General features: G+C 40.7%; 6 protein-coding genes and 1 long non-coding RNA gene across 18 annotated transcripts; 5 read left to right on the forward strand and 2 right to left on the reverse strand.

Annotated features, from left to right (window-relative positions):
- Positions 1–1703: 1703 nt before the first annotated feature.
- On the forward strand, positions 1704–32552 carry LOC138615549 (LIM and calponin homology domains-containing protein 1-like). Of its 6 annotated transcripts, XR_011310546.1 has the most exons (33): positions 1704–2169; positions 4987–5046; positions 10777–10847; positions 10959–11028; positions 11130–11236; positions 11320–11344; positions 11447–11557; positions 12606–12733; positions 12935–13005; positions 14323–14524; positions 14817–15023; positions 15543–15851; positions 16028–16297; positions 18338–18595; positions 19652–20008; positions 20140–20457; positions 22258–22677; positions 22924–22962; positions 23799–23928; positions 24031–24188; positions 24291–24948; positions 25868–26485; positions 27804–27891; positions 28275–28300; positions 28485–28598; positions 28758–28850; positions 28950–29151; positions 29291–29390; positions 29965–30039; positions 30180–30288; positions 30414–30469; positions 30559–30661; positions 31193–32552. XR_011310546.1 is itself a non-coding variant. In XM_069689229.1 (32 exons), the coding sequence occupies exons 1-32, from the start codon at positions 2056–2058 to the stop codon at positions 31216–31218; spliced, it is 5637 nt and encodes a 1878-aa protein (XP_069545330.1). In that variant the 5' UTR covers positions 1705–2055; the 3' UTR covers positions 31219–32552. The 6 variants fall into 6 exon arrangements, 5 of the variants coding, with proteins under 5 accessions (XP_069545330.1, XP_069545331.1, XP_069545333.1 ...); XM_069689229.1 differs by lacking the exon at positions 30414–30469 and having other exon boundaries at positions 1705–2169; XM_069689230.1 differs by lacking the exon at positions 30414–30469 and having other exon boundaries at positions 1705–2169; positions 22261–22677.
- A 585-nt stretch (positions 32553–33137) lies between these two features.
- On the forward strand, positions 33138–43133 carry tmem192 (transmembrane protein 192). The gene is made up of 6 exons (XM_069689234.1): positions 33138–33268; positions 33788–33940; positions 34687–34948; positions 35101–35223; positions 41943–42048; positions 42322–43133. Exons 1-6 carry the CDS (start codon positions 33239–33241, stop codon positions 42434–42436), a joined length of 789 nt encoding a protein of 262 aa, XP_069545335.1. The 5' UTR covers positions 33138–33238; the 3' UTR covers positions 42437–43133.
- A 12467-nt stretch (positions 43134–55600) lies between these two features.
- On the reverse strand, positions 55601–59917 carry LOC138615554 (uncharacterized). 2 transcript variants are annotated; one of them, XR_011310548.1, is made up of 5 exons: positions 59745–59917; positions 57771–58489; positions 57544–57677; positions 55725–56048; positions 55601–55623 (listed from the first exon to the last, which is right to left on the reverse strand). It is a non-coding gene; the product is annotated as an uncharacterized lncRNA (long non-coding RNA). The 2 variants fall into 2 exon arrangements; XR_011310547.1 differs by lacking the exon at positions 55601–55623 and having other exon boundaries at positions 55711–56048.
- Positions 59824–78207, forward strand: marchf1 (membrane-associated ring finger (C3HC4) 1). Its single transcript, XM_069689236.1, has 7 exons — positions 59824–60216; positions 68351–68401; positions 70039–70112; positions 71566–72384; positions 72578–72758; positions 72888–73032; positions 76337–78207. The coding sequence occupies exons 1-7, from the start codon at positions 60130–60132 to the stop codon at positions 76651–76653; spliced, it is 1674 nt and encodes a 557-aa protein (XP_069545337.1). The 5' UTR covers positions 59824–60129; the 3' UTR covers positions 76654–78207.
- Positions 75430–80438, reverse strand: tma16 (translation machinery associated 16 homolog). The gene is made up of 7 exons (XM_069689237.1): positions 80378–80438; positions 80173–80276; positions 79597–79634; positions 79431–79515; positions 78947–79095; positions 78765–78807; positions 75430–78617 (listed from the first exon to the last, which is right to left on the reverse strand). The coding sequence occupies exons 1-7, from the start codon at positions 80378–80380 to the stop codon at positions 78437–78439; spliced, it is 603 nt and encodes a 200-aa protein (XP_069545338.1). The 5' UTR covers positions 80381–80438; the 3' UTR covers positions 75430–78436.
- A 4014-nt stretch (positions 80439–84452) lies between these two features.
- Positions 84453–94719, forward strand: tmem154 (transmembrane protein 154). 2 transcript variants are annotated; one of them, XM_069689238.1, is made up of 9 exons: positions 84453–84660; positions 85393–85464; positions 86950–86991; positions 87147–87197; positions 87450–87638; positions 88089–88143; positions 89580–89656; positions 90761–90797; positions 93525–94719. In XM_069689238.1, the coding sequence occupies exons 1-8, from the start codon at positions 84567–84569 to the stop codon at positions 90784–90786; spliced, it is 606 nt and encodes a 201-aa protein (XP_069545339.1). In that variant the 5' UTR covers positions 84453–84566; the 3' UTR covers positions 90787–90797; positions 93525–94719. The 2 variants fall into 2 exon arrangements, with proteins under 2 accessions (XP_069545339.1, XP_069545340.1); XM_069689239.1 differs by having other exon boundaries at positions 86953–86991.
- A 4857-nt stretch (positions 94720–99576) lies between these two features.
- On the forward strand, positions 99577–217940 carry fbxw7 (F-box and WD repeat domain containing 7). Of its 5 annotated transcripts, XM_069689241.1 has the most exons (15): positions 99577–100115; positions 112989–113145; positions 121713–121788; positions 139106–139351; positions 139543–140091; positions 194805–194887; positions 196444–196585; positions 199907–200041; positions 202355–202478; positions 202650–202786; positions 203569–203682; positions 209039–209220; positions 210846–211071; positions 212193–212403; positions 215251–217940. In XM_069689241.1, exons 4-15 carry the CDS (start codon positions 139175–139177, stop codon positions 215517–215519), a joined length of 2349 nt encoding a protein of 782 aa, XP_069545342.1. In that variant the 5' UTR covers positions 99577–100115; positions 112989–113145; positions 121713–121788; positions 139106–139174; the 3' UTR covers positions 215520–217940. The 5 variants fall into 5 exon arrangements, with proteins under 5 accessions (XP_069545342.1, XP_069545343.1, XP_069545341.1 ...); XM_069689242.1 differs by lacking the exon at positions 112989–113145; XM_069689240.1 differs by lacking the exons at positions 99577–100115; positions 112989–113145; positions 121713–121788 and adding an exon at positions 131999–132343.
- The last annotated feature ends 70418 nt before the right edge of the window (positions 217941–288358 follow it).

Below are 288358 nucleotides of genomic sequence, written 5' to 3' on the forward strand. Positions count from 1 at the left end.
CAACTGTTATCAACAGCACTGATAGCTGCAACAATACCGGCGACTGCTGAGCCATGCTTTGGTCTCTGGGTCAAATGCAGGAGAGAAATACTACAGGTTGGTGTTGACTTAAAAAAAAAAAAAAAAACAGGCAGAGATGGTCGCAACATGAAAACTGGGCTGTAACCATTTTGAACTCTCGGGTCATTTAAGGGTTTTTTTTTTGCACGGGGAAGTCTAGTTTAGACTTATTAGGGTGTCATTTTGAATGGGACTACTTTAGCATGTAGCTAGAGAAGCAGAGCCGGATTAACCTGCAGTGGGTCACAAGGTAAAGTTGGGCTGCAGCCCCCCCCCCCCCCGATTGAAAACCCAGCTCTTTACCACTTTCTGTGCATTTGGTATCTACATATTATGTTACCATGGAGACATCAGAGTACACAGTGTCTGTTTGTTTCTATTGTTTTCATTAAACGTAGCTGTGTTTATTAAAATGGACTTCTGAAGTAGAATATTGTCTTTTTATATTGTTATGGTGGTTTATATTCCCTAACAAGTTTGGGTTTTGGGGATTTAATCAAACTAACAAGCCTTTGTCTGACTGTCGTATCTCAACATTATTTACTGGCTCTTAATTCTTTGCTTCCATTTTAAAGTCAGTCGTCTTTCTGTGGTTCAGTATGAAGCACATCTCAACAGGCCTGCAGGACATAACGGGACAACTTTTGCAGTCCCCCTCATCGCTCTATATCCTGTCCCCGTTTTGTCTCTCCATTGTCTCCTCCTGTCTGCCCTGTCTCTCTCCTGCCTCCATCTTATCTCTCTTTTCTGTCCTGTCCCCCTTCTGTCTTTCTCCTGTCTCCATCTTCGCGCTCTCATGTCTCTCCCCGGTCTGCTGTTGTTTACATCATGTCTGTCTCCTCCCTCTTTCATGCCTGCCCTGTCTCTCTCATGCCTTTCCACTGTCTCTTTCCTGTCTCCATCTTGTCTTTCTTATGTCTCTCCCCCATCTCCTGCCTCTCTCTGTCCTTACTCTTTCCTGTCTCTCGCCTGTTTCTAATGTCTCTTCTCTCTCTGTTCTGTCTCTATTCTTTTTCACTCTTGTCTTTTCTCTACTGTCTGTTTCCTGTTTCTGTCCTGTCTCTCATGTCTTTCTCCCATCTCTCCCATGTCTCTGTCCTTTCGCTCTCCTGTCTCCATCTTTTCTCTCGCCTGTCACCGTCCTTACTCTGTCCTGTGTCTCAACAGTGTCTCTTGTGTCTCTCCTCTCACTTTCTGTCTCTGTCCTTTCTTACTCCTGTCCTGTCTCTCTAATGTCGTTACCCTGTCTCTCGGTCTCCCTCCTTTCTCTGTCCTGTCTCTCTTATATCGTTCCTCTGTCTCTCGGTCTCCCTCCTCTCCCTGTCCCGTCTCTGTCCTGTCTCTCTTATATCGTTCTTCTGTCTCTCGGTCTCCCTCCTCTCCCTATCCCGTCTCTGTCCGGTCTCCCTCCTCTCTCTGTCCGGTCTCTGTCCTGTCTCTCTTATATCGTTCCTCTGTCTCTCGGTCTCCCTCCTCTCCCTGTCCGGTCTCCCTCCTCTCCCTATCCCGTCTCTGTCCGGTCTCCCTCCTCTCTCCCTCCGGTCTCTGTCCCGTCTCTGTCCGGTCTCTGTCCTGTCTCTCGACCTCCCCCGCAGAGATTCCTTCCTGCGCGTTCACGCCTCCTAAAATGCGCGGCAGCAGCAGCAGCAGCAGCAGCAGCGGTGTTTGAGGACAGCAGCGTCAGCCTCACGCAGTGAGGACAGGAACCAGAATCGTTATTTTTAGCGCCCGGTTCGTGTTGCAGCGTCGCCGTCGCAAGGAGCCTTTTCTCCATCTCTGCGCCACAGTTTGAGCAAAGGTTCGTGCGGAGGACGAGACGGCTACGCGACGCACCGACGCAGCGTGGAGTTGCGGAGCGGCAGAAAGCGAGGAGGAAGATAACGGACCGAGGAGCGGGGGAGGGAGCACCGCCAAACATCTGAAGGGGGGCTTTATCGCATATCACCGTATCATCACCGTCCGACTTGGGTCTTGGGTGTCACGGCCTGCCCGGAGATGGCGAGCCCCGCAGCGTGCGGAGATCCCCCGAATGCCCCGGCGCGGGAGCGGGATCCGCCGGAGCCCAACCATCCCGAGCCAGCCTGCCAGGAGGCGCAGAAATGGATAGAGGTAAGTGAAGGTTACCGTTTAAGAGATCCGGGGCCTGCTGCACAGAAATGGGTCATACTGTCACATACTGTGTCCGGGGATATAAATACACGCGGCACCGGTGCGTCGTCACCTGTCGGAGGGGACTGCGCAGCGTCGGGTTACCGTGCGGGACAACGGGCTCTGCTGCGTGCGTGAACAGCCGGACGTACATATGTGTCAAAAAAAAAAGTTTTCACGGGCGTCTGGCTCGGAGTGAAACTGAACACCGAGACGAGCGCCGTGGATACTTTCAACACTTTTAAAGGAGGATAAGAAACGGCGCACACGTATAAAAGCCCACCAAGTGTTCGTTACGCACCGACGAGGAGCCCGTTTTCTACTCGCCAACAGGAGGAACGCCTCTTCGCTCGGGCGCGAGGGGATTCCGGTTGCCATGGTTATAAAACCGGGCCAGTATTCACGCACGAGATGCTTACGCTGTCCCGACAGTTGATCGCATCGGATGATGTTATCACGCGGTTTTCCTGCAGCGCGTCCACCATCATCCGGCCGGCTCAAAACGCGTCTTTCCATAAGCCCGAGTGGTGAATCATGATTTGCCCGTGGAGCTGCGTTGTGACCTATTTTTTTTTTTTTTCTTCCATCGCGGATTTGTACTCCGCTTTAGCAGAGCTGCATGTGGTCGTAGTTAGAAAATAAGTTTTTTTTTTTTTCCCCCATCTCTACCTGACAATACATCTGCAGATTCAGTCAGTAATAGCTCCACAACTGTAAGAGCGAAATGATGTATCAAAGACACTCAGGAGAAATTTGTATTACATAAGTCTCTTTATTACCGTCAAGGGTGAGATTCTAATTAGAACTGCAGCTTAGAGAGCAAATAACATCCTGACATCAAAGATTCAATCAACACTGACGTTATGGAGCCTGCTCTAAAAATCCTCGCCTGCAACTCTGCCAAATTTGATGCACCAGAAAGGAAGCACGACAATACCGACATCTATTTTAATCATAGCGGCACCAGGCAGCCTCTTTATCTTTTAGTGAGTGTCCCGCACTCTGTGTCCTTCACAAAATGGTTTTGGGTTGCATTTTAATAATAGTACAGGCAGATGGACCAACAAGATGGAAAGGGTTAAAACAGAACAAACAACAAAATTTGCACGGGGCTGTTCTAATATTGGTCGTTTAATAAGCAGGTCTTTGCCATGGAGAAGTTGGAGTTCAGCAATGTTTCATATCTAACAGCTCACTATGGTGAATAGGCCTTCAACCAGCACATAAAGATAACACTGAAATCCAGCCCGAGATTAAACATGCTTCCAGCCCCCCCCCCTTTTTTTTTTATTTTTTAAATGCTATGTTTAACAGGTCGGTTCCTAATCTGGGGGTAAGAACCCTGCAGGACTAGCAAGATAAAGTGGCATAATGATTAATAGGATAGGAGAGTAAAATCACATGTTCTTGTGAATATTTATCTCTTCAAACCTGTACAAGTTCACTAAAATCAGTTTTTGCACGAATTGGCCACTGGGATCCCAGGGAGCGTCTGCAAGTACAACACAATCAGAGATTGCTTCATTTTCAGGGTTCAACAGCCCAAAGAGGTTTTATACACCTACATTTAACATAATATTAGAATATATAATAATTATAATAATAATAATATTATATTATATTTTCAAAATTCTGGAAAAACAGGTCATACGAGGAAAACTGACAAAGGTCCCTTTTCCAAACACATTTGTAATGTTTATCCGTCCATCTAGCCACAGAAGTGCACCATTCATCTCCCAGTTCAGATCTGGCTGTGTTTTAAAGTGCAATGAAATCCAAGTTGTCATCACATGTATCTCTTTACTGACTGATGTTGAGGTTGGAGTTCTCTTAACCTCACAAATCATCGTTGTGCCCTATTCTCAGTCACAAGAAACGATTACTAAAGATGACATATCAGCTTCTGGCTTGAGAAATGACGTTACCAACCAGGCTTTAATAGCTCTAATACATTTACAATTAATACACTGCTTTAACAGTGACAATATGATGCTTTAAGTATGTTACACAACACCCCTTTTAGAAAAACAGATTTTCAACAAATGCGGTCTAAAAAAATAGCTAAATTAGTATTTTAAATGTGCACATTTTTGATCAGAAAGTGACCAGGCATCGAATTGCATGTTTTGTGACTTTTTCCTACTCCTCCTCTTTAACATACCTTTACGGATTCCCAAAATGTTTCATCCCTAATTTCTCCATGGTAGTGGTCATAGCATCAGACGTTGTGTCTGCTTTATTTGCATGCCGTCTTTCCAATGTGACATACAGTATCTTTACAAGCACCAGCTAAATAATATTACAAACCTTTTTTTTTAACAAAGGCAGTAGTTACTGAAAACTTTTAAAGATACAAGTACTTCATCTTCATCGAGGCACAAATAGGCCGATTCTCAAATTTTTTTTTAGTGCGAAATTAGAAATGGTCCCTTTTCAGTTTCATAGCTACATTATACTCAGATATATTCACTTCTTAAAACCAATGGATAACCCACATTTTTAAACCCACCTACAGTCGATGTCAACACACCCTCTTTAAACTCAACTTAATCTTGCTCTTAAAATTATTTTTTTGTGAACAAGTGTAATGCACTTAACTTTACAAACATGGCTTTAAGACTTTCAATACTTGACAGGTTTTCACTCGATGCTATGGACAGATTTCAGCCAGCTCTGTTGTAGTATTCTGGTCTAGGTTAATGGTCTCTAAATCTTAATCTCTCCTGCTGGGTTTTTGCTCCTCTTGCTTTGTCGTCTTCCTGCCTCCTAATTCTCCAGTTATTTTCAGGCCGGTCCGACTGCCTCTATTTGCAGTGGCGTATTTATATGCTCTCACAGGTGGGGACGAGACAGGGTTAAAAATGCCGCCCTCCGTGCCGTGAAACATTTTCCGTCCGCATGTGTGTGTGTGTGTGTGTGTGTTTTACCATGTCTACAAAGCATGCAAAGTGTATGCACACTCACTCATGCCAATCATGCATGATACGGCTCGCAGCCTCGCACACTCCTCGGACAAGCCCCGGTTGGGTGACACTGGTCGCCATGGGAACTTAACACAGGCAGGCTCTCAGGTGTCACTGTTTCCAGGGGGGGCAGTAGAGCAGTAGGCTATATATCACCAAGTGACCCAAGCGGGAAATTAGACTGGCCCAGACTTTCTATCTGTTTATAGACGAGACAAGGCTGGATTAGACTGTCTCAAAGCTGGTACACAAAGGTGCTTTGTAACTTTTGGGTGTGACTTTTAGCAGGTTAAAGTTATACAAGCTAAGAGAAACACAAAATTAACTTTGATGACAGCAGTTAACCTTTGCTGTCAATGTTGTTCAGCCCACAGCAAGAGTTAAGGTCCAACATGCAGAAGAATGTGACTGAATAAGTGCGTGTGTGTGTGTGTGTGTCTCTGTGCGCTCCAGATGTCACAGCTGTCCTCGGCAGATTAACTCCAATAGTCCCAGACAGCCAGCTGTGTCTGCACGAGAGAGAGGGTGAGAGAGAGAGAGAGTGTGAGAGCGGGGATTCATGGATTTTCCATGCATCAAAGAATGTGAAACAATGATGACACGGATTTGCTGTTGGCAAAGATGTCTTACATGCCTCAGTGATTGCTGACATTGTTCAAAAGCCTGGATAGTCGCTGTCGGTCACAGACAAAGTTAAACATGTTGTTTTTGGGAAACATTAGAAGGTTGCGTTCATCATGCAGAAATGTTATAATAGCAGGTTGACTGGCTCTTGTTGAATGTGTGCACATTTTTCCCTGAGCATTAGTCTGTGATGTGTCAACTGTGACAATCACCTGTGTGAAATGTGTTGCACTTAACTGTACTGCATTTTACAGTGTTTTCCCTTGATTTCTGGAGGGCTAATGGACAGTTAACTATGCATTTTCATGTAATTTTTGACTTTTATCATGACAATATTTATTTAGAAATGTCTGCCATAAAAATAATAATCACCAAACACGGGTAAAATGAAGTTTATAGTGAAGCTTGGTGGCTTGGGTGCTGCAACTTGGTGTTATAATGATTGGGAAAACCCTGTCTTAGGATGCAAAGTACCCAGAAATGTGCATGCACTCAGACTGATTGTGATTATATGTAAAGTGTGGTGAAATACAACGAAGACCAGCTTTAAATTACTACTTAGAAAGGAAGACTCCATTTTTAACTACTATACAGAGTAAAATGTGAATAAATGAAATAGTATATTACAAATACATTAAAAAAATCTATTACAGTAAGTGAGCTAGAATTACACAGTGGAAGTGTTTTAAAATACTGAGTAGATATTAACTTTCAGTAAGTGACGTCCGTGTTGCCGTCTAGTGTCGACTCACTCTGGTTAATTACTCTGATTCAGGTTAATCTACGATGCATCTAGATTATGTCTTTATCGCTCTATCTTGCTCTTTTCCTCTTTTTTCTCTCTTTGTTGTTGTTTTCTTCTTTGTTTTAGGCATCGTGGCCTTTAGTGTGCCGATGGCCTCAAGAACATTGTAACATTATAATAAGGCTAAAGCTTATGCAACCACCACTAATTAAAAAAAAATCAGTCCATCTCAGTGGTTATTGCATCACAATAGGGCTCAAACCCTCCACGTCTCCATCTGTTATCGAAGGATAACGCTTTTAATTTCAGGATTAGTCACACAGACAGTTTAGCAAGTCCCAGTTGCTGCTTCCTATAAATTATTGCATCTGCTGATTATTTTAATTGTTGACCAATCTGATGATTGTTTTTTGATTCAATGACTAAATTATGCTTACTGTTGATAAAATGGAAAATAATTGCAAATTCTCGGAGACCAAGGTGACGTCTTCAATCATCTCATTTTGCCCAAGAAACAAATATCAAAGTAGGTTTTATTATCTGTGAAACTATTTGTTTGAGTCACACACGTCCACTGAACAATCCAAAAGCTTTTCAGCCTCGTCTCCTGATGTTAGCACAAACTTACACGGCCCCCGAAGGGTCATGGTGAGAATTTTATTCGACGACTACTTTTGCGTTGCCTCCCATTATGTTCCTCCTTTCATTCCTTCTGAGCCATATGTCCTATTTCCGCTCAGCTGCTCTCAACGTAACGTCCCAGCATGAATCAACTCTTTGAATTTTACTTTGAACTGGGCATTACATATGGTGATATAATGCTACTGCTCAATAGGCATTGTTATTTAATTAGGAAGAGTAAACTTCAACAAATTCTTTGATCAGTAGCTCTCTTCAGAGGAAAGCAATACGGCAATCGGCAGGATGCTGTTGCTTTCATAAGTACGTTTTGAATTATTTCTCAATACTTTTATGTCAGCTGCTCTTTTGCTAACCGCTGAGGATGATGACTGCAGCCCTGCGATGGAACAGCTGTTATTGTGGCTGTAGCCATGGCAGCACCTTGTTGGTTGTTGCTGGTACATAATGGTTGAGAGACACTGTCACAGCAGCACCACAGATTCAAAAAGTAACACCCAAACACAGCAGCAGCCAAAGACCGAACAGTAACCACATCTACTCCCAGCTTCAGCTAGAACCAGTAGCTGAATACTGTAAGAGATCAACCTTTCAAAAAGTGTCACATCATCTCTCCTTCCCGTGGTATCAGCAGAGTGTATCCTTTAGCCCGCAGTGTGTTGTAGCTGAACTGGACCAACACACCAACTGTTCTTGAGGACCAGAGCAGCTGAGCAGAAATAGACATATGGCCAATAGTGGAAGAAGAAAAATATTGCGAGATAACATAAAAGCAGTCCTCATAAGAATGACCTCCCCGGAGGCTCCAAACGAACATATGTTATGTTCATGCTTAATTTGTACAATGTGAAGCAAACATTAAATGTATTATCATTAGTTGAGGTTACTCCTCGTTGCTTTAGATTTTCATTATGCAATAACATGTTCATATCTTTTTTCATACAAAAGAAGCAAAGAGATACTGAATTTTTGTTTTCCTTATCTCGGTGAAGACTGAATGTTTTGTTCATCTCATGATAAACGGCAAAGTGCGCGCGCTGGAGCGAAATGGTCTGAACCTGCAAAATCCTGGATTTCACCACTTAAGATCCCAGCACGTGATGTTCTTTATGGAAATTATGCCACTAACTTGATGCACTGCATGTTTTTCTCCTCTTCTGCTTTCTGTTTTTTCCAGCCTCTCATTCTGTCTGTACAGTTGTTAAAATAAACTAAAGGGTACTTTGGCCTACTTATGCTTCTCCACTGGCCCTCCACACATACACACACACACACACTTCCACCTCAGGGTTTAAATGGTAGCTGCCGCTGCCATTCAGTCAGGCTGAGCAGAGCACCCAACTATGAGGGCTGAGAAGGAGCGAGGAAGGGTCAAATTTCTGTTACTGGCACTGAAATATCCCCCAGGGCCTTTGGCTTGGTTTTTGTAGCAGACATAAATTCTAACTTAATTTTTAATACATACACTCTGTCTCTTCTTTTAAGTCATGACGACCTTTATTTCTTCTTATTAACTGTTCAGGAGCTCTGTATGAGAACATGTACGGACACACCAGTCATATGTTTAATTGATGTATTTCAGTTGCAGCATATATAACTAATCGTTAACCACCTCTACCTCCCACCCACTGAGTCCTGCCTCCTCCACACACACTACCTACACTCTCCTCTCAATTATGCATGACCACACTGTAAATGTTTCAGAGACCCGGAATCCATGAACCATCAGAGGAGGACCAGTTTAAGTTTAAGACCTTGAGAGTGAGGATATTTGGACTCATCCTCACTTTCTGATGCATCTAAAGGACTATTTAGGGATAAATTGTAGGTTAAGGGTTGGAGTTGGGCATTTAGTTGTGACTGTTAAGATCAGGATAACAGGTTAGGGAATGTATAATGCCAGTGAGAGTCCTCACAAAGATAGGCATACAAACCGTGTGTGTGTGTGTGTGTGTGTGTGTGTGTGTGTGTGTGTGTGTGTGTGTGTGTGTGTGTGTGTGTGTGTGTGTGTGTGTGTGTGTGTGTGTGTGTGTGTGTGTGTGTGTGTGTGTGTGTGTGTGTAGGAGAGACACACACAGAAGGATAAAAAGACAATAAAAAAAACAGGAGAAGCTAATGGGAAACATCTGTTCATCACTTGCGTAACAAAAACCAAGGATGTTTTTATATCTACAGATGCACAGTGTTCGTGTGTGTGTGTGTACGCCTCCCTCATATCCATACAGTATGCGTGTAAAGCAGAACTGTATATAAAGAACTTGAAATAAATCATAAATATCACCAGAAAGAGAGCAAAGGAAAAAAAGTTAGGATGCCCATATTTAAATGCCATTGAATCATTTAGATCCACAGATTCTTAAAACAGATGTTTTGGTTTTTTTTTTTTTTTTTTAAATTTTTAAAAATTTAATTTTTTTTTTAATGCATATGATGGAGCATATATATATATATATATATATATATATATATATATATATAAGCAGCATAATACAAGCGAGAGTGGGCCTGTAGTTAGAAGTTTGGGCGCTAACTGTAATCTGTGCTAATCTGGATTAGACGTCTAAACAGCATCAGTCAACACTCCTCTTTTCCATTCAGCTTTGGCCGCTGGTTACACAACAGCTCCTGAAAGCAGTAGGCTATGTGCGTGTATGTGTGTGCGTGTGTGCGTGCGTGCGTGTGTGTGTGTGTGTGTGTGTGCGTGTGTGTGTGCGCGCGTGCGTGTGGGGGGGTTTATGTCCTGGCAGTATATCACTGTTAATATCCTGATTCCCTCCTCCACTCCTGCCTTTACAGGGTAGACTCCAAATTGTAGACTAGGTTAGAGGATTGAGGTTATTGTTGTGTCATGCGGTTTCATTTTTGATAAACTGGAATGAGGACACAGAGCAATGTCTCACTGACCTGGCGTCACTAATTTGTTTTCTACTGAAGCAAAATGTTGGGGGAAGGGTGAAGTGGGAAGCAGAAGGTTCGTCTATGAGGAACAGTGATGCTCACATCCAGGAATATATAGTATTGGATACTTGTCTACAAATGACAGTAATAATATTAGGGCTATAGTGATAACAACTAATAAAGAAAAAAATAGTTCAAATACCCAATGTAACCTCTGAAATCTCAAAGATATTTAATTTCTAATGTTATAAACAGAAAAATGCTCAAATAGCCACATATTGGAAGTTGATACCAAAGAATGTTTGGCATTTTTGTTTGATGATTGTCTTAAATTATTTTATTATTGATTAGTTTTTAAATTATGTATTCAAATCTGCGCAATGTTGTTTTCATGGAACAAAGAAGAAAAGCAGAATATTAATTAAAACAAGTTTAATTTATAATTTCAAGTCATTTTTAAGGCTTTGCTGCTTTTCTCCATATTATATTGTTGTAAACTGAACAAATATCCATGTTTTCTAACCAGTCACACAAAACTGGGGAGTTGTGATGGTGATTTGTATTATTCTCTGCCATTTTACAGACAAAACAATCAAAAAATGTCCAGTCAATATCTTAAAAGGTCAGATATGTGCTAGCTGCAGCCCCTCTTCCAGCCGCCTTCCTTTACATCTGTCTCTTCCTGTCCTCCTTCCACAGGCTGTAACAGGGAAGACCTTTGGAGGCAAGGACTTCCGCAGTGCATTAGAGAACGGCATCCTGTTGTGCGAGTAAGCCTGTGACATCTCCTCACTTCGTTTTTTGATGTCTGCAGTTGCAACAACGTACATAAACTCCTCTTAAGTCTCAATAAATCTCTGCCTGTCCCTTCCTCCACGCAGGCTGCTGAGTGCAATCAAACCAGGGCTGGTAAAGAAGATCAACAGACTGCCCACCCCCATCGCTGGGCTGGTAAGAAGACACTCTCCAGTGTGACACTTTGCTCCGTAAACCAGCCCGTTCATCAAAGTGATAAACTGACTGACTGTGTGGTCCCCTGCTGTTTCCTCTAGGACAACCTGTCAGTCTTCCTGCGGGGCTGCGAGGAGCTGGGCCTGAAGGGCTCCCAGCTGTTTGACCCAGGGGATTTACAAGACACTTCTATGCGCGCTAACCTCAAGTAAATCAATGTGTGACTGTATAGATGTCTTCATGTCTATTTTAATGGAGTATCACATACGAGTAACACGTTTCTCTTTTTAGGGACTCCAACCGCAAACTAAAAAATGTGAGTTGTTATTGCCCTCTCTTCTTTTTTCCCTGCATTTCCTTCAGTGTTCGTGTGTTCACCATTAATAAATGTACACCAACTTCTGCATCTGTGTCTCAGGTGCTGAACACAGTGTTCTGGCTTGGGAAGGCTGCCAGCGGCTGTGCCTCCTACAGCGGCCCTACGCTCAACCTCAAGGAGTTTGAAGGGCTTCTTGCTCAAATGAAGGTGGTGAGTGAACTCACTGAGCCAACGTCCACACCAGTACCGTTTTATTTGACGTAAAACAGCGTTTTAAAGCAAAATCTGTCTCCCAACACACACATTTTAGCGTTTTTCAGAGATAATCTGCATCCATACAAACACTGGGCTCCATGTAGGGCTGATAATGCTGCTGGACGCAAGATCTGTCACAATAATAACCTGCCTCTTGAGCATGTACGGAGTAGTCACATCATGAAATGCAGAACTTAACAGTAAAACAGCTGTTAGCATACAAAACAAGGTCTCTGACTCATGCAATTTGTTATCGATGTTGAATTAACTACTGATCGTCAAAGCTGATGTAATTTGTTTTCATGCAGAAAAGGGTCATCGGCAGTAATTAGCTGGGCTGCTAACCAGGAAAGAACGAGTCGTATTTGTTAAGATCCAATAAGGAAGCTAACGTGACTGTCTGTGTCGTCGTTTTTTAAAGTCTCCATTTCTGTCCGTCCAGTATGAAACTCAATCCCACAGTTTTCAAACTAAATAAGGGTCAGCAGCTTTTTAAAAAGTGTTGATTTTAGAGGTTAAAAAACAGTGGAGTAGTGTGATTGTTAGGCGTAAATGTAGCATGTGTGAAAACATATAACAGTATCTTTAGTCTGAGAGGGACAGAGTGAGGAGGAGGAGGAGGAGGAAGAAGAAGAAGAGGAGGAGGAGCAGTAGCAGAGAGAGACACATGAAAGGCAGATATTGGTGTGGAGGAGGTGCGGGGGATGGATTTGTTAGTTTCCTGTCTTTGTTGGGGTGTAGGAGCGTCACACGAGACAGGAGACAGACATTCTTTTGTTTTTATTCCACCACGACTACTGCAAACAGGATATGAGTTGACATGGATTGTCTGTCATTTCATCCATTGGATCCACTGGAAGTCCATTCAAATTCGTTTAAGTTTCTCTTAAACAACGAGAGAACCCATGTGTTGTCCCTAAGTGAGCTTCTTCATGCATGTTTGCTGCTTCTCACAGTTGTTTGTGTGTATATTATCCTGTGGTCTGTGTGTGTGTGTGTGTAGGAAAGTGAGGAAGGAGGGGACAGTTCACTGAAGCGCAGTGTTAGAGACAGCGGCTACGACTGCTGGGACTCTGAGAGGAGTGAGTCTCTCTCTCCACCACGACACACTCGAGACAACTCCCTAGACAGGTGAGAGACACCTGTCAACACTCATGCACACCCATGTATGTGGTTGCACACAAGGGGATATTTAGGAGAACTCATGAGAAGTTCAGTACAACTGCTGACACAAAACCTACATTTGTATTCAAATAAATATATGAATTTATTTGCTAGTTGTAAAACTCTTGATAAGTGTTCGAGTGTGTTTTTTTTGTTTTGTTTTGACAGTCTGGACTCCTTCGGCTCTCGCTCGCAGCACAGCCCTTCTCCTGACGTGGTTAATCGAGGAAACAGTGATGGTCAGTTCTGATTTCTTTTAAATTTGAGAGAGCCATGCTCGCTGCTGACTGTTTCCCATTCCTTCTAGTCTTTATGCTGAACTAATGGCCTCCTTAAATTACAAACATAGAGACGATATTGATCTTCCTCTCTAACTCTGAAAAAGAAAGTACAAAAGTTACCAGCATGTTGAACTATTCCTTTAAATACAACTCGCTCATCCAGAAATAGACTGACTGCTGTTCTCCAGCATGTTGGGTTTTAACCTTGGTATAACATGATCGGTCAGGCTGCCTGTGGACAACAGCTGAATGTCTCAGTGTGTGTGTGTGTGTGTGTGTGTGTGTGTGTGTGTGTGTGTGTGTGTGTGTGTGTGTGTGTGTGTGTGTGTGTGTGTGTGTGTGTGTGTGTGTGTGTTGGACCCCAGATGCAGCAGCTGTTGGTCTAAGTAGCAATTCACTCGAGATTTGGACCTCGGAAACAGACTGAGGTCAACATCCTGCCTGTCGTATGTCAGTGTGTGTGTGTGTGTGTGTGTGTGTGTGTGTGTGTGTGTGTGTGTGTGTGTGTGTGTGTGTGTGTGTGTGTGTGTGTGTGTGTGTGTGTGTGTTTGAGGGGGGCTATCACAGGCATCCTGTTTGTGCTTTTTATTTTGACAGCACAATATATGTGTAGCGGGGTGACCAAAAAAAACACTATCCCAAAGCCAGGAATAGCCTCATTCCCAGCGTTCCCTGCAGGTCACAGAAAGTGGGCTGCTGCCTACCAAACTACAAGGACATGGGTTGTAGTATATCTACTGTATTTGTCCTTTATAAAACAAACTGAATCTGTCTGTATTTTCTAAATTTGGTATGGTGTTAGAAAGCAGAAATGACAATAGTGACATGAGACATGAGATTAGTAACGACAATTTGGAGTGTTTGCATTTCTACCTTGGATTAATACTTGGTATTATCTCATTATCTTCATCCCACCTTTATTGTGAATGTCATATCAATAAATCAGTTAGTTATCGCTGAAGTTGTCAGATCTGTGAACAAACACGGCACATCCTGAGAGTAAAAACTGTTCTATGGATGACTGTCATCCAGTTACTGCTGATTCCTCCTGAATCTACGAGAAGAAGCCAAAGTTAGGTGGCGTTTCAACTTCTGTGGAATAAGGTTGTTTTGAGTGAACTGGAGTGATGTGTTTGTTTCAGATGGCATGGACCGGTTGTAATATGGGTCCCGTATGTTTGTAGTTTGCATAAGTTATTATACATGACCTAATTAAAAATATATCTCTGACCTCCATCAATCTTCTTCTCTGCTTCATCGCTCTGTGTCGCCCAGGACGAGGCAGCGACTCAGAGGCTGATGCCCCCGGCAGGAAGCCAGATGTGCGGAAGGATGACATGTTGGCCAGACGGACTGCCAGCAGTGAATCAAGAAGCTCCATCCCTTTCAACCAGTTCCTTCCCAACCGAACCAACGCCAGCTCCTACATCCCGACCCCGCGGCGAAAACCACACACAGAGGAAGGAGAGCAGCGCAGGTAATGACCTACACATTAAAAATCAGTCATTCTTATTCAAATGATTTGTATTTATAAAGCCAAATAAACTCTAAAGTGCTCCGGCGGGAAACAAAAGAAGAGGTAAAAGCAGAAATATGGTACAAACACACACACACACACACACACACACACACACACACACACACACACACACACACACACACACACACACACACACACACACACACACACACACACACACACACACACACACACACACACACCCCTCCTCATCCCTGATCTTTCCCTGCCATTACACATCATTCCTCAGTCACCCTCAAGCCACTCCAGAGCAATGCAAAAGAACCGGACTACACCTCAAAACTCCCAAGACTGTCACTTGGGCACCGGAGAACAATGAAGAGAGACAAAAACAGGAAGAGGAAATGGTCACCCAGGAAGTGTTGGAGCAGAGGAGGTTGCAGAAGTTGGAGAAAGCAGGAATTAAAGTTCTTCCTGCTGCCGTTCGCTACAGCAGGTCAGGGAGGACGGGCATGAGAACTGCTGCTGCTGCTGTGATGGTGGTTTGACAGCTTTGTTTGCATTCACTAACGAAGAGTTGATGGTAAATTCGTTTGTGGTTTGTTCATACTGGTGCTGTGGATTGAATTTTGGCTTTGTGGTTGCCGCGGTTTTTGCGTCTTTATGACTTTGGTGTGACGGCATACTGGTTTGTGGAGAGCCTGATAACTAACTGATTTCTCTTTCCCGGTTTTGTCGCAGAGTGATGTGTAGGAGAGGTTGGTTTAAACCATGTCTGTTCATATTGTGATAGAGGTTTCAGTGGATGGGAATGCTACATGACTAAACTCTCATTTTTGTTTGTGTTAGATGTCTTAATTTTCTGAATTTCAACTGACCCACAGGATTTACTGATAATATTTTTGGTCGCATGTCCATCCAAACCTGCACTTTGCTGCATCTGCTTAAAATGTGGTGCAGTGGATTTTCACTCGTCTTTGAAATGACTGCTACTCCATCCTATCTCCAACCCCAGCCCTGCCACAGTGGAGGAAAAGGAAGTGCGGTCACCGTCGCCAAACATCATCCTTCGCCGTGATAATGACTTTTTGAGCTCTCAGAAATCTGCATGGGATTCGTCCTCTGACGGGGAAGAGGAAGCACAGGCACGGAAAGTTCCAGATGTTTGTAGAGATGACCTGGCATCCAGACGAACTCATCGCGGCCCCGTTGCTTCCAAAGTGCATCAGTTTGTTCCAGCTCCTATATGTACCAACAAAGACCGAGAGCGCTGGGAAGGCATCAGACGAGCCTCCCAGCAAGCCCTGCAGGAGAAGGAGATCAGGTTAGCCACGTGTGTTTCTCTTCCATTTCCTCTAAATCGCATCTAAATTTTCTTTCTCATTTTCCTGCTCTTTCTTTCTTTGGGTGTCTTGGTCACTTGGGGTCTGATGTATGTGTGCGCGCTCCACTTTGATGGGTAACGTGCGCTGCCGCTGTGCCGGCTCTGTGATTGGACAGTGAGAAGGAAGCCGTCCCTGACGTCATTACACGAAGAGACAACCCCTTCCTAAACTGTGCCCCTCGCCACGAGGAAGAGGAAGATGGGGAGGAAGAGGTAGCAGAGGGAAAGGTTAAGGCGCTGCCTCATAAGCAGAAGGATGACCTGGCTCGTAGGCGGGCTCAGAGTAGGCCCCTCCCTCACAGGGACAGACCCCAAAGCTTTGTTTCTTCCTCCATGAGCCAGGCAGACATGCAGAAGTGGGAGAGACTCAAGATGACTGAACCAAGGTGCCCAACACACACTCTCTGTTTCAGCACACATGCAGTACAACGCACCTAGACAGTGGTGTATGTCAGTGTGTGGTTTGTTCACGACGGTATGTTTAAAAGCTGATGAGTAAATGTGCAGAGTACAGTATGTGTGCTTACGTCTGGCTTTAGTTCAGTGATGAGCAAATCATTGCAGGCAGACGATGGTCGTTGATTTGCAGAGCAATCTTTCACACAGTTACACCGGCAGTTTAAATATAATCAATACATAGACAGACAGACAGATGACGGATACTTTATTTTCATTGCATATAAATACATAACGAAAATTTTGTTTGGCAGTAATCCTTTTAGCAGCATAAGATAGTTAGTATAATAAAATGTGCATGTTTATGTACAAAGTCTATAAACATTATCACTCTTATATTTCCAGGGTTACAGCAGCGGTTCAGTCAGTGTTTGTTTTCCTGAACAGTGTTTAGTACCTTATTTCAGCTGCTATCTAGTTGAATCCTCATGAAAGCATTAGAAAATACACCCAGGTTGAAACACTCTCAATTCTGTTTGTGTCAAACGCTTTAAAATCCCAGATATATTTTGCCAACAGTTTTATCCAAAAGTATTTTTAACAAGGGTGTGAGACAGAACAGTAAAAAACTTTTTTTTTCACAGAAAATAGGAAATGTCAGTCATCAAAACAGTTTAAGAACATAAACTTATTTTTGGGTGGTGCACACAATTGGATGCTTTTTTTTTAATAGAATTAAAAGAGAATTAGTTAATATTGAATTATCAAACTATTGTTTGAACAATTTGTCAAAACAACATTTTATTAAAGGGTAGGTGCCACCATATATTTAGGCAGGAAACAGTTTCCAGGAAGCCACTGGAGACTTTGTTTATATGATTCCCTTTTTGCTCGGAACAAATGACATATAATTATTACACAGATTTAGTTTTTTTGGGATAAAGTTAAGCAAGCTGTTTCCTCTGTTTCCTGTCCTTGTTCTAGAGTTAGCTAACTGGACGCAGCTTCATATTGACCAGAGACACATGAGAGTGCCATCAATCTTCTCCTTCAATTCTTGGCAAGATAGCAAACAGTTACTTCAAGTCATTTATTAAGTCTGACATTCGTTCGATGACTGTTTGTCAGTCAAACTGAAGATCTATTCTTGGGTTCTGGAAAGTTATAATGCCCATTTGCCCATTGCATTTTTCATCCAATTATTGATTTAAATAACCAATAAATGATCATAAGCTTAGTCTGCATTATAAAAAGTAATTTGCACAAGTTTAAGTGAAACAGATTTAAGTCCCTCCCTCTAACATCATTTTTCTGTTAGATATTTAAAACGTCTGTTTTGTAAGAAGTAGACTTAGTGTCCTCTCTCTCTCCTTCTCTCTGTTGCTCCCCATGTTCTCATCTGCTTGCTTATTCTCCTCATTATTGTGCACTTCAGTCTTCACTGACAACCATTGAAACAGATCAGGGAATTGGCCGATGTGTATGAGACTCGGTGTGTAACCAAAAAAAGAGGCGACTGTTGGCAGTGCGCTCTGTGCCGCCTTTGTTTTTCTCGGTCTGTGCTGATGTCATTAGATGGGATAAAGAGTTTTTTGTGTTCCCTGAAGAGCAGCAGTAAGAAGGAAATTGTGGCTACCTAGACTAGACTAGACTAGACTAGTGTGTGTGTGTGTGTGTGTGTGTGTGTGTGTGTGTGTGTGTGTGTGTGTGTGTGTGTGTGTGTGTGTGTGTGTGTGTGTGTGTGTGTGTGTGTGTGTGTGTGTGTGTGTGTGTGTGTGTGTGTTCAAGTGATTGAAATACCAAACCCGATGCTTTGTCGTCTTCAGTGCATCCATACATCCCGTTTGATTCAACATTTCCACCTCATCCTTCTTTTGTCTTCACAGTCTGATCCCGTCTGTATTTACTCATGATGTCTTTTCCACCCTGTTTCTTTCCCCCTGCTCTTTTGCTGACTGTTGTTGTTGTGTGTGTTTGTGACTGTGCGTTTGTCCGTGTGCCTGTCTTCGCTTGTGAGACTGTATTTACAGTGAAGCTAGTCCAGCCCCTGTGTGTCAGGCTTGTCTGGAGAAAAATTATGGAAGTCCTTTCAGCGGATCAGCAAAGGCTGGACGAGGTCACAGCAAAGTTGTGACCTTTGGGGGCGTGACTGAGATCGGGCAGCCTATAGACACAGTCATGTCAAGTGAAGGGGAGGAGACGGAGTTGCTAAGACAACTCCTTTTCAAGGCAACTGTAGCCATGCCTACCACTGGCCTGGGCTCCCAGCTTTCAGAGCGGGAACGCAGGTATGGACGAGGCCAAATCCAAAAACAGTTCAGCTGCAGTGGCTCAAATCCTAAGTCGCCTGCATTAGTATGGACTGCACTGAGCAACAATAGGCCCTTTTTCTGCTGCACTACTGATCTCATTATTTAATTAATCTGCTTGTCAGTGTCATTTGGAAAATATTTTACTTTTCAAACCTATTTGAATTAGTATAATAGGTCGTTTTAATGCACTTCTCTGCATTGTACTGATCTGCTTGTAGTTTCAGTAGGAAACAAAGATATGCGCTCACGTGCATGTGCACACAGTGCGACAAGTAGTGCCTCATAAATCTGCCAGGCTGATTGCAGATGTATCAGTACTGGCATATGTGTGTGAATAACAAGACATCGCAGTAGAGAAATATGTTTTTGGTATTTTATTTTTATTTTTACAATACATAGTCGACAAGAGACCGCTGACGAGAAAACATCAAACTTATCATGGTCACACTGAATCATAATAAAATTTAAGTCAACTTTATCAAAATATTTGCTTATTTTATATGTTAAAAAATGAACTTGGACTGATGCAGTATATATTTTCCAGATTTGATAAACTCTCAAATGTCAGTGTGCCTGGTGGCCCGGTGGGTTTTTGGGTGTTACCATGAACATGCAGTGTCTCTGGCTCTCTACTAGGTTCCTGACATTTCTCTACTGCCAGCTATCAAATAATGGCACAAAATGGCCCTCAAAATCTTTTTAAAAGACTATTTTAATGCCTCAGAAATTCAGTTTGTTTTGTAGTGATAAGCTATAAAAAAAAAATTAAAAAAAAATGCACCATTCATGCATTTCTGTGAGGTTTGTTTAAATCTGTTTCCCCTGGAGATATTTAACACTGTCTTTTTTTTTTTTAGATCTGTTACTTTTGTGTGCTTTTTCTAACCCTTGGACGGTTTAGACATTTTTCCCTCCTTACAATCTGTACTCGCCTGCTCTTCTGCATGTTCATGCCTGGATTTATAGTTGCAATGATGGGTAGATGATCCATCTTTGCTGCTGTGGTTTGAGCTTTATACGATACTCTAACAGTCAGGTAGATGGAGCTGATCTCCATCAGACTACCCCTCCCTCTGCTGACCCTCCACCCTGGACCCCTGAAGCCACTCCCACTCCTGCTGAGCTGGATGCTCGTCTGGCTCAATATGAACAGATAACAGAGGAGGAGGACGAGGAGGAGGAGGAGAGAATCCCAGATCTTCAGAAAGATGATATGATGGCGAGGAGGACAGGTGTTTTCCATAAACAAAACACAAGTACAGGGAGTTACAACCGATTCCTGCCTCTGCCTACATCCAAGCGCCGCACACAAGGTGATGTCACCACGGACGCTGCTCCACGGAACAAAAAGGAAGTTCAGGCAGAAAGGAGCAAGAAACTGAACATCAGGTGGGCTGAGGTTTAATCTGGACTGTCTCTAACAGGATGCAGAGGCCACTAACAAGCACAGTGTTGTTTGCTTCAAAGACATTCTCTCATTTGATGTTTAGTTATTTAAATTCTAAGACTTTCTGTCACAGAGTGGAGCCACAGCAAATCAGAGTTCCCATGGAAACACCTCAACAGCAGCCTGAGACGACGATGATCCGAACAACGTCTTCCAGTGAACGTGAATACGATGATAATGAGGATCAGTATGATGAAAATGAGCCTGTGCCTGACCTGGAGAAAGATGATATGATGGCTCGGAGGACCGGATCATTCCAAAAAGCGAGTGCAGCCAGAACAAGCCAGTTCCTGCCTGTTCCTGGATCAGTCAAATACAACATCAGCCCAGTGGCTCCAATGAAGCAGCTGCACAGCAGACCCAAACTCATAGAGAGGATGGACAGAGAAAGGTATTTACTGCATTTGAATGAAGAAGAGATTGTGGTGTGGTCAACTATTGCAACTAACAATGGATATTTTACTAGGAGAGATGACTTTTAATGGCTTGAAGTACTGACATCACAGGTTTTCAGTGGCGATTCAGAGTATACTTAAAGATGTTGTTTTGGTTCTATGGCAGCATGTTTGAGTAGCTGCAGCTGGATGCCTGATGTGGTTTCATCTGTATCAGAAAACTGGTCCACTTGCTGTTGCGGTCGGATTCTTGCAGCAATGTTTGTTCTGTCACATGGCTCGGCTCGGTTTGTGCTTCGTTTGGACTAATCTGGTGTTTTCTTTTGTTGGTGACATCTAACTTCTGGCTTTGTTTGGCATGAGTTTGGTTGTTCAGTTCCAGTTGTGTGTTGAACTATCGGCTGTTATCTGCAAATTTGACATATAAATCACAGAAGGACATAAACAGCTGCTCCAGTGTTTGAAACTCTTGAAGGGTTGGTTCACCTTAATTACATAAAAAAGTAACCATTGAACAGGGTTTAGGGACAATAACCATTTCTTTAAAAGCCATTTATACCCAGTTATAGTCAAAATATTCTCCACATATTTTAAATTGCCTAAAGACACATTTTAAATCAGGAATGAATTAATGTGCTGTGTACTGAATAAAATAATCTGGGTTACACAGTGTACCAACCGCAAGCTGCCTCTGCTCTTTGTATATATAGATTTAAGTATTAAGTAGTTATTTTCAAGAACATTCAAGGAGATTATTGAAAAATTATGTTATGGCAGTTTAAGGTATCTGTTTTAAAGTTTGCAAAAGCCTGAGTAATTACGAGCTAAAACAAGAAAAATAAATATTCGTCTTCAAGTTTGGTTATTAGTTTAAACGGCTACAATGCATACATTTATCAATACAGTGCATCTAATGAGAAAGTGAACACAATGTGAAAGGGTGTTGCTCATAGTGATGAAACTTATGCATCTGCAGCTCCACTTGTCTCACAGCTTTGTAGTGAGTTTCTTCTCTGCAACTTTTACAGTTCTGCTTCTCTTTCACTGCTCTCATGGTGTCATTTTTTGCCCTCAGCATCTAGCTGCTCTAATAGAAAAAGCTCTATAAACCCACTGTACACTATCTGCTCAGCACCAAACAGCAGAGAGAAGCACAACTAGCAACATGCTGGTGAACATGTGTCTCTCTGGCATCTTAAGAGACAGATGTTTCCTTCAGTAGTTTGTAGAGACCAAAACAGAACTAAAAGAACCTGAATATTGGAATTAAACTCACCTGGTGAAAAGAAATACGACCCCAGTTCAATGATGATATTACTCGACAATCATAGATGCTACAAAAATTTGTACTGTGCTTAAATCATAATGCTGGAGGATTTATAAGAGACAAACTATTTAATGTTATTTCTTCAGTAGGTTATTCCAATAACAATATACCACAGTGTGTTCTGTGTATTTTCCAGATTAACAAGGACACTGTTTATGGATAGAGATATTGTTTTTGAAATGTAAAATCTTTTGAGTATCTTAAATAGAATTATGTTGACGTCGAGTGTAGTTCTGATTTCATAGAACCTCAGCCATTCATAACCAAAGCCATTTTCATAACTGGACACCATATAGGATATAAAGGAAAATATATATTACAAAAATTGGGTGAACTGTCCCTTTAAGCCTCTTCTGGTCCCTGCAGAAACAAGCACCGAGCAGATCAGCTGCAGTCGCCTGTGATGCAGATTTGCACTTTAAGCATATTTCCTGTTAATCTGGACCTCGTCACTGCATCGTTGTTTCAGCAGTGTTGTTACAGTGGCAGCAGAAACTCAGGCCCCGGACTCCAAAGCTCCAACCAGCCCCCCATGTGCCGGGCTGAGTGAGAGGCAGGAAGAGGAGGAGAAGGAGGAGGAGGAGGAAGAAGAAGAAGAAGAAGAAGAAGAAGAAGAAGAAGAAGAAGAAGAAGAAGAAGAAGAAAAGCGAGAAAAGAATGTCATGATGTTCCCCAACACCAGTGTCACAGCTGTGACTGAACCCCTCTATACTCCTTTCCTCATGCCTGCACCCGGCCCTGTTACTACCCAGATGTGTAGAGTGGAGGCAGAGCTGGAAAAGCAGAGAGTGGAGGAGAGTTTTGAGGTGGAAGAGAGAAAGAGGGATGTGATTGAGAAACCACAAAAGAAACCCTTCTGGCTGGAGGACAATGAGCCACCTCCAATGATGTGAGACGCCTGTTGAATTTTTTTTTCTTCATCACTTCCCTTCTCTGTCTGCGTTTATTATTTTAATTCAGATTTGTCAATGAAAATGAGTGAAAGCCAAACATTTCTATCTTTTAGTGTCTTTGGGTGCAGTGATGCCACGTTTGAAATCGATGGCACCCCTTGAAATGTGAAGTGTTGCCACTCTGTTACCCATTCCCTCCCCTGCTCTTTCCTCTCATTCACTTAACTCTGTTGTTGTTTTAGGATGAGCCGACGAGTTGCTTTTATGTCTGACGACACTGAGTAAGTGTTTGAGCGTGAATCTGGATCAGCTTCTGCATGAAAACAATATAAACATGCTATGCACATTACATTTCAAGAGTAAACTCCCAAACTGTATTAACACTGAATGCAACAGTCACACATACACACACTAACCTTGTGCTCATTCCTTTGTCCCATCATCACTAACATTAGGCCTTTTATTGTCACCTTTTGGTTATAAATTATACTTTTACTGTAATTCTATTTTTTACTTTATTTATTTAAAATAGTTATTCATTAAAACACATTAATACAGATTTCTCATTCAACACCACAGTTAGGTTTAATTTATGTGTTTAGTTTCCTAAAATTAGTTATTTATGTTTGCTAAGTTTGATTGGTTTGTGATTAGTTTACAGAAACAGTCCCAGTGGTAACGTGACCAAACACATACACGACTAATATAAATCCACTACATCGAGAAAAAGAGAAATAAGAATAATAGATTTAGAGGTAATAATTTGTACGTGTAGTGGACTGTCTTTGGTTGTGTATTTGTTGCTGTGTGTGCGTATTTAATCGCAAGATGTTGCAATATTACTGTATATTTTGAAAAAAAAAATCCATTTCCTTATTGTTTCTGCTGCTTTTCGATCATGGAATGTTTATTTCTTTTTACTACAGCGTACCTGTTATTTGAGATTTTGTGTTACACACTGAAATGACCGACGCGAATATATGATAGAACGATTAAAATCAAATTAGCCTTTTAAAAAAAAATTATTATTCTTTTTCCAAACTCAATGTCACACAAGTCAATATTTATTATGTTTCAGGAACTCTTACAAGGTAACGCTGTCTTCTTCCTTTTCTAGAAGTGTGAGTATGAATGACATCCTTAACGAGGAAGAGGTGGGACACTTACCGCCACTGAGCCAATCACGATATGAACGCATGCATGAGCCGTACAACAACTTTCAGGAAGAGGAGGACCACTGGCAAGACGTAAGCAACTTGTGGTACTAAACTAGAGTAAGACAGCATTTAAATAACAGATAGAAAAATGATTCAAATGATACCAATATCCTGAATTAACACTGTGGACAGGAATTGGTTCGCTGGAAGAATCGCCGCCGCAGCGCATCACAGGAGCTCATCAAAAAAGAGGAGGAGAGGAAGAGGATAGAGAAAAGGATGAAGAATGAGGGAGGTGACGGCAATAAGAGGAAAAGCATTAAGACTTATAAAGAGATCGTGGAGGAGAAGTAAGTATTTTTAGGATTGTCCTTAACGTGAGACAAACTTATAAAATAACATAAAATATTACAAAATCTAATACTTTATGTGTGTCTTTATTTCCTTTCTAGGGAGCGCAGGGAAGCAGATTTGTGTGAAGCCTACAGAAAGGCTGCGACTCCAGAGGAGGCAGCCTTGGTTTTACAGCGTTACGCTCTCCGCTTCACCATCAGCGACGCAACACTGGACAGCCTAAAGCTGCCCAGATCCACCGCAAAACCCAAACAGGACGTAAACCAGGTGGACGACAAGGAGCTCATACCGGAGGCTGCTGCTAATAACTCTGAGATGTCAGACATCCTGCACAAACCAGAATCACCCGCTGTAACAAACCAGAAGCACCTAAAACCAGAAAACATGGAGACAGACACGACTGTTAAACAGGAGGAGTCATCTGCCGCCTCCACCTGCTCTCCAACACCAAACAGTCCCATCTCCATCGTCACACACTCACAAAATGTGCCACCTCAGTCACTGCAGCGTCACGAACCACAGACCCAACTCACCCAGTCTGCAATTACACATCAGAAACAACCAATTACAGGAGACGCACAGCAGCCACAGACCAAACACACTCCACCTCAGACTGCACAAGTACAGCCTCACCCCACGCCGCCTGCACAAACACTCCCCTCCCCTCCACCTGTGGCCTCCAGACCAGTCCCGCTGCTGGCAGCCAAACCCTACTACCAGCCCAGGAACACACTCTCTGGACACAAACCTGTTAAGGTAAGGGCTCCTCATCAGTAAGTCATAGCAGTCAGCATCATCTGATCGTTCACTGTTCCACATTATTGTTTGTAGTTTATAGGAAGTTTCACCATTTTCACTTCTTTCACTGCATCACAATAAGTCATTGAAACCTTCCTCAGGTTGAAGGTGTGTTTAAAAAATTATCAAGTTTCAGTTTTCATCAAAAAAAGAGAAATGCTTCTTTGAACTTCTCCAAAGTACATCTGTCTCATCTGACTGACTCTATGTTGATTATTTCACTATTGACAAATAAATTATTTTATATATAATATAGTAAATATAAAAACATGGATGTCTTAGGTTGGCAGTTTTTGCTCATTCTGCAGGCTATGCACACTTCTTTTATGTATAGCTTATTTTTATGCATCTATATTCTGTTTATCAGGTATAATTTGTGGAGAAATACATTTAAACTTAAACCAAAAAAACACATTTCATACAATACAAAAAGTCTGTGGGATATAAAAGTACAGTAATGACAGAGGATGCTGGAGATGAAGTGTTTTGACAGAAGCTGCAACAATTCCTTTAGATATCTGTTAAGTGAGACAAAGCTGTGTGTTCATATCTTCAAACTGCACGCAGACTCATAAAAATATCATCCACCCACGAGGCTCTCACTTGCACAAAGAAGAACAGAGTTACACTTCACTTTAAGTCCCCCTGTTTAGCATTATTAACCTGCATATAGACAATTAATAATGTTTTATAACAAATTAATGTTGTTGTAAGCTGGTTCAAACTCAGATAATTAATGACAACTTATAAGAAAATATAATTATTGATAGATAATAAAGCCCTTGCATCTAATTTTACCTACATTATAGTTTGTTATAAACCATTTATTAATTGTTTGTGTACTTTAAAGTGTTACCTCTGTCTGTGTCCCCCTCAGATGGACGGGCTGGTGCGAGTGAATGGAGAGGCGACGGAGGAGTTAACTGTTTCCACTCCACCTACCTCCTCTCAGGGCTCACCACAGGAGGTCAAAGATGTTCCCTCCAAACAGACGGAGAAAGATGCTCCACCTGAGGAGGCTGTAAAAAACCCAGAGACAGCCGAGCAGCCGCCACCTCAGCAGACGGAGAAAGATGCTCCACCTGAGGAGGCTGTAAAAAAACCAGAGACAGCCGAGCAGCCGCAACCTCAGCAGACGGAGAAAGATGCTCCACCTGAGGAAGCTGTAAAAAAACCAGAGACAGCCGAGCAGCCGCAACCTCAGCAGACGGAGAAAGATGCTCCACCTGAGGAAGCTGTAAAAAACCCAGAGACAGCTGAGCAGCCGCCACCTCAGCAGACGGAGAAAGATGCTCCACCTGAGGAGGCTGTAAAAAACCCAGAGACAGCCGAGCAGCCGCCACCTCAGCAGATGGAGAAATCCTCCACGTCATCGGGCTCCACCATCAGCTCCCTATTTGAAGGCCGAAACTGTATCATCACAACGACTATTGTGACAGAGCTCACACAGACTCACGTGGAGCCACTTCACCCGGATAGCCAAAGCAACGGACAGGTAAATCAAGTTTCCTGAGGCTATCCAAGTTGTACATACTTGATGGTATTCTACCTTTCAGGCAGACACTTGATTCAGTTCTTGTCTGTTCACCCTAAAAAGCCACTTTCACAAACTTCAGTGTCACTTGATAGAAAATAATAATTTGAATTCTGCTGTCATAATATCTGTACTCTTTGTCAAAGTTATGTTGTTATCTGGAAATACAAATCAGAGTGGGTCTCGTTTCAATAATTGTCCATCCTGGTAAATCCAAGTGTTTCGGGGAAGCGCCTGAGACATGAAAGTTGGTTAATTCAGCCCTGTCCCAGCAGAAAATTCAATTCAATTTGATTTTGTTTATATAGTTTCAAATCACAACACAAGTTATTTCAGGGCACCTAACATAGTAGAGTCCGTACAACAGAACTTTACAACATTTTAGAGAGGAACCCAACAATTAATTATTTCCCATGATAGCAACAGCTGGGAAAAAAAAGTTTGCTTTAACAAGAAGAAAATCCTCGGACAGACCCAGGTTTAGAGATGAGTAACCGTTTTCTTCGACCAGTTGAGGTGAGAGGAGAGCAGAGAGAGAAAAGAACAGCATACCATCCAAGACAAAAATTAAATCCAGGAGACAAATCATACACAAACATGGACGTTATCTGAAAGATATTGTCAATTATTTCTTAAATTAAAAGGTTGCCGTTTAGCAGCAGACCCTGGTTGTGGAAGTACTTTCCTCCAAAATATAATTTGTTTATTTTTATTACAACAATATTAAAGCCACAAATACAAAGGCGAGAGAGCAGAAGAAAATATGTTTCCATGTCCTCATGGAAAAATATTCTCAGACTTCTATAAACGGTCAAAAGCACTAGTTAGACAAGTACATTTAAGACCAGAATCAACTATATACGAAGATTGCACAAGCACCTGGTCAGGTGCATGTTCAACAAGTCCTAGTTTTAAAATAGACACACATCTTGGTATAAAAAGAGTTTTTGACGTTGTTCACTCTTCACTCTGACCTGAAACTATCCTCAGTACTCTCCCTGGCATGGATCTACTATGTAAAGCAAGCTTCTGGTTCATTTTAATAGACATTTACATGAACTGAAACCATTGGCTGCCTGGAAGGTCAAGAAAAATATTTTAAAAAATCAGAAGAATGCTCAGCAGGTATTCAAGTATTGTGTAATATTCACTTAATTCAAAAACATCATTATGAGCCATTTGATATTTTAGAAAATAGACTGAGACAGAACAAACAGAGATTTCTTTTCTAGCCAGTTGGTTTTCCAGTTAATCATTTATTTGAATATTCAACCTCCAGGTTGAAACGACTGAGCTGTTTGGGAGACCAGCAGAGGAACCAAATGCTTCGTCACCCAGCAGCCAAGAATACTCTCCCACTGTCACAGGTAAAAAAAAACTCCTCTCTTCTCTTCTCTTCTCTTCTCTTCTCTTCTCTTCTCTTCTCTTCTCTTCTCTTCTCTTCTCCTCTCTTCTCTTCTCTTCTCTTCTCTTCTCTTCTCTTCTCTTCTCTTCTCTTCTCTTCTCTTCTCTTCTCATAAAACAGAAGTATCATTTACAGCATCTTTTCCTTGCAAATTGTGTTTATCATGATTGTGTGTGTGTGTGTGTGTGTGTGTGTGTGTGTGTGTGTGTGTGTGTGTGTGTGTGTGTGTGTGTGTGTGTGTGTGTGTGTGTGTGTGTGTGTGTGTGTGTGTGTGTGTGTGTGTGTGTGTGTGTGTGTGTGTGTGTGTGTGTGTGTGTGTGTGTGTGTGTGTGTCCTGCTCTACAGAAGGACTAGAGGAGAGCAGTGTGACGGTGAGTATCCCTGAGCAGCTGCGGCTCCTTCTGTCTGTTTCTCCGTCATTCTTGAATTTGACCCTGTCCTGATCCTTCGTCTCCAGTGGTCGCTGTAGTCAGACTTGTCCTCTCACTTTTCCTCTCTTTCTGTCCTTTTGCCCACGTATACTTGTGTGTGTGGTTGTTGGTCGGGTCTGGGTAGATTGAGACCCCCATGTTGAACTTGGCTAAACGTGTAAATCACTGGGTCTGGGACCCCAATGAGGAGCGTAAACGCTTGGAAAGTTGGCAACAGGAGCAGGAGCGCCTCCTACAGGTACTGTAGTGTGATGCTGTGTATGTGCATGGCTCCACGAATGCGACGCACACTGTTCTGGATGTGTCTATAAATGTGTGTATGTGTTACGTGTGTGTGTGTGTGTGTGTGTGTGTTTTTGTATGTACAGCATTTAACGTGAGCAGCGTCTCTCTACAGGAGCAGTACGAGAGAGAACAACAGAAGCTGAAGAAGGAGTGGGAGAAAGCGCAGCTGGAGGTGGAAGAGGAGGAGAGGAAACACAATGAAGAGGTTCAAACACCCAGACAGATGCACGGAAAACATAACACATTGTTTCCTTGTTTTGTTTATGTTATATTTACGTCTTTGTTTTCTCTGTTGTTCATACAGGAAAGACGGATTCTAGAGGAGACTGTCACACCCCTCAATCCCACCGGTTTGTTGAACCAGCAGTCGGGACAGATAGTGATGACTTCGCCAGCTCCAGAAAACATGAACAAAGGGGGAAGAAATGTTCCCCCGCAGCACAACGGCCAAAGAATCTCCACAGGGATCGAGGAGCAGCATGCATCCAAGCTGCATTTTTTCCAGGGTGAGTGTGAAGCAGAAGTACTCAATGATATGCAGGAGATGTCCACTTGTGCGCTTTTACAGCTGACTCATTGTTGGTTGAACCTTTTATTCATCAGGGTTCAGGAGATCAAGTTTTGTTTTATTATGCATCTTTGTAGATTCTGCAGGTGATGGTGAACCTTCAAAGAAGCTGGAACTGTGGAAAACCTCCTCTCTGGACCGAAACCCTCAGTTGAACCAGGCACAGATTGTTAAAAGGTAAAGCAGGATGCTTTGTGTGCATCTGTGTCATTTGAGGTCGCTCCATACTGCAAAGTAATCACTTCACAGATAAAAAATGCTTCGATTCTAATGGCACACAAATGACAGGAAAAAAACTTTATTTATATGATTTATGTCGATTTAGATTATTCTGATTCAGAGATTACAAAATGAGATCGTAATTTCTGAGCCACTTTTTCAACATGAAGGTTTGAAACAGAGCCAAGATTTCTGCTATACAAAGGAAAAGAGTCTGGAAATCAAAACTGCTGCAACACTTACTGTCAACTTTATTGTCAGACCAATAAATTTCATCTTGTGTCTTTGATCTTGGTCATTATAAAACTTCTTACAATTAATGTTTAAATAAAATGGGTATTGCCAAAACAAAAACATCTATCAGAGATATCGAGTTGTTTATTGAGAAGCTTTTCCTGTTTTGAAAAATTACAGACTTTTCATACAGTTCATGTACATATATACATTTGACTTCACTGAAATGTGTTGTCAACATTTTACAGATGCTTTGGATGTGCATGCATGTATTTATTTAATTCCATTTATGCCTCAGATGTGGATCACATGACGGTGTAACAAGTAAACAACAGTCCTCCCCTTCAACACCTCAGCCTCCCTCACCCAGCAGGTAAACATGCAAACACACATACACACAAATAAACGTGTGAAAGGAAACCAGTCATCAATGCAGCAAAGATGCATTAATGGAAAGTAGAGTTTCTATCAGAGTAACTGTTCATCTTCCTCCTGCTGTCTGTGTCTGTGTAGGTGTGTTAGTGGAAAGAGACTTTGTTCCGGTTGTTCTCAGCCTCTGGGAAAAGGAGCTGCTATGATTATCGATACGCTGGGGCTGTTTTTCCACATACAGTGTTTCAAGGTATGGTTGTATTCTAGCGCACACATGCACAATAATTGAGAAACTTTATACAGCAGCAGCACTTTGAAGTTTTTGAAGATGTGCAAAATTTACTAAAGCATATTTATATCATAATTATCTCTCAGGTTGTGGTAAAAGGATGGGAAAAAAAAGTCAGAAAAATAGCTGATAAACTTCAGGAGTAAGAAATGAAATACCAAAATTTTGGATGATATTGTTGAAAAAAATCTTTTGAATGTATGAGGTAGTGAACTGTGTTTGTCTCCTCAGTGTGGAGTTTGTGACGTGCAGCTGGGTGACGCCACTGCGGGGACTGACGTAAGAATCCGTAATGGACTGCTGAGCTGTCACGAGTGCTACATTGCATCTCGAGGTGAGAGCACACACGCGCGTGCACACACACACACACACACACACACACACACACACACACACACACACACACACACACACACACACACACACACACACACACACACACACACACACACACACACACACACACACACACACACACACACACACACACACACACACACACACACACACACAGTGGAAAAGCAGTGCACATAGACAGTGGAGGACAGAAGAGTTTGAAGAATAAGGAGAGCTTGTCATTCCATATATTCCAATACAACCCTGTTTCACTCAGTCTACCGTATCGGAGTTTATTAAGGACACTTTCCTAAAATTCCTCCTCTGAAATGTATTTTGGCCTCAGTCGTACCATTGCATGTCTGAGCCTGAAATCTAAACCTATTTCTTACGCTAAAAACATCGACTCACTTCTGTCTGTATTTCAAAGGTCAAGCAAATGTGCTCCCTCAACACAAAGATCAGACACATGTTCTCAATACAACCTGATTATGATTTTATAAACACATGTTGTTGTGTTGTTTTGCAGGCAGAGGCCAGCCTACCACACTATGATGACCTTTTTTTTTTAATTGTAACTGGAACCTCACCGTGACAGTCAGCTTGGGAAGAGAACCATTCTAGAACCTTGAGTCACATTCTGGACACTCTGGAAAAGTCTGAATTTGGGAATCAGCGTCTTTTTTTCCCCAAAATGCACAAAAAACTTCAATGGATGTTCATGACAAAGAAATTGGACTAAATGACTCAACAACATGCACATACAGTACTAGTGATGTACTTCTTAAATGTACACGTGAACGTATACACTTCTTTTTAATATGTGTAGCATGCATGAAGAAATCAGTGTGTTTAGGCCTTTGCACATCCATACAAGACACCTAAATAAGGATCTCTTCTGTCGCGAGCTGAACATGTTATGCTAACAGCTGAACACTTCCTGTTTTCTAACACACTGACCCTCTAAATCTTGATCCATTAACTCCTGCTTCTGCACTGATCATGTGACTCCACTCTCTGAGTGTAATGCAAAGTGGTTCGGGTTGGATAACCTGAAGTAGCTTGACCCTTACAATGCCTTACTCATACCTTCTCATTAATTTTTGGGTTTTGTGTTTACAGTTTTGCATGAAAAAAAAGAACATATATAAGTTATTGTGGGTGTTGCTCGGATGGATAGTGACTTTATGGTTTTGTCAATGGTGGAACTTTAACTATCCTCTTGTATGTTGTTCATCATCATAATCATTTACAGTTTCTGGGAATTTGGCTGGCTTTTTCATTATAATTCACTTTACAGGAATGAGAATGCATGTTATTAAGTAATAATACTTGTTCTTTTGCTTTTTGAATATTTTCCCTTTAGAATTCTTCTCATGAATCTGTCTGGATCTGAATCAGTGCCTTATGTAATGGATGCGAGGGCGAGTGTACAGTATGTGCAGGAGGATTTCACACTCACACCGACCTCTGGGTCTCTGCGCACTGTGTGTGTGTCTGCGTGTGTGCGTGCGTCGGTATAGCTATGAATGCAATGCATAAATTGTCTTGAAGCACAGTTCCATACCAGCAGAAAAATGTTAAATGGATCAGCCTCTCCTTATCACCTGCTGTCCTCTTCCACCCTACCCAGTGAACTAAACCAATGACAGTCATTTGCTGCTTCCTTGTTAATTATTGCCCCATTTTATGACAGTTCACAATGTCCTAAAATCTCTCCTCATATGCCTCTATCACAAGCGTTGCCTCCCCAGAGTATGAGCTGAACTCCTTTCTCCTTGCTGCCCTTGCTGACGCCTGACAGTATCTTCATCACTCAGAGGAGTAGAGCTCAGTTTGTTGTCTTTTATAGCAACTGTATGTTTATCAATAAAATGTTTTAAATGGGATGCCATCTTTGTTTTCATTTGGGCAGTACATTTACTCAAGTACTGTACTTTAGTACTGTTTTGTGGCACAAATTTGTGCATCACAATTTTGATTTGCTTTTTTTTTTTGTGTGTCTTTCCTCTCACAGCAATCCTCTGATGACTCCTCACATTTATCTCCTCTGTGTCTATAAAACTGATGATGACACACTGGAGAATTTTGACATTGCTAAATTGGTACTTTTACTCAAGTAAAGGATCTGAATACTTTTTCTTCCAGTGTATTTACTTTTAATTTAACTTACCCATTGAATCTAAAAATTGCTGTTAAATAGATGAATATATTATGACTTTACAGAAAACTATATTTGCTTGGATCAACAAACGGTGGTGATAGATTTATTTAGTTCTTCTACATTACGCCAAATCTAAAAATAGTTTGTTACAGGTAAAAAAAAAAAGAGATGATCACATGACTTTTCGAAAGAGGGACTATTATTCAGGTCACTGTTGTTATCATAAGAGCGACACCACCTGTGCCGGAACCATTAAGCTAAGAACCAAAGTTCATCAGGGAACGGTGCAATAAAAAGGGCGGAACCGGAAGTTTACCACTGTTTCCCTGCCCGCCCCTGGTACGGAGAGGATGTAATCTAATGTTTGTTGTTGTCGTCGCATTTGGGCTTTAAAAACACCGAGCGTGGAGAATGGACTCAAGGGGACCTTCACTTCATGCAGTATGTACATGTCGTTGAACATTAACTGGTTGCCACGTCAACGTCTCTCTTTTTAATCACTGGTATGAAGACTGTTAGCCCAGGGGCTAGCCCGAGCTATCAGCTCAAACCTGTTATTTCTTTACATATGTTAATATTATGTTAATATTATGTTGATATGATGTTGATATGATGTTAGTATTATGTTAATATTAACTGTCAACAGCATTAGCGCGTACTAAGACCTGCATTTATTATCTCGTTATAAATCTCGTGTTTCTCCAGCAAATTAGTTACCAGCACGTGATGTATAAAACTAATCAACCCAAAGGCTGTTTGCTCCTTTTAATCTCGTTTTTAGTTGTTTTTAGTTGTTGTTTTTTCATCATTCCTGAAAAAGTTAAGACACGTTATGCTTCAGTTTTGAATACTTGCTGTATTTTGAGTTAGAAAGTTGTACTTTACCTCGGACAGGTGTGCTTACACGACACTAAATACTATCCTTTAAGGGAAACTATGCTCATGTGTTCGTATTTGCAGGGAGACCCCTCAGTAGATATTACGCGGAGTATAGAGGAGGACTCTATGGTGGATGGACCGCTGATCTCTGCTGACGCCCTCCACTCTGCCATCAGGAGAGAGTTTCAGACAGTGCCAACGCCCTGCCATGCTGCCCTGCTGTCTGTGCTGCATGTATGATGCACACACACACACACACACACACACACACACACACACACACACACACACACACACACACACACACACCGCCCCTGCGTTAATACGGCTATTCTCTAATGTCAGTGTTGGTAACACATACAACTTTTAGAAAGAACAACTGCATTTGAAAAAAAAAAAAAAAAAAAACCACTGCTGAAAACTCAATTTAACATGAATTTGAATTAATTGTATTTTCTGATGACTATTCTGATATTAATGTGTGTTTGAAACTTAAATGAGTCATTTAATTGATTGCTAACTCGTCAGAAACTTGCCAACCATTCTTATTGCTAATTATTTATCGAAGTGACTTTTTCAAGCAGTGACTTTTTGCTGGTTCCGGGGTGAGAATTTGCTGCTTTGTCTGGTTCATATCGCTGTTTTTGACTGTTGGTTTGACCAAACAAGACCATTTAAAACATCAGTTTACTGAAACTTTGTTTTTTGACATGTGATAGACATAACAATAAAGAAATGAATCAAGGAAATAATCAGCTTATTAACTGCCAGTTACAACCTCAGAATAATTACACATTTAAACTTTGATGTCATGTTAGCCCTGATCTGAAATATGCAGCATACGTAAATTCATTGATCCAATCTGTCCTCTTAACCTGGTAAATTATAGGAGGCTTTATTTTCTGTCTTTAGTAACAGTCATATGATGTGCTGCTCTGTACACGTCAGTCTCACTTCCTCCCCTCTCTTCTTCTCTTAAGGTTGTGTATGTTGTGTTGTCGATGTGTGTGGCGGTGCTGTGTGTGTTGAAGTTTGGCCAGGAGGAGGCGTGTATGAGTGTTCTAGGTAAAGTGCAGGGCGACAGTGTCATTGTGTTCGGGAAGGTGTTTTTGTGGGTGCTGGTGCTGCTGTTCACTGTCTGCGTGCGGCACCACCACAGTCGAGCGCGGTGCAGGGGATACCTGCAGTTCTACCGGCAGACGCAAGGACTGAAACACCTGCCGCTCACCATATACTCTGCAGGTACAACTACACACGGTGTCACCACTCAGGGAAACCTTTTACTTCACAGGTGTAGAGGTCAGTGTCCTCCACAAGGTGGCAGTAGTGCTAACGCGTGTGCGTGTGTGTGTGTGTGTGTGTGTGTGTGTGTGTGTGTTTCTGTGTGTAAATAGGAAATGTTGTGCTGCTGGTTCTTCTGGCTTCAGGATTGTCGCAGACTGTTCGCACCTACGTGCTGCTCGCTGTTCTGGGGTTGGAGTTCTTTGTGGCAGTGCCATGTCTGCTCTATTACACAGGTAAACTCATCTCAGTTCTCGTTTTTATGTCAAACAAAAGAACCTTGTTATATAATTTTTTTTTAGATGGACTTTTAACATCTGCACACATGCACACATCCATGTCCTTTCCAAAAACAGAATAAAAACATAACTAGGTGTCCCTGATGCCCCCCTTTAAGCCACACTTCCACTTGCCAATACAATCTATACAGTACATGCATCCAGTTCCTTCCTACCACCCACTGAAAGGTTGAAATGTGAGCAATGAATTTAAGTTTTAGTGAGTTTCATTAAAAAAGATACAAATATCAAACTGGAAAAATAGTATACAGTACTCTAAAACATATACAGACAAAATCAATGAAAAGCTTGGAATATCATTTGAGTTCCTTCACATGTGGTTCAGTTCAATGTATTGTTATTATAGTTCAGAGTGCAGTATATCAGTCTGAAAATACAAAACTATGGAGAAAGAGCCCTAAAACAATAGGAGTACAAATACAAACTTTACCTGAGCTCATGTGCAGTGACTCAGCAGCAATGTAAAACATAAAGGATGTAAAAGCAGCTGCAGTGTAAATGCACAAGCAGCAAAAAAAAAAAATGTAGCACATGAACAGTAAAGAGGATCCATGTCCAGCTTTATCAAAAGTATATTTTTCTCTAACTGAGGGATAAGGACATTGTTTCCTGTAACAGCCTTTTAAAAAGATACTTGGGGTTATTTAAAGTGGGGTTGTATGAGGTGCTCATCCACTGTCAGTGTATTACCTGCAGAAGATAGCACATTCACAGTTTTAAGAAGCAGGCAGCTATAACAATGCAGAGGCTAAACGATGCACTGCTGTGAACAGGGTCTGCAACAAAATGTATTTTAGTCATCTGCATAAAAGCCAACCTGAAAATAAAACACTATCAGTTGAAGTGCATGTTATGTGGAGGATATATTGTCATCACGTTACCCTACTGCCAGGCAGCCTTCTACAACGGGGAACTGAAGCCATTATATTGCTGTATTAAAAAGCCACCAGACTCCTTTGACAAAAACAGTCATTTTACCCGGCAGGACACAGACAAGTTGCTGTTCTGCTACTGCCTTGTTTGGTTATTTAGTTAGCTTCGTTTTAATCCAAAGTAGCATGTTAAACATCTTGTATGTCCTACAAGCCCATTTAAAAAAAAAAAAAAAAGCAAACTATCCCTTTAAAGGAGGAATATTTGTCCCAACACCCAGTTCCTAAGTGTTAACTTTGCTTGCTAAAAGGCAGCCTGGCAACTAACTTAGACTAATGAAGATTATGTTGACCTCAGTCAGTTCGTATCTTACACGTTCGTATCTTATCAGGTTTTTTTTGTTGTTGTTTTTTTAAACCACCTCCACGGTGGTTTAAAAAAAACAAAAAAAAACTGAGCTACAACCATCAGATCTCTCACTTTTTCATTTCTATCACATTGCCAGGCCTCCAGGCAGGTTGTGGTCTCTGATATTATGACACTTTGTTTTTCCAGTCAGTTCCTATTTAATATTTTATAAACTGAATGTGTTTTTATTCCAGTGTCGCAGCACCACTGATGCTCATTCAGGTTTTCTGTGGAGGGTGGCTGCAATATCTTATGGAGGGACACACCCTGTAGATTACATTACACACAAACACAGGCACTACCCCCGCTCTCTATCTGAGTATATTTGCATCACAATCACTGCCCTGCCCTTTTCAGACTCGACAGCATGACAATCAGCCATTCAGCTCTCTGTCCTCCCTCCCTCTGTCTCCTTCTCTCTGATGATCTGCTGATTCTTTGCTTCTGATACAAACACCAGGGAAACTTTGGGTGATACCTATCTATGTATCCACCATCTGTTTTTTCTGTTTTAGAGCTTAAGAAAGAATAGGTGAAGTTTAGCTTAACTGCTTACAGTATGGTGCTGTAATTGAGTGTTTAAAATGACCCTAGGGTACCAAACGTGAGCTGGAAAAGTCTCTTCTTTTGTTATGCAGCTCGTAGTATAAAACCCATACTGTAGCTCTTTATTATTTTAGGGATTAGGGTTCGAGGGGAGAATGTGAAAAAGCCACGGATCATTGTGCATCTCTCATTTGAATGGCCCAACCAAATAGGTTTACAAAAAGTAAACAGAGTTTGCATCTGTGTGACAAAGTTACCCCAAAAAAATGGGAAATACAGCAATCAAGTTGAGAATATTTCACTGTTTGATGGAGGTAAACACCGGCCCTGCTCTCAGTGTGTGTGTGAAGGGAAACTTCCATTAAAGATGCTGAATCAGAGGATACTGATATTGAAGAATCTGTATTGAAAGGAAACCCATATTAAAGGTGTGTTTGGCAGCTGAAGGGTGCAGATTTGAGATAGAGATGCCACAGAGCCAAGCAGAGGATTTAACCTAGCCAAAGGGTAGCCCTCGGCCCCTTCCACCAGGGACACACACACACACACACACAGAGTCCCTGTGTTTACCGTGCCAGTGATCCAGTGTGTGAAGGGGGTATCTCTGTTCGCCCTTCGCATTCCTGCTCAGATCAGTGCGGTCAGGCATGACGCAAACCAAGCGACGCCTCGCAGCGCAAGCCAAGCTCAAACACGCACACGCACACTCACACACTTACACTCTGACCAAAGCGGAGTCACATCAGTGAGGTCTTGAAGAGAAAATTAAAACTCCCCTTTGAGAGGAGACACAGAGGGAGATATATAATGCCTGCAGCTATGAAGTCCATACAGGAAGGCCTCGTTCAACTTCTCTTTGAAGTGCGTGGCGATTGAGTGCGTGCGTGTGTGTGTGTGTGTGTGTGTGTGTGTGTGTGTGTGTGTGTGTGTGTGTGTGTGTGTGTGTGTGTGTGTGTGTGTGTGTGTGTGTGTGTGTGTGTGTCTTTGAGGTTTTCTGTATGTTTCTGCCTCTCTCATTTTAACATGAATACACTCTCTTCTATAGACCTATATGCACATCAAAGCCATGCCATGGCCTTCAAAGGCTTAACTTAGAATACATCTCTCTCTCTCTTCTGGATGGCAAGAACTTAGTGTAAGCACTGCTGGGCACAGGGTAACACATGCACACACACACACACACACACACACGCACGCGCACACACACTGATGCTGATTAAGTAAACTGATCCCACACAAACCCCATGTACTGTAAAAAAAAAAAAAAAGATTCAAACCATATTATTGATCATAAATACCTCATTGTTATCATTTACATTTGTTTCATGTGTGATAGGAGTGAGACTTTAACACTGGAAGTATCACAGCATTACATTATAGTGAAAGGGTAATAATATTTATTATAACGGCTGGGCAATATTATTGTTGTTGAAATGGTGATTTGAGACTAGAGATCCTCTTAGATTTTTCATATCATAATATGGTGACATGGTATGAATGCTGTCCTCTCCTAGTTTTAAAGCCTGCTTTACAGTAAATTGGTATCATTTTCTAAACTTACCAGACTGCTCTAGCTGTTCCGTGATTTGTCTTTCCCCACTTAGTCATTATATCCACATTACTGATGATTATTTATCAAAAATATGGTAGTGAAAATATATTACGAAACACCAATATATATATATATATATATTGTTTATATCTCCCACCGCTATTTACTATTCAGAATAAATATAATGCTCATTCCACCAACTTGTTTTTTTTTTTTGCCAACAAAAAAATTACTTTGTCATTTAAATGTATTTAGACATGACAACTGTTAACTACAATATCTCAAAATAACAATTTTGTAGTAACATAAATACAGGTAGATGAAAAATGATCATGTAACTGCATTTATTTAAGCTTTAGTAGATAAACATAACTATGACTCTGATCTAAATCAGGATGTCTTGAATGTTCTGCATTCAAAGTTATCGCTGATTTGTTATTTTCACACGGAGCAGCTAAATCAAGACGACCCTCTCTTACCTTCACGTTTCAGTGCATTCGAAAATACTCAGTTTATTGTGAGCAACAACATTGTCAGATTGGTTTTCTTCACTGACTCCCTTTGTGACAGATTCAATTTGAAAACTTGCTCTGTAAGGACTCAGGTGACTCACCTACAAAACGTTTGCAGTAACTGAACTGGTTTATTTATTTTGGTAACCCATAATTAGGAACCTGCACCCTGTCAGAGACATGACAGAAACTTGTTTCTTAAACAGCACTGATACAGTATATTTACAGGATATGAGCCATGTCAGCGTCAGGGTTGTGGTAGTCGCCATCCAACAGCCAAAACAAACAGCGTATGTCTTTTCCTGCTGCCTGAAAGCTTTAACATGTGCACCATTGTATTTCTTTACAAGCTGTTATCCTTAAAGTAGCCAAACTGTTACTGTGGGAAAAAATAGTATACCTGATTTTCTTAGTTTAACACCTATACAGAATTTTGAAGAGCAAGCCGTATGTTTCTTTTCTTGCACAAAAAAAATGCCCTTGTAACTCTTCATATGTAAAGCTAAGGAAAGCTTGAGCTCCTCCTTGACACAAGACTGAACTTTTCCCAGCCATCAGCTCTCACTCATGACACAGTTTCATGAACAGGGTTTATTTCCCAATAGACTACCGACTTGCATAATACTTTGAAATCCTTCAATTGCACCTGAAAGGTGTTACCAAGCTGCTTCTCCTTCGTCTTTTTTCAATACTGATCATCAGTCCATGTGCTTGCGTGGCTCCATTTATTTATACTTCTTTGATGTCACTACTGACAGTGCTTAGTTTTTGAGCGCTACATGCAGTACCGTTAGCTGTTAGCACCTCTGCAGCTTCACTTTTATCACCTAGAAATGTGCACTTCTAGATGGGTGATTAAAGCTTCTTAGATGTGGGCAGACCCGGTCTGAGCACTGTCTGTCCAGCCGTGTGAGAGCCTCTAACAGGGATATGTGAAATGTATCACGTCCTTTACTCTCCATCCATCTATCCATCCATCCATCCTGGTGTCTATCTGGTTTTTACCCCCGCTATGATGGACTCTAGACCATCACACTTCAGCCTTTTCTGTTTGTGCACAAATTCATGTCTTGATTCATGTTTACAAGTTTGGCATATCATTCATTGTTTTCATTTTTAAACATTTAAAGGTCCAGTGAGTAGGATTACACAAAAATAGATATATTGGGGAAAATGGAAAATATTAAATATAGTTATGTTTTCAATGTGTATAATCACCTGAAGATGAGAATCATTTTTATTTTTGTTACCTTAGAAGGAACCCTTCATATCAACATGTGGTCTTCTTCCATAAAGCATGTTTTTCTTTTCAGTAGCCCAAAAGGGACAAACCAAATACTGGCTACAAAGAAGTTTTGTGGCCATCATAGATTTACCTATACGCTTGGAAGGGGAGGGCGTTGGTGGAGCAACCTCACCGCTCAATGCCACAAAATTATACTTACTCTTCCTTAAACCAAAAAAAAACGTATAAGAAAAAAAACACGTACCAAAAACAAACAACAGTAAAAATATACAAACCAATTAAACATGTACAGGCTTCTATTAACCCAAACAACTGATATATTGTTGTAACTCACCTGGTCTATTGACATAATTCAACAGGAAGACAAAAAAGGGAAATACAAAAATGTTACCATCACGTTACAGGTATTAGTTGTGGAAAGTTTACATCCTTGTCAGAACAATTACTGCTGGAAATACATCAAATAGACGTATTTACACAAAGTTCCAAAAAAAACATCCCTTCTCAACAACAATAAACCGTCTCTCAAGTGTTCCTGTTGCCAAAGTATGTCTCCAAATTAAATGTCATAAATTCAATGATATTCAAGGATTAAATCACAGTATATTTAAAATAAACCTTCCTTCTGATCAAATAATGTTATCTTTAAGTTTATTTTATCATCCTGTACAACTTCCATTTCAGTATTCATTGTAAATATTTGATAACAATTTGCTTCTCTGCCTCTTTTTCTGTAAGAAGCACCCTGCAAACACAGGTTCAGCTTCACTTTATCTTTTTTTTTTTTTTTTTTTTTAACCCTCTGTCCTCTCCACCACTTAATTTCTCTGCCTCTCAGGAATGCCTCTCTCTCACACACACCTGCTTACTATTGCTTTATTTACACTCGCAGACACACACAGATTTAGGGCCTCATTATGCAGGAATGTTCAGTATTTCTTTGGATTGTGTGCGAGTGTGGATGCTGAGATGCTGCACTGTAGCAAAGTAAAGATAGCGCTCTTTAGAACCTCCCTGACAATTTCCTCCGGCTAATGACACTCGAGTCTTATCAATACTCAGCCAGCTCCTCCCTCTGCCCTTCCTCACACACTCGCCCGGCATCCAAGCACACACGCACCCGTGACCTTATCTCAATTCAAACATCTCCAACATATATTTTGGCTCGGGGTCCTCTCACTGCCGCCGTGCCCACCGCTGCTACACCTTGCTGCTAGCCCCTCCCCCTGCGTAAAGGTGTATGTTTAGGGTGTGAGAATTAGAGGTTTGAGTGCAGGATATGGCAGCCCATAAGGGCTAAGTGCAGGATATAACAGCTCGTGTGTGTTTAGGAGAGGCCGAGGGATGGAAAACAATAAAAACAACAAACGTGTGCTGTTTCTCACCTGAGTGATTAACATTGGCAGAAAGATCTCACTGCTCAGTAATGTCTGTGTGTCTTTCTGTGCAGCCGGCAAACCTAAAAACGTTGATGATTTCACGACAGAAGTGATAACGATGGTTCTGTTTGTGTTTCTAGCGATGGTGATGCGGTTCAACAGAGGGCGGGCTGCACCAGATGTGAGCCAAGAAGAGCTTTTACACAGCTACAGTGTGACGACCCACCCCACTGAGACCGGCTTCAGGTGCACTGATTTTTATGGAGTCACACACACCGTCTATGTCCCTTTTTAGACATGTTTGCTTATAAATAGATTTATGTTTCCTCTCTGCTCATGTCTGAATTGAATGACGTATAAAGGCCTCAGCAGCAGCAAATAACCAGAGATATAGAATATAGGACATGATTTGAGTTCTTGTGAATACTGTAAAAAAAAAAAAAAAATACTCAGCAGAAGTCAGCAGTGTTACAGATTTCTCTTGTGAAAAGGCCTGATTTGCTTCTATTTGTGTCACAGAGGGGGCTCCAACCTGGAGGAGGTGGTGGAGAAGCAGGCTGACCTCATAGAGTACCTGAAACAGCACAACACATTACTGAGCAAGAGGCTGCTCAACCTCACTGCTCAGCACTAACCACAGTCCGGCCTCTTCCTCCTGATCGTTCTCCTCCATTACACAAACCTGCCGACGACACCTTCCACTCTGGAGAAAGAGCCCGATCATTTTAACACGCAGGGCGACGATCTATGGGTTTAAAGAGAAGACAACTGAAGCTGTAGGAAACACTGGATAAAAGACCAAAGTAAGCACATGCACCCGCACACAAAGACTGAGACAGGAGGGCTCCTCTGGGAGGCGTCCTCACCTGAGATGGACAGATAACGCAGGAGGAGGTGAACCGAAAGTGGAGGACAGTTGAAGAGGCTGAGTGGGAGGCGGAGGATAGGAGTCGTGGGTCACAGATCAGAGGTGAGGGTTTTTTATCGCTGTGTTACGACCCCCGGTGACCCGTGTATGCTGCTTTTGTTACTTTGAAAGAAACAGAAGAGTAAAATTGTTTAAAAAGATCATCTGCACTGAGAAAGGAGAGGTTATCATTCGTCCGGGTCAAACTAGAGAGAAAGGTTAAAGAAATAATTTTTTGTTTTTGTTAAGTGCCATTTTATGTGTTTGTGTGTGTGTGTGTGTGTGTGTGTGTGTGTGTGTGTGTGTGTGTGTGTGTGTGTGTGTGTGTGTGTGTGTGTGTCTTGGGGGGGGGGGGTTATTTGTTGAAAGATATTTTCACTCAATGAGTTTGTGTATTTGTGATCAAATTCCAATAAATCTAATATTCCTATGTTTGTTTACTTGGTTCTTGTCTGGAGCCTTTTCAGTGTGAGCGTTGACATTGGAGCAAAAGCCAAAGTAAGTGGCTAATGTACTGCAATAGAGCTAAAGGCAAGAACTGGAACAATGGAAACACTGCAGCGTCAACAGTAGCTGGTGTGAATGCCTTTTCTCGCCTCGCCTTCTCCGTGTTAAATTTCGACAGTCACGGGAATCTACGTTAACAAAATATCGAGATAAGTCATTTGAGCCCTCGGTGTTTGTTCCCCATTGTGATGCCTTTACGCTCCGGCGTCCGTAACTCCACAGGGAGCGCAGCATTTACGACTCCTTTCCCATGTGGCTTCAGCCGAGAGCCCAAAGTGAGCAGGAGTCCTGCAGGTATCAGAATCCCTGTTTGGCGTGGAGCTTTAAAACTACACGTGTGACGCTTTTTATCTGTTCTTACTAAAAGTGTGCAAAATTAGAATGAAGTCTGGCCTAAAATCAGGGTCTTAACAACAACAATTTAATAGTCATCAAAGTTGCAACATTTATTTGGTCCTGTCGTCCCATTACTCAACCACACACGCAACTTCAGAAAAACAAAACACTACATTAATGCATTTTTATTAAAAAGTTTAAAAGGAAATTCAATAAACATTTGACGTACGTACATACATTATAAACACTTTGAAGGAATGCTGAGTCTATATTTCCAGCTCTTTGGTCCGCAGCTTTTAACATACTTAAAGACAGATGTTGCCTCAGCTCCTCGCTCCCTTTCTCCGATCGTGGAAAGGTGCTTGCAGCTGGTGGAGCCCAGATCTGTGACCGCCAGGTGGCCATAACATTTTACGGTTTGCATTTTGTTCAGACTAAAGAGTTAAGTGATCCAGTTTGACTTCTACAGATTATTGAAGCTTTTCTACAGGATGTATGGGAGCAGCTACATATACATGATAAGTCTTTGGGGTGGTGTTTTCAAGGTGTGCCTTATTTTTCCTTTCCACTTCCCAAGTTGTGTCTGGGTACTTGGGATCCATCCACGGTGTCTGTGCCACACACTGCAGTTCGCGCCTCCCCTTGAGTCACCTGCATTGTTCTGCCGCGACCTGTCATAGAAAAACAGCCTTTAGTGTCCTGCTGAGAGGAGTTCAGGAAAAACCCAAACTGCTCCAAGTGGCGTGTGTGCGCGCACGAGTCACCTGTAGCCCCTTCTCCACCTCCCCGTCCAAACACTCCTCATGGCACTAAAGCCTTCCCGTTCATCGTTAGCGAGATTTATTTCGGAGTCTTTTGCCCTCCTGCAACCCCCTGTTCTGGGTGAACACGCACACCTCTGCCACAAATCACACACACCTTCTAAACCGCCACCTGCCAGCTTTGCAACCAGGTTTTTGTTCCACGCGTCACACGGCTCGGCTCATAACCTCCTGTTACGCAGAAACACATGTATGAGTGCACACGTCTCACCTTAGGGGAAGGGCACTCTGGAGTGGAGGGGCAGGCAGCGTCTGTTTAGGCAGTAGTGTCTGTGGTATTTTCTCCTCAGGTGCGGGAAATCTGAAAGTAAAGCGATGAACTGATTGTAATATAGATAAACAGAATATTGTACCTTCAAAACATGCATAGGTAGGTATGGTTAGACTGCAATCAGGCAAATGAACCGCTTATTAATGTGGTTTTGGGCGTAAACGTCCTAATTAATCACATATGGAGGAGAAAAGTTTATAAAAGCACAAAAAAGATAAACCAATTTCTCCTCCAATCATCATCTTCCAAGTTAAAAAAAAAAAACAAAAAAATGCCCAATTTTTGCTCAAGATAACCTCTTATGACTTTTTATTGTTATTATTTGGACCCATTGCCAAACAGCTGGGACAAACCAGGACACAGACCTAACACATGATTACTTTTAAACGTCCCCAATAAATTCACTTTGACTCCCGGTGGTTCACAGGCCGGCAGCCAAGCCCAGGAAGAGATAAACTGCCAGATGACTTTATGACTCCCCCGGGCCCAGCCCTCCCCCCCACCTTCTTAAAAAAAAACCTGCTCCCCACGCCTGCAGCTATCCTTCTTTATACTTGGCACTACTACTCCATGTCATGTTAATAAAGCCCGAGTATTTGCATGGCGTTTTAACACCGTGATTAACAAAAGCGCGCCGGAGTGCCTTCAAGCCGGGGACAAAGACACCTCACCGGGGCCGCTGGGCGATCCCCCGGCGGCGCTCCGCTCAGGTCCCCTTCTCCTCCTCCTGTTCACCTCCTCCTTCTCCTCCTCCTCCTCCTCCTCCATCCTCTCTCTTCTCCATCATCACATGAGCCCGATCACGACCTCAAGCCCCAAACCCCCCCGCAACACAGCTGTTTGTCTCTGCGGTCAGATGACCGAAAAACAGCCTGGATTTGCGCAAAAAAAAAAGAAAAAAAAAAGCGCACCTGTTACAACAGGCAGGAGTTTACTTTAATTTATAGAAAAATGAATATACCGCACATTATTCCACTGCAATGCTAACCACGATGTTACACAAGAGATATGTACAAAAAAAATAATTCATACTTCATTCGTGTTTTAGTGTTATATACTTTAGTTGATGAATTATTTGCAAGCAGCTCGGTTTGCTCGGTCGTTGCTGAGACTTTTATAGTTGTTTGAGGCTCCTACGAGGCTGACGGTAAATGTTCCCCCCACCGCGCTTGTCATTTTTACAGTTTGCAAGACTGACCGTGAACGCGGCATATTTTACATCCTGCCGTAACGATGGTTTTTCGCGCTTTTACCATAACATAGATTTAAAAAAAAATAGCTATTGTAAATATATGATCTCTCCTTTTTTTTTTTTTTTTTAAAGTTGAAGGAAGCATAAAATGTTTTGTTTAAACCAGGTCTGTTTTTTTACTATTAAGAGTTAATTAAAGTTGCAAAAAGTAGAAACTCGTTGCTATGGTTACTTGCGGCGCAGTGATTTAGAACGTTATTTAAAAGTGTTGACCGGGACTATGTTCTGACCGTTACGGTTGTTTTTATTTATTTATTTATTTATTAAATTTACAAGTAGAAACTCACCGAGATGAAACGTGTTGCGTGGACGGTGAAGCTCGGGGACACGTACCTGGCCTGGCAGAGGACACCGTGGCTGCACTTGCCACGAGCAGCAGCAGCAGCAGGTAGAGCAGGTTGAAGATTCTCATGGTTGCTGCTGAAGAGCTCAGCTGATGGTAACGTCCCAGAAGAGCGTGGAGAGTTCCTCCTGGCTGTGACCGGACTGATGATGATGATGATGATGATGATGATGATGATGATGATGCTCAGTGTGCTTCAGGTCTCTCCTCCTTCTCTCCTTTTTCAGGTCCGGAAGGCTTCTCCTCCAGAACGCTCACGGATCTCCTTTCTGAGGACAGTAACCCGTATGTTGTCCCTGAGGAATGTGTGTGTCCAGTGAGAGTGTGATTGTCTCCGAGTCTGAGAGCAAAGTGACAAAGGTGCTTTTCCCCCCACCTCCTTTATACAGCTTTTTAGAGGGAGGTGGTGGTAGGAGGGGTGGTGGTAGCTCCCACCACAGCCCCCTCCTCAACTCCTGACACACACACACACACACACACACACACACACACACACACACACACACACACACACACACACACACACACTCCAGCGTTGCACATATTGACCCCACATGTAGGGGGTAATTCACATGACAGGAAGCCCCCTCCCTGCTGCACCCAAGCTGCCCCCTGAACACACACTGTCCTGTTGCATTTTGTGCGTGTGCGCGTGTGTGTGCGTGTGCGTGTGTGTGTGTGTGTGTGTGTGTGCGTGTGCGTGTGCGTGCGTGTGTGTGTGTGACTGATGTATGTAAATAGAGCTGAAGAAGCAGGCAGAGTTGATTTATCACCAAAAACATTAGAGCAAAGATTTAAGAAGCTGTAACCTAAAGTAGCAGGTCCTTCAAGAACCAGATCCCTCCTTCCTCCGCTCCCCCCCTTCCTCCCCCGCCCCCGCACTGATGAGGACACACATCTGGGGCTTTTGGGTGGTGCTGTTGTGTGTGGAGGGACGGAAAGGGGGACTGTTTGCATCAAGCTTTTTCGGGGCAGCGGCCCTCTTTGAATGAAATTCAGAGATGCTGTGGACTAATGATAGCAAAAGAAGTCTGTCTGTCAAATCAAAAAAAGATTTGTCTGGGATGTCCTTTGCTGTCTCTGGCTGCCAGCACGAGGACCGACTTTTGTTTTGTGGGAATTTGGTCGCTTGTTTCTCTCATCAGTGGACAAAACCTTCTGTATATTTCTAATAGAGCAGTCTTTATCTGTATTATTTTTGTTCTATTCAGTGTAATTATCTTTGTTCGCATGTTCTCATTCGGGCTGGGAGCTCAACTTGAATACTTTTTGGTGTTGACTATTACAGAGGTTAATTTACTATCCAGTGATTAGAAATGCTGTTAGAATTTTTTTTTTTTTTTTTTTTTTTCCATATATGATAAACAAAAAGATTCTTGGAGTAATTTAGACTTTGTTGTATTTGTGGTTATTTATTAATCCTTTCTTAATAATTGTTACATTCCCAGTGAGGTTCACTCTTTCATTAAAACAGTAAAAGTTTGTTGTCAAACTGTAAAATATCCTGCCTACATTACATATCTCTGCCACAGGGGTTTACTAGCCACGTTTTGGCTGATATATGAGGAGCAGAATTTCCTTTTGTAATGTCAGTATTGGCGTCGGCCCCCAAACATCCCGTCTCAGTCGTGCTGTGTTAAATTCCAAGCAGTACCCAGCTCTGTGTGTCAGCCAGCAGTGGGTGGTGTACCAGGGGATTTTCTTGCAGCAGGTAACCCCACTTCACTTGGCATTAGCTCTGCGGTTTACCTCTGGTGCGGGGGGACTCATTAGCGTGTCTGCCTTCTCTGTCCGTCCCTCCATTCAGCACCCTGCTAATGAATTAACACATTAAGATGAAATGTCAGCCATTACATGTGAATGAGGATTAGAGAAGCAGCAGGACACTAATGGAGCACGGGGCTCCACGTAGTCAGAGACTTTGAACAAGCATCTGGACCGTCAGCTCTCTTCAGCCATCAAAAATAGACAAAAACAGTCCCTTTCTTTTTCACTAGAGTAGTTTGCGTGGGTGTATGCACCAGTGTTATTCTGTCTTTTGAAATGTTGCCTTTATTGCTTTGTGATGTTTGCAAAAATGTTGCTTAAAATGACAGAGATTCCTCAGGCATTTGGCCAGCGCACACACACACACACACACACACACACACACACACACACACACACACACACACACACACACACACACACACACACACACACACACACACACACACACACACACACACACACACACACACACACACACACACACACACTCATTCATCCTGCTGCAAACACTCTGCTGAGGTATGGAGTTTGTTTCTGTGGCAATCTGCATTTTGCATATCAGTTGCTATTGTCTTTTAAAAAACTTTTATTTTCCCAATTTAAATATGCTAATTATGTCTCAATTGTCATTCACAGCCACCTGGCATCCACTGCCCATTAACCGCTGCCAGACCTCTGCATCACCGTCTCTCTTGCTTTCTTTCTATCTGCCCTTCTCCACAGAAACAAGGGAATCATACCATATTCTCCCACCAGGTTTGCTGAGTGACTGATTAGAGCATGTTGTAATATTTGCTCTTCTTGGGGATTATATGTCTTTACAAGGATTACCCAGCCTCCTCAAACACTCCCCTACGAGAGAAGCGCGCGCGCGCGCGCGCACATTGATTTGCTCCAGGGCCTCGGCAAGGTTGCGGTCCTAGGTGACCCTGATACCACTGTTTAAAGACAAGTTGTGTTGTGTGTGAAATGTAACATCAGATGCTTAATCTTTAGTGTATTTTTGGTATCGTTCAAAATGTGCCCTTCTACTTGCTCGCTATGAAATGTTGTTAAACACGGGGAAAATGCCCATAGTCTGAGAGGACGTCGTCTAATCAGTCTAAAAGCCGAAGGTAATCAGTTGATATCAAAAGTGATATTAAAAAAGAAAAGCAGCAAATCTTCACCTTACATGGTGGATATCTGATGTTTTTGCTTCATAAATGCCATAAATGGTTGAGAATCTATCAAAATTGTTGCAGGTTAGTTTTGTTTAACTGATCATTTCTGCCCCACTAAAAGAAGTCCCCAGCAGCCAGTATTAAAAACTAAAGTAATAAAAAAAAAAGGTTGCTTATACTTTGAAGAGATAACTCCTTATTTAAATGAAAGCTTTACCAATTTTAGTTCTATCTAGACCAAGTGCAGCTGCTTGTGTTTAGACCAGATTTAGTATTTGAGAACTTTGTAGAAGTAAGAGATTACCTTTCTAAAAGTACAGAAATAAAAAAAAGTAATTTCATCAATTAGTCCTTTGACAAAAACAATCAACCTTAAACTATTTTGATTGTTTTGCTTATTTTTCAAGAGCTTCAGCAATCGCTGCGTTCATTGTTCCACTGATTTGATCAGAGGTTAGAATAAGTTACTTCTGCTGTTTGTCATGTTGGACTGAGGGACGCTGCAGTGACTCACCATCGCCCATTGAGGTGTCACGGTGGTATTACGAAATGGGACGTAACTAACCTTAGTAGACATCTGTGCAACACAATACATAGAGCTCTCTGACTTAACTTTAACTCTACTGTTTCTACTCATTCTGTGAATAATATTACTTCATTTTGGAATCTTTTAAACCCAAAATCTTACATATTGCGCCTTTTAACTTTGAAAGATGTTTTGGCATTCCTCACTACTGCCATTTTATAGATAGAATGAATTCATCGATGAAGAAGATAACAAACAGAATATTTGATGATAAACAAAATAATCATCATTTGCAGCCTTGAGCTGTACCATTTCTCATTCTCATAAATTCAAACCATACAAGCGCCATTATTAATCTGATCACTCACAATGAACATCCTTTCCCTGAAGATATTTTCAATTGAATGTGTATTTCTCCCTTTTCTGTTGCTACTTGTGTCATTGTAAAATGCCTTTTGGAGGAGTGTGTCACTCAGAAAACTGTTGGACTGCAGACCTGCTGTTATTGCGAATGTTGCAGCAGTCATAACCTGTAGTAGCTGTGTTCTTTACGACTGCAGTGGGAGCTTCAGTCCTCCCGCTCCTCCTGAATTTTCACTTTCTTCTTCCTCTCCCATCATCTCCTGACCAGCATCCACAGATAAGAAACTTCCTCTCTGATGAAGCTTGTCAGGAAGAACAGTGCCTCATAAAATGACTTTGTTTCTTTTCCAGTAAGGTGAACATTACAGCTTGTATACAGGAAACACATGCAAATATACAGTATAAAGATAGGTGGCCAACAAACAGTTGGGTGGTGACCGTCCAAAAACACCCTCCTGGGAAAATATTGTCTTCGTGTTTTGAACTTTACAGGAGGGATGGACACATATATTCCATCTATTGGGGTTATGATGATAGTTGAAGGTCCAGTGCTTCTGAAGGAGGCCATAGCTTTAAATCTTTAAATCATTTTAGTGTTGGATTTCACCCATACCTCTCATACACAACTATTTCTTTACTATTTCTGTTTGCAGTAGTACGACATTACCATATAACATTCTGGGCGGCAGGACTGTAATATGGGAATGTTTATATGATTTTTGATCTGACATTTAAATTAACCAAAAACAAACGCTCCTGCCCAGCCTGACATTTTTAAACAGTATAAATATATATATATTTTTTTCAATTTGATTATCATTTAATCTTTTGGGCTGTTTCTGTTGCAAAAATACAAAATATTTTCTTGTCACGAATGAAGATTTCTAGTTGCTTCTCACTGTTTCATAATACGGTGAACATTTCTGCACGTCAGACTGCTTTTTGGACAAAAAAAAACAAACTTGATTGTGTCACTTGTGGCCCTGTGAAGTTATGATTGCACATTTTCCACCATTCTATCATTTTACTGACAAACTATGAATATTATTGATTAATTGAGAACATAATTGGCAAATTATTGCGAATGACAATAACAATTTCAGCCCTAAGTGATATAAAAGTATGTATGCTATATGAAGGAATCTATATTTGTTCATGTTTGTTCATTGAGGGTTTTTTTTTCCCCTTCAACTTCTCACTACTCTTTTCAAAGAAAAGCTTATGTTTCTATCTTGAAAGTTTGTGTTTGTTGCAAAATTTGCAGAGTTCTTGTCATATTTTGAGACCTTAAAAATGAGGTTTTGTGGGAACAATGTCATAATTAGCTGAACTGATGGCTGCAGCTGGTGCAAATGTTATCAGCTGTAGTTCTAGTTTACCATACACTCTTTCAGGTGGACTCAGAGGAGCACACATGAAATGTGTCATGATGTCTGAGTTCCTTGGGATATAGTCCTGTGTTTGTGTGTGTGTGCGCGTGACTGTTGATGGTGATCTGATTGGGTCAGTTCGTTGGCCATAGTTAGATTGATAGTGGGTCTTTGTCATGCAATACGGTCATCAGTGTTAATGAGGGCTGCAGCCAGCCATAGCTTAATTATTTTTAGGACCCTTTATCTCTTTAACCACAATGGGAGCATATACAAATGAACAGGGGTGCACACCAAATACAAACAGAGCATGGACCACCGGTACTCATCACATGAGCATTTTTTGGGATTCTCATGCAGTTTCTTAAAAATGTAAGAATCCAACAGTTGATTAACTTTGTCTTTATTCGGATGCTCCTCCTCCCGTCTGTGTCAACAACTAGACGTCTGACTGCAGAGGAGTGACGGAGGGCTCAGGGGTCGAGGGGCAAACTCAACAGGGAGCAGCCTCTAACCCCCTGAGGATATATACCCCCCCCCCCCCACCAAAAGAGCTTCAGGGGCCAAAAGTCACTTGGTTTGTGAAATCCTAACTCAGAGACACAGCGGCTGCTCTGTCCACACACACAGCTGTGGTTGGATTATTTTGTAAAGTGCAGTGTATCGATCGTTCTGCTTCTAAAAAAAAAAGAAGAAGAAATACACAGATTTGACTTAACTTTCTGCCACAGTTAGAGCTTCAGCTTATTTAACTCCATCCATCTGTTGGGTACCTTTCCCACAGCGTTCATGTGATACTTTAGGAAGACCATCCTGTAGATGGTGCTAGAGCAAGCACTTTAACATCCCTCGGCAAGGAAAGTTGTGGGGCCACGTTGACTTACAGTATATTGGAGTCTGTGGGTCAACCGAACCAGCGAGTCAACAAGTAAATATAGGTAAGGTAAACAGAAAATGTAATTACCCAAATTAGAAGTATGTCAGATTGGCACTTAGGTACACTTGAGAATGTGCTTGGTGACGTTCCACTGCTGACATGATGTTTGCTGGACATGTGTAGCTGTTCTTGCTCTACAAATGACTATTTAAAGCAATACTTGCATGTCAGATCAGATTTTCAGCAATTTTTTTTATTTCTTGTTCTTTTTTTTTGTTTTTTTTGTTACTGATTACGTAAAACCAAATGACATCACTCGTTACTTAGGAGGCTGCATTATTCATTGGGGACAAGTTTGCATTTATTTTTTGGGGAAAACAGTGTTATAGACATTGCCTTAACACTATGTGCTATAATGACTAATGCTCTAATTCCAAACAAACGGAATTCGAAGCAATGTTCACTTTGAGTTGTCACAGTACAATGAAACCCAGCTGATGGAGGTCTCTGACTTCACTCTATGACTTCTGTCCAGCTTGTTTGCTGAGCACTTTCTGCTTACTGTTACATGCTCGTGACTTCTTGACTTCAGAGACACCTTTTTCTGAAAAAGCGCATACATAAGCAGCATTAGAAGAGCTAACATTTTTCTGCATGTATCTGATAACAGATGATGATTGTGTACCTGGCTGATCTTCACTTGGATGGATGCAGACTGAAGCCAGACCGAAGAGGGAGAAGACGAAGAAGGCAACGATGATGAAGGTCAGCTCAAAGCCAGTGAATGGCAATTCCATCGACACAACTACCCAACACAAAGCATGCAGTTACATTATGTAACACCTTCACATTAAAATACATAATTCATGACACAGAAACAGACAAACTACAAAATGTAATCTCTTTGCCACTGCAGTTTGACTTCATACATATTTGGTATTTGCTGTTTTAGATACAAGGTGCAGGACGGATGACTGTGAACTCCATTCACTTTATACTTTTATCCATTCTTATCCATGACATGTTTAAAACTGATTTTTTTTTGGTTGATTTTATACACTTTATTAATCCCCGAGGGGAAATTTCTTCACTACAGCAGGGGGGCTCTCAGGGGGGAGATGCTGCAGCAGGCTACCACTAGGGCGGCGCCAGGTAACCTGACCTGAGGTGCATGTTTTTGGATGATGGGAGGAAGCCGGAGAACCCGGAGAGAACCCACGCAAGCACAGGGAGAACATGCAAACTCCGCACAGAAAGGCCCAGGACTGGATTTGAACCCGGAACCTTTTTGCTGTGAGGTGACAGTGCTAACCACTGCACCACCGTGCCGCCCCTAGATAGATAGATTTATCTATAGATAGAGAGAGAGAGCGAGGGAGAAAGAGAGGGATAGATGGACAGAGAGAGAGAGAGAGAGATGGATACTTTATTGATTTCGCAAGCGGAATTTGTTTCGTTATAGCAGCATGGAAGATATGGCAAACGCAATACAAATTACAGAATAAAAAATAGAGGTAGTAAAGGTACAAATATTTAAAAAAAATTGTTTCAAAATGCACAGTATATACAAATAAAATAAATAAGATACAACATTTAATTAACTTGATCCTTTATCTATATCTATCTTATTGATGTATCTGTTTCCCTGATTTTAAACATCACACCCAACACAGTTTGGTAAAAGCTGTCATGGACATAGCTACTTTTAAGGTTTTCAGTGATAATCTGCGATACAACTTGTAAACTTCTCTGTCATCATAGTTTTTATCACATTACTGAACAGAAGTGTTTGTAAAGCCATTATCGTGACATGTATCTTACTATCGTTTAAAAGGCTTCTTATATTTGTGATTATTTCAAAGATGTGGAAACAAGGTTCCACCGTGACACAACTGACATTCAATCTATCTAATCTCTCGATTTCAATTGAGGTTGATATGATAATCCATACGGAAAAATACAAAGAAAAATGTGTATACAGTTTGTATTCAACTACAGCGACAGGCTTGTAAGAAACATAGATCTTTATAATTATAAAAAATGCTCTGGAAATCAGCTGTTTGAACTCACCTAATATTTTCTCATAGCTCCTTCATACCTATTGATACACACCTGCTACCAAACCTATTTTCTACTTGCGTGTGTGGACAAGCAGTCCAGTGCTGCCATATCTGCATGATTTGGAAGAATTGAGGAACGGGATTATTTCTGAACTGTTAGCGATAAACTGCAGTTTATAGTCATCTTTGACTGCACACTATTCCCACTGTTAAGGAGGGCATATTTTCCATAAAAGAAGCCAGGATTTTTAATGGCATACTGTACATGACAAATGCTTTTGCAATATGGTTGGCATGTAGTACCTACTGCTGCCACCAGATGACCTTGTAACCTTGTAACCGACCTGTTCAGTTGTTGATATCCCAGAATCTCTTTTTTATAGACCTGTCCTTTTAAACTTGTTGATTTTATATGCTTACTGTGTTAAAATGCAAAATTCAGCTTTGATCACAGATGTTCCAAACTGGAATAATTGTTCCTGGTCTGGACGGAGCTTCAGCACAATGTGTTGATCAATCTTCTGTTAATGATTTATTTCTTCTAGAAACATTTGAATATTGTATCCAGGTCACATGAACTTAGTAGTATCACCTCCTGTGTTTACATTATTACAAAGTTAAGAAATGTGCAGTGGTGTCCTCGTGTGAGAGACTGGATGAAATCTGAGGCCCGGCTCACATGAATAAAACAGTCGGTGTTGCAATCAAAGAAGAAAGTAAAGGCACGGAAGTTTGTCAGTGAATAAATTTTTCATTTTCAGCAGAATTTCATGATCAAACCTCCACTACACCCAAAATCTTCAGCCACAACACATCAGATACCTCACTTCAACAAACTAGTTGTTAAATATTAACCATAAAATATCATAGGGTGAATCCCTGGATAATTCTTTTGATGAAAACAAGACAAACTGAAACTCCTCAGGCTAAATAAATATGATCTTTCAACTGGTTTTCATGTCTGTTTGAAATAATACACTATCAAGTTAGTTTGTGCAGTTTCATATTCTGGCTAAGAGGCTGAATGAATTGTAGCCAAACACAGATGGCATGTGATTCACACATTTTTCTGTTTGCTGCCGTCGATGTACTCCTTCACACTAGCTCCACCCTCTCCAGAAACACAGATGACCTGTAAGTGATACTCGCTGAAAAATAGATCTGCGAGCTACAACGAGAAGTGTGAACAAGAAGAAAAGTAGATACAAGGTTTTAAGACTTACTAGTAGAAGAATCCTGGCAGCTTTTGTCAGATCTGATGATCAAAATAGAGGCATTTCTGTGTGTGTTCTTCACATACACACACGCTCAGACAGGAAGGAAAGGCAGCAGGTGTGTGACACTGTCTTGCTGTACCTGTTTGTTGAAGCAAGCCTTTCTTTATTGAATCCTTTTCCTTTTTTTTTTTTTTTTTACAGTGTACAATGTGGGCCACTCCTTTGTGTCTCATCCTTTAAGCAAACAGCACTAGATCCTTTAACAAAGCACACATGCCACAGGTCACCATTCAGACTTTGTTCTGGTCACTGATAACACACACAGTCACACACCAGGCTTTGGCTAATACATCTGAACACTTCAGGAAAGAGTTCGCTGTTTTCCCACTTTCTGGGTCTTGAGTCTTGAGCATCGTCTGGAGTCAGACCGTCAGCACCTCACTTTGAGGTTTGACGTCAGTCTCTGCAGAAGATGGAATAATAAAAAAGGTCATTTGCTTTGTTTTTTCACCCGAATATTCCAAATTTGATCAGAGTGAAATAAAAGAATAATCAACATTAAGCATTCGTTGTATTAATGTATTAAAAATAAAAGTATTACAATTTTATTTATCTCTACCATAATCTTAACACAGAGTATTTTATTGGTTTCTAAAATTATTTTATTTAGTTATTTAGTTATTTGTGTGTTTAGTTATAATAATATTATAGTAATAGTAATATTTTATCCACTTTTTATTTATCTAACACTAACTGACTGTTGCAAAGGTCAGGATTTAACCTTCATACACCAAAATACATACTATGGGAGTCACATGTTATCTGTACAGTTTCCCAGTAAAAGGAGGAACTAACACCTATAGTATGTGATCTAAATTAGGACTTAAAAATATGTCCAAATTTTATGCCGCATTTTTCAAGTGCCATGAACAAAATACAACAGCATGACAAGAAACACGGCGGCATTAGACAAAAGAAAAAAGAACATTAGTTACTTTTAGAACAGCAGATTTCGAGTAAAGATAGAATCTTGCTTGACAAATAAACGAGAGTGAAAGACCAGGCTAGAGAGGTGTCACTCTATAAAGTGTAAAGATGAAAAAGCACCATTAGCTTCTGCAAGATCCTGCCAATAAGGCAACATTATAAAAAGAGATGGTGTTAGAATTAAGTAAAGCCTGCATTGACTGCTGTTTTTCTCAAGATAGTAATGTTCAATTTGGGGTCTCATCAAGTTTTGAATGACGGCCATTGTCATATCAAAGGTGGCAGTTTGTAGTGCTGTAATTGTTTTACCGGATTTGGTTGGATATGTCCAATATTTTGCACAATAGCATTCTTACTATATACCGACACACTCCGTTACAAATTTATTAGGTACTTTTAGTTCAAGCTAGTGCAGCCTACCATGGCAACCCCATAATAAATCAATTTTTTTATTTTTTATTATTTGTTTTGATTTAACCCTCGTGTTGTCCTTGGGTCAAAATGACCCGCAGCTGTGTTCAACCAAGTTCTATTTTATTTTCATATTTTTTGGGATCATTGGTGACAAGGAGGCTGTGAGGGTTTCTTTAAAGAATGATGACCAATGATCCCAAAAAAATATAAAAATATAGAAATAAAATAGACCTTGGTTGAACACAGCTGCGGGTCATTTTGACCCGAGGACAACACGAGGGTTAACTAATTTTGAAGACTGTAGAATTATACTGAGGAGGTGTCTGTTATATTTGACTCACCCTGTTTTTCTAAATGTGAGCATACAAATAGATTTAAACAGCATCACAAGCTTAATTTCCCTAAAAATCTGTGTTAAAAACTATTTTCCATCCCTTTTATATTATATTTGTTGCTAAATCTGGTTGCAGCATACTGTTGCAAGAAATATGGGAAATTGCAATATGCATGAAACAAACTCAACTTTGTGTAACGTGTGCGTTTGTTTGCAGCCATACCGTTTGAGTGGGCGCATTCCTCATTGAACATCCCATTAAGTGTGAAGAGGGCGAAAACCAGGAGGGAGAACATGATCGTCCAGCCCTCCAGCTCGGTTAACAGAGAGCCCATCGATTTACGCCCGCTGCCACAGCTGTATGCCCAAAAGTTGCATCAGTGGAATCACCAGCTTCCCAAAGGTTACATTCCTCCACACACTGAATCAAAATTAGGGTTTGACACTCACCTGGTGTATCTCAGGAGCGTTTAGATGTTGACCATCACACAGCTGCTTCATGACACATGACACAAACACGGTGTTTTGTCTCTCTCAAAGCGCTCTCTGTCAAACACTTGCAACAACTGTGAAAAGCTGACTCGCACATGCCCTCTCAAGTTCAAGCGAGATCACATTAACTCTAATTATTAATGAGCCCCGTGCCTCTGTTTGTCTGTTTAAGCAGGAACTACTCAAGTAAAATGCATGAATGTATTCATTTTAAGATTTATGACTGCTCTCAGCTATTTGCTTCGATTGGTAAGAAATGTTTGTGACCTCATTCAGACATGGCTCTGAAAACTGAAACGTTCTGTGGGAGAGAAAGCTTTTTTCTGGTTCTCTTCACAAAAAGCCTGTGATGTGGTAACGACGTTGTTGCAATGGAACAAATCCATTTGTCTGCTGAAGCCCTTCTTCCTCGTCAGTGTCCATACACACATACACTGTCTCCTCTAGATGCAAATTAAAGAACTGAAGCTTTGCAAACCACAAACGCTTTTAGCAAGTGCATTATGATGTCCCCATTTCCAATGCAATTAAATGGTAGTGCAAAGCCAAGATGTGTGAAAAGGATGTGGTTGGTGTCACATCTCTTCTCAGCAGGGTTTTGAGAAAACCAGGGCTGTGGCTGCTGCTTGAAGCTGTTGAAGGTTCCCTATGTAGATGTGTTCCTCATCATTGGCATCCTGAAAAACAACCAGGAAAAATAAAGGCAACACAAAAAAGATTTACTGTATATTGGAGATGGTTCACGGCTCCTTAAAGGGAAATACAGGTGATGTCAGTATTTTCAAGGAATCCAGCAGTGTGAAGTAAAAACTCGAGCAGAACAAAGGCCGAATGTCAGTTTACATTTAATTCAACCAAAGCACAAGTGGATGTTCATTAAAATAGAAAAAACAATTGAACAAACTGAACTGAAATAGAATTATAAATGCAGTAGAGTATTCTTCCAAATTTACTTTTGATAAGGGATATTTTTGTAAATCTGATTTTGAATGCTTTGCCAAGAATCCTCTTTGGAGAAGGATAGTAAATGTTAACAGATTAGCTATAAATACGCTGCCCAATTAAGCAGCCAGGCAAAGTTTGGTTGTTTCAGCCAGCTTTACACTTTGATAACATGTAGACAGCCACTTTTAATACCTCACCTAACCATAATGTGATGAAATACATTGTAATTTTATCCGTGGGAATTCTTCAACTCGGAACAAATGTCTGCCTCGTCTAAATAACAATTTTTAAAGACGACTTTTAAAACGAAAAACATTAAAGTTAGAGAAATGAAGACAGGAAGAATCTGTATCTTCTGCCAAACTACGCTTACTGTCATCTGCAGTGTGTCTTGGAGGCATTTTGCAGCCTCCTTAATCGTTCTGATCCGTATCAACAGCATGGACAGCCAGTGTCTTACGCATGCCTCTTCACCTCAGTCAGCTTCTGCTCTTTAGTGACCACTTTAAGTCCCACATTTTCCAGTTATATCAATCAGAATCCTCGTGACCTGAGATAATTTGAAATAGGATTACCTCCTCACAACCCAAACACACACCCACACACACATTCGGCAATGAAGCCAATATGGTTGTGTATGATTTGTGTCGGTGTCTCACTTCGTGGCCAGTCAGACCAGTAAAGGGCTTTTCAGATGACAGAATAAATGAGGTGACTTAACATCTATGAGCACATTGTTTCACAGCAGGGAGCCCCCCCCAAACATTTGAGCAGTGTGTGTACGCATAAGGGAGTGCTGTCCATGTGCACAATTGTGTAAGCTTATTAGCAACACCACTGGTCAGAGGAGGAGATTGAGGTTAGTCTAAACCCTAATCCGCGTGGACCTTATGCTGGTTATACAGCAAGCACGGCAAAATCCTGGCTCCGCCCCCGTAGAGGAAGACACACATACACGCAAGTCACAACAACACACATCGCCCCCGCCTCCCTGTTTACTGCTCAGCTCCATCTCAACTCGTCCTCTTGTCTCTCTCTCTCAGTAGGAGGGCGGAGGAGGGGGAGGAAGTGGAGGAGGCGGTGCACACTCTTGACTAGTTTCCCAGTCGTCATGACGACCTCACACCCTACCATCTCGGAGCTGTCTTCTTGTTGCCACGGTGACCTGATCCCGCTCCATCTCCGCTCCTCTTCATGATCCAGATTGGGCTGATAAAGAAGAGCAGTCCCGGAGTGCCGTGTCCTTTTTCCGAAAACCGCTCGTGGATGGGACAGCAGATCCCAAGCAGGGACGCAGATCTACGGGCAGGAAGAAGCGGCGTGCTGGGAATGCTGTGGGAGTAACACCAGAGCGTTGCCTGGAAACAGCAGCATGCCAGTACAACAGATAACTGTGGTTCCAGCCAGGGAGACAACGAGCAACAGCAAGAGCGCTCTTCGCTCAAAAGACAAGAACGAGGTCAGTTTCTGACCTTAAAAATGTGTTCTCAAGCCTCCGAGTTTCTAGTAAAGGTTTTGCACGTTCTTCTGTCTTTGTCTTGTACGGTTAAGGCTTAAAACTAGCACAAAGTTAGTCAGACTACAGGAATTTAAGACTCCAAAGAAGTTATTTGTGTTGTCAGAAGGTAGAAGTCATTTAATTGGTCCCTGAGTGTTGATCCTAATGACTGTAGACAAGGGTTAATATGTAGATATATGTGTGTGTGTGTGTGTGTGTGTGTGTGTGTGTGTGTGTGTGTGTGTGTGTGTGTGTGTGTGTGTGTGTGTGTGTGTTTGTTTGTTTGTTTGTTTGTTTGTTTGTTTGTTTGTTTGTTTGTTTGTTTGTTTGTTTGATTGACAGTCTCGACTCACTCACTGAGCCGCTCACATGTACAGTTTAGATGTTCTTGTCCCCCCTTTTATCACTCTTCCCTCTCTTGGGGTTTGGTGCTTTCAACTGCATCTTCTACAGAGTCTGACATCACGTCATATCGCATCATAGGATGGCGCATCATTTCACAATATGTCACACACATCATAAAAACACCCCACAATGTCACATCACATCAAGTCACGCCACTTAATCTTACATTATGTCAAATGCTTAGGGCTATAAAGAGTTTGGTGGCAGGAGGGAGGATTCCACGCGGACACGAGTCAGGAGACCTGAGGTCGTCAAGGCCGTATGTGAACTTAGGAGTTGAAAATGTAAAATGATATAGTTTGTGAACTCAAGTGGTTGAATGGTTGTTGCCCAGTTAGTTTCTGTATATTTGATCTCCAACTAGTTAAGAAATGTATTACAAATCTACTTTTGAGAGCCGCAACAGGAACCTAAACAGTGTCTGATGAGAGAAAGTGTAAGATAGTTTCACCTCCTTATTTTGGTGCAATATTGTTGTGCTTTTGTTAAATGTTATACAGCAGCAACAAGAGCCTCAACAGGCATGTTGAAATATCCATCCATCCATTTTCTGTCTGAGTCAGGTCGTGATGGCAGCACGCTTGAAATACCTCTTATTCCTAAATTACACTAGAAATTATACCATAGAGGTAAAAGAACATCTGTATAACACCACTAATTAAAATAATGAATCCCTCCATTAACCATCACTGCAGTATAAACATTTTCTTCTTCTCCTTAATCAGGTAAAATTCTGTCTGAGATTAGAATTCCTTTTTCAAACAGGCTGTCACACTGACTATAAATAACATCCTTTCAAGTGTCATGCTTCCCTGCCTTGAGTTCCACCTTCTCTCTCATTACCTGACACCAGTTTACTGGTGGCTGTCTAAATAAAGGAAGAAATGCACCACAGACTTCAGTACATGTTATCATATTTTCTGGCAGTTCTGCCTTTACTTCACATTGCAATTGAAATGAAAACAGGAGAAACTGCAGTAAACTGATACTCAGGACTCAAAATGAATGAAACAGGATATGGTTGCTATGTGGTCCACATTGAGACCATTATGCCAGAAGGACACCCACAGGCTGCCTGTTAATCACAAATATCTTGTGTAGCAAGACTGTATGGTTACACTAAAATATATATTGAGGATAAACCTGTGTAGACAAAAGCAGTAATTATAAAGATGTGGGAGGTGATGATATGATAATCTAGTGTGTGAGATCAGGTCATGATCTTTTTTGTAATAATCCTACCAGTTTTCTGTACCTCTTTCCACTGCAGTGAAGATCGTCTCCATGATCAGTCCAGCACAAACATTATACATGAAGAGAACCACTGAATGAGGTTATTAAGGTCTTCGGCGAACTGTTTTTCTAATCCAGCTCCTAATCCGTATTTTAGATTTTACAAATTTTATGTATACATTTGAAAGACTTTACTTTATTGTTTAAGATCATTTTTTGATTTGCAAATAAAAAGCGGTACATGGAGGGATGATACACACAGCAGCACAAGATGAAAACACACAAAATGCCTTTTTGATTACATTTCATCTTTAAAGCATCACACCAGATGTTTTGCATAGTTTAACCATTTACCAAATTATTGTACTAAGATAAATCATTATGTTCACTCAGGTCAAATCCCTTATATTTATACAGTCTAATTTCACAGAAATCAGAGTCAATGGGCTTCTATTTTTAGACAAAATTATCAAGCAAATTCGCACTTCTGCTGGGTTTGGTTTCCATATAGAAAAAACTGGAAATGAATGTCTGTCTGCACTTGGAGAAAAATGATTTACAAATCAAAATACTGTACGTAAAATGTAAAAATGTAGGGATCACATGATTTATACCAAAAGAGCTAACTTGCAAACACACAGTTCTTTAAATAACTACATTATTGAAAGCAATTACTACTGCAATTACATTTCCATGTTTTATAATTCTATCGCTTGTGCTCTTAAGGTCCTGAAGCCTGAAGGTTAAGTTGCCATGGAGATGAAACCATTAACACAGCACAACCCTGCTGAGTTTTAGATCAATAGATCCGTATGGATTTATAACTCAGAATATTGTTCTCATCCTAACTTCAATTGTAGCTCATGATCTATTTCTTAAAACACACTTTGGATGGAAAGTTTTTGAGGTGCTTTAAACCAAAGGTACAATGAAACATGCTGTGGCCAGATACAAAGTGTGCTGATGCACATTCATGGTTAGTTGTCTAAATGTGGCTTTGATTGTGTGCCAGAGTACAGAACCAAAATATATCCCTCCATCCACGCCACATCACTTAATCCCCGCTGCAGAAGCATGCACATATCCGTACACAGAATCACCAGTGACTCACACTCAGTGTCGGCAGTGGAGAAAAGGTTCAGGTAAGTTACAGCGGGAGGTTAGCTCCCCCAAAACGTCATTACTACTGAACTGTAAATTGGAGCTATATTGAGCTCCAGAAGGACGGATGGTGTGTTTTACTGTGGGCTGCTTCTTCTGCTGTTCTGCAGGGGCAATCCAGAGGTCAGAGCAGCAAGTGCTTAGTTGCATCTTAAAGGTGTCAGACTTTTACTTTAGAGTACTTTGAACATTAAATAACAGGATCTCTGACTGTGAGAGGATTGACGATTTAGATCCAAATACATGAAAACCTGGAGGGGGCTGAGAAGTAATCAGAGTAGAAACAGAGAAGCTGTAGTCTTATATATTTTAACTCCAGTTGAATCCTGGTATTGAAAAAAAACAGTGCAGAATTTGCTCTTTTATGTCTTTAGTCTATCTGTGCAAAAGAGTTGAAAAATCTATACGGTGCGATACAGATGCAGCCACTGTACAGATGCTATAGATATGCAGATATAAATAGTTGGAAAAGCATCTTTCACTGATGATTAATTTGAGGTTATTATTGGACCTCCATCTGTGGAGCTGTTGCTTAACCCTGCCCTCCTCATTGTGATGAGCTTTTACCTTCAGCATGTCCTCACCACCTACGTCAGAGAAACTGAACTGATGTGAAGTCCTTTTATTGGCTAGGATTTAGTTAAAGTCTGTCACATGACTTCCTCCAACTATTTTACATATCTATACTTTGAGCAAAATAGAATAGGCCTATGAATGTACAAACTATGACTTTATCAGTTAAGGACTCCGTAAACACAATACTTACATACATATACTGTATGGTTTGACCAGATATTAGCAGAATATATTATTAGCTACATAACCTGTTTAAAAGAAATGAGTTAGACTCTGAATTACTTATGACTGTATTTAACTTGTTGGACAAAGATGATTTATCTCTCTCACTTCTGGTTTCATTTCTGGGCTCAAATAAGTTGCTTATATGTTATTTTTATGTGGTCCAGGTCGAACACTGTATTGGTTTTGTTACCGAGGGAAGGAAGCAAGGCGGGATAGCTGAGAGATAGAATGGATTGCAAGTTCTTTTTTTCCCCAAAAGATGGACAGAAGGATCGGTATCTGGTCAATCTTAGTGATCAGCATGTTGGTCTCAGATGTGTTTAGCCGAGCTTAGCACAAAGACTGGAAGCAGGAGTACGCAGCTAGCCTAGCTCTGCCAGGGGCCTCCCAACATCAGCTTACAAATATTCATATTCATATTAACACACTGTTAATTTTACAAACGTTTTACGCCTTCCTTTGTCTACTAAAACCCACATCATCCTTGGATGTATTGAAGTTTGCTAGCTTTCGTCATGCTCTCAGTCTTCTTTCTATTGGATCCTCAGCAAACCTCGTATATTTATTTTTCTAAAAGTGAAAATAATCATCCATACACATGACATAAAATTCTAGTCTTGCTATGAAAATTCTGCTGCAGTTGGTTTGCTGGTTGAGTGGTGGTGTGCTCATGTGCTGGAGACTCCAATTTCAAGACAGTTAGGACGTTGTTTATTTTAGAAAACTGTCAAAATTCAAGACCTGGTGTGTTTAGTGTTTGTTTTTAAGTTACATTTTCTGACAGTTAACCTCAGAAATTCCTATTCATTTCATTTTTATTTACCTGAATCCCATCAAGACATACAGTCTGTGGAGATTTTGACAATTGATTTAATCTATTTAATGACTCATAATGAGAAACTAATCAGTTCAATTTAACACAAAAACAGTGTCCAAGATAGTATTTGTGTGCATCTCCTCTAACACTCTGAGAGTTGCCGTGAGGAGGGTTTGTTTGACTCCAAATGGGACTACTGATTAAAACGTGACTATCAGAAAATCCCTTTATCAGCTTAGATGATGGAGTCTTCTCCTCGTTAGTGTCTCTCTTATTTATTTCAATGATTTGCACAGAGTGTACCTACACCTGTGTCTGTGTGTGGGCTGATACATACAAGCTCTGTTTCTAATTTTATATGTCAAATATTAAAAAAGATAGAGGAGCCACCTACATGAGACATTCAAAACACCAGCTTTGAACTCTGTAAATATCTTGTAAGATACTTAAAGCTTTTAGCTTTCTTTCTATGAAAGTGTCCAAAATCATATAGTTTGGTGTTAAATGGTATTATACTGCAGGTATTATACTGTATATGAAATCTGTATATGCTGTAAAGAAATACAGGCTGGAAAGGCTGGATTTATCATGTACGAAATCTCATATCATGTGAAAAAAAAATTCCCCTTGTGGGATTAATAAAGTAACTATCTATCTATCTATCTATCTATCTATCTATCTATCTATCTATCTATCTATCTATCTATCTATCTATCTATCTATCTATCTATCTATCTATCTATCTATCTATCTATCTATCTATCTATCTATCTATCTATCTATCTATCTATCTATCTATCTATCTATCTATCTATCTATCTATCTATCTATCTATCTATCTAGCTATCTATCTAGCTATCTAGCTAGCTATCTAGCTAGCTATCTAGCTATCTATGTACTACCTGAGCATCCATGGAGTAGAATACTTCAAATCTTTCTTCCTATGTTATTGTCAAGACCATCACAGCTGTTGAATATTATTGAATATTATGATAGATATTATTACTGGAAACAAATTCAATTTAAATATACCAAGCAATAAAAGGTGCTTTTTTTCACCAAAAGTTACAGGAAAATTTCCCAGGCAAGAACTAATGTCCAGGAACTTCTAGGTCAAAGTTCCTCTTCCAGCACGTTGTGATTTGTGTTTCTACAGCACAGCCGGTTGTAGCTGTTACAAATGCAGGCATCGTTGACCAATCAGCGACATTCTGCCCTGCTGGCTCCACCCAGAACGTTCCTGAGTCCGTGGAAAGTACTGTAACCAAGACAGGAACTTCTTAGTGGGTAAAGATATGTCACTGGAATCGATTTTAAACGTTGGAAACGTCGGCAAATGACTAGGAACAAATAGGCATTGGGGGACGTGTTGACAGTAAGAAAAGTATCACCAGCTTTATCCTTTAAGTCCAGTTTTCCTGTTCATTCTCGCAAAAAGGTATTACAACATATCTTTATTATTTTAACTTTATTTTATGGTTTAGCTCATTTTCACTGCCCACTCACTACAACAGACAGTTGGTAGTTTGTCCAGCGTGCCCCCGTGGCAGGTTCAGCATTTGTGTGGGTGTGTGTTAGGGAATACTTTTAACACATAGCTCATAGAGTATCTAGCATATATCTACAGGAGGGCAGCTGAGGGCGGAGAGGTGTTGCTAATTTCTAGGAAAACGCCACCATTTCTCACACCAAAGCCCTGTAGCCACCACATCGTTATCCTGCTTCCAGTTATTTCAGGGTTTAGAACAAGATGTTTTTCACTTGTGTGAACACCAAAACAAAGCTGTAGAAGGTTTGGGTTTAATGACGGTGGAGATACATAGTACACAGCTTATACCATAGTCACTCTTCTTAAAAAAGGCTGGTGTATTTAGCCATTGGAGTTAACAAGTCACTGGATTTTTATATTTTTTTCTTCAAGATGACAAAAGTGCTTTGATTTTTGTGGTATTTGCTCGCTGAATTATCCAAAAACAACAACGATCTCTCAGCTGGTTTTCCAGAGAATATATTATGTCATGATTTAAATCAAAACTACAAATCCTGTGGTGTAGAATTTTATCTATGTCATCCAGCCTAAAGCAGATGGGGTTTGAAAGTGTGTTGGTATCTGGAAAATGGCTTGACACAGGATTTGCACACCATTTTGTTTTCATGGTGGCTTACAGGTGTTAAGACTCCGTAACTCCTGCGCAACACCATCTACTGGTGACTGCAACTTGTGTAAGCTGCTGCAGGCAGGGGATGAGGCCATAGATGTCTGATGGGTGAGTTCAAGGTCTAACTGTTGAGTTCAGACAACTGGTGCCCTGCTAAGTTCTAGTAAAAGTGTCTTAAGTTTACTTTAAATAGAAACACATTGCAGAGCAACATCTTGTGCACTTAGCAGGAGAGCCAGGTAATAGGATTGGCTGGCTTTAGCTCAGGTCAAAATGAAATAGCAAGGACATGTGGCTGTGCATAACTCTTGATGCTGGATTTCAAACAGCAGAGACGGCAGGACCGGTCAACTCTGAATACTGTACAACCAGCTGGTGTTAGAAGCTGCTACATCTATGTATTTTTTGCGGAATATGAGCATCGTCCAATTTATCTGATTTTAGCTACTTCTGAATACAAAATGTGATAAATTCACTTTTTCAGAGGTTTTTGTTGGGGAATTTTGAACTGAAAATCTAGTTTAAATCATTGACATTATTGGTGCACACTTTGTAAAAAGAAATCTTTGGGCAAAATGAAACGGCAAATAGGAGCCAAAACATTCAGTCGAGATTAGTTGATTGACAGAAAAGTAACAGCCAAGAATTTTTTTATAATTGATGAACTGCAGAATATCATCTGGTCCCAGTTTCTCAAAAATTATAATTTGCCGCTTTTCTGTGATTCATTTCTTATTTTAAATTAAATGTGCAGTGCAAAGCTTTTGTCTCCCTCTTCTGCCACTGAGAGGAACTTACACAAAAACTGTTGACCCGTGTTTACATCATTACGTCAGTGTAGCCTACTCTTTTGTTACGTTCGGTCCGATAACATTTGAAAAGTCTAGGAGAGACGAATGTTGGGGATTCATTTTAGCCCCATTCAAGTTAGCGTAGGGCTGAATCCAAAGTTAGTGGTTTGGCCAAGGTAAGTTTAACAGAGCATGCTTAGTATGCATTCATCCAGCCAGTGTGGAAATGTCTCACCAGACACCAGATTTTATAAGTCTGTACACTGTGAAATACGAAGATGTTGCGTGAACTCGTTCAGCAAAGGCTTGTGAATGTAACGGACACTCATTTGCATGTTAGAAGTCCCATACTACAGTTTTAAAACCCTCAAAACCATTTGAAGACATCACTCTTGGCTTCCAGAACTTGTGTTGAGCACCTATAAGTAACTATTTGACATTTAAACTCAATAATGTATAATTTCAGCAAAAAGCAGATCATTTTATGGACTGTTGCAGCTCTACAGTAACTCACACTAACATTATGAGGACATGACTGAACCTTCAGCTTCAGTTTACATGAGTGCAGTCAAATATTTGTATTTTATTTTTAAACCTGGTATTGTGTGGCAGATAAATCACTGGTTTAAACACTCCAGGCTACACGGCTGCCACATGCCATTAAAGCTTCCCATCCTTCAGTGCCTTCCTGGGCTCGAATGATTTTCTGTCTCTCTTCCTCTCTGCAGGGGAGGAAGGCACCTGGGCGCTCGGGGAGTCGATCCAGCAACATCTCCAAGGTAACCGCTGAATATCAGAGCTTACAGGGCTAAAATCAAGGTCACAGTTCACAGTGTATGGTAGCATTGTTTATCTAAGCAGAGTCTGATGTGCAAGAGTGTGGTATGGCTGTGTACCACAGTTAGTGTCAGTGAAACGTCAATATAAGGCTGCAACAAGAACACACAGTTGTATGACTCACGAGTTACCTCAAGCTGTAAAAATGTTCACATTAACTATGGATCAAAAGATTGTGTTACAGAAAAGGTTCACTCATAGTAACAAACCTACAGAGACTACAGAAATAATATTTAATTTACCTCCGTCAGGTAGCCAGAAATGCAATTGAAAATAAATGCTAATGTTCCTCTGTGGAACAGAGAAATGTGGAAATAAGTTGTAATTTGCAAAACAAATTGCCACAACAACTTTATTGAGTTGTAATCTGTCAGAGCTGTAGGTTTGTCAGTTTGTGAGTTCTTTTACCCTCTACGGGCCAAAAAACAGAAAACCTTCAAACACACCCTGCTCTTTACAGTGTAATTTAGTTGCATGGATCAGTATCAGTAAAATACTTTGTCTTTTCCACATATTCTTGAATGCAGGTACATTAAAAGAAAGCTATGTGGAATAAGAGAGTAACTATTGGCCATTTTAGAAGCGAGGATAAATACTTTATACCGATAAAATAACATAGCAAGTATGGTACGTAACTCAGTAAATAATGGAGTACAGCACTGGGAAACCAAAACTTTATAAGAACCTTATTCTTACTGTGTAATTAGTGAACATTGAAGACTAGGCACTCATTATATTACATTCTTGGTTGTTACTGTACCATGAAAAATTCATCATGAGCTTATTGAGAAACATAATTTGAGAAAATAATTGATAAAATAAAATAAAATCCTATGACACCAGGAAACGCGTGAGCCTCCAGGCAATTATTAATATGTCCTCTACTTGGCATAAGGACAAGGTGAGAAATGGGTCTATAGTTTTGAAAAATGTTCTCCCTGGCAAATTGTCCACCACTGCAGTGATTCTTCCTCTGTACGCTGGGGTAGAAAGCAAACATACCTTGTGCAGCTTTGCAAGTCTTCTGTTGTCATCCGAGGAGGAAACATTACAGCATAATAAAGTCATATAATGATAGAAAAACAAAGGTGGCTAATGTTTTATGAGAAACATAATTGTTAATATTCTAATTTGCCTAATTCAGAATAAGGTCTGCAGGCTACGTGTAACTCCTTAGTTACACAGTAAGAAAAAGGTTGTTAACACTATTTTTGTCAGTTTTAGTTTTCTCTCCCAGAACTGTGCTCTTTAGATACCAAGTATTTACAAAAATACTGAGAGCACAATTTGTTTATTCTTTCCTCTATTTTAATCCACTGTCCTAGTAAGAACCAGGAAGTATTTTGTTCTTATTACCTGATTCTACTACAAACTGTAAATTGCAGGCTGGGTAATATAAATAATGAATGCAAAGGATTCCGCAGTAATATGAATGTTTATTTATATTTTGTGATCATTACAAATAGTTGTTGTGTGTCGTGGTGCTCCTGTGATAGTTGTCGTAAGTGGATCACCTCTGACAGATTGTTGTTCTTCCGAAGCAACATGGGATCTAAATATAGGATGTTGGTTGTTGCAGGCCAGCAACTCTACAGCAGGACTTACAACAGCCTCAAAGACATCGATAACCCCATCTTCCCAGGACATATGCAGGTAAGACAGCTCTGTCCCAGAAATAGTTACTTGTCATGAAACACAGATTTTTCACAACACACATCTACACAAACACCTCTCTTAAAGCCAGCAGCAGGTTTTCTCGGTGCTAATAACATGCACCGTTTAGTCTCTTCTCCACTGCGTGGGAGACGGAATTAGTTTAGTCTGCTGCACCCTGAGGGTGTAACAAACTTAACATGGATGCTGAAATCCAGTGGTGCTTCCACACTGCAATCAATCAGAGGAAGATGGACTGATTGCAGAAATGGGATCCTTCAGCTTATTAGACCCACTGGTGGCTTGGTCGTCACGCCGACAAACTCCGTCCTTTGGCTTCATGGCTGAATAGAGGCTGTGTCCGTTGGCAACATGGACACATGTGATGCGTGCGGGTGCTTGGACCTCCATTTTTCACTTAAAGTCCTCAATTCATTCTGTATTCATTGACTTCCTCTTTTGTTATTTGGCTTGATGATAAGACTGAGTGGCGTTTTTGTGTCATGTTTTCCATTTTCTGTTTTTTAGAAGCAGCAATTTTGCCCCAATTAGTCACGGTTGATATACACTATGTGTCCTGCCAGCATAATCTTCAAATGACACAGAAGCTGCGCTAAGAGGGAATAAATACATTATATTCTTCACATAAAAAAATAAAATAAAAAAAATACAATTATTTAATGGTATCGGAGCAGAAAACAGTCTTCAATGATCACAGCCTGTTTCCACATGTCAGAACAGAATGTGACACGTGGAGCCAGGCCTAATGTTATCTTTATATCTATATATGTGAAAATTCACCTGAATTATAGTAGAATAAAAAAAATACCCACAACAACAAAACTATATATTTTTCTGATTTACAGTGATACAGTGGTGTGAAGTTCAGGATTTATTTGCTAAGGTTTGGATATTTGTGCCTTCACTCGGTACAATAGAAATGCAATAAAACATTAAAGTTATCACATGTAAGTAATTCCGCAGCAGTGATTCTATCCAGAAATCATTCTGGTTAATGGACAGCCTTCGCGCGCAAACATTTTGCATTCCAACTATTTTCTACTGCAGAAACTATGAAATCTGGATCCTTCAGGGTAACAGAGCTACTGCTGATGGCTCTTTGAGTTTTTAAGGTTACTTTTCAGTGCTATGACCCATTATTTATCTGCATTGTTTTGGGGTTAAGGCAGCAATTAGAGATCATCTAGCTCCAAACTTTGGTATATATAAAAACTATCCTACATACAATTACTAAGTTTGCTGAGAGAGTTTTATTTTTTGTAATTTGAGTGAACTGACCCTTTAAGCGCACACGAACAGGTTTAAGCCCATTTGTTCAGTTAATTCACGTCTTTTCCATCTTGTTTCACTTTCTTTTTTTTTTTTTTTTTTAACTCATCTCCATCTGTGTGTGTGTGTGTGTGCGTGCATGTGTGTGTTTGTGTTTGTTTAGTTCTACCCAGCTGACCCGCTTAGAGGAGGATGCTTCTAAGTCACACAAACACAACAAGCGCACACACGCCTCCACCGGAATGACAGTCACCAGCACCGCTCTGAGCTCGTCGGCTCAGGCCCAGAAAAAGCAGGTGAAGCGTCGTCATCGCCGCAAGAGGAGCAGCTGCACCGCTTTCGACTGCGTGGAAACCAACGGCAAACAGGAGCAGAGCGACCGCAGCCTCAGCTCAGACCGAAGTGAGCTGGGGGAGAAGAGGGAGCGCTCCTTCAGGAATCGGAGGGAGCTGCCGCCTCGCCTCCGCTGCTCAGGGACCCTGCACTCGGACTCCTCCACTGAGGACGAGGCGTGGCGTGCGGCCCGCAGCTGGAGCAAAGAGAAAGCCCGGAGAGCGCGCCACCGCAGCGGGAGCAGCCGAGAGAGGGATGGAATCAACGGGCGTAAGGAAGGAGAAGACGAGGTCATGGAGCTGCAGTCAGTGGGCTCAGACGAAGGGAGGGAGAACCAGCCACTGGTGGAGGACGGCGGGGGCCTCAAGAAGCGCCACAACAACAACAGAGGCTCAAGAAGGAGAAACGGCCCCGTTTCGCCGAGGGCGAGATCTCACAGCAGAGATACCGAGAAGAAGAGCCACAAGTCACGGAGCCCAAGAGACACCTCCTCATTGGCAGAGGACGGCGAGGCGCTCATCACGAAGAGATACCAGGAGAAGGGGTCCGGCGCTGGGGACATGGCGGTGCCCACACCTCAGAAACACCGCGCTGTGAACGGGGCCACAACGCAACTCTGCTCGGATGACTCTGAGACGGAGGTCTGCAGGTTGGTGTGTGTGTGTTTGTGCGCCTACACAAGTGTGAACACCAATCACGTGTAGTTTAACCAAAAAGTCAGAGCTGCCAAAACAAGAGACAGAAGAAGATAAATAAAGGGAGACGATTTCTAAAAGCAGCAGAGAGGCTGCACATCATTTCTCCTCCTGATGTTTGTGTGTATTTTCTGTGTTTGCGTGAAGGATCTGCCACTGTGAGGGGGACGACGAGTGCCTGTTGATAATGCCCTGTCGCTGCACGGGGAGCCTGAGTTTTGTCCATCAGACCTGCCTCAACCAGTGGATCAAGTCCTCAGACACTCGCTGCTGTGAACTCTGCAAATTTGACTTCGTCATGGAGACAAAGCTCAAACCTCTACGCAAGGTATGCACACGCTCCTGAATCTCACCGAGAGCTGCACACAATAAGACAAGGATGTCAGAGTGCAATTATTTCTTTGTCTCCCTTTCTCCCCTCTTCTCCCGTCTCCGTCTCCATCCTTTTGTCTTCCAGTGGGAGAGGCTACACATGACGAAGAATGAGAGGAGAAAGATCTTCTGTTCAGTGTTGTTTCACCTGACGGCGATAGTGTGCATGTTGTCGTCAGTCTTCGTTCTGGTCAAGAGAACTGCTGAAGAGATCAGACTTGGGAAGAACGGTCAGTACTTTCCCCTCTTCCCCGCTCACAGACCAGAGACATGCAGAGTGAAATCTGAAATGGTGTTGCTGAAACAACAGAATGACTGTGGAGTAACCTGATGGTACCCTGCGGTGTGTTGTTCACATTTCTATTTAAAAACCACCGCGTATGTTGGATGCCATTTCTTACCTCGTTTAACATGAACACGAACCTTAATATCACCCAATACCATGATTATCAGTAATAGTATTTCTTTCTCATTATCTTCTGAGGTGTTTTTGTCTCTTGTTTTAGAGTTTTAAGTCGACACGAGCGATTAACGTTACTCCTGTCATGCGTAGACACGCCATCGTTTTTATTTATATTTGAGAGCATCGCATTTCGCTCTGTTTCTGTGTTTAACTGAGACGTTGTTGTTTGTGATGAGGCCGCATAGTCCTTCATATTCTCCACAGTAACCGCGTTTACGTTCTTTTATTTGGTTTGCGATGCGGCGATCAACACGCAAGGTCGATATTGCGTCGCTACTGAACAGTCGCAGCGTTCGCGTTGATTCGTTCATCGCAGTGAGCAGACAGTGTGATTGCTTTGTTAGACGACCACTGAGAGTCTTTTCTCCCTTAATGGTGTCCACTGGCATCAGTAGCATGTAGGAGAAAACACAAGCAGTCGATCACAGCAGAGACTCCATGAGGTGTCCCTGACATGCAGTTACATTTTTGAGGGAGTACACGTCAGCGATTAGTCTAGTTTAAGGGTCTTACATCTGCTGTTACACACAGGCAGATTTCTTAGCATTTATGAACCTTTGATACTCTTGTCACTTGTAGTAGGTATTAATGTTGAATAGAATGAAGGTACACAGTATTTACTGTCAGTAGGTTATCTTAATAAACCCTATCTTAAAAAAACAAACAAAAACAAAAACAAAAAATCAATTTTATACTCTTATACAACAACAAACGCAATGCAAATGTGCATTAGATTCACCTCCTTGTTGGTAAAACACATGATACTAACAGTATGGATAATCCACTCACACCATAACTCTACAGCACCTCCTTGTGATCAAAACACCACAGGGCACCTGTAACCTTTTCACCTGTCTGTCTCTGGTAATGTGATTTTGATCCGTCCTGACTTTCTGTGTAGTCACTTTGTTTGTAGACTTTCTCTAAATCTAGTAAAAAAGTGTGTGACTGTATTGTATACATCTCTTTCATCCCTAAGTGTCCCTGTGCACTAAACGTCCTGCTCTAGAGTGAATTCAAAGACTTGAATTAAGATGTTAAGCTCTCATATAATTTAACTGCTGTATCACCGACTTCAGAAATACAGTTGTACATAATCATGTACAACAGAGTTGGGGTGCTGTGTAAATAAAAACAGAATGTGATGATTTGCAAATCATGAGAACACATACTTTAAATGAAAATAGACCCAAAAAAACACATCAAGTGTTGAAACACGTGATCATTTGGAATCTGATGCCAGCAACACTGGAAAAATTGTGTAATGCTAAAAGAAACACCCGGTCAAGAATCTCACAACTAATAATGTTGACTGGCAACAGACCAGTAACATGAACCGCTATAAAGAAGAGCATTTCAGAGAGGCAAAGTCTCTCAGCAGTGAAGATAGGGAGCAGTTTACCGCTCTATAAAAGACTACATGGGCAAATAGTGCAACAATCTAAGAAACATTTTCCTCAATGTCAAATTGCAAAGAATTTGAGGATTTCATTATCTACGGTACATAAAATCACTAAAAGATTCAGAGAATCAGGAGAAATCTCTGTACTTAAGGGACAAGGCCGAAAACCGATATTGGATGGCCGTAATCTTTGGGCCATTAAAAAAACAGACACAATTCTGTGGTAGAAATCCCTGCAAACGCTTCTGAAAACAGCTGTCTGTGAACAGTTCGTCGCTGCATCCACAGAGGCTGGTTAAAACTGGGTGCTAAACTGCACTCCAGACACGTGCATCATGAAATGGAAAATAAGGCAAAGGAGACCTTGAACTGTCGAGCGGCTCAAGTCCTTTATCAGGCAAGAATGGGACAACGTTTATCTTTAAAACTCCAGAAATTGGTCTCCTCAGTTCCCAAACATTGAGAGTGTTGTTCAAAGACCATGTGATGCAACACAGTGGTAAACATTTTACACGGCGTCCTAACTGTTTTGGAAACTGGGTTGTATAATAATATTGGGACTTGTAACCCGTAATGATATGTTACTGATTTTAGGGTGTGTAGCTACACTGGCATGCGTTAGCTCATTAACTAAAATAACACAAACTTTACATTTCTACTGACCAGCTTTTTAGGCCGGTTTCCTACTTTTAATGTTACTGGAGAAGTAAAAAGTCATCACAAGAGAATGCAGTTGACGTTGTTTTTTAGTTTAAAAAAAAAAAAAATGCTGACGACTTTGTGGAATTTTTAGTCTTCAAGATCAGAAAGACAAACATACGAGTCAAAAGCAGTAGCTACAGTGTTTTGTTGGGAGGTTGAAACCCAGACTCAGAACTGTTCACGAACACAGATGAATCATATCGGACGTTAAAGTTGATCCCAAGGACAGGAAGGCATCGGTGAGGCTCTCAGTGATGTTTATAATCTCTTCACCGCAAAAAAAAACCCAGCTCTCAACCGACTGATCATTTGCATGTGGCAGGTGTTTCAAACATCTGCACATTTGCATATTGCACTAATATCAACTGAAACAAGTGTCTGTGGGAGGAGAGGTGGAAAGAAACGGTTTGAGAAATGTGAGGTTCACGTGATTTTTTTGATTAATGGGCTAAAGCATGCAAAACTCCTCTAAGACAAGAAGATGTTTATGTCAACTGTCTCTGAGCAAGCAGGTAGGTAGTGGTTTTTAGTGACAGTTTGACAGGTTTACAGACTGATCCACATGTTGTCCTTCACATGTCACCAAAGTGAAACTAGACCTCTCAGTGATTTAGTGGATTCATGGATGTGTTCAGTGGTGTCTCGTGATCATAACGTAGTACGTAAGATTAGCTGCAGAAAACATACAGTAGAAGCAGTATGTAAAATAACACCTAATATTGATGCTCAACATTAATGTATATTTATTATATATGTAAATAATAGCATCAAAATAAATAAAGAGAACCCACACTCACTCTTGATTGCAGACGATTTATGGAGAATTACTCTTCTGAAGTACTATTCGCCAGAGGGTAAGCACAGCTCTGAAAACACCACCATCATGATCCCACACACTTTGCAGGTTGACTCACACCAAGTGTGTGTGTGTGTGTGTGTGTGTGTGCGTGTGTGCGCGCGTGCTCAGGTATGCTGGAGTGGCCCTTCTGGACCAAGCTGATCGTGGTGGCTATAGGCTTCACGGGGGGCCTCATCTTCATGTACATACAGTGTAAAATCTACCTGCAGCTGTGGCGCCGTCTCAAGGCCTTCAACCGCATCATCACTGTGCAGAACTGCCCCGAGAAAAACCTGCACACCCCTCAGGCCCAGCTCAACGCCCTCACCAACGGTAGGCACGAAACCGTGGAGGTGCCCGTTGGTCCGGCCCCGGTTCCAGAGGTGCAGACGGACTCGGACATGTCAGTGGAGGCTGCAGTGGCGCCGCGGCAAAACCCCGTCTGACTTGATTCTCCTCTTCATTTGAAAAGTGGGCTGAATCACGCCCTGCTCTTGCACAACGCAAGCTGGTGTGAGCACGGTGTGATTTGGACTCGTGCAGTGTTTTAAAGTTGTTCTCAGCTCGTGTGGTCACTCTGATCCCGAGACGCAGCGGACAGATTTCAAGAGACAGAACAGATCCAGTCCTGCAGTAATCCGGGACAGCTGGAGATGCAAAGGGACCAGAAAATAAAGCCATCAGCAAAGAGGGCATGTGAGGACGGTAGTTATGTGGTACACTGACGTCATTTTAATCCTGTATGCACTTTCTCAACCTGCACTGATGCGAGTTAAAAGTTGTGAGCACCCTGTAAACGCTATTAATTAAAGGTCTCGGTATGCTTCAAATGAGCGTCGGGCAACACGTCTTACGACCGCGTCTTCAAGCGAAGATGTTTCCAGTTGTTCCGAGCGGCCCCGGTGAAGAGACGGGCGAGCCGTCATGAAACCGTACAGCACACTTGGTCATTTGTTTTTTTCAGATAGCAGCAGCAGTAGGAGGAGCGATGGGGAATGAATCCTGCTTTGAGAGGGTCAGCGGATCAAACATGCTTGAGATTTGTGACACGTCTCAAAGAGTCTCACATATTCACCGGGCTCGGAAAGTCTTTTTTCATTAACAATGAATTATGGACCAATTAAAATAGCTACGCTTAACATTTAATGCAGCGGCTACCTTCTCTCTGTTGCACGTATTTGACTTTGTTTGTTGAAAGGTCAGAGACAGACTCCACCTTAACCTACAGATGGACAGCGTCTTGTAATGTGGAATCCCGGAAGCACAAGAGTCTCCACAAAAGCATTTATGTTGCACAGGAAAAGTGTGTATTTTGTGTGTAAAACATAAGCAAAACATTGACGAGGTGTTTTCACCGACATGTAACGTGGGCGGGGCCCATTTTTCTAATACGGTTCAAGAGTCAGACCAGAATTATTATTGAAGCATACGGAGACCTTCACCCTCCTTCTGGACAATCAGGTCTTCAGAAACCAAAGACTCAAATATTATGAGTAGAGAAACAATTATTTAAACAAAATCTTTAACTCCGCTTGAAATCTAAAAATGTCATATTTTTTTTAAATGTTCTTCTCTGTCATAGGAAAGTTAAAAATATTTATAGAAATAGAAAATTTCAAGTAGCCCACTTGTTTCTGTTTTGACAGTTTGCAGCTTTACGCGGTCCTGCTCTGGAGGTCCGTTGTGGATGTAACTAGAGCGTTCATGGTTGCCATCCTTCATGTTTTTACAGTAGATCATAGGAGTGTTTGTCTCGACGTGTCAATCTACTAAAGACAATGGCAAAGTGTCGTTTACACTCATCCACTTTTCTACAGTTTTAATTTGGGTTGTCACCAAGGTCACTGGCCCATCGGGGAAAATGCAGTTTCCTCTGTCTTAAATCCACCACAACATCTTTGTCAAAATATTTTTTTCTATCTCTGATTGGATGAAATGGAGCATTCAGGTTACACACGACGCATATTTGTTTGTGCAATAAACAATGAATGTAGAACCCCTCGAAAGGCTGGTGTGAAGTTACTGAGCAACAAAATTTAAAAGGAGGTAAGTCAGATACAATTTTACTTTTCCATCTCGGAGTTTGGCACCATCTTCTGGACAGTTGTGGAGTAGCAGCGTTTTCTCACACTATCGCACTGCTTCTATAAAAAGTCTTTGCTGAAGGTCAGCCTGATCTCGAGCTCCACAGCAGCTACGGCGATGACTCGTGGGCAGCCGCGAGGAGCCTCAGTGGGAGTCGGACATCAGCAGCATCTCATCAATCTGCTCGTCATCCAAATCCTCTTCCTCTTCCTCGTGATCTTCTTCCTCTTGTTTCTCCTCTCCTTCATTCTTTGTATCCAGTCCTTTGTTCGAAACTTTTCGCAGCTTAATATTTGGAAGTTTCTTCAGATCTCCGGTCCATTCTCTGCCAAAAGAAAGAAGCGTCTTATATCCCATGTTAAACTAGTAAGTACACTTAATAAATTAAAGAGGCTGAAAGAACAGAATATCTTCTCAATAAATACATTGTAATTCAAACTAAAACTTTACGCTTTAAAGCCCATCAACTCACCTGAATGTTTTCAGATGCTTCGTATTGATGATGTCTGGGATCTCTGGAAACCACACAAGAGGATCAAGGACTGTTTTCCCAAGACTAAATGTGTGTGTGTGTGTGTGTGTGTGTGTGTGTGTGTGTGTGTGTGTGTGTGTGTGCAATATACGTTTGTCTTTATTTATAGGAGGAAGACTCACCAATTCCGATGCCCTCGTACAGCGCCCGCTCTCGCTCGACAGTCTGTTTGATGACAGCCTCTCTGGCGCCATGGAGACGACCCTGCCGACCTTTGATCCCGTTCATCAGATCAATCTGCTCAAGTTCTGAATCAAATCTGTGGAGGTACCTGAACATGCACAATACAACACATCACATCACTAAACTAATACATCAGGTGCTAGCTCACTAATTATTAAACATGTGATAACGCATTTAAAAGACAAAACAAATACATAATAATCGTATATATATATATACACACACACACACACACACACACACACACACGAGTCTTTAACCAAATAATCTCGCAAAATCAGGACCTTTGACCCCTACAAAATAACAGTAAATACAGACTGCTCTACTTTGATAAACTCCAATTCACGTACATTTTCTATATTTTATAAATTTCAAACTTGATGCTTTCGCAAAATCCAAACAAACATAACTTTAGTCTTTAACCTTTCAATGATGTCACAGGCATCTTTTTTTGTGTAAGTTGTCTTCGTCGAATCCAACTGAGTCTGAAACCACAACAGCTTCTCACCTGAGCCACAAAGGAGGAGAAAGAGAGTTTACTAAACTGTGATTTAGTTATCGTATTAATACAAATTATAAGCAGGCTTACCAGTGTTGTTCAGACGTGTCGCCTTATCAGTCTTCGCCCTGCAGCAGCAGAGAAATCGGTTAAATGAGAAGTGACCCACGCAGTCAAACATCGAAATAAAGCCCATAAGATGGGATATCTCGCAGCGTCTCTTCAAACACTGTCTCTCTGCCATACCTTGAACACCTAAAACCTTTTTTTTCCCACGGAAAACAAAATATGTGGACAAACTTCCAATGTCTGGCATGAGCGTCACTTCCTGCTATAAATCACCATCCACACGCATCGATCATGTCAACACTAACTAGACAGGTCAGAAGGAAACATTGTAAAAGCCCGGGAGTCTTTTCATTCGTCAAAATTACGGGTCGTTTGTACTTTGATGCTAATAAATAAATGTTTTTGGGGTCTGCAGTCTCACAGGTGGGGCGGACACGTGGAAGGAGTTTCTCATGACAGTGAAAACAATGCTCAAACGTGAGCCTCCACTTTGCGACGGCATAGATGATTTTTTTTCCGGGTGTAGACTAAGTCAGATTCCTTCTTGTTGATTTTTACACGGGGCACCAACAGTCACGGTCATTGTCATCCCCGCACCTTTCTTTCTTTTTCAGCCGGATTTCTTCTCGGGCGAGGTAAGCAGCTTTCCTGCTGAACGGGTGAACAACCTTCTCCGCGGCTTTTCCTTTCTGAGCCTTCGGCTGCAAAACACAACAACGAAACCGCAGGCGTTGACATCGTTTAAAGTGATTGTTGGTTTTTAGTTTCAACGCACAGAAACACACAGCACGGCATCCCTTACCATTTTTATCGGTCTGTAAACACGCGTGCTGCCGCACTGTTGACAACGGGACCGGAAGCGGAAGTAGTTCGTCAATACATTATGTCCGAATGTGTTGCGGAGAAAATAAAGAGGTTCCCTTTTTCTTTGATTCACAAATAAGCAGGGAAATTGGAAAACCTTCTTGGAAATGAATCTTAATTTGTTCAAAGTAATTTTGATAGTTGCAATCTGAGGTTGTAAAGAGTTTTGAGACCCATTAAATGGAAACACCAAGAGTTTAAAAATGTTGCCTTTCCTGCTGAACATTTTTAATATTCAATGAAAATGTTTTTTTTTTTTTTTAAGTAAACCTACACACAGGCTTTGGGTATTTGGTATATGCATGGAATATGGCCACAATAAGGACAAACAATTTATTGATAATAATAGTAATCCTGATAATTTTACTGATTTAGCTCTGATTCTCTTCCAAGGATCATCAGTGTATTTCATCTGGTCTATGTTTGAAACAAAAACATCAAAGCTACAGCACTGATTTAGATAAAAGTGATTTACACAACAATTGAGTGTTTGTTTGAGCGCAAGAAGTGTCCTGAATTATTGGCAACTTAAACGCCTTTCTTTGTGATAAGAAAACAGATGAAGTTAATATTTATTTTGTGAGGGTTGGTTTGACTTTTTCTGAGATGCCTATACAGCATCACGCTGCTTCATAAGGATACTTTTTTTTGGTGGGAAAATAACTGTGCACAGTAGTTTTGATAGATGATCAGTTAAAGAACTACAGCACTAAAGCTGTGTTTTTATGTGGTTTTATTTAAGATGGGTAAATACAATGAATACATTTCTTTCCTAAATCTCATTATAAAGTGTTTTAAAGACTCAATATGATTTATGAATAAATATTTGATCACTAAAAGGTGATAAAGACGAATGAAAATAAAACCAAAAACATTTTTATCAAAAATAATAACGTCCGCAGTTAAAGCTGCCTCTATGGGGCCAGTTGAGACCAGTCAGTGTTAAAAAGATCATAAATCATCATCATCTTCATCATCTTCCTTTATGTATGCCAGGTATTCCCGAAGGTTTTTAGGGGTCTTAAGTGCTGTGGAAATGGTTGGGATTGCAGGGCACTTTTTTGACTGAAAAACTTTGCATTTTCACTCAACTTGGGACTATAATGATTACAATATTTATTAAGCATGCATTGTCTGCCATACATTTTTTTTTTTTTTTTTTAAATCACCAAACATTGGTACAGAAGAGTTTATAGTGAAGCTATATAGTGGCTTAGTTGCTGTGAAACAATGTTATATTGGTATGGGAAGCCCTGTATACGTGAGAGAATAACTGAGGGAGACCATGATTGGATACAATGTTTTGGATTCAGGGGAGCAGTGTGCCTTAAATGCAACTGACAGCATCTTAATAAAGGCACACGATGCCTCTAAAGTCACTACACCATAGAGACCCATTTATATCCTTGTATTCAACTGTTAATACTGACGCATCAGTGTTGTAGCTGGCTGAAGTGGAGCTAGTCTTTACATTTTAGTTCAGTGGTTCTCAACCTAGATAAACCTGCACAAGAGAAATCTGAAGTGCCGTGAGATGTTTAATAGGAGCAGAAAGAGAATCAATAATTAATTATAATTAATTAATGAATTTCTCTAACAGTTGTTTTTTTGTGATAATTAATAAATGAGGCTGCAGCATCTGAAACAAGACACGGCACCCAAGGATAGTAAAAACAAATAGGAGTTTCACTTCTAACCAACTGATTCAAATTTGATGACTCAGTTATGAATGAACTGTTTTGAGGCAGCAGTCATGCATATTAAAATCCCACAGTTTGACCTGGTTCCTCTGTAACAGACATGCACAGTGAAACAGATTCTTCCGAATAAATTCATTTAGTTTTCTCAGACCTAAATGTTTTAAGGCTATTTTCAATGAAGTCATCAGAGATGAGAAATCTTCCACACTTTACCCCATTATTCCTGCCTATAAAATGTTTGTTATGGAAGTTTTCGAATCAGTTTATTTGTGGCAATTCTGATTCTAAATGCAAGTTTATGTAACAAAGCTGATTGTCTGTGTTAACACAATAATCCTAAAAGACAAAATACTTTAGATATGGTCATACATAAACAAGTCATTTGTAGATCAGTAAAAAGCAAGTAATAACATATGAGTTGCCAGGTTTTAAAATGAAAAACTCATTTCGACAGTTTGACCGCTTAAAAAAAAAAAAAAAAAAAAAAAAAAATCCATTTAGTAACTACTTATAACTGCAGACTCTAGAGCTTATTCAAAAGAGAGAAATTCATAACTGCATAATTACCAAATAAAAAGGATGAACATCAAAAGTATCAATTTATTAATGATTTAAAAAGCTGTTAGTTGGTTCTTATCAAGCTTTAATAAAGGGTCTTTTATTGGAGGAACTAAGGATTTTTAGCCACAGCAGCAGTGTAGCTCTGTGGATGCTAATGTGGATCAGTTCAGAAATATCTGCACAACTATTGAAGGGATTGCTGTGATTATTTTTTTTGGACATTGATGTTGCCCAGAGGATAAAACCCACTTTGGTCAATTACTGACGTTTCCTCTGGGGCCACTATGAGGGTGATATTTGTGGTTTTCAGTGGTTTCAAATGTCTTAACAGCTACTGGACTGGTTGCCATAAAAGGGAATACAGAGTTTTGGTTCCCTCTATCGATCTATCTGTCTATCAATCTATCTATCTATCTATCTATCTATCTATCTATCTATCTATCTATCTATCTATCTATCTATCTATCTATCTATCTATCTATCTATCTATCTATCTATCTATCTATCTATCTATCTATCTATCTATCTATCTATCTATCTATCTATCTATCTATCTATCTATCTATCTATCTATCTATCTATCTATCTATCTATCTATCTATCTATCTATCTATCTATCTATCTATCTATCTATCTATCTATCTATCTATCTATCTATCTATCTATCTATCTATCTATCTATCTATCTATCTATCTATCTATCTATCTATCTATCTATCTATCTATCTATCTATCTATCTATCTATCTATCTATCTATCTATCTATCTCTATCTATCTATCTATCTATCTATCTATCTATCTATCTATCTATCTATCTATCTATCTATCTATCTATCTATCTATCTATCTATCTATCTATCTATCTATCTATCTATCTATCTATCTATCTATCTATCTATCTATCTATCTATCTATCTATCTATCTATCTATCTATCTATCTATCTATCTATCTATCTATCTATCTATCTATCTATCTATCTATCTATCTATCTATCTATCTATCTATCTATCTATCTATCTATCTAATCTATCTGTCTATATGCCTGTCTGTCTGTCTGTCTGTCTGTCTGTCTGTCTGTCTGTCTGTCTGTCTGTCTGTCTGTCTGTCTGTCAGGAAAAAGCCACCAGTGTTTAAAGGAAATAGTTTTTCAATGCCATGTTTGCTGTATAGATGAGAGACACAGCTAATAGAAATCAAACCTCTGCCATCATGTAGAAACACACCAGGACCACGTCTCTCCTGTTAGATGAAGAGGGTATTGTGGTGGCATCTTTTGAAAGTAGGCCACCAGCCTACAGCAGCCCATAGATAATCACAACAGCATGACCCTCTGATTCATGATCAGCATTTCACCACAAAGACTGGCTCAGGATCCTGCTCGAGCTTGTATCTAGAAACAGATCTACAAACACAGCCTGGTTTACAGCCTTGGAGCAGCTTATTTTATGTTGTCGCCAGATGACACGTTTTCTCAGGAGATACCCGACCAGCTGCTTCTCACTGAGATTAATACAAACTGTTTTTTCTCCCTTAAAGTTTGTTCAGCTTCCCTTTAGCTGCGTAGGGCCGCATACCTAGCCAGCAGGAATGTGATTGTACTGCAGCTGAGGAGCCGTCAGACTTGTAGCTACAAGCACACAGCTGATTGCATCACAGCCGAGTAAGTTATCTGAATCATTCTAAGGGTGTGTGAGTGTGTGTGAGTGTGTGTGAGTGTGTGTGTGAGTGTGTGTGTGAGTAAGAGAGAGAGAGAGAGAGAGAGAGAGTCTTTTTTTCTTCTCTTCCTTCCATTTAACATGCTAAGTCAGATCAGGAAGTGTGATGCTGTGACAGTACAGGAGGAAGCGGGCGCACAATGGCACTATGTCTGCCTCTCGGCCTTGTAACATGAGATGCCCCCAGGTGAAGACCCCTCAGCTGCTGCTGCTGCTGCTGCTGACCACACTGATTGGGACAGGTAGGACATGGGTTTCTTTACTCCCCGAATCAAGATAAAGCACTCTCTACTTCCCCGTCTCCTCCCTGCTTTCCCTTCTGTGCTTAAGCCTACTTTTCTCACTTTGTGCCTGCGAGTGTTCCTTCTTGACTGAAAGTAAAGAAAACAAACAAGATACAGCAGAAAGATCACATCTTAGGGCTTTAGGTTTAAAAATATTGTTTTTCACTTTGGTTATACTGACTTTAAGCCACTTTTGGTTAAAACCATGTTTTTAGCACCTCACTCTCCTTTGCAATTGAAAGTAATGTGTTTTTTCAGTTCTATAAAGTTAAGATCATCAGTAACCTTTTAAACATGTCACTATATACAATTGTAGGATTTGAAAATGTCAACATTGGTATTCTGTTTAGAGTTGATCAAAAGAAATATTTTCTCACAAGGTGAATTTTTTTTTGTCAGGAACAAATTGCTCAACATCGTCTCCACCCACTCCGTCCAAAGCGTGAATTTTGCAACAGTTTAGATTTTTGTTGCAATCGTTTGAAATCCTAAAGACGGCAGTCTTTATTTCCCGTGTGATCAGACTCATTTCTGGTGCTGTGCTGCTGATGTTGTTTCTGAAACCCTGAAATAACAGACTTCTCCTGCGTGTGTTTCACTTTTGATATAAGTGCTGCAGATGTTTTTAGTCTCCTTTACAATGATGTGACAGTGCCATTACAAAAAGTAATGAGAGGTGTTGAATTTCAGTGTTTTGCCAAGATGAAGATGACACTGCACAACCTGAGACACATGAAGAGGTGTCAGACACAGAATCAGCAGGTAAGGCGGGTTTAATGAAATACATTTCAGAAACAATTATACACTTTGGGGCCAAAAGTTGTGCACAGACGTGTTTTAATATTTAATTTATATATATATTTTTTTTTTAAATGATCTGGTTAATAGACTACCATACATCTAATTAAGAAAATGGTTAGTTTATTTTTTTTAAATAAATTATAATTAAATTAAATTAAAAGTTGCAACGACATTAAATAGCATTTGGTCAAGAGGGCAACATTAAAGCCATCACTGACAATTAATATATACAAACAAGATAAGCCAACTGTGACAACTGACATATTTTGTACAGTGAAAAAGAGGTTAAAAATAGGTTATGATTCATTTTCTGTTTTATTCGATTTTAAAAGTCCAATTTAAATATACTGAGTCTAAAAATGTAAAATATCCTAACGTGCAATAGTGTTTAAATATAAACTCCCCTTATGTTGCTCAAGCACCTACATTCCCAGTCAAAATAGCGAGGACATGACTTCAGAGGTCCTCATTTATAGCCACTGCCCTGCAGAGCCCATCAGCCTCAACACCATCCAACACCTTCCAGAAAAAAACAAACCACAAGCACGACTCTACTGCCAGACATCAACTGCATGAGAAAGGTCTGTCATGCTCTTGTGGCTGACAGAGAAAATCCCTGCAGTCAGTTGTGGAAGTGTTCTGGTGCTGCATCTCCGTCTACAATATTTCTTGCATCTGCAAATGTGTGTGTGGGGATGACTTGTCCCTCAACTCTCTGGTCTTATCTGTATTTTATCCTGAAATGATTTGCAGCAGGTCATTGTCTTCACAACAACAGTCATATTGAACTGGGAGGGATCTGATTTTCACTTGTCTCACATCTTTTGGTTGAGCTGGTTTTGACCTTTGTTGAGAACTGGTTGGGCTTTTTAAACCACCTCAATGTGGTTGGTCTTGAAAAACCTTTTTTTAACTATGTTTACTCCAGTACTATTTGCCAGTACACTTTTGAGGTATTTTACCTGAGTATTCCCTTTTTTTGCTACTTGTGGTAAAATAAGTAAGAAATGCAACACTTGAGGAGGTATTTCAACATGTACTTTGCTCTGTTCAGAGTTGTAACACGTTTGGACAGTTTTGATTTAATGTAAAATATATGGGCTTTTCAAATGAGCCTATGGTCAATACTTTGCCCAAACTTTTTTTTTTTTTTTTTTAATCTAATATACTTTCAATTTTGACTCTATCTGTCCATATAATAATTTAATTTTCCTTTTTTTTATTTTCAAAAATCATGACTTAAATCAAACTTATTTACACAAAGCCATATCTAAAGATAGACCACCCAGATGTGTGGAAGCTCTTATAGCTGAATTTTAAATGTCCTTGGTTTTAGGACATGATGTTCAACAATCACATCAGGGTGCAATGTGTCTGGGTGTCCGCATACTTTTGGCAATATATCAGTGTAACTCACTGAATGTTATGCTCTCTCTGCCATCTCAGCAGCAGACACCGCCCTTTCAGAAGACACTGGTTCAGACCCGGGTAAGCTTTTCTTCTGCAGGGAAAAATATGAAGCGTGTCCACCATTAGACTTTTAAAAAGATGTTTTTCTTTCCAGTTGTTCAGCATTTGATAACCTGCATAGAAGATAGGGGGCATTTGGATAAAACCATCAAATTATTTCTTGTTGTTTGCAGTTGAAGAAACTGACGATAACACGAGCTCTGGAGAGGCAGAGGTGATATATGGTATGTCAAACCAAGTACAATCTTTTATACCAACAGTCATGATAGGTGTCAATATAACTGTAAATGTAATAATCATAATCTTTACACGTGAAGTATTCATTGGGATAAATGGAAGGTAATGATAAAAATACCTCGAGCTGTGATCTGATGGTTTTGCTTTTTTGCAGAAAATGCAGCAGCATTGTACAAGTGACAAGACTCTAAATTCAACCTGGTTGAATCAGTGACCAATAAGCTGCTTTGGTTCCACAGACAATATATCAACATCAACAAGTACAGAGTCTACCAGTTTCACGTATACGACCATTGAACCAGATGAGGACCAGGGTTTGGGTTCCATCATTATCCTGATCCCTGTAGTGCTGGTGGTCTTAATCATCGGCATGATAGTTTGCGGTTTTTTCCTCAACCGCAGGTGGAACAAAAAACCGAGAAATCAAGGTATGTCCATCACAAGAGGGAAAACTTTAAGAGGTCACAAAAGGAACTATATTTCGCCACTTAAACCTGTTTCTATATTTATTCTGTTCATATATTGGGTGCTGACAGAAATGAGAACAGCTTTCAGAAGTATTTTTTGCATAGGTTCAAATGTTTTGTTAATGTCATGAGAATGTCAAATTACTAAACGTCTCAAATCTTGATGGATACTACTAAAGTTGTCTGTGTGGAAAGATACCACCAGGTGAAGTTTAAGACATCATCTGTCAAACATTTATTTTATTTAAACAAAACTCAGCAATCCACTCAATCAATGTTATTAATATATATATATATATAACTACATTATAGCTCAATTTATTTCATTTTTGGTTATTTTGAACTGATGGATTGTTTGTAATTGTTATTTCATCATATCAAATACGACTGCTGCCTGTTTTCTTTCCATAGAGCTGAGTAAAGAAGATCCATATTTGGATGGATCCAGCACAGAAAAGGTGCCAATGTAAGTGTTGAGAATCTAATTGAATACATTTTTCAACAGCTGGACTGTTTGGTAGTGCGGCGCAGTGGTGCAGGGGTTAGCACTGTCACCTGTCTCGCCTGACGGTGGCAATCATAAAATGTACTTTATCTGAAGGCACCATGCTTTGCAAGAGTTTAGCTTCATTGCTCAATTTCCTGTTTGAAAAACACAACCTGCTATTTCTAATCTTGTCGTGTCTTATTGCTTTTATCAGTAAGGCGTTTGCCACTCACAACAGAAATCCCATTTCAAACATTACGCCTCATCCCTTAAGTGCACCACATGCTTTTGCCTTAAAACTGACATACTTTTCTGCCCTCATTGTGTGTGTATCTGGACAGTGAAGCAGCGAGCTCAGTAAACGTACAATACAGACTAAAGACATCAGCTGACAAGGTTTTTTTTTCTACTGGAAGCAGCAGGGAAAACATCCATCCATTATCTATACCCACTTCATCCTGAACAGGATCACGGGAGCTTCTCTTAGCTCACTTTGGGGGAAGGCAGGGTCCACCCCGGACAGGTCCATCGCAGGCCCAACACAGGGACAGACGGGAAAAAAAAGACCATTCACGCACCCATTTACACCTAAGGGTAATTTGTAGAACCACCAATTAACCTGACATACATGTCTTTGGTCGGTGGGAAGAAGCCGGAGCACCCAGAGAGAACCTACACAGGCGCAGAGAGAACATGCAAATAGGAAGTTCTAGACCGAACCCAGAACTTCCTCTCTGAGAGGTGACAGTGTTAAACACTAAACACTAACCACTGTGCCGCCCACACGGAAAACAGTGGTGGATGAAAAATAAAACAGATATCAATGATAACAATAAACACTAGAAAATATGAGATGCCATAAAATATGAGTTAGATCAAAGGCATTCTAAAAATTAATTGTGAACAAGGAGTGTGGGCTCATAAAACTGTCAGATTATTTTTTGCGATGTGAACGCTAACATACTGTCCTTCATGCAAGGAAGAAAACAAACTTAGAAAAACCTTAAGTTGCCATACTAAGTACACTTCGGTAATTACTTTAGTAAACTTACAAATCAAGTCTTCAAGAGTAAAAGTAAAAAGATTAGAACAATAAACAGTTAATGATAGCCTGACACTAATTTAGCTGACAGCTTCCACCTGTTTTTATTAGAAACACATTAGCTAACAGATAGCTTAACAGTAATATTCAAAGATAAAATAAATTAACAACAACAACAACAACAAAAAAAAACAATATTTCAATATTTGCCTACAAATAAAACTCCAACAAGGACACAAGCCATATAATACTATATGAGTGGTTGCTATTAGCAACGGAATGACAGAAGCTGCCAGTGTCATTGAGACATCGAGGTGGTTTGTGTGCAAACTTTTGGTCTTCATATGATTTGTCTAAGCACTCTGTCTTCTAGGCCGATGTTTGAAGAGGACGTGCCCTCTGTGTTGGAGCTGGAAATGGAAGAGTTCGACCAGTGGATGAAAAAAGATGGTAGGTTTCTGTGAACACACAAAAAGCAACAATCACACACACACACACACACAAAAAGACATTTAGGAACACAAACACATCAGAAATACGCATAATTACACATTGCTTAAAATGAGGCAACAGATATCCAACCTTACAGACGGTTATTTTATTCAGTTTTGTTCAGATCCCTTTAAAACAGCTGTAACATCTCAACCCCTCTCTAAAACATTGTCAACCAGAAGAGACCTCAGAGAGCGCAGACCTCTGCTCAGTCCAAAAAGTTCACTCTTCTTTGACATGTAAATCTGCACCTGCAACCTCACCACAGTATGTTTGGGTATAAGTAACCGTGGCGATTACAATTAGTTCCTGTTCTGCCACTGTCCAGGAGTGCTTCATAATGACTCAGCAAGTACATGTGTATGCCAAGTAATTACTGCTACCAGTGACAATGGATTGTGACGCACAGTCACTGTATTTCCAGAATCGCCTGTGTTTTGTCCCTGTAAACTTTACTACAATCTGTGGGATTATACATTTTATGGCATTTGGTGGACAAAATGCTCTACTGTCTCTCACAATGTCAGGGAAAGTGAAAAATAAGTTTTGGCTCAAGCCCATGATTAAGATCTACTCCAAAATTCAATAGATTCTTCCTTGGGCCAAGCCACACCCTATATCTATAAACCTGCTGGCAAACAGATAAACAAACACTGCACCAAAAACATAACCTCCTTGGATGAAGTAAAAAAACAACAACAACGTAATAGTTATAACTCTCCTTTAGGTAGAATGTGTTGCGGCACAGTTGAATTAGACTGCATTAGTTTTAGCCAACTGTACCTAATAAATTGACCAGTGAGTGTTGTTTTTCAAGGAAGCCTCTCACAGTAACATGGGTTTGTAGAGTTTGTCCAGCAGATGTCTCTGTTACTCTGTGAGTTGTAATACCGTATCCTAATATCACTGTCTGATAACAGTTTGTTGCAATCATTTTTACTTATTTGCTTGTGAAAAATAATTTTGAGGATTTTCTATGAGACGATTAAACACAAATACTGAGAAGGTTGTTTAAAAATATGAGTGGTCTTATGCCTTTGTTTGCTGGCTTGTCTGTTTTAGGTGAAGCTGCAGAGGAACATGCATAACTGTGTTTATGGTGAGCATACTTTTTTATATCCTCATAACTGTATCAAAATCTCTTTAATTTTTGTAATATTATGACTGCATATGTATGATTTAGTTATTTAATTATTAACTTAAAATTTGTTTTTTAGATATAAAAACTATAAATGGATTGGCTCTCCCCCTTCCTAAATATACTCTCTGCTCCTTTTCTGTGAATCCCTCGGGTTTGTTTGTTATTGTTTATGACTGATTTGATGGATTCGCTGTGTCACAGCATGAGGATGAGTCGTATTTAGTAAAGAAAACCTTCCTGTGACGTGTTCCTGCAGGTGTGAATTCAAACTATATATAATGACCTGACACGGAGGAAAACCTAAATATTGATTTGCTGATAATATACACAGAAAGTCTGACAACAAACCAATGACATATAGCTTGTTACACAATAATGCTAACACAACACAGATCAACAGTTGGCTTGAGTAATAGCTGTCTTTCCACACAGTTTCCTGCTTTTTCCTGCCAGCCTCTGTTTGTTGTGATGCACCAGCTGGTTCCAGTATAGCTGTGACTGATGAACTGTGACCCTTTCATCATTACACATGGTACTGTTTGAAGGCACAAACACTCCTAACATCTGTTAGTGATTACAACAGGCACGCATGGAAGTGTGGCGCAACTTAACCCAGGGATAGTCTCCTTTACAGGAAGGGCTGGGAAGGCGAGGTCAAGGTCCACTCCACGAACTGTTGACCAACGTCATTCACACGCTGCTTTTTCTCAGGGTTTTATTTCCCAAGCAGCGCGAGGGCTGGAGGGTACTTTCATTGAACAGGCACTCTGTACACATCAGGTTACACAAGAGGCCTCAAAACAGAAGTAAATGCAATGTTACGGCTGCTGCGGTTGCACAATATGATGCCATCCACTGCAGCAGCTGTGTTTGTCCGACCTGTGAAATTCCACATTGTTGTTGAAGCTGCTTTCAGAGCAAGTTTTGAAATCTGCCAAATTTGTTTTAGCACTAGAAAATGAACCATAGTTTGGTGCTTGGCATTTGGCATTCAGTGTTTGGGTGTCTGCTGCATCTGGAAACAAGATTGATAGAAGCATTGGGAGTGAACCAAAACAGCACATTTATTAACTGGAAAACCAACACAGTGAGCTGAAAGACACTTAAACTTTCCAAAGAGCGTTTATTTTCTCTGGGTTTGTCACCATCACTAAACCTTTTTCTGTACACGTAACCATTTAACCCATTGCTGATCGGGACAAACTAATCACTACGGCTTTAAGCATTGAGTAGTTTACCAGTAACACACAAAAGTAGAAATGTCAGTGTCTATATCTGGACGGTAAAAGTTTTTAAATTAATTCCGGTTACTGTAAATGAACTTTACACACACAGAGATTCTAACTTTGTAAAACAGCTGATTGATAAGTAGGCCAACTTTTTGTGCTTTCTTTCTTTTGTGTGGACAGAGTATGTTTCAACTCCGCTTACAGACACCGGAAGTGAAATTGTTGGTTGGGTTGTGTTTAGTTTTGTTGTTGCCAGAGTCACACAGGAAGCTTGTTATTTCTGTGGTGATTCTTTCTTGGCGCTTTGTGAACTTGTCTACGTGTGTGGATGAGACAGCAGTCAGTGGTGGAAGTAGTATTCAGGTCCTTTACTCAAGTAAAAGTAATAAAACCACATTGTGATACTCCACTTCAAGTCCTGCATTGAAAACCTTAATTTCCATCTGCTGGGACTGCAGAGAGTAGCTAAATCTGGCACAAAGCATCGTTCTCTCCTTGATATTAATGAATTTTATTTATGGTCCCTGTTGTAAATAAATCTAATAAACTGTAAATTTAAGTAATTTTATCAACGCATTATCAGCAAAATGTACTTGAAGTTTTAAAAGTAAAAGTACACACATCCTCTCAGTGTTTTACTTTTATATATAATGTTTTCTGATGACTAGTAATACTTAGTTATTGTGTATTTTAGTGCTGTAGTTGTTTAAGGTTGTGCTTATTTGACCTACTTTAAGTACTGATGGTCAGTTTAGTCTACAGTAATGCATCATATGCAATAAGATCATATGTTTATATCATTTCTGCTCTGTAGGACACATGTAGCTCTAAAATGTCAACAAGCTTAAATAAATAAGGCATTTTCCAGGTAATCCCTGCGTGTTTTGAAAGAGTTAGTTTGGCTTAAAAAGTAAGATGCATTTTTCAACCATTAAGGAACAAGTTAAACTTAAACTTGGAGATACATAGACAGGAAGGGAGTGAAAGACTGTTATCTTAAAGCTATCAGACAAAGGTAAAGGAGTAAAAAGTACAATATTTTCCCCTGAAATGTTGGGGAGTGGAAGTATAAAGTAAAAAAAAAAAAAAAAAAAAAAAAAAGACTCCATTTTGTACTTAAGTACATTACGAGTAAATTTACTTAGTTACAGTCCACCACTGACAGCAGCAGCACTAGTAAGATGGACTCCACAGTGCTCTCAGTAAGTGTGATTGGCATTAATTGGACATGGCTGCACAGCAGAGAGGATGAAACACTGGGATATATTTGGTTGAATAATTATACCTATTTGACCAAACCCATCAGAAATAGCATTCTTTTCTTCATTTACTCGAACCAAAAATGACCAGTTTTATCATAAATCTCTCTGTTAAGTGATGAACTAACTGTGGAAAGGTCATAGTCAACAGGTCTCTGACCTTGTCTCCTCTCTCTCCCATGACTCCCTCGCTGCAGGTTAAAGGACAATCTCCCGGTATACAAGGACACACCATCAACAACAGTGCCAATTTGGATGTTCTGACCTTTCTCTGATAATCCAGCCACGGTTCACCACCACAGGAAGCTAATTTGACTGTCAAGAAACAACAACGCAACACTTAAAGGACACTCACAAACATTATTTTCAATTTGAATCCACAGCAAAAAAACAACAACACTCTAAGCTTTCTTAACCTTCCTGCTGCGCTCGGGTCTTTCGTGACCCGCTTCCATAGCCATTTTGATGCGACGAAAGACCGGAGTACAGCAGGAAGGTTAATGTAACACCTGATGGTCTGCAGTGGACTCCAACATGCAAGCACTTAACATGGCGTGACAGATTGTTGTTCCATTAATGTATTGCGTCAGCCAGGGTTTGCATGTTTTTAATGTATATTTCAAATGTTAGGAAGTTATGTCAGATATATGTAAAGGTTTTTACGTCTCAGAGTGAAACATTTTCCATTTAAACGTGAAAAAAACACGGTCCTGTAGCAGCCAAACGTCCCTGTTCTGCACTGACACTGTTACAGAGTGTGTGGTCAACATAAAGTACATTAGTCTAAAATCCTTCCCCACCCCTCACAGATATGGCTGCTCATATAGTTTCCTGAGCTTCTCCTCAGCTCAAAGCCTCTTTGTTGTATTACACTATGTGACTCCCTCCATCTGCAGGATTTTACCAGGAATATCCTCCTCAAGATTGAAGGCATGCATGACAGAGAAAGGCCGCAGAGCTGCTTAGGATCTTTTGTTTTTATTTTAAATCTCAGAGCCTGAATTGATGAGTCTTCTGTTTCTGAGGCTTCTGATTAATTAGTGCCTGAAACAGCTTCCTAAAAGCTGCTACTGATAAGATTTTTTTTTTATCTCACCAAGGCGAATAATTCTCTGACTGAATACTTTATATCTAAAGATGCTGCTCAGATGTATTATTCCCGGCTCTCCCTTGAAAGTGCTGAATCTCAGCAGTCTTAACGATGATCTAAATGTGAGCTCTACTTCGTTTGAGTGACAGTCAGTATTGTGCAGAATCCTGCACTGTGAATATGAGAATACAGTATACCAAAAGATATGTTCATTAAATGCCTTTTGTAAATATTTTAAATCAGGCACTCGTGTTGTTGTTTTCCTGATGAAGCTTTGGATAAAATTTCAATAAATAAAATTAAGTGATAAAATTATTTTTTTTGTCTTTTGTTTCAGACTAAAATATCTCAACTATTGGATTGGTTCTCATGAAATTTAGACATTCATGGTCCACGGAGGATAAATCCTTCTGGTTTGGTGGTCTTTTGAATTTTCCTGTCGCACTACCCTGAGTGAAATGTCCTCTGGATAATGGATTGCTACGAAATTAAATTGAGACTTTCAAGGTCTTCAGAGGATGAATCCAAAAACTCAAACATTTTACCTGTACGGTGAAATATCTCCACAGATTTAGCACAAATTTGAGTACAGACTGTCCTGGTGCCCAGAAGATGTCTCCTAATCTCTTTGTTCATTTCCTGTGGTGACACCAAGGTATTCACAGCTGTGCTTTTTAATGGAAAGTCTCAACAACTATTGCGTGCTTTGTCATTAAATGTGGTGCAGCCAGTCATGCCCCCCTCAACATGAATTTTAATCACTTCGGTGATCCTCCGACTTTTCATCTCGTGCCATCAGATCAAAGTTTCACAGTTCAACACGGGCCAAAATACCTGCAAAACTAATGTCAACTAATGTAATCAGCACTTAAAGAGCACACCTTTACCATGCTAAAATGCTAAACATGACCATGCTGTCATTGTCGTTAGCATTTAGCTCAAAGCACCACTTTGCTGATTTGCTGTTAGTCATTTTAAATATGATGACACGCGTATATAACAAATTCAATTCTCAAAAATAGATTAATGGTACATTATAATGCACTTCTCTCTTTCTATGTAAACTTACATTTCAAGTTATTGTACCAGTTTAAAACTTGACATAAGATGATGTATATAAAACACTGTAAATCAACTGATGAGCCTCGCCCGCTTTCCTCTTTGAACTCTGTGTGACTGATGGACCCTTGTGAAAAGCTGATGGGATTTATACCAGAGGAAGGTCTGAGGGAGCAAGAACAGACGATCCAAGCCACCCAATGAATACCAATCAAAAGTAAGTCTCGTTGTATTTTCTTTCGTCTTTTTACTCTCTTTCCTGTTCGATCTCCAGACACCAGTTCGGTCTGTCGCTGCACAGGAAGCATCAATGCTGACTTAAGGGACATTTTCATATTCAACAACTTACACCAAAAGAAATGCTGAATCACTGTGCACCGTATCAAGTCTTTTGAAAAATCTTTTCATTTTATTTGATAATAATTTGAGTGTGGAGCATCATATCAAAAGTTCTGATCAATCATGTTTTTATAACCTTTAAAACAAGATCTGTCTCAATTTATTTTTTTTAAAACATTGGACAGGCTTTTGTTGCCTTGCATCTCTTCAACAGTGCAGACCTCACAGGCCACGCAGGCTGTTCAGGTGAAGTGTGTTTGAGTAGATCAGCGCCTTTACTCGCAGACAGGTTTAGGGCTCATTAAAGGGGCATCCCTGTTTTATTCAGTCTGTAAACAATGAAATATCTTCTGTAGCTCTGCAGGAGCTTTGAGAAGTCTGATAAGAATCACTCATCCAGGAGTTTCAGCTTCAAGGACAAAACTCAGTTTTATTATTAAGTTTCATCATGGTACTTCACACCAGTGGTCTAACAATTTTGGAGCTTGCATATTTGGTACAAGAGGTCAATATATTTAGACCATTCTCATTTAGGCCTCCAACATGTCAAGCAGCTTTTTTACTACTATTAAAACTAGGCTCTTCATGGCTTACCACCTTACTTTATTTCTGACTCTTATTTATTAAGATGACTATCTTTATATGAAGACTGTATAACGACTGAGATCCTCCTTGTTTGTTTGCTTTGGGCATAATGCCCAAATAATATATACAGCTATAATAGCTTTAAATCGGCTCTGCACAACCTGCCTGTGATCTGGATGAATCAGTACCGTTATTTAAATATCTTTTATCCACATTTTATTTGACTGTTTTTAACTTTGCTACTTTTTAAATTTAATTATCTTTTTTTTTTTTTTTTTTTTTAACCAGACGTCTTTATTTGTTTTATTTTCCTGGAATTTATCAACCCCAGTACTGTATAGTTTCATGTCTTTTTTTGACCCATGCTAATAAAGCAGCCCTACTGTTAAATTTGTTGCCTTGTGTGAAACACTTTCCAACTTCAAATATGAAAGTATGCCTCCAGACTTCAATACAACTTTGAGTTAGATGTGCTGCAGCAGCAGGTGTAAAGTTTTACTGACTGTGCGAAGGCACCATCAGGTGTTAGTCAATCTGAGGCTCTAACTTGAGACATTTCCTTCACCGAGTGGCAAAGGAGTCTCACACAAGTACATGTATTCACCGGTATGTGGGAGGACAGGTATGTTTCAGGTTTATAACTGTGATTAAAGGCATGTCTGTCACAGTGAGCAGAAACATGAGGTAATCCCCTGAAGAACACGTTCCTCATATGATATTTCCAGTGATCAGTCTCTCTGAATTCACCAGGCTTTGTTGACTGAATCACTGTCTGCCCAGCAGGCACTGATGCTGCCTGTCACACCGCATCAGCTCCGTCTCATCCGTGTGTGTTTGCCTTCAAGAGCTGCGATGTTACAGAGCCGTCGTCCGTCTGTCGCAGCCATCACATTCAGCCCTCAGTGTTTGAGCTGAAAACACAGAATACACCAGGGAATCTGAGCGTGTCTGTGTCACAACAGAAGACTTACATCACAACAGTTTTAAGTTTAAAGTCGTGATGTGCAATTTAAACCACATCAAACGTTCTCCCCTTCTTATGAAAGACTGCTCTCACACAATTTGGACAACATATGACAGATCAGCAGGGTCGTAACCACCACTGAGGACAAATATGTCATCTATTCAGCATTTTTATGGGAATTTGTGGGCCGTGAGTGTAATTTAAATTTTTAATTAAAAGTTACACTTTAGACAAATTCCAGTAAGAAAATAAGAAGTAAATAAATGAATACAATAATTCCAACATTATTTTCCTGTAATAATGTAATACCACATGGAGAAGAGAAACCTATCAGAACATAGCTTTTAGCAAGTCGTTGTGCCAAACTTGAGGGTCAGGGCACCTCAAAGGGTCTCTTTGTCACTGTCTTACCTCCTCAGACTGCCAAAATAAAACAATTCAGGATTAAAATGTCTTCTTTGTTTGAAATTCCCATAACTCATGTCAAGACTGAGGCCAAAATCTGTGAAAATGACGTAGTACAACAGATTTTATATCAAAACAAACAAGATAAGATGAACAAAACATTGAGTAAAGTAAATATTGGAAATGTGTCCAAATGAAAAGAATATTTTACAGATGATTTTAGATTCTAAGGTCTCTTTAATCTGCTGGTGTGTACCAATGTGGTTTATGTTCACTCACAAACCTACCAATAGAAAACTCCAGACTACAGTATGGTTCGGATTTCTGTGAGTCGTCACTTACAGCCGTCTCCAGAAAGCACACACAGCTGCAGCAGCTTTCAAACCCTTATTTGAGAGTATTTAGTAACAAAGTGTGGATATTTACAGTCGTCCTTTGTTTCCAGGGTGTGCTTTTCAGTTTTCATTGACCGGATGCCAGTCTCATTTCCACATTTCTCAGGATCACATGTTTGGTGCTTAGTGATATCTCAGGGTTTCAGACTCTCCCTGGAGGATCCAGATACAGGCTATGAAAATGACTGTGAGCCAAAGCTAACCGTAGCTGGCACTGCAGGGCTAACTTGAGCAGCAGCAGCAGCACACTAATCCACAATAGCTTTTTTGGGGGGCTCTGAATAAATGAGGCTCAGTATGCTGGGAATAATCAGGTCCGGGTTTTCAGCCTGCGTGATTTCTGACACACCATACACATTTGATTTTGAGTTTTTCCTTTTCCATGGGATTTCTGTCCTCAAAATTGTATTGATATATTGTGAGATTATCGTTGTAAAAAATTTGGATGGAAGGCAAAATCTGAGTTACTATCATTATTATGTTGTGTTATTATTGTTGTTATTGTTATAATAAATTCAACATTGTTCACATCTAGCTTGTAAAAATATAATTGTATTCTATTCCAATTCCTTTTATTTTATTTAATTGCATTTTTTGTTCATTTTATATGAAGCAGTTTGAATTTCTTTTTGTGTGCCATACAAAGCTGGTCTTTATTTATTATCGTGAGCTTCTCTTCATATAGACTATCTACTAATATGTTTACAAATTACAAGTAGGCATGGTTGAGATATTTGGTACATAACTTTGATGCATCATAACATTTACATTTGGAAAGATTAATAAATCCTTTATCAAAACAAACCCTTTGTCTTCATCGCTAAATCCGCTAGATTTAGGCCTATTTGTTTAATGATAATGGCTAAAAGTATACTTACAATTCACTCCTGATGACAATTACGTCCCTGCGTACCTACATTGCATCTGTTTTTAAATCTTTTACAGATTATTTGAAAGGCAAAAAAAGCACAGAGGTTTAAGACATTTAGAAATCAAAACCACGTGGCATTTTACTTTGAACTAATTTAAAATTCAGTAATAAGCACATTTGAAATTAATTACAAAGAAAAGTCACTTCGGGGCATAAACGTTTGGAATAATTAAATTGAGGTCATTAATTAGAATAAAACTTGATCATTGTTATATAATAACACATATTGTTCCTTAATTGTTGAAAATGAACAAGTCATCAATTTGTCATTTTTAATCACATTTTATGCCATTTTCACAATTTACAAGGTCACAATGAATCATGAACAACGAATTACACTTTCGCAGACGCACACGCATAAAAGTTTGAACATACAGACGCGTTTACTGTCGGGTTTGTTTTTTTTTCTCACGAAAATATCATGACGTCATATTCGAGCGGCCGGGAGAAACGAAATCCCGCTGTCATCACGCCGCGACAGCCTTTCTCTCCAGTCCGTGGAGAGCCCGGAGACGAACGAACCTGGCGCCTGTCGAGGAGGCAGTGAACGGCTAACCACTCACCACCGACGCGCTGTGCGGGCTCACCGGGTGTGTTCTTCCTCCCGTCGTGATCGGAGGTCGTCGCGCGTCGTCCAGGAAGAGAAACCGAGACACGAAGTCTGCCGGCGACACTTTGTTTGTTTGACAGAGCAGCTGACGTTGAAACCGACTTGGCTTGTGGACGGATGCTAGTTAGCTGATCGCGCTAACGTGCTAGCTCCTGTTCGTCAGGACTATTACTGACTGACTGACTGACTGACTGACTGGTGGTGCTGGTGGTGCTGCTGCTGCTGCTGCTGGTGGTGCCGGTGGTGGTGCTGGTGGTGGTAAACCAGGGGACGGAGCAGGAGCTCTCACCTCGTCGGAGCCTCCGGCGTTAGCGTCTCCCATGCTCCAACGGATACCTCGCCGTGGATAGCAGCCCCGGAGGGATCCCCGGAGAGGCCCGCTGTCTTTGTTCCTCTCCACAGTTGAACAGGTAAATTCAGCCAGACATCACAGATCGGAGCATCACACGTGTGAAGCGTTGAACTTCGGAGGACACAAAGGGGGCCTGAGCGTCGGCAGGCTGACGTAGGAAGTCGTTAGCTGTTAGCATTGTTAGCCCGACTTTTAACGCACTTGTGTGAACGTGAAGCTGTTGGAGAAGTTTAAAAGTTGTCAGACGGAAGTTTCGTTGAGTTCAGCTGAACCTGAACACACGACACGGACACAGCTCCTCTCGTGTGTCTCCTGTTCTGGTTAATTCCGGTCTCAACCCTCGTTAAACAAACTACCGAAAGCTGCAAAGTGAGAAGAGTTGAACTCTCACAGAGATGTTTATACAATCGAGACACTTTTACTTATAAATATCTCATGGCACAATTAAAAAAAAAAAAAAAAAAGGAGCCTGGAGGGGCTTTACAATCTGGACTCTGATAAAAAAAAAAAAAAATAAAGAAAAAGAGTCATTTTAATGGGCTAAACTGGAAAAAAAACAAAACACAGGAAGTGCAACAAAGCGTGCGTGTTTCTTCCAGTGTGGACATCAGGGCGTTGACGTTGTAGATTGATTGTAAACAAATTTGAAACGTGTGATCCAGGTGCAGCCAAACACAGGACCTGGGCCGCCACATGCTTCAGAGGGAAAGCTGACAGTTTTCACAAACTCGACAAGAGGCAGAGCTGCAGCCCCATTCACACATACAGAGAGAGGAAACGAACATAGTGCACACAGGAAAGAAGTAGGGATCATTTAACACTTCCATTATTACTTCTCCACTCTGCTAATTCACACTTTTATGTCCAAAGTTTTAAAAGACCACATGAAAAGTTATCTCGTACCTCTAAAGTTTGCTAAATCCAGACGACCGATGACATAATTTAAAGGACAGTTAAATTGTTTGGAGGTCGCTGAGAAATGTTTGGTTTTGGAAGATGCAGTCGACATGCTCTGATATGACAAACCAAACAATTGCGTCCTCAAAGAAGGCAGATATATTGGAAACAACATTGGATTGGTTATTTAATGGGACAACAAACAGTCGCCGGCCTGTTCAAAACATCGAACAGCTCACCTGGACCATAGACCGACCTCCACCTGGGCACCGTGTCTCCAGTACAAAGTGATCACGCAGCATGTGTTTTGTTTGACCTGCAGACGTTTTGCTCCGGTTAGCCACGTGAGGTTCAGCACGTGATAAAAGATAAAAGATGATTCTTGTTGTTCTGGGTTTTGTACCCTCTTGGTTGAAATGCATTTATTGTTAGTCGCTTTGGATAAAAGCGTCGGCTAAATGAAATGTAATCTTGTTCAAACTACTGCGGTCCAATACAACACTCCTCAAAAAGAAATGCCACCTCTATGAATGTTATTATGACTCCTCTGTTTTGTCCAACCTGTTTTTAAAGTTGCTGATTCAACTGCGTGACTATTTTGTGGATGCGTTTTTACTGTTTACTCTTTGGTAAATATTGTAAATGGGATGGACGTGTTTGACTCCTTGACTTCCAGGTTTGTTATACCTGTTCTGTCTGAGTCTCCTCAGAGGATGAACCAGACTGACAATACAGATCGTAGTCTGCAATAGTGGTGTCATACTTGTATTTCAACATATACACCATCATTACATCCTATTTACTGTAACTGTTTTGTTCTTGACCAAATACAATGTAACTCAACACATGACAGAGAATGGCAACATACTTGCTCAAAGTCTTTACAGGCCACAGTATCCAGCATATTCAGATTTTTACAGACGGGTATAAGGTCTTATCAAGGTTTCTGACTCCAGGATATGATGTTTGCATGTGGCTTACATAACACCATTAGTATGCTCTCATTTCGAACCCATGTTTGACCCCATTCCTTCACGTCTAAGGGTAGCCAAAGCCATGAGTGTATATTGTTCAGACAGTACTCTTTAACAACAGAGTTGCAGTACATTATAGTACCAGAGTTTCAGTTTCAGTTCTCTCCGCACCCTAATTCTGTTATTTGACCATATGCGGTCCAGCTTTTTTCCTCATGCCATTTTATTAGTCTTAAAGTAAAACAACCATCCCAAAGTTAAATTAAGTTTGGGAGGAGCATGATGAGGCCAGATCAAATGAAACTCCTCGAGCACAGGTTAAAGTCACATCACGCAGTCCATTTGAATGAGGTTATAGACTCGGTCTCAGCTGGTTTCATGTGACCTCTCAGGTCTGAGTGTGTCCTTCCTTAAAAACACAGCTGTCTCTGGGTTCTAAAGTCAATATTGAGCATCCAACATCAAGGATTACAATTTTTACCAATCCATCGGGGTATATAGGTGTCATTTTCTGTGCTGTGTGGTTTCAAGACAACAAAAACATGCAACATTCAAGGGCCTCTCGCAAGCCCAGTAACTGTAGTCTGTTGAAAAGTTAGCCTGTCTGGAGGGGAAACATAAGTCAGAGAGCTGGGTGGATGAAAACCATGACGAGGTGGTAGGCCTGTCATAAATACATAATCGCCTGATCGCAATTATTTTAACTGACCTCAATTATTTTGCGTATTCCGCTGGAATTGTTTCCATTCATCTGTATAAAAACAGCTGGATGAAACTTGCAGAACAGTTTTATTTCTATCACTTTTTCCACATTGTTTTCCACCATTTGAGGTTTTCAATGGAGCCATCCTGTGTGTGTATTATTAAACTGTGATTAGGTTTATACTGTAATGGTGCCATAAAATCTGAAAAACACAACTAAATTGTTCATGGCAATTGTTTGTATAGTCAGCGGCTAAAATTTGATGATTGTGACAGCACTACTCCGTTTCGTTATAACAGGTTGATCTTAAAGCAAAAGCAGATATTTGAGTTAAATCAGTCGCTCAACATTACGGACCACATTATAATCTAATTATGTTATTTTATTTATAATTACGAGGACTGCAGGACAGTTGGGGGGGGTGATGTTTTACATTACATGGATTATAAAAGTGCTGTTGCTGTGGCGCTTTCCTTTCTGCAATGAACTGAGACATGCTGAACTGCAGAAGTGTTGACACACTGCCAATAAACGGATACTATTTACTTGTCAAATTACACTATTACCTCTCAGTGTGAAAAGACTTGGAAACAACATTTCTCTGACACGTTGTCAACAAAAGCTGAGCACAAAAAGCGTCATAAAGGAAGGATTTATTTCGATACTGTTGTATTGATTTGCATTTGGGTTGTGTAGGGGTGATTTTCTGGTTTTGTTGTGTAAATTGTAAGTACTTTGCTGTTTGAAAATATGCTTTAGTTTGTTTTTTGTAACAGATGAAGATGTCTACACAGCCAGCAGCATTTGCAGGTTTCAATCTAATACTGGAAATTTGACTTTATTTCATGAACGTTTGGTTTTGTGGCTTTAATCTGCGCTGACAACCTGTCATGCTTAAAAACTGTGTTGAATAGTCTGCAAAACTGAAAGGAACTTTCAGTTCTAATGTGTCAATATGGGAAATACGTTAAGTCTTTAGTACAGAGCAATATACAGTATGTCTAAAATTATAGAAGAGGTCTGTTGAGGATAACCTATTGGTCACAGTCACTGGAATTTAGTTTGTTTCTATGATGTAGAGCCAACAGAAGGAACCACTTTGTTCAGCCTGTTCAGTTCTCCTTACACGGCTGTAAAACTACATAATAATTCTTTTGTATCTGCGGCTTAAGTGGCAACAACTTTGGTCATTTTAGTGGAAGTATGAAAAATCTAGGAAATCTTGAGTCCGTAGTGAGTCTGGGGTCTTGTTGTAAAATAAGAACTGGCTGCCACTAACGATTTCTGTTTGTATAATCTATAATGTCCTAAACTTATGAAAAATGCTCATAACGTCTCAGAGCTTTGGAATGTCTTGTTGTCCAAAACCATTTTAATGTCTTATTCACCGTTATGTGAGGCCTGAAAAAGCAGCAAATCCTAATATTTGAGAAGCTTGAACTTTTGTTTGAAAAATGACTGAACCACAACATTGATTTTCATTAATAGTAGCAAATTAATTTTCTGTCAGTTGAGTAATTGTTTCAGCTCTAAAGTGTTAATATTTTAGTTTGGATGATTTGTTTCCCTCCACTGAAACAGTTCTTATACCTGAAGATCTCTGCGTGCTCTTCTTCTATTTTTTGTTACCAGAATAAATATCCTGCTGAGCTTAGCTGAACTGTACAGAAGGCAGGAGAGATTTACCTGCAGTCTCACGGCTTTAAAACAGCTGTTTACTGAATAAAGACACAAGCTGCTACGTGTCACTTGTTTCACCAAAGCCTCCTCTGGGTTTAGTTTTTTTTGTTTACCTCATTTAGACACACATTAGACCAGCAGCTGTGAAAGAGCTGCCGCCTCATCGCACTGTTCATTTATCCACTGCAATGCAGAGTACGACCCTTTCCAACCCGCTGGGAAGATGAATTAATCTGACCTAAACCAATGGGGTCGAGCCTGATGGTTCAGGTTGTCAAGTAAAGTAACTTCAGACATTTACAAATGTGAAATGTAACATTAACATAAAACGAGGCTGCAGTGAGCAAGAATTTCAATTTTTTTTTTAACTCTGTCGCTTCAACCCCCTTTCTGCATTTCTGTACATGTTCATGTGTTTATTTACCTCTAACTTTTTGCTTGATGTACATGTTCATTTGAAAATAGTGCGGAGAAGTGAGATTAGATCACAAGTGGTCACTTGAGGCTAATGTGGCTGTTAACTGCCCACTGGTGATCGGATCAGCCAGGACGCCCGGTGTTGTGTTTTAATTTGGCCTCTGGCAGCTCTTTTGAAATAGAGATGGAAGAGGCTGTTCAATATCTACAAACTAAGCACCCACAGTCGTTATTCAGAGTCAGAATGGCCTTTATGTTGTACTATTGAATGATTGAACCCTTCTGTTGAGTGTGTGGCGTTTAGTGGGACTTTTATTCTCCTCCGTCTTCACACTTGAGGCAGTGTTGTAAGCCGATGAGGATTAGACAATGCAAGTACAAAGATAGGCTGACAATGTCAAGACAAGAATGGCATATTTTCAGTTCGCATGGATGAGGGTGATGAAATACAATTTTCTGGTTGTGAGTTTTTTTTTGTTTTTTTGTTTTTTTTGCCGCAAAGCCTTGAAAAATGAAGGAGACAAGCGGTATCCCAGACTTTGTTTGCAGAAAGCTTCACATTCCCACACTCCTGACTGCTGCTGTGTTACAGACCCCCAGGGCTTTCCTAAAACCAGTCTCATATGGATTGTGAGATTTCCCATCTTTGAAGCTTGTTTTGACCAAACATGAGGACAGTGGACAGTATTCAGGTGGCATATCGATCCTGGAGGCAAGACTTGTCTCCGTAACTCACCTTTTCAAATTAAAGACAATTAAAAGCACTTTTGAAACAAGTATGCTTAAATGGGACTAATGATTGCAGATAAACATTTCCTGTAGGCAGCCGCATTGAATGTTAGCTCAGTAATGAAACATATGTAATCTTGGGTTATTGGGGGAAAATGGGAAGCTTCAGCCGTGTAAACAGAGTTGTACTCTTTGTTTGATGTTATTTGTCTGCATTTTATTCTTCATTAACAGTAGATAGTAAAGGCTGACAGGAAACATGCAGTAAAAGTCCCTGGCTGGAATCTAACTTTGGATGTTTTAATTATACTGTGTGCATGTTAATCGCTATTCTACTACGATGCCCGAGACTTGCAGATTTTGTACCTCGGAGCACGTGTTGGTGAGGTTCATGCCAGTTCCTCAAATTCACTGGACCAAGCTGGAGGTACTGAAAATCAAATCCGGGGTCTCTGTAATCAAAGACTATAACTTTATTCCTTTCCCACTAGCTTCTTTATTCCAATTACCACCATACGTTTGCTGTATAGATTAGGGGTGTGACATTTTTTTTATGATCACAATAATATAACTTTTTATTATGATGGAAAAAGATTCACACAGATGTACCCAACATACGTAACTCGCGTACGGCAACAATAAGCATGGCTGAAAGCTGCTCAGCTTTATACAGAATCTGAATCTAACTAAGTTGTTTACAATTTAAAGAATTGAGATCAGTTTTACTGAATATTTGAAAGCAAACTGTCAAAAATGTAAAACTATAACACTTATTTAATTCCATTTTTATGTTTAAATGTTAAAAGTAATGATAACGTTTTAAAAAAAAAATATTATGTCATGTCGTCAAAATGTCAAAAACGACTGTTTTTGTTTTCATGCAAATCGACTTTGTAATACTTGTCCAGTGGCATCCGTTTGTCAGGAGGAAACTCATGATGGTACAACATGTCTCAGTGGACAAGAAGCTTCAGCAAAAACAGGCCTTGGCGCTGCATTGGCCAGTTAGTTATCAACCAATCAATTTAAGTGTCTGATAAGCCTTCGTGCTCGCTGCCCCTAACCTTGTTTGAATACAGGACTCTTTGGACTGTTAATGATGAAGAAATATCTGTGCATCAGCCAACTCTTGAGTTCAAACAGGCATGACAACTGAGTGATGTCACTTGAAGCGCACAGCTACAGCAGGAGCTTTTTGATAATGGTCATTAACTAATGTTTTGACATAATGCACGTCTTTATCAAAGAAAGGCAGTGATGATGATCAGGTGCTTTGGAAGCCCCAGGTGAACAAGCATGGCAAGGACCATCTGGCTGCGGACAGTGGGAAAGACTCGAAGCATGAAGAGAGACGTTTCTGTGTTGAATTTCTTTAGTAGCCCAGTAAGAGCAGTTTGACGAGAACTGACAGATTTACACGTTTTTTGAGACCCAGAAAGCTGTTCAGCAGATAGTGGGACATTTGGTCAGAAGTTTAAAAAAAGAAAACAGAGAGTGATTCACGGCATCAGCTGGACTGGGAGAACTGAAGAATTGATGATTGTAGTTTGATGAGTATGCACAGTCCAGAGAGAGAGAGAGAGAGAAGGGATTGAAGTCAGGTCTGCTGGTCAAGATGAGTTTTAGCACTTCTTCCAGGTGGAGGAGCTTCAGAGGAAGAGCGGACACGTCGGGATCACTCTGGGGGGTTGAAGTGGGGAATTGATGTTTAGCTGCCGATTTCAAATTTAGAGATGAAGCAAAAAAGTGGAAAGTGTTATTTGGTCGCTGACTTGCTCAGCTGAATGAATCCAGAGGTCTAGAGGAGAAATGACAGAATGTTGAAAGAGGATCAGATAGGAAATGGAAAGATGGATGTGGTTTAATCAGAGAGAAACTGTAAAGAGACGGCAAAAGCAAACATGGACAGGATGTGCTGTATAGTCTGGGAAGAGATTTATCTCATGACGCAAGGAAAAGGGAGATTATGAAGGAAATAAAACTTAACTCCTCTGCATGAAGGGGAGAAACAGAAAGAATAAGAGGAGTGGACTCTACGCAAGTCCAACCTGCTGTGTGTGTGTGTGTGTGTGTGTGTGTGTGTGTGTGTGTGTGTGTGTGTGTGTGTGTGTGTGTGTGTGTGTGTGTGTGTGTGTGTGTGTGTGTGTGTGTGTGTGTGTGTGTGTGTGTGTTTTGGGGGGGCGAGCGGCACTTGAGAGAAAGTGAGATCAAGGAAAGAGGAAATTAAAGGGCTTTTCTGTGGGGAGGTCCAAGAGGGATCTCCCGTCTTCAGTAAATCTTTTGAAGAGTGTAACTTAAGAAAGTCATCAAGTAGGACATTGTGGCAACAACATGAAGGACGACAGGGCATAACTGAAATAAAGGTCAGGCTGTAATTAGGTCAAACAGACAAATATTACGACCTACACCGGGCCTGTTTTTACTGCCTCCTCTTCTGAGCTCAAGAACTCGCATCTTAGAAAGCCAGAGGAAACCCAAGAGAAACAAATCTTACAGGGAGTAATGAGAGAATCAGCCAGAGCTAACAAAGTTTGTGTTAATTGCAGTCTTTTACGGCTGCTGTCCGAGCTAGATAGTGTCTGATTTAGCTGCTTTACCTCATGATTGTGAGGCTAATGTTAGCTTTTGCACTCGGTAGCCTCACGACTTCATCTCACCTGAGCCAGTTTGAAGCAGGTGCAAAATCCAGTAATCTTCATATGGATTGTGCAGCCTCTGGTCTTATCTGTGTCAGCAAAGACGTAGCGACTAGTGAAGCATCTCGGGACCAATGTTGGATTCGGGGTCAATTACTGGAGAGAAACTGTGGTGGTGTTTATGGAGGGGATTAAGCACATGATGCTGTGACAGAAAGTTGACTGTAATTATTATTGGCCATAATCAGGTTATCGCGTAAACATCGTCAGTATCACAGCAACAGTTCATGTTTTAACGCATGTTAAAGCCTCCTTCTGTGGCACTGAAACACGGTCTTCTCTCTCCTTACCAAACATGAACTTCTCTCCCTCCCTCCCACATGAAAACATCTTAAGAATTTGAAACATCTTTCTTGATTTAGTGCATCCCTTCATCGTCCAGTTGCTCTGAGCATTGATCATGTGATGACCTTCTCTGTTCTCTGCTTTCGTCACAAGTTTGAGTTCACTCTGACTGGAGATGTACAAGCAGAGTGTGATCTGCAGTTGTGAATGGCCCTCTGCTCTGTGTCTGTGAGGCACAAGGAGCGTGTTAATAATTCAGTGCCGTGCCATGTAGCTCTGAGCTGGCTAATGAACATGGGGAGAAATCTCCCAGGCTTATTGCTTTGATGTGGGCTGTGGTGTGAGCAAGATGACATAGTGCAGGGACAGGAGGAAGTGGCAGTCTGGGGCAAAACAACTTAAGATGCATTGTAGTCCAAAATTGTACTGTGACAGACTGTTCTAGTCTGTCAATGACATGTTTCAACACAGATAAGAGACTGTCTTTGTCCTCTTCCAGAAGGAACGCTTGTCTCCTTTTTGTAGTGCTCAACAAGCACAGCTTTAACTGCTCGGCTCTTTCTCATCTTCTGGATGTCATCTTCATCGTACGCCCAGTAGGATGGAACAAACAGTTCTCTATGGAGTTGAGAAAAAATATTGGCACTTGCTTATCTACCACCTCATAAAGAGTTTTCACTTTCTCTGATAATAAGCATTCTGCACAAAATTCACATCTGAAGCTCACTAATTAACACGTTATAGCTCGCTGTTTATATCTTGGCTTTTTGTATGCATTTATATTTACAGTATGATCAGGAATGTGGCATTTATATTTTTATCTGTGTCTCAGTAAAGAAGAAAGCCGAATGTTGAACTTTGCTCAAAGCCGGAATATATTTATTAAAATAATTAATAGTAAGGTTTGACAGTATTTTTTTTAAAACCCTTTTAAGAATCCTTTTATAGCTAAAATTAGCAGTTAAGAATGTTTGTTTATGGCTAAAGCACTGAATTTAATACCCGACAAACCAAAGCACTTATTGTATTAATTAATTCCATCCTTTTAAATCCAACACCACTGAAAAGCAGTCTTGGTTGTTCATTTGTATTCATGTGTATACATTTATTCAGTGGTATAATACAGCTCGTGGTTACCACATACAGTGGAGGAGAAGTCTCTGATCAAGGCTTTTCGTTCTCGTGGTATATTTGTTCACCTTATTGAATCCTGATGAATAGATTGGAAACTAATGAAAATAATTCAAAGCCTCAGCATTAAAGCATGCACACTGACATCAAACATGAGCTTTTCACGTGACAAAATGTTGATCTGGCAGGATGTAAGTGAGTTTCCAGCACACAGAGCCGTCCAGCCTTGATGTGATTTCCTATCAGACTGCACTGAGGCTCTAGGCTCAGACCTTTTCCATCTGGCTTTAACACAATTGCATCTCCTCACTGCCACCCACAACTCATTCCCACTCAAATGCCCACCAGTCCGTCTCTGAGACTGCAGCAGAGGTGCAGCATGAAAACGGTTTGAAAGGAGGCCTCTCCCAGCAGAGGTCCTGTTGGCATGGAAACGTCTGTCTTTGTGAATGGGGGCTTCTCTTACATGCCTGGTCAGAGGTCTCCCACTGTCTCATGGTCCGAGAGGACCCTGTGAGACCTCTTTACAGGTTCGCTAAGCCTGGATTTAAGTCGAGTTATGGTACCTCTGGTTACGCAGTTTGTGGTTTTCTTGTCTGTTATTGATTTTGTTTTGTACTTTTTATAGAAAGGTTACAGCTGGAGTTTAGTTTTCATATTTTGAATTTGAGTGCTCTTATTTTGCTGCTTTAGTAAAGGGCATCTAAACTTCAGAGACATGTACTTTAAAAAGTGTCTCGTTCAAGCAGGGAGTTCTCTTGTCGCTGCTGTATTTGTTCAACTCAGTCAGTAAAAATGTTTAGGATTTTTCTGAACTGATTCCTCAGGTCATTGTGGCTGATTCAAATATCTTCCTAAACTATTCTGATTGGTGGCTTTCTTCCCATATTTCCAAAATGCGGTATGAATTAAATCCTCTCAGCTTCTTGCTCAGTTGTTGTTGAATTCATCACAGTTAGTTGTCATCTTGGTTCATCAGTTTATCAACTACGTGAGCTTTTACACATTATCGAACAAGGATAGTCATGTGTGGCTTCACAATTGTTGTTTTTAATGAACACTAGAGGTTTTGAGATTATTCTGGATGAATGATTTGCTTTATTGAAAATCATAATCAATCAAAGTTTGTCAGACATCTCTTTTTGTAACAACATTATGGAATGAGAGGAGGAATTGGTGACCATATTAGGATTACAATTGCTTCCTAATTTTTGGAATATGAAAATGGAAAGAAAAAGAACAACACTTGTATATGACAATCAGAATCACTTGAGTACCTGAATCTTGCAGTAGTTATACCTGCTACAGGAAACTTTAATAGCCATTATTTAGTAATTAGCTCGCATTTCATCTGCTCTAAAGAGGTTAGAATGGATAAACCTAATGCAGTAATTCAACCAGTGTCTAAAGGAGTCCATGATTAGACATCTTGAAGGAAAATCAACAGGTCTTTGTACCCTGTGGACCAAGACAGAGAACCACTGACCTAATTATTCATTTCCAAATTCAGTCCATTAAAAAAAAAAAAAAAAAAAAAAAAAGAGTAAAGTCACCGCGCCTCCTGTCCTCGTCTTTTCATTATGACCTCACTGTCCATTCTCAGTGTTGTTTCCGACAGTAAATGTGAAGTTGTAAAACAAGTTCACCCATAATGTGCACCTTATGATAAACATTTTCCCTGATAATATACAATCCCTACACGACCGTTTGTGGGAAGTCAGTCTTTTTTTTTTTTTTTTGAGGATTCAAACCGATTCGTAGGAACTGAAAATGTTTTTTCCTCATGTTACTGTGGAACACAGAAATTGGTTGATTGCAGTTCTCTGGCCCACATTCGCCTCCTTCTGAATGAATTATTTACTGATCAAAATTAAAGTGTCTGTGGAGTCTCTGTTGGAACTGCTCTGGTTGTGCATACTGTTGCTTGAAAACATACTGCGAGTTCATCATATGTTGGACAAATTTAAGCAGAGGTGTGAATTAGTTCCTTCGATTAGCACTATTTTTTTTATTGTCGGGTGAAAATACTGGAAAATGTACATTTCAGTTTCCACTTTCAGAAGTTCAAAGTTGTCTCTGATCAACAAACAAGCAAATTGTTTTGTTTAAAATAGGAGAACTGGAACAGTTTGATATTTTTGCTTGAAAACTGAGTTTGCTCACTGTCTGTTTTAGCTCTAATGTATGAGGTGCTGTGAAAACGTTCTCAGACTATAACATCCTAAAATCTTAATTGATTTAAATCTGACCACCATCCCTCTTCAAGGCCTCTGTACAGCGAAACACAGTTCCCAGCGCTCCTGCAGAGCTTGGGAGTCCAGTTTTGTCAGCATGTCAAGTATGCGCATTGCATATTGGAAAACACAATTGCTATATTGCCACATTTCAAGTTGTTGGTGCCAAATGTTTTGCCTCAGACGCCTCAATCATTTCTAGGATCTCTGTTGCGGATTTCTTGAGTTTGACTCAAACTTGAATCTGTACTCTCTGCTCAAGTTTCAGGTCCATCGGGAAATGTACCAGTGGTCACAAAACACGTGTAACTCTGGTGCTGATGTTGATCAACTGATGTAACTTGGAGTTCTTACTCATGATAGAAATTTCTGCCTGCTGTTCGCTACACATTACCGTACTACACTCCATTGGTGAGCAACACTATCAGTCTTGGAACATTTGATTGCACCGTCTTTACCCAAAATGCATTTATTATGCATTTCAATCTGATTTCCCATCCCCAGCGTAGATATGCATTGATTTATAAATATTTATTTTCAACTCATTATTCCATATCTCATATTTGCGCGGCTATTTTGAAGTTCAACATATTATACTAAGGATGAGTGATCATAATTTGGAATCCGATTATTTCAGTGTGAATTTGAGTCACTATAGGAATGTGTTATATTGTCGTGGTAACCTCCCTCTGACTTGACCTGGGTGGCTTTCCGCTGTGGACACAGGCAGCTGGCAGCTCAGTTAAAGTGCCTTTAAGTCTATTACAGAGGATTATCCTTGAGAGAGAGTTTCAGTGAACAGAGGGAGCGGGCAAAACAGTCTGTCGATTCACTTTCCTTGCCATTCATTTGTGTCTCATGTACATCCCCCCCTCCAACCTTGCAGCTTGTGGTTCTCCAACACATGGCCACCATATGCTTTCATCATTCCTCTCCAAGAGGAAATATGGCCACCCTAAAGAAGACATAAAAGATAGAGGGAAAACAATGACGTGTGTGCTGTTTGACCTCAAAGTTTTAGTTCTGCCCCACAAAACTGCTCTAAATGCTGCCTGAGGGGCTTTTTTTTTTTTTTTTTAAACACCATGAGATAAATATTAGCAGGCATGTTTTGTTTGTTTCTTTGCACTTGTGTGTACCTCAGTTGTTTTCTCACCTTTGTTGCTGTCTCTACATTTTCTCCAGCCTCCTGCCTTTCACCTTCACTGTCCCTGGCTCAGTCGGTGGCTCAGCAACACTTCAAAGGGAAGGGTCTGCGGCGCTGCAGATAAGAGTTTGTGCCCCTTACCCCCAAGCACCGGAAAGCCTTTCCAGAGCCCCTACACAGTCCCTCGACTGACAGGTTTGGCCCCCTCTCTTTCTTTTCTCCATCACTTCTCTAACTGCAGTTTCCACTGTTCTGCAGAGCCTCAGGCTTAAATGTACACTTGCATTTTAATTGCACTGTTGCCTTGCAACATATTTATGAATTCTGTGAACTTGAAAAGATGAAATGAATCAACTTGTTGGTATTCTGTTAGTGGGTGTTTTATGGCCTGTTGAGGAGGAGTTGTATTAAAGTGAAAATGACATGCGTGCATATTTTTTTATTGCAGCTATTGTTTGTTTAAATAAAAACAAAAAGCCTCTGACATCCTTCAAAACCAATTAAAACATTTGTTAAGGCCGCAATGATTTGTATTTTTTTTTTAATGAATAATTCAATTTTTTTCCTCAGCTAATTGTTTTTGCTTTAACCTCTGCTACAGTTTCCTGAAACCCCGTGTTCGAATTTCCTATTTTGTTTGGCCAACAGTCCAAAAACCAAAGGTATTCAGTTAACGTGTGATGAAGCAAAGTCTAGAATGCTCATATTTAACAAGCTGCAGCCAAAAATGTTGACAACTATATTATTAAAATAGCTGTTAATTTTCTGATGATTAACTAAACAATTTATCAAGTTATAGTTGTAACTCTGTATTCGTCTACAGGCCCTTTAAAAGCAGTTTGACTCAACCAATTACTTTTTCCTCAATTTTTGTAGATCACAGTTTGACTCACTTTTGGGCCAAGCTGCAGAAATACTAAATAGGTCTAGTAATTAATATGGCATGACTTTTGTGCATGCTTGAAAATAGAAAGGTTCAAAACTTGCTGAGAAATCAATGCCTTTACATAAACTGTAGTATCCAGTTTTGGACATTTATGTATTTAACCCATACAAATATAACATCAGTGGATGGCTGCTCTATTTAAGTGTATGTATTTCCTGATATTTAGAGTCATGGCATCTGTTGGCCTACCAGTGTTTCCATGGTAACAGCAGATTGCTGTTTAGGTTCCTCTGGGATATAACACTTCTTACTCTGCTCTCCGAGAACATCTCTGTCCGCCTGTGGATTTCTGACACGCACCATCTCTGGTGATACAAGACTGTTATACAAGCATGTCTTGTGTGTAATCAGGACCCAGATGGAATCTTACCAAATCTATAAATCTCATGTAATATCATAGGAGAAAAGGATGCAGAGAAAACAAGAATTGTATAAGACTGCATGTAAAATTCAGTGGAAGTCTAACTTCATTAACTACTGGAAAAAAGAAATCATCATACTCAGGAGCTCGGTTGCTGTAGAGGCAAGTCACAACATGTGACCTACATGCTGATTATTTTTAAGCTTGAAAATGATTGCTTATCATTGAAAGCTAATTTACCCTTTATATTTTTTTTTTTTTTTTAAGATGATTCTTTTGGGGCATTGTGCCTTTATTAGATAGGAGCAGAACTAACAGATGGGAAGTGTGCAGTAAAACATTACACAAACCTGCCATCTACCATCAGTGGAAACAGCGACATTAACAGTTTAGTGTTTACAATAAACTAGCTCACAATCACACTGGTCTCAGCTTCAACACCATGGGTGTCTTTTACAGTAATTATAACTTTTCTTCCGTGAGCTTTGGTGTGAAACTGACCAAAGGTCACATTTCCATATCCTCACAGAGAAAGCCTATTTTCAGTTTTTAACCAGGATCATTGCTTTTCTTTCCTGTTTGGTAACGCTTTATCTGCAGGTAGATTGTTGATGTGATGCAAATTAGCTCGACTCAAGTTATCATGGCGACTTTTGTGATTGTAAATGGAAAAACTATATTGCGTGCCTATTATGTTTTATGTGTTGCAATGCCAAATGAGTATATTAGGAACCAAAATGGTCCGGGTTGTTGGTGTTGATGGTGTTATGCTGGACATTCATTAGTACACAACTAATTATATTATATATACAGTGGTGTGAAAAAGTGTTTGCCCCCTTCCTGATTTCTTATTTTTTTGCACGTTTGTCACACTTAAATGTTTCAGATCATCAAACAAATTTAAATATTAGTCAAAGATAACACAAGTAAACACAAAATGCAGTTTTTAAATGAAGGTTTTTATTATTAATGGAGAAAAAAAAATCCAAACCCACATGGCCCTGTGTGAAAAAGTGTTTGCCCCCTCCTGTTAAAACATAACTTAACTGTGGTTTATCACACCTGAGTTCAATTTCTCTAGCCACACCCAGGCCTGATTACTGCCACACCTGTTCTCAATCAAGAAATCACTGAAATAGGACCTGCCTGACAAAGTGAAGTCGACCAAAAGATCCTCAAAAGATAGACGTCATGCCGAGATCCAAAGAAATTCAAGAACAAATGAGAAAGAAAGTAATTGAGATCTATCAGTCTGGAAAAGGTTATAAAGCCTAAAGTTTCTAAAGCTTTGGGACTCCAGCGAACCACAGTGAGAGCCATTATCCACAAATGGAGAAAACATGGAACAGTGGTGAACCTTCCCAGGAGTGGTCGGCTGACCAAAATTACCCCAAGAGCGCAGCGACGACTCATCCGAGAGGTTACAAAAGACCCCACAACAACATCCAAAGAACTGCAGGCCTCACTTGCCTCAGTTAAGGTCAGTGGTCATGACTCCACCATAAGAAAGAGACTTGGCAAAAATGGCCTGCATGGCAGAGTTCCAAGACGAAAACCACCGCTGAGCAAAAATAACATTAAGGCTCGTCTCATTTTTGCCAGAAAACATCTTGATGATCCCCAAGACTTTTGGGAAAATACTCTGTGGACTGACGAGACAAAAGTTGAACTTTTTGGAAGGTGGGTGTCCCATTACATCTGGCGTAAAAGTAACACCACATTTCAGAAAAAGAACATCATACCAACAGTAAAATATGGTGGTGGGAGTGTGACGGTCTGGGGCTGTTTTGCTGCTTCAGGACCTGGAAGACTTGCTGTGATAAATGGAACCATGAATTCTAATGTCTACCAAAAAATCCTGAAGGAGAATGTCTGGCCATCTGTTCGTGACCTCAAGCTGAAGCCAACTTGGGTTCTGCAGCAGGACAATGATCCAAAACACACCAGCAAGTCCACCTCTGAATGGCTGAAGAAAAACAAAATGAAGACTTTGGAGTGGCCTAGTCAAAGTCCTGACCTGAATCCTATTGAGATGCTGTGGCATGACCTTAAAAAGGCGGTTGGTGCTGGAAAACCCTCCAATGTGGCTGAATTACAACAACTCCGCGAAGATGAGTGGGCCAAAATTCCTCCACAGCGCTGTAAAAGACTCATTGCAAGTTATCGCAAACGCTTGATTGCAGTTGTTGCTGCTAAGGGTGGCCCAACCAGTTATTAGGTTTAGGGGGCAAACACTTTTTCACATAGGGCCATGTGAGTTTGGATTTTTTTTCTCCCTTAATAATAATAACCTTCATTTAAAAACTGCATTTTATGTTTACTTGTTATCTTTGACTAATATTTACATTTGTTTGATGATCTGAAACATTTAAGTGTAACAGACATGCAAAAAAATAAGAAATCAGGAAGGGGACAAACACTTTTTCACACCACTGTATAAATGATATATATATATATCATATATATGATGTATATATATATAATATAATATATATATATATATATATATATATATATTTCATGTCTGCAAAAGCTTGAACTGATTTTCTTCTGTTGTAATAACAATTATTAACAGTTGCCCCAAACACGTAGTCACGTACCATCCTACTCTCTCATTAGTTTTTGTTTTGTTTTGTAGCAGCACATTGCCCTGCATGACTGAAATGTGAACTACTTTGCTGCGAGGAAAGCTGCTGAGACTCCCAGCTGCAGATTGTGTCATGACTGTGATGGTCAGGTCTCAGCTGCCGGGTGTAGAAAGCTCGTGGATTTGTAGGAAGAAGCTGTTTGTTGAGAAGGTGGGGCCGCAGAGGAAATGAGGCTGCATTCCAGCACTGATTTATGAAGTGTCTTTCATTCTCCTCGTACTGCTGGCTAGTTTGCAGCTGCTCCAGACAGTTCACTGACTTTAACAGAGCTGGACCCATCTCAGCATGCGTACCGAGAGTAAATCATAAGCTGCCATATAACCAAAGGCCATGTCAATGTAGCTAATTTAAAGATTCCCCTGTGTGTCTGCGCTTTTTGTCTTTTCACCCATAAATCATCTGCGGTTTTCATTTACCAAAGAAACATCCAGGATGAAGCTCCCATGTGGTCCACAGATCTTTGAAACCAAAACCTAAATGCTAAAAACCACAGAATGAGCCACGTCTTAAGGCCGGGTTGAATGTGACGAGACGAGGCCTGTTTCATTAATAATCTGTAACAGCACTGCTGTGTGAGAACATGCCACCCCGAGCAGGCTGAAAGTTCACACCTGCACCAGGAATTAAAGGCATTCCTGTAACACCTGTCATGGTTGTGTACACGATATGTGTGTTTAGTAAGTGAAATTAGGATTGCAGTGGACATAGCAGCTCCTATTTTGAGATCTAAAATTTGATTCCAAAAATAATTAACTTTCAGTTGTTACTGATTTTAAAAGTTATGACAACAGGCTGTATAATCTTTAGCAATAATTTTCTGTTACATTGCCATGTTCCCCCATTCAATTTTTCATAATGAAGTCAAAACACTTAAGGCTGCTTTACCTTAAAATACTTATTTTATTGGTAAAGTTTCAAACTGGGTTCTTTCTTCACTTTAAGTTTAAACCACAGATTTCAAAAGATGTACCTAAAATTTCAAAGTCTAGAGAAATTCTATTATTTGTCAATATTTCAAAGTATTTTGTTGCAACTTTTAGTTATTCGTTATGTAACTTTTGCTATTTGTTTGCTAATTTGTAATTTAACAATGATATTAAGCATTATGTAAAAGACTGAAGAGAAAAGGAGCTGACTTTTAAAATTTAAATCATGACATTAGACACCTGAACGAGAGACTGATCACATGCTTCCTTAGAATTAATGCACATATCAGCGCATTTACATGTTGAATAACCTTTAACTTTTGTTATCTTTCTCCTATTAAGAGGGCATTTTTTAAATAGGGCAGAGATTTTGTAAACTTAGAGCTGTTGCATAACTCCAGGCCCCTCTCTGATGTTTTGACCGTGGGTTACTCAGACTGATCCAGGTCCAGGAAACATTGCAGCTTCATTCCTCCACGTGGACTCATTTTTATTTGGCACATCCTGACACAGCAGACCCAGACTGAAGTAGCAGGCATCCATAACCTTTGTGCTTGCTTCCCTCCGAGTCCTCCGAGAAACATTTAGAAGGTTTCCTAGAAAGCTCTGGGTTTATCCCTTTGGCAGACGAGTTAAAAAGTGATTATGTAGTTTCTCAATATTGTAGTCTGCCAACCTGCAGCTTGCAGAAGGAAGTGGCAAATCTTTTTGTTTCCAATTCTTACAGCAAGAATAAGTTGACACTTTGTGCTTTACTCTTCAGTCAGAGTGGTTTTGGAGGAGTGCTAATTTGCCTCATTAGAAGCAGATATTTTTATGATCATGTAATTTTCGTCTCCATATTTAAGTATTCCTCACTGATTTCACCTTTTCTGGAGAGGAGTCCTTTTTGTTTACATATATTGTCTGAAAATTCCCAATATTTTACAGTTCATTTACCGTGTTGACTGTTAGCACAGTTTCCACTGAATTTTTCAACTTTTTCTCTTTGTCCTCGGCAGCCTCTAACCTTTCACCACATCTGGAAACATCTAGCAGTAGCTTTATGCAACATCATTACACAATCAATGAATTCCTGCTTTGCACTTCACTCCAAATAAAGCCTGTAACAATCCTGAATTGTGAACCTTGCCTGTCCACTATCTCGCTGTCTCACAGTTATCAAATGTCAAACAGCTGGAGAGCCTGTCTGGGCATCTGTTCATTTCCCAGAACTCAATGTGTCCATATCCCATTTTGTTTACGTCAACTATCCCTTTCTCTCTACACAAGGCAGCTCCTTGGCACTTCACGGGAGTCTCGTGGGCCTAATTATATTTTTAGGTATCTTAAAACCATCAGCTCAGTTTCTCAGATTAAAACACCTTTCTGTGTTTTGACCTGTTGTTAAGCAAATTATACCCCAGGGTGCATAAAAAGCGAATCACTTTTGGCCAGTTTGTGCGGTGTTGATCTAAGGTTGAGAATTCCAGTGGTTGAACATGTGGATTGTGTTAGAAGGATCACAGGGACTCTGGGACTGGATGCTAGCAGCAGCACTGGTGTAGACTTACCCCTTTATCCTCAAAACTCATTCACATGTGACAGGTGTGGCCTGCTTAAATTCAAACTGATATTAAAATTACATTTTGTTTTAGAAATTATAAGGTCGTTGTAGTGGTTTCTTTTTGTCTGATGGTCTAATATCTTTCAGTGCAGTTAACAACATAGTTTCATCAGTTTTTTTTGTATCTCCCTATAGCCCTTTTCCACTGCCAGTACCATCTCGACTATACTCACTTTTGTGGTTTTCTATTTTGGCAAAAATTTTGAATAGTACCTGGTACTATTTTTAATATCACTTTTGTTGAGGTGCCAAGTGAGCAGAGCCGATACTGAAGGGTATACTGATTGGTCAGAGAAAATCATCACAATCACTGACTCTGCGTGCACAACACAGGACATCCTGCACAAACCCTCTATTGTTAACTAGTCAAGCTACTATAGCAGTCACAATTTTTCTTATTCACTGAATACTCTCCTGTTTCTTTTGTCTCGCTGTTTTCAGACTCCTCTGAAAGAAAATCGGTCTCATACCGATCGCAAGAACAGCATCCCCTCGATATCCCCCACTGTTCAAGTGTGTGTTGAAGATGACATCTCGGCAGTTTTATGTTGCGTCGCTGTACTAACAACTTTGTATTTAGGAGGGGTTTCAAAAAAGTTCTGGTCGATCCAGTACTGGTATTGGAAATGGGACTTATATCAAATATGTTAACATTTTCAGTCATTTGCCATCATCAAACCCGGAGCCACGAAACACAGAAAACTAATGTCACCATTGGTTTGTGAATGTGCCTTTTGAATGGGAGGCACAAATGGGAAAGTGCTTTCTAGACTGCTACAATGAAAATGCTATACAGTGAACCCTCGCTATAACGCGGTTCACCTTTCACGGTCTCGCTGCTTCACGGATTTGCATCGTGCATTGTGTTCTGCATTCTGATTGGCTAAACAGTCTCTCCGCTTCTTCTCTACCTGTTTGTCAATAACGTTGCGGTTTAATATGTACACGTACGTAAAACAGCTTGCCAAATTAAAAATAATCGATGGTGGCATGTCGGTTTATAAGAATCTTTTTGCCCAGAAGAAAAAAGAGCGACAACAACTATCGATAACTATGTTCTTCTCTCGAAAAACCACACCCGCACCGCCGGCTTTAGAAGAAAGAACCGCTGCAGAGCGGAGTCAGGATGCAGCGGCTCAGTCAGAAGAGCAGTGAAATACACGAGTCACTATTTGTCCGACTGTACTTTGTATTTGTTTTCATAATCATTTTTCATTTCCTCCCGTTCTAATCCAATGACTCGGGTCGCAGTGGGGCGGTGCCGATCTCAGCAATTTGAAGCCTTCAGTTCGTATTGATGATTCAAATTATTATTTTACAGTACAGTAGTTATTTGTAAAAAAAAACATTTATACAGTACTTTTATTTGTTAAACAAATGCTTGGGCCTGTAAAAAGGTTTTGTTCTTTGGTTTCAATGTATTGGAAATGGAGTATTTCATTGTATAATAATTGTAAAAAAAAAAAAGGTTACTACTTCACGGATTTCACCTATCACGGTCTCTATTTGGAACGTAACCCCCGCGATAAACGAGGGTTCACTATATATAAGTGCAGTCCATTAACCCTTTGAGTATGCAGGAGCTGGCCCCGGACACTCCTGCATAATCAAATGGTGTGCGTAATGTGTATTTGGAACCAGTAGTATCTCTAGTAAGCAAATCTAAATACAAACTGCACCATGAATCCTACCAGATGCTGAAAGTTGTTGTAAAAAGTTTTTGTTAAATTTTTTTTGGAAAAGGGTAAAAAACTCTTTTTATAACCTGAAGGGCCATGAATCGTTCCTGTAAGTAGGTCAAGAAAAACTTCCAACCAGTTTCTCTCAAATATGTCCAGAAATGTTTTTATCCTCTTTTGAAAATATGCTGCTTAACTGTAACATCATTACAGTTCAGATTTTCACAAATTACGACAAAAATTTGTCATCACGGGTTGCCTGCAGTTCACTCCCCATCAGACAAGACAGAGGAAGAACTGACGCATGTGTGACGGTGACTCACCGTTACATGCTGATGCAGGTGTTGAGTGTTGTCTCAGGTTGTTGAATTGTTCTGTTGTAGTTTTTTTTTTTCTTTTTTTCTGGCAAACCTTTTGAAGAGTTGGCGTGTTCTGCCTGGGGTTTTAGGGATAAACTGAAATCCCATCATTCTTATCTCACTCCTCTGGCCTTCCTGCTTTCTCCTCTTGTATTCCAGGTGCCCCGTGGCTTGTTAACTCTTCGATGACCCCTGAGATTGCTGTGCTGACAGCTCTTTCTCTCTCTTTGTCTACAGAAAATCAAGCCCTTGGAGTCGGACCTGGAGCGGAGAAGACCAATTGTGGCCTGAACAAAGACAGACGGAGAGAACTGTAAGTGAACTTGGTAGTTGTGTCACTCTCTCAGGGCTCAGGGAGTTTTTGTGTGCAGCTTGCGGTCAGTGAAGTGCTTATGGCATGGTGAGATTTGTGGTAGTTTTGAATGGGTGAGACTGTGTGTTTTGTCTGTAGATGATTAAAAAAAGACAAATTTCTCCTCAGTGTATCACAGGGTATCAAAATATACCTGACATGGCTGCAGATATGTGACATTATATATTAGGTTCCTTTTTATGAATTCTTAAAATTCTGGTCTATGAAGTCTTTTCCCTTGTGTATGAACAGCATTGTATTGACTTTGTTGTCAGAACATAAAACCTGTGAGACTAACAGTAAGCAAAACAAATAAGGATATTATGACAAGCAATAGTGTAGTATGACATTTCCATAATTTTCAAGCAAGGCATTCAGTTTGCTAAAAGTATAGACCCTTTTGTAGTTTTACACTGCCACAAATGCTGCAAAGCACCTTCCCAAACATTAGAAACAGCCTTAAGTTGATACCATGTTAGTGTTTGTTGTCTGGTGTTGTCAACAGCTGATCGGAGGTAAGCTGGAGCCCAGTTGTTTCCTAGCAACACATTTCCCATGCAAGTGTCTGTTGTCAAGTGAACTCATTTCCTCTCCACCACGGCATCAACCACCATAAATAAGTCGCAGACTATGGGAAATACTATTGGATCGGTTGGAAATATGAAGATATTCAAATACAGAAGAAAAACCATGTCTTTAATAATCTTATAGTCCTGACTTGTACATATAAATGTGTCGCATTCAAGCCAAACGAGTTCACACATTGCTGATTAATCTCATCACCACCAGAACAATCTCTGTTTTCACAGTATACAGAAGTTTAAAACGTGATGTCTGGTGAGACATTCCCATGCTTTCTGAATGAATGCATACAGGACATGCTCTTTGATCTCCAAAGACTTCTGTGGCTCGATCTGACTAACTTCCAGTCTAGCCCTATGTTAATCTGAATGGGAATAAAATAATTCAGTCGTGTGGCTCTTCTACACTTTTTAAATGTTATCAGATTGAATGCATCACATTCTTTAAATGAAGCGAGTCACTTCACTGAAGTTGTGATGCATTTTATTTCCACCATTTATCCACTGTTTTAAAGCTGCAACAGTAACGACGGAGCTTGTATCGAAAAGGAAGACATAGCTTCCAAACCGCAAGTTTCAATACGACATTAGAATTTTTTCTGGGGCCTGATGTTGCAAAACGCAATGAACTCTATATTTATAAGAAACTTGACAGGTCTACTGAAATTCACAGGCAATTTATCTGATTGATCATCAGATTATTTTCATTTTCTTGATTCATCATACAGTCCACAAGTTGTATAAATATTATGTGTATTATATGTATATTTAAACTTATGTGTGTATCAAATCCAAGGTATCCTCTTTAAAGGGCTTGTTTTTTTGTTTTTTTCAACCACGGTTCCAAAACCCAAATTTAAAGCAGAATAAAAACAATTAAATGATTATCCAAATAGTTTCACATTTTCCTCAGGGACTAATTGTATCGGCTCCCTACTGTCCTCTTGTTTTGTGACAGTGCAAACTCCACAGACCTGAAAAACCTGTATTGTAACAAAAGCCTCACATCTGACTGTGTGGTCTACATGAGCTCCCTATTTGAGGATATTTAAATTGTGTACTATCTAATCGAATGGGGGAAAAAAGAAAAAGCCGTTGACATGAAGAAGGCCAAGTAAAGGTTTGCTTGGTGCATGTGCGGAAGACCCCACCCTGTGTTTCATTGTCAGCGTCTCAGGCAGGAAGCAGACCTTTCACACTTGTGCACGAGACACAGTGGAAGTTGTTGAAGTCGTTATGAACAAACAGGAGGTGAATTCACTCCGAGGCATCCTAGGTGTGTGTTGGTCATTTTAATAAAGGCATGTGTAAAAGAAGGGGACTAAAAAGCATGTGTGCACTGCAAAATCTTTTTATTTATATTATTTATAGTTTTTTGTGCTTTTAACTTGGAAACCTCGCATAACATATTGACAGAATTATCAAATGTCTCATCTTCTCCATTCGTCATCAAACTCTCTCTCTTTTTTTTTTTAATTGTAAGAAATAGCCATACTTTTATATCTTTGGTTTGATGCATGTGTGGTTGTCAAAAATAGGTGTTTTCAGCAGAGAGCCCACAGTTAATGTGTTGTCTGTATATTCAGCGTTCAGAGCTGGGGGGGGGGCTCTTCCTTAAAGAGTGAGGTCCAAGTCTTGAATTATTCATCCCAGGCACGCACTGGTGAATTAAAGGTAAAGTGATAGCACATCGCGGTGCCTTGCTTGGCTCTCTGCTGCATTTTTAAAGTGTAGACTGGCACTCAAATGTCAAAATGTTAACATTGTCTTGCCCCTTAAACTGTTACTGTGATCCCAGGGACTGGATAAAGGACATTTGATATGGAGTTTGAATAATTCAGGATGATGGTTTGGGATTGAATTGTCATCCAAGTGCAGCTTCCCTATTTCGATCCCAGTGCTATCTCCTTTTATTCTAGACATCAATGCCTGATACGGTGACCTCTAAGAAAACTCACCATATATATATATATATATTTTTTTTTTGAATTATCCAGCAAACATGAAACTGACATGACAAACACTTTTACAGAAGCAGAAGGACTGTCATGTTTGATCTTGAAAGCAGAGCAGGCTGCAGAGCTGTGTGTGTTCTTGCTGGTTGGCTTCCTCAGAAGACATTTTGAACATATGAAAGAATAGCGACGCAGCTTCCAGAGAAAAGGTGAAGGTTTGCAGCAGAATTCCTGTCGCTGAAAGTGCTCTGCTGTCATATTTTTTGAAAAGGTCCTTTTTCAATTTGAATTTGAAACTGCTTCCTAAGCAGACTGTTGAAAGAGTCTGAGATTTAGATACCCTTTGTGTCACTCTTTAATCAGTCCCACACCTCTCACCCACTCATTCTATGTAAATAATTCAGAACAGCCTTTTGCCTGCTTCAGAGAGTAGCGCACACACAATTGATAGTGGAGGATGGCTAGGGACAGTCAAAACTCCTGCTCATGCACATTTCAGGAGTCCAAGAAGTTTAAATGGCTTTGATGACATTTTAAATTTTTTTTTTTTTTTGCTAGTAACTAACTTCCTTTTCATCTGTGGACATGAGCACAGGTCTAAATAAAACACTACTGAAATAAACTAATTCTGGCAGATGAAATACTAAAAGTAAATGAGGTGACATTCGATAAGGGTTACAAAAGATGAGAAGCATGGGTCACTCAACATAAAAAGTAATAATAGGTCCTGGCAGCAAAATTGCTGAATCCACGACCTCGAACGACCTTACTCCGTTGTATAGGGTTAGGATTTGGAAGAAGGCACATTCAATCTTGTCTGATCTCAGCCTGTCCAAAGAGTACAGTCAAATTGACAACATGTAAGACAAATAGAAAACTTTTTTGTCCCTGCTGCTATTGGCCCTTAAAACAATAAAAACATTTGATGCTGCATTAATTGTCCTGGGACCTTTTATTGTGTTTAATTCTTCTGATTTTTGTATGGTTTTTATTGTCCTTTTTTCATTATTGTTCACCTGACAGTGCGTTGTTACTGCTGATTGTAAAGGGCATTCACCCCTCCCCTCCCCCGCCTCTCCCCCAAGCTAATTAAAATGTTCTTGGTCCTTGAAGTAGCACATATCCAGAGTTTAACTTGAATCCTATCAGGCATTTTGTGGTCATAGCTCACTGCTGTATTTGGGATATTGGGCAAGGGGTCTATAATCAGATCAACTATGAAGTGTTTTTAATCACGATGCTCTGAGCCTGCTCTGTTTTACATTGTACCAATATGTGTGTAACAAGAACCAATGGTTGTCGGTGTGATGGTCTGCGTTAGCTTTCGAGGGGTGCGGTTTACACTTTCTCAGTCATTCATGCTTGGAGACCCTGTTGAAAACAGGAAATCCAACCTTGTCCTTGTGTTAGGGAGACAAGAAGTAGTAACTTTACTGGTCCTGTTTGCTTTGGCCTGATTCCCAGAGAGGAGTTCTGATGATGGTCAAGTCTATTTTGTGTTGTTTGATTTTTGTAACTTTTACTGTATGTTTAATGATTGACTAGTCCATTTAATTGTGTTAAGAATCAGCTACAGCCTCATAACATCCCAGATTTACCCAGTGAGAAGCAACCTCACTGACAGTATGCTAATAAGTACATGACGGTGCTTTTAATGGTTTCAACTAGTGAGAAATAATCCTCAGTCTGCCTTTGACTCAGTGGCAGATGCAAGCTGTTGCCTTGCTTGAGTTTTCAGTCTTTGGCCACTAGAGTGCAGCCTACCCAGAGAAAAAGATCTGTCTGCAGGCTCGGTCATAGGTTGTGGTTTTTAAACGACACACCAACAAGATGTGTGTCTTTGTTATGACTTTACATACACAAATATACATGGATTCAAGGTGGGTGCATATTCAACATAAACATGCAGGATCCACATTAACGCACAGGATTTGACTTCATGAGTGTTATTCCTTTCAACGCGTCAACATCTGGATGCTGAAGGATAATTGAGGACATAATTCATAAGCCCACTTCAATGTTTCAACCACTAATTGGTTTGAAGAGAGCATGTTCAATTTGACACGTTTACCACTTAATTAACCGGAGTTAATTTGACAACTGCTCCTTCAAAGTGTATTTTTGATCTGTACCGATTCAGCCAGTGTTTGGTGCGTATTTTCCGTGAGTAATTTTTTGTTAACATTAATATTGATAATGATTTTTTTTCTTGTGTTTGGGGAGTTTATTATTGTTGTGGACTTTGTTTGTTGGACACTGGCCACAATAGCCTACTTTAATGTGTCATTAGTGGCTGCATCAGTCTTTCAATGAAGAGCATGCTATAGATTTACCAGCAGTCAGAGTGCAGGCAGGGTTACATAATGTCACTTTATAAAAGCAAGATAATAAAGCAAGCACATAGATGCAGATGAAACATCTTTGTTTTGCTAAAAAAGAAGAAAGTAATGGGTTTTTAAAGACTTTAGTTGACACAGACATGATGACATCCACTGTGACAAAACTAGGGGAGTTTCAGTTTTTTGTTTTTCTGTCTGTATTCCTTCTTTTAAATTGATAAAGATGAGTTCTGATATTGAATCAGCGTTTGGCATAAGTTTATACACAGTGCAGGTATTATAAGAATCGAAGAGAAAGACGTCCAATCCAGTGTAGGAGGTGGCTCCGGAGTCATTTCTCATGGTTGAAACGCAGTGCATTAAAACGTCATCTTTCAGTAAGCAAGAATAATGGCAGCAGGCCTCTCAGCTCAGTAGTTAAAGATGAGTTTGACTTTTAGCAAACAGAATTATTGATGTACTTGTGGTACTGCAGCAGTGTTTTTGTTTGAACCTCAACATTTCCGTCAGTGATACGAATGTTAACATACCACCAACATAACCATACCAACATGTGATTGAAGATTTAAGAACTACATTTGTTGTGAATTGGTTTAAACACGGCCCGTTTACAGGTGAGATACCTAAACTGATTTAGGTTCAATACTAGATTTAATTTGAAAATGTGAGTAGTATACTATGAGGAAGTACATTTACTAAGTAAGTACTTTAGTTAATTGCAGATTCTGGGTACTTATGTATTTTCATTTCATGGGACCCCTCTACAGTGCAGTATTGTACTTTTAACTCTATGGCGTTTATCTGTCCGCTTTAGTTACTCGTCACTTGACTTAACAAAGTAAGAGTTTTACAAACAAAACACAAAGAGATAATACAACATGATGTATTGTTTTCATTCACTGCTCACAAAACAATGTGTAACTCTGAAGTGATGAAAATGTTTGTGTGCTCGTCATGTTATCATCCAGGGGATAACTGACTTGCCTTTTGGTTCCAGTAAAAGTGGAAAAGTCTTTCAGGCTGCTGTTTTGTGTTACAACAACTGTTGAGATTATGTCTGATGGACTTCATCAAATTTATTTGTGGCCCTTTATTCTCAAAAGTTGTCTTGCTCACTGATTAAAAATCATTATACCTGTTGGAGAGTTTTGTTATTTACAGTCCTCATAAAATAAAATGCACATTGCATTTGTTTACTTATTGTGAATTAATCAAGAGATGTGTCCAATATTTGATTCTCCACATGAGAAAAACAAAAGATTACAGATTGTTTTAGAGCACAGTGTTGATTAGTGGAGCTTCTGCTCAGTTAATGATGTGCTCAAGGTCATTTGTGGGGGCACACTGTACAATGCTGAATTAATGTAGTAATTGACATAGTAATTTATGTACAGGACAAATGATAAGGCAGTGAAACTGGTGCCATAAAAATTTCCCTCTGAGGGATTAATAAAGTATTTATCTATTCATCTATATCTATGTCATATGCCAAGCTACTTGACCTGATGCTGTTACATTGTGATGCTCCCTATAGCAGCAGCATGCAATTCTTATGTCGTTATGTCTTCCTCTGAGACCCTGTGTGACGGTGCAGTGAGTCTCTGCTTTATGGATCAATACAGAGGCAGTAAGCTGACACAGTGAAAAGCAATATTCATAAATAATGAACAGGGCACCCTTTCACCCAGCCCTGTCTGTATCCGGGGTAAGAAAAGAACATCACCATGAACATGATGCTTATTTTTTTGCTTGGATAAAAACACTTTCTGCCTCCGTGTTAGCTACTGCATGCATTGAGATGGGAGGACTTTTGTGAATATTGTCCTGCCTTCTTTTTCCAGTTTGACAGTGTGATACCTTTCTTTATAGATTGTTTCTGACGGTTAGAGAGAGAGAGAGAGAGGCCTCTGTTTCATTTCTCTCCTGATGTGCTCTTTGTTCCGTGGAGATGACAGCCTGGTGTTTCAGGAAATCTTTGTTGCAGCTGAATCACAGTGCGCTGCCCCTCCTTTTAGTATCACTTCCATCAACAGCACAAAGATGTGCCAGCGAACAAGCACGGCCGCAAGTGCCTCATCATTACTCTTCTACCAGCTTTTATGTTGGCCGTATCTGGCGGTCGGTCACAGCTGCTCACCAAAACATGATGCACTTCACCTGAATATACTGATGGAGTAATAACAGTTTGTGTCAGTTTGCACTACCCATGTGAACGGGGGACTGATGGCAGTCGATTGTAGAGTGGATCTCTCTGCATCATTAAGTTCGAGTCGGTATGGTGAATACTGAACAGGGAGGGCAGTCAAGGTGCAGACACTTTTGCACTCTCAGTGGGTGCACACTTAAATTCACCTCTTGCTGCTGTGTTGAAACTGAACACAAAGCAGGTTGTAGAAGGGCCGCAGCTACATTTATAGTAAAAATAGTCGAGTGGATATTGGACACAAATTGGTTGTGGGTTGCTTGAAAGATAAGGAAGCATCTGCTACTTGTGAGTTCTGAGATTAAAGTCCACAGGGAGTTTGTACATTGGATACTACAGCTGATGTCTGTACAGTAAAGTAGGATGACAATAACACACCTTAAGAGATCGTATTGCTACCCAGTACTCACCTAAGATGGAGAAAAATGTCCTGAACTTGTGAATCGTTGTTTTCTATGTGATTTGATTGATCTGTCCTTTTATTTCCTGTCAGCTGTGTTGATTCAGCTGTTCACAACAGTGGGCATGTGAGATGTTCCACATCCACAACGTTAGATGCCAGCAGACATTCAAACAGCACCTGCCTTGTTAAAGTTCTGTCAATCTTAAGCACATTTACAATTAAAATGCCAGTAGTAGAGCTGTTTGTTAGCATACTCAGAAGTCATATACCCAAAGTCAGCAGCTTTCTTGCTCTACATTACACAACAGTAAAAATGACGGGAAAGAAGAAGTGAGGCAACCTGTTGCTTTAAATGCCAACTTCCTGCTACCTGCTTTTAAGTCACATTTTACTTCAAATGTTTAATATTACCTGAAAAAATAACTTTAACAAATAACCTGATTGATTACCAAAATAGCTGTCAAACAATTGTTTTCAACTCAACATCTCAGTGTCACAGAATCACTATTTTAACAGATCATATCACATTTTAAATAAACACATTGACATCGTGTCTTATTTTAAATTCCATGTTTGATTCTTACCATTAAGGGATGTCCTGGTGTTACAGATTTGGTCATATGCACAGCTACCAGTGAACGTACACAATTATAAATACCAAATTTAATCAATCTGTCTTTCAACATAAACTATTTTATAAAAAAATTAAAAAAAACTCAATGTGCTAACGCACGCACGCACGCACGCACGCACGCACGCACGCACGCACACACACACACACACACACACACACACACACACACACACACACACACACACACACACACACACAGCATCATATTTAGATAGACTGAACTATAATGATTGTAGTTTACTGACCCTATGAGCAGCAGCCAGCTCACATAAAGATCTCATTACATTAATCTAAATCTTAGCCTTTGTGTGAGGACCATTGCTTTTCTAAACATGTGAGCTGCTCAAATAGGTTTGAGGTGTTTCCTTCTTTTGTTCCAAATGCCCTGTGACACCGCTTGCATACCGACTAGTAGTTGTTCTGTAACTGTAAAAAGCAAAACATCTCCATACACGATTGTCGCATTGTTTTTTTTTTTTCTTCCACAAGTCGCAGCGGACCGGTTGCTTTACTTCCACTTTTGCTGTCGCTGTTCGAGATGTTGCAGTTATTGTCCAACATCTACGGCTCCTGTAGTATCGTACAAAAACAAGTACTCTGACCTTTCTGAATTTCAGGATCAATTTGGTAATGAAGTATTGGTTCTTGTGACATCTCTGATGCTGACTGATCAATACATTATTATCTGATATTGTCTGAAAAATACATGCGCTTCTTGTAGCCGTGGGGGATAGCTGCATTCTGATTGGTCAGAATTAGATTTTTGCAGCATCTATATAATTTTCACAGTTTTCTCCTTGTTCATTGTCTTCATATTGACGGTTACAGCTGGCAGTGATTTTGAATAGTCATTTAACAGTATTACTATTAATAGCAAGCTGTTGCCGCTCCTTTAACAGAGAGGGCCCCATCTCAGTTTATTGTCATCCTATCTTTGTCTTGCCATTATTACTGCCCCTCCCACTCGCTGTCTCTCCCTCCCGGCTTCATCAGCTCTGGTAACTATTAGCGTCTGTGCTGAATAATGTGTGTGCCGTCCCCGCGCACATTCCTCAGGTTAAACATCCGTGATGAGGTGAGCAGGGAATGTGCAGGCGATCCGAAGCCGGCATAGATGTTGACACGCGAGGGAATTAAAAAGGATGCACTTGAATTACGGATGTTTGAACGAGCACTAATCAGACATGCAGCCTGTGTGTGCCATATCATCTTGTGCTCCATCTAGCTGCTCTATTAAAAGCTTAATATCTGGAAATGACTGTGATCGAGCTTAATGACTGCAGTTTTTCTAAATGGTTTATTTTCCACTTGCCTTTTCCGTTTTTCTTGATCATTTAGAGAAACTGTCACACTGTAAGGATTACAGTTCTGCCCTTAAAGTGTCCATTTATGTCCCTGATTATTACACTGATCACCAGCGGCATCTTGACCGCACTGACAGATTATTACCATAATAATCCTGTCTGCTCCTGTTATTGTCTCCTAAATGCTTACACTGGACCCCTCCCCCCACCGTATCCTCACTGTACCCTGCTTATCAGTCCTTCTGTGCATGCAGACTAGCTTGGATTTCTTCTAATATTCTGTCCATTGCTTCCTCAATTGATGGAGCAACTCGGAGCTCGAATGTCATGAGAGGAAAGCACTTTTATCGGCAAGTTGGAGGAGCTTAGTCTGAGTGGTTTACCACTGGAGCTAGTGGTGGCGGTGGTGGGGTGCACAGTGGAGGCAGCAGTGTTGATGGGGATAGCATCCTCTTTGCGCCGCAGCCGGAGGGAGTGGAGAGAATCGGATGGAAATTGTGGGAGACAGAAAGGAGTAGTGGCAGACGTTGTGTGTTATTTGCAATCAAAGAAGGATGTTTTGTGCATTGAAGTGAGTTTGGAAAAATAAGGAATAGGGCTGTAGCAGGAGGCGTGTGGTGTTCAGAGATAGAAGTACGGCAGAGGAAGTGGAGTAAGTGAATCACGAGGGAAATGGACCGAGAAACTGTACTTCCCAACTCGTATAGCCTCTGTGTGGACTAAGGTGAGCGTCGGTATCTGTATTATGCGTGCCGTAGATGTAAGCAGCCTGATCTCTTGACGGATACCTGTGGAATCAGCACCATGTGGAATACATTACAGAAAAGGCAGGAGCTGTGAGGACAACTGAGGGATTTCAGTAAGGACCAGGAAGTGTCTGCAGCTTGCAGCTACTGCCTCTTTTCTCCACGCGTCTTCTAACCCCAGAACAGCCGAGGCTACTAATGAGCAAGTCGATGTGTGGCTGTGGCTGCAGCATCATCTCCTCTCTGATGAAGAGACTGGGCCGCACATCTTGCTGCTCAGATCTCCTCTCCTGCAGCCATACTTCAGAACAGCTGCAGCGACTGGCCACCGGCTACCCACCTCAACCAAAGGTAACAGTGTGTCAGCAGCTCCCACCGGCACGGCCACAGCAGCGTCCACATGCATCCTGATCAACCGCAATCATGCTATTTGTGTGCAATGCGAGAAGCATATGCATCCCGGCGTATTGCAGAAAGAACCGCCCGTGAAGTATAATGTCCTTGTTTATCTGCTTTCGTTGTCTGAGACGGTTTTTCAGGTCTAAGAACTGTGCTACCAAGGAGAGCAGAGCAGTAATTGATTCTTTAATGGAACCAGGTGATTTAATGGCTGTCTCGCTGCCTTGACAACAGTGGACTTGCCTTCAGTCTGCCTGCGGTTTGCAGTGATTGCTGCCCCTCCTCATCAGAGAAAAAGCTTTTTCTAATGGAACAAATACAAGCCAAACCAGATTGTGTGTGCGTCTGAGTGCTCGTGTGCAGTCCAGTGTGTGAATGTAAGTGGGAGGCTTCTGTCGCATGACTGTAGCTTCTGGGGTTCCCTCTGCTTCCTTGCTTGTTGTGCCCAGGACTGTTTTAGTAGTAAGCTGGCACTGAGTGGGACTTTGTAAGTCCCTTTCCAGAGGCCCTTTGGCTGTTGGCCATTTTCACAGCAGAGGAGATTGATTCTCTTGATTTCCAAGAAGATTTACGCTCTCATGAGTGATGATAGAGATCCGTAGAGGAAAATGTTGTGGTATTATGGAGCTGTTGCGTGGCAACAATTCAATTGAAAAATAGATAATGACTGACAGTTTTAGAGGAGGCGTAGAGCTTATAGACAAAACCCTAATGTCATTTTCAGCAGAACTGAAGTCATTGTTTTCCTGAGAAGGCATTGTTATAGAAAAATAAGTATATCACTGTGTAAATGACTGTGGAGAAATGTTGTCCCTCAGCCAACCAGCTCAAGGATTTAAGTTTCACTTTCTTCCTTTGAGACATCACAGGGCACCAGCTCAAAATAGAGCCATTGATTAATAGCTCCTGTATTAAACTCGAGGCACAGATGTTTCAACAAACACTGAGTATTTATAGAATTACAAGACTTTGAATGAAACCTGGACACTCGTCCTCTATATTTCATTTCTTAGCTTAAATAATTCATAATTTCAAAATTCTCAACTCCTATTACGGCCCTTGTGTCACATGTTGCAGTCACTCAGGAGGCAAAATTTGTCCTTCAGCTTTCAAACGCAAAGTATTGGTTTGTTTAGCCCTCACTTACCTCCCACTGGTAATACTGGAGCCTCTATACACCAGCAGCTCAATCTATACCTATAGCTACACTGTGCTTTGCCAACAGCCGATATATTCCAACAGCTCTTTTGAGGTCACATTGGTGTGAGTTATTGCCACCATTTGCCATATGCCAATGTTCAATGTCAAACTATGGCTCTTCTTCTTCCTAATGTGTTGGTGTCTTATCAAACCTTGATGAGGCTCATACTGTAAGAGTGGCATAAAATGAACAGTAAAAGATAAAAAGTCTAGTCACAATTATTTGTATGACTATTAAGCATCACCAAAAAAATTGAAGGTCAATGCAGCCTTAGCTAATTTCAAACTACTGACTTCCAGCACAAAATTAGTACAGCTGTGATTATAGTGTATGTGGGACCGCATTTGGGTTTAGTTTGAATCAGTCGTGATTGAGCGCTGAAGCGGTTTTAACCAAGAATAGTCCACTGTTATAATTTTGCTCAAGCTAGAAGGTTTTGATTTGTGTCGATGGTTTAACCTCTAAAGCAGTAGGTATGAAACAAGTCTGGATACCGGCAGTGAGGCTGGACAGGCACGTTAGCTGCTGCTCTACTGTGGTCTATAGCACATTAATGTATACCTGTGTTAAACATCCATCACAGCATGTTGGGAACTCTGTCCAAATCCATCCAAGAGTAGACAGCATACTCTGAAGAGCCTCATGTTGAGTCTGTGCACAAGGCTCCATTAATGTGCATGTGTGTCTGTGCCACAGCTGTGGCTTTATATGTGAAGTGCCAACTTGGCACCTCACTCTGAAGAAATCCCTACTCCCCATCAGCAGCTATACCAGCGACTATCTGGATGTATGGTGCACTGCCAAACTGCTGGGCACACATTGACTGTATTATTCTATCAGAAGGAAAAATCTTTTGCCCAGTAAGCAGCGCTGAAAGTAACGCTCTTAAAGGCACTATTAAGGAGATGCTGTCTTACTTGGCATTTTACAAACTGCCATTGAAAGTGAATACAGGCAGCATGTGCTTCCATTAGTTTCAGGTTTCTCTTTTTTTTTTTTTTTTTGTTACTTAGGGCATTAAATAAAGCTATCAACACAATATTGGCAAATGTGTAAACAGATATTTGACTGATTACACATCCAGAAGAAGCAGAACAACATTCTTGTGAAAGAGTTATGTTTCTTTTGGTCTTTACCAATCAACTGATGCCAAAAATGCCTTAACCCTGTCACTGCTAAATGCTTTGTGTAATGTTGTCCAGTAGTTGCATTTATTTGCACCTTTTTTTTTTTTTTTTTTAAAGAGTAACTACTGCGTCTAAAAATGACTAGAGTGTAAAAGTGGAGTTTTCTGTCAGGAAAACCAAAACAAGGAGCTGAAAGATGATTAAATAGTCAATTGAGCTGAAGGGAACAGCAGTTAGGGATGAATCTCGGTGGGTGGGAAAGTTGGGCTTCGTTTGTCAAAAAGTTGCAGGGCTTTTTCATGATGAACAAGGCTGACTGTCTGACTCTAAACCAAGCATGTGTTTTTTTGTGATTTCATAACAACTCTGATATTGTTTTCTGTGTTTGGTCTCAAGAGGCTCTCTACCAGGAGACACAAATTCACAACTGCCCTCCCCAGTTTCCTAAATCTATTTTTGTCCAAGTCGCAGCTCTTGCAGGACTAACAATAGAAAGAGATGAATGAAACCTGTGTGTGTGTGTGTGTGTGTGTGTGTGTGTGTGTGTGTGTGTGTGTGTGTGTGTGTGTGTGTGTGTGTGTGTGTGTGTGTGTGTGTGTGTGTGTGTGTGTGTAAAACTGCAGAGTCTTTGCTCACTTCAAGTGTTGCTGGCGTTTAGTTTTCTCTGTGTATTTGCTGCACCAACCTCTCTCCTCCAACTACTCTTTAATCTTTCAGAGAAAAACAGTTGGTGTAATTATAAGAGCTGGTATTCAGAAATAATTTTGTGCTTGTCATTTAAGTTTTTGAACAGGAACTCTAAAATGTCTGCTAATAAATGAATCACATCTTGGCTGTTTCATCAGAGCCACATTTTTTATTCTGTCAGCCTGTTTGCACATCTTCCAACTGTCTGAAACAACAATAATAACAAACACATGTGTTACAGCTGTGTTACAAATGATAGAATGTTGGTTGTTCCGGTAAAAGGCAGGGACAACTTCAGCTATTCATAGCCTTCCTTTTCTGAGCTCACAGCAATGAACTGGCAGTCCCAAGGGGCAGGGGGGCGGGGGGTGAGGGGGGGGGGCTGTGCAATCTGAGATAGGTCTAATGCTTCCCACCACAGCACCGGGACTTCACAGCAAAGAGGAAGAGAAGCCTTACAAAGGGACCAGTGACTTTTTCCTCAAGGTCAAAACAATTGGTCTGAACTGAAGGAGATAAAGTATGTGAGCCTGCCCAAAATATTTTCTCATCTCTTGTGTAGTACATTGAGGAGATTTGGAAGTACAGTCTGCTTAGCTGATTCTTAATTTGTCACAGTTAAGATTAGCTTGAGACCTCATGTGGGCATTTAAAGGGCCCATTGGCACATTTGAAGCTACATTAACGAAGATTATGAGCAATTTAACCAAAAAAAAAAAAAAAGTTTCTTTAGACTGTATAGCCAGTAGGGACCCAATGACCTCATATTTCCAATAATAAAATGCCACACGACTGATAGCTGAAGCTGAAAGAATCGTTTATTGATGAAGAGTGAAAAGTCAAATAGTTTTTCCTCATTGGTTGTTCATAATGCCAAATACCTATTTAGAAGAAATCTTTTATCTTTATCGTGGACTACTATGAGAAGTTTATGCCGCAGCACACCAATGAGATGGATCTGAATCACAATGTACAGAGTTTTGTGACAGGACAACTTTGTCTTAGAGCTGAACATCTATTGGTGAAAGTCATTGATAATAAAAAGCAAAAAGGATAGAGTTGCTTTGTATGCTACCAACTCAACCCACTACTACTTGGACTGGACAAATCCACGAGTCACACATCCCACTTTCTTTTATTTACATAATCCTTTGCTGCCACACAAATGTTGAGTCAAAGTAAAATTTATGGACTAAGTTTGTTTTCCTTTAAGTGATTTTAGAATTGAACTTGCTGAAAGGACTGATTTGGTTCGGTATTAGAATAGAAAAATTAGCCTTTTATTTTGCACCAAATTCCACTAACTACACTGACATATTTTGATTTTAAAACATAACGTTTGCTATGTTAATGTAACAGTCAATCTCATCGGCGTCAGTGAGCCACATCATCTCTCCATACATGGGTTGACTTGGCCGTTTCTCTCAGGTCGATAAATTAAACTGCATCTACTGTTAGATAGACTGTATGTGTGGCGTTCAGGGAACGTTGGTAAATTGTAGTGTTTACGGATAGCTTGCATGTGAGGCGTTTATGTGACATTGTTAATTGCAGCTGCAGAAATAACCTGGGTCATCCTCTCCCCCCTAAACTGCATGAAAACTAAAGCTAAAAAAAAAAGGTTTTCCCAGGAACCCGTTTCAAAGTCAAGGTATCTGTACTGGAGCTGAAAATTAAACGATACAAAGCCATAGTAAGAATAAAGAGCGAATACAGTGCCTGTAAACAGGTTTTCAGCCTCTTGGACTTGAGAGCCATAATGATTGGCTACCTCAATCCCGCCTGACAGAAGAGACTTGAGTCAGTGGACATTCAGCATCACGAGGAATACACATTTCTGTCCACAAAACGTTTTTTATTTGGAGATGTAAACATGATGGGGGAATCCAATACTCTATATTAACATCGCTACATTGATTATAAAATAATTTGACCATATACTGTATATAGCTGACTGTGGACCTCGTCGCCTCAAGGCAGTGAGATAGACACATTTTAAGTTGGGAAAGTGGACACATGGAAACATTTCTCTACCTTTTACTTTGAAACACTGAAGTCAGCGTGTATACTCGACCTGCTGATTTAAAAAAAAAAAAAAAAAAACTTCTGAATGATTGTTTTGGATAATTACATTGTTTGAAATTTCCACACTTTGTGAGACTTGAAGTCATCTTTTCATTTTTTGCTTGGGTGTACAAACTTGCCTTCATGGTGTTAACTATAAGTGTAATTTCCCCTCCTTCTTTTGCACTCGTGCAGCCGCTCCCCATAGTAGCATCGTCCAGGTCCACGTGAAACATGCAGGACTCTGAACAAAACCTGATCCAAACGAATGTATTTAGGTTTCATGTGATCAGACAATGCGCTGCCAATATTCATCAGGCTTCTTTTCATGTTCTTTTCAAGTTGAATCTTGTGGCTTTGTGCTGTTTTGTAGGCAGTGGTTTTCTTCTTGAACTCTCTATGTAAAGCCTGATTTCATGCAATGTTCTTTCCACTGTCTGAGCATCACTGAAAAACGCCAATTTTCACAGATAATCCTTGAGCTACATCAGGAGCAGTTAACCATCAATGGAAGACGACATGAATAGAAAATCGAGGACGACCACTGGGCCTTCTGTTATTTATAGTATGGCTCTTCCTGTACCTGCTAACAACTGCTGCTCTTATACGCACTCTCATCTTCATGAAGTCTCACAATCTGCTTTGTCACATGGTAGTTCCTACTATGTGGAGCCATCAGACACAACTTGGAACAAAACTGAGAAAGCTGTCAATTTTACAGGTGCTTTTGTAAATTAGCCTTAATTTGCAATTTAATGTGTAATCGCTTTTTTTTTTTTTTTTTTTTTTTCATTGAGGCTTTACTTTTGGTCCTGTTTCCTAAAAGTAATTTAACTTAATTATTGCAAGCGGATACAATTCTGAATCGGTTAACATTTTTGTTGCACAGGGTTGTACTTTAGTAGTTTACTGTCCTGTAGTATCAAATATGGAGTATCTTTCATGTAAGTGTGAGGAAATGTGGATGAAACTGTTGTGAGCTGGATTCTTGTCTGTACTGCTGCATCTGTCGCTGCTCGGCATCAAAGGGAGAAGCTGTTTCATTGGAGATAAAGCTCTGGTGCTGGTCATACATATAATTTGAGATATTTCAGAGGTAAGCGATGCAGCGTATGTGTTTATTCAGTATGTTTAAATTTATAGCAGCAGCACGAGATTGAAATGATTTTATTTTTCTATAGATTGAAGAGTCGACTTTGCAAATCTTTCAGGCAATTGTTGAACAAGCTTGTGGTACATTTAAGCCACGTTTTTCTTTTGTATTTCACAGATTGGTCTTTGTTTGTTGGCTTTGTTGGAAGTTGGAACACCAGTAGCTCTCAAGGCTATTCTGCCCAGCCATCCGCATTTGAGGCAGAACATCCAGTGCTGTGTGATCTGATGCCAAACACAATCACTCCCACCATTTTTTTTTCTCGTCTGATGCTGAGCAGCACAAGTGTGTCTCAGAGAGCAAATGTTAAATGTCCATTATTTTAATTCGCAGACAGCAATAGAAGGTGTCTGCTATGATTTTCAAAAGTCATGTTCTTTTGTTTGTGCCTCAGAAACACGATATAAATGAGGACAGAAGAAAAGAGTTGACACAATTTAAACCCCTGTGTTAACTGTGCTTTTTTGTGTGTCTTCTTGCAGAATGTCAAGCCCTTCTCCTCCTCAGACAGCCTAGCGAAGGTCCAGGAGGTAGCAAGCTGGCTTTTGGAAATGAACCAGGATCTGCTGTCGGGGGGCAGCAGCAGCAGGCGGAGTCGAGGGCCCGGGGGTCCGGCAGTGCGAGGTAACGCTTCCTCCACAGCCCGGGCACCCCAGCAGGCAGCAGAGGAGGGCGATGAGGACGAGCACATGAACCGGGTGGTCGAGGAGGAGGAGCTGCAGCAAAGGGTGAGACTAATGGACATTCAAGAAAGTGATTTGTATGTATATTAGAACTATCTGAAACAGAAAATAGACAGTGATATCTGTGAAAATATATAGGGGACATTTTAAAATACTTTGGTAACCAAGCAGGGACTTCTATGCAAGTTGAAGATCATTCCTCAAAGAAATTGTATTTTTTTATTTGCCCTTTACAGCCTGAGGTGTTGCAGGTTGACGGTGAGAGAGAACAACCGTGGGCATCCAGCGAGTCGGGAGCCAGCAACGGCCCTCGGGGAGATGAGGAAGGCGAAGAAGACGAAGAGGGCCTGCCAAACGAAGTGAACGGAGGAGCGAAAGGAGCCCGATGGATGTGGGGGGCAGAGCAGAGACGGCTGCGAGGTGAGCCGCTGGGCGAGGAGGAGGAGGAGGAGGAAGAGGAGGAGGAGAACAACAACAGCAGCAGCCAGCAGGAGGAGGAGGAGGAGGCGGAGGAGAGGACAGAGGGAGGGGAGGAGCAGGGGAGGGAGGAAGAGGAGAGGGAAGATGGCGAGGAGGAGGAAGAAGAGGATGAGGACGAGGAGGAGATGGACCAAGACAGTGATGACTTTGAACATTCGGCGGAGAGCGGGAGGGAGGAGGAGGAGGAGGAGGAGGAAGGAGAAGGGGAGGAAGGGCTGCGGTCTCCCTCTCTCAGGAACAATGTGTCTGCCCCCAATAATAATGTGGACTCGGGATGTACACACCAAAGCTCTTCCAACAAGAAGGTAAGCACAGCTGTTTGTGTTCACTGGAACTACTTTCTTGAGAAGAAATGGTTCCTGTTTTAACTGTTTTCAGTGAGGTCTGCAGATTATTCAGAGGGATACTGTCTCTGAAAAAGAGTTAGAATTTGTGATGGTAATTTGTGTGATTTTTGTGTTGTGAACATCAATTCAATTAGAGTTTTGCCAAATCACAGCACAAGTCACTTCACTTATGTGTCAAAGCATGCAATTTAGGTTAACGGACCCTTAAACGATTCTTCAACAATTTCAGAGGAATTACTAACAGCCAGTGGGTAGATTAGTCATACATCACTGTGTAAGTCTCCACAGTGTGACACTTACAGGAGATGGTTTTTATATTTAAGTGAGCAGCTCCATCTTGTGGCATAAGCGTGTTACTGCCAACTGTTTGGTTATCAGGAGCTGCATTACATGTTTGACAAAGCTCATAAGATTACAAATTAAAATGACAAACCTGAACAAGTGAGTGGACATGAAAGCTAAAGACACATATGGTGGGACTGCTTATAGTAGGTAGGCCTAGAGGCTGTGGAGAGCCCTGTACAGGATGGGTCAGCAGAGAGTACAGCTGGGACTGGACTGAGGGGAAATGTGGCATTAGGAAACAATAATTAATTTGAGTGAGCTCCACTTATGCTGGAGCACAGACCTTGTTGCAAAGCAGTAGATTTAGTCTTCTTCCCGTCCCCGCATGGACCTCATGCATTTATTCACACTCCTACATGGACATGTGTAGTTTGTTGCTGCACTTCCTCGCTCGTATTGAGCTTGTCATGATTTTACCTAATTTTGTATTACACCTTGTCAAATATTTAGCACAGAACTCATACCCTAATTCCTGTATGAGTCAAAATAGAAGAGGCAAATCTGTTAGTAAAGCATGTTAATCTGGATGGCAGCTCCTTCAAAACCTAAAATATGGAGGATGGATGAACATGCTTCTAAGTATGGTTTGGATCCACCTGCAAGTCAGTACAAATGTATTCTGGGAATTTTTTTTTTTTTTTATCCTGTCATCACAAAACATTTTTCTCCTGTTTGGAGTGGTGTTCTCCAGGGTATCAGGGCCCTCATCCTCAGGTTTAAGTATAAAAACAATGTTAATCCTGCGCCTTGACCTTCACAGTCATCTGATGTCCGCTCAGTTGAACGCTTCTGGGAGATTATGGACCTACATGTTTGACAGTGTTCCCCTACCACCACAATAACTCACAAAATAGGGAATATGTATTAGAAAAAGTACAAAGGCCCAGTGACGTGGGAAACTGCATGATAAAACTGTTTTCTCATCCAAAAATAAAATGAGAGCTGATGGAGTTGCAATTAAAAAAAACCCTAAAAAACAGGTTAAAAAGATTTTTATCGTAAAGGGAAACTCTAGAAATATCTTCAGAGCAACACCATTTGTTGTCTGAGTTTTTTTTTAGATGTCAGTGAGTACTGCATCTTTCAGAGAAACTTGTGACTCAAATACAAACTGGAGCTGGAAGAAGATCTTTCAGAGTAGCACTGGAGCAGTTTATGTTACCTACACTTTAAGTTTTGCCTTTAGTTTGTCATCCATCTGTAGATTGTTTTTGTCAGAAGTGGTAATCCTGAGCACAAGCAATTAAAGCAAGTTTTATTTAACAAAAAGCTGTTACCGCACAATGCTAGATGATTAAAGCTAATAAATACTATGTAAATACATTTTTAATGGAAAGGTAATATTAAGTGCATGTGACTTACATTGTCACCTGAAGTAATGATGAGTAAGAGTAAGTATTTAATTTCTTCAGTTTATTCACATGCTTTATTCCAGGACCATTTTGTTAAGTAGTTTGTGATAAAGGCTTAAGTTTATCATATCCATACTCACAGATCCCGCACTTCATTCATATATACAACTAGAAAAGCTGTGATAAGACCTGGTAAAAGCAGATTCAAGCCTCACTTATTGACGGCTGACATGATGAGTAATGACTGAAGCTGGAAACGAGGGCGCACTTGATGCTCTGAACCAGATTTAAAAGGCTTTGATGTAGCACAGACACCAGGGTTTCAACGCTAATGCCGGTGTCTTGTTTCAGTGATGACGGATGACATGATTGTTTGAGTATGTTTTCAGTGGCCTTCACAGCACTTATATTTGAAAGGCAGAAATGGAGCTCGCCAGGAAGTTTTCTAGGAGCTCGGGATGACGGTCGTATATTACAGTTTGATTGGAATGCACTGACGTGTTTTTTTTTTAAATTTTACAAGCAAACCAATATATCAGAGGGCTGACATCTTTTAGTATTGACGGGTCACTGAAAGGCAATATAAGTATATATTTAGGCCAAAAAAAGGATGTCTCCATCCAGACACCATTGTTTATAACAGGCTGAGCTGTTGGAGTAGCAGGATCAGTTCAACAGATGGTGGCATGGCTCTGTTATAAATAAAAGAAAACACCTCTGTGCAGCATCAGCCGCATTAATCAAATGTTTGGTTTTATCTTGGTTTAACCTGTAGTCAGTCCCTCTAGGATTTCATGGAGGTTTTTTGTAATTAGTGTGAACAAAAATGCTCAATTTTGGTGCAGATTTTCAAAAAAAAAAAAATTATGCTTTGGATGCTGTTTACTTTATATTAATTTAACTCACAGGACTATTATGTGCACAAAAACAAAGTGCAGTCTTTTACAACTTAAAATGTGTATAAAAGTATTTTAACATACAGTATTCCTCATTTTAATAAGACCACTTTTCCCACAACTTTGTTTTGTTGATGGGAGTAGAGAGAGCAGAGGCTTGCTGACTGAAAATGAGTATTTATTTTTGTTAATAAAACAAAATTTTACTTTTAAACACTACTTTATGCCCTAATACTTTTAGCAAAGCATCTGTTGATGACATTTTTTGCTGAAAAACTGGGAATTCATTAAAATTGAAAGCTCCCACAAAGATTGATTGAATTTGCGTTAATTATTCACGATTTATTGGAGGGACTGTATGTATAGTTTCCTTTTTGTTTCCAAAATAATATGATACAGATCTTCATAATTTATATTATTCAATACAAGTTTCCTGAGCCATGTTTTATCCTCTTGTATCCCACTTTACGTTCTGCCTGTAGTCTCATCATGCTGCTCGTCTCACAATGGGGAGCTCCACATCGTTTTATTATTGCTGCTGAAGAGAATGCGCCTCTTGAACTGGCAACCTTGTTTCCTGTATTATTTGTCACACCAGTGTGTCACTATACAGTAGTGTGATGTTGTGTGTGATCGAGCCTTTGATGCAGATATTGCCCCTGCTTATATTGTCCTAAATATAGCAGTTAGCCTGAATTTGCTCTTCGGTGCTTCTCACCATCTGACACAGCTGTCAGATAGGTTTGTCAGGGTCTTAGTGTCGTGGTGAGCCAGCTGGCTTTGATGTTGGATGCACACATTTTGTTCAGCTGCGGATGCTGTATGCTTGGAATTAGTAGGTGGAGCAGAAAGATCGGGTTGACATTTGTTAACAGTTCAAGTGAGAAATATAAAACTTTAGATAATGAAATGTCTGCAAATCATTGTTTTTAAATCACTACTCCGTTGTTCCTGAGCAGTTTTCTTATATTTGACACCTGGTTACACAGAATTTCTCTGACACACACATACGTGGTGTCAAATATTAGAACTAGCTGAAAACAAGATACGAAAAAACTAGATGTGATCAGTCAGACAAAGGAATAAAATAGTTTACATTATGACACAAGTGGTAAAAAAAAAAATCATAAGTGGAACATGATGTAGATGCAATAAAACTGGAAAGAGCCATAAAAGATGTTAAAAATGATCTGCAAAGCCTGATTGTAAAACTAACTCCATAAACCTCGATTTGACAGCATATCCAGTCATACTGACAGAAATGTAATCTGGTCCTGTGCTGAAGGGTTACTGCTACCAAACTACATTTGCCTTTTTTTTTTTCGTGAGTTGACTTGGGGCAGTTTAAGGAGCAAAAATGCACTAAGAGTTAAACAATATCAATATATTCTTCAAGGCATTTCTGCAACTTGTGTGATCTGAAATTAATAATATAACTCTTGCACACATAAAGAAGAATATGTTAGTGAAAAAGCCCAGTAAACTAAACCAGCGCAGGATTTTTACATCTAAATGAATGTCTCTTACATACGAGACAAATGAGTTCACACAATGCTGATAAAGCCCATCATTAAACGTTCCACAGTGCAGGTTTAATAAAAGATAAATTATTTAAATAGTGTTTTGTATTTCATCTGTTTCTTGCTGTTATTAGCAGACTGTGTCCTTGTGAATCCCGGTTGCTTTTGACAGGTTTGAGACAAATTTTCTAGGTCAAACATTTCACCTGTAGTAGAAACCATCAGCTTAAAAATATGAATTCATCATCTGTGATCTTTGTTTTCAGTAAAACCTTGAAATCGCTTTTTAAGTAAGAAAACAGATTTATACAGCACTAACGCTTTACAAGAGTAGCACTTGTAGAAGATAGATGAACGTCATACACCTATAACAGATGTAATTTTGCTGTACGTGTGCATGTGCGTGTGTGTGTGTATATATATATATATATATGTCTTGCAAATATACGATCTGCGCATGTTGACAGCTTTCGGAGAGTATGCATGTGTCAACAGCATTGCATTGGAGGATCGGTGCCCATGTTTGGACTAAGAATGTTGTCGGGTTGCGGTGATGTGTACATGTGCCGTATGTGTGGCGGAAGTGTGCAAACCCTCAGGATCCACTGTATATGTATGAAGCTTTAAAGTATACTGGTGTTCAGCGCTCCGTGGGCGTCTTGGCATGCCCTCTGTGTGGATGATTGTGTTCTCAGGCTCCAGGTGCTGTAGGCTCAGGTCACCCGAATAAGAGGCTCCACCTGCTCTTCTTACTTAACACTCCTGTCTTTTGATCCCGGGCCAACAGGGTGATACTCCGGGTCGTGCTCATCACTTGGCCTGTTAGAGCTTCATGAATGTATATGCAGGCTGTGCATTAACATCCCTGCTGGCTCAAAGTGCAAAGATACGCTGGAGTTGAGTCAAAACTTCATTCAGGTTTACATTTTGAGCACGTGCCTTTCTATTCAAAGGTACATGCACTGAAAAGGACACGTATCACGTATTCTCACATGTTGAATGGCAGAATATACGGTGTCGGGTTAACATGAGGCTTGTAGCCACTGGGCTGGTGTTCATATCTGCATAATGTCATACAGATTAGTGTGTGGGAAAGCAGGCTACTTGACACTGGCAGGTGTAATGTTTAAGGTTGTTTAAATTAAGTGTTAAAGGTTATTAAAACACATTCATGTTCACAGAAAATTGTTAATGCCACCATTCCTAATGAAAATATCATTCCCTTAAATTCTTTCAGTAAATGTAAAAATAAGAAAGTTTGATACATTTAAATTATTTATAACTGCACATGCTGCGATTTAAAGCATGCTGTCTGAAGTATGACGTTAGTACTCTTACTGTGGAGACCATTAAAACACAGCTCAGTGGGAGTCCCCAGAAACGGTGAATATACAGTTACCACTATTGTTGTAATTGCTATTACTGTAACTGCTTGGATTGGAAAGCCATTATTGTGCTTGGACAGAAAGGCTGGTGAGCTTAGAATTAACATCATAACCTTGTTGCACAACAGACATTTGATCGTTATTGTATGTTCCAATCATCTCATTTCCATAAAACAGCATGAACGATGTGCAGTTAGCAGTGGAGGATGTTGCTGTTTTCAAGTTGCAATACGTCATTTTTCCAAGACAAACAATTTTTAGAGTTCAACTTTAACAGCTTTTAAATGGGGGAAAAAAAGACCCAGTGATATGACCAAGCAGGGCCCAGAGGGAGAGGCACATTTTAAAAGTATTTGTTTCCAAACTGTAACCAAACCCACCATCTTGAAGTGTTATTAAGATGTATTGAACTATTTCAGTGTGAGATAAGAATAAACAGGAACATGATATTCCCATTTAAGGCTCCATACAGCACATTGCTGCTTGTCCGTCTCTGAATTCACTTGAACATATCACTCATCACTAATGACTAAGGCATTATGTGATCTTACAGGATTAGATGTCTCATAATGACTCATCAGAGACCTTTGGTTGCTAACGGATCTGCAGAGCTCTGGTAAGGCAAAGCAGGATGAGGACAGTGTACACTGATTTGAACAGTGGAAGAAGGAACAAAATGAGATAAAAGAACATTAATACTGTCATGTGGTGGTCTAAATTTACATTTAAAGAACTTTTTGTCTCAACAAAAAGACAAATTACCTATTTAGCACCACAGTTCAGCTTTCTGGATGATAATATGTACATCTGAGCATTATGGAGGCAAAGTCTAATCTCATCTATTTGTATCCTGCTCATTATTCCAACTTTTTGTTGTTGTGCTGTGTCATATTTTTTTTAACTTGGCCGCCTCTTTCCAAACACCCACATGAAAAACCTTTTTCCTTTGTGAATAATAATGACAGAAAGAATCTCTCCTCCTGATGCCTGTGGGTTAATGGCCTTGAAGACACCAAAATGTCTGCGAGGTTGAAATGATATGTCCTGTCCTGCTGTTCTGTTGTTACAGCTATAGTAATACAATTTATTGAACAATATGTGTCTAAACTGTGAGAATATTAATAATCCTTTACTTACTAACACGACTGTACACTAATGTGTGTACATGGTACTGCAGTATTCTCCATATGTGCACAAAGTTTATGTATTGTTGTTTGAGACGGAATGAGCAATAACACTGCCAGAAAACTCAGAGTTAAATTCAGTCCCCATTTCTCTTTACACACACACACACACACACACACACACACACACACACACACACACACACACACACACACACACACACACACACACACACACACACACACACACACACACACACACACACACACACACACACACACACACACACACACACACGTCACAGTCTATTGCCACCAATTAAATAGATTTCCAAAGAAAAGGCAGCCTGCTTATTGTAGGTGGTATCTCCCACTCGCTGGCCTTGTCACACAGGAAGAGATGAGCCACAAAGGACCAGTGTTCTCATCCTCCCACGTGGAGGCAACTCATTTGAGTCACCACCAATATATATTGATAACAATTTTTGTTTTTAATAGAGGCCATTATATACTGATGCACCTCCAATGGACATTGAATATTGATTGTTTGTTGCTCAGTAGTCTTTCTTTGATTTCTTTAATTAAAAAAAAAAAAAAAAAATTAATACATCAAAACAACAAAAAGTAAAGGATAACTTATTCTCACAACAATTCACACACCCGGGCAGCGCTCCACGCTGACAGTTGTCTGACAGGAGAACTTGTTCTCATTGTATCCTTGAGTGTTCCACACTCAGTTAGAATAATTAATTGACAGTGCATTAAATTGCCAAATCTCCGCTTTAATCTCAGTAGGTTTACATACGTATAGAAAGAACTGTGTGATAACCACCACACAATTCCCAAAGTTCAAAAGTAATTAGACGGATGCACACCAAGTCAATCAAAATCCTCATATTTAATAGTTTGTGGAGAATTGTCTTTGACCCTCAGACTTCAGCAGACGCTTTGTATCTTCTCTGGTGATGCTCTCCCAGACCTTCATTGCAGTCACCTTCAGCTCTTACTAGTTTATGGATATGTCTTCCATGTTTCCGAAAGGCATAATTTTTTAAACACGTGCGTTCCTGGGAACGTGACCCATTGTGTACATATGCCCCAACCAACAACAACAGAAAGAGGTCACAGAGGTAACAAAGATCTCACTGGCTTTCCACTAACTGCTGCTTGCGTTTGATCGGTCATCCAGTCAAGCTGCAGTCAGTCTGGCTGCTTTTCATCTACACCTCCTGCAGACCCTAACATTTTTTAAACCATCCTTTTGCTTAAACACAAATGTTGGGCTAATTAACGTCAACATCCCCAGTTGTTTTGACTCATAAAAAGGACTTTACCAAGCTTTGCTCAAAAATGACACTTCAGTAATGACCCAGGTTTCCACATTCGTTAGGATCTGTAAATGTGATAAAAGAAAGCTCTTCTGGTGTTACATGTGTGTGCGTGCGTGCGCCCTCCATACATGCCTTCTCAGCATGTTTGTTGTCTTCATCTTTTCGGCCACAATGAAACATGGAGCTAAAGCATTTGCCTGTCCAGAGAACGTAAAGTCACAGTACACCTACACGTTGTGTGTACAATGACAATCCCTGTGTGTCAGACACGTCCAGGAAGCAAAGTTAATGCTTTTTCAGAAACCAGTCATATTTATGTGCATTTTGCAGCTATGACTGACTCAATGATACGACTTGATGAAGAAAGGCATGCTTGGTTATTCATAATATTCCAGGGACAGTCACAAAGGGAAGTTTGAGTTCTGTGTTGGTGCCACAATAAGATTTTTTTTTTTTTTTTTTTTTTTTTACATTTTTCTTGTGTACAGTGCAGCATAGTTGTCCCAGTCATTGACACCAGAGGGAGGCATTGGTCTGAAGGTCATGGACATACAATACTCCATGGCCTTCAGGTTGTGTTTGTTGTTTGCAGCTCAGCCCACACCGAAACACAACCTTTACTCAGTAATGACCCGTTGCTTACCTGACATGGACACAGTTCAGTTAAGGGAGCGTTCACATGTTTGCTTTAACAAGTAAAGCCTCTGGTGTTTGGCAGAGGATGTAGCTTTGTTGTCGACTAATGTAGAGACACTGTAAGGGTGAAAAAGATGAGAAGAATGTAATTCTTTTTACAAAAAAAATACAATAATTTTCATCCAGGAAAACTTCACTTTTATCATAGATACACTATATGGATGTTTAAAGGTGATAAAACTCCCCCTGCTGCACGTCCAGAGCTACTTTTTCTCTACATTATGATTTGCAGTTGTGGAACTTTCACCTCCAATATTATTATCTCTTATCCCTAAATTAAAAGGCTGATTGCTTTCTGTCATCGGGGCACAGTAAGAATAAATGTAATTTATATTTCATCTGATTGAGTCTATAAAAAGAGTTTCTTTTCACAAAGTCACCTCATGTTCTCCTAAACTGCTGTGATGGGATCTGAAGGAAGTTGGCAGCATTTAGGGAGGATTTATGCTCTGTCCAAACTGCAAGTGAGCTGGTCTGTGTCGGGCTGATCGACTCCATGTCTCTAAAGGGGGTTGCTCTACAGAAAACACCGTTCAGTAGATTCGGTTCATTGTTAATTTTCCTCTTTTGTTGACGGTAAAGAAAATCACCAAAGCTATTGTTGAAGATTCCTTGTCGATAACTGTTCACTGCACATGCGGGACCCACAGTTTCTCTCTTTCACAAAATGTGCGTCTACATTTATACCCTGTCATCTCAGTTGCCCTGAGAAGCCAGGAGTGATTTGAAAGTGTACTGAGTTACTAGAAGCCAATCATTCTTGACCTCTGGCCCCTGCAGTCTTGGGATGTCTTATCAGGGATTGCAAACTCAGTGACCGCACACTAATACAGGGGAAGAATGGCAGACAAAACAATTTGCCCCTACAATAGCTATTGTCAGTGTGCTTCGTGGGCATGTGGAGAGCTTGTACAATAGTAACTTTGTAACCATAAAAAAAAATGATGTGAAATATTAGAGTGGTTTGTTGTTGTTGGTTTTAATATGGCCATTGATCTTTTACCTTTGGGTAGGTTTGGATTACTGTAAAGCTCAGCACAACTGTATGTTTCTGTCTTTGTAAATCTCCGAAAATAGACACAACACATTATATGTTGTCATGTGAGGACTTAAGCGCAGCTCCCTTTTTATATCAGAAAGTCTGAAACATTGTGGGAACTTCCCAAACTGTATTCCCCTTTTACATTTGAGGAATCTCCTTTGGGTTTGGTTTGGGATTTCTTGGTCGTGGGAAAGCGAACTGATATGAAATCAAAGAAGTTTCCTGGATCATTTGATTGAAAATGGCACAATAATAATTAAGGAAAATATTCTACCAAGAGTAAAGGGCAAGTTAAAGTTAAATGCTCTTGCATGGCTTGCAATTTAACAGGTTACTTTGGGGCGATCACGTTGTAGCAGATTGGAATAGGGTGTCTTTCACATAGCTTGATGGCCTAAGATTAGTCTGAAAGCTCAAATAACCTCTACAAGTCCTGGGACATCTCAGAAACAAGCAGCAGCTCACTGATGCCTCATTGGTTGTTTCACACTCTGCAGTAATGGGAATCGCAGTTTATTCATGTTCTCCAGAGAACATTCATTCCTTGATTCAGGTGATTGACTCAATAGTACCTATCATTTTAGAGTACTTAACAACTATCCAGCATCTATTTCTAGTGGTGAGACGGTTTGGTTGAAAGACTGTACAGAAACATGTTGCCTTGTAGCTTGTTCCCTCATTTGAATTTCAGTCCTCGTCACTGCTCATTTGAAAGATGGTACTTTCTATCCATTGTTTCGGAGGACATGGGGGCCCCTTATGGCCTTGACACACCAAGCTAAACCTGAAGCCCTTGTTTTTTTTAATTTTTTTTATTGTACTCTATTAATCCCTGAGGGGAAATTCTTTCGCTACAGCAGCATCCCGAGGGGGAGCTGCTGCAACAGGCTGCCACGACTGCGGCGCCAACCAACCTGAGGTGCATGTTTTTGGGTGATGGGAGGAAGCCGGAGAACCCGGAGAGAACCCACGCAAGCACAGGGAGAACATGCAAACTCCATACAGAAAGGCCCAGGACTGGATTCAAACCCCGAACCTTTTTGCTGTGAGGCGACAATGCTAGCCACTGCACCACCGTGCCAACGAAGATGGACGGATGTTAATTTTTACAAGCTGGACGCTTGGATATTGCAGTTGATAAGCTCTTAACTGACATGCACTTTTGTTTTGTGCCTTTTTTAAGGTGCGGTCACAGTACTTTTCCTTCCTATGAATATTTGCTTGCTCACATAGATTTTTATTGAAATGCATGACAGACAAATTCAAGCCTGCATTTCCTGTTGGGCTGCAAACTCCAGCTGAATCCAACAGACATGGGACTTTGATTGGGCAGATGTGCTCAGTTTGCCAATTGAAACACAGATGTGGTCGTGTTTGTAAGATGACAAGTTCTTTCTTTTTTTTTTTAAGTGTATTCTATTATGTTACTGTCAGACTGCCAATTTCAGTGTTGTTCCCGTATACTGTTCTCAGTTGCAGTTCCTCTGATCAATATTCACTTATTATTCGCATAAGAATCATGGCATCATGTCAGCAGCTGAGTCAGTTTAGTTGAAAAGAACTGTAATAGTACCCCATTATTACAATCCAAAGAAACTGCAGTAAAAAAGAAACACAATAATGCACTTGTTTGCCATTATGGAAAACTAATTTAAGATTTGTGATTGAAAAGAAATTGTGTCCTTGTTGTCCTGTGCTTCTCTAACATGGTATTTTAACTGATGAAGGGGCGGAAAATAAAAAATAAGCTAAAACTTCTCCAAATGGTAAAATCCCTGATTTACCAGGCTGAATCTTCGATCACAGCTATCTCTGCCTGGCTGACTGCCGTTAGTCCAACAGCTGTCGATAAGGCACCAACCTGCTTCAATTGTGCTGAACATACTGTTAAAACTGTGGGCGTTGGTCCGCCACCGGCACTCAATGGCGTCCACCGGTCCGCCTGTCGGACTGGCGTGTCGGGGCCCTCAGTGTCCTCTGACGGATGTTCAGGCACTGTAATCCTCCTCAGACAATGGAGGATGTGAGAATAGAAGAGAAGTTAAGCCCTCCAGGTCTTTTGTTACCATGTGTTCGGACATTTAAATGCTCACAGAGGAAAGTTGTATTTTTTGTCTCTCGCTGAGTCTGTAGATTCATACATATTCAGTGCTGATTGGCAGCTGTTTTCTGCTGCATATTAATTTTCTTTCTTTTTTGGGGGGGAACCAGCAGAAACTGCATTTTTCTCAACCGCCCACTGTTGCACCTACACATTTTCCTACCTTTGGATCTCTGACATTAATGTGTCGCTGTGGATCAAGTTTTGATTGAAAAACACTGGCATCCTGCTGCTGCTTCTGTCTTTGTAGCTTCATGTGAAAATACATTAGTAGACTTTAAAGTCCGTCCCTCTTGATACTGGTGAAGTGAATCCTTGTTTAAGCATATGTGTCACACATACTAACATTGGACAACTGTGATCGGCTCCTGAAATATCCTCAGCCTCTTTGCTGACCCAAACGGAGTTATTGACATTCCTTAATACCCGGGTTCATGGCAGAGTCAGAGAAGGTTAGCATGTTACAAATCCCAGCTTCAACACTTACCTTGACGAATATGATTCGGACGAGGATATAGTAATCTGCCGTTCTATTGTATGCTGATAGTTTTCATGGGGTAAATTTAACTGGGCTCAGTACTGATGTAGGCCTCTAAGTTGGGAGGACCTGAAGGGGGTCAGAGAACGACCACAATGAGGAAGCTCCCCGGACACATTTGCTGCGTCGGACGACTCCTGGTACACATTCCACCGCCGAGGGGTCATGAGAGCAGATTCCACAGTGCCGGTCTGAGGGGGGTGAGGCTGAGTCGGTCCATCCTCTGTTCAGGCCCCGACAGCTGCTGCTCCGCCTGGCTTGGGTGCAACAGTGACCTCACACCCGAGAGATATTTTAAAGGGTGCCAGGCAGCAGTGGGGTGAGTTGAGTAGGAAGGAGCTCAGCGAGTGGAGTTTTGATACATCCGCACAATGGTTTGAAGGTCCAAGGAAGGTAGTAGTTATTTAAGAAAGGCTATCTTCATGCGACGCTAGTCGGTCAGCTTTCAGAGCTCCTTCTGGGACATGATCCATTAGACCGTTTTTAAAAACAATTCTTTTTTTCTTTCTTTTTTTTTTTCTTTTTTTTTGCAATGCTGCGGCATTGCCCTATTCCCCGTTTCTCGTCGTCTGGTGCTCGGAGAAAGATGCCAAATGTCGCCTCTGGAAAAGAGAAGACTTTGCATGTCCCGCTGGAGAGCAAAGCGCTCAACCTGGCAGACCCTAAGGACGTCACCAAGGAATCGTTACCCCCTCAGAAAGTACTCAAGATATTTAGCATCAACATCATTGCTCAGGGTTTACCTTTCTGCCGCAGACGGGTGAGTACTGTACATAGTCAGCAGTTTGGGTTCGGTTTAACCGCAGAGCTTAAAATGTCAGAGGTCATTGTACACTCTCGCCCCTTTTCACCTTGGTAGTTGTTGCTTTGTGTAACTGCTCCTTTTTAAAAAAAAAAAAAAAAAAAAAAAAAAAGTCAAATCAAACCTCAAAGCTACTTGGCTTCTTATTCTATTTTGTTAGCACAATTAAACATTTACTTTTCTCATTCACAACTGACTTAAACTTTTTCTGATGAATTGTAAATTCATACTAATGTAGTGACCTTTATAATGCTTGTTTTTGGTAATTGACCCCAGTTTTTTTTTCTTCATAACAAATGTTGCAAATTAGCATAATATTTTACTTTTATCGATAACTTGCATACATGATTGATTTTTTTTCTTTTACTTTGCCTGAATTGTATCAGTGAGAATGGATATAAACACAACACTTATGAGAAGACGGATTTGTCCGTCATTTTTTATTCGCACGTAGACAGAAGGGCCGCATGCCGCGGCTCCACCCATGGCAGACGGCGGACACCAACATACAACCTTAAAAAGCCTGTAACTATTGAGCCTATTTTTAGGTTTGGTTTTTAGATAAACGTATGAAAATTTTGAAAAACATATTTTTCTGTGGCTTGAATTACAACTCAAATTCCTACTTTAAAAAAATGTCTACTTTACAGGATTGTCTTATTGTTTGGGATATATGTTTGCATAAGTATCTACAGTTCTGTATAGTAGGTTGGGAAATTTAGGGTTGAAGCAGTTCCCAAAACATCAGTGCTCTCTAACTATGACATTAGTTAAGCAAATGATGTTACCTGATTGGCGCTGTAACAGCACCGCTGCTTGTGTAAAAAGTCTACTTTGACTTTCTTGGTGAATTAAATCAGCAAAATGACTTGATATTAATGAAATGCGATTACCGTGTCAAGTAAGCTGCTTTCCACAGGAGTCCACGGCAGATTTTAAAAGACATAAGCCCTCTGAATGCATCGTCACTGAATGAACGCACAAACATCGAGATTAAAGTCAGCTTTAGCACATTCACATGTTGGTTCAACCTTCACATTTCCATTGATATAAAATAGTTATTTCACAGTCAATCATATCATACTAAAATGAACTTAGTAAGATGTGAATAAATTGGGTATCTGTACATTTATTTAACATTGATTATCATTTGCTGGCGTCACTTTAAATTGTATATTAGAAAGTTAGTATTTTTCTCAAAGTTTAAAATACTTCAAAGACCACTTGATATTTGCTGAAGTTGATTTTAGTAGCTTTTGCTGTTTCCTTTTGACATTACAATATATATCTAACATTTTGGTCTGAAGTCCTGGACAACTTCGAGACCTTCAGGGATGCAACATTACACTTCGACTGCTGTTTCCATTTAAAGCCCCCAGTTAGGTTACTCAGTGTTGAGGATCTTTCGATCTTAAATCATATCTCATTGGTCTCCTGCAGCTCTTAGCAAAGACTGTGTATTTATTATGAGCAACCAAAATTTAAAAGGCACTTTAAATAAAATCCTGACCAGTTAATTTAGACATTAAACCGAGACAAAAGAAAAGGCACCTGTTTTTGCGTCTCTCCATTTGACCTCTTAATTATTGTGGTGCTGACAGCGTTTCCATAATGTCATCGGAGTTATAAAAGTTAGATGTAAAAAAAATATTACCCTCCACTCTGTCACAGAAGTGTGGAGACGAGGTAGCGAAGAGAGATGTTGGGAGATATCAAAGACTGAAAATAGAGAAACAAGGATAATAGTGAAAATCTCTGGGGAGTGTTTGCTTGTCCTCTTACACTTCTTGGTTTTTTCCCTGAACAAAGCAAGCTGCTGAGTTAATCAGCTTTTTGAAAATGTCCATTATGATTATTTAGTTGTACCTTGCTGTCTATGCTCTAGTGGTTTCAAAGGATGAACTAAAATAGATCGCATCAGGAGGCTTCTTTGGTTTACCTAGCAACAGGCTTAATACATATTTTTTTTTCACCTTCTTTTAAAAATCAGTGTTGCCTTGTGTTGCAACAATAAGTTAGGCCTTTTTCTACACCTCGTTTTATAGTAAGGGCGTGTAACCTGTCCTTTTATATGATGCCTTTATGTAGTGTCAGACATTTTTTTAGCCGGGTTCTGTAGACAACCATGTCAATCAGTCTGCGTGTTAGTCGGTGATGTCAACAGATTGATGATTCTGACATGATTTATTCTAATGACTTTGGTGATTTCTTTTTTCTTTTTTCTTCTGCCTCAATGAGGTTCACATTTGTGGATTTAAAAGAAATATCTCATCTCAAAATTTGATAGACACATTCATATCCTCACAGGCCGAATTAAAATGACGTTGATGGACATTCTGCCATCCTCCTTTGGTTCATCAGTTTAAATAAATACCTCTAGTAGTTATGACATTCCCATCAGCCTCAGCTGGGCTTTCTGTTCAGTGCTGTTCAGCAAATAGCATGTTAAACTAAGATGGTGACCGTGACCGATATTATCCCTTCTTAGCAGTAGCATGTTAGCATTGCATTATGTACATGTTGGAATGTGAACGTCATCACATTCACAATCCAAGGTTGTAACGTTAGCTGATGTACTGAATTATAATTTGAAAAATTGGCTTGTGCACCCGGCAATGTTAATTAACTTGACTTATACAATTATTGGGAACAGTTAGGGGAACAGAGATTTGACTTCAGCAGGAATACAAATTGTTTCGAGCAAGAAAGAACTGGGGTAAAAAAACCAACCGAGATATCTAGTATTAAACTCTTCCATCTGTATGCTGGTGGCACCACCACGTGTTCTTAGATATGTCAAAAATCTGCACTTTTCTGTGCATGGAAAGTCTAAGGCGTTTGTGCGTGTTCTCAAGAGCAACTTACTTTTGACTCTTTGTTTTTATTGTTTGAATGAAAGTCAGGAAGCTCTGCAGAGAAGGATCTTGAGCTTTCATGTCGGTTACAAAGTCTGTTTTTCTGAGCGAACTAAATAGAAGTTCCCACAAAGCCGATTCATGGAGTCGCTGCTCCTTCAGAGCAAAAGCCTCGTGGGCTCCGCAGCACATGTGGCAGCTGTCAATGAATGGCATACCTGGGATTTCTCAGGGTCTCAGTGGCATGGTACGACTTAAGTCATCAGAAAGGATGTCTTCAAGGGGAACAAATTATATACACAAGTTTAGTGTTAAACTTTCTTCCTTGATGCTTGCAGTACTTCTTAAAAGATTCACTACCTGCTTTATCAGTTCCTTGTTATTTCCAAATAATTCCAGTTAACTGCTCAAAATGGACAAAGGAGCTCTTAAAGATGTTGTTTTTCTGTACCTACATGAAGGACAGGGAAACATGTCAATATCATATCGATATTGTGATATAAGAATCGATGTCATCTTAGGTTTTGGATATTGGAATAAGTGTGTTCTTTTCTTGGTTTTAAAGACTGCTTCAGGGAAAAGTGATGTAATTTTCTGAACTCACCAGACTTCTCTGGCTGTTTTATTATTTGTCATTTATATCCACATTACTGCTAGTTATTTATCAAACATTTTATTGTGTTAATATTCTGTTAAAACATTAACAGTCATCCCTACAATATTGACCATTGACTATCGATATCGAGGTATCTGGTCGGAAATGTAGTGATATTTGATTTTGCCGATACCACGCTGCCCTGTCTATATGTCTTATATGTGAGATCCACACTGAAACTTACTGTACTGACAAAAATAGTCCTGGCTCAAATTTCCAATTAAAAAGTGACAAGGAGAATCCACACTGTCTTTCCGGCAGCCAGAATTGGCATCCAGCTGTTGCGGGCGATAGCGATCAAGATATAGACCATTAACAGCAGGACGTTTTAGTTGTGCTATTACTTTTCTCACCCACCACGCCCTGCAGGCCTGTTGAGTAAGGCAATCTGGACTTGCCCATGGCAACTATGTCCGCATCAACAGCTATCAGCAAGATGCATTTGCTGTAGGAGCAGGTGCTCTGGGTGTGTTGCATCTCTCTTTAGCAAGTTCCTCACGGCCTCGGGGCTTCCTGTTTGTTGTCCAAAGAGAATCATTGGAGACACATAGCTGCTGTAAATTTATGTTTATGCTTTGCTTTATTCACATTTTGTTTGCTTCTTGGCTTTTCTTAGTTTTGCCTTTGAGACTGAGCTGTAGTTGTCTTGTAGTTTTTCTAGTGGCCCACCGGCCTGAGTTGTAAAAGATATTTGTCGCATATGTTCTGTGTCAGCTGTTCAAGTAAGGCGGATGGACATTTACAAAATCCTAAAAAACTATTTTGTGAGTTTAATTCAATCAATTTGTAAGTCTTTATGTATATTTTTGTATTGAATAATGAACCATACTATTATAATGACACATGTCTATTTTCAACAAGGAACAGTTTTGTTTTTTTCCAGTCTATTTTTGAGAACTTATGCCCGGATACACTCATACTCACCTATCGATTTGAGCTGTATCCCTGACACATGACAACCAGGGTGACATAATCCTACACCGGATCCTGCTCCTCAGAGGGCAGATGATCTGATAGAGGCTCAAGGCTTATTTGTCTTTACTATCCATATTACAAAACCAATTACCAAAACCTTTCCATTAGCGAAATCTTTATTTCACCTCGGTTAACTTCAGCATTTCAAATGTGCCGAGTTAATTTTAGCTCCAGAATCAAAATGTTTTTGCAGCTCTTTTTTTTTCATATCTAATTTTTTGGGGAACATTGCATTGTGTTGTTTCACTCTCTCAATAATCTCTGAACACTGGTGTCCATTTCTCAACATTGAGATATTAAATAAAAATTGAGCAGTGTTGTAAAAGGAAACTTATCTATCCCTTAACTGGGTAAGAATGTTAGCAGGATAAACAATTTTACAAGCATCGCAAATTTTACAAGAACATTTAAAAGGGTAAAAAAAAACCAACCTCTCTACTGCTTATATTGAAAAATAGCTATAGCAGGAGCACAAAGATTTTTACAAAGGCAACAACCACCTCATTAAAACACAAAGTTTCTTAACATCAGCAATTCAGATATTTATTAGGTCTTTATTACGCGCTGTTAAATTTAAGTAATCTAAATGAATCTCTTCAGAGTGTCCAGTATTTGTGCTGTAATTTTATTTTAGACTTTGCTGTGTAGTACATAAAAAGTAGCTACCTAACTTCTTCTTTGTTCAGCTGCAGTCAGTGTATCACTTTCAGATAAGCCGGCTGCCCCGGAGGTGCAGCGAGCGGCCTTTACTAATGTTGGTCTCTGTAGATAAGTGTTATAAAGAAACTTAAAGCTCCTCTGACAGCATCATGCAGACTCACAAACACCATCAATCAGGCCTTTTAACCATTTTCTTCTGTTTGCGGATAGCCAAATTCAGAATATTGTGTTTGACAGGATAAGAAACTAATTAATCTTTTGAAGTTTTTATTCTATCTTTTTTCCTTCTACCATTACTGATGCAATACACTGTAACACACTGGAGTGAAGTTGGCAGGAAGCTAAAGAAAGATCCTTCTCAGAGTGGTGTCGGTATGGAACTGCTAGATAAAAGCAATCAAGTACTTCTTTACATACTGCACAGAAAAACTATGTTCTGTATGTTGGGAAATTCAGTTTTCTATTTGTGTCTATTTGTTCTATCCCTGAAAAACAAGTAAATTGAACTGAGCTTGTTTGTCTTGCAAGTAAGAAATGTCGGAGAGACTTTAACAATGATGAGAATTTAATATTCATTGATATTTTGCTGACTTTTCAGACCCTATATCAGAATGTACCAAACCAAATTAGCATTTACTGTTCTAACCATGCCTCAGAAAGGCTAAATAAGTACACCATAAAGCTGCTGTTTACAAATCAAAGAATACATTTATTAATCTGAGCGCTCACAAAACTGTCGACTTGTAGCCAAGCTTCAAATATCCACACGTTTCTTTTGCAAAAACATTCAGCTGAATCCGATGGTGTCATGCTGATGTCAGCATCGTTCTGTGTCGGACGTGATCGTTCATATTCTTTGGACTTGATAAATCAACTTAGATTTATCAATTTTGACTTTCAATGAAGGGATATTTTGTGTCCAAGCAAAAATAGCAGCAATTGCTCAGTTCCAATTTCTCAGTCATGAGTTTGAGCTGTTTTTTATTTTATATCTGACGGCAAACTACTGCCACATCACATCTTCTCTTAAAAATAAAGGAAGATGAATCAGTAATCGAAATAATCATATGTTGTATCCCTCCTGCATATGTTCATAAAGAAGCTGATGATAAAGTCGAGTACAGTGCTGGATAGCACATAGTAGACGGGCTGCTGAAAACTTGATTCGTTTGCTACACGGCCGTTGGATGACGTCACCCTTATCGGTCCTCTTGACATGAGTCAGTGATTGAAAGACGGCTGATTTTGTCCTTCTGACTTCAGACCCTCCTCCCTGTCCTGAAGTCAGGACCACAGAGCCTCGCCTGAGGGTGGATTCCTCTGCCCTTGGGCTCCAAATAACACAGACGGAAGGCATCTGCCATTGGCTATTCTGAGAAGCGGTCCCATTCCAGGGAGCATACAGATCCAGTCAGCTAGCCACTCAGCAGCAGCCGAACACTTCTGTTTACCCCCGATTTAAAAGCAGACTCAGCACCATGGCAGATAAAGAACTTGTTTATATTCCTTGGAAGTGTTACTCTGCTGCGACTTGATTACGTTACTCGGGCCTTTTTAATATTTATATTTTGAATAAAGTATAAAAAAGTAGTACAAACCTTCTGCATATTTTTATTCTGTCATGTGTTGCTCACAGATTTTCTGTTTTCAGTAATCATCAATGTCTAATTGTCTTTAATTGCAGAACCGCCATATAATCGGTGAACTTAAGCCTGAGCTGAATAGCTCCTGGGTTCCAGCTGGTGGTATATGGTGTTATGGTGTTGTGCTGCTTTACATATAGAACATACTGGAAGCGATGTGCTGCCTGAAGGCACTGACACTTCCCATGCCGGTAGACAGCAACCGATAAAAGATAAAACTCTTCCTTTAGAAAAGTGTCACCCCTCCTGAACATGATCTTTTCAGCTGAAGACATGAAGCAAAATAAAACCCTCTCCAACATGTCATCCGTCACACAAACAAAGCCCCACATCTCTATTGCAGTTCAATGCAATTGTGCTGTACGAAACACATTTTTCTTTCATAGTTGAGAACTACTGGATGCTCAATAGACTTGAATCTGAATGAGCCATTTTGGTAACCAGCCCTTGCCATTCATATATGGTTGATTGGTGTGTTGTTGTAAAATTACTTATCTAAACTAAGGAGATCTGTATTTTTCAAAGGGCATCCCACCGGTGTCGGTGACTAAAGGTTAAGATGAAGAGAAATATTTGAAATAATAGCTCTTTGAGTTGATGTTTACATAATTAAAGGTTAAATAAAAGTTAAGATTAAAAGACTTTATCTGCATTTTCAATTGAAATTAGATCATTGCAAGTACCGTGCTAGTTTTGAAACAGCTGAATGTAGAGCTGAAGCAATAATTAATGGGTCAGTCCACAGAACGACAATTGTGTTAGTATCCTTTCTCTGGTCTTAGCTTCTTCAATTTGAGAACTTTATGCTTTTCTTCATGTTTACGTTATATCGTCGTAAACTGAATATCTTTGCGGTTTGGACTGCCGTGCAACACAAGCTACTGGAAGACATGAGCGAGGGCTGTAGAAAATTGTACTTGGTATAAACATTTGTAGACAAAGGAAATATTCAGAAATGATCAATAAGAGCAATTGAAAATGATAATTGGGTGCATCACTTGGTGCATGCACATTGATTCTTAGTGAGACTTCTGTTGAGACTGATGATCTCTTCAACGAGATTCAGCAGCGATTTGCCTCCAGAAATGAAAGCTGTCTGTTTCTTTTCCCCTCCGTCTGAGTGTCCGCGTTTCTGATCAGTGACCTTCAACAAGCCAGTCCTGTGCCTTTCACAGTGCCCTGCATGCTATGATCTGGTCATCAGGGAAGACAGCCTGTGAATGGATAGCTGACCGGCTGTAACTGATGCGACCGTCTGCATAGTTTGTCTAATCTGCGTATGAACCCTGCTGTCTGAGTCAGTGTGTGGTCCCCCTGCTTTAATTCTGGTGTGCTGCAATGCTGTCTGGACACTTGCTGCAGTCCGTGACTTCTTGCTCTGCCAAACTGCAGCAAAAATGTCAGTGTCTAATGTCAGGGATGTGAAGTTGTTTTTCTTTATTCATGTTATGCAGTGTAAAAGTTCTCCAACGTGAATGCTGTTGACTAAAGTTCAGAAGTTTGATGGCATTTTGTTTGTCAGCAAGGCAGTCTCTTAAAACTACAAAAACACAGGGATAATGTCACACCATATGAATTTTGAAAAGCCATTAAATGAAAGCACAAAGTCAGGCCTGTTTAGATAACATCTTAACTTTACACCCTGAACAGGGTTTTGTGGGTGAGTGTATTTATGTGCATACATCAGCACGTGCCACAGAGGTGCAGAGGGCATGAAGAAATTTGAATACTTGCTCAGCAACAAAAGGATTACACCCTCTGAAGAATGCAAGACCTCTGACAGGGCAAGACGAACAGGCAGCTTTATCTGAAAGAGAAGGAGAGCGACAGGAGAGAAGAATGTAATTTAGGATGACGGGCGGCGCCCATAATCTTCAGGTCCAGCTTCTCTCATGTGATCTTTCGCCTGTCCATGTTGTAAATGGAATATTTTGGGACTTTTGGTCAATTAAAACAAGATATTTGAGGATGTCATCTGAAACCCAGGACAATATTGGATGTTTTTCTTCCAAAACAAAACAATGGATCAATAAATGAATCATTAGCTCAATGACATTGAATCATTCACCTTATTCAATGCAGCCAAATTTAGAGATCCATAGTTTTCTTTGGACAGCAGCACTATGCAAATATTTGTATTGACAAGTTCAATCAAATACTAGAATTACAATTGTTTAAATTATAATGGCTGGAAAACAGCCCAGTCTCAACCTAAAGCGTGTAATACACCCAGCAGTCCACCACAGGACACTGTGGCACTGTTACGTTTTGCCTCGCCTTAGTGTGAAAAGCACACGCATGCATGGTCACGGTCGAATAGAAGACTTTCACCCGGAAGTGTGTGAGAAAACAAAAGTCAACATGGATTTCTTTGAAGTAACCTAAGAAAGTTACGTCCCTGAACAAAACATATTTAACTTGCCCAACGTATGTTAAATAACTTCAGAGAGATAAGTGACATTACTTATGTAAAATTGATTATATTAATCCAAACCATGATCTTTCTCTGAGCCTGGGTTTTAATGCCTCAATCTAAGGCACATCAGCTCACGCCCAGGCGAGCCAAAACGTGACACTGACATATTATTCTGAAGTAGACAGCTGTTACACACTTTGGTCTGATACTGGGTTAAAAAAACAAACACACAATCACTCTGCAGCAACAGTGAACATAATATACTCTCAGATGTACAGTACCATCTTTTGTAGCTGTCGAGCAAAGTGACCATATTCAGTCCATGTCACCTGATTCATCATCTGACATCGATGTAGTGGCATGTACAGTGCAAGCGGTGATGGATGCCTGCCAGGTTTAGGCCCTGACATCCGTATTTATAATTTGCTCAGTTTATAAATGACCTTGGCTGCGGTGTATTATTGTACCTCCAGGTCTGACGAGCAAGGCTGTGTTCAGACTGAAAATAGCAATCGTTTAAAAACCATGAGGGGCGACGTTGCTACAGGTACCGGTGAGAAAATGAAATATGATCCGAGGGGTTTAGATCAAGGAGTGCATCAATGAGTTCGAAGGCTTATCACATCCCCAAACACCGCAAGGCAGTTTATGATACTCTGAGGAAGGCTTCTGCAACTCCGGCGTTGTCACGGCAGATGTCATTTGATCTTCGGTGACATTGTTCCTGGGTAAACAATGGAATTAACATTGTTGACGTTACAAAGTAATCCAACTGTACACTCTTTTCCATATTTGACTGACCCATATTGTCCCCTGTAGCAGAGGACTTACTTAAGTTTTTACTGTGGCATTCAGACTTTCATCTTCATCAACTGAACATTAGACTTATATGAATCCTTCCTGTCTACACAGAGACGTCTCCAGTCTTTCAAGTACAAATACTCTCCTTTATGTCATTAACAGCAAAGTGGAAATTATAGCTCCTTTTCAGTTTTCCCTCTATTGCACAGAGCAGAAAGAGGATGATTGCATGCCCGACAGAGTACCGACTCACTGCTCATAAAACATTGATTCTTGTTTTGTAATTCTCTTGCTACAGTCTTTTCTTTCTTTCGCTCCTTCATTCATTCCTTCAGTGCTTTCTTCCATCAGGAAAGGTGATTCCCGGTCTTATCTCTGAGCAGCAGCACCAACACTCACTCCTCACACAGGACGGGCTGCCGCTTACTGCCCCAAATAAATCGAGTCATTCAGTCTCAGTAAGGATCCGTGACTGAGCATTTTGTCAAACACAATGATTGATTTGGAAACTTTTCAAAAAGGCACCATTGCAACCAATCTATTTAAAGTTTTTTCAGGGTGGCAGAGAAAGGATAAGAACAGGCTGAACATAACAACACATCTTGATGATTGTCTCATAGAATAGCATGGGTTGTTTTCTAATTATCGGAATCACATTCTATAATTTTGGCCTTTGGTACATGATTGCGTCTTTCAACTTAGATGACCTCAGTGTTGACCTCTCTTTGTTGTTGTGTGGTTTGATGATTGCACTTGAGTCAGAAACTTTTGTCATTCACAACATCAACCCTCAACATCCACAAGATACAGTTCACATACTTCTGTTCTCTTCTTCACTATCTTAGCATGCAGAATCTGTCATTTTCATGCCAGTTTGCAATTTCGAATCATAAAATCCATTATTACATATAAATGCTTCTATTTGATGACAGTTGACATGGAATTAGTATTTACTAATTACTATTACTTATACTAATTATAAGTAATAGTATAAAAAAATATAGTCTCTTGGTCTGACAAGTGAAGCCAAGGCATAAGTACCTTAAATTGCAATACCACTGAGGGCCACTAGGGGCTGGCTTCAAACCCAGATGGTAACAGCAAAAATACCACACTGGAGGTTTCAAAATGGCAGTTCTCAAACCAATGTGCGATGTCACAGTGATTTGCCACTTGGTACATCAAACTAAATTGTCCTGTTTATGTTACTTCTGTAAGGGTATATGGATTCAATTTAATATCCACTAAACAAGAATTATAGCCCCCCCAAAAAACGGAACCTTGCTGAATACACATTAAATACAACAAAAACAGTACAACAACAAAGTTCACACAAAAATACAATAGGCTGCAAAACGTAAAATATATCAGCTCAATAACTCCAAACAATATGAGAACTCATACCTCTGATGAGCAGATCCTTGAAAAATGCTTTGCATCAGAGATGTTTCTGGTGTTCAAATCAGTTGGGACAAAAATGTTAACGAGTCAATCTGAGTTACCCGCAACCTGAATCAAACAGATCTAGCCAACATCAAAGGTGAGCGTTGAGTTGCTGATGATATATAACCTCTAATCAAAATATGAATAATTCCCCCGAATTATGACGCAGAGCCATAAACCAACAAAGCAGTGACCTGACCAGTCAAATTATATTACATTACATTGAGCTGACGCTTTTATCCAAAGCGACTTACAATAAGTGCATTTCAACCATGAGGGTACGAACCCAGAACAACAAGAATCAAGAAAATACAATTTCTTCAAGAAAGCCAATCACTTACAAAGTAAGTGCCATGTTAAGCGCTACTAAAGTCTGAAGAGGTGTGTTTTTAGTTTGCGGTGGAAGATGTACAGACTTTCTGCTGTCCTGATGTCATCGGGGAGCTCATTCCACCATTTAGGAGCCAAGACAGCAAACAGATGTGATTTTGTAGAGTGTTTAGCTCACAGTGAGGGAGCGACAAGCTGATTGGATTAGGATAAATTAATATGTATTAGATTTTTAACCAAGATATTCCAGAATGAGTGTCTCCAGTGCACAGAACTTTAAAATAAATCAGTAGGAAAGAAATGTGAAAAATAAGTTCAGAAATATGAAAAAGCAAAGTGGGTTAAAAGTGAAAAATAATTGCAGTTTCATTTCTGTGACAAGCTGCCTCTGTCTTTTCACAACATGAGGGCCTCTGTGACTTGTGCGTAGGAGTTGTAGTTTTCACGTTGTGCTCTCAGACTTCTCCACAGCACCACCGTTCCTCATTGTTTCAGCTCTGGTTTGTTCCTTTTAAGCCAAACACAGAAAGTGCTTTTACCTCTCAGCTGTTTGTGTTTAGTAAAGGCTCAGTACTGAGACCATTTCTGTTTACACTGATCTGTACAATAGGTGGAGAAACTAAGAAACCAAAATCGATTCCTATGAACCAGAAGAGAATCGCTTCACTTACACAACATTACATTAGACACCCACAACAAACACCTATATTACACAGCTGTGAATCCCACCCCTCGATTGTATTTGTAACTCTGCCTCACAAAAGGCCAAACAGTTGGTTCTTTCTACCAAGCAAACGTTTGTGTAGGTTGTCTGTGCTGCTTTCATTGTTCTGTTTTGCTGTGTGAACTGAACAGGTAGAGCAGTATCCTACATAGGCTTGACAGATAAGCTGTTCAGAGCTTTCTGTACAAATCGCCTTGACTACACCTGTTTGTGTTATTTTTAAATTGTTTGTTGATTGTGATAATACTATCAAAGGCTCAGTTTACCAAATTACACACACAAAAAAATTCAGTTTTCCCCCATTACCCACATTGTTTTGTAGTAATCCAAAAATGTTAGGCTTCACTTGCTTTGATTTTGAGATTTCTGTCTCTGAAACTGCAGACCTCGCCAAAACAGTCGAGTGGAATTGATTTTTCCGCTGTGCCAAAAAAACAAATATGAGTATTTGTTTGCAGAGACAATAGTCAACAGATCTCACTGTGAACAGTTAATGGTACAAAAACATTTTCTTAGCAAGTAATGAGTCCCAAAAAGCTTTTCACTGCGGTCTGATTTAATTTCACCCAACCCAAACATGTTCTTAACAAGACCGTGTGGAGCTGGAGTTTATCACGGCTCATATGAAGAAACAGATCGCCTTGTTCACCACAGGGCTCTGTTGGACTTTTAAAATAACTTTCTGTTGTTTTGGTAAAATGTGATTGAAGGATTTAGCAGCCAATTGAAATTTTGTCAATTTTATTCTTGGAGCCCAAAATCATAGATTTTCCTCCAGTGTCTTTAGAATCTGTACTGTATTAAACATCTTATCTCCTCAAACCACTTCAACCAATAATGTGATTGTATTGTACACCTATAAAAAATAGAACCATTCACTAACAGAAATTTGTTTTCTTTTTTCTCTCCTATGTCTGACTCTCCTGTCATGATTTGCTCGTGGATTTGTAGGTAAGAAAAACTCTTTTATTTCCATCGTGTATATTATCCGTTTCTTAGCTCCATCATGCCCCATCATGTATAACAGAAACAAACGGGCACAATCCCGTGGTGCTCTTCAGTCTGCAACAGCTCAAAATGCTGCTTTGTTGCCTCTAGGGGGCAGCATGAACTAAAAGTTAAATGATCACTGAGGTCTTTGAGAGCTCAGTGTCATCCTGGAGCTCTTCATGCTGAGAGGGTTTGTGCATTACAGCTGCACCCTTATTAGCATCCCGTGTATTTAATCTGTCTTGCTTGGGTGCAGATATTAGGTGTCCTGAGGACATTGTGTGCCTGAGTCTGATGTATCCTTCGTGTTGCTGCCGTTGGTTTTGTATCAGCAGTGGTCTTGTAGCTCTCTGTGGTCACGCTTTTCCTATAAACTCATGGACCCTTGACAGTTACCTTTTCTGTGCCTGGAGACCATATGTTTTGTTTTCCGCCGTCTCCACATTTCCACAGGAATTAATATGCATAAGCAGTTCACGTGTCCCTCAAACACACATCCGCCGCCTTTCAAACACCAACCCTCTCCTCTTCACTTATTTTCCACGGGCAGACGCTGCCGGCGAAGAGCTTCAATAAATGTTCAGGTTGTTATGATGACTATGAGTGCAGCACTCAACGCTACGTGAGAGTTTAAAGAAGCTCTTACAGCTCTCTGCAGGTTTAATGCAATGGTAATTGTGCAAAAAAAATAAAAAAATAAAAAAATAAATCCCGTGTGGAATAACAAGGTCAGATCTGAAAGAGCAATAGTTTTTGTTAAAGTTTTGGTTTGAGAAACAACTTGAATTTGACTGTTAAAAAAAAAAATACAATGCCAGCAACCTACTCAAACATGTAGTTGAGTTAACTCTTGGAATAGCTACATTGACTGATAGGATTGTACTCTGAAAAACACAGAGAAAAAATACATTTTAATCGAGTATAGTTATTTTTCAAAATGTGTAATGAAGATAGCAGGTTAACTTGTAATAATTTGCCATAACTGGCTCATCCAAGCATGCCGGTTCTGTTGACTGGTGGGTTGTACTTTTACAATGATTTGATAACCTAATTTCCCCACTATGGCAGACTATTGTTTGAATGAAATGTTGCCTTATTGTCTCAGTCACAGCTGGGAACCTGAAATGAAACTCCTCTACTATCAGCCTTGCGTGTGCCCGAGTTTTGTGGGATGTGAGTCACAAGACGCAAAGTGGCTGTTGGTATTTGGGGTGTGGCACAAAGTGAGTCAGGGATGATCTGGCAGGACCTGGTTCAGCATCAGTGCAACCCGACTCTTTCAGGGTCAAAAGCTGCATCTCAGTTTTGTCGGGGCCTCTGACCCTCTGCAGGATGTCTGTACCACTGACCATATCCAGCCCATTAGGCCGTGTTCATCCACTATACCAATCAAAAGAGCTACTGCAGTTGCCCTTAATACAATTGTTAAATCAACTTTAAATGGCACTAAATGCCCTCATCGTCACTTATTTGTTCAGACACAAAGATTTTTTTACAAAGCAAAGACGTTTTCTAGACGCCAGCTTTAATTATACCCTCTTGTTACATTTAATAGTCACTCAATTGTATGTAAATAAACAGTGTAGTTTGTGTTACCATTAACCATGCTACCCCAGTCTTTCGCTTTGTGCTGAAGCTTATTGTGCCTATTTAACCTTCATAATTCATATTTAAGGCTCCAATATGCTAATGTCACATGCAGCACCTGGCCGTATCCATTTAAACAATACGGACAGATTATCTCCATGCTACTCTGGGAAAGTGTTGACATTTTTCAGTTCAGTCAGGCGTACAAGCATTAATAACATGTTACCAGGCAGTACATTTGCATTCACGCTGAGGTCACATCAGTCTACACAGAAAGCATAAACCAGACACGTCCCGGGTTGATCTCCCATCTGCTTCCGTCTCACTGTGCAGCAGATTCTACCAGAAGAAAAAGTAGCTACTAATCTAGTTTGACAGTGTTTATTTCCATATGGATTCTCGCAGCTCAGGACAGCTTTGACCTCACATTGAATAAAAGCACTGTCCATGTAGAAAAGAGGAAGAAGCTCATTTTAGCCACTCATATTGATTCCTATATTCACCCAACTATCTGAGCGCATATGTCAAAGTCTACACAATTTACGTCAGCGTGAGGGGAAATGATTTTGCTGCTGAGGGATAATAACAGTGAAGCACCATTTGGAAAGAGGTGTGTGTGTGTAAAAGCAGTACTTCAAACCCTCTAGTGTTCTCTCGAGTGTTATCACTATCTCAAATTGCTCAGACATTAGACTGGAGGGTGGTGTTAACTTGCCAAACCAGGAAAAGTATGTCTCCTATCATTTTTGTACAAGACAGTTTACAGTTTGCATAATCTGTCTTTTAACTTTTCAGTTTGATTGCCAATAGCACTTACAGGGCTTATACTGGTTCTGTGATGAATAACATTTAATTAATGTAAAAAGAAAATTATTTTTAGAATTCCAATTGATTAAACCCTATATATATCTGGCACACAACAATAGTATTGTCAATACATTTAGAAAACATAAAAAAGAGAAAAGACAAGAAAAGAGGATTTATTTCAAGCTACTGTTAACTTGCATGGCTTTGCTGTTTTTTTTTTTTTTTTTTTTTTTTAAACATAAATAACAGTATTAAGAGACTTGTGCATTTTTAAATTAAATTAAACTGCACAGTTTTTAGCAATCTATTAATCCTTTAAGTAATTTTTAGGCAAAAAACCCCCACCAAATATTCTATTGTTTCAGCTCCTGTATTTGCGGATTTAGGAAGGAAGCTAAATATAAGACATTTTGGAGCGTTGGTCAGACAAAATGAGCAATTTGATGACAGTTTCTTGGGCTATAGATCATTTTGATGGGCATTTTAAATGGAATTCAATAGAAATAATGAATAATCAATCTTGAAAAAGATGATAACAATAATAACCATTAGTGTGAACCAAGTTTGAACCTAAAGGGCTTTTGAGTTCAAACTCAGCTGAAGCTTAAATATCAAGTCACGTCATGCGTTCATGTTTGTGAACCTCAAGATGTTTTCTTATTCCTTTTAAAGTTTACAAAATGTCTTTGAAAACAGACTTTGCCATTTCTAGGCCTTCGAATGAATGAAAACAAATTATACAAGGTCACAACTTGTGACTCCGGCTGCATTTCCTCTTAGTCCCCCAACAGTTTAGCTCTGTTTGTTTTGCGTGGCCAGGAATTGAATATTTACCCTGATGCAGTGTTCTGAATATTGTGGATTTTGATTAGCAATTCCTGGCCTCCTTAAGGCAGTATAACAAAGCAATCAATATGCTCTCCTCTGATGAGAATAGGGGGGGACCCGCTGTGGGGATTAATTTGCTAATACGAAATGGAAAATCAATGATAGGCTCCTTACATAAATGCATACACACACATGAACACAGACCAGCTGGATGTTCAGTGTCTTAGCAGTCTGTTATATTACTGTGAGGGATGACAATGAAGGGTGGGTGTGTGTGTGTGTGTGTGTGGGGGGGGTTCCTGTGGTTACATTAGATTTTCCAGCTGTGACTCCGAACCAGCAGCAACATCCGAAGCCTTTCATTTAGACAGAGCTCTGATGTAATTAGTGCAGTCTCATTACTCCGCTTGTTTACCCCTCCCACTTGTTTACCGTTAGTCCAGTGGAAAAACACAGCCATACTGGGGAAAACCTAAAGTTTAGTCAAATTGAAGTTCCTCCAAAATCACACTTAAGCCAACTTTGAGGCGGGTGAGATTTTTTTTCTCTCCTTGAACGTTGTCTGCATGTATTTGCTGACTCCTCTGTCCCCTAATGGAAAATACTGTAACAAATCAATTACTCCTTGTAAAACAATGCCGCAAGACATTTAAGGCATATAGTAGCAGCTGCTAGCGTAACACACCCAAAACTCTGATCAAACTGTCTGCAGAATGTTGCATTGTGGGTAATATAGTGTAAGGTTTCGACAAGAAAGACGAGTGTGTATCAAAGAGAAAATCACATCATTTCTAGTTCTTTATCCAGTTTGATCGATTTTGCCTGTCCTTTGTGAGTCTGACAGTGTTGGAGGTGGAGCACTCTTTTGAAGATGCCTTGTGCAGTATTCTTAGTCATGTTTACCTGCCAGCATTCTTCTTCATTCCTCTTCTTGTCTCCTTCATCCTGATTGGACCACTAGTATGTGTACAACTTTTAACAAATAATCTTAATAATTCTGTGAAATAATGTGGAAAATCTGCCAATCTGGGTGGGGGGGGAAACTGCATACAGCTTGATGTCTTTGCGATATTTTGCGTGGCAATATTGTGTCAATGCACAGATGCCAAATATAGATATTTTATCATATGAGTAAATACAAATAATTTGTCATATGCATACAACATGTATGATGGCATTTTATGACAGGGCTGGTCAGTCTGTCTGCTTGACAATCCCATTTAGCTGCAATAAAGATGATTGATGTGAGATAAAAACTTTATTTCATCAGACAAAACTGATGTTGATGAGTTTTAGATTTCATTTGCAGTTTAACAAAGGTAATACATCTCAATATATCACAATATATGTTATCAGAATACTCTACATATCACAAAATGTTTAAAATCACAGTTGTATTATAGTGTGACTTAAGTATTATGACCATATCGAAAACAAGGGTCCCCTTTATTTCTTTGTACGAGTGTTCACTAATTTAAAATGGCCAAATATTTGAACTCCACACTTCTACAAAAGTGCCACAACATTTGAAATTTTAAATGTCAACACCTGTATCCTTTTTCAAAAACTTCACTCTGACCTTTACAAAACTGGTATTTCTCGTGGGGGTTGTAATGGAACCCATCATGAATACTGACCCGGAATAAAGACCCCAAAACAAGGCTGCAATGTCTGTTACCAGCTGTTCATGTTGGATTTTAAAGGCTATAAATAACAACACAAGGTTTTATTAATGAGCCAGTTTTATAGAGCGACTGTGACCTCACAGGATGGGAACGTGCAAACGATTTTCATGTTTTCATATCCCGATAAAATTAACCCAAATAAGTTGTAGTCCGGCGGCAGCACTTTCGTGAGCATCAGAAGGATGTAAAATGTCAGCTCTGAATGCTTCAACCATGGAAATCTACATGATGAAATCCATGAAGTTCACAAGGCACATGAGATTTAACGAAGTCAGTGAAGATGAAGTTTGATCGAGCGGAGTCGCTTAAGGCTCACAGTGCCCACATGTGCACTTCATGCTTCATCTCCCCTGATCTTCTCAGGGCCTCTCTCACACCTTCCCGCTACATCAGCATGCTACAGTGGAGAAGAGAAAGTGCTGATTTAGTCCAACTGGCCTCTCTAATTTGTGATGAGCGTGGGAGAGCGGGACCCCACAGGGGCCGCCAGAGAGCCTTGTGGCCAGGTTGAGCTTCTGCTCCATCCTCTAGCCAGCTGTAGATGCACCTGCCAAGTCAGCGCCAGCTACCAAGTTCATTTGCTTGTTCTCATCACTACGAAGAAGAGCAAAATTTGCAAGCTTAGAATTGACCTCTTTTTCTTTTTTTGTATGTCCATGGAGAGACATGACAATGTCACTCTTTATTTGGGTACTTTTCTTTAAAGTAAAAACCAGTGAATATCAGATGACCCTCATTAAGTATTGTTTTATATTTCCATCTCTTGAGCTACACTGGCACCTTTTGCCAAAATACAAATTCAAGTTTTAAAACTCAGGGTTTTACTACCCATGGAACTGCCAGGCTTTTAAAGCATTTTATATCATTTATGGGCCCTTAACAAACGGTAAAACAGGAAGCTACGTTGTAAAACCGTTTTTTTCAAGGTAAGCACAATACATTCAATTATACAGTTTGTGTTTTTATACAGGAGCAGTTAAAAAGTTGAATGAATGTAATGACCTTCATGTTTAGAAAGTGAGACTGAAATTAGCCGCAGGCCTTAAATGTGAGCAGTTTCATCTTGAAATGTGAAAGAAAAAATCAATTGTTGCAGACATGGCAGAAACTTGAGAATATATTGAAAGAGTTTAAGGCCTTGTTCAGACTGCCAACATAAATCAGTTTATTTTCATATCCAGACTGTATTCAGATTGATTTTTGAAAGTCTGGACAGCAAGAAAACACATGAAATGCAATTTTTGCACATCAGACCCAAACCACATCTAGAGGTGGTTTGAAATGTGATTCAATCAGATTTCTACAGATGCGTCAATGTATTGATGCTGTGGTGGCTCAGATCAGATTTCCTGTGTCACTCGCAACGCAAGACATCTGTTGATGTCATTTTCAGAGTGACAGAGTGAGCAGAATCTATGCTACCTTTAGCGGAGCGCTAAGAGAGAGTTGAGATTTCGGCACTATGAAGGACAACGAGAACAGTCTGTGGACAGACGCTGATATAAATTGTCTGCTGGCACTTTGGGGAGGAGGCTTCTGTCCAGACAAAGTTGGAAGGAACCTCCCGCAACAGGACAATTAATCAAGAAATATGTTGCAGGATGGTTTCCATTGCAACCCATGCAGATATGGTGGTGATGTGTGGACACACCAAATTTCGATCCGCTCACTTTCAAATAACATTGCGGACAGTCTGTCCTGAAGATCTGCTTTGAGAAACTAATCCGATTTGCCTGCAGTTTGAAGGAAGCCAAAGGCACACCTAACCCCAGAGCCCTGGATAATCTCAGTCAGGTAGAGATGGGGAGTAACCACATCATTGTATGCTCAGTATAAACATCATACTTTAAATTGGACCACATACTGGCACCGCTGCCCTGTGGCAAATGCCAGTTGTTTTTTTTTAAATATCGATATTTATTCTATTTATGCAAATAAGACAAAACTGCCTGTGACTGTTACCCAAGGGCTGTTTTTGAATAACAAAAAGTTACTTAAAACCCAAATATTATTATCATATTATAGACATAAACAAAGCAGGGAGAGAGTCATTTAAGACAGTTACTTTTGGTTTCAGTTAGTCTGGTACCCTTAAAAGCAGTGGAACCGTTTTTGCTGGCTGTAATCATTCCTCCTGTTCGTTCCGGCCTGAAATAGATAGCTTCCTTAAGTGAGTTCAGTCCTCTCTTTCGGCATAAAATGCTTTCTGGAGCTAATATGAGCTTTCAGCAGTCGTGAGTGAGACAAATTATGTGGACATTGTCCAAAGTTTTTTTTTTCGCACAAATTTCGCACTTTGTTACTATTAATTAAGAACTGATTTCACACTGGAAGAAGAAGGTGAATGCAGCTGTAACTAACTCTTACTATATAAAAATAAGTGATTCAAGGATCCGCAGGACTCTGCAGAGCAGTTTTGGTGCAGGCATGTTTTAACTGGTAGTTATTCCTACCTTCTTACACTCCTAGCTCACCTTCAGATATGCTTTGGACATGTTGTACCTCTGGGAAAATGGTTTGACTTTCAAGTGTTTGCTCATTTATGAAGAAAAGGTGTGTTTTTTTGGCAGGTAAAGTTCAGCGTGTATGTAAAGGCATTTAGTGAGGTGAGCCCGCAAAGTTGAAATCTCGTCAGCTTTCTCTCAGCCAAAATGAGAATTAAAAAAAAAAAAAAAAAAAACATTTTTTTTTTTTATTGTACTCTATTAATCCCCGAGGGGAAATTCTTTTGCTACAGCAGCATCCCGAGGGGGAGCTGCTGCAACAGGCTGCCACGACTGCGGCGCCAACTAACCTGAGGTGCATGTTTTTTTGCAGCAACTCCTGACCAAACCTTCTTCTCCCTTTTCTTCCACAAGCTTTTATCTTCCACTGAAATTTTTTTTATATAATTTTACCATTTGATGATGACATTCTGTGTCTCCAAGTACAATACAGAAAAAAGCACAGATGATATGGCTTTTTCAGAGCCTGTCTGAATGCTTGGTAACAATCTATTTGTTGTAAGCTCGTCCCCTCTGCATAACAATTGAGCAACATTGTTACTGTGTGCATCAGAGACATATGGCAAGGCCAATAATGGAAGGGAAAAAGAGAAACTCTGGAGGTTGGGCTGTTTCCTTTAAAGATGATTGTTTCCTGCCTGTCAGGCCTGTGGCCTGATGTTCATGCCGTTGCTAGCTGAGCGAGAGGAGTGGCAAAGAGTCAGCATACGCATGGCAAGACATTTGTGGCACATACTGAACCCAGTTTATGATTTTATTTCATATTTGAGATAAAAAAAATGTACCTTATTATTTAGGAATTGAAGCCTTCATTATCAACTGCTGCTGAATTCAATAATGAATAGAAAGCCCTGCTTCCATTTTCCAGAATAGGTTTGACTGATACAAAACAAGAGCCTTCTCCCTGGACGAGGCCAGAGGCAGCACACTGCAGCCTGGAGGCCAGCAAGAGCGAATCCTGTTGCCAGGCAACAGTTTACAGATAGATGGGGAGGGTGGGGGGGGGGTGCTGGGGTCCTCCACGGCTGCCCACAACCCTGCCTGTCCTTCGTCATCGTCACGTCAGGATTAGGTCTGCAACTTGCCTGGCCTTGAATTATTGATTCGATTTTTCCTAACCTGAGATATCTGACATCAACGGCCACTAATCGGCAGTCTGCTGTATCTTGAGCTACAGACATCTGCAGTGGTGGTTCAGAGGACAGGATTTTAATTATGCATTTTCTTTTACTACAGTATGTAGGGATTCTTGAAGATAAAAGAATGCGCTCTGTGTTGTCTGCATGTGTCTAATTACCAAAAGAAAGAAGACAACGAGGCAGCAGAAAGACTTCTTCGGTCTCAACCCTCAAACAGTTTAATATTTTTCCCTTTTTGTTTTCTTTTTTTTGGGCTGTCTCTCCAGCCCTGTGTGCTGGGCTGTTGTTGTTGGTTCGGGATGCCCGTCTGTGATTGAGCCTCATTTGTTTCCTGAATGTCTAATCTGCCAAGTTCATGCCTTTGGCTACCCACTGAAAAGGGGTTCCTTGTTCTGCGTCTGCCTGGCAATCCCAGTGACTGCTGCTGTCCCCGGCCTCTCGTGCACATTACCATACAGCTGTCCCACAGGATGTAGTGAGACAGGCACCCATGAGCTTCAGAGGGAAGATGGGCACTCCCTCTCCTCTCCCAGATTCAACTCGCAGCAAGCAGCCGCAGCAGATGGGCTGTGGAGATTAAACCACGAGGCACATGGCAGCTATTGTGGGCTGCCTATTGTGAAATTTAAAGGTCATCTATAGGGTCAAGGCTGAGTTGGTGCAGTGAGTCCACCTCCTATCCATGAACAGTGTTGGGGAAGGTTTCGCTAATGATGACTTTTTGGCTTGTCGGACATATTGATCAATAGAGGGCATGATAAGGGGAAGTAAGAGTCAGAGTGCAGGTCAAAGGTTTTGCATCAGTTGCTTATGTTCATGTTTGTTGAAAAACTCTATATGAGATATTTTTCTTGTTAAAAACCATCAAGTGAGCTGCACATATGCAGTGACTGGCATTCTTCTTTAGTATGATAAACATGGGCAATGAAGTTTGTATTGGTTATGACATTCCAAACACAGCAAACACAACCACATCCACAGCTGTTTAGTACCGTACACCCAAAGTACTATAACCTGTTGGTAAGGATTTATGTCTTAAAAATATAAATATGGGCATTGGGCTGAGTGCACAGAGACTGGGGAAGTCAAAGTATGGAGAAGTGAGTTTTTACCTTTTCAGGGAATTTCTTGACGGTAAGAAAAAAAGCAGGTCCATACTTTAAAGATAAATGTTGGCTTGATAGAAGCCATCTTAGAACAAAGTAGCACGCAACGTATTCCGCTTACAGAGGAAGATGCAAAAGGAAAGTAGGGAAAGCCAATGGTGTCATAGTATATACGGGGTTTTTTTTATCCTTAAAATATCTGTTTAACTTGAAAGCACCCCCTGCATACTGTGATAGAAGTTAAAATATCATGTTGACAAAAACAAAATACATGTCAATATACCACCTTAATTTTTAACTTGAAATGTACCCATCTGTTCAATTGAAACATAAAGCACAACAACCATAAGGAGCAGTACAAACACTGCCAAAGACCCTCAAAATGAGATAAAGAGCAAAACATAGGCCCTTCATAGGAACCCGTTTCAAGCAGCTGCCTGACTCGCCTGACATTTTGTGTCTTGAATTTCAGGTGAATTTGACTTTAGGGTCATGAAACAGGGAAGAGAAAATAAAAAGTGACTGAAAATAATGATTCCCTTTGACTTTAACATCCTTAACGGAGGTTACTGAGAGTTCATGAATGGTCGATGCTACAGCATCACTTTAAGCAGTTTATCATGTCATCAAATTTATGTAGCGTTAAAACACTGTGTAGATGGAGAGGCTTGAAAAAACAACTCTGAATACAGTGCTGATTCAGTTAACTATACTTTTCTCTCTGTGTGCTTTATTGACCCCCGAGTTGTGTGCCACAATTTTTTTTAAATGCAGGCCAACATCCCCTAAAGAACACAGTGTGGTTTCTCAGCAGAAAAAACATTAAAGCCGTCCATGCTATTTCGGGTGCGAGAGTATGACTGTGTGCGGAGAGAAATCTACTTTGGGGAAGTTGTTCCAGCCTCACTTCCACTTTCGTGCTCATTTCCTTGACTGGGTGGTTAGCCATGTAGGTTCTTTGTTGGGGAAAGTCGAGGAAAAGATGTGACAGCGTGACATGTCAAATAGTCCTATATAATAAAAGAAGTGACAATCATCTAACCAACACAAGCAGTAGAAGATCGTTAGATAGACGTAAGTTATAACGGCTCTTAAAGGTCCTGTATTTGACACTTTCCAGTTGATTTTGTGGTTGTAAATACCAAAAACCATCTGACTATAGTTTTACATCTCCTCTCTGAAGCTTTTATCTGGAGCTTTACCAAGAACAGGCTGGTTTGTGTCTGTTTCTTTAATGCACTTTGATATCAGTGACCCTCTCTTTTGATTGGCTGACTCTTTTCTGAGAGACACACCCCCAGACCAATCACAGGTTTTCTTCGGTATTTCGGTATAGCTTGCCAGCTATGTGACGTAAAGACTACTTAGTGTTTTCTTCCAGATACAAGTCTGGACTGTGGGCTGTGCTGAGGGCGGACATTAGCAGGAGTTTATGACATCACAAACTCCCCGTGACATCACAAGCTTAGGGAAGTCCAAACGACATAGTTGTTGAATACAGGCTGTGTGCATTTCTCTGTGGACGGAGCATTTTGACACTTTCACTGTATTTATGTAGAATTAGTAGGAAGAAAATGCTAATATGAATTTCTACCATATGGGACCTTTAAACTTGTAAAAACTTTGTCCCTCTTTAAGAGATTAAAGCCCTCTAATTGCAGTCAAGTGCTGCTGTGTCATTCTGATGATCTGATGTAAATTTTGTGTTGAGATTTAACAATCCAAATGTGAACAGCAAAACATTTTTGAGTGTTTGTGCTCACTGGTTGGCTCCAGGAGGATTTGCACCATTTAAATAGGAAGGCATGTTTACTTTTCTTCTGCCATCTGCTGCTTCGGTGCCTGCAGTAGCTCCACAGATGCCGGTTAGCTTACCCTCTTTCGCTGTCGACAGCTCCTCAAGATGAGTGACACATTTCTGAGAATAAAGTGGGACAATTGACAGCTTGAACCAACAATACACTTCCAGCCAGAAGGTTAGGATTTGCATGTAAAGCTTGCCATAGCTTGACCTATGTTAAATGGTCAGATATTTTCAGGTTAAGGCAGCGCTCTTGACCTTAATCTGAAATGATGATGATGATTGCTCATTATTAAAGGCGTTGTGTAGTCCAAGATCAACAATTCAGCAAGGGTAAGAGTAGGCATATTATTAATTAATTTATTTCTCTCAGAACAGAGGCACAAAAATGGTCCAAAATGGTAATACAATTGCATGTATTGTTAATAATAACAACAAAATTGAACCATTCTACCACCCATGTTTTCTCCTACAAAATACATGACTGTCAAAGCCAACAAAATGGTGAAACTAGGAAACTCAGTTCCTGAAAGTAATGTTGTTGTTTTTAGAAGTTTGACAGTCACCCAGAGACTTTTTGGTATATGGTGTATGGCTTTGCATTATATTCTGCTGTTGTAGGGCTCTCAAGGTATTCATTATGCATGACATAGAACACTGCACATGAGCAAACAAATCAACAGACACACGCACCACAGCTCCTGGAGGGGCTTTTCCAAATTACCTAATATACTGTACTTCTCCCATTCATCCTCTGCAGGATAGGAAGTAAAAGTATGTTTTTCTAGTGTGTAGGAGGGCTCCAGGAGTATGTGTCAGAAGCTATACGAGTTGGAGGCAGGGAGGAGGAAAACACTGCAGCAACGGCTGAACTAAATCAATGACTTAACAGCAGAAATTTTGCTGAACTTTGGCCTTTTTGCAACGTAGCTTGCCAACTTCTCGTAGCAGATGTGAGATGAACATGAGGTAAAAAGTTTGTCTGTAGTTGAGTAATGGTAAACAAAAGGTTTGCCACACTCTTCCATTTTCACATGAATTGCATATCCTTTCATTCAAGATTTCCTTCTGGCAGCATCGGGCTTCTTCCTCTGTCCTCTATCCATCTTTATGTCTCCCAGCATGTGATGGAACTCCTCGGAGGCTCCACGCTGCCTCCTCTCACAGCCAGACGCATTTCCACCTCCTGGACATATGGCAAACACCTGTGACATCAGCCTTACCAATCACTGCTACAGGCCTAGTTAGTACATTTATTATACGTAAACAGTCCAGTGCTTCTTCTTCAGCTGGTTTTATTTAAATTTGAAGACAAGGTTTATGTAATATACGTCTGATTGTTGTTAGTAGATTGTGTTTTTGTTGTAATTTTCTATGGTTGAACTTTGGTTACATTTTGTTTTTGCCACTTTAACCAAAAATTGCTGCTGATGAGTACAACCACATGCACATTCTCCCACATGTCAATATATACAGTGTGTGTGTGTGTGTGTGTGTGTGTGTGTGTGTGTGTGTGTGTGTGTGTGTGTGTGTGTGTGTGTGTGTGTGTGTGTGTGTGTGTGTGTGTGTGTGTGTGTGAAAGTGGGACCAAAACATGCAAGTCATACAGGGTTCACTGCTTCTTTAGCCTCCCTGAAATGAAACATTTAAGACCCTTGAACTCTTGTCGTTCTCTGTAGCCTTTTAAATCTTTGAAGATGCATCACTTTCATCCACGTAGACACGCTTTCTAAAAGTTCATTCAGTTCCCTCAATACTAGGCCTTTACTGTGTTATAGCATGACCAAGTCTTGTCTGGTCATGCTCCAGTAAGATTAGCTTTTTCTCTCATACAGTATAAAACTTGTAACCAAGATTCTTTCTATTCGATTGCCTCAGCCAAAAATGGCACTTGATCCTCAGCCTGACCCTGGTGGCAGATTAAACGCGTTGAATATGATCCCGTGCTTCTATATACTTCACAAACTGCATTACTTAGGATCATTTTTTCTTGCATTCTTTATCCACAAGTATTTTTTTTAGTTTTCTGCAGGCTGTTGTATTTGGTAAAAGCTCCACCTCCTTTGTGTTCAGAGCTCACCACTTCTGTCTGTTTGTTAATGTGAACAGTGACTACAAACATTTCTGAGTCGCAATGCGCCCTTGATAGAAACAATAGCAGGCTAAAGCATCCCATTTGTATGAAGGCATTTCTTTCCCATTGCTTTTGAAGTATGCCACAAGAGGAGAGTTAGAAGTCTGTTTGTTTAGAATTTCAGATTTTATTTCACCTGTTTATGGCTACACAGTTAAAAATTAAGTTTGTATTAAATTAAATTCATTAAAACATGTATATATTGAAGTAGCATGCAAAGGAATCATTTCAAATTGAATTGAAAGTTGTCAAATTGTCCTTAAATGTGTAAAATACCTAACCTGTTTTATTAATCTTAATTTGAGCAAATTAAGTTTCAAAGTGATTCTTTAAATTTTCTCCACATTTACAGATTCCTTTTTTTGCACCCTCACACACTTTGATTAAAATGTACTCATACACAGTTTATAAATGTGCAGCATAGTTACTTAAAATGTCTGATATGTGCCACTTTTTGACAAGTTAAACCTGCATTTGCAAAAGTAGAACAACAATAACAGCCTGTGGTTGGGCTTCAGTCATTCCATTTAGATTAAGTATGCTTGAGTCCAATCTGTGCGCTTCAGTCTGCATTGCTGTTATGTTGCATCATTCACCATCACCAACAGACAGCCATAACCACAGTTGTACAAACTTTCATGTGCTGCCTTTTTGATGCCTCTTTCAAAACCCAGCCATTATTTGAATTCCGCTTTGTGCCGTCTGACATGGCCGTTGACAGCAGTCATGTCGGGCACTAAAAAGGTTGCTATCACCCACCCTGCTGGTGGTCCATCAGCGATAACAATAATCCCAAACAGACACTTTAGACGAGAGCCTTGGCTTTCACAGCGTGGCCTGTGGACTCATCTAAACAAGATCAAATGTGCCCTTCACATTCTGGAAATTGTGTTGGGAATCAGCATTTGAGTCACGTATCTCACTGCTATCCAATGTTTTGATTTCTTTTGTTTTTTTTTCATCGCTGTCCATTTGTGCCTCTTCTCCACTTAGCATGACTATCTAAAATGAGACTGACAAAATAAGTGCTGTGTTTTCCACTGCTAGTAGTTGAACAAACTTGTAAGATGCTTCACCTGCATTCTCCCCAGATAACCTCATCTGTCATGACTCACCTGCCAGAAGGTTTGATGTTAAGAAAAAGGCGGCGGCAACAGCTTTCTCTGGTGATCTTTATCCTCTTTTTTGGGCTTCATTCTACAAGTTGTTAAAGTATCAGACCATTCAGTGAAGGAATGCTGTTTTTTTTCTCCTGTTCCTGTTTGTCACACCTTCATGGTCTCATCCTCACAGCACTGCTTGTTGACTTTTCAAGAAAACTTATTTTGGCGCATTACTGATGCGATGGCGTTATTTCCCCCTGAAACTCTCTTGCCTCTGCTTCCTCAGTCTATTCAAGAGGAGGCTCGATGAGAATGCTTATTAGTATTATTAGTAGTGCCACTGGCGTATAACTTTGAACTATTTTTAAGCACAGAGCTCCTCTTCCATCATAACATCAGGGAACATGCTGTGTTTTTGAGTGTACTGTGCAACTGGAAACACATCCATTGCATAACTGGGGGAACACTTATCAAAAATACTTTTAGTTATACAGAGTACCTGATGTTACATGGATCATAAACCATAAATTATAAATATTTAGTTATAAACCAAAGTATTTTGAAAACTAAAATAATGACCTGATAGTGGGGTTAGGTTAAAGCTTGGAAGATCACTAATGGTCATCCTCACTGGGGACATAAATGTCGTCATCCAATTTCATGGCAATCTCTTCAATATTTGTTGAGACATTTTATTTAAGGCCACAAATGTGAGAATGGTTGATGTCTTAAAAGATATAATTTTGATCCCTTTGGCAGTTGTTGGTTTTGACTGTGAGAAGTAAAAGTTCTGACCTGCTTGTCGTGCGAGGAAATACAGTGGGTACGGAAAGTATTCAGACCCCTTTAAATTTTTCACTCTTTGTTTCATTGCAGCCATTTGCTAAAATCAAAAAAGTTCATTTTATTTCTCATTAATGTACACTCAGCACCCCATCTTGACAGAAAAAAACAGAAATGTAGAAATTTGTGCAAATTTATTAAAAAAAGAAAAACTGAAATATCACATGGTCATAAGTAGGGTCTGAACCCTTTGCTCAGTATTGAGTAGAAGCACCCTTTTGAGCTAGTACAGCCATGAGTCTTTTTGGGAATGATGCAACAAGCTTTTCACACCTGGATTTGGGGATCCTCTGCCATTCTTCTTTGCAGATCCTCTCCAGTTCCGTCAGGTTGGATGGTGAACGTTGGTGGACAGCCATTTTCAGGTCTCTCCAGAGATGCTCAATTGGGTTTAGGTCAGGGCTCTGGCTGGGCCAGTCAAGAATGGTCACAGAGTTGTTCCGAAGCCACTCCTTTGTTATTTTAGCTGTGTGCTTAGGGTCATTGTCTTGTTGGAAGGTGAACCTTCGGCCCAGTCTGAGGTCCAGAGCACTCTGGAAGAGGTTTTCTTCCAGGATATCTCTGTACTTGGCCGCATTCATCTTTCCTTCAATTGCAACCAGTCGTCCTGTCCCTGCAGCTGAAAAACACCCCCATAGCATGATGCTGCCACCACCATGTTTCACTGTTGGGATTGTATTGGGCAGGTGATGAGCAGTGCCTGGTTTTCTCCACACATACCGCTTAGAATTAACGCCAAAAAGTTCAATCTTGGTCTCATCAGACCAGAGAATCTTATTTCTCATAGTCTGGGAGTCCTTCATGTGTTTTTTGGCAAACTATGCGGGCTTTCATATGTCTTGCACTGAGGAGAGGCTTCCGTCGGGCCACTCGGCCATAAAGCCCCGACTGGTGGAGGGCTGCAGTGATAGTTGACTTTGTGGAACTTTCTCCCATCTCCCTACTGCATCTCTGGAGCTCAACCACAGTGATCTTTGGGTTATTCTTTACCTCTCTCAACAAGGCTCTTCTCCCACGATTGCTCAGTTTGGCTGGACGGCCAGGTCTAGGAAGAGTTCTGGTCGTCCCAAACTTCTTCCATTTAAGGATTATGGAGGCCACTGTGCTCTTAGGAACCTTGAGTGCTGCAGAAATTATTTTGTAACCTTGGCCAGATCTGTGCCTTGCCACAATTCTGTCTCTGAGCTCCTTGGACAGCTCCTTCGACCTCATGATTCTCATTTGCTCTGACATGCACTGTGAGCTGTAAGGTGTGTGCCTTTCCTAATCAAGTCCAATCAGTTTAATTAAACACAGCTGGACTCCAATGAAGGAGTAGAACCATCTCAAGGAGGATCAGAAGAAATGGACAGCATGTGAGTTAAATATGAGTGTCACAGCAAAGGGTCTGAATACTTATGACCATGTGATTTTTCAGTTTTTTTTTTTTTAATAAATTTGCACAAATTTCTACATTTCTGTTTTTTTCTGTCAAGATGGGGTGCTGAGTGTACATTAATGAGAAATAAAATGAACTTTTTTGATTTTAGCAAATGGCTGCAATGAAACAAAGAGTGAAAAATTTAAAGGGATCTGAATACTTTCTGTACCCACTGTAAGTTCATCCAGTGGAAAATGTTTTTCAGCAGTCCATTATAATTGTATTTGTCATTATCAATATTGCCATCCATAGAGCCTTGCTGCTAGCTTTGCTACAAAAACAGAGGTGAGAATAATGCCCCCAAAAAAGAGTGAATGATCAATATATTTGCTTATTTCACTGCTCGTTGCAGCCTGTTTTGGACAGCCTTCTCTGATCTTTGATCCACTTAGATAAAGGTCAAATCTCAGCAAAAATATTTCTCATGCATATTTCCTTTTCAAACCCTTTATTTGGAACAGCAAATGTGCAAATTACTGCTTTGTTGGAGAAATAAAGGGTAGTGTGGGTAGACTGTGTTCCAGATGAGATGAGTATCAGAAGAGGAAAAAAAAAATACCAAAGGCAGCATGAAGAGGGAGTTTCTATATTGAGTTCAGGTCAAGGCAGGCGATCAAGTCACTGTCAGAACGTCTCCACTCTGTTTCCCACCACCTTCTCAAGCATATTTAGGGAGCTGGAGATGACAGGCAACACCCAGCAGGCACAAATTGGCTCGCTCTGCTTCATCTGGGATGCAGAGTGGTAATTCTGGATGATTAAAGAGGTTTATTCGTTTCTGTGTAAATGTTGATGCCAGCCTCGGCCAAGTTTCACCTGGCTCATCACACACATTTCCATAACCCTCTTTCATTTCTGAATGAGATATGACAGCTCAGGCTGCATCCAAATGCAAAACCAGATAGGCCTTTCATGGGAAAAAGATTAGAAATGGAGGGAAACGGTAATGCCTCTACAGCAACCTTTTTCCTGTGCTGTTTACCGTTATAGGGTATATATATATGTGACAAGCAAATGTTTACCGTTATAGGGTATATATATGTGACCTCCTCCTGAGTTATAGTGTGTTGGAAAGTTATGAGAGAAAGTTTCATCCTCTGCAGGGTCAAACGCTGCTTTAAAACGTGTAGACGGTGCTGACTAAATGTTCACTTTTGGCTGGTTTAAACTTTTTGTTTCCTGACTGCTATAATCTTCACTGTACACATACAACACGTAATGTCTGGCTGCCCATCATGGAAGAGAGTTTCCCATGACTTGTTGGTGTGTTTAGGTTTTCTTCTTTGTCAGCATAAAGAGATTACGGATATAAGGTACCTCTTATTGTTGGGATTGTAGTATTTTGTGGTAAACTTGTGATTTTGTGCTATATAAATGAACCTTCCTTCGACACAGGCACAGTAGTTCAGAGAAGTCACTCACTGAATCAGGGCCATCTAAAACTACTGTCCAACTTTGCTGCTGTGTTGTAGGTCAGATGCATAGACTTTAAACAGAACTGTGAATTTGAGAGGGTCACAAATTTTCTCTTTGATGCTTTTTCCAGCAGGACTACAAGGACACCTGGATGATATCCTGGTGTCCTTGTAGTCCTACAGGGAACAGCTGCAGTCTGCCTGGATCTGAATATTCCTCTCCTCATGTGAGAATGGGTGTATAATTGCAAAAAAAAAAAAGACAAGTTTTTTCAGTCATAGCCTGAAGTCACAGTCTTGTTTGAACATTAGAGGGACAGACAGGATTGTTCTGCTGCTGCAAAACTTTATTTTGGACAGGAAACTGTTGATGGTTAGTGTGCCACATCGACTGTATATAAAAGCTTCTACTACAGGTTCCAAAAAGGCTCCAACTTCGTAAACTCTCATTCAACTTCTCTCAAAATACAAAGTCAATAAGTTTTTTTCCCAAATATATTCCCATCATTAACTGCATATTAGGCCTCAAAAAGGGCATGTGTGTTTGATTGACAGACCTGTGGTGCAGTTTGGTTTCCACTATAAGTGGGTGGGGCATATTGTCCAATCAGATCGAAAGAGATTCACTGGTCGCTCCTCCACATCTTGACTGTAGTCTCCTTTTGCAGCATAAAAACTGTGGAGTTGTACATTTAAGAAATTAAGAAATGTTTGGCCTTCTGCTTATTGTTATCGCAAACAACACAAAATAGATTATATGTTATGTATTTCTTCCAGGCTTGGATGGCAAAAATCTATCGAAATGTTTAACCGTCTTTTTGTTAGCCAGTTTAATACTTGTATAATCAGCTGCACTGTATGGCTTTATTTGTGGTCAAACGTGACCTTCACCACCACCATGGGAAAAATTCTCATTTAGATTCTGTTAAATGATAAACTAATAATTAGCAGCGTGATTTTTGCTCCATGCTTTCTGACGTGCCACATTTAGTGCATGCATATTTGCTTGTGATGAATGACAGCACTGCGTACTGGCTTGTTGGATTTTTATTGGTCTCTCCTTAGTGTTCAAGCTGTCGTACATTCTTATCATTCTCCTTACGGAGATCATTTATTTTCTCAAGACCTCTCTTGTGTACATTTTAAAATGCTGCATCTGCTCGCACCACCAATTTCTAAATAATTGCCAATAATTGCAAATGCTGACCTCTGTTCTCCATTTATTTTCAATGAACCCCATTAATGTCACAAGGGAGATACCTCTGCCTCTTCCTTTAATTTCCTTTTTGACCTGACCCCTTCAAACTTGAATGTTGCAGTCGCGTGGGTGGCTGCAGAATATGTTAATTCAACTCCATGCAGATGATGCTATTATTATCGTACGAAGAATGCCATGATCCATGGTTTCCTTATTCATCAAACGTCCCCCACACGCATTGCATCTGTCCGGCTGGGGATGACGATCACACTCCACCGTTTCAGGAAAATCTATTGAGAGCAGAGACCCCCTGGTTCTCATTTTTTTTTTTTCCACAGAGAGGACAATCGCACAATGACATGGCCCCGTTTAGTGATGCATCGCTGCCTGAGAGGTATTTTCCTCCTTCAAGTTCACCTCCTCACATTAAACATTTGCTCAAGAAAGCCCCTTTTTTTCCCCACCAACATCTGTTGATTGAAAAGAAGCTCCAGTCACATTCCTACAATCCTGCTACACAGCTGTTAGGCCTATAATTCACTTATTATTTCTGTTAGTGCTGGAAGGATTATTCAATTAGTCACTCAACAGAAATTTGTGTGAGAAAAACGATCATCAATTAAGGATTATATTCAATTATTGTTAATCTGCAGATGATTTTCCCGGTTAATTGATTTTTTTTTTGGGTGCATTTGTAAGTGCCATTTGACATCTCTCAAAGCACAAGTTGACATATTCAAGTGTCTCTTTGATGCAACCAACAACATGAAACCCAAAGATATTCAGTTTACCATCAGAGAAGCCTGCAAATCACCACACAACCCAGAAACTGGGATTTTTGGCATTTATATAACTGCAGGATGAATGGTTGTTGATTACTCTCTGTTTAATCAACTAATTTAAATCACCTTATTGCTCAAGTGATTTCTTAAATCGGGATTAAACATCCTTCCATTTTATGAGATTGTTCTTGCTTTTAAAATGCCTTTCTGGTACCTATTTTTCTGTTGTCTTGTGCTGTACATCAACCATAGTTTCTGATATTTTATAGATTCATTTCTTCATCCAAACTTTTTCAAGAAATGTACTGGAAGAAAGATTATTAGGATTTGTAGCCAAAATGTTCTCATGCAGCCTTGTAGCTGCAAACATTCAAGGCTGCTGAGCTTATCTGCAGGCTTGTACAGTATCTGTGGCGTCAGGATGCTGAAACCCTGGTATTGATGTTGTCTATTATTTGTGCACAGTCAAATGAGAAAGCATTTGCATTTCCCTACAAGCTACAGACTGCGCTTGCATGTAATGAGTGTATTTTTATACATCCTCCGCTGTTCAAATACTGCAGCAAAAGGAGCCGGCTTCTGATGGGAGCGCTATTACCTGAAAGTGTTTGTTGATTATAATGAACAAGATGTTTAAAAATTGGTTTGAAAAGAAGACACCTGCTTTGTGCAGCTTCACGTCCCGCCAGTAGGATTTTGGTTTTGATAAGGAGGAGGTCAGTATCAGGGGGGAGGGGGGGTGTTCTGTTAATGCTTTACCAACTGGCAGAAGGAGAGCGACAAAGGAGGCCACGGCCTATTCAAAGGCCACAGTGCAACCCCTCTCGCATGCCAAGCATTCCGATGTGCTGTGTAAAGGTTGGGCCGGCACAGAGCATCAAGAAAGCCTTTCTCATGAGCGCCACCTTAAACACACACAGAGACAATGCTCACGCCGCTCTCTCCCATGCACCCCTTTCAATGCTTCTGTGTGTTAATGTGGTGGCAAACTGATAGATTAGCCACTAACACCTGTCGTCCCCTCTCAGATTATGATGATTTATCCTTTTTTTTCTGACAGCAGATTATTGGCTTTTAATTACATACTGAAGGTAAATCACAAGCTTGAGTCTGTGTTGTCAGGTCAATTTGTTTTTCCTTTTGTCCAAAACTCAACAACACTCCTGTCAAATTGTGGCAGGTTTTACCAGACCTCTCTTGCCTGCCTGTCCTAAAATTCCCCATGTGCTCAGCCAGTCAGTAATTACAGGTGGTAGCCGGGAGTGTCTGAAGAAAGGCTGCCAGATCTCAATGCTCCATCACCTGTGAATAGAGCCCTTCCCATGACCCTTCATTGTGTCTCCTGTTTCGATTGTCCACCGCTTATGTCTCGTGAAGTCAAGAGTAAACTCATGCTCTGGTCCAAGCTGGTTCACACTGGATATCAAAAACATTTTTTTTAGGAGGAAATAATAATGTTGTCTCATGCTCAGAAGCCATTAACACGCATGTCGCGGTTTATAAATTGGCAACTCCTCGCGTTTAATGGAGAAGTCCGTTTCGGTTTGTTCCCAATTTGTCCAACTTAATCAAACAAATAGATTCTAGTGTGTTTATCTTGTATGGACACACAAATAAAAAACACAACACCATCACTGGTTTGTTTACATGAAGGTTCAATGATACCTTGAAAAGATATTTAAAGTCGTAGCAGGTCACCTGCACCAAAGTCTTTATGTATTTTTAAAGTAAAGCTGCCATCTTCAGGTGGTGATTTTTACTTGCTGCAATAGGAGGTGTGAAGCTATCGGTGGTGCAGAGTGTTGTTAACTGGGCAGGTGCGCTCAGCCATTACCTGCCAGCCTGAAACGCAAATATTGGCCTGTGAATAAGCAGGTGCAGATGTTGGATCCATTCATTCACATGTTGCCCGATAATGGCGGACTGTTTTCTGTAATGTGGTGTGTTAGTTGGGATGTTGACAGTCTTCAATGCTGCCGTGCAGTGCAGTATTCTGTGTTATCTGTGGATGCAGTTTTGGAAAAGGTATTGTGATTTATTAATTCACTTTCTGTCAGTAAAAGTATAACATCACACTATAAAAATACTCCGTTACAGATAAAAAAAAAATCTGCCTTTAAAAGGAAAGTAGAGGAATATTTGCAGCTAAATTTACTGTATTATATAATTAGAATTATTATAGCACTGGAGCCTTATTGTTTAGCTAACTTGAAATGCTTCCATATACTTTCGGGTGATCAATTAATAGTTTTAGCCATTTTATAAGCAGAAACTACCAATCACTGTCTGGTTCCAGCTTCACGAAGTGGATTTGCTGCTTTATGTCTTCTTACATGACGGTATGCAAAATTATTTTTGGGATTTGTGCTGTGGGTTAAACAAAATAAGCAACTCCAAGAAGTATGCGGCAAATTGTGATGTGCACATCCAGTTGAATCATTGTATTGACAAAATTAATTGGAAATATTCTGCACATTAGTAAGTTGCAATGTTTCTCATTATAATGTGGTGAAGTTGAAGAATAGAGTAGCATACTTGAGTAAAAGTACTTGGTTACTCTCAGTCACTGCATACATTAACGAATTCTTCTATACAATCTATTTCGAATTGGGAATGCCTCCTCTATAAAATGAAAAAAAGAGATTGCAGTAGTTCTTGGGTGATGCGTGTTGGTCTTTCAACAAGTGGAGGTCCGCCTTTGATGCGGAAGACATGACAAGTGCGCACCTCGCCCCGGTCTCTGTGCGCTGCCTCGGCTGCTGTGCGCTCGTGTCCCCCGGTGCTTGCGGAGGATGCGCTGCGCACAGTGTTGAATGTTGGACTGCACCATTCCTGCCGTCTCCGCTGGGGAGGCTGTAATCCGATCCTGTTTGGAGGAGCCGTCGTGCAGCCTGTGAAGAGGAAGAGGGCAGTGCTCTGCGCTCTGACGCGCTCCCCTGCACTCCTCCCCTTTCTGCCGAGTGTCACCCTCCTTCTCCCTCATCTGCTCGCTCCCTGCTCGGTGAGGCTGGTCGGCGGCGCACAAGCCTCCGGGATCGTCGCATCAGTATCGTTCACCCATCGAACTAGCTCCCCTTCTGTCTTTTTTTTTTTTTTTTTTTAAGTCGACGTGATACGGCGGAGCATTTCTAATGCCTTTACCGGGGGATTCTGCTGCATGCACGCCAGTCCGGTGACGTGCCCGAGCATGTTCACATCAGAGACGGCGTCGGATTTACCTGAGAGTACGCTGCCCTCACACTGTCAGAGCGATCTCCCCAGCACGCACCGAGATTTGGACTTCACCGATTGTCACTGAGGAGGAAAAAAAAAAAAGAAGGGGGAAACACCGGATTACAAGGATGGGGTTCTACGGCACTTTAAAGATGATTTTCTACAAAGTAAGTAGGATTTCTGCTCGTGTCAACCTCCAGCACATCCTCACCTTATTATTTTCAATGATCCACTCGCTCTGTCGCCCACATTATCTTTGGCGCGCCTCTCACGGCACATTGTACGGCCACTGCGGAGGATGAACAGCAGTGTAGCAGACCCCCAGAGACGCCTCTTTAATTGCCCGGGCCTTAATGTTAGGTTCGCGCTGCGTTCAATGTTGTGATACCACGAAGCGATTTGGCATCCTTTCCTTCATAGTAACTTCGGCCGTGTAAATAAACGCCACTGCTGTGATTTGGGGATGGTCATTGTATCTGTAAATGGCTTAGGTACTTGTGGCCATTTAATTCTGCAGCACTAAATGATATTATAATCATATTTTTGGATTAATAGAAAATCGGGTTTATGGAAGGTGCAAGACCCCATTTTGCCTCATTGTTGGATGGCTGCGCTCTGCACCTGTACATCTATGGTCCTCCCTTTCACATAACCTACTAGATGCTTTAGCTATAACATATATCCCGCATATACACTGCTGATATCACCTCCATCTCCATCTCACAGACTGTTGGAAATAACAGAACCAGCCAGTCTCCCCCCTGCAGTCCTCCCCGGTTTGCAGGGTTATTCCATCTGTACATTATGCAGCAGTTGGTTATCTCGCAATGACCAGGGTAACTGCTTGAAATGCATGCATGTGATCAGTCTGCCTTCAGCCTGTCGGAGTAGCCAATACTCCCTGACATTGTGCGCTCGCCTCAGGCTCCAAAAGCAGATAATGGGTCACTGTGTCAGACTGCGTGAGGTAGAATATCCTCAAGGATGTTGGGTGTATTATGCTGGATGGCAGCCATATAGTGGTGCTCCCTTTAACTGGAAATGCAGAGTACAAACAAAACAAAACAAGATATGAAAGGGAATCCGTAATTCAGAGTGGAAGTAAACAAATGTGTTAATTGTATATAATTCAAAATCGGACTATATCCCTTGTGCTGAGGTATTGTACTCATTTAATCCTAATAATTGGCTGAGAATGTCATTCTCAATCATGGGATAGCAGTTTATTGATTTGAATGTCTGTTTATTCTCCACCCATTTTGGGGTTTTACACATTCTAAGACATCAGGTTTCGGAAGTCATCCTGTAGAGCTTTATGATTTTAGTCCCCCTGTTTGCTTGTAGGAGCACAAACTGAATTGGCAAAACAAATTTAAACCCATCTTTCTGGTTTGATTGTATTTGTGGTTCTGAGAAATTCTTCTATTCTTTTCAGAATTCAGAAATTGCAAGTGTCTCCGTGTCCGTGACTGACACGAGGAAACTGTTTCATGACTGCTTGAAACACTGCTTGAAAAATGAGAAAAGGTTTTTCAAGTGACTGGTGCTGCAGGATGTTCGTCTGCGTAGAAATGAATCAACACATTATGTAAGAGTGATTGCTATCTTTAAAATATCATTAACTCCCTGCGTATCCATCTGTTGTGCTTTTGGCCAGAAAGGGAAGGAGAAGCCTAGAGAAGGAGGGGACAGCTGATTGGTAGTGATTTACAAACATTGCGCTCTCTGGTTACCCTTTCCCAGGCTGAAACACAAGAAGACGCTGCGTATACGCTGCTTCTTTTTAAAAAAAAATCTTTTCATGCCCACATGTTTGAGGTTTTCTTACACGCACACACACACACACACACACACACACACACACACACACACACACACACACACACACACACACACACACACACACACACACACACACACACACACACACACACTCTCTCTCTCTCTCTCTCAAAGACACTCAAAGCCAGCTAGCACTCACCCCTTTTCTCTCTCTCTCTCTCTCTCTCTCTCTCTCTCTCTCTCTCTCTCTCTCTCTCTCACACACACACAAAACACACACACAAACCCACTGCATGCATACACACACCCAGGCTCTCCTTGGCTACTGAACTGCCATTGCAGTGAGATCACCGCTTTAAGAACAAGGCAGTTGGGTTGAGGAGCCGGGTCTTAACAACTTTGAATACCTTATTACCCCCCCCTTTATGTTATTCAGCAACCAAGTCGAACATGCCTGCCTTGCTTTTGAAACATTTGGACCACATTCGCTTTGTTTTTGCCAGATTTCTTGGTGCCTTTTCTATATATTTCCATCATAAATCGCTTTATGATTTTCTGGCTTTTCCCTTGAACCTGTCAGCAGCTTCACACATGAGCTGAAATGTGAGGAAAAGATCACAAATCAATGGTCAGATTACAGTCTAATCTACCAGAGGGGCTACCTGCAGTACATATCAGTGTGCTAATCATGCATACATGCTTCTGTAAGCTCGGTTGTCTCAGTTTTTTTTTTTCTCCGTGCACTGCATCTTTAATCATCATTTAAACACAGAGAGGAATCCTGTATTGATTACTGATTCATGGATTCAATTGCTGATATCCTGTTTGTGATTCAGCATCTCTGGGGTATGAGAAAGAACATTTCTTCTCAAGCCTTTTCTTGGTTCAACACTGTACCCTCGAGGCTGAGGGGCCAGAGAGGACACGCACAAACATGCACAAACACACACACACTCGCACACGCACTCGCACTCGCACTCACCAAATTATAGTGATAAACAAAGAAACACACATCTCGAGGAGAGGCATATAATCATGCCACTGTAGAGCCAGACAGTATGGAGTCAAATGTCCACTGTTGTTTTCCTGTGCAGGATGCAACACTACAATAACAAACCAAAAAGAAAAAAGGCATCAAAAGAGCATTGTTTTTGTCTCAAAGGAGAAAAGAAGTTAAATTTAAATTTGGTTTCTGGTTTCTACAAACCATTATCAGAAGTTAGAGGGACAGACGTGTAGGGCAAGTTGTGTCTTCCAGCACGACAGGCTGAACTGTAGCTGTAGACAAACTGGTACTAAATACCTTTGACCCTAAATTGTGGCGCCACGAGTACTGTAATCTTGTGGAAAAACATGCCACATGCCATAGCGGACAAATACATCATTAATGTTAGAGGTGCAAAGATCAGTTAATTAATCTGTTAAAATGATCATTTATTAATTTCTACACATTCCCTTGTTCCTACCTGTCATTTGTTGCTTAAATTGTTTTGTTTTTTGTTGTGTTTTTGATTGTATATCATACAAAACAGGCGATCTAATGAATTTATCTTTGGCCTCTAGAAGCTGATGTACATTTTGTACTGTTTTCTGGCTTTTTATTATCCGATCAATAACAGGCATATGACAATATACTTTTGCTGGTATCTTTACATTGTGGCTCGTTTACAGTTGTAGAGCAGACAAACGGATTGGATTTATGTCTTTGTAGAAGCCGTGGCTTTACTTACAAATCTAGCAGAGCTTTCACTTAAACATAGACATATTTAATGAATGAAAGAAGAAGGGCCATCCTGTCACATTGTATATCTAATCTTGGCTAGAGCCCAAAAATCAGTACTCACTTATCCAGCTGGCTTGTTTATTCATGAGTGGCTGGCGATGAGATGGTGATCACTTGCATGTGTGTTGAGAAGCCTTGCCAGAGAGAGTGGCAGCAATGGGATGAAGAAAATTGGCTTGCCCAGGCCTTCACACAGGCTCCTTTGTTTGTGCAGTAGGGTAGGTGGTAACAGAGACTGCGTGGTGAACGCACATTCAGGTGATAGAGAATAATAAACAACTCACTTGCTCTGTTTTTTTTCCCCCAGAGTATCGGTATGATTCAAGCTGTGGTGTCATGTCTTTGCCTCTGGGTATTATTGGGTGTCTGGTTGCCTTGACATCATTTGGATGTGGCGTCAACATGGAACGCAATCAAAATGAAGCGTAGCATTGTAAAAGGAGCACCTATTTTGTGTGCCACTACGTCCTAATGTTGAGCTGCTTCATCTACAGCTAGCTCGTATCTTTGTGCTTTATGGAACATGTTAATAAGTGGAATCTCTCGCCTATGCATTAAAGTTTAATTATCTATTTGCATAAAGCTGTTGCAAGACTGTGGCGCCTGTATTTTTACTATGCAGAATTTCAGACATAATGTTAACAAAGTCTGTAACTCGCAAAAGCAATTTTCTGCTTCCACCACTGTTTCTAAAAACCTCCCTGACCCGTGTCCTTTCTTAGATTTGCTTTTCAAGTGTTGGCTTCTTACTTAAAAGTAAAGTGACTCTGTTTCTGAAAGAAAGTTATCAGAAGGGAAGTGATGTGTCATGCAAAAATTTGTTTTTTTTCTGTGCGTTTTTATATTCAGACTTTGCCAGTCTTGTGCTGTGGTGGTTTCTAATGTTTTTTCTATCTCTTTTTCTTTTCCTCTCACAGATGAAGAGAAAGTTGGACCATGGCCCTGAGGTCCGATCTTTCCCTTCAGGGAAAAAGCCCTGCAAAGGCCCAGAGTATCCGAGGTAGGAGAACCGACATAAAGCACGTCTTCTCCCAATTTACCCTGTCCTGGAGTGTCCTGCCTTTGTTTCCAACCTGTGGTTCAAAGGATTGGCAAAGAGATTATATTTTAAGGAGCCTCATCTCATTATTTTCATGCTATACACAGAGTAATTGAGGCTAACATGAAATGAAATATGTAATGACAAGAGGCATCAACAAAGATGCGTCCAACAGGAGGATGCTTCATGTTCCATCGTATGTGCAGCATCCAGCCAGCAGTCCCAGATGTTTCCCTTGCCCTGAATATTTAATGCACGTGCTCACATGTAGCTCCATTAAAATTCAAACCGAACACAGCCACTTAACTGTAAATGTTGCTATGTAACTGGCTGCGGCTCAGCTTCCTCCCCCATTAAAAATGAATCAATAATGAAATCGACCCCCAGATTCCCATTTTGCTGTTAGTGAGTGGAGTGTGAAGCATCGAGGGTGCCCACTGCACGGTTTTCCTCTCCTGCACTTACATTACAAGGATACAGGGGTGTCCTTTGAAGTCCTGCACTCACTTTTTACACCCGGCCCCAACAGGAGAGTCGAGGCCTGAACAGAAATCTGTGGGACTGTGCACACTTTGAAGTTTCTGAGTCAGAGACACACACTTACTTGTCATTTTATTAGGTGCACCTCGCTAAACCCAATGCAGCTCTGCAATGTCTCCTGTCTTCATGAAGGTCTTATCAATTATTATTTGTCGAGACAGGTTATAAAGAGGTGTTAATTCAACCTTTTAAACAATCTGTAGTTTGTATTGCATCATACAGAGAGGTGTTCCTGTTATTTAGCCTGCACCCATTGATATAAATGATGTGGACAAAATAGAAACACAATAGTTTGGAATACTTTCAAGGAAATATATTGTGACTTTGACTGCATATGATTCAAATCGGATTCTAAACGTGATGAAAACATAAAATATCCTTATTTGTTCATTTAGATTTTATTTTGTTCTATTTCTCTATAACTACCACTCAATTATGTAAAATATTACAGTTGCTTTTGCGCCTGAAGACTACAAATGACTTCTTAGTTGTGTAATTACAAGAGATTTTACCCTTCATTATAAGAATACAGACTTTAATTTAGTCCTAAACTGTTTTTAAAAAACAGAATTGAATTAGTTGAGGAAAGTGCCATAAAGTGAAAAAGACCACAGGTTATATTTCCATTCATCAGCAAAATACAGGGGCCTTCAGGTGGGGCTTGAATTGCTCAATCAAATCAATGATAGACAAAATTGATATTTAACTTCCTGTATTCTTTTGTGGTATCGTTCCCAGAATAATCTGCAGAGGAAAAAATTGCAACAGTTGCTGAAAAGCTAACTCTGAAACCTTCAATGTCAACATAATGTGCTCATTATTCTTGACGTCTCTGTAATGTTACTATGTTGGTTTTTTTTTTGTTGAAAGCCGCGCTGTCTCGTTCCCCTCCGATGACCGCAGTAGTCTATTTGCCTCTGAAGGCCTCATATCAGCATTGATTTTTAAAGGCCTGTTTGTGTTCCTATACATTGCAGCCCGACAGGAATTGTCCCTTGTCCCGCCACACCCACCACATTCGGCCACATCAGAACAGCCAACGGTCAGGGGCAACAGAGACGACGCATCACCTCAATCCAGCCACCCACGGGTCTCCAAGAATGGCTCCGAACATTTCAGGTGAGCACACGGAAGGGTTATTCCTCCCCCGGGCAACGCTGAACCCTCGAGCAAAAGCTCATCAAAAAAAGCAGATGTTGCGCCCAATCAATGTTCACTTAGTCTCCAAGATAATTGCTGCCTTGTTGTTGTGGCCCAGCACATTACCATAGGCACTGTAGCGTGGAATTAGGATTAGCCGTACCTGTGCAGACTAAAAAAGTAAAGTTATAAGATCACATGAGTCTACCGTAGCCTTGCGGTCTGTATTAAAAGCTGCCCTGTGTGATCCTCTGAAACAAGGAAGCTACTGCAGTGTGAATAATGAGCAAAGTTGGCATAAACATTGATTATTTTATCTTTTTTTAAGACACTTCAGTGATTACTCAGTAACTGTGGAGGGCACAGACTGATAGAGACGTGATGGAATATTATAGTTTACCCAACATTTATATTACTTTTCCTTTTTTATCATTGTCTGTACGGATGCAAAGTAATAGAGCCTTTTCTTCCACGTTAGACTTAAGCGCTAATGACTTCAGACCTCAAGGAAATAAGATGTCATTTAAACATATTAGCCCTGGTGGGGTGTCTCTGATTTTCCATATAATGGGTTGCCATGGATTTCATTACCTAAGAGAATTTGAACTTATTATCTTTGAATAGCCGGGAGAACCGGTGACACCTCAGTGTTTATTTTGCGTATACGAGTCCTCAGGCCTGAGCGGCCTACAGTCGTCTGTCTTTAATTTTACGGCACTAAACCTCAAACCTGCATTCTGTACATTCCCCAGTCCAGTCTGAGCATGTATGCAGCTGGATGTGCAGAGAGAAACACAAATACAAAACTGCATGCTGGACCTGAAAAGGCACAAAATATTATGGAGTTTTTCACTCGCAAAGATTAAAAAAAAGAAAGAAAAAAGACACTCATTATCGTGGAAACACATTAAAGGATTAGTTGGATATTTTTGTAAATATACTTATTCTTTTTTTTTTTTTTTTTAACCAAGAGTTGGATGAGAAGATTAATGCCACTCCAGATTAAACATGAAGATACAGCCAACAGCCGCTTAGTTTAGCATAAAGAGCGGCAGCAAGGGAAAAGCTAACCTATCTGTATTTAAAGCTAAAAAAGAGTCCATTTACCAGCACGTCTAAACATGTCATTTGTTTCATTTGTACAAAAGCAGAAGTGTAAAAACACTTTGCTTGATACCAGGTGTTAATTGTCACATCAGTGTGGTAAATAAACTCTTACAATGACTTTAAATAACATATTTCCTGCAGAACTTTGTCTGAACAACATATTGACCGGTGTAGAAGAGAAGATAACGGCCTCTTCACTGCCTGTGCAGCTCACAGTTATCCTACTTATCACAATTTGTGTTTTGGTTGCAGTCTCTTAATTGTATAAAGTCTGTTTATGAAATTAAGGGTTTTTCCACACGTCCTTCAATGTTTCCCTGAATGTCTGTAACTGAAATATTTGATCAGTAGCCCATCATAATAAGTAGTCGACTTGAAGGGTGTCACTGCATCAGTAAGGCAGCCTGAATTCACTGCATGCAGAAGTGGCTTATTAACCGGGAAAGGTTGAACAAAAAAATTAAATAAATAAGCACTACAATTTTTGTGGGAAACTCCTGAAACACATGAAGAACTTTGAAAAAAATCTGCAATGTTTACAACCTCAAAGGAATCAGTGAAACTTTTTTTTAAATTTATGAGTAACTTGCTTTATTAAATATTCTGCTATTTCCAAGCTCTGTGAGTATACAGTCAGAAGTGTTAAAACCTTAGAGAGAACATATGTAAAACAACACAAACTCTCATCATTGAAATATTGCCAAGTACAGTGTACAGTGCCCTCCAAATGTACGCTAACAGTAAAGTCGATGTTTTTGCTACTTTATGCGTTGGAATTTACGATCAAAACACGACAGTGAAACAAGTAAAGACTGACTTTAGCTTTTATTTCACACTATTTACTGTCAACAGCAGATTTATGGATGTATTAACAAACATGTTCAATTTAAAAGTTGTATATACGTGTATATATATAAAGTATGTCACCAAAAGTATGTTAGCAGTAGATTAAAATATCATTGTACAGTTCTGCAGGACTGTGTTTTATCAAACTAGAGGGTTTACTTGACAAAAGCTCTCCTCTCAGGTTGGACATGGTGAACCTGTGGTGTTCAGGATTCTGTTTGAACTCGAGCACAAATAATCAATGGCAGAAAATTGATGCAACACTTGAGTAGCTGTTGCGTGGTGCTCCCCGTGTTAGGTTGGAGGTCTCTGAACATCCTGATTACCTGCAGAAGCAGCACCCCTGGCTAAAGCTTTTAGATGCCAAAATTACAGGTGGTTTGCGTGTGCCAGATTTTCCAGCGTGGCCTGCAATCACTGTTCAGTTTCAGCGCTTCACAGAGAGAAAACAACTGCGGCTGTTGGGTCCAACACAGAGTCACAGTGCTTTTGAGCAGCAGCTAACAACCAGGAGGAGGAATAAACTCACAGAGTTCTAATGACGGTTTTAATGGAGTCTGGTTCTTGACGTTCACATTTTCCACTCGTGTTGGCTGCTGTAAAATATACAAGTGCCTCCAGCAACTCTGTGCTGCTGTGGAAGGCACGTAGGGAACATTAATATGTTCCAGACACCCTGCACAAGGCAGGAGCTTTCCAAGGCGCTCCAATTAAAGTATCAAACCTGGAAAAAAATAAAGCTTACGCAAGCTCACTGAGGTTTGTATGTGTTGGGTGTGGTAATCCAGCTGAGGATGTGTTTTGATTATTCTGCTGACTGTGCATCGCCACCTGTGAAAGTCAGCTTTATAAATATGTTTTACACTTTGAGAATCTGTAAATCAAAAGTACAGAGAGGATGGACTGCAGTGAAGTAAACCGAAATAAAAAAAATTAAAAACAGGGCGTGAAAGCTCAGTGTCATTTGAAATGAGGGTCTTTAATTTGAAACAGTTGGCGTGCATGCGTTAGTTTGTGCCATAGTATCCTGCTTAACCAAGCAGCAATAGCCAGTTTTGCTAGCTAACACCTGGAAGTGGCTTCTCAGGAGAAGTATTGCTCAACAGGAGGTGAGAACCAACCTCATCATTCTGGGACTCCAGACTTGAAAATGTTGCGAGCCACTGATCTAAAATGACATTAAATTTAGCCGCGATAAATGTCCAAATGTGTTGTACATGCCTCGCAACAAATCCAGCTAAATATGTTCATTTTCCTGAGCTGCCAGTTTAAAGGAACCATAATTCATGCAGCGATCATCAAACTGGAGCGCTTAAATTATTCGGACCCGTTTTCTGTGATTTGCAGAGCTGGACTGGCCCCGAGAAGCTGCTGGCGCTGGATGAGTTGATCGACAGCTGTGAGCCCACACAAGTCAAGCACATGATGCAGGTGATCGAGCCGCAGTTTCAGCGAGACTTCATCTCCCTGCTGCCCAAAGAGGTGAGCTCTTCTCTAGCCCTTATCCTCTGCCTCCTCTTCCTCTTTTTCCTCTTTCCTCTGACCTGAACTCCCACAGGGATCCTTGGTGGTGCTCCTTGAACGAAGGTACTTGACAGAGAAACAAGTCGTCCTCTCAGCCCTGATCCTGTCGTTGTCTTCCCTCACATCATTTTGAAGGCATCCATAGTGGGTGTCTTGTTTTTCCGCTACATCACAACTGACAATACAAACAATCTGAAGTGCCACACTGATAATAAGATCACGCAAGGGATTGTTACAACAAAAACAGCCACAATACACTTTATCTGTTGTAGCAGATCAAATACTTGACGCCTTGTCTGGCAGGTGTTAGGATGGTGGTGGTGGTGGTGGTGGTGGTGGTGGACGTGGTGGAGGTGGTGGCAGCAGCATGGAGAGTGAGGCAATAACATGCAACATTTCAAGGTGTCAGTTCCACTTGCTCCAAAGCCAAATATACAAACAGCATCACGTGTGTGTTCTCATCGGGACAGGAGCCCTCTCCTTTCATTCTCCTCTCCCTTTGTTGTTTTTTCTTTTTATATATATATTCTACACTTTAACATGTTTTGATAATCCCATCTCTCCTCTCTACTGGTGCCACTGTCAAATCATTTTTAGAGGACAATCCCTGTGATTGAGCACAATACAAACAGATTGAACAGTGAAAGCTCACGAGTCAGGCTTTAAAAGCAATCAATGACTCGAGGTCCATTTATAAAACTTTAGAAATACCCTCAGGTTCAGTAATGATTGTTGGATTTAGACAGGCTTTTAGGTAGCACATAAAACTTTTCAAAATCTAAGGAAGCACTCCAGGTTCATTTTACAGGGTTTACCTTTCTTAAAATTACAGTGATGTTCAGGACACCAGCCAGCCTCACAAAAATAGATTCTGACTGATCGTCTGACTTGAAATAGACTGATTCAGCTGCCCTTTCACAAAGCTGTTGAATATCCCATAAATTCTGTGCAAATTAAGCCTTTTTGTTTAAATGAAATATTTTAATTCACAAATTCAACAATTAGAAGGACATTTCATTGGATAAATTCAGTAAAAATGGAAACAATTTCAGTGACAGTAAATCGCATTGCCATCATCAAGACGAGCAACAAAGACGGCCTCCAAATAGTTCAGAGCTGTTTATTTTCAAGTGCGCTCTCTAAAAACTGGTTCCCTTCTAATAACATGTCTCACAACACAAATTATGAGCTGCGTCTTTTTAGTGAAATTTGATGCTGATCAGCAGAGGATTGTTACCAAGAAAACATCACTGACTCCTCAACATTTTAGTCCGTGTTTTATTTTTGTGTAATTGTTTTGATTTGCATTAATTATTCTGCATCTATTCTGATAAATGATTAATCCTCTTTCATGCAACAACAAGTTTCCAGCTTCTCAGATGATAACAAATGGGCGATTTGATGCATTTTCTGTCATATAGAGTTGTAAACTTTGAATGTCTATTGGTAAAATAAAACAAGCCGCCTGAATGAATTTTTCTTTAACATTTTACAAACCAAAGAAAATAATTGGCAGATTAACAGATAATTAAATTTGTTGTTAGAACAAATAGACTTTTCCAGCTCTACACATCAACATACCAGACAGTCATTTGACTCCAACCTGATATTTACGGCACCACAACTGAATTTGTTCTGGTATGTTGTGGGTCAGAATCATCTCAGATTATCGAGTAAAAAGAAATAAAGAAATAACAATATTTGCATGTCAATGAACTCATAGTCCTTTTCATGATGGTGCAGAGCAATCAACAGTTGATCCCCCACATTGTCCTGCAGTTGGAGCTGACCTTGTGTTTTCAGAGCTCTATTCAAATATACACATATTTGGAAATGTCAGTGGAACAAAAAGCAGGCGATTACATATATTATTTTTTTTTATCATTACTCAGGAGTCCAGATTTATGCTCATTATACCAGATGTCTTTGTATCTTTATGCGCTGGCTTTGGCTTAACAAACTGTTACCCTGGCATTATTACCTGCTGTGTGAAGCTCCTATTGTATGTTTGACAAAAACGTTTTCGATTCAATTCAGTGGTATTAGTGCCGTGTCTAAATGGGACAATTGCATTCATGCTGTTAATACTTTGCACATAGTTTTGTTAAGACAGTGTTTTTTTCTCAGCCGTCTAGTGATTCAGGTAACTTAGTCCTTTTTCATCAGGTGTTTGCACTGTTATATACGCCCACTGTTGAAAATACTGTCTCTTCTTTGGGGTCGTCTTCACCATTAACACCTCTCACATTCTTCTTCCTTGTCTTTCAACAGCTGGCTTTGTATGTGCTGTCATTCCTGGAACCGAAGGACCTCCTCCAAGCAGCACAGACGTGTCGCTACTGGCGCATCCTGGCAGAAGACAACCTGCTGTGGAGGGAGAAATGCAAGGAAGAGGGTGAGTCTTAAGTGTTTGCAACAGACGCAGGCAGAGAGGCACCATGCAGTCTCCCAGCGGGAGCAGTCTGGAGCTGCCGCTGCTGTGGTTACACCTGTTTATAAAAATCAACTTTTCCTGGAAAAACAAGGGCGTATTAGTCCAATCGTCTTTGTTTGTCTCTCCTATCAGGCATTGATGAGCCTCTGCCCCTCAAGAAGAGGAAAATTGTCAAGCCCGGCTTCACTCACAGCCCCTGGAAGAGTGCCTACATCAGGCAGCACAGGATAGACACCAACTGGAGGAGAGGGGACCTCAAATCACCCAAGGTAGCTTTTCTTTCAAACTCCCGACTCCCCGCAGGTTCGCCGCTCTTATAGATTTGCTATCAAATGTCTCTGAGTCACAGAAAGACCGTTCAATACAGCCTGAAGGGAGTTGATGGAAAGTTGATGATGGGTCAGCTCCGTGCTCCGCAGTATTCGTGTGGAATACTAATCAAGCACAGTGTGATATGATTCTCCTTTAATTGAAAGACTCTGTTTGTCTCTTACCCGTTCAGAAGCTCACCTTAAAACACGACCAGCATGCTGAAGCTGATCCTTAATGGACCTCGTGGCTCTTCGCAGGTCATTTTAGGCCACTAGTGGCATAAATCAGCCTCCTGTGCTCCTCGTTCTCCTTTGAATATGCAGTGCGTTTATCATTTGCTGAGCCAGCGGTTCTGTGACCCAGTAGTAGTAGAGGCTGCACATAAAGCATGCGGAGCTGCTTAAAGAGCTGTTCCTCTTATGTCTGTTTCGCTTTAATGCACCAGAGACCGTCATGGTCACCCTGGATGCTTGTGGCTCAGATGGTAGAGCGGGTTGCCCCCTAATCATAAGGGTGGTGGTTCCATCCTGGAATCCTCCTGTCCTAATGGGCAAGACACTGAAGTTGCTCCCAACGGCAGGTGATCACCTTGCCGCCTGCCATTGGTGTGTGAATGTGCGCGAGTGCGTGAACGGGAACTGTAAAGTGCTCTGAGCCTGCTGAGGAGATAAAGCGCTGCATCAGTGTGCAGACCATTTACCCTTCCTCTGTGTCCTTATTGACTCTGTCCCGTCTAAAGGTGCTGAAAGGCCACGATGACCACGTGATCACCTGCCTCCAGTTCTGTGGGAACCGCATCGTCAGCGGCTCTGACGACAACACGCTCAAAGTCTGGTCGGCCATCACAGGAAAGGTAAGAGAGATTTGCTTTTCTACTTCCTATGTTCTCCTTTAAAGTTAATGGCTGTCTGTATTTCTGCACCGCCTCACAGTCAGACCTTAATGGACTGTGAGCACAATGTTATTTTCATACATTTTTTACACATATTGATTTAAAAGCGAAGGAAGCGGAGTGGTGTTGAGTACCAACTTTAAAGACTTCCTGTCATCGCGTGTAGAGTGTTGTACATTTAGCTTTACATAAAACAGAAGTTACCCCTGTCTGTTGAGCACATAGCTGTTTGTGTCTGTGCAGCTCCCACTCATGCGATAGCTGGTGATTAGCAACATCAAATCTTCCTGGCAGGACTCCACTCCGTCTCAGTGCATCCTCTCCTCTTACATTTATCCATTTTGCAGACTTGTTACACAGCACATGTCCGCATGCAGTGTTAGTATTCATAGCCGAGGCTGGTGCAGCCACACAGGCCTTGTGCTACGGCTCCACGCTGTGTATTAAAAAGAAAGGCAGTGGTTGTACTGTGGTATTGGGGAGAGATTCACAGATTGTTGTAAATCACAGCGCTTTCATGCTGCGGTGCTTGACTTCATTCTCAAAAAAGCTTTTTGCTAAAAATTCTCTGTTCACCATTACTGTATACTTCTCTCTCCACACTTGTTCCCTTCATTTCTACTCAAATTAATTCAATAAAGTTGAGCTGTGAATCTTCGATTTCAATTAACAAAATAAAAACAGTCAAAAAAAAAAAAAATCCCTCAGAGAAACTGATATTCTGCACGATCACACTGCAGCGACTTTCTATTTCTTTTGGGCACAACAGAGCAGAGAGTTTGCTTTTCATTGCTGCAAAGACCGAGACCGACACGTAAAGTAAAGTTGGCTCTGGGCCAACTGGTGATTACACGCATATCAGTCACAGCATTTGCCAATCTGACCAGATCTGGCCAAGGTCATCTGATAGGCTCCTTCACCCGAAGACTAAACATCCAGATGACAGGTTGTTGAGTTACAGCCGCAGCGGCTCCGTGTTGGGGGTGAAAGTCTGCGATGAGTCGCATCACTAGCACGCTGCACCGCTTTTTTTTTTTTAAGCCACCCTGCACCCAGGCCGACGTCACAGACATGCCGATCATTGTGTGCCGTTTCTACAATTGTAATCTGCCGCCGGATTGTTTGTTTACATTAGTCGTGAAGAAAAGACGAGCCTAAATCCGCCTCTGTTTGGGTGTTGTATTCAGAGCACATGTCCCCTCTGTGGATTTCATCTCTCTGCTTCCTCAGCTCTCAACACCAGAGAGAGAGAGAGAATCCCTCACTGGAGAGGAACGGTCAATTAAGCCGAGTCAACCGTTTCAGTGAAGTGGCTGTCGATGCCAGTAAAACTGTAATGTAAAAATACAGCGAGATTACCGGCACCTGCATTTGTTTTTCTTCTCTGCTGTCAACCTCCTTTACAGTCTTTGCCAGCTTATTTGAAGACTTGATCGCGGCGTTTCCCCCCGTTAGTTTGTCCGTGTGAGACGCTCGCCTGTAAAGTGGCTATCAGTGACCTTGAAGTGTTGCGCACTTTGCCCCTGGATGAATGCCTCTTAAGACTCCCAATACAGACGCCAGTATCAGTTCTTCTCCTTCTTAATACTAGTAGCCAAAATTCTAGCCATTTTTGTTTTGAGAGTGGTTTGTTTGACCTTGGACCGCCTTTTACCTCTCAAACAAATCCTCCAACTCGACGAAGGCTCAGTCTCTCCCTCCACAGCTGTGCCGCTAACACCAAAACTTGGGTCTTACTCGGAGTCGGATCAATAAGAGACAGCAGAGATGATCAGCAGAGATTAAGAATGGTGATTCGAGTCTTTCAACTTTCTCCTTTTGAAGTTTGATGCCATTAGGCTGGAAATGTATCTTGTCTTTTCTTTGTTGCATCATCTCCACGATGTGAAAGGATGGTAAGTTAGATTTGAGATCAAAAAGCAGAGTTTGGTGAATGATTACAGATTGTATTGGCTCATACTCTCAGAGATCAGTGCTTACCTGTGTCCTTTTCTTCAGAGGAGATTTGAAATGCCGCTACGGCAGCTCGCTCTGTAGGTAGAGGATTCAAATTGACGGGATGGGAAAAGAAATTGGTCACAGCGTAGGCAAAATTGTGCCAGAGGTACGGTAGCGTTAACACTTCTGTTCTGCTCCCAGTGCTCCTTTTTCCACAGAAACTCTTGTGCTAAATTTGGAGCGGTCAGGGAGATTCCCTCCTGTGATGGGACAGTACAGGCGAATCCAAGTGCTGTTACATCATTCAAAACGTTACACACAGTATCCCAAATCAGAAATGATTCTGACATGCTCATAACTGATGTTTCTATCAAGTGTTAAATGAATCCGTCTAATATCCTTCTTTCCCCTCAAACATTTGTTCGTGAATTATGTATCTTTTTTTTACACTCGCTGGGCATTTCTTAGCGTAAGTGTTGCATCATTTTAACAGGCTTATTTGCATGGACATGGCCTAAATTTTTAAGTGTTGAACAAATATTCATATCCTCACTCAGCCAAAGCTTCAATAAACACCAAGACAGATATTTGTTAACGGTTCATCTTTGCTGCCAGTTTTTCGTCCCGCCTTTGATTTTTATCTTATTGTATGAATCACAGGGAATTCAACTCGTGCCGTGAGGCAATCAGGGGAATTATTATGAGCACATTGTATGTAAATGCCTCCACACCTTTGAAAGAAACTGGGACATTGCTTAGTGATCAGGTAAGACAATATTGCACTGAAGTTTGAAAGTAAAATTTCAGTTGAGTTGAAGCTTGCAGGATTTTTGGTCTGGCAGATTTTCAAACAGCTTTTGTTTTCCTGCTGAAGAAGAGGTTGCTGAGACGGTATCTGGAGGCTCTGTCTTTAGTGGATGGACCGTCTGTCTTTGCATGTCTCCAGCTACGGCCTGAGATGTCAATCTTCCATCCAGGCACACAAGCAGCCGCACACATCTCACTGCTTCAGCCTGGTGCTTAGCAGAGCAGCACGTGCCCTTGGTGGTGGCTGTTAGCGGCAGCCTCAGCTGTCTGGTGGATTTAAGATGGCAGACCTGTGGACTGTACGCGGGGAGAGGTGTCCTCTGACAGATGCTTTAGCTGCGTCCGTTTGCACTTTACCTTCACCTCCATTTAATTCACGATAGGAGGCGCTCCAGAGATCAGAGGTGGCTTTTGAAACTGACTGATTAAAGAACAGGGGAATTTATTCCTTTGTTTTAATGTGCATATAAATACACTTCCATGAAGTTTGTTATCCTCTGGTGGCTCTGATATTGTGCTTCAGTTTACTGCGGAGGAAAGCACAGTGAAGTTACCTGTACTTATTTAACATGTATGTATCGGGCTGTCAGTACCTGGAGTCAAACTGCAAATCATATTAATGTCATCAAACCAGCAGCACAAGAAATGAGAAACGAAAAACATGTTCCCATAGCTCCCAGAATAACATACATATTTATTTTATATATCTGCCGTATTCCACCAGCTTTTTTTTATATTTTATTGAACAATCTGAAGCCACTTTTTGAATTTGGCATCATGTAGACTCAATTGTCTAAAATACCTCAACAGGAAATAAAGCAGCAGCAAAGATACTTACTTTGTCTTTCTGGACTACTCAGCATACATTTTTCATTATCCTGAAAGCAAATCATAAACTTATTATAACATTTGGCAAAGGTCAGGAGCATCTTATGTTACACCGCCTGCTGCTTTAGCTGTTAGGATGTTAACATTAAGCATTTTTAGCCTGTTGTTTTTTTTGTTTTGTTTTGTTTTTTTGTCTGTTAAGCACATAGAAGAGACTATAGCCACAGAAATCTGTTAACAATGCAGGGTTTAATGCTATAATATTAATAGCATTACCTGAGGTAGTTTATTTTAACTTTTGCGAAGTATTGGTTCGATGCACATTTAGCCTTGACCCTGACTTTCGGATATTTCCGAGAAGGTTTATTTTTCAATGCAAAGGGAAACCTACTGCATGTAAAAAAATTGTTGCTGCTGTACCTGTTTTTTTTTTTGTTAAACCAGGAGAACATTTAATGCAAATGTAAAGCATTGTATAAAATCCCTCACATGGTAAACAAACAAAAAAAAGCCTCTCACAGGTTCATTAAACATAATCTTACTTCATTCTCAGGGAAGGGCTTTTTTTTTTTTTTTTTTTTAATGTTTGTTTCACAGACAGATAAAAATGCCTAAGCCCTTCATTTCAGATATTCTCTCTTCCCACGCAGTGTTGGAGTTGGCTCTAATCACACTGATTCTTGTTCTTGGAGCCTCAACCACTGGCTCGGATTCACCAGAAAAATCTTGCATGCTTGTCTTCCCAGTGTGATTACAGCAAACTGCAGGCCTGTAGCTTGATGTTACGCAGCAGTAGCACATATTCATCACAAATGTAACTGAAGATATGTTAACATTGAGAACATTGTAAATAATCCAGAAGACATATCACTATACTGCAGTCATGTTTTTACCATATTCAGTTTGCATTATTCTCTTGTTCCCTGTTGTAACATGTTCCTTAACAATAAAAGGACCACAGCAATAAAACCAGAGACTTTTAACACTGACGTGAGGTGGATTGTGAGGTCATGCCTCTGTGGCCCACAATTAATGATGTGATGCTTTTTTATCACATGGCAGAGAGGAGGGAGGAAGGGCTGCAGCATCATTGTCCTCTTCATTGCCTGCTCAGGAGGCTTATCAGCAGCAGTCAGGGGTCACATGTTGTACACTTGAGGGACGCGACTCCACTCTGAACCTGACACGGCAGCCGCCACAACCACAGTTTACTCATCTCCCCGAGGAGTTTCAATTGAATGCATTTTGGAGAATTATATTGAGGCACAAATGAGGCAAACTGTGGAAAACGCAAATCCAGTTGATCAGAAAGATTCCCATAACTGCTGTAATCAATAGCTAATCTACATGCCTAATAAGGATGAATGGATGCGTTGTTTTGAGGACAGTTGTCAACCCTTTCTACAAAGAATGGATCGGCTTCTTTTCCAATAGATGAGTAAAAGCAATTATAAAAGCTGGTGGAGGCCCCTGGGAGATATTTATTCCCTCACAGCAGCAGCAGGTGTGGACTGACTGAGCTCTGCCCACTAAATGTCACATCAATTTTATTTTTTTTTTTTTCTAAAGGCAACAGGAGATCATACAAGAAAATAAATCGTAATTGAGATTTTATGAGCTTTTAAACTGCGTTTAGATATGATTGAACAAATGTCTTTTAAATTAACTTTTGTCACATCCAAAGTCGACAGTCACAGCGAGGAACCTACTGATCACCACTCTTCTTTCTCTGTGGTGTTTGCAGTGTCTGCGGACGTTGGTGGGTCACACTGGGGGCGTGTGGTCATCCCAGATGCGAGACAACATTATAATCAGCGGCTCCACTGATCGCACACTCAAGGTCTGGAACGCAGAGACAGGAGAATGTATCCACACCCTCTATGGGCATACCTCAACAGTGCGCTGCATGCACCTACATGAGAAAAGGTGAGTCAACCGCTGAGCCCTGTTAATAAGCCCATGTAAACGTGCAAAAACAACACTATAGTCGAGTCTCTTGGCACTGCTCTGCTTTGGATGAGACTTAAATAATGATTTGACAGACAACTATTTTGATAATAGATTAATAGTTAAAGCAATTTTCCAAGCAAAATGCCAAACCACTCCCTGCATTTTAACTGTGCGCATTTTCTGCTTTTCTTTCTCTTGTGTGATATTAAAACTGAATTTCTTTGGGTTTAAGACAAAATAAACAATTTGCTTACATCTTATAGATAAAAAAAAATAAAAATGAAACCAATGGTCAGATTTTTACATCGTAAAATCAAGTGTGGTAGTGACCTTAACGAATTATATAGTTGCATATTACTACATTCATAAAATCTGTGCCTTTCTCTTAAAGAAATGGTAAGTAAATGTAAGGCCAGCACTGATAGTAGGTGGAAACAGCCAGCATGTCTCTGTCCAGGGGATATAAAGTTTTCCCACCAAAGCACATGCCATATCTTGTTTGTTAAATTGGTGTGAAAACCACGACCTCATCATGTAACTCTCAGAAGGACTATAAAGTGAACTGTTCGTTTAAGGTTCCTCTAACACTTGACTCAACAGCCGTCCCATCAAGCAAAAAGAGCAACTCTTCAGCTCTAAAAGAGGACAGTATCTTTGAAAGTGAGCATGTGGTTTCATAGTGATTAAATAGACCCTGTGAGGCGTCTTAAGTGAACTGCTGCTCACTCATTCACTCAGTATCACACTCCGGAGACTCAGAGTGCTCTTTTCGCCTTAGGGCCCACCAAGGTTTTTGTGTAGCATTTGATTACTCACTCAGCGGAAGCGCTGCGAGCTACAGGCAGACAGTGAATAACATGTTGGTGATTTCCATCTATGTAGCGCCGTGAGCCATTTGATAAATAAAGAGTACGGGCTGTGTGGATCTACAGGTTTTTTTTAATTATTTTTGTATTTTATCTAAATAGCCTAAGAGGGAGATAATGTCACAATATTAAGGAATGTCTGTCTCAGTCTTTATTGAAGTGTCTAGAAATTGTTGGACATTTTAAATACAATACTTTTATTGTTTTTTTTTTTTTTTGTTTTTTTTTAAAGGATATAGAAATAGTACAAACTGTTCTCGTAGTAATCGTTTTAAAAATGATAAACTTGAACAACCTTCTCTCCTAAAGGGAGTTTCCTCCTCTATAACCTATAATATGGGTTTCCGTTGTGGGTGAAGACACCGCTCGGGGCGGCTGTTTAAGTTTAAGAGGTGTTTCTGTTCATTCAAGTATGAACATGAATGTAATGCTGTAGGTTACTTGTTGTCAGAGCAGTCAAAGAAACTGTTCATACCTGCTTCATTATTGTCAGAGCAGCTGCTACAGTATGAATGACGACCCGTATACAGGCTGTTGAAGTTAATCTTACTGAAAGGATAACTTGAGATAGACTTCACTTCTGTGGGAAAGTGCATCTCAACACGACGACATCTGTTGAATTCATAATGATTCGAATTGTTTGTGCCGCAACCACAAGCGTCACCTTCATCCCTGACTGCCTCTTAAAACGCACTGTTCTCCTACGAATGTCTGACTCTCCGCATTTCCTGTCAGGGTGGTCAGTGGCTCTCGTGACGCCACGCTGCGCGTCTGGGACATCGAAACAGGTCAGTGTTTACACGTCCTCATGGGCCACGTGGCGGCAGTGCGCTGCGTCCAGTACGACGGGCGGCGGGTGGTCAGCGGTGCCTACGACTTCATGGTCAAAGTGTGGGACCCTGAGACGGAGACCTGCCTCCACACGCTGCAGGGCCACACCAACAGAGTGTACTCATTACAGGTGAGCAGCCTCCGACGCACTGCACTTACATTTGCTCAGTATCTCTCTATGGGGTCTGGTTAGATTCTGCACTCGTGCTCTCGGAGAACCGCGGTTACCTCTGTAACCTAAAGAGAACCTGAGATCTTCATAAGTTGGTGTCAGACTGATATTTTACTGGGTTGCACCATTAAAACTGGAGGAATATTTAACAAGGAAAGACCTCAAATGTGTTAACTGGTTATTATTAAATATTTGTTTCCCCGTTCAATGAAAGTGACCAACAGGAAGCATGACATCTTTACCTGTTAAAGATAGCAATTCTGGGAAGCCAAATGAAATAAAACTGCCAACATAAATACAGGTTTTGTTTTATTTATATTTAAGCTTTATTTATTGTAGAAAATGTGTATCAGAGTTGGTAACATCTGCGCGATATAGCCAGTTATGGTCATTTAAAGTTATTAGTAACAACTTGTACTCAAAGGTATTTTATGTTGTTTTATGAAATGTAAATAAAAAATCTTCCTTTTTTTTTTTTTACTACTTATTAAACAGCATTTTGATATGCTGCACAAATTGCCTCTTTTACATTTAAATCTAAACATATAGAATCAAGCTACTGTTTATTTATCTACACAACTACACCAGGCAGTAGCTGGGCGTAAATATTTATTTACAGCTAATCCCATGTCGCGCTAACGCTTTTATGTTCATCTTGTTCATATCGATGCAGAGCTTTATAATGTTTTAATTTATTCTACACTACCGTGTGCGTTGTTGGTTCATCTGGTGAAATCAGTTAATCCCCGTGTGTCCTCTTAAGACGTCCTCTCATTCACTCTGTGATGACTGAGCACTTCAGCTGATGCCATAACCCTCCGAGAGGAGGCCGTTTACTGCACTGATAGATTGGTTTTCGCACCACGCCACTTCTTTACACTCGTAAAGTGTTGGTGCTCTCCGACCGGACGCGTCGACAAAAAGACAAGCTTTCACAGATCAATAAAATGCATCTATTTGAATGGTTTTAATCTCGAGTTTCTTAATAGAAAAAAAGAGTGCTGTTTTGGTGCAGATGTTGTTGCCACCAGCTACAAGTTGAGGTGACAGCCAGTCTAACAGATTGTCTGCGTCTGCAGTTTGACGGGATCCACGTGGTGAGCGGCTCGTTGGACACGTCTATAAGGGTGTGGGATGTGGAGACGGGCAACTGCATCCACACGCTAACGGGGCATCAGTCCCTCACCAGCGGCATGGAGCTCAAAGACAACATCCTGGTCTCAGGCAACGCAGACTCCACGGTCAAGATCTGGGACATCAAGACGGGCCAGTGCCTGCAAACACTGCAAGGTGAGTCTGCCGTAGTTTCGACTTACCCTGAGCGTTACACTAAAACAAGAGCTAAAGATATAACTTCAATTTTCAGAAAGGTTTAAGATACAGTGAGGAACTAACATTATTAGAGGCAGACATTGAGTTAATTTCATGTTTTATGTGCTGGGAGCACATTATCTGTGACGGGTCTGCACAGCTACCACTATTAGGATAAACCATGGTCGTGATTTGATGCTACATTCACTTGAGATGGGAATGGATGTATTTTTGTTTACTTAAACAGAATCTGGAGATTTTCCAGAGAGGTTTGTATAATTTATGGTCATGTATGCGTGATATAGCAATTCGTACCTCAGTGATGAACATTAGAAATTATTGATAGATGATGTTTGAATTGTTAATGAACGTTGCTGAAATTATGTCCGCTAGTTCACATGTGACATCAAACATCGGTGATTCTTAATTCAGAGTAGAAGTTGAAGAGGAAGCAGGAAATTATGTTTAGATTTAAATAAAGAATTGAGTCAGTATTAACAGTTCGCCTCATAGTACTAATATTTGTAAAGGATTATTCGTTTTTAAAACGGCTAAAAGTATTGGATAAATGTTTGCTAAAAGTAGCGGATAAACAGTAAAGTCTTCAGTTTCTGCCTCTTCACGTGGTTAAAACAACAACAAAACATTGACAGGTAAACATTATGAAAAACTGACTAACAATATACATCTTTCTATAATTGTGAAATAACATCCAGGTTGTATCTCCCTCGGGTTTACTTCCCTTACTGCTGGTTTCTTCTGGTCTGTATCATGTGGTGAAACATCATGTTGTCATTTGTTGATGGAGAAAGTAGGAGCGCTTGTTTTTGATGCAGCTGACTTCATGGATGATGCAGAGTTGTAATTTAGAAATGAGATCACGCAGAGGCATGAGCCGAGGGCACGTCTTTAATACGAGTATTTGGGCAGCCTCACATCAGACAAAGAAAAGTCGGGTCACACATTCATTAAATGTTCTTGTTTTTGGTCTGTTGGTGGGCCTCTTCATTTAACTCGTCAGTGGGGACTTTTCTGTTCTGCAATGCTTGACCGACACCGAGTGAACCGACAAGATCAGAAACGGTGTTTAGATTCCAGTCAACTCGGTTAAGTGGTATTGAAAGTACAGATGACGCAACTGTGTGCTCACAAAGTGTGTAGATGTGTGTTTACAACAGGCTGCAGCACCACTCAGATGCAGGCTGAGCTGTAGATATACAAATACAACAATTATGACTGTCTCTGGAAGGGTAGAAGAATAGCAGCAGCAGCCTTTAACAACAACAAAGATGGGACTTGGTTTCATGTTGACAGTCCAGTTAAAAGCCAAACTAAATGACCATTTTGTGTGCGTGTGTGTGTGCGTGTGTGTGTGTGTGTGTGTGTGTGTGTGTGTGTGTGTGTGTGTGTGTGTGTGTGTGTGTGTGTGTGTGTGTGTGTGTGTGTGTGTGTGTGTGTGTGTGTGTGGCACTACTGAGCCAACACCTTGCACGGCTGCTGATCCTGATTACACTCTCATTTCCTTTGTGTCTGTTTAAATAGTTCGAACTCCATTAGCAGCAGTGTTGTCTCACAGGAAGTTGCCAATCCCCCCCCCCCCCCCCCCCCCCCCCCCCCCCCCCCCCCCCCCCCCCCCCCCCCCCCCCCCCCCCCCCCCCCCCCCCCCCCCCCCCCCCCCCCCCCCCCCCCCCCCCCCCCTTTGGTGAATAGCAGAGGCAACTGCCCACGCTCCACCCCTAAATGCCCTCATTAGCAAACTCCAACGCCGCACGCTGGCCCTGCAAACACCAACACACACACACACACACACACACACACACACACACACACACACACACACACACACACACACACACACACACACACACACACAGCAGCGGAACAAAAGGATGCCCCAGTGAGAGGCTGAGGAGAGAGGGAGGCACAAGATGGGGGGAGGATGTGTGGTTGTCTGGTGAAGAGGGAGGCCGACTACAGTAGAAAGAGGAACTTAGTAGGTCATATAATTAGGTCAGCGGACAATATCTGCCATTCATTAGTGTGTTTTGATAAGACAATGGGCCAACAACAGGGCCATCGCTGTCAGCTGGAGAGCGTATAGGTAATGATGGAGCAGGCTGCTTTGTTGTGGTAATGAGGAGAGCACAGGGAGCAGAGAGGCAGGCATGTTGGGGGTTGGTGCAGAGCAGTATTGTGTACTCGGGTAAATAACTCCGCCTTTGATCTAACCAGAGACAGAAGTGGAAAAGATGGGGAAGCTTATTCGTGGTGAGATTTCAACAAATGGATTGTGAAAGCGCGGAGAAGTTAAATGTGTCTGAATGGAGCGGCTTCAAAAGTAACCTCCGTGAGAAACGGTTCCCGCGCCAGCCTGTTTGTGTTCTGTGTCGGCCTAATTGATTTAATTAAGATATCGTTTTCAAGTCCTTCGGGACTTCTTTGCACAGTCACCTCGGTGAGGACGGTAACAGTCGCCGATCTTGACTTCAACCGCGGCCTTCTGCCAGCTGCCGGCACGCAAACAGAGCAGCCGGAGGTGCAGCTGAAGCCGCTTAGCCTCCGTGACAGTGACAGGCCCGAGTCCCGGCCCCGTCGCGCAGCTCGTCCTGAAGCCTGACACCTTCCTCCGCTGTCACAACAGCTGCAGGAATAGAGAGGTTTTCCTTCACCTCGCAGGCTCTCAGAGGTTTTTGTTTATCTGGGTTCTTTTGCCACAGCTGCTTTCATTTCAAATTCAGCCGTTCATCACTCATTACCCTATTTATGACGAACGTCTGTTGCAGACCGAAGTCTCCGCTCTAACCATCACTTTCTTGGTGCCTCCAGGTCCCCACAAGCACCAGAGCGCCGTGACGTGCCTCCAGTTCAACAAGAACTTTGTCATCACCAGCTCGGACGACGGCACAGTCAAACTGTGGGACCTGAAGACGGGCGAGTTCATCCGCAACCTGGTGACCCTGGAGAGCGGCGGCAGCGGCGGCGTGGTGTGGCGCATCCGGGCCTCCAACACCAAGCTGGTGTGCGCGGTGGGCAGCCGCAACGGCACAGAGGAGACCAAGCTGCTGGTGCTGGACTTTGACGTGGACATGAAGTGAGAGGGGGACACGGTGGGGAAGGACGAAGAGAGCGAACCACGGAGAGGAAGGATCAGAGAGGGAATGGGAGACGAGGCGCCTGGAGACCAGAGGGCCGACACCCAGAACTCTTCACCCAAACTCGCAAAATCTACTACCACCTCCACCCACAGTGGGCTGTCCTGTCCTCGGCCTTCATCTTCCCACGTCCCACCCCCCCCCTCCCCCCCTGTTGGGCAAATGTTACTGACAAAGACACAGACCCTCGCATGTTCAGCCCCTGCTTTTGACCTCTCCCACCTGTACAGGGTGGAGTCGGAGGGGATCGGGCTGGAAACGGGGCATCGGTGGGGGGGAGGGGGGGCGGGGCGGCACGACTGGTCTGTTCCCTGATTGGCTGGGAGAAAGAGGAGGAGGAGGAGAAGAAAGGAACGACTGACGACGACTGAACTCTTCTGAAGCGACTCTCCACCCTTTCGGTTTCGGGGGTCAGCTTCACACAGAGACTTGGTTTCGCTCAAGCCTGACAGATTTTGAGATGTACAGAGATATATTATTTTTTAAAAAGTCCCCCCCCCCCCCCCCCCGCCCCCCAACACACCACCACCCCTCCCGCCCCCTCCCCCTCTCCCATCAGCGTGCGCCACACAAACACACACACATACACTCAAATGGCCAACCGGAACGTGGGAAACACCGACCGTAGGTGAAGATTGGGGAAGGCGGGAGACATTCGAGGTGAATTTCCACACCCAGTTCCACCTAAAGAGCTGCTTGATGTTAGTGGAGATTGGAGCGATTGGAGGGTTCAGCCTGTAATCTGGCTCGTTTCTTGTTACTCCATTTCCGTTCTTATTGTTCTCCACGCGGTTTCAGTTTCTTTACAATGTCGCACACAAACACAACTGTGAATTTCAATACCGTTTGGGTTCATCATACGAAAGGTTTTTTTTTTTTCCTCCTTTCCTCACTGTTGCCAACAGCAACAAATCCCAGTATTAGAAACCTGCCCTGTTTAGGTTTGCAGTCACAAGCTTTTCCTTCTTCTTCTTTTTTTTTCTTTTTTTTTTGTCTATTTACTCGAGTTGTTTGTTCTTCCTTTCTGTTTTTTCTACATGCCATGGTTTGGAGCTCCGTCTCCACATAAACACCAACGGTGTCCAGATTTCTTCAGAGTCTAGCTGGGGTGGTTTCCTCAATGCCAGTGCTGTGATGAGAGGAAGCGAAAGGTTTTCTTCTGCTCTTAAGCGCTGTGGATTAATGCCCCCCTCTCCCCCCTCCCCCCCCCCCTCCCCGTCCTCCTCCCCCTCCCCATCCCCCAGTGGCCAAACTGTATTTATGCTGCTAGATGAATGGAAAGAAAAAGAGAGATGGAACTTTTACTTGCTGTGACGTTTTAGTCCCAGGCGAAATTCCAAATTGAACTCTTATGTTTGGACTTCAACAAAAGATGACAAAAGATAACATCCAAGTTTTTGTTTTCTTTGTTTGTTTGTTTGTTTTTGGTTTTTTTTAAGTTTTGTTTGTTTTTGCCACTGAAACTTGAGCCAAACGTGCCTCTACGAGGCTGAGAGGAGGGAGCGCGTCCGACAGATAGTGACGGGATCGCTCTGCAGAGAGGAAACGAGGGGGATGTACACTGTTGGCGTGCGTGCGTGCGTGCGTGTGAGTGCATGAGTGCGTGTGTTTAAGCGTGTTAATGGGCAACTTGTAAACACATTCCTTGGGACAAAGCTCTTTCAGCCTGTCCTTTGGGGTTAATGTACAAATGCTGTGTGGACTGGCAAAAAAAAATTAAAAAAAATAAGGAAAAAAAAAACAACAAAAAAGAAGAAGAAGAAAAAAAAAAAAATCAAACTAGCAGATGTATCGATTTTTAACACGTTGAATGAGAGAACTGTCCGTATCCGTGTGTGATTGTTGTTCCATTCAAAGATGTCTGAAGCGACAGAGGAGACCATCACTAGCATCAGCTGACAGGTCGAGCTGCTGGGAGTCTTAGTGTTACATGTGTTGCAGTTAAAGTCAGCGGGGCGGCGGAGAGCCTCGCGCGTCGTCGGTGGGGAAAAATAAAAACACAAAGGCAACAAAACGTGAACAGAAACATTGTAGCCAAACGAAAATCGTCTCAATCTCCAAGAGTCACAACTCAAGCTGAACTGTGAAAGTGGTATAACACTGTATATTAAAAAAGAAAAAAACAATCTTGCTCTATCTCCTCTTGTTGTTTTCTCCCTCTGTTTTTAATTTATGATCTGGTTTGAGAAATCAGATTTGTTGCAGGTGTTTGTTTGTTTTTCAGTTCGTGTAAACTGCCTGGCAAAAAAGAAAACAGACAGAAAAAACCTTAAAGGGATTGTGTATTTGTTTGATTCACTTAGAATTTTATTTTCTTATAACTTAAGTGCAATAAAAATGTGGGTTTTTCTTTTTTCATTTCAAGCTTATCAGTTGTCTGTTTTTGTTACCTGTGTGAAGGCATCTTACATGTTCAATAAAGCAGATTATTTGCTTAATTACAACCACAAGGGGATAATTTTAGCAGCGCAGGTTTGCGAGGCCAAATTCATCACAGCCTATCCATTAACAGACCTTCATGGTAGGTTAGATTCTCTGTGTTCATCAGGTTCTGTAGTCACTTCAGTAGAGCAGTTGTTCTGGATCCAGTTTAATAGAGTCTGTGGTTTACTTTCTCCACTATCACAGTTTGTTTTCAGTCCTGTTTGTTTGTCAAGTCACGTTTATCAAAAGGAAAAGGGAAGAAATATTTGGTATTTGTTCCTACTGCCAACAAATCCCATGAAATGATCAAACAAACAAAGTCGGTGTAACAGAAGAGCGCCAATTAACTGTAACGTACATAAAGCATGTGCGGGAAGGAAGAAAAACGCAGCAGATATCAGATCAGATCTTTAGTATGTGGTCTGAGAGGGAGACAGAAATGTTCCTAAAATGAATACATAAAACAAACTTCAGTGCCACATTTCTCTTAATATTTTCTCATTATTTTTTATTTGGTTTGAGTTCAACATACTAAATTACCGCACCTTATTATGGCCTTTTCTTCCGCAGTGGTTTGATGGCACCACTCTGGACAGTTAGTATCAAAAATGGATGGAAACGGGCCTTAAATGCAATTTTCTTTTGCATTTTTAGAAAATTCATTTAACATGTGCGCTGGCACTCGACCTCAAGACGCGTCTTTCCTAAGGAGAATTGAAATCTTATAAGTTCCCCTCCAGACATGTTTGGAGATGAGTCTCAAGTATCCTACTTTTGAATAATAATTTGTGGCTGATGGTTTTCCACAAAAAAAAAACATTTTAATTATCTGGTAGAAATCCTTAATCTGACATTTATTATAAAGTCCATTCTTGGTAAAAGTGCACTGCAGGTTTCAAGTTTCCACATCCTTCTTGAGTACGTTTTCAGTGAGCGCAGGGAACTTTCCCCCTTCAGCAGGTGAAAACGGCCTTTTAGTTTCAAACTCTGCACATTCATCAGTCTGCAGTGCAGCTCAAACATCCAACCGAAGGAACAAGTACAAAAACATAGTTTTTGAGTGGAGGGGGACTTTAACAGAAGGAAGTGTATTTACATTTTTAAGAAAGGCTCACTAATTTCCTTCAGACAGCTTTCAATGTTACTCAGACAATGGTGGTTATTTTCAGCTCTATTGCATATTAATGACAGCAGGAATGTGTATGAGGTTTTGACCCAAAGTAAAACTGCTGTCCTCATTTTCATTGTAATGAAGAAGCAAGTCAGCCAGCAAACTGGCTCTGATTATGGGGTTTTTTTTAGGTTTTTTTTTTTTTAGAGTTTTTGGACACTGAGGGAGTTTTCTGGTGCAGAGGAAGAAGATTTATTGCTTTGGAAAAAAAAGTTACTGACAAGAATTATAAAAAAACATCACCAGTTCCACTCTTTCAATTGCTCACCATTACATGTGGTGCAGAGCCACAGCGACAACTGTTTCCATATCTGAAGAGATGTGAAGTGGTCAGTGATTCACCAGCGGTTTGCAGACGTCATCTTGGGATCTGACAACTCGGCGACATTTTACAGACTAAAGGCTCGCCGTCGTCTAGAGGTACTGTTTTCTCCCTTTAACAACTGCCTTCTAGTTTTATTATTGTTCTGTTCTTAAGAGCCTTTCAGTTTCGATGTGATGCTTAAAATCAAAATGGAGATGAAAAGACGGATAAGACTGAATGAATTTAAAATTCCCGTGTAATTTTGTCGAAAGCATTGTATTTTATCCAGAAAATGAAAATGCATTTGTTTCTGTTTGTTCCTTAATTGAATCCTTGTTTTTGTTGTTGTTTGTTTTTTAAAGATAATTTATCTCTGCTGTATTTACTGTTCCATGAAGGTGGCTGGGGAGTAATTTGAATATGACCCTGTGTGTTTTTGTTTTCCCCCCCCCCCCCCCACTAATCCCCCCAGACCGTTATCTGTCATGAGCCTGTGCAGCTCGGGCAGCAGCCGAAACAGAGTCTGCGCTGTGCTGCGGATTCCCTCCAGCCTGTTGCCTAGCGATGGCTCGGCTCTGGCCCGGCCTCGGAGCTCAATGTCCACTCGCGGTGCAGACGGCATTGTGAGGACGCAGCGAGGGCCGTACATCCTCACGCGAATGGACGCGTGGGGGAGTTTCCACTTCTGGCTGTTCAAGGCTACCCTGTGAGACCGTTTGTTCCCGGGACCCACTCGTGCGTTGCGAACGCGGCCGCTCTCCTCCGCTCATCCGCTTCTATTTTTTTTTTTTTTTTTTTTTGTCCTGCTGGCTGTAACAGATAAATGTGTTTCTTGATACGTAAATGGACGCGTAAAAATGACGACCGATCTGCGATTTAGAGCCCGATCAGCGACTATTTCTCAATATGCGCTGGAGATCTCAGTCGGTCACCCGTTTGTACCCAAGTTATAATCTCTAAACTATCGGATTGATTTGTCAGAATGAATTGTAATGATGTTGATCCACTGACTTTTCCCCCAGGGCACTTCAGGTCAATATTTCACTTTGTCCATTAGTTTCACTTTCGACCAACACGCGCGCACGACGGTATTTCCATCAGCCTCAGTCGTACTTTGTGTTTAATGCCTATTAGCGAACGCTAACGTGCTAACTGGCCAAACCAAAGTTGGAGAACGCGGTAAACGTGGCGCCTCCTTAAGATCAACACGTCAGCAATATCCATTTGAGCACGTTGGTGGCGAGGCTTTAACCGTGTAGCAAGCTCCTCAGATGTGTTAATGAGTTGCGAAGAAAAACTCTTCACGACGACTAACGCAGCAACGTCGAAAAGGTCAGCGGCTGCTCCTGTTGCGCGGGAACGGTGCGCAGCGCCGTGAAGTGCACGGCGCGCAGAGAAGCGACAACCTTTTGTTCGTAGGTACTTCCGAGTTTCGCTGCTTGGTCAACGTCGACGCCCCGGGTTACCTGCTTTAGTGAGCCGTGGTCCGGGTGCGTCTGCGATGTTTTACATACCTGAAACTCGATTAACCGCCGACTTTTTATTCCTGTAACTAAATTTGTAATAGAAATAAAAGTCAGTGGCAGCCTTGTTGTGATTTAGATTTTTTTATTTTTTTTGGGGGGGAGGAAGGGGTTAAACGTGGTTTTTCTTGAAGGAAATACTTAAAGGTTCACGTACTGTAACAAACAAGATGGTTTGGAGCGGGAGACACTGATGTATCTCCACAGGCGGTCCTTTAATGAACTTAATTTTAGGAAGTGATGAATCATCTCATTGCTTGAGGTTATTAGCCATTTATCTACTTTATACGCACTGCCCGGATTGCGCTGTACTTCCCCGTGATGAATGAACGTCCCTCTCTGCGCTCTCACCGCTCAAACGAAGCGCGTCTGCCGTTGCTCCCCCCCCCCCCCCACCTCCCCTCAGCACTAAGTCATCCGGCGACAAACAACGCGCCGCCGACATGAGAGATGGACAAAAATTGAGGGACGCTCCAACTGCCGAGCTGAATCTGATGCTGTACGGCGCCATTTAAGGGTTCGGATGTGAATATAAAAGAGACGGGGGGGCTCTCACACCTCAGCCCGTATCCCTCCATCTCTTTGTTCAGTAATCCTTCCCTGCAGCATCGTGGCTCTTCTTATTGCCAGTAGATTCTCAAAGGGCCGTAGCATTAGCAGTGGTAGCGTTCCACATCTCCACTTAATCCTATTTTGGGCCTTTGTTGTAGCTCGAGAACTGATAAAGGAGAACTTAATCGCCATAACCTGCTGTCAATGGATGATACCGAATGGAGTTACAGTACGGGAGCTCACCATTGATCCATGCACACAGACAGTAGGCAGATCTAAAGTGCCTCTCTTTCCTCCGGGGTGGGGGGGGGGGGGGGGGGCTGATGTTGATGGTGGCCATTAATCTCGATGCTTTCCCTCTGGACGAGAGCATACATTTAAGGCTGGGAGGTCAGCAGGTTCCCTCGAAGCCTCTCCTGTGGCTCAAAGTGTGTGTTTGTGTGAGTCTGACGTGTCTGACCTTTTTCTCCTTCACACTGCAGCCCCCCCAAAAAAAAATTTAAAAAAAAAAAAAAGAAGAAGAAGAAGAAGAAGCTGCAGCTCTTGAAGACACCCCCCCCCCCCCATTGAAATGCCAACTCTGTCCTTGGTAAAATTGGCAATTTGGAATGGATTCCTGCATTTGATCACAGCTCTGCAGCGCACCAAATCACATCTTGTGTTTCATAATGAGATGTGTCAGAGCCATTCTTGATGGCAAAAATCTGGTTTAAGGGAACCAGAAGCAGAAATATTCATTCACCTTTTTCTCTTTTTGAATCGTTAATAACACTCAGGTGGATACGAGGCAGATCGGATCGGCTGAAGGTCTTTGATTGGCCTGATGGGATTCACGCCTCGGTGCCACGTCTTCAGTATCAAGAGCCTGTCAGTGGGAGGTAAAACTGCAGGGGTCACTCATTTATATCGCTGTCAGTCCCACAGACATTTATATTTTAAATCATAGACCTAATTTTCTGTTTGATCTGATGATGCAGTCACTCAAAATGTGGCACCTTGGTTTTTAATATGTCACCCAGTGTGTGTGCGGTCAACAGGCAGAACTTCTGTGTCTGGAGGGACTTCATCAATCAACGAATTGAAGTTTTATTCTTAAAGATATTTTGACTCAAATTCACGAGGCTTTGTTCCCCTCGTGTGTTGATGTCGCCTGTGGTCAGTGGTGGAAAGTAGATCTACTCAAGGACTGAATGAACTTAAAAAAAAGTATAACTCGGAGGAACGTTACTGCTTTACTTTGATATTTCTTTTAGGTTGGTTCTTTTAGGGGTTTTTTCCGCCGAATATTTTCACTGCGGCTGATAAGACTCGTTCAGGTTTTAGTTTATGTGACGTCTCCAAGGTCCATGTACTAATAAGAGGGATAACGTTTTTACTTGTCTCCCCCAACAAGATAAGATGAATCGAGCCTCGCTCTAATCAATCCCTCTCTATGCAACCTCACAGACTTCATTAAAGGGCCAATCAGACAAAGTTATTAAAAGACACTTGAGGGCATTGACCTTGGGTGCTTGGGGTTATGAAATTTTTCAAATGGCAGTTCAAACTTTAAAGAGGGGGGTCTACATTTTAAGGCTTCAGTGCTGTTATAAGATTATTGAACACTCTGAAAGGGGTCCATCTGATTGATGAATACTTTGATACATTTTGATGAAGAAGAACCTTTTTGCAAAGTGTTTTTCCACGATGGTATTTCTACTTTCCCCAATGTAAAGGATCTAAATACTTCTTCCATCACCACTTCAGGGTCATCAAGGTCATATGTGAGTCTTGAGGTCACATGGCAGTCATGAAGCTTCAGACCCGCATGAGTAGCCGTGTGAATTGGGAGCAAACTGCCCGGGGAGGGAGACATCAGGATGGCATCACCGTATCACCGTATCAGCACTTCTGCTGTTCATATCCTGTGACCTGGACGACTAAAGGCCCCCTTTACACAGAGCAATTTTACAACAGCGCCTTGGGGCACTCTGGTGGTGTAGAGGTCAAGGGTCACCATCCATGAACCACATCTTCGCTCGTCTCTCAGTCCCCTGCCTGGCTCGGGAGACTCGGGCAGGGGACTTCTGTTACACGTTGTTCCCCCATCTACAGCTCTACAGCTTTTTGCACTGCATTGTTCAAACATACAGCATCGGTGACCTCTTCAGCATAATGGTGATCGCTCAGTGCGCAAGAGTTTAAGAGCTCAAAGGAAGGGGTGGAAATCACTAGAGGCCCAGTGACACAATATTATCCCGTTAGTCCAATCACAATATCATATTATTGCTCTTTTAAACATTATGCTGCGATAACATGCAGAGTTGTGATTTATTACCTTTTTTGGAACTGCAAATTATGTCCCCAAATCAAAACTTTGTTAACATCTGTTTTTTTTTTATCTAACTTTCACTATTCATTTTACTTCAATCATTTATATTGCAGCTGAAGACTGATCAACTCTTCCATAAAATCATAAATGTTGCATGCTCCAGACAAATTATTATTACTTATTTATGTAGTAGAATATCGATAGCTGGCATCCATGTATCAATACAACATTGCCACAAAAAGTATTGTGATATTATGCTATATCGATTTCCACCCTCCACCCCAGCTCAAGGGGTCAGTTAATCCAAATTACGTTGTACGAGCGATACGAAATCTTGTCTCGGGGTTGCAAGCACCACAGATGATTTGGGTTTCTTTTGCTGAGTTTTTAAATGAAGTCAAACCAACATTAATCTGCATAGATACATAATAAAAGAGGTACATGGGTAAGATTCTTGGGAATTTGTGTTAAACAGTCCTTTTAATGAAACGCCGGTCATCGGGGGGGGAAAAAAAAATCTGATGTAACAAAACTACTGAAGCAGAAGTTTAAAAGGAAGATGGCCAACCTTCAACCTGCCTGTGTTGTGGTCCTATTTATTCATAATACATAGTTTCCGTTCTTCTTATGAAGAAGAATTGCTCACGATAAAAAGGTCCGCGACTGACGATTCGTGTCACTATCAGTTAAATTGTTGATTATTTTTCACATACTTTTTTTTTTTTTTGAAAATTGTGAAAAATGTCCATCACAGTTTCCAAGAGCCCAAAGGTGATTACTTTAAATGGTTTGTTTTGTCCAAATGTATTAGATTAACGAACACGCGCACACCTCCTGTCGTTTAGGAGGTGGGAAATATTGACTTGATAAATTACTGTAAAAACGAAAAAGTCAAAACTCTCCGTTCATCAACTAATTGGTTTATTGACCAGTAACTTCAGCAGCGTGTAAGTGACCTCCCCGTCCGTTTGACCTTGACATTTCAAAGGTGAGAAAGCGGAAGGGTGCGTTCCCGTACACGGCGGAGGACAGCGAAAGGTCGCATTCGGCTTCACGCTACACCGGAGCCCATCTGCAACGCTCGTGTGCGTAGGCGGCGAAAGTATGGCAGGGGAGGATGCCAGCCCGCACTGCTATGGAGAGGGCACACACGCTGACTATCCTGCACCACCTGTCTCACTCGGGTAACTGATGAGCACGAGGTGTGCAACGGTGTGTGCTCTCATTTGTCTGCAGAGGAAATGAGTAAGCAAATTCACCTCGGGTGCTAATTATACGGTCAATTTTCTGCAACGGAGGACAGAGTGCGTTTCGGAGACGGATTTATTATCTTTATATGAATATGCAACGGGAGTCTCGACGATGTACCCGATTCTATGAGAAACGCGGTCGCATTTGCTGTTGTTTTTGTTTCTTTTGGGGGGGGGGGGGGGTTATGCAGTCTTGAGCTCCTGTTTGTTGGAGTGTGTTGGAGGTTGGAGCTGGTGCTTTCATGCGCCTGCCTCTGCCCGCTGCGTCTTGGCGGGGAGACGCTGCTCCTGACAGCTCCTGAGCAGAGCTCGGGCATGACAAACCCTTCTGGAGCTCGCTTATGACTCAACAGAGCTGAGACACAATAAATGCTTGAATCCCTGATGCCCTGACCTCCTGCAATAATTCTCTAAATATGTGTGTTCCACGCTGAAGACGTTTATATCCAAAATAATCCTAATTTAGGCCATCTTTTTTTTTTTTTTTTAATCAGTTGCGATAACATTGCACCCCCTAAAGCGTGGCGACAACCTTTTTATTTTACCACCGTGGTATCGGCTGTTGGATTCTGTGAGTGGGTGGATTCAGGTGTTTGAGACCCTACAGGAGGGGGGGTGATTTTTCACATGAAAGAAGCTGCTAGAGTCCATTGAAGTTGTCAAACATCCCCTGTTGTTACAAGTTTTGTTTTGATTTTTGTCTGCATCCCCTATGACTAAAAATAAACCTGCTAACAAAAGGCTGCTATCGTACGAGCCGACTAGAAACACCCGGCTCGTTGGAGGAGCGAGGCTGTTCGGCTGCCACAAAGAAAGCAGTGACTGGTTCCTGTGGAGTTGGACCGGGAGTTAAGCCGGTTCCCTTCAACAATCCGAGAGCCACTGCCAAGAGTTGACTTCCACGTTCAGCCGGAGGCCCCCTACTCACCAAGATGAATCAACTGGCCTGTTTTCCATCAGTCAGGATGATGTCGTGTCACTGCATCAAAGTCAGTCAGGTTAAAAGTGGTGACACGGGTTATAAAGAAGCCTTCAGATTAGCTATATATAAATAAATAAACTTCTATGAGGGGAAATCCAAAGTGAGCCTCTGATATGCAGCTAAAATTTCCTCATTGTAACTGTACATCTGCAGTAAAAGCAGGTCAGGAACAGGAGGTGGGCAGGCTACGGGAACTTTATTGTTTTATTGTTTTCTTTTCTTCTTTTTTGTCTTTTGTTTTTGTGTGTTGTTTTAATGTGAAGCACTTTCGGCTGCATGTTTGTATGAACAATGCCAGAAAGCTGAGATGAGTTAAACTGTGATTAGTGTTTACTGACAGTCAGGATAATAATTTTCTGGTTCACTTCTGTTTTACTCTTTTAAATGTAAAAAAAAACAACCTGAATGATCATCTGATTTGTGATTGAAGTGGGCCTGTACTGGAGTACTGGCCCACACAGCCGACCTTCTACTGACTTGCATGATGAAGGCTTGTACGCACAAATCTCTGCGTGAAAATACAAACAGTTAAATGCAGTTAAACGTGCAGAATGCAGAGTTAAAAACATCCAATGGTTCACGCAGTCGCTTCATGTTAAAGAAATATTATACTAAATGTAGAAACTGCTGACTGTAATAAATGGATTGTCCTAAATTCCCACAAGCGGTTTGATATAGGTGGAGCAAAAAAAAAACAGCTGCGCCTGTTTCCCAAGAGGATCGAAACTATTACAGTTGAGTGTCAACAGGTTTTTTGAGGAAATTAGTAGAACCTTTTTTAACCTTTCGTACAGCTGGAAAACCCCTGAGTTCTGAATTGCGGGAGGGGTTCAGTGCCAGGACATCACTTTGAGTGTCCTACTCCTGCAGCTTATTGTATCTCTAGTGCTTTGACTGAATTGTGGGTAGACCAACATGTTGTAGCACACAGCTGGCACAGTATGAACACCCCCATTCATTATTTAAATCTCCCAACAGCTCTGGGACACTAATTGACCTTCTTACTAATGAGGCAGTACAAGAGATTTGAAGTTTTTGGAGTCATATTTAGAGTAGTTAGACTTTTTCTTTTCTTTAAGCAATTCTAAAAGTCCATTTTGAGTTCAGCTGGTATTTCTGCTGTTTAGTAAAAATGCTGAATTCCAAGATTTCATCGATTAAGACACAAGTTGTAATAAAGTTCCACCTGAGATTGATCATCCAAGTGTAGGTGTTATTGAAATAATAATAAAAAGGTTCACCTTATTGAGGTTAAATATTACCCAGAGACAGAGAGACCAGGAAGGCAGCTGCAGGAGCAATTTCTAGAAGTGCCTTTATTACCTGGGCTACCACTCATCCTCTGCAAAGTATTGAGCAGCAGTGAGTCCCAAAAAGGCTGTGGGAGGTAAATGTGCGCAGGATGCTGCAGCGCCTCCTGGCGGAGAGTAAAGGACCTGCATGTAACACACCATACGCAAGGCTAGGCTGAGGATAAACGCTAAAGAACCGGACACACCGTGTTGACCTGCATCTTAAATTCATCTCCAGGTTCCAGCTGTCCGATGTTGTTCACTACTTTTTTTTGTGGCAAATATTGTTCATCTGCTACCTGGTTTTAAATATCCTACACTCATTGGTGCACGGCTGGTCTCTGAGGGTTAAAGGCGTGAAGCAGCATAATAAATGATGCCACTGTACACTAATGTACAGCCTACACTAATGTTTATCAACCGGTTGATGATCTAATGTTGTTGCTTTGCCAGTAAATAAAAACTGTGTCGATGCTTTTATCATCAAGACCTGGTTGCTGTTGTTAAATCATGTTTGCGTTTACTTTGTGCGTGTTTGCTGTCAGATTATCGCCCGCTTTGTGAGCCAATAACAGTCGTTGATTGCTGTTTTATCATCAACATTTATTGTGTCGAGCTGGTTTTCCTACGAGCCAGAGCGCAGTCACTGTGTGTGGGGGTGTTTATGTAGGCTGTGTTTTCTGTGTCTTTTCTTATATGATTAGTGGTCCTTTCATTGACTATCATTGCACATTCATCACAGTTTTTAGGGGCTATAATCGTGTTTTTAAGAAAGCATATATAATTTATGTAAATGTTTTTCATATGGATATTGAGGGTGGTGCCCCCTTCCTCCTCCTACCGCCCACACATGGCATCATCTTCACAGCACCTCCCACTTCAAACATGTTCCCACGGCTATGGCTGCCATGTTGTTCGGCTTTCATCTTGATCCCTCTTGTCCCGGGAGGAAAAGCTTCAATCCAACCGGGGACCAATACCAGTCCGCAAATGGCTCCTGTTAAGTGCTGCAGTACAACAATATGATTAACATCCTGTTAGAGGTCACGTCAGCATTAAATTAGTCTTCTGCACGTCTGAGTTAATGTGACAAATGTAATCGTATACAAAAGTAATTTAAAGTGTTATACTGGGTGATGAAATGCAATAAGGTTAAAAACCAGATGCAGGCTGACATCACTCGCATAAAAAGTTCAGAAAAAAAGCGAATTGGATGAAGGTTGTGTTTGTGCAAGCCTAAAATAAGCAGGCAGGCTGTTCAAGAGCTTTGGGTGCATAACACTGATCTCTATCGACAGATTTAGAAGGAGCTTTGGGAATTTGAGAGAGACATCTGTCTAGTGATCTGAGAAAGCTGTTGGGTTGATAAATTAGAAGCATGTCAGATATGTAATCTGGTTCCAGGCAATTAAGAGCTTCATAGACCAGGAGCGGGATCTTCAGGTAGCAACTGGAGATGTTTAAGAAGCCGATAGATTTCACTCAACAGTCAGGGTGCACGTGTTGCATTTTGAGTGAGCTGTGTGATAATGAGTGGTGAAGGGCACCGCAGTGATGTGGTGTGCTGATTATGAAAATATGGACTGGCATTAGATTGGGATTTGCGAGACGGGGGAGCCCTTTTTTTTAAGTGAGGCTGTGGTGTTGGAGTATTGTAGAAGAAGTTTCTGTCGACGACATGGTTTTCATAGGGACTATTTCTTCAGCAGAAAGTAGTTCCAATAAAAAACTGTATCGAAAAATGGCACTCGCAACTCTCGGATCAGAAAACAAGATGGGTGAACGGTTATGACGAAAATGCCAGAATACCGTCACTTGCAGAGCATGTAGACATATTTCTGTTGTGGGCAAATAAACGGACACGCCATAAGCCATCATCATCATACGCTGAAACACAGCCGTTTATTTGCCCACAATAAAATATTGCATATTGCTCTGCGAGTGCCGGTATTCTGCCATTTCTTTTTCAATAAAAACTGTTGACTTGGTGTTCTGTAGTTGAGGACTGAGAGTCATTTAATGCCACAGTTTCTAGAAAGATGTTAATGTTGAATTTTCTAAATGTCTTTTTGTTCATGCTGTACACAGGGCTGTCAGGATCATCATCAGTTGTCATCAAAATAACAGCAATTTAAATAATTTCCTGTTTATTTTATGACACCGTTATAAGTCTATAATCATTGTTCAATAATACACATAGACCTCAGGAAGAAGTCTGAACTCTGAAATATATAAATGCTGCCTTTTACTGCCTCCTTTCTACTGCAAATCCCAGTAGGTTGGAAGAATGACATTTCTGTTGGTTTCATCCAGTTGTAGATGAATAGAAATTATTATAACAATTATACAAAATGATTATAATCAGCTCAACTAATCATAATATTTGTGACAAGCCTAGCTGCACCACAAACTAAATGGCATTAAAATATTTCTGAAGTTTCATTCACAGACAAGTCAAGTTACATCTAACCATCAACAGTAAATGAACAGATACTGAAAAGGAGAAAAAAAAAGAAGAGCATTTCCTTTTTAATTTATATATTTATGAGAAATTTGGGTGAAAAATGTGGAAAATTACGTTTTTTTAATTTTTTTAATATATTGTTACTGTATGTATTCAGTGTACATGTCACTGACATTATGGTCCATTTTGCATCAGACAAGTACAGCATGTACAGTCATTTACTGGCTTAGTGCATTAAACTGTGTTTTTATTTATTTTGTATGTATTGTAGTGTACAAACGTTACTGCATTTAAGCTGCAGAACTGAAAAACTCCTATAATATTGCCACGTGACAGGACAGACATTTATTGGTGTGATTTTTTTAACCGCGGCTTCAGTGGTGCCGGACGCCTGCTGACTGCAGGCGCTTTGCGTCCAATGATTTCACCGTACAAACTCTTGAGTCCGAGGGCGGCAGCTCATCTGTTTGCTTCGGGTTAATGAGACTACCATAAGATCACGAGGGCACATCAGGAGGTTTGGGTGATTAAAAAAAATGTCTTACTGCTGTGCCACGTGCGTAGATACACAGCCCATTTCTCAGTCTGAGGATGCATACATCACTCCTGCTGCTGCGTGGTGGTTGATCGAATCTAAGAAGAGCTGACTTTCTGCATTTGTTTGGTCAGTGTGGGTCAGCGCCTGAAAGTGGATGTTCCAGTTGTTAACCCTGAGCAGCTTGTGCCTGCTGTTAAAGACTGAGAGTTGTGGTGAAAAGTACCTGAAAAATAACGTTTGATGCTCATTGCAACAGTTTGTTTGTATGACTTTATGATCACCAGTAGGACAATAAATCACCTCCACCCTCTCGTGACCTCACCGCGGTCGCTGCGCTTCCTGCTTCCGAACGGCTTTTTGTCGGTCTGCAGGATGTGATGTATTTCTCTGGCGGTGTTATCAAGCTACCGTGACTGATTTGCCCTGAAACGTTGCGTAATCATTATGGATTCTCATTGTTCTCGTTTTGTCTAATCACCTAAATTGCTAAAATAGTATTTTAGAGAGCAGATAATCACAACCATAATAACTCCTGTGCTTCTGCTAATCCTTCTCCAAAGCTACTGTATTTTCTTTCTTTTCTTTTTTTTTTGGGGGGGGGGTGAAATCTCAATTAATTAGTGTAACATCAAAGGAGCAGTCTCAGTCTATAAGTAGGAAATGTAATTAGGCACTAATGAAGAAGAAGCCTGTGCTGCTTTCGTTCCTCCACAGTGACACTACAGGCTTGCGTCACGTCAGTATCTCGCTACCCCCCCACCCCTGCCACATGCGTGCACACACACGCACACACACACACACACACACACACACACACACACACACACACACACACACACACACACACACACACACACACACACACACACACACCTCGAGGGAGTTGATCAGCCAGTAGCTGGGTGAGGCTTTAACCCCCCTTCCCCCCTTCCTCTTGGGTGAGATGAGACATGCAGGGGAGAGGGAGGGGAGTGTTGCTCCTAATGACAAGTGTAGGAGAGCTGAGACTGTCGAGAAAAGGCCCGACTTCAAAGGGGCGAATGAGACGAGCGAAAGATGGCAAACACAGGCGGGCGTCAGAACAGAGAGCAGGCTGAGGCGTCTCAGCGAGCAGAAGGGAGAGGTTTGGGATTCAAACTGAAGACGAACACCGTCGAGGAGACACCTGACCGATCAAGTCCACTTATGAGGAGTGTACAGTAGACGGTCCACACACCGACGCTCACCTTTTGAAGCCTTCAGGACTTTGTTTGTGATGTATAATTAAGAAAACTGCGGCTGGCTGTTGGCGTGTTGCAGCGCTCTGAACTGATTGATAATAATGATGGTAGCCCCCGGCTGTGGGAAACCACTTGCATGGTGATGTGCATCATGCAAAACTGATCAAAGCACCAACATATGAAGTGTGAAGATTAATGTTTGAAATGAGAAAATAAAGAGAGGGAGAGATGGCGGAAGAAAAAAAAAAAAGTGGCTGGCTTTCTCCATAGAAACGGCAAAAGAGCAAATGCGTTTTACAGAAATAAACCCTTTTTTTCCTCAGAGGGGGGGACTCCTTCAAAACCCTGGTGAAATAAGGCGTCCATCAGGGCCTCCTCAGTGGGACCGTGATGTGTGCGATCGGTACGCTCGACACACAATAAAGATGCTCTGCGCCCGTCCCGAGCAGATTCGGTGGATGTTGGCTGTGCAGCCGGCGCCTCGGGATAATGAGGCCCGGGATAAGACGACTGTAAAGAGGGATTGGAGGAATCTGCGGCAGACTTTTGGCAGGCTTGTGTTGTCTGAGCCGGGCTCTCACACCCAACTGCACCGGAGGATGAGTCTCTCAGATGAGGGGAGGGTGGGAGGCGAAGCAGCGGAGGCCCGTTGTGTGTGCGCGCGTGAAAGAGCAAAAAAATAAAAAATAAAAAATAAAAAAATACCCACATGTAAACGACAAAGCGTTCGTTGAAATTTCCCAACGAAGCCCGCCGCTACCAAAAGAGACACGGAAGCAGCATGGAGGCGCGTCAGTCAGACGTGGGATGAGACGGTCTGCCAGCGCACAGGATGAGTTGTCACCGCCGAACATACTGTATCTTGTCTGTATCAGAGAAGCAGCAGAACGGTGTCCTGATTTCCGCTGTTTCTCAGTGCACACAAACTTTGTCTCCTTTTGTCGCAGACTGATCGTGGCAGGTGTGGGTTTCAAAACTTTTGGCAGCACGGGCGAGACTGGGTTCACTTTGCATCACTTAAGGCCTTCCCTGTGGTTGTTTTGCGACACTTTGCGGGTAATTTCACCACCTCTTGTGGTCATGTTGTGTCTCTTTGTGGTTGTTTCACTGCCATCACAGTAAAATAAAAAAAAATTACTCTGCTTTTGGTGCTCCGGAGATATTGCGCAACAGCAAGCTCATTCACTCTCTCCGATCTGATCGCTGGAGTGAATGGTCTTGTCATGTCTCGGTAGCCCAGTGTGCGTGGTCTGAAAGCTATTCTTTTCCAGTTTTTGACCTTGAAATATCTTAATAGCTTAAAAATCTTTTGAGTGAAGTCATAGTAGATCAGTGACTGCTGTTTGACTGTCGTTTTTCTTTGATTGGCAGAATCATAAACAGATGTATGGGCTGCTGTTGTTAGCCATGCTTGCTCCTTCAGTTTCTGTTTACATTACAACCGCTGCCATTTCCTGTTGCCTCCTGCTTTGGGCCACATTACTGGAGAATATTTTGACCAGTACCCAGACAGGGAGGGCAACTGGGCTGGTCAATCATATTAGGAGGGGGCCTGTGCCACCCCTGGCCACCCCCTCTGGATCCATCCATCAGATTATTTAGACAGAGAGAAGGGAGGCGCAGAGCAGATGAGTCAGGAGAATAGATTGACGCTGCTCGTGTCTCCCAAATGGATAAAAAAAAGCAGGAAGTTTGTCTATACAGGAAGAGATTTTTTTTTTTTTTTTTTTTTACAGTTGTAAATAACAATGACTCATATTTTGTTGCTTCAAACTGTGGTAATTTCTATTTATCAAAAACATTAACTTCTCTAAAAAAACAAAAACCCACACAATTCAACACCTCTGTTTTCAGTTGGCACCGCCGCTCAGAGGGCCATTCATTACCCTCTCTCATTCATGGCTTCCCCTTGAACCAAAGGGAATGATTAAAAAGGCCCCGATTGGTTGGAGAGTTTGTGATTCTGTTGTCGCTGCAGACTTCAATCAGCCTCTAATTGAAAAGTTATAATGAGGTTCAACAGAGCTGAGCTAAAGCACTCCAGCTTGACTCCGGTTCCACATCGAGCTGGTCTCTGGGAACAAAGCGAGGACGCAGCCATTTGAATTTTCACACAAACAACCCCCATGGAAACAGATCATCATGAGAGGCTTTTATTAACATTTTTTTATAAAGCTTAAAATGAAGGGATATTAAAGGTTGATTTAATGCAAATTGAATGCACAAAAGCAGTTTGTATTTTTCATTTTGCTGCTTGTGTAATTAGCAGGAGTCCATTCAGAATCTGAAGAAAAACAATGCATACATATTGCATTAGGGAGCAGACGGCTGGGGGAGGAGCATCATTAATCAAAGATCCATAAACACGGCTCATAATGTTAATCCAGCACTTATTTTCAAAGCTGTGGACACTTCTAATGAGCAATTTATTTTTACACAGTATTTCTACAAAGTGGAGAAAGATCCGGGGCCAGAAACATGTTCAATTATCCATTAGTGCGACTGGCAGAGTTCCTGTCTTCTCTATGTGCTTCTATCAGTTTCATGAAATAGGAGTTGTACGATTCTTCATGTAAAGAGAGCAGGATGGCAGCTCGCATGTTTTTATTTCCACCTCGAGGCAGAGCACGGCTGTGTTGGTATTCCTCATATGTCTCATCTTGCTGCTTTAGCTTTGAGGTATATATATTTATATATTTATGTGTGTGTGTCTGTATGTATGTTTTTCATTGTAGAGGTGCTCCAGATGAAGGCTCGCTGCTGTCCTGTGGGCATCACAGCAGCACACGAGGCAGACAATCAATTGCCACTCGCCTGTGTCGCCTCAAATTCATTTCCCAATGATTACCTCCAGGTATCTGCTGCTGCTGTTTCTCCTCTGCAGATCTATAATGTAAACACTCTGCAAAGGCTGCATGTGTGTGTGTATGTGTGGGGATTTTTTTCTCTCTCTGTGTGTGTGTGTGTGTGTGTGTGTGTGTGTGTGTGTGTGTGTGTGTGTGTGTGTGTGTGTGTGTGTGTGTGTGTGTGTGTGTGTGTGTGTGTGTGTGTGTGTGTGTGTGATCCACAAGCCAGCTGCAGCAAACTAAAGCTTCTTGAAAAATGATCACCCCTGAGTGCTGAGGGAGAGAGAGCAAGAGAAGATGGGGAAGAAACAAGAAGCAGTAGATGTGTGTCTGTCTGTCTGTCTGTGTCTTTGTCTGTGTGTGTGTTGGAACAATTTTTCTCAGACAAAAGGGGGTGTAGAATGACATGTTGAAAGCCTAATGAGAGGCGCCGGTCAATCTCGAGCAGGTGCTGCAAGTGAATCTGTTCCTCTGATCAATAGACGCATACACAATACTCTCCTGTGTGCATATGTGCACACAGCTTAGACATATAGTCACAATTTTATTTCATGCTTCAGAGCCCATTACCCAAATGGACTTTTTTTTTTTTTTTTTGTCCAATAAAACCAGGGGGACAGATCCTGAACACAGGTAATATGGATTTATAATGTTTTCTTGTCCATCTTCCAAATCGCGCTGAGTCACTCACTGCTTGTCTGCTGCTGATTTTCAGAACAGCCCATCTTCAATATCCTGTTGGCATCTGGCCAGAGAGGATGAAAAAGAGACACAAAGAAATGGAAAGAGAGCTCATAGAAGCAGCAAAGCTCAAACTATCATAAGTCCAAATGAATCTATTACCATAATTCTCACAGCTATTCAATTTTTCTTTTTATATCTCTGTGCTCGGAGGGGGCGACGTTCGGAGCCTCTCCTACCCGTCTCCATTAGCTTGTCAGCCGGCAAGCCGAGCAGAACAAGGAAGGAGGAACAGTGGTCATAATGAGATAGACGATAACAAAGCAGAGGATGGAGGGATGACAGGGACAGAGTGAGAGGATTCAAACAGCCCGAACTGAAGTGCCGTCATTTCTCACGAACACCGGCTTCCAAGACAAAATCACAAACTTTTAAAGAAAGAAAGGGAAATGACAATTAGCATATTTTTTTTTTTTTTTTTTTTTTAATCATTTTAAGTTGCCTGTTTATGTTCAGAGAAATTTCCAGCACTGCCCTCTACATCATTTTGGGAAAGCTATGAATTAAACATGGGCACTTACCACACTGGTGGAGATATTTCTGAAATTCAAAAACATTCCCGACACTTGCTTTTACATGATATTTGCTGAAAATAGCGGCCACAAGTCCAGAGGATTTTGAAGTGATGACTGACTAACTGAGAGGTAAAATAAACCCCGCTGCTTTTAATTTCCTCCCGAGTGTTATCGCCTTCGGCTATTGTAACACTGGTATGAAATTATTCATTTGCAGCACCGAAATAAAATGAATCAATTCTACTGCTTGCAGCTTTCCTGTTTCAGGCGACATGCTCCTCTCGCTTCCTGACTATTCTTTTGGGATCAGTCTGATTTGTGAGCTACTACTACATCTGTGTTTCCTGCAGCTTCAGCAGGTGTAGCCACAGTCCGTCACAGATCACTGATCCTCAGTCCGTCCACCTGCTCCCTGCCTGCACTCCATCAAGATTGCAAAGAGGAAGTTGATCTTTCTGCCAAAAAAAGAGGTCAGAGGAAAAAGTGCTGCTCTCTTGCCATTTTGTAAAGAGTTCCAGTGTCCACTCTGAGTCCTGAGCACTGACTGAACCTTTACAGACATTCAAGTGACATTCAGGTTCAGTGCTGGAGTGAAATGTCATTGTTTTAAACATCAGAGTGCTGCCAGTTCTCCGTTCACCTCAGAAAACCTGCAGAATGGCCTTCCAAAGAATGTGGCAAAAAGGCTCACAAACTCAAACAGTGAGTACTGAAGCAGTTGCAGATTTCACAGTGGGACAGCTCGGAGCCGTGCAGACTAAGATTGACCTCAGACCGACTTTATGCAAAAAAGCCTTCTTATTCACGTCAGTGAATCACCTGCATTGCTACAGAAAGCTCTCACAAAAAAACAGCTGGACCTGGCAGAACTTTTAACAGTGCCACAAACTGCGTTGGCTAATCAAACTCGTCCATGAGCCAATTCCCAGCGCAACTAACTCTACATTACACCCTGTGAACAAAGCTCTCACTATCAGATAGATGAGTTTGTAGTAAGAGTTTATCCTAAATTTTCAGAGTAAAAGATTCGTTGTATAACACGTCGCATCTTTTTCCCCACCGGCCAACTTGCTGCAGGGTCAGAATTTGTCTGGCCCCTCGTAGATTTTCACTGGTGCAGCAGTCAAAAAATTTAGTTTTTCCAGTCGTGGTAATATATGATTATAATATACATAATACGTACAACAGTGAAGTTGCCCTTAGATTTGATTGTTGATAATATGAGAGCAGATAACAGAATGCACGATAAATTACATTTTCTCTCAAAATCCTGATGAACGGTGATTATACATTATGTATATATTCATTGCGTAACAGATAACTTTTCTAACTATCTCACTATTCTTCTTCTATCCTGTGCTCATAATTACAGCTCGATGCCGACAGATGTCATCTTATCTTTTTATTCTTTTTCTGTGATGGATTTAATGTATTTGATTTGTGCTGTTGTGACACTTAAACTTCCCTCCAGATTAATAGAATATTTTAATTATGATAGATAATAGATATAATAGATAATATTATATTATTATAATTTTTTGTAGTTATTGATAATTGCATTTGACAAATGTCCCCTAAAATGCCTCACAAGTAGATTGTCAGTATATGCAGGCTTGTTGGCTGCACACACCTCATACTCTCGTCCCCACTCAGTTAATGCAGCGAACACAACTCAAAGGTGTGTGACAAAAAACTAGTTTGAAAGGAGTGAAATAAAGCTTTTTAATGTAGGATTTATCTGTGAGTGATTGTATCTACCCAGCCTGCTGCCAAGCAGAATGTGTGTGTGTGTGTATGTGTGTGTGTGTGTGTGTGCGTGTGTGTGTGTGTGTGTGCGCGTGCGCGCGCGCGTGCGTGTGCGTGTGCGAGTGTGTGTAAACCCTGAAGGCAGTAAAAGAAAGAACATAATGGCATTTGTATGTGTCCGCTGGTTCACTGCAAGTTCCCTCTGTCTACTTCTGGGAGCCTCTTGTCCACTACAGCCTCTGAGTTGAACTGCTCCATGTCCGGACCCACCGGGGTAATGAAGAGCAAACCTGTCAGTGTCTTTATGCTGAAGTTGCTGAGAAACTATACAAAATATACCACAGTCGCTGTTTTGTTGCTTTCACGAATGTTAACAGCCCCTTTTTCCTTCTGCAGTATCTTTGCCTGGACATTTTTTGTTTTTGGAGTACCAGTAAGAGGAAGAGCACCTCTTCCTCGCCCCCTCTCACGCTGCAGATTCTGATCGTAATTCAACTTGCCCTTCAGAAACTTTTACTGGCACTGGGACATCAGGCCAGTGGTTCTGTCGGGCTCTGCCAATGTTTTGACATCTGTTAAATCTTCAAACTAATTGATTTATTCCCCGAATTGGATTTCCAGGGTTAAAATTAATCGTCTCACAGTGGTGTGTTCAGGGGTCACCATCTTGTTTACTGTGGGAGACAAGAGGTTTGGTTTTTCCCTTGTACCTGAAGTAAGTAAATCCCCAAATTCCCCAGTCACTATCTCACAAAAGCTCTACTTTGCGTTTAATTTTGTTCTAATTCTGCAGAAATGATCTACCACAAGACCTTGTTGCCACAAAACCTTGATTTCAAACATGCTGCCGAAAGCCTCCATCTTCTAGACGAGGCAGCACAAACCCAGTGACAGTGCCTGAAAGTAAAAGTTGATGTGCAGTCGGGATCAACTCTCCAGGAAACTATGAGCAATGCAATATTGATGGTCAGGCCTAAATAATAAATCCAACAGAAGAAGAGAGTGGTGCCGCAAAGACGGTCTTATCTGACAATGCAGTAAAAATAAAACTCAATGAGATCAATTAACCACCAATGCTCCGACATGATATTCTCAAATATTTCCAAAATAGTCTCCTACTAATGGCAAAAGAATATTTCCAGACATAACCTAGATTTCAGCTCTTGTTTCTGTATTCCCTTTCGTTTCCTTTCTAATGATTTGCTCGACAGCAGGCAGCACTGCTGTGTTCCTTGCAGTTTGTCTTGTACAACAGCAAGCGTACAGTAGCGCTGCTCTAAAATGGGACACAATGGTGTCCCCAGATAAAAGCCCCCAAATTGGCATCCATAGATGAGAAACAAGGGGTGTGTGTTTCCAACCCGACCGTCTCAGTCTGCCTCCGCTGCTCTGACAGCTGTGTCTGTTTCACAGGCCTCATTATGAGCCTCGTCTTTCTCTTTTTTTTTTTCCCCGGTGACTGGGCCTGATCTTTGACTGCCACTCCCTGTGCTTTGGAGGTCCATCTCCTGCCCTGGTTGGCAGGTAATTACCAGCCAGGTGACAGCAGCCTATTCCAAGAGTAGAGAGGTCATCAAGGTGTCCCTTCTCTGAGTTTTCCTGGACCTGCTGAAGTTCTCCGAGAGGTTCTCCCTTCGCGAGACAGCAGCGGGTGGTTAACAGTGCAGAGCTGTTAGTTCAGTCTTTGTGCACGTGGTGTTGTCAGCGCTGCTCCACATCTTCTCGCGCCACCTTTGATCCTGTAACTGAAAGGCATGCAGGGGGAAAGGGCTTGTTTTCTGTCTTAACTGTTGTCATTACAGCGTGTACGGGCGGGTAATTGCTCTGTTTCAAGTGCATGTGAGGTTATGTAGAAAAATACTGTAAGAAGAAAAGGAAAATCAACACTAAGGAAAACAAAGCCTGAAGAAAAAGCGTGTCAACAATGAGATAGTTGATTAAAGTGACAGTTAAAAGTCACACAGAAAAGGTACTTTGATGGCATCTTTCTGGTTGAACTGTACCGGGAGGGAGCTCAAAAAGGAGGCGTGTTGTGAAGTAGTGCACTACAATTCACTGCTGATGTTTTCAAGGAAAAAGGGTTTAAGAGACTCTCTCTGAGACCATTGATGATCTTGTTGGTCAAAATTTCTCCTGTTAATCTTTAAAGCAGTATTAATTGATCTTTTTCTGGCCACTCAGGGCCAGCACAACAAGTTATAAATACAAGATTGTCATATCAACTTAAGCCAATACAGTTTTTCTTATACATGTGGGGCCTGCCCAGGTAGCTAAACTCACTCTGTTTAAAATGAGATGTATCTCACATTAGAACGGCATATTTCACTCCTTTTAAACTGATTTCAGGCTACACACCTGTCTGAGTTGAGTCTACTGCAGTAACTGGAGGCTCAACTGAGCACAGTCAGGAATGTCAGAAACTTCAATGTTTAGCCATAGCTTCCATGTGTGGTGTTAAAGTGACATCCGTAAGTTGTAGCTACAGAAAATAACCAAGGCTACACTCTCCCCTCTAAAATGCATGAGAACTAAATATTTGTGCCGTGAAGTATAATATAGTTTTCTTTTTGTTAAAATGGATTTTATAAAATTAAAAACAAAAACAAAACGTATCTCTCAGTAGCCGATATCGAAGTAAAGGTATTGGTAATGGGACGGGTATTTAAAAGTGTTGCCTTAGCAATCATTTGGATGTGAAATGTTTATGGTCACCTTGCCAATGCACATCTGGTGCTCACCTTCCTTTTAGCTTGTATTTGATCTCTACTAACTCCTAGTGGGAAATATCTGGCTCTTTAGATCCCCGGTGCTCCACTGTGTTCCCCAGCTGGCAGCTAACTTTGTCTGTCTGCCTTTGGGCAGGGGTGTACCGATGCTGATGGAAACAAGTTTGACGAGAAAGAGAGAGAACCAAAACAATAAAGTTGCAGCTGGTAAAATCAAAAGAATGACATGAAAGATGCTATAAAGGCCTGGAGAGCTGAGACCTGGGTGTTATTCAAATATTTTCAATATCTATACGTACCGATGCCTTGACTTCAATATCGGTTCCTGAGTGATACTTTTTTTTTTTTTTTTTTACACCAATATTATAAAATCAATTTAAACAAAAAGAGAATTACTTTACACATTTGGGTACTAATCTTTAGTTTTCATGCAGTTTAAAGGGGGAAGAGTCTGACCCAGGTGGCTACAATTTACAGACGCCCCCTAAATATATGCTACCAGTAGATGTTAGTTTACTAGCTGCACACAGTGAAGCCTCCAGTTACTGCAGCGCACGCAACTCAAACAGGTTTGTGGCAAAAAAAAAAAATCTTTGAAAATAAGATTTACCTAACTTGAAATTGAGTGACTTTATCTACCTGTGCCCATGTCTAGTCAACACTGTATCGGCTCACTGACACGGCTGAGATTGCTGCGTGAATGAATTCTTGTGGATGTAGTTGTTGTAAAATTTGGTACTGAATGAGATCCATTTTGTGATAGTAGATAGTACTGTAGCAACGGGGTCGGTGCCATAAAAGTATCAAAATTCAGCACCCAGCCCGAACTGGGTAGCAACTCTGTGTGGGATTGTCATTGAGAGCGACCGCTTACATGCAACACAGTCATTTGATCAATTTGTATTATAAGATTATTTACTAGTGCAGCTTTAACATAGCACTTTCTTCCTAGAGGCAAAACTAAAGGGTGTTTGATATGAAAAACATGTTTTGATAACTTTCATAACATTTCTGACCTCAGGCTTGATGTCTCAGAGTGTTAGGGATATAACAGACGGCCTGTTTTTCTGAGTTGTGCTTCTTGGCCTGACGTCCTGCTAAGTGGTGTAATTGTAGTCTGTGTGATGTGGTCAGGATCCTGCTGGCCGCTACCCCTCATTTATCTCATTCACTGAATTAACACATTAAAACAGCATCCTGCAGCTACATTTGGTGTTCAAAGGCCCATTAGCCGCTCACTTAGCATTAGCTTCTCAGCAGTAACAGGGACACTGATCCTGACTAACAAAGGAAACGAGACAGAGGAGCTATTTAGCCTTTTAATGCTCTGTGCCCTGTAGTTAATGATAGGTCAGTGAAGCAACTCAGGATTTGTTCAACGATGGCTGAAGCAGCCAGTGTACCACAAAACCTTTGAACTTGGAAATATATCTTTGGTCAGGATGTGCATGAGCGTGAGAGCAACTCAGCTGCTCCATTTAAAATGTTCGAGGTAAAGTTGAATCACTCTGTATCTAAGTGGAGGCCCGGCGCCTGTCAGAGTGACGCCCTGTGATATTTTCAGAGCAACATGAACAAGTTGTGTCTCTTCCCTCCACTCAGCATACTGTTATTGCACACTTGGACCTTGGTTACATAAGACCTGGTATCCTTTTTTTAGCCAGAGAAGGCTCTCATTTGAGGTGCAGCATAAATGATGCAGTCCTCTGAATGACGCACGTAGACACAAAAGCAGTGGAAAGGTTTCCCACCGCGGCCACCGCTCTGGGCATAAACAGTCGCCACCATGCTGGCAACATGGCTGAGTCACAGACCGGACCGTGTGTATGACGTCCACCTCGAGTTCATTCGGAACAAGTGAGCACTCATTTTAGAAGCTCCGGTGCATAATTCAATAATCAGAAATTCAAGCATGAAAGCAGTGTTCAGGAAAATGTTCTTTTACTTGGTTTAAATTTTTTTTTTTTTTTTTTTTTAAACCAAAAAAAAACTAACTCTTAGAGTTAAACATTTATGCTCCTCAAATGCTGAAGACAGCCCAGAGACACGCAGCACATGAGGGTGTGGTGGACATCGAGGCATCCGCTTCCACAGACCAACACCACAGAACAATCTGGAAACTGCTGACTGTTCTAGGCCGTGACCACGCCGCCACGTGGAACCATCATTTACCAACAAGACGGTGCCTTTTTGCACCAGCTAACCCTAATACGTACTACCACTGATGCTGACAGCGCTATTATCATCTCAAAATTACGTCACTTTTCCTTCACTCCATTTTTAAAAGCAGCTGGCAACACCAGCCAGCAGGGTTCTTCTCTTTGGCCCTGTGGTGCATCTGCACCAGCAAGACATAGAGGGACGTGGTCTTCATCGGAAAGCACCCCACGCCCTGATTGATATGCACCAACTGTCCTCATATTGGCTGCTACTACAACTGCTGCTGCTGCTGTTCTGCACTGGAAGGAGAAGAAGAAGAAAAAAAAGGCAGGCAGAGAGACAGATGAAAAGCCCACAGCTTACTCTGTGATCCAGTTTCTCTGTTGAGCCGTAGGAAAACAGAACAGAGCTGCAGTCTAAACTAAACAGACCTGCGGATGTGAAACCGTTAATCTCATGTAAACTAGTCTAGTTGATGCTTCGCTGCTGAACGGGATACCAGTCCGTCCTTGATTTATATACCTCCTTGTAATGTGAGATTTCAGAGGTTAAAAAGGTTGTCTCTGTGGATAGGACTGTATTTGACAGGAGGCTTCGATCTGTGGCAGAAGAATAAGCATTTATCCCTGGAGATGCAAGAAAGGAGAAATACAGTCATCATGGTGTTTACGTGTAGCCGTTTGTTTGACATACGACTAAAGGTTAAGAGTGTCCCTGCTGAGCGGGTTTAAGGGGAAAGAAAATCAGCGAGCAGACGTCACAGGGTTTCTCAGATGTTTATGAAATTAATAGTCTGTTCCGTTTGTTTTGAAGCTGCATGACAGTAAATTATCTCCTTTGTCCTCATCTTTATTTTCGCTTCATCTGGCACATATAATCTGTTGCTGCCAGATTAAACAGAGCCTCGTGCTGCATCACCTGCAGCACGGCAGCCCAAACCATGACTCCGCTCATTAAATGGAGACAAAAGAGTCCTTGACAGTTTACATAAACCACAGCAGATATGTGCCCTGTAGGCCTAATCAGCAACACCAAAACATCTCCTTAATTAAAAATCATTAACTTGATGCATCCACTATTAACAGCACCAATTAATTACATACAGAGCTAATGCCTCATAAATAATGGAAGGAAGGGTGGATGGATGAAAGGATGGATGGATGCGCTCACTGTAGCGCACGAGGGGAAGAACAGATGGATGTTCCTTTCGCTCGTTTTGCTGCATCAGTTCACGTTCCGTCTCCCGCTCAGACCACTAAATTCACTAATAGGGGCCTGGTGTCAGCAGTCTGGCAGCTGATGGGGACAACTTTGTTTAGGGGGAACAAATGGATCTGTCTGAACCGCTGCATGAGCCATCTGTTGACAGAAGCCCACTTCCACGTTGATGGCCAAAGACACGGGACCCTGGTTTTAGGGCCAACATCGCTAATTTCATTAAGTGTGTAAGAGGCCACAAGTGTCCGCATGCACGCTCTCACATCTGCATTTATCTGTATTTGCAGGTGTTTCTGCGTTGAAGCAGCAGATGGTCAAAGCTCAGCCCCATTTTGTGCCTCTTATGGATTATCATTACAGTTGGGCCACAGAAGGAAGCAGACGTGTTTCTAAAAAGTAAACACCCGACAAGCTTAGAAAACCTCAGAAGGTCATTTGACAAAGTACTTCTTTTTGTGAAGTTATTTCCAGTCTGTGCTTTTTTTTTTTTATACTTGGTCATTTTCCACTCAACATTAATTATAATAACTTTCATCTGTTTACCTTCAATTTAAAAATCCATTCCAGTACAAAGGCTTCAAAACTAAGGAAATCCACATTATGCTCAATTGTATAATTTCTGTTCTAGTAACCAAATGTCAGCATGGGAAATGAAGACACTTTTTCACTGCCGGTAATGGCCCACCTTGACTCTACTGGCTTTTTTGGTTTTCCATCAGGCAGAAATTGCGTATAGTATCTGGTATCTCGTACTACTTTTTATTTTCACCTATGTGAAGGCTCCAAGTGAGCCTAAAAGGTGATGTGAAAACACTTCAGATCACCGATTGGTCAGAAAGAATTGTCACTAGAGTCATGAATCATGTGACACACTGCCTACCATTATTGAATAGTCATGCTACCTTAATTCACTGAACTACTTAATTGATGGCAAACCCCAAAACCACACTGAGGTCAGTTGAGAAGGTGTAGCTATTGTAGTTGCAGGTAGTTGTCCAATGTTATATAATCAAAACAAAGATATTAACCAACAGATGGTTAACTTGGTAACATTTGTATTTTGTATGACTGCTAAATGTGTGCCACATTAAGTTATATTTGTTTATCCCATTGTCACATTGAATTAGTTTATATTTTGATACTAAAAAGCTGTTTTGTATGTCTCGTATAAAAACACAAGTAGATACATCATCCCTGATCAGGTAAGATTCTCACAACTTGAGAAAAAGGTTCAGAATCTTTCTTGTCATGCAGCAAACATTATGTTTGTTAAATCCAGATGATTAAAAGAGTCTTTAAGGACTGTTGAAAGACAGTCAGAACAGCAGTAACCTTTGTTAAACAATATTCATGGTCTTTTCAAAGACTGCTGATTATTATTTTTGAAAAAAAAACCACAGATGTTCAGCTCTGTCACTTACATGTAATGACAATACATGAGTTCAAAACTACAGATTCTTCATTAGAGTGAGGGAGCTACATAAAACTCTGCTACAACTGATAAAAGGCACCCGTATTAAACACAGAAATGCATCCGCTTCTTCCTCCTCCTTTTTTTTTTTGTCACACACAGCAGATGTATTTTTCCTCACTGTCCCTGATTCTCTTCTTTCTTTCTTATTTCTCCTCCCTTGCTCATTTATGCTTCCTCCCTGCAGCAGCAAAAATTAAAAATGCCTCTTCATATCTTTTGAGTATATCTTAAAAAAAAGAAAAGAAAAGAAAAAGTGCTCCCACAGCTTCCTTCCAAGTTGAAAGCAATTCTTTTAATATACTGCAGAACAATTTCATGCTCAATTCATTTATTCCCTCGGTACTTTAATTGTGAACAACTTCCGGATCCGCTGTAAATTTCCTATCTAATATCATTAGAGTGTTGCTACCCATTCTTTTCGACGGTTAGTGTCTGAAACTTCACGCTCTGCAAGTATTTATTACAGATCCTTAATCACAGTCATTCAGTTTGTACTTTTTCTTACTGAGCAAGTGCTGGAAATATAAAACATTCATAGGTTTGGAAAACACTGGTCCCACATGAACTAATGAGCCTCAGCTAGACTTATGTTCTTGTCAGTTTCTCACAGAAGTGAATAAAATAAACTACATTGTTTTCAGGGATATTCTATGTTGTTATTAGTTTGTTTACAGAACAACAGACCTTTGGTTTTCATATTTGAGAATAAAAACAAACACCACAGGCAGTTTTCATCCATCCACCAATCAAAGCCTAGATATGTTGCGTTCCCCTTTTCTCTCATCCTACCCACAACTGCCAGTTTGCTCCACACTAAATATATTATCCCATGATCCATCAGTGGAAGCCACAGGCAACGGCTTGTCCACCACAAACCACATCCGCCTCCAGAACATAGCTGCAATAAAACAAAGTCCGCCTCTATCTGCAGTGCTGGCTCCAGCATGAAGCATAAACATGAAGCAAATTTGGTTTTTATTGGGTTTAGAGAAAGGTTTTAACTGTTCTATGAAAGACAGCTGGAGAATAAGAAAATTATGCCATAAGACCAAAACAAAGAGCACTTCTCAGACAATTTGAAATCACAGTCAGTAGTGTGGTGTGCTCTTGCAAAAAGCTTGCAAAACATTCACATGGACTATTTATAGAATAAAATTGAGAATGCAGTCATTTTCATAATTTGAATAATGATTACAAAAAAACAGGTCAACCACATTAACGTACATTTATCACACTTTCCACTGCATGGAATGAGAAGCAGGGGTTTGATATTTGGTGCCAATTATTGGAGCCTGCTTTGAGAGTGATTGGAGAAACCTGTCTTATTTAAATCTCTGACATCTTGGAACTGGTGTCTCTTTACTATTAAAGTGTGAGGAGTTATCATCCCAAGATCTAAAGAGCTTTCTAAAGTGTGCACAAAAAAAGGTGGCAAGAGATTTAAAACATCTTTCTGCTGTAAGGGGAAAATCATCTATTAATGTCGATTCCTAACGATTGACAATTTGTTGGGGACTGGTCAACCCAACAAATTCACCCCAAGAGCAGACTGTTTGATATAAAAAGAAGTCTCCAATAATCCCAAAATGTAATCGCAGGGTCTGCTGGTAACTCTCGTAACTCGTAACACGTTTTTACAATCGGAGAGATTGAGCCACATGGGAGGCGTACCAGAAAAAAGTCTTTGCTGTCTTAAAATAATATTTAAGTCAAACTACAGTTTTCCAGTGAACACACAGGCAAATACCTTTAGTTCCATTTGGAAAAATGTGCTCTGGACAGATGAATTAAAGATAGTTGTTTGGCCATGGTTACAGTAGACATGTGACCTTTTCAGGGAAGTACCTAAAACCCACTGTGAAGCACGGTGGTGGAAGTATCATGGTTTGAAGAGATGCTTCGCTGCATCAGGGACTGGGCAGTTTGTAGTCATTGATTCAACTAGGAATTCTGCATCACATCAAAGAGTCCATGAAGATAATGTGCATCCATCTGTCTGAAAGCTGAAGTTGAACCAGAAGTGAACCTTTCAGGAGAATTATGAGCACATTTGTCACTTAGCCATTTTAATGTGATGTACTTATTGTTTAAATGACTCTATATGAAATATAAAAACTGTATAAACTGTCATACATTAGAAATGTAAGTATAGTTGTTTGTTTCAAATTAATAAGTAGAATTCCCTTCAGTCAATATTTGGACTGTTGAATACTTAGAAGGTATTTCATTAAATCAAGAAATCTACAGTATATAATGATTTACTTGCATCAATATTACCAGATTATATGTAATGAAGGACTTAATCGATATTGCAGCTCCTAAAATCCACTAGCTTGACTGTTTTGAGCTATTTTTCTGCATCCAGGTATTCAATCACATTAGTCTTTTTATATTTGGCGAAGTTAGTGATTAGCTGATCAAACGATGCAGCCTCGTCAGCTAGTTATAATATTCATTACGATAATGGCATTGTGTACGTAAATCTCACTGCTGGACTTGCCTGCCAAAATGAAACAAAGAAAATATTGTGTCAAAACACTGAGCATGTGCCAACACACTCAGTGTTCATCCAGACTCAGAGCCTCTCCAATCAGAAAAGCCTGTTAAATCCATGCTTTGCCTGAATTGTACCATAATAGGACACCTCTTATCCCTGATAAACAAGGACACCAGGTTCAGTAACTGAAGCACGTGCGCACTCTATGTGTGGTATGAACAATCCAGTTTTAATTAAAAGATAAATACTACAGGGCCTTAACAAGAGGCTTAATTTTACTAGCAGATTAATGTACACCTGCTCTTTCAGGATGTTGGGGGACGAATTACGCTTTGATTAGATTCTTTAGCTGATCAGGAAACGAGCAGAGGGCCATTACCCCAAGCTGCTTGAACTACAAACCTCACCAGCATCATAGGGGCCCAGCGTGTACTTCTTAACGCTCTGCGGTAGCATAAATAACAGGTGGAGGTTTCAGAAAACATTTCAGGTGCACCTTGTGTGCCAAAAAAGATACCATGTGTCCAAACACAAATTTAAGTTCAATCAGTCTAACATCTAATAAGAGTGCTGTTAAGGCAGAAACACTTCAATTCATCTGATTGGTGGCAGATGATCATGCAAATGGTGCATGCAAATTTGTATAGATATTACCACTGGATTAACAAAAACGGCTGCGAAAATGCAAGTGCATAGTTGAACAGAGACAATTTATTGGCAACAATTTTTATGTTCATTAATATTTACTCTTAGATTTTAAATAAAACTGTCAAATCTTCACAGGTTTCAATTGATCTAATGTGAGATTTTACTTTTCTTAGTTGTATACTGTACTCACAATCTGTGGTTGGTTTTATATCATTGCAAGTTGAATATCTCTTGTTTTTAGATAGGGGGTGACACAAAGAGAGCAGTTTAAATACATTATGCTTAATAAGTAACATAGTTAGGGCCCGAGCACCGAGGTGGTGCGAAGGCCCTGTTGTTTTTCAAGGAATTATTATCATTCTTAGGGCCCGAGCACCAATGGTGCGAAAGCCCTATTGTTATTCGTAAAAATTATTATTCTTTTTATCCTGAAAGTTTAACTGCATTTTTGGAGGCTTTATCATATTCAAAAACTCATGAAAGTTGACACAAAAATATCTCCCGGTGAATTTTTTTTATTTTAGTGGAGTTGCAAGTGGGCGTGGCCAAATGGCTCGCTAGCGCCCCCTACACAGATGCCCCAGTGGCTACATTCATGTACATGCACGGAAATCGGTGGACGTGTATCACACCTAGACGTGCAAAAAAGTTACATTGCACCATAAAGTCAACTCAACAGGAAGGCCACCATTTTGAATTTAGTTGCCATCTTTGGCGAATTTTTTCTGTGCACTCTTAACATATTTGATTAAAAGTTGTTCAAAGAATTTGTTTTTGTCGATGGGTGTGCCCGTGGTGTGGCGGCCATTTTGAGGGTCTCGCCATGAAACTACAAGTTGCTTTAAATCTTATGTACATAGACCGACTGTCTCCAAACGTTACATGTATGATAACAATCCGGCCCTGAAGACACCTGTATGGTAATATTCACTCATAGTCATAGCGTCCCCTGGTGGCAACTGGAAATGACACTTACTTTCACATGCTACGTCGAGCTGGTTGATTCCATGAACCTAAAGTCGGGTCAGAATAGCCTAAACATGTGGTTGATATATTGAGAATTTTGTTTGACTTTGTCAAAGGGCGTCGCCGTGGTGATGCGGCAAAGTTTGATGTTTCTCTGTGACACAGGAAGTTGATGTTTTAAGGTCAAAGGATGCTTGAAACCTCATGAAACATGTCACATACATCCGGCGTGGTGAGACGATACATCTGATATGTGTTATGCGAGTGGGTGTGGCCAAATGGCTCGCTAGCACCCCTTAAACTGCAGCACCGGCACCTAGTTTCACCTTCATGCACCAAGATTTTTGGATATGTGTATCACATCAAGATTTACAAAAAAGTCTCTTGGCAGCATGACCTCGACTAAACAGGAAGTCCACCATTTTGAATTTAGTCACCTTTTTTGGCTATTCGCATGTGTTGTATTTTAACAAACTCCTCCTACAGATTTTGACGCACCAACCTGAAATTTTCTCTGTCCTAACTTAACAACTGGGAGATGAAAAGTTGTTAAAAGAATTTGTTTTCGTCGATCGGTGTGCCCAGGGCGAAGGGGGGTGGGGGGAGGGGGCATTTTGAGCGTCTCGCCATGACACTACAAGTTGCTGTAACTTTTATGTACATATTCCAATCTTCCTGGCGTCACCATGGCGATGAGGCAAAGTTTGATGTTTCGCCATGCCACGGGAAGTTGATGTTTAAGGTCAAGGGATGCTCCAAACCTCACAAATTTTCCACATGTGTCAGGCGTGGTAAACCCCATGGCCGCGTCCACCCCCTGGCTGGCTCTTCAACGGACGCACATGCAATGTATCACTGCTTGCAGTTTTAATTCAATTTTAATTTGTTTTTGTGTTCCATCGATTAATAACAAAAATAATTGACAGACCAGACAATCATCCTATGCCGTGATACGTTACGTTAAGCCTTTTTGCCATTTGAGGGGCCAGATGTATAAACAGTCTTTGGGTTTCCCACACATGTGGTAGTTATAAAGGAAAACTCTGCTGTAATCATGTGTGTACTTTCCTGTAAAATATTAATTTAAAGGAGCATTTATAAACTTCAACACATTTTTGAGTGATTCATTTTATCGTAGATTTTATTTATATCCAAACCTTTATTTTTGCACCAATCATCTTTTAAATTGATCCTAAACTATGGACTGCTGCCTTTTAAATCTGTTTCTGTTTGAGTGATCAAAGTCAGTGGTCTCTCCTGTGACTTTTAATTGACTTAGGTCTATCACTTTGATGATAGTTTACATGTGATGTACATGTGATGTTAGAAGCCACATCTAATGGTCATCAATAATAAATTACACTTCTGGTGCTGTTGGAGAACCTCAGTAATAAAAAACAATAATAAAACTGCACTTCTTTGCTGTACTTCTAATGGAAAGGTCTAATGAGTGGACGAAAGTATTATAATGTTTAATTACATCTAAGAGTGTTGCTACATCCATGACAGTCGATGGAGCTTGCGCATGTGCCCTCAGTACAAGGATGACTGACATTTATTAAAGAGAATTGGACAGACACCTGGCTTTCAAAATCAGACATAAAAAAATGCTTTTGAACCTTTCTGTAATTGTGTTTTATACATATGCACTGTAGTATTTCCATTTTAGAAATGAAATAAAATAATAATTGAATTATATTAAAATACGCTCTTACACACTGAATCATTTCGTAACATTTTCTAAATCAAAAGGCTTGATAATAGACAATTGTTCCACTTTTAAATACTGAAGCTATTAGATTAGAAGAGTCTGTAGTTTGAGCAAAATTGTAAGTGGTTCTTTCCTGTAATTGTTTTGCAGATCCTCATTTGCTTTAAGCAACGTGCTGCCAGTTTGAGTCTGAGAAGGAAGGTTAATAGCTTCCTTGTTAAATAGTGACACTAACCAAAATTACTTTCCAATTTCCCTAATAAAAGAATACGCCACTCACCTTGCGTTCATATGAATTAATCAACCTGCTTAATTCAGCAATAACAAGGACTGAACAGTAGGGATGACGCTTTGTTTTCAAGAGTGAGCTAGAATTAGAGATGATCGATAATAATCTCATCTCTACAAATTGAAAATGATTCCTTCCTGCACTTCTACAGAGCGGCAGTGAATCCTTTAAAAAGTCTCAAAATATCTTAAATACACGTAACTATTGAAAAGTCCAAAAAAGTATTACCTTACTGTTCATTTTGAATCATGTGCCTACTAAGAAAGACAATATTTTTCACTTTTGGTGTGTATTTCTTTTGCAATTTTGGTCTTAAATATAATTTAAAGTGGTGTCAAAAAGGTTTGTAAAAGTCTTAAATGTAACCTGTAGACACCCTCGTCTAAAGCTCATAAACTTTTCTAACAAACAAAAATTTAAAAACAGGAATTTGGTTTACTTAAGGGATCTTTTTTGTAATAAAAAAATATATTGTGCACATCAACTAAGACTTCATCACATTGATTTTTTTAGCTGGTATGGTTTAATTGTGCCTCAACAGAGAAACAAAGTGTGCTCCCTGGCAGTATGCAGCAACCAAGAGTGTAGCCAGAGGTACTGCACTCGGGTGTTGGCCGATACACTGTAACAATGTGATACCCTGTGTTTGTTAGTGAGTTTTAGATGTGTTGGTTGCCCTGTTAAAAAATGTTCATGACCCAATCTAACCATTTTTCGATGCGTCCGATCTTTGGACTGAATGAGCAAAACACTTGAATGTGCTTAGAGATGGGAGAGGCACTGATCTTCTATAACTCTTGGAAGGAAAGTAAATAATCATATTGTATGCTAAACTATCCCTTTTTCTGTTAAACTACCACATTGTGTGGCTTTCTCACACAATAGTAACACATATTCATGTTGTTTAATACTTGTTGGTGCAAGTGACAGATTCTGACTGAACCAGACATTAATGTTAATATTCCCGTCTCGCTGTGTAAACTGTTTGTCAGCTTTCTCTTTTTACGCTGCAAACAACATTCATCCTGAAGCAGTGCTTTCTGAATAAAAATGGAGCTGAATCCTTCTAATTTTTAGAGTCCGTAAAATCAAATCCATTAGCAGTCACATTTCAACAGCGATCAAAAACATTTTTTAATTAAGAGAAGGGATTCCTAGCTTGTGCTGTGACACACGTGACACCCTTCGTGTTGTGGCTTTGGATGTTTCTACTTCAGAATACGATCCTCTCAGTAGCTAATGATGCCTTCCTTGCATTTTAAGTATCTGTAAAGCTCAGCTGTAGATTACAATATAATGAGCTCGCATCAGAGCACTCTGTTGTTTTCACTCCAGTTTTCACCAGAACCCGACCCCTGCAAATTGCTTCTATCATCGCTGTGTTTGCAGTTCAATGCTGATCATCCAATCAGGCCCTGCAAGGCATCGCAGCCTGTGTCCTGCTCCCCTTCTGACACCAGAGGTGGGCGCACCGGTAACACGTCTGCACAAACAGGCAATCAATAGCCAACACAAACACATAACGGCAATGTTCCTCTCTAGCCTCTATCTATTGCTACTAAGCATCGGGCAGCTAAATAACCTTTTAGCAGGCCCAGGCAGGCGAGACGGATGACTTTCCTAAATGAGGCTTCTGCTGACGCCGGGCCTTAAATCAATGGTGGTGGCAGGCCCTGAAATGAAGCCCCTGTAGCATGTGCTCACAGTTTCCTTTGAGAGAGGTGGAGCAGTCGGCGATACCTCTTCACACATATTAATATTTCATCATTGGCACACTCATTCCTATGACAGAATATTTTTGCTATCTGCACAGTTATGATCAAATCTTGCAGGTTCTTCATGATAATCTTGTCTGGCTTTGACTTGCTAGATCTGGAATAGGGATAACTTCTCTTGTTTTACATACTTATAATGTGAATTTAATGTTTATCCTTAGGCATATGCAAATATTTTTTGTTATTCTTTATTAATTTGATTTACTTTGAGTTCATTCACGTGTAAAATGTGGAAAAAAAACGCTGTCGAAAGTTTTGCCGTTGAAAACGTTCAAACTGATTTTTACACGTTTGAGATAATTTGCATGTTAAAGCTCAGAGAAACTTTTTAGTGTCAAACTCTCAACATACTGCATATCATTCAGTACAGTGAAAGTCAAACATCCGAGACAACTAACAATGACCAAAACACAATGTTGAGTGAGTGGGCACTTTTAATGTGTCGGGTGTTCGAACACCTGAAAGTACAGACCAAGGTTGAAACCAAGGGCAATGTTTGTCTTACTTCAAATACATTTGATCCAGTCAGTTTTGGTTTTATATCACAATTTTTCGAGCACACTTTAGAGTTGTCCATGACATATCCAAGTCCTGTCGTCATCACCTACGTGGGCTGCCTTTACCTATACTTGACGCTGATTGGTTTGCAGACAGGCTTGCATGTGATGTTGACGTGTTGTCAAATCGTCTGGTAGCTTTTTACATTTAAATTAATGAACAGATTATTTTCGTTGCCACTTCGTTGCTTTTTATAAAGTTGACTCTTGATTTATTCATTGGATCAAATTACAATCATATACTTTCTGTACTTCTCTCTGTGCTACAGCGTCTTTTTTCACTCCTCTGCTCGTCTTTTTTTCTTCTATTGATAATCGGTGAAGATAGCCTTTCTTAAATTTCTGCAATTCATCCAAAAGGCATGTTTTTTTACACTGCAGACTAACTGAACCATGGTTCAGTTTGATCTGGATAGAAACATCTCTTTTGGTGGGACCCAATTTTGGTCCTTTTATCCAGTCTGTGGTTTGAGGCACCTTTCACACCTCTATTTTCAGTTCAAACCCAAATAAAAAGTCAGAAGGTCCGAACCAGACATGGTAGGTGTGAAGAAACTTTGATGTTTTGATTTAAACTTCTTTCTTAACTTTTCAAAAAGCAGTTGACAACAGAAGGTCGAGTCACAGTTGTTCTGCAGCTTTGGAACAACTTAGGCCAAGATGACAAATGAACCTTCAATCCGACTTTAATGAAAAAAAAGGATGAGTAAAAATGGAAAAGTGAACATCAGCTACTCTACATGACAATGGGAAACTTTCCATGTAAAGCTGCAGTGTTTTTGGCTGGTGTATCCAAGCTGAGCTAAAATAACACACAGCTCTACCTGAGAAAATGGTTTCTCCCATCAAAGACAAAGTTTTGGTCAAGGAAGTGTAGGTAACAAGAATGGTTAGGGAGTGCATTATGTCAGTGTTAATGTGGTATATACATACAGTATCAGCAGCTATGTTTGGAATGAAATGCAGCTTTTGTATTTCCTCCTTATTGGCTGTAGACCAAACAATCTGCAATGATAATATAACTATTCATAACATTAGAAGACGCTCAGGAATAACACTTCCTGTTTATGCCTCCCTCATTTTCTCTACAGTGTGCTGAGAGCAATCAATGCATTGCTGTTACTGCTTTTATACTTTCAATTTCACAATTCTTAAACGTATTTAATGTAAATCAGGCAAGTGCACCCTCACTGTTTAACTGACACTGTGGTAAAGTCTGTAGAAAAGAATTAAAACAAGTTTAATGTATATATGTAGCAGACTGTATTGTGTTTATGAGCATATGTCTATAATTATTGCCCTAGTCAACACATTATTTGTCAACAATTTGCTATCAGTTGATGTTTTACATGCTGAGATAGACAGAGGCCGTAACCTGCTTTGTCAGGGCTTTTTATTGAGATGCAAATGTTGTCTCAGGGATTTTAGCTCTCAGTCAATGGTTCATTGTGTATCCCTGACTTCCTGCTGCTCTGCAAATTTATGATGTTATTTGTGATTCAGATAGATTCACCGAGTACATGCAGGCTTTTCGTGCATTATTTGATCTTCAACTTTGGGTGGAATATCAGGGTTTTTCTGGAGTTCTTCCCTAACTGACACATTTATTTGATGTGGCACTTCTATCCAGTATTATTCATTCACTGCGGTAATGGCGAGTTATAAAATCTAATTTGGTATTAAGAAAATAATGGCTGATTTGACAAATGATCATTAATACTTTATGAAGACTTTTCCAAATAGAGAATGTGATGGTGTGCTAATAATATGAAAGCAATTTATTTTGACTAATGGCAAATGACCTTGAGGTAATGGTATCTGAGATGGACATGGATGTATTTCTGCTCCTGTCTATCTGTCCATTTATCTGCCTGCCCACCCTTTTTTTTTAAATCAGCACATCTGTGCTGTTGTCTTCAGATTGCTGGTGATAATTTAATGAACTGAAGGAGAAGGTTTTCCACAGGTGGACAACAGGCACTGCAAGAATCACTCATTTATTTACATGTAAATAAATGATATATACTTTGTTACTACTTTAATTTTTTTAAATAATGTTGTAAGTGCATCCACTGACTGGGGAGTATTTAATAAAAAAATATATTGTATTTGTGTTATTGTTGCAAATTTGCTCTGAAGATTCATTTTTCAAATCACCAAAATGGAGGAAACGGATAGGAATCTCAGGTCAAAACCATAATTTTCAATCAGAAAATCAACAGCTCATTTTAATTGCCTCTTGCATGGCATCTGCTCTTCAAACCATAATAACACACAGATTCACAAAGCACACTTCAAGGTCATGAAATGACCAAACTGCTGGGGCACTGCTTGTGCCGGTCATTGCACAGAAATAGGGCCCTCTTTGTGTTTCCACAGTCGGTGTCTCCCCACTGAGCTGCAGTGGAGGATCTGAAATGCAAAGAGGGAATTTTATAGGCTGTAACTTTGGAAAATGCTCACTCGATGTGATTAATCTGTAAAGCTGATGACATAAAGAGGCTTTATAGTTTTACAAAGAAAATCTGAAATCCTCTTTTTTTTTTTTTTTCTTCTACAATCCTCTTTTGTCTACGAAAAGTTTTGTCCCCTAACACTTCCATTAAAATCACATTAAAACAGAGATTTTCAGTATGAGCTTGAAGTTCATAGAACAGTGTTCAAGTGTTCATAGCTGTCATTTTAAAACAGACAATGCTTTTAAAAAAGTAGATTCTCTTCTCTTCATCGAACCTACAAGTCCGTTATGACTTTCAGGGGACGTGACACCAACAGTTCTGGGAACATGAGATTTGTTTCACTCTGTTTCTCTGTATTTTTCAACTTCGGTTTTAATCTGAGCATTGCAGCATCTGATGTAGTTTCTCTTTGCTCATCTAGTATTTAGCACTGTTTTCCAAGTGGCTGGAAACATAATGGCCTGCACCGAAACCAGGGCAGCAAACACGCAGCGCTCTTCACATAATGGATCCACATTTACCTCAGTTTCTCTCTCTCGCTCTCTCTCTCTCTTTCTGCTCCGATCAGTCTCTCATCTCCTGCCCTGTAATGACGCCTCACTTCAGGATGAACACGCTGCCATTTTTCATAATTACAGCTGGGTGTGGTTCTCGTACAGCCTGCTGGTTGACATTTCTGAACACGTGCACGGCCATGCGCACGCACGCACACACGCACACACACACACACACACACACACACACACACACACACACACACACACACACACACACACACACACACACACACACACACACACACACACACACACACACACACACACACACACACACACACAGAGCCAATAGGGGCTGCCTGAGGACAGAACCTGAGAGAAAATGAACACCATCAATAAATTCATATAAAACAAAGAACAGCAGCTAACATTTCTGAAGCTGAGACCAGAGAATTGTTGATTTTTTTCAAATACAAAAATTAAGTATACAGTCAAAACTGTGGACAATAATAATGAAATCAAAACTATGAAATAACATATAATTGTGTAGTAAGAAAAATATGTGGATAAAGCCAATATTTAATATTTTAAATTCTTCCAAGTTGCCACTCTTTGTTTTAATGACTCTTTGCACACTAGACTATTGGCAATATCTTCAACAGCCTCAAAAGGCCGTCACTTGGAATGGTTTCCATCTTTTGAGACCGTCAGTTGTGTTGTGCCGAGTTAGTGTTTGTTTACAGCGTGTAGCCTTTTCGACTCCTGTAGTAATCCATACAAAGTAAAGAGAAACATCATCATCACTTTAAAACATAAAAGTCAGTCAATTCTTTGAACAGTCGCAAAAACAATCACATGTTGTAATGAAACTGTCTCATGAGGAGAGGAAGATCAAGAGTTCTCTCTGCTGCAGAGGAGGAGTTCAAGAGATTTACCAGCCTCAGAAATCAACAAATAATGCACCTAAGATTAAAGACTGCATCAATGCTTCCCAGAGTTCAAGTTGCAGACAAATCTCATATTTGGCTGTTTGGAGGAGAATTTAGGCCTTCATGGTAAAACTGTTGCAAACAAACCACTACTGAGGGAAACCAATAAGCAGATGAGCACTGCTTTGAACAATAAATAACTAGGAAGGACATTGGACATTAGAAGAGTGGGAATCTGGAGTCTGGTCTGATGAGTCCAAATTGGACATATTTTGTTCAAGCTATCTTTGAGATGCTGAAAAGGTGGATGGATGATATCTGCGTATGTACTCACTATAAAGCATTGAGGTGAAGGTGTTGTGGAGGGTGTGTGTGTGCATGTGTTGGGGGGCAGGCATTTGCTGGTCTGGTGATACTGTTGATGATCTATACAGAATTCAAGGCACTTCCCCAGCATTGCTACCAGAACATCCTGCAGCGACACACCATCCCATCTGGTCTGAGCTTTGTGGAAGAGTATCATTAGATTTTCAATGGGACAATGGGCCAAAACACACCTCCAGATCTTAACCCAGCTGTGATGGTTTGGGATGAGTTGGACCATAGAGTGAAGGAAAAGCAGCCAACATGCGCTCAGCATACAGAAAAGCCTGTTGGAAAACCTCCATATGACACATATGACGTAATGGAGCTGGTTGAGAGAGAGCCAATCATGTACAAAGTTGTTACCATTGACTGTCCACAAAGTACATTACCACCGAGGGCAGCTGGGGGTTGGCTTCAAAAAGTCTCGGACTCCATAGACTCCAATTCAAATTCTGTCCTGAAATACAGACAATAATTTTTTTCTACAAATCATTAGTGTCATTTGCTAAAGTCACTCCTTATTAGTTTCCTGGGGGTCCATCGGAAAATATTCCTGTCATTAATTAGGAAATAGGCCTCAAAAAGCTGTGTTTTAGGGGGCGTGTCTGTTTTATGGACAGGCCTGTGGTGCAGACAGGTTTCCACCATCAGTGGGCAGGAAGTAACATCTTCGGGTTTCCAATCCAATCGAGTCATATCCGCCACTCACCGTTCAGAAACCAATGGGTGACGTCACTGTTGGTTGCTGCTTGACTATTACCAAAGCAAAAGGTATCAACTTGCTTCTCATTCATCCATATGGACACGCACACTATTCGATGGACGTAAACCACCATAGAAGGCACTGGGCGAAACATTGGGAGAAATTTTGGGAACTGCAGGTCAAATAGCCAACCTGCTCCACCTGTGGATCTACCTCTTAACACACACCATGTGCAAAGATACAGAAATGTTTTTTTTTCGCTCTTAGTGTGGAAGAACCTGAATGTCCTGCACAGCAGCCAGACCTCAATCCCATCCAACACCTTTGGAATACAGTCAAACCTCAGTTGTGAGCCAGGCCTCACCTCATGCTCAATGCTACATGTTTGACCAGATTGTGAATGTTACAGAGCAAGGCTGACAATATTTTATGTTTTTTGTATTCAACAAATATCATGAAAAGACTAAAACACCATCTTACTTACTAACAAGTATCGTGTGCAACCAAAGCCTTATATTGCTTATTTACATATGCTGTATTGTTGTCCAAAAATGATTAAAAACATGACCTAGGTTCCTTCATTACAAGGAAATCGATTGAGTCGATCTCAAATACACCATCCTGCTGCTTTAATGTGCCATTTATTCCTTTTCCATGTCTCCGTGCCGGTAACAGCAATCACCAGTGGCATTATGTTTTCAGGTCATCTGTTCGTCCTTCTGTCCCAGACTTGTGAGCAGGATATCTCAAGAATGCAGAGAGAATTTCTTCATATTTGGTGTAAATGTTAATTTGGTCCCAAGGATGAATTGATTAGATTTTGAGGGTCAAAGGTCAAGGTCACCTTTAATCTTCAGTTGGATACCGAATTGGTGACACTAATCTTTGTGTGGGAGGCATCCAAGTTTTAAACTTATAGCTTCTTTGCAGAAACATTCATATTTGAAACTTTATCTAATGTCATAATCAGCTTTATTGGCCAACTGTGTTAACATAGCAGGATTCCTTAAACGTTTTTTTTTTTTACTACATATGTTATATAAGTCTGGACAGATATGGATGTTAACTGCAACTTCAGTGGCTGGTGGAGTAATACAACCATGAGGCAGTAATTTTAGTTTATTAATGTTTGTTGAACACTACCATGCCATGCTGTGGGTATAATAGCTGATCCTTTCTTAAAATTAGAACTTTATCTTGGCATTACCTTAATCGTTGTAAGATTTTATCATCTCACGAGCAGGTGTAATTACCCTTTCAGGCATATACTGTTTCTGAAAACACTGGAGGGGAGTGTTGTTTTACTGCCACTGTTGTGATTACGCAAGATGAACAAAATAAGCCAAACTTGTTTTAAATATTATATGTGGTATAATTACCTAATATGGACTGGGGCCATCCTTTACCTTTACATGCCTGCTCATAATACTGTAAAGTTATTTGCAGCTGGGAAACGGTTTGAAGCTTTTCGTTCCTTTGTGGATGAAGGTTGTGGAAATCTATGTTCTAGCAGTTCAGCCTCCACATTTATGGTCTCTGTGGAGCTGTGTTAGTTTCTATGAAAAACTCACGATTTAAACTTGATTTTTAGACTTCTTTTAATGCTGTTGGGGAAACTTGCTTGATGACTTGCCTGGGAATCTGCATGTAGAATAAGAATTTAGTTGGTTGTTTTTTTTTTACGCACTTTGCATATGGTTTTATGTTATTTTGACCCTAACCATAACATGAAACAAAGCCATTGCCTTTGAGTATTTAACTATTTTCAGTAACAAAAGAAAGCTGTACTTTTACCTTGAACATGGACATTATACAGTGTATAATGGTACGCACTCTAATTAATATTGATAAAGAACTGGGCGTTGCCATTGTAACGCAAAGCTCTTTCAGGATTTTGTGGACAATAAAGAAAGAAACAGCCCTCTACCGCTCCTTTTTCCCACATCAGCCTTGGTTACCATTTGTAGTCTCAAACTGCTTTTGTCCTACATTTCAACACCCAGGTTCTTTTCAGCTCCACTGCAATGTTTCTCCTTGTTTTGAGGCTTAAATGCAAAGTGATGGAGTGACAAAACACTGTCAATCAAAATGTGTTTCATGACCACTTGAGATTCCCGGCTGATCACGGAGTGTGAAAACATCTGAGGCTGTAAAGCCAAGGTCTCATCGAGAAACTGCAACAGCGAACCTGACTTGACTGTGAATAAGCTGCAAGACTCTCACTCTCAACTTAACACTTTTTTTTCTCGAAAATCGTCTCTATAAAACGGTGCTTTGCGGTAAAGCTTCAGTCCCGTTCCTGCTCCCTGTGAATCTAAGCTTGTGAATGCAGACAGCCTATTTGTCAAGTCTTTCAATTAGGAGTGTATAATGCCACTGTGTTTCCAGCCAGGAATTTGGTTTTTGGGATGTATAAATACGCGGGTAAACACTCTTATTTACCTCTGTCCTCAAACATAATCACCAGGCTTGGCTCCATGCTCTGTGTCCTGCATGAAATTAGCTTGCCATTGATTCCTTAAATATCTCACAGTTCTCAGTATTGCAGGGCCCTAATTGGCTAAACCACAGTTCAAGTTTCAAGCAACGTGACAGTTTTGCTCTTAATGTTGTCAACGACAGCAGAGGCAGATAGCAGAGAATCTGTGCAGTAACATTACATCAGACCTGTTTTGTTTTTAATCTATTTCACATCTCTGCCTGTGACTTGACGGGCTGGAATATTGAGGCCTTGATGTGACATTTAGTGACATTTAGTACTGGAATGTGAATGACTGAGTTTTAACATGAAAAGGTCATGCCATTTGAGAGTTTGCCCACTAGATTTGACTTAGATTTCTGTATTTGTACACAAAATGTGCGTATTGTTAGATTTTTTTTTGTTGGATCCCTTACATGTATGATTGAATTTTGCCCTTTGGGTTTTTGAGCTTTGTTTATGCTGTTTTATAGTTTGCAAATCATTTTCTTGATGGGAAGTGATGACTGTAATTTTTTTGTGAGGTTCCAAAAAAGGACAGTGCAGTTTGATAATATTTGTACTTAAGTAATCATATTGAAACAGTCCACAGCAGGTAAGGTTGTCTGTAAATGTAAATACAATGTAAATTTCAGGCAAACATACAACTGAACAAAGATGGAGAATTAAGTTATTGATGGCAAATTAATACATCTATAGGTGCCTGTATACAGAAATACATCTGTCACTGTCAATTTTATCCATAAAAAAACAAAACAAGGTTTGTTAACATAATGACACTTTATTATACTTAATTTAATTCATAGTTTCTCCTAGAAAGTCTCATCAGTCAGTGCAGGTTAGCTGAATGTACAAGTAAACATGTAAAATTTGTCTACATGAAATCATCCAACTGAAAACAGCATGCAGCATTGTGTTGATATTGTAATATCAGCATGACTCAGTTAAAACAGTAAATCAATAGGCATCTAGTTTTATGACAAGTTGCCCTGATAGTATATTATATAATACAGAGCTACAATATGAATTCCAGCGGGCTAATTTCAGTGTTTGTTTTTGCAGGACAAACAGAGGTTTGTCCTCGTTTGCTTGATGTAAAGGTAACATTCTTGTTAAGAGAATGAATTCTGTCAGCAGAGTCGTCATTTATCTTCCAAAATCTGAGCATTTTCTATCAAAACTGTTTGAAAACTGTTCAATTATGAAGGGTCAGTTGCTGGACACATTTATCTTTGACTGAATGCAATTTAAAAAGCAACAAAATGTAACCTTAGTATGTTCTCTACAACATTTTCTATTCCACCTTCTCTAGCCACAGGTTATGCAACATCTTTGTTCAAAGTTCGGGCCCACAGCGACATCTAATTGAACAGGGACTGAGGGGACACTTGTGATGTGATGGCAATGACAAGAACAGCAGCATTCAGCCACAGAGCCTGTGGGAGCTCTCACCACATCGAATAAAATCGATGTGTTGCTGGCCCTGCTGAAGCCACCAGTCTCGATCAGCATAGCTAATTTCAGTTCATTTTATAAGTTTATTCGTTGCCAGGTCAATGCTTTTAATGGTGCTTTTTTTTTTTTTTTTTCTTAAATGCTTTTCTTTTCTTTTTTCTTTATTTCTCTCCTTTTTTCTTTTCTTGTCTTTTTGTTTCTCTTCTTTTCTTGTTTTCTTTTGAAATGTTTCATTAAGGTTTGGCGGTCGATGTGCTTTTCATAGCTCAAATCACTGACATGATTTAAAGGGAAATGACAACTAATTATTGGCCGTCATATATTTTCTTATTCTTACAATCAATACTAAATTTACCGAACTTGTGTTGGGGGAAATTATTGCTCTGCCTGAGCTGCAACATGGACAATAAATCATCTTGATATGGCAACATCTAAGACATTGTTTTCAATGATGATCAAAGAAAAACCCAAAACCTAAAACCCCCAGGCGAGCCGCGTTATGGCCTTTGCTCTCACAACAACTCCAGACCGACAGCGTCCAGACTCTGCACCACCCGACATATTGTTTACTGCCTGACAGGAGACTGTACACTAACCTGATAGATGTGCGCACACACGCAGCCATCCTCTTATTGGCAATCCAGGGGTGAATGCTTCAAGCTGGGCTGCACAGCTCTAAGCTGACACGATGAGACAGGCTCTTGTAGGTAACTGTGGGGGCGTCGCCCGGCTCAGCCTGCGGGGAATCCACCATAGGGGCTCTCAGGAGAGTGAGGGGCTGCTCACTGCAACTTTCTCCTCCAGCAGGGCAGCTGATAGATGTAGCATGTATTGACAAGACAACAGTAAGTGGTAGTCGCAGGAGGCTAAATACAGCATTGACTCAACAAAATGACTCGGCTTTAAAAAGTATGATCAAGTATCATTACATAACAATAGAGCGTTTCTGTATCTAGTGTCTATTTTTCACCTGGCATAGTATTGCAATAGTATGATTTTATTCGATTATTTTAGTAGGAATAACTTTATTGGACCTTTATGGCTCATACAAAAAGGATAATTATCAACAGATCAGTGTTCACACTTATGACTGTTGCTGCCATTGACAACAAGAGTCAGCTCCGTAATATTTTCATGAGAAGTTGAATGTTTCAAGAACCTCTTGTGAAATAGGTGAAATAGAAATGGTTTGCTTTTAGGTTTTAATACTGCAACATGAGGCAGCACTTTTAAGACAAGGAGTTTTTTTTAGTCTATATATATTATTAGTCAAATGTAAGCTAGTAATTTACCATCACACATCTGTCCCAGACACATGGAATGGCAGGGGCTGACAAAACCTATTTGTAGGTTCATTAGGCGCTTACTAGCCTGAATATTTTGGACAAATGTGCAATAATCACCGACCATTCACTGGTTTCCATCTGGTGGGTCGCTACCTACAGGTGGGTTGCAGGTCCATTTTGAGTAGGTGGCGGATGTGTGCGAGAAAAAAGAAAAGCTGAGTGTAAAAATGAATAATTTTGAAATTCTAGTTTTGATGTGCTTTTATTTTGAAAGACATAAAAAAAAATAGCAAAAGACACGCTAACAATAGCTGAACCTCACGGCACTAAAGAAGAAGAAATTTTGTCCTGAGGAGTGTACGGGCAGATTTTCAGAAGTTTCTCCTTATTAATAGTGAAGTTAATTCAGACATTTAGCTGATCAAATGATTTGAATTTAGCTGTCTTGTGGAATTTCATACTTGGGGAAAGGCAAGGCAAGGCAAGTTTATTTGTATAGCACATTTCAACAACAAGGCAATTCAAAGTGCTTCACATAAAACCATTAAAAGCATCAACACATAAGGCAAAGGAAAAGGACTGAAGAACCAGCTTGACTTTGTAAATGCAGAATGTTTATCCATATTGTTACCCTAACATTTTTTTTTTTTTTTTGCACGTTTGTATACAACAATTTATATATTATTACTAAAATAGGTGTTAGCACTTGTGGCTGGGAATAAATTCACCAAACTGTTAGACATCACCACTCGCACCCTATTGGCTGCAACAGATGATCAAACAGTGTGTGGGTTGACTGTAGCATTTTAGAAGCACGTAATTACAAAGATGGATATTAAAATGCCTCCCAGGAATCCAAAATAATCATTACTTTGAGGCTTGGATTGCATTCAAGCATATTTAATATTTCACGCTTAAACTGAGGCACGGCATTTACATAATCATTTATTTCATTTATTTGGTTGTCAGTTAATTCGTTCTTGGAGAGGCTGTTTAAAATTTCAAGTTTTATTTTCACTTATGCCATCCGAATTATAAGAGGCTAATGCGCTTTACAATTGGATAAACGTGTGTGTGTGTGTGTGTGTGTGTGTGTGTGTGTGTGTGTGTGTGTGTGTGTGTGTGTGTGTGTGTGTGTGTGTGTGTGTGTGTGTGTGTGTGTGTGTGTTTGTGTTTGTGTGTGTGTGTGTGTATGAATTACTCATGTTGTTAAGACATCTGGTTACACAGGCACATTATCGGGACCACACGTCTCTTTTAAGAATAAAAAGAAAGTCCTCATAATACAATCATTCAATTTTAGAATGAAGAGTTGTTTTACGGTTGGGTCGGGTTAGGTTTAGGTTAATATCGGGGTGAGAGTCAGGGTTTGGATAGCAGTCTGCTTATAATTAAGTTGCGGTTAAGTCTACAGAAAATTAATGGAAGTTAATTGAATGTCCTCTGATGTGATGAAAACACAACTGTGTGTGTGACAGAGAAAGGGAGAGAGATCCTGAGAATTTCCTCATAGAAGTCTCTATTTAAGGGCTGCGGGGAGACTGTTAATCTCAGGTGGGCTGAGCCCACAGTGGTTTCTGCTTAATTAATGGCGTGCCATCTGTCTGTCTCCAGAGGAGGGAGACCACCAGCTGCTCAGGCTTTGATCTCACCTGTCACCTGTCGGCCTGTCTGTGAATATGTGTCTGTGAATATGTGTCTGTGGGTGTGTGAGCGTGAGTGTCGGCACATGTACATAAGCGTATCAGTCCTCACCACCTCATTGCAGAGCTGCTTAAATAAAGTGACATCATCAAGTCTTTAGCATGGGACTCAATAACAGAACAGTGGTTCAGTCATGTTAAGCAGTGAAAACATAAATGCAGTCTTTCTTTGTCAGGGTTTATTAGTGGATCAATTTAATTGGTTTACTTTAATCTTCTATAATCAGTATTTTATAATGACTATGTGTGCATGAGGTCATTTGTAGTATCCTACCCACAGAGAATTACTGCCTCAGTGCCACAGAGCATTTTAGTGTTTTTCAGCTTATTGTTTTTGTTTGACATCCTGTAACTCAGCTGCTGTAGTTAACCTTCCCCTCTGTTTCCTCCATCACCTCGCTTCCAAGTGCAGAGTTTTCCCCCAGACGCCTCAGACCGTCACAGTCGAACTCGGTCTTCACAGTCTGACGCTGGTAGACGAATTTCCAGTGCTCAACCCTGCGAATGTCAAAGAAACGCCACCGTGTTGTGCCGAACACAAAATTGAATGTGCGCTCTCTGCTGGAGTTTCAGTGAAGGCACAAATGCACACGTAACAGTGGCCATAAGAATGCTTGTAACACAAGTTCTGATGTTGATCAAGCAACGCGATGCACATTAATGTGTTACGCAGCGTTGGTACGCACAGGAACAGTCTCTGAACTCTTTGATTGCACCTCATACCAGCCTCAACTCTTCTGGGAAGGTCTTTCATAACATTTTGGAACCTCGCTGCAGGGATTTTGCTGCAATTCAGCCACACGGGGGATAAGATTGGTTGGACACAGATTTTGGACGATGAAGCCTGGTTAAAGTTTATTCAAAATATTTTTGATTGTGTTAAACTCAGAGCTGTAGTGCACTAAGTTCTTTCCCAATAAACTGGACCTTCGTGCATGGCACATGTGGCCTCTAAGGTTGGGCACACTCTTGTCTAACAATGACTGTATGCTGTAGCAGTGTAGTTTTTATATATTTGGGCTTTGTTCGATAGGCTTGTCCTCAAACTTTTGTCCACATGTGCGTAACTGATAAAATATATCATATTCATGTCTAGTCTGCTTTCACATGTAACACTTGGGCTACACTTTACCTATTCTTTGGCTCCTTTCTTATCACCTGCTGTTGCCATTCTTCCATCCATTTAAAGAGTCAGTTAATGCACAGCGTCTGAAGCCTCATGATTGATCTCCTTACCCTCTGCAGCCAAGACCTGAGGATTGTCTGCTGTCTCCATCGACGCTGATGGGTCCCCTTCAAACGTCAAGGTGAAGCGTCGGTGTCTGTGCGGTCGGAGAACGCGCCACAGATTACGAAGCCTGCATCTTGAAACTGCCTCCGACAGCAGAGGTAAGGCACGTCCGGCTTACACTTCAATCCTGCCTCCCCTGAGAAAGCTTGAGGAGCTAACAAAGATTCACACAACAGTTGAAGAAGAAAAGAGGCAATCCGAGTTTGTCATTGAGCGCAGTAGAAGTCACTCTGCCCCCGTTTTTAAGTTTCTTTTCACCACTGGCTGCATCGTAATTTCAAAAAGTAACCCTGTAGCTCACAGTGTAAACACAATCTCATCATGTATCACCTCTTAAATGAGTAATTGTCTTTTTGATTGAGTAAAAGTGGTAATGATTCAGCCAGTAGGGACAGAAACTCTGTGAACTAAAATATCACCCACTTATCCTGATCACTAATGAAATCCTGTTTATATCCTGTAGATATTTTTGCTCTTATTAACATCAGTCATTACACCTGCCAAGGCTGTATGACTTAGTAATTGATTGATTTATTTTGGTGTCACGCACTGTAGGTTTCCAGCCTCAAACAGTAGCTTTACATTGTGTTGATTATATTCCTGAAGACTCTCCATTAAAAAGCTGTTGTAGGAGTAGTAAGATGAGGTACATATAATTTAGCCGTAAATTTAAAAAATGTTAAGCAATATAGGGGGATTTTAGGACAGGAAATTAGTGGTGTTAAAGATCAGGGAAGTTGCAGCACGGGACTTTTATATATAAATGATAATTTGGTACATTCAAGTTCACCATTTATTGATTAAGCCTCTCACCACTGTTTTAAACTCTTCTGTCTGGTAAGACACTCCTGCGATGGCCAGATGTTTGCATACTGGTCTACGCTCGATGGCTCGATTGGCGGCTCAAGCACACCAAAGACATTAAATAATTCAGTTGCGCAGATCTTCTAGACTTACCAAATTATTAGATATCGGACAGAATGGATCAAACTCTGAGAGTGAAACGATTCATTTTGCTGGGGTTTGCTGGTGGTTTTGCTGCTGCAAAAGTAGTGACGGAGAAGAGTATGGCGGAGCCTGTGATGTAAGCGCGTGTCGGTTTTTGTAATGACTACTGGCAGAAGTAGGAGACAAAAGTTTGGCAGAGCAGGTTTAAGAGAGATTATTGTGGTCGAATAGTCACTATCTTAAAATCTTAGGGCACTAAACAATCTGCACATTTTAAACACATCAATTAAACAAATAAACAAACAAACAAACAAAACATAAAAAGATTATTGTCTGAAGTTGTCTGACCTGATTAAAAATACGACTGTTTGTGGGGGTTTTTGCCAGTAGAGTTATGGAATCATATTTTAGTGACTGATAGAGACCAGCTGATACTGGATTTTTCTGGCTGATACTGATATTGGGGAGTCAAATTTGTTTTTGATTTTGATACATCAGCCGATATTCTTTGTATATGCTGTGTATGTGTACGACTGTGTCAGTCGTGTGTGTGAGTAATTGAAATATGCAGTATTTTTTATTATTTATCGAAGATGAGTCAAGTCAAACTGGTTGTCTACTGATACAAATCATTTTTGTCAAAGCAGGAAAAAAATTAAATCACTCATTACCGACATAAAACTCAGTTGTCTGTTTATCTAGTGGTACAGTCATGGTTGTTGGTCGCATTTACTTCAAAATCTTTGTCTGGTATTTTGTAGTGTCTGAGTCACTGTGATTTACCTGCTTGACTATAGTGTGTTTTTACTGTATATTTAATATCATATGATGTGATTTTATTGGTCAAAGTTATAAGAAAGAGGATAAAAAGACTGATTTGACAAATTTATGAAAATATTAACTTTGAGCAATAAGTCTCTTCTTTGTATACACTTGTTAAGAATCTTATATGAACATTGTTCTATACAGAAAATGTTAATTCTTATTCTTATCAATCCATTTTCAGTCTTTTGGTTACATTTTCATCCTTTAATGATTTTTATCGTTTTGTATTTCAAATTTCAAAAATAGTGAAAATTGACAAGGTCCCAAATTGTCTTTTTAAATGGACAGTTGTTTATCTCATTGTCCAATTAACAGTATGAAATATTCAACTTCTAGAAATAATAATCAGGAAAAATAGCCACTACAGGCTCACATGATTTTTGACTTTTTGCTCGTTCAATGAAAATGTATTATTGATGGGTTTTCTGTCAGTCTATAAATTAGTTTAAACACCACTAACAAGATAAATTTCAGAAATGGGACTGAAACAACAGTCAGGTGTTCACGCAGCATTGTTACAGAAATAATAACAAACTGAAGTGCTGTGTTTGTGCACAAATCAGAGTAATATTGAACTGGGCTCTGGTGAGTAAATCAATCAATAATATTACTGCACCGAAACAATCTGACTGAAGAATACTAGCAGAGTCCTGTTTGAGTGCAATAGATTATATGGAGTTGGTAACGTCCAGTGGGTCTCGAATGGTCTTGAAAATCGGCAAGTAAAAAACAAATCATGTTCTGCCTCCGAGTTCAGAGCTGAGGCTCTTTTATTGGTCTGGAATCACTGTGATGTAGCAGGAATGACCTTGATTTCACAGCCTTGTGGTGAAGATGCTCATGTAATACAGTGAGCAGGAAAATGAGGAGCAAAGATATTGAACTGTAACTGTCCCACTTGTAGATTTAACACCTCATATTCTCCCCGTGTCTGCCCCTGACATTAATTTCCTTTCTCTTGTGATTTCTTCACTTCCCTCCAGTGAAAGGTTCAACAACACCCTCTCAGGGCTTGTCTGCTGTCAGCATTGTTAAAACAATTACTTGAAGCCTTGTCCAGCAGTGGAATAATACACTTTAATCACACCAATATAGCCTCATAGTTGCAAATCACCCACGCATTTATAAGTCATTGATGAATATGTGTAGCTATGAGCTTCAAGGAGAGTGACAGGACTAATGACACTAGAGCCTGACTGCAGATTAGCTGCAGCCATATAAGGTCAGGAGGAACTGCAGCATACAGGACACACACACACACACACACACACACACACACACACACACACACACACACACACACACACACACACACACACACACACACACACACACACACACACACACACACACATGCATTGCTAGTATTGCAAATATCCACAGTGGTAATGGTCAGTTATCCTATTTGTGCTTGTATAAAAGGATGCATTTTGCACATGTGCACAAGGAAGTAATATTGTGTTTCTGCACTCCTCCTGCTTCCACTGTGTGACCCTGTGCTGGCCTGAGCAAAATGACTGGACCCTGTGCATTGGCAGGGGGGGGATAAGTAATAGCTCCACTATGGCCGGCAGCCTATACAATCATCCCCTTGTATTGCCTCCACTGATTTATTGAAAGACAACGACCTTTGGTTCTGGGGAGACCGGCCCAGCTCCCAATGCATGTATTGTTTTCCGTTTTAGTGCCCCATATTACCCCGGGAAGACACTGTGGCCCTGTACTGGAGTTCCTGTGATTGCTACAGATGCTGTTGCGTTTACTGTTAATTTGGCGCTCGCAATAAATGATACGACACCTTTGCTTTCCCGAGTCCAGCCTGTGTAGTGCGTTGATGAGGCAAGTGAGAGAGAGTGCTTTAAATTAAATTTTTGTCAAAACATTTCAGGAATTACAACGCAGTGTGATGTTATTTACAATACACAACCTCAGTGAAAGACACTAATATACCACAAATAGTCTTTCATCAATCTCATTGCCTTTGATTGATGAGTAATATTTTAATTAAAATACGTTTCAATTATCCCAGTTGATGAAATACAGATATACTGCTGTGCTAAATCACTCCAACGGTGAACTGAACTGTTCTTGAGACGAAACTAAATCACTTCCCAGTCATATTTTGCATCTGAGAGTGTTTGTTAATTTATTTTCCATTTCATTTTGTCTGGGCAAAATGCTTTATGGAAAGGCAAATATTTTCAGCGGAGCCAAAAGTTGCTTTCTCTGCACAGTCCCTCATCAATTGCTTCGCAGTGGATGAAAGTGCTGCCAGGAGCAACCATGCTGATAAAATAATGTGACTTCAAGTAGACCTTGATACTAAAACAACAAATATGAGAGCCTGATGTTAAAAAACAAGAGAATAAAGGAAAGGATCATGCAGAAAAATCAAGATTATAACCCGCTCATTTCAAAAAGATGAGCTCTCATCTAGTAGAGGAGTTTAAAGGGACAGAAAAGAAAGAGAAGCAAAGCGCTGCTAAGGATACAGCTTTATTTTAATATCGTCAGTGTGCCTCAACCTACTGCTGTCTCCTGAGCTTCAGCAGCCGTTGTTGGAGAAAAGATGCCAGTTGGCGGCACAAATCAGAGTGGCGACAAATTCAGAATGATTTGTTAACAAAATGAAATTACAGAATTGACACAAAACATACACTAATCAATTAAACTACTGAATGTTTTATCAGGCTGCTCCACTCAGCAGAATTTTAAGCATGGTGATTGTTTCTTAAATGAAATGGTATGACAGTATTCACTGAAAAAATAACAGTCACAGAGACATCCGCGGCACCCTGGTGGCCTCAGAGTTCACATGCTGACCGTGAGCCACAAAATCCCTTTTTTGTGTCTGTCCAGGGTTTTATTCCATGTTCCCTCACTTTCTCTGCCCTCATTTCATGTCATTTCTCTATTTATTGCGTTCTAAAAAATGTAAAGCCTAGTATCACACCCATGTGCAATACACCCATCAGTCCACCAGAGGATCCTGTGCCAGTGTCATGTTTTATCTCGCATTGGCGTGAAAAGTACCCGCATGTATAAACAGGGTTCGAACATGTAGTCATTTACAGAGAGAACATTACCTTATTACCTTATTGTTCGAGTCCGTGAAAAAGCGACATTGATTTCCTTTAGTTATGCACATAAGGCAGCATATAACTTACAGTACTTAACTTACGTTAAGTAACTTATGACGTATGTAACATTACATTAAATAAAATTACACCCGTTTACCCAAACCAGTTTTTTTTTTTTTTACTCACTCTAACCAAGCCGTTTTTGTGCCTAAACCTAGCCAATTTGCAACCGTGTCACTTTAAACCCAAACCATGATCTTTTATTAAACTTAACCTCTTGGCTTTTAAACCTGAGGCAGCTTACTTTTCACACTCGGGTGAATCAAAATGCGACAGTCACAGTATTCTTCTAGTGGACCGATGGGTGTATTACACACTTTGTTGTGATACCAGGTTTTCTTCAATACAGGTACACTAACAAAAAAGACATGGTACTTTGCTAAAATGCCTAAAACAAATTATGCTCCCTGACAGACTTTCTGTGGCTGTGTGAAATATCACTGTTGTATCTCAGAAGAGAAATGTGGAAGGAGCTTCCCTTTATAAAAGTACTGCAATGTGTCTTAACTTCAGCAGCGGCTGCTCAAAGAACAGAAATAGAGTTCAGTCAGAAACCACATTCAATGCCAAAGATCATCCTTGAACAGATATACCGGTGACTCTTTCCCCTCACACACAAACATATTTCATGACACAAACGTCGACTTTGAGTTAAGATAATTTTTCCAAGGTCATTTTATAATGGTTGTATCCATATTGGATGAGCACACGCATCCTGCCGAGGTTGGTGGGATCAGAAACTGCTCAGGTGTGTTTGAAGGCAATAACTAGCAACCCGTTGTGTTTAGCCATTAGTTTGTGAGAAAGAGAAATCCTCCTATCCTCATCTCTCCTCTGGATTGTACCTTTGACTTTTTATGAAAGAACAAGATATTTCCGAGCACAGATGCTCACTTTCAGCACCGATGACTCATCAGAGGGAGACTCGGGTCCTTATTGGCCTTGGGAAAGCTCTTAACTGCATGTTGCTTCTTATTATCTGTGCAAGAAAATGAACAGGATATTTTTTTTTCTTCCGGAACCCTGGAGACCAGAAATAACTCATCTTTCTTCGCTCCTCTGTGGGAATTATTCAAAGTTTTTATGGCTCACCAAAAATTGGAATGAGAGAGAGAGTATTGAGGATGGGAGATGGGTAGGCAGTGAAAATCCTCTCTCAGCTTACACATGGAGGTTGTGTTCTCCATCAGTGGGTTTGAGGGATTGAGGAAAAACGGAGACAGTCGGCTGGGCGACAGGGTAGAGGACACGAACACGCACACACCTTCTCTACCTTGTCTTTGAATATTCACCTATTTATGCTGTTTCCCGCTTTCTCACTTCACCTTCAGCTGTTTTGTAGTCTTTGCTGACTCCATGTTTCTCCTTTTATTTTATATCCACGTGCTTCATATAATCAGCCGAACTGAGACCTGAAATGTGTTATTGTTTGTCTGCTGGTTGATGCTGAATATTGACCACTCTGTGAATGTGTTTGCTTGTTTCTGTCTCTTTCCCGTGCTGAAATGCGGTCGGTAAAGAATGACTGGGTGACAGGTGAGGGGGAGCTCAGCCTCACAGGTTCATTACCGCCTGGCAGAGTGGAGCAGTCAGGGGCACAGCGGTTGGAGGTAACGCCTCAGGCCTCTTCATCAACTTCCTGTCACCTCCATTTTCATACTATCAGGCTTGGCATAGCGGCTGACCCGGTCCAGCCCCCCCGCCCCAAGGGGAAAACCGTCTTCCTGAGCAGTAAGTCGGTCCCTGGTAGTGAGGAAACAGGAGAAAAAACACACTTTTGTTTAGTCAAAGAGAAAATGAAAAAAGGTGGGGTCAACTGACCTGTGTGTGAATTTGCTTCACAGTTTGTAATGAACAGCAGGGTAGACTTCCTGTCACTGTTTGTTTGTGCTTAAAAGATGGTTTACCACGTTCCAGTGTGGCGCTACATTTTTGTTACTGGGAAATAAACCATTTTAATGCCCCCGCACTGATGACAGTCGTGGGAGGAGGCATTATGTTTTTGGGTTGTCTGGTCATCCATCCGCCCCCTTCTCTCTTTGTTATCTCAGGGACGCCTTGAAGGAATCTCTTCACATTCGGCACAAATGTTCACTTGATGCCAAGAACGAACTGCTTTGATTTTGATGATCAAAAGTCACAGTGACCTCACATCTTTCCCATTATTCTCAACACGATTTCTCAGGAACTCATATAAGTCTGAACAGAAATGGATGTAAATTGCAACTTCACTGGTTGGTGAAGCAGTGCACTGCAAGGCCGTAATTGTAACATATGGACATGGAATATGTAACATTTCTTGCATCATGTATCTTTCAAGTCTTTGACATAATTTTCTGTAATATCCATGTTCAAATAGGCAAGATCATTCTGGATAGAGCTGCGATGCTCACAACATTTGGCCTACAGGAGGGAATAATATGAAGCGGAGAGCTTTCATTTAGCCCACAGGCTGCGACACTGTCGAATACCATCAGTTTTTCAGTTGAATGAAAATAACCTCCATAACTCAACTGATCAGCATGAGCACAAGGGACGCGTACCCTGCTTTGCACAGCTCTGTAAATATTTTCTCATCAATGTAATTGTTTATTAGCTAGATTATAGACTTCTGCGGCAGTATTGCAAACAGTCGAACAGCACCCAGGGAGGGTTAGAAATGACGGGACGTCAGGTTGTGACTTTTTTTTTATTTGTTCACATGAAAGAATTAGCTGGGTGTTCATGCAGTAAGTAGTTGGTTTTCTTCGAAGTGTTTCGTATTTCTTTCAGCTCACACTGTGATAGTAACAAAACTATTAAAAACACTTTTTTTGTGTGAACTGATATCTAAACAGAAAGAAATAACTTAAAATTGGCAGATTTGCTGTATTTTATGGTTTGTAAAAGGGTTTCTTTTTTTTGTGAATAAGCGATGATGTTTAAGTCACTAATTTATCACAGCTCACTTAAAACTTTTTAATCAACATTGTGCTGCCAAATTCTTAATGTGAAGCCTGCATTATTTTACCGCATTTCTGCATTGTTGGCCAGTATCAAGATGTAAATGCTGATATATTATCAACTTTTAAGTGGATATGGTTAATCTGTTACCAAACAGTTGCCTATTTAAACATTCATGGAGTAACCTTAGCTTTCATTTGGAGTCATGTTTCTGTCTGTTTAAGCTGTTGTTTTGTCTACCAACCCCTGGAAAGAAATATCTGGCTCTGTGGATGCTAAATGTGCTCAAAGCTAAGTGCTAAATGCACTTTTTTAGCAAGCTCGTCACTATCTTTGTCACGTCTGCTGACTGTACCGTTGGTCTATCAGAGGCTTTTGAGTTGGAGTCTCTGATGAAACTTTTCTGGAGTCAGAGATTGGGCAGGACAGGAAGATGGTGTCTGGGGTGAGATGAGTTTTAATCATGTTTGTGGCCCAGCAGAGGCACTGGGAGCTGTTAATGTCCTCCAATATAGGCAGGTGTGGGCTTTCTTTCTTTTTTCAGGAGAGCCTTCTTGTCAGTTCAACACTGAAAAGGAAAATCTCTATGCAGCTGAGGGGAACTGCATAGTCAGGGTTTGTCACTAGGAGCAAACTGTGTCACTGTTAAACTTGGGATTGAGTGGTGATATATGTGCATTGATTAAAATAAGCTTTGATGTGTGAAGCTCAAGTGAGGAAATGTCACGACGTCCTTACAGGGCAGATTGACATTTTAGCTAGAAAAGTGACTCAGGTTCTTATAAAACCCAGGACAACATGTAAAACTGTCAGCACATTGACACACTAAAGTGGATGCTGGGGTTTTATACAGCACCAGTACCTTTCTCATTACTAGCACTGCTTTTTTCCCCCTGCTCTCCACAAAGACGGCCAGTTAGGGCTCTTAATTTCAAACTGCAATCAAAGGGTGGTTTTCCACAGGCTTAACTTCAGAGGCAATGTCTCTGAGAAGTTCCCCAGACACTCTCACTGCAGTATGAGTGTACTTTTCACTGTTATCTTTGGGTAGAAGAGGTAGGAGAAGGAAGTCATGCAATATCAGTCTGCAATATGTTTAGCTGAGGGTAAGAAATAGCCAGGCTTGTAATTGCTTTGGGACAAGCAAGGATGGTTCCTCTGGCAGTAGGAGATTTTCTTTTGGTCAACCATGAGGGCAATAAGACAGATAAGAAAGAAGGGAGAGAGAGGCGGCAAGAGAGGGGAGAGAGCGAGGGAGATTTTCAGATTTTTCTGAAGTGTTCAGACCAAATACAGGCATTATCGTCCCATGTGGTTACTATGAAAAGCCCACTGTTGGCTGGCTTTCCAAAACTCTGAGCTGAGAGGAAAACAGAAGTCTGGAAAGAAAAAAAGAAAAATAATAAGAGTTTCGATTTCTCCGTGTGTTTCTGCTCACGAGCATCTTTTCCACCTGTCCCCGGCTCGTGGCGACTGTCACCAGAACCCTCAGAGGAATCACGTCGCAGTCTTTGCTTTCCGCGTTAGTATCAACAGCTTTTCTCCAAACCACTTCGCTCCCGTTTGATTACTACTTCTTTACAAGATCAAACCCACAGACACAGAAGAAATGAGAGAGAAACACCTGCAGCCACTGATGCTGTCAACTGCCTGCTACAGTTGTAATGTACATCGTCAGGACAGAGCTTGTTTACCGGGTGTGAACTTTAATTATTAGCTCTGGGCTCGTTCCGAGTTTTTAGCTGTCTGAAGTGGGAATTACTGTATTAAAGTCAATGAGAAGACTCTCCACCCCTGCAGCGGAGATGCAGGTGGTTTACAGCTGCAACAATTATTTGATTAACTGATTATTTAATTGCCAGAAAAATAGCCTGGAAATATTTTAATAATCAATTAAGCGAAAAATACAAACAATTCAGAGTTCTTTTTTTTTTAGAGGTTTTCAAACAAAACAAGCAGTTTAATGATATCACCATGAGCTTTCTATAGACTTCTGTCAATTAAGAAAGTCATTAGTGTACTTCATATTGAAAGGAATTGTTAGTTAGCCCTGAAATACATCCCAGTAAATTATTCATGTACTTGTAAACAGTGGTTGCTTCCAAAACTTTCCTGTATCTTAATTACTGCTCTCATGCAGTCTTGTATTATCAGCTTAGCCAGACACAAAATTATTGTGTGAATATATGGGTCTGGCTACGATCCATTGGAATAGTCTTTAGTCATTACATCATAATGGGCGTAGACCTTCGGTTAATTGTAAAACTATTGGAGCATTTAAACAATTGACATCGGCCACCATATGAAGTATGTTGTGTGCCTGACATAACCAAGCTGTGAATATCAGAGACCTCCTTCAATGTGAGCAGAGGGAAACGCCATGTCAGCATATCATCCTCACAGACTTCTTTTAAAAAAATGTATAGGCATTGTTCTTGCTCCAGCTTTAATTCTTTGTAATTTGTTTGGGTTAGTACAGCTGTCCACATTACTTCATCTGGCAACCGCCGCCATGGATGGAACTACATTTTTGCAGTGAGCAATAGACAGGCGGAGCTCAGCTACTGTAGCTCTCCTGTAGGAGGAAAGAGGAACCAACAGCAGCTGCAATTACTCAGATTTATCAAATTTTCTTTATTGCTCGTTTTAGAATATATTTCAAATATTTTTATCTCATTGCCCAAATTTGAACACATGAATGTTCAATGTTCATGAATCAAATTGTTTTTGATTAATACATGAAATTAAGGTTGAAATATTGAGTCATTTTAGATATTTTGCTGAGTACAAAACCCACATCCATGATGCAGAGGGTTTAGTTTAAAGGAAAGTTGCAGATACATTTAGTAACATTGTTATACACTGTAGATGGAGAACATCCAAGAAGTATCTTTTTGTAGAACAACTAGTGGTTTATTTGTGTCAGTGAAAAACATTCCCCCTTTGTGTTTTTGTATTTCCTAATGAGATACAACAATCTTATTAAACTAAAAATATTGCTGCCTCGAGCCACTGATTCAACCCTTTGTTTCTATCTTTTATTCTGTTATTCCTTCTCTTTGTTCTGCAGTAACGTATAGAGCAGATGGTATAATTTTCCTATTGAATTATGTTGTTCTGTGTTTTTTCACATTATAACCAAAGACCCTGAACACATCCTATTGCTTTGCTCCAGGAAATCATAACAAACGTGGAGAATCATATCGTCTACACTGATGCCCCCCTTTTCATTTTTCTCCTTGTTCTTTGCTTTATTTCCCTAAAAGCTCATTTTCCAGTTGGACAGTTAATTGAATTTGGTGCTGGGTGTAAAGTGTTGGGCCCTCAGCTTCGGCTGCCTGCTCGCAGTGCATGAGGTAACTGAGGTTAGATCAACTAAAGCTGGGCTCAGATAGAGGAGCCAGTGATGCACAGATGCACCCACTGAGTGACTGATCATGAAATTTGATGCTGGATGCTTAGAGTCACTCAACGCGGAGACAGGTGTAAATCAGCTGCTCTGTTGTACATCTCAGTGAGATGCTGTATTGCTTTTGGCTAAAGTAAAGAGATGAAGCTAAAGAGTGCAGCACATACAGATGCTCGTTTTACCACACCAGATGATCCTGTTTGGGAGAGATTATTTTTTAAATGAATTTTCCCTGAGTATTTCTTATCTGGAATCCTAAAAAAATGTCTGCAGCACAGTCAGTCAGTATCTCATCCCTGTCTTCCGAATACCACTTTAAACTTTTCATTTGCTTTGGCCCTGAACGTCCTCTTTTCATCCGACTACACTTCTTTTGAAATATGAATCTGTATGCATTTTATTTTCATCACACACGTTCACCACTGCAACTACAGTGGCGCAAATAAAACCTGAAGGGCCCTCCTCGAAGTCAGCAGGCTCGCAGAATAGTGCTGCATCCGAGCCAGCCCTTCTGATGGCTCCGATAGTGGCTTTAAAAATAGCCCCGGCTGTCCGCCTCTCCCTCCTCACTTCTCACAACACGCCGCTGTCAGTGTGTCGCACCTGCTGTGGTGAGACCATTGCATAACCATCTCTGCTCATGCAGAAGATCAGCGTTTCTCCCCGGCGACACACTGAGTGTGTGTGTTATCTGAGGCTTCTAACAGATCACAGCAAGCCTAACCAAAGGACATTGAAGGTCAATACAAACATCAAATGGCACAAAAAGGAGGTTTTTTTGTTTTTGTTTTTGTTTTTTTTGCACAAATATCCTGTTGTGCTTTATTATATTTAGAAAATCATCTTTTTTCCCAGCATTGCGTGATCTCAGCTAAAGGTTAGGATTTAGGTTGTCTCAGGACTGAGTGCTTTTAGCAAGAACACTGTACACTGATAGCATTTTTTATATCCACGGTGACGTAATTGCAGCATTTTCAGTCTTGGGTAGAGCCTGAGCTGAAAAGACAGGTGGAATAAAATGTCTGTGAATGACTTATTTATGGATTCATCTTCGTTCAGGTCCACACAGTGAACAATGGAGAGATAAGATCTTTTGTCAGCTCGTTAAGATTATTCATTTGGGATCTGAACTGCAGACTGTTCACTTATAGCGTAAATGCAGGGCACCCTGCAACTGGCTGGCCTCTGTTACATAGAAGGGTCTATAGTTTGGATGGCAAAGTTAGTGTGGAAAGTGGTGTGGAAGACTTCAGGCACATTTATCCGTGGAGCGAGCAATGTTCTTTTATTATTACTTCTTTTACTACCTTCTTTTATTAACCGGTCAGAAAACCAAGCAACTGACAATCCTTCATGAAAATCAATATTTGATGCAGCTTTAGCTATCAATCAATCGCTAATAGAGAGCATCTTCAACCACAATAAAGGCATACTGGTGTATTGTAGAATCAGTCCTATATGCTTCATATCCACCAGTGACATTTACTCTGGTGGATACAAGAAGCTGCGAATCCAATCCAATTAAAGGAAACAGCCAAACGCAATTTTGAAAACTAACACATTATTTTTCTTTATGCCCTCTCAGGATTCATCAAACTTCAAAGTAGTTCAGCGTAAGACAGAAAATATCAGGTACAAGACCATTCCACTACTGATCACAGAAATTCATACATCTTTAAATGTCAAGATTGTCCTCCTCCGAACACTTTATTACGATAAAAAGTAAGTGCTGGTACCATGGAAACAGTGCCAATTGAAAGTCAATTAGGATCTTTTGTTGTGGTAATTGCATTAATGTTAGATTATGTCTATGTAATGTAAGTTTTTCCTTTTTAGGAGAAGGCTGGTTGGGTGGCTTCCTGTTTCCCCCCACGAGTTGAGACAGTTTCTTAAAATCGCACTTAGAGTTGCCATGACGACAAAGGTCCTATACTTTTAAGAGATAGTAACTTTAACGCACAACACATTTCAAGTGATGGTTTCAGAACAAACCATTATCTTTCCCTCACCCGGTGGGCTTTGTTCCTGAAGCTAACTCGGCGGGCTTAATTTAGGAAACACTCCTGTTGGACGTATTTGAGGGAAAGAAGTAATGACATTGCTATGTGTGTTGGAGAAGTGGCTGCAAAGTTCAGTTAATACATCATGCATAAATGTCTTCAAATGCACCATTTACAAGGAAACCAGTATAAACTCACAAAATACATAGAGGGAAAAACAAGCAGATTGTGAATTGTGTGCAATTCAACTAGATTTAGAAAAAGAAGTGCCTTGGTATTATCAGCCCAAATTCACTGCTTGTAAAAAGGGTCTGGCACGGTCCACTGAGGATTTTTTCCAGTCGTTGCATCCTAATAGTCGTAGACCTCGGGTTCATTTTGAAACAATTGGAGCAGGCTTCAACCAATCGGCTTTGACTTCCATATAGTGTGTGTTGTGCATCGAGACTCTCCCACTGCTGTAATTGTTGGAACTACTCCAAACCCACTGGTTGATGATTGGTCTGCCCTTAAAAGTGTCTGAGCAAACCTTTAATGTGACAGGGTTTCCAGACAGTAATCACTACAAAGACTGACACTGTTTGCAAAAGGTGGGCGGAGCCAGGCTAAAAAAGAAGTACAGTTGAAATCTCAACTAAGACGGGTCAAGTGCCCACTGCTATAATTCATAATAAAAACATTGCTTCTGGGAATGGCTGCCTTGACTTTTAATGTTGACTGTAATTGTACTGATTTACAAAGTAAACTCATCTATAAACTGTCCTAATATAGCGTGTCCACCAACCATTTGTTCCATTTGTACTTTAATGTAACTGTAAAATACTTGAAATGGTTTAATGAGCTCTTTTACTGAGGTACTGAGAAATTTACACAGCTGTTGACTTAAATCTTAGCTCCATAAGTCACATATAACTTTTTTTCTCACCTATTTCATAATTAATGTTTCAGTCTACAGTGAGTTTGTTTGTTAATGTCTCTGCAGTGACTGTAAAAACAATGACATGCTTTGGTAAATTTGAGCATCTAAAGAATTTTGGAGATGATACGGTTGGATTTTTTAATCTCTCCACTCACTGCATGATAGAATTTATGCATTCTTTAGGTTAACACTTAATATTTAATGTCATATAACGTGTGGAATGTTGTCTGTTCAGAAAATAATTTTAACTTCTAACTGAAGAATGAGAAAAAAATATTTTCACCATTTATGTTACTGTAATCTCACCGTTTGTCATCTTCAGAGGAACTGACAGTAAATTGATCGAGTTCAATGACCTTTTATTTCTTCCAAGACTTTAAATGCTGAATTGTCATACGTTTTGGAGACTTACCAAAGTTTTGAATGCAGACTGAAACCATCAAAGTCTGTGTTTAGCAGCTTTCTGGAATTTCTCCAATCAAACGTCATCTGCTTTGATTATTTTTTTCTCTTTAATGTTCGAGCGTTTTTTGTCTTTATTGACCTACTTAATGTTCCTCTTCATACATACTGAGTAAGAAATTGCGTGTACTGCATTAGGGTGTATTTCTTTCAACATGAGGGAGAGCTTTGGAGAGGATTTGGTATGCGCTAAGTACAAACACAACGCACTGAACTGGTTTGATTTCTGACTCACTGAAATGAGATGGATTTGAAATTGCAATCCAAGACATCTGCAGTGAATTGTTATGAGCCGTGTTTGCTCTGAGGTGCAGCGAGTCAATTATGGCAGGGGTGCTGGGCAACAGTGCTCAGTTTCAATTACTTTTATCTCGTACCTTTAAAGATGCATGCATCAAAAGGCAATGCAGCCCTCTATCAAACAGAGTGATTGCGTAGGTCGATTCTCAGATAGAAAAATGAATAGCCTCGATAGTGAATGGAGCTCTGGAGTGAAGTTGAGAGTGAAGACGGAAGTTTATCATCCTTTTGTGATTCTTTGCAGCGATGCCATTAGACTGCTTAAAAATTCACTATAACTTTTAAATTGTTTTCTTCAGTGAGTTGTATTACATGTAGCGAACTGCTAACCTTTTTTGCTGTCCAAGTACTTTTCATTGATGACACTGAGGAGTGGTAGATGCAAACAGACTAGACATTGACTCTAGCGAATGAAAGATCATGAGTTCAGTGTGGCCACAAGTTTGGTGGAGACTTTAGTAGCAGAGTCTTATTCACAGTAGTAGTAGACAGATAATGGAGTAGGGGGTTGATTTAGGAAGAACCAAAATCTGTAAAAGGAGTAAAGTCCTCAAATTTAAGTGTCATTTCTCAAGCGTTTGAGATCCTTGTCATAACATGCATTAACAGTGTTTTGTTGGGAGTCGCACAATAACTTGGAAATGTGGTTTTGCATTTGGGGAATTTCCTGCAGTTTGTAACACTAAAAGTAACAGTTACTTTTAGGTGACCAGTACTTACTGTGCTTTTAGGGTTGGAGTGTTTTATTTGCTGTCCAGATAAGAAGATATTTTGTGGTTTTAAGTACCAAAAAGCATCTCGGTAAAGTTTTTTTCATCTCTTCTGTTCAGCTTCTCTCTGGAGCTCGACCAACAACAGGCTGTTTTGGGTCTATGTCTGAACTTTGATATCAGTAAGTGACACATGTCCAATCCAACCACGTTTTTTTTAAATGTTTTTTTTTTTTTTATCTTGTTGGACAGTGTTGAGTGCGGACATATAACATGAGCGCGAGTTTGTGACAAACCTACAGAAATCTAAACAGGTCATTTGATGAATGAAGGCAGTATACATTTCTTCATGGACTTTTTGATATTTTGACGCAGTAAAATTGAAATCTTGATTTATACAGTCTGGGACCTTTACAATTTAAACTTACTGACTTGAATTTTGCAGAGAGAACAGATTTGATTAACTTTGTATTTGCTTAAAAAAAATATTGTTTAGATTATAATAATATACATTATGTTTGTCCCACAGATTTTTACCAAAAATAATTGTAAACATGATTCTGTAGAAATGCAATATTTGTTTTGTTATTGGCCTTGGAAACAGCAGCAAGTGCATGTCAGAGCACAAACCAAGCCATGAAGTCCAAGGAATTGTCTGTAGACCTCTGAGACAGGATTGTATCGAGGCATAGATCTGCGGAAGGGTACAGAAAAATGTCTGCCATCTCTGCAGCACTCCACCAAACAGGCCTGTATGGTAGAGTGGCCAGATGGAAGCCACTCCTCAGTGAAAGGCACATGACAGCCTGCCTGGAGTTTGCCAAAAGGCCCCTGAAGGACTCTCAGACCATGAGAAACAAAATTCTCTGGTCTGATGAAACAAAGATTGAACTCTTTGGCCTGAATGCCAAGCGTCATGTCTGGAGGAAACCAGGCACTGCTCATCACCTGGCCAATACCATCCCTACAGTGAAGCATGGAGGTGGCAGTATCATGCTGTGGGGATGTTTTTCAGCGGCAAGAACTGGGAGACTAGTCAGGGTTGAGGGAAAGATGAATGCAGCAATGTACAGAGACATCCTTGATGAAAATCTTCTCCAGAGCACTCTGGACCTCAGACTGGGGTAAAAGTTTATCTTCCAACGGGACAACCACCTTAAGCACACAGCCAAGATAACAAAGGAGTGGCTTCGGGGCAACTCTGTGAATGTCCTTAAGTGGCCCAGCCAGAGCCCAGACTTGAACCCGATTGAACATCTCTGGAGGGATCTGAAAATGGCTGTGCACCGACGCTCCCCATCCAACCTGATGGAGCTTGAGAGGTCCTGCAAAGAAGAATGGGAGAAACTGCCCAAAAATAGGTGTGCCAAGCTTGTAGCATCATACTTAAAAATACTTGAGGCTGTATTTCCTGCCAAAGGTGCTTCAACAAAGTATTGAGCAAAGGCTGTGAATACTTGTTGTTATTTTTTCGTTCTTTATTTTTGATAGATTTGCAAAAATTTTAAACAAACTTTTTTTTACTTTGTCATTATGGGGTATTGTGTGTAGAATTTTGAGGAAAAAAATGAATTCAATCCATTTTGGAATAAGGCTGTATATAACATAACAAAATGTGGAAAAAGTGAAGCGCTGTGAATACTTTCTGTATGCACTGTAGATACGGACAATAGCTTTGTGTTACACCATATCTGCTTAGTACTGAGAATCCCCATCAGAAGTAATGTTAAAGTGAGCTGTGACATTTAATATTCAAAAACAGACAAGAAGAAAAACCTGGTTACCACATAATAACCTCTAAGTGTGGCAAATTGCAAGGTAACTATGCAGCAACACCAAAACAGCACACATGGCTTTATTTTACTGTGCTGGTTGTAAACTGACTGAAGATGAAAATATATGGTGCACATAATAAAACATTATTATTGTATCTCTCTTTCTCTAACCCCACCATCTCCCATTCTTCTGCCTTGGCTATTTCAAAGGAGAGAAAAAAGCCCGTGGGCAAAATAACAATCAATATGTAAATACAGGTCTTGCCCACCAAACAGAGCTGTAACTGAAGGCTTCATTTCCAGCTACACTATGAAAATAGCTCCAACATCAACATTTTTACAGTTGGGTTTGTGGAGAACCATGAAATAAGGGGGGTTTGCCAAAGAACAAATTTAAATTTGAACCGGTGCACCCCTGAAATAATGTCTTTTCAAACAGATCTCCTAATCTTTTAACCACAGGAGAGGGCATCTCACACATTGTTGCAGTCTGAAATAAGGTAGCCAATTAAACTGTCCAGGCAAGGCTTTTTGTTTCACTCTTCAGTATAATTTACTTAACTAGTATAACATGGACAAAGTTGTGTGGAAGCTGTCTGTGCTCTCTGAAGGCACAGTGAAGTTAAGATGAGAGAAATAACTGCTGGTATTAGCAAAGAATAAGGAGCACTTGGTGAACAGGACAAACAAACAAGCAATTTATCTGTCCAATGAGGTGTTGGAGGCGACAAGAGGGAGCGTGGTGATTATTTCAAATTAGCTCATTTATTGCAGTCATCCATCAGCATTGAGGAGCTGTGTTTGAACTTTTCGTCTTCTTGTTGGCTCACAGTCCCAAAAACAGACATCATTGAAACAACACCAAACACTAATCTCATTTAGATGACAGAGTGTGCCAGATCAAAGTACATCGCAGGATGAGTCAAGCTCCTTTTTTGATGTCAAAGTGCCCTCAGAAATACACACATGAAAAAAGACATTACTTTTTTTTTTTTGCCAGGTTTCTCATTCCTTTGAAACCTTTACTTTCAAGCAGCCTCAATGCATGGATTTGTGCGTTGGTTTATTGGTACTTCTACAAAGGTGGTGGATCTAATTCAATCTGATTGGCAACCCGAGGAAACAATGCCCCAACCACCTATAGTGGAAACCTGACTACACCACAGGCCTGTCAGTCAAACACACACGCCCCTTTCGTACCGCTTTATGAGGCCTGATATCTAATGAATGAAGGGATTATTTTCAGATGAAGCGCCAGAAAACTAATAAGAAAGAGCCATATTGACAATTGAAACCAAAATTACTTTTGGAAAAAAATGATTGACTCTGCATTTCATGAGAGAAGTTCAATTGAAGTCTATGGCGCCAAAAGCTTTTTGGAGCCAAATCTAGCGGCCTTCGTGGTATTACATTTTAAAGTATTTCCACATTGGCCTCATTTTTCAGACCCATAAGCTTTGTCCACTTTTATATACAGTCTATGGTCTTGTCATTGTTCCCAGACCTGTTTATCGCTACTTGACTCCTGACAGCGCTGTCTGCCAAAGCACCAGATGACGATCTAATTTCCTGCCAAACAAAACAACAAACAAGCGACATGTTTCACAAATGCCCTACAATTCATTAACAAAAACAGTGTGGTTTGCAAATATATGATAATATTAATAAACTGATGCATTTTGTTTTGCAAAGACAAAATGTAACAATCAAATGCGTTTGAATTAACTCACAGCGCCACCTGCTGTTGTGGAGGGCGATTTACTCAGGACATTTATGAAAAAAATCTGCAGCACAATCACAGCAGAAAGATTTAGCGAAAAGACACATTTTGTTTTTGTCTTTGCAAGATATATTAGAAATATGTTGTGTATTTTTTTTTTTAATCTTCTGTATTTGCAAAACAAAATGCATTAGTGCATTAGTGTGTTAATGTGGGGGAGGCTGTAGCTCAGTTGGTAGAGTGGGTTGCACACTAATTGGAAGGTTGGTAGTTTAATCCCAGCTACTCCTGTCCATATGCCTAAGTGTCCTTGAGCAAGACACTGAACCCTAAAATTGCTCCCGATGGTGTACCATCAGTGTGTTGTAAGTCGCTTTGGATAAAAGCGTCAGCTAAATGTAATGTAATGTTAATTTGTATTTGCAAACCACACTGTGATGATTTGTGAATTGTAGGGCATTTTCAAAACATGTTTTGTTTGTTTGTTAGGATTTGGTAGGAAATTAGCTCCATAATCAGATGAGGAAACAAGGGTGAAAACACAGGTGATATTTTGCACTGCTCATCACAAATTTTGTTCTATTACCGGTAATTTGGAGGCAGAAGACCTGGTTTGTTAACAAATATAGCCCAACATACTGTTTAGCTGTGTTGCTCTGTACACTGACACAGCAGTATTCAAACGTTGATGATCTGACTGACAAAATGACGTTTGAATCACATATTAAAACCTGCCCCAGTTTCCTGGGAAAATGTACATTATTGTGCATGTACAATTTAATTGACTGCATGTTCACATAATGAACAATATAAAATGTACAGAAAGGACACAAAGACAAATTCTTGTGTCTTCATTTAGGCTTTTTTTTTTTTTTTTTTCCCAAAAGCTCTCCAATGTAAAATGACACTTTACATTTCAGGTGGAGAGTAAAATATTAGCCTGTGTAAGTAAAACCAAGCACATTGCTCAATAAGTGTCTGAATTCGATCTGCAAATTTCCATCCTGGTATTACCCTGCTTGGTATTCCAGACCCAAATTCACTGTGTGTATATATAGGTCTGGGTACACTTCATTGGGGATTGTTTCCAGTCGTTGTTTTCTAATGGGTAGGGACCTCGGCTTAATTCAAAAAATGATTGGAGCAGCTTTTAACCTGGCTGAGTAAAACAGGGGTTCCCGTCTATAATCCCAGCGAAAACTAAAGCCGTAAGCAATAGGTTGACGTCAGGCTGATCCTGAACTACTTTAGTAGGGCAACAGCATTGAGGGCAGTAACTCGTCTTTAAATCACATCTACAAATGTTAATGCCTCAGCTTCTTAAACCACCAAACTACCATGCCAAAATAGATGCATACAAAGGTTATTTCTTCCCAGAGACAAAGGTCGGCTCTACAACTGTGGTCAGACTCTCAAACTGTTACTGTTAAGATATTTACTTTTAAGAAGAACTGTTGGTCCACAAAAATATACCACATAATCTAAAGAATATGAAGTCCAAAGAAGCAATTTCAATTTAAAACTCCCCAATAAGTAGATGATTTTTAAATAATCATGAAAGAATTGCATTTATTGTGCTTCAAGCAGAACATCTATAATTTAGTTTGTATTGACCTATAAGTTAATATGCATGATGTTGTCCACAGTGGCTTTATACTGTATGAAAAGCTTCCTCACTTCATTCTAAATCCATGCAGCCATCTGAAAGCAGCACGATAGACATATTGATAAATCTTCATCCTCCAATTTGAGAAGTGCCAAGTCAGAGTGTACTGCCATTAAACATAGCAGTCCACAGTATTTACCTTCATTAAATCATGTGCAAATGACACCAGCCTGCTATAAAGTAACCCCATACACCTCCACACACATCAGACACATCAGACTGGGCGGCTGCAGCTCGGCATTCTGCTGCTTATGCGTTGGCTCATTAATCCTGTACTATCACAGCCTCCTTTAAGTCAACAGTTCATGTTTTATCTTTGCAAAAGCTGTTCAATCACATTTTAAGATATAAGGCAGTCATTTACAAAGTGAACCATAGAATGACGAGTGGAAGAGTGTAGGCTGATGCAAGTCATTTAAACCTTCACCAAGCTAGTTTTTATTTCTATCATTATTGTACTAATTAACACGGTCTGCCACTGGCTGCTGTTGGTGTTGTGCTCTCACATCATGCCGCTCTGCACCACCCAGACAACAATATGATTTCCTGAAGCAGCATCTTTCCATTTGTTGTCGGAGTTGTTGTTGTCATTTTTCACTGTGATTGGTTGATAGTGTATTTATTAATCGCCTCACCCTCTCAGCTATATTTTACCTTCAGCCAGCTATTCTGCCTTGTGCACTGCTGCCCTTTCATTAACTAAAATAGCAGATATATTTGGAGATGCACCTGCTATAAAGATCTACCCCCTTTAAACTAGTCATTGCACCTGCATTATTAAACACAGCCCAGTGACATCTGGGAGAATTGTTTGTTAAATCATTAAAAATGCTGTAAATGTTTACATTTCTAGAAGGAGGAAATAAATAAACCGACAAATAATTTTGCATGTACATC

The sequence above is a fragment of the Brachyistius frenatus genome, unplaced genomic scaffold, assembly GCF_029030835.1.
Source record: "Brachyistius frenatus isolate BFR_SWC_R1_liver_20210118 unplaced genomic scaffold, ASM2903083v1 Contig_7, whole genome shotgun sequence".
NCBI lineage: Eukaryota > Metazoa > Chordata > Actinopteri > Embiotocidae > Brachyistius > Brachyistius frenatus.

What these genes read in the sequence shown, in the direction of transcription:
- LOC138615549 (XM_069689229.1), top strand. Translation starts at nt 2,056, where the DNA reads ATGGCGAGCCCCGCAGCGTGCGGAGATCCCCCGAATGCCCCGGCGCGG. An exon ending in GAGGAAGGAGAGCAGCGCAG is followed by an intron (nt 14,525 to 14,816) that starts GTAATGACCTAC and finishes ATCATTCCTCAG; the next exon opens with TCACCCTCAAGCCACTCCAG. An exon ending in AAAGAGATCGTGGAGGAGAA is followed by an intron (nt 24,189 to 24,290) that starts GTAAGTATTTTT and finishes TTTCCTTTCTAG; the next exon opens with GGAGCGCAGGGAAGCAGATT.
- tmem192 (XM_069689234.1), top strand. Translation starts at nt 33,239, where the DNA reads ATGGACTCAAGGGGACCTTCACTTCATGCA. An exon ending in GGGGACCTTCACTTCATGCA is followed by an intron (nt 33,269 to 33,787) that starts GTATGTACATGT and finishes TCGTATTTGCAG; the next exon opens with GGAGACCCCTCAGTAGATAT. An exon ending in CCCACTGAGACCGGCTTCAG is followed by an intron (nt 42,049 to 42,321) that starts GTGCACTGATTT and finishes TTTGTGTCACAG; the next exon opens with AGGGGGCTCCAACCTGGAGG.
- marchf1 (XM_069689236.1), top strand. Translation starts at nt 60,130, where the DNA reads ATGCCAGTACAACAGATAACTGTGGTTCCAGCCAGGGAGACAACGAGC. An exon ending in GCTCAAAAGACAAGAACGAG is followed by an intron (nt 60,217 to 68,350) that starts GTCAGTTTCTGA and finishes TCCTCTCTGCAG; the next exon opens with GGGAGGAAGGCACCTGGGCG. An exon ending in AGCTCAAACCTCTACGCAAG is followed by an intron (nt 72,759 to 72,887) that starts GTATGCACACGC and finishes TTTGTCTTCCAG; the next exon opens with TGGGAGAGGCTACACATGAC.
- tma16 (XM_069689237.1), bottom strand. An exon ending in CGGCTGAAAAAGAAAGAAAG is followed by an intron (nt 79,635 to 80,172) that starts GTGCGGGGATGA and finishes CTGCTGCTGCAG; the next exon opens with GGCGAAGACTGATAAGGCGA. An exon ending in GCCTGTGACATCATTGAAAG is followed by an intron (nt 79,096 to 79,430) that starts GTTAAAGACTAA and finishes GTGCATGTTCAG; the next exon opens with GTACCTCCACAGATTTGATT.
- tmem154 (XM_069689238.1), top strand. Translation starts at nt 84,567, where the DNA reads ATGTCTGCCTCTCGGCCTTGTAACATGAGATGCCCCCAGGTGAAGACC. An exon ending in AGAGGCAGAGGTGATATATG is followed by an intron (nt 87,198 to 87,449) that starts GTATGTCAAACC and finishes TTGGTTCCACAG; the next exon opens with ACAATATATCAACATCAACA. An exon ending in AGCACAGAAAAGGTGCCAAT is followed by an intron (nt 88,144 to 89,579) that starts GTAAGTGTTGAG and finishes TCTGTCTTCTAG; the next exon opens with GCCGATGTTTGAAGAGGACG.
- fbxw7 (XM_069689240.1), top strand. Translation starts at nt 132,191, where the DNA reads ATGAGCAAGTCGATGTGTGGCTGTGGCTGCAGCATCATCTCCTCTCTG. An exon ending in GGAGAAATGCAAGGAAGAGG is followed by an intron (nt 202,479 to 202,649) that starts GTGAGTCTTAAG and finishes CTCTCCTATCAG; the next exon opens with GCATTGATGAGCCTCTGCCC. An exon ending in GGGACCTCAAATCACCCAAG is followed by an intron (nt 202,787 to 203,568) that starts GTAGCTTTTCTT and finishes TCCCGTCTAAAG; the next exon opens with GTGCTGAAAGGCCACGATGA.